At 36.5% G+C, this 288,358-nt stretch overlaps 1 protein-coding gene across 1 annotated transcript; it reads right to left on the minus strand.

The window, feature by feature from the left end:
* Positions 1-14,383: 14,383 nt before the first annotated feature.
* On the minus strand, positions 14,384-200,821 carry galnt9 (polypeptide N-acetylgalactosaminyltransferase 9). The gene is made up of 11 exons (XM_056457466.1): positions 200,016-200,821; positions 174,699-174,879; positions 144,525-144,691; positions 133,471-133,645; positions 90,282-90,479; positions 66,741-66,858; positions 40,511-40,696; positions 33,520-33,657; positions 30,274-30,369; positions 19,361-19,528; positions 14,384-15,241 (listed from the first exon to the last, which is right to left on the minus strand). The coding sequence occupies exons 1-11, from the start codon at positions 200,254-200,256 to the stop codon at positions 15,095-15,097; spliced, it is 1,815 nt and encodes a 604-aa protein (XP_056313441.1). The 5' UTR covers positions 200,257-200,821; the 3' UTR covers positions 14,384-15,094.
* Positions 200,822-288,358: the final 87,537 nt, after the last annotated feature.

Consider the following 288,358-nt stretch of genomic DNA (forward strand, 5'->3'; position numbering starts at 1 on the left):
GACATGCAGTCTCAGGGTGCTTTCATATCTGTGGTTCGGTTTATTGGGTCCTGACCAAGGGCAACAAATGATAGACTGTAGCATTTTCTGCCGTTTTTGGGTCCTTTTCACACCACACTGATTGCTTTGGTCCAAACCAGTTGAAAAAAAACCCCAAAATGCAGCCATGACAAAATCCACTTCACTCATTAGCCAGATGGTATTGAATGTATATCCTAAACTGCTTTTCGATTGGTCAGAATTAAATACCAATGGAACTCCTGCAAGTAAACAAACCGGCAGGCACAGAACGTCGCTTTTTACTATGGAGGAACGACTGCACTGGCTGATTGTATCCCTGGTCATAGTATACTATATCGTTTGTATCCATTACTTTAGACAAACTATACATTTTGAGAATGAAGTGCGGCTGTGGCTGGTAAAAAAAATGTTTTAATGCATTGCAAACGGCGAAGGCGCATCGCAAGTCACTTCAGGAAGCGGCATGAATTAATTTTGCTAAACTGCAACATGGTCATCTTCTGGAAACATTACCAATGATCCATCAGGTAATGTTTTATTCCTCTCTCTCTCTCTCTCTGCATTTTCCCTCCACATCCCATAATGCACAGCACACTGGGCTACAGGCAGCTGGATAAGTCCAAAAGGGAGCAGTACTTTTTGCAGTTGGGTCTGTTCTAGTTAGGATCATGTTCTCACCACAAACGAACCGCTCCAGGGTTCGTTTGAAAGCATATCAAGACAACCTCTTCAAGGAGGTCTCGGTACGTTTTTTTGGTCCCCGTTTGGTGCGCATTCGAGTGCGATTGCTACATTCACACCTGCCCGAACAAACCACATCAAGAGGGAAAACGAACTCTAGTGCAGACAGAAAAGCATTGTCTGCAGTGTATAGGCATGCAGCACCTCTTACAGAAAAAACAACAACAATGAAAACTGTAAAAAAATCTAGTTCGGCTCTATCTTTTATGTTGGCTCAGATGTGTTGAAGTCAGTACCTCAGTCAGTGAAAGTCTTCCTGGGAAGGTTTCCTGGTGACCTGCTTCTCATTCCTGTCCTGCTGTCCTCCTCAAAGCTCCCCATTACTGCATCCCGTCATCCATCCTGTGTGTCAGAGGAAGAGCGGGGGGATAATGTGAGCCATACATCAGTTTGCAGACTCTGTGTTGTGAGCAGAGATGCCCTTGTCAGAGACCTGGACCTGGAACTGTCCTCTTCCGCTAAATTGAAAGCTGTCTCTCTGCTTTAGTGTCCTCTGGGTGTTTAACAGCTCCGGGAGTGAAAACATTAACATTTTACAACTTCTGCTTTTATCCTGCAAGGCCAGACTACACAACACATCTCTTTTTACTTCTTCTCTAATACATATCTCGTCTGACAGAAGACCGACAAGATGCTTTTAAGGGGTTTAAGACACAGTAAAACCTGTATTTGTATTTTTGTAATGTTTTATTATATAAGGAATAATTGTCATTATATTTAAGAACTAGGATAGTCTGGGTTTAGAAGAAATTAAATAAAAATACTCCTGTCATGAACACTCTTGGGATTTAATATGGTAATGAATATGTATATGGCATTGTTGATGTAATTGGTCTTGGTGGTATAGATCTGCTACGCTGCTGCTGCTTTGATTGTTATGGCGGAGCAAGTACCGAGACCTGCTACTGCCAGTATATACAGTACACAGACATGCACAATATGCATGTTACCCCCCATAGCAGAACTACATACAGTTGGATCTGGGGTGGAGGAGGGTCTTCGAAAATGCACCGAAGCTACATTGTATATAACGATGATATTGTATATAACATGATATTGTGTAGTCCTATAAGGTGATGAAGCTGCTGACATTATGCAAGCCAAAACCATGCGCTCTATGTAGATTATAAATAAATCCAGGACGCACATTTGCTATTATCCTTTGCAAGTCATCTGTCCTTATGCCTTCGTTAATTCAGTTCTACAGCCTAGCACCTCAAATTTAATACCTGAAAGTGTCACAAGTTTAGATGCTATTACAAATGTCTAAAAATATATTTTATAATGAATTACAACTATTAAAAACCGGAACTAAGCTGAAGGAAAGGGAAAGTGCTAAACTCTTATTAGCGATGTATGATTTTTATTTTATTTTTTTTGTTAGACTACTCATTTCAACAGGAGTTAATATTTTTACAGTTCGAATTGTTGACTGACTAGTAGTTTATCACGTTGGAACAAAGAATTGACTGAACTACAGAGAAAGTCATATTCTGTGGACACAAAAGAACTAGTGACACCATCTGCTGTGTTGATCTGTCCTGACATTGAGGTACAAAGTATAAACCTATATAATATTAGGTGACTATTAAACTGCTAAAGATTTAAACTAATAAAAATTGTGTGGCCAATAACAAATATTTATATAAAGAATTTTATTTATTACTTTTTTTAGATTTCTATTTTTTAAAAACACACATACAAATGACCCATCAGCCTGCACGCGCATAGTTTCTTGCAAGACATTTTACCTATGTACAAATGCACCTGCTACATTTTTAAATAAATAAAATAAAAAAAAGTAAAAAACCTAAATTAATTATTTTTTCATAACCAAAGTAATGAAAATAAACAAGCAGACAACAAACAAATAAATAAATAAATACAATTATCTGCTGAATCAATCAAAAAAAGCTACAGATTGTTTGACATTTAAAAAAAAAATGAAATATTATATAATAAAATGTTTTGAATTATGACTCAATAGTATCTGCAAATAAATAAATAAAGTTTATTTGTTAAAAACATTTAATACAATAAATAATACTTAGCATCAAAACAATACAATAAATTAAATATAAAAATCAGTACTATAATATAATAAATATATATATTTATATAAAATATTTTATTTAAATAAGAGACTGATTACTTGGAGAAAAATATTAATTACATATATTAATATATAAAATATTTATTAAATCCACTTTATAAAATATTTTAATTCCTATTTATCTATATAATAATTTATAATTTGTTTCTAATAGAATTGTCATACAAAATGTATTTATTTTATTTAATGTACTTAATTACTATTTATTTAAAATAATGTGTTTTCACAATTAATTAATTTCATTCATACATTCATTCATTGTGAATGATAACGCACATTATTTTTAGTAAATAGCACAAGTTGGCAAAGATCCATTATTTTTACTTTATTATAATAAAATATGCGTTTCATTTTCATTTATTGTCCAAAAGCCAAACTCTGCATGGCCCTCTTTACCAACTGAATGCATGAATGGAAGATAGTAAGAGAGTCTTCAGTTTTGGCTGTTTTTTAATTGGCTACAATACAAAAAAATAATAACAATAATAAAAAATATATAGAAGAGCTGGCCACCCACCACTTTGTTCACAGTCTGAGACAGAAAGTGTGAATTCTCAGGACACCTATTTCAGTGATACCTGTCAACCAGCAGGAGCATTTTATGCGTGGTATTTAAAAGAAAAAAAAAAAAAAAACACCCATTAAACAGCTTCTCCTATCACCGTTTAATGTGCAGAGACAAGTCTAAGTAAGCCTTTTGTAGGCTGATTTCCCCAAAGACTGTAAACACTGGAACTCCATGGAGCTTTCAAAACATGCTGCACTTGTTTGTGCCTCCTACATGTTAATTCGCCACTCAGCCAATGGCCCAAAATACCTGCTTTTCACATTAGCACAGACATATATGGTGCATTTTGTGTTTTCAAAAAACAACTTTAGAAACCGTTTTATTAATAACACAAATTATAAATGTATAATGCATAAAACATCTATTTAGGGACATTATCTCTTAAAAATATTAACTTCAAGACTCCTACTGACATATTTTTGATTGTCTTCACCTCTTGGGTCATTCATTCAGCTTCAATTATCATGAAATAATTATGTTCTGTTATTTGTGTTTACTCTGCTAATGTACTGTATACAGCAGGGGATCTTAAACTCAAGTTGGAGCTAAAATCTGCAGGACACCGGATCTCCAGGACTGTCTCAACACACCTGCAAGGATGTTTCTAGAAAGCATAAAGCTGCGGTCACACTAGAGTTTGAGCATGCGAAATTCTATCGTATGGCGCTGCAAAAAGGGCCAGGATTAAAAAAAGATGATTAGACATTTTAAAAAGCAAGCGATTAGTTCATATTTTAAATTTCTGTCCAGAGAGGTCATGTTTTGATCCTCGGTTGGTGTCATGCAGTCAAGTGATACGATTTCGCAGGTCAGAGTTCACCGAGCTTGAACTTTACAATGCAGCAAACTGCGAAACTTGTCGCACAAGCTTGCGTTTTCGGTCTGACGCATCTGCGTGCGTATGAATGGAAGTCTATAGGGAGAAAAGTCCAGTGTGACCGCAGCTTAATAAGAGCTTGATTAGCGAGCCCAGGTGTATCTGATTGGGTTGGAGCTTTGAAAAAAAAAAAAAAAAAGGCAGGACACCGGACCTCCAGGACCAAGATTGAGAACCTCTGGTATTCAGTATTCCATTTTTCTTTATTAGTAGGAATTTCAGTAATAATGCATTTTGTGTCTGTCCCTAGATTCTGTTATACTGGTTATATATATATATATAAAAAAAACATAATAATTTCTAAAGCGCTGACAGAAAAAGCATGTGACTTAAGTCTTTGGTTCTCATCCACGTTACTGGAGGACCACCAGCAGTCCATGTTTTGGAAGTCTCTGTTTCCGTCACACCCATTTCAAGTCTTTCAGTCTCTGGTAATGAGGTGATGATCTGAATCAGGTGTGTTTGGTTAAGGAGACCTGGCCTGTTTCTCAGTATGCATTCTTCAGCGGTCTTGGGTCCTCGTGTCATCAACTGCCAAAGTTCAGTTCCAAAACTTAAGACAAGAACTACTACAACTACTACTACTACTACTACTACTACTACTACTACTACTACTTATAATAATAAAAAAAAAAAAAACAACAACAACAACAATTACTATTAGACTAATTACTGAAGGATCATGTGACTCTGGAGACTGGAGTAATGAAGCTAAAATTTATCTTTATAGTCACTGGAATAAATTATTAAATTAAATAATAAACTACTTTTGTATGCACCACTTTTTATACTGGAATAACATTTCACATTTTTACCATTTGTTATGCATTTGATTAAATACATGCAATTTAAATCATTTAAAAAATGTATTAATTTTTACATGCAAATACAATTTAATTTTAATAAAAAAAAAAAAAAAAATTAAAAAAAATCTGACCCCAACTTTTGAATGGTAATGTGTGTGTAGAATTTTTTAGTTATGTTTAATTTTTATTATATTATATTATATTATATTACAGCATCTGGTTCTTGAATCTGATTGGCTGATAGCTGTGCAATATTCTGCAATAATAAGCTAATCTAACTCACTACATTTTGACAAATATTGTAGCTATCGGACAACAATGTATTTTTGAGGCTTTTAAGCAACAATGTAATTGTTTAGATTGCAACTCTGCAGTTTATAAGGATAGTGCCTATTTTAAAATATGTTTGCATAATTTTGGAGATTCAAAGCAGACAAATACTGCAACAGAGAAATACTGGGATATCTCTGTAGCCTGATGAAATTTCATGCCGTTCAGCCTTATATCTTAAAATGTGAGCAAAATCCTCAGTTTTGTCATTACTTTAGACATTATGCTAGAGAATCATTCAAATACTCGCTGTAAAGTGACATTGGTGAATTAGCAACAGTTTCTGCTATTCTGACTGTCAGCTGCAGATGTGAAGGAATGGCGAAAGTAGTTTCTCATACAAAAGTGTTTGAGACTTTCCGCATTAGATTTTCTTTTTATTTACACGATTATGCAGCTGAAATTGTATTAACGTAATATCACACGGCTGAGATATATTTGACACTATTGGTGGGCACTAACGCACTTACAGCCAAAAATCGCACTGCTACGAGTGTGATATTGCTCATAAAACAGATGTATTCTATGCAAATAAAAAATTTAAAAAAACACATTCTTCAGAAGAATTAAATATAATAGGAAATACTGTGAACATTTTCTTGCGCTGTAAAACATTCCTTGGGAAATATTTAAAAAATAATTACAATTTTACAGGAGGACTATATTTATATAAGAGAAAAAAATGTATATACACATCTATGAATAAACATTGAAATAATAAATACTTTTAGCATCAGTACGACACTACGGCTGAATAATACCATGCTTTTAACTGTACCGTTACCTCGCCTCCTCTCACTACTGGCTCTGAGCACAGGACTCAGCAGGTTTACTGCATTAGTTGGTGATCTTGGAGGAAGCAGATTGTGCAATGATTCATTGGTTTGCGCTCACTGTGCGTTTCCTCCTATGACTTCATCATTGAACTGCATCATGTGTAAAAAACATAAGCAAAAACACAACCCATCCCAACCAACTTGCTAATATAAATTTCCTATTTGTTTCATTGCACCACATGCAAGCTATGGGCGAATTTGCAGCGACAGCGTTTATAGAGTCTCCAGCGAGGTTTTAAATAAGATCTTCTCCTTCTAGATGAGTGCAAGCAGAAGATGCTTGTTTATGAATGCATTGGAGCTAAACAGCTGAAGCCTGGCTGAGCCGGATCTCTCTTCGCAAACACGCTGGAAAAAACAAATTAAAAAACGCCTTGAGAACACACAGGTGGCCTTATAAGAAGTGCTTACTGTTGGATAGCTTCTTGCTATAGTCTTGTCCGTCGCGACTCTCTCTCTCTCTCTCTCTCAGGACTACACGAGCAATAAATACTTGAAAAGGAAAGAAATGGAGTGGCTTTCACTGCAGATGAGAGAGGGGGAAAGAGCGAATGCGTCACTGAACAGCAGTAATGTTTATTTTCTAGAGTTGTGAGCTTTTGAATTAGCTTCAGACAAGCTTGATCGCTTTGAGAAGCATTCAGAGATCAGCTGAAGTGTTGTGTATTTTATAACGTAATGATTGGACCGCATAGCATACATCCTATTGTGAAAGAGTGTTAAAGTGTAGAGCTTTAAGAAAAAAAAAACATCATAGGACGTTAATATTACGTTTTAGGTTGCCAGCAACTAAGAGCAATTATATTTTGACGTCCAATAATGACATAAAATGACGTTGATATTTGGTTGATTTTAGATTGTGTTGGAAAGTGACCAAAATCTAACGTCAAGCCAACATCTTAAATCATATTGACATCAAATACTGATATTTATTTGTCAGGTATGGCAACCAAAATCCAACCTCTGATAGACGTCATAGTGGTAACGTCAACACAACGCCAAGCTGTAATATCATTAGACACTGATATTTCAAAAAGTTACGAATTGCCGTGAGATTGTTTTGATTTAGTGGCTAATTTGTACGATCTAATTCGTACAATTTAGTATGATTTGCTCATTCCCCAATGACGGTTGGGTTTAGGGGTGGGGTTAGGTGCCACGCCTCCTTTTTAAAAATCTTACAATTTCGTACGAATACGAAATACGAGTACGAATAAGCAACTAAACTGACAAAACGTAAAATACTTACGTTTTCTCGTGAGATCAGGCTGGATATTTGGTTGTTTTTAGATTGCGTTGGAATGTAACCAAAATGAAACATCTGTCTGATGTTGGACATTGATGTCGACCTGACGTTGGGTTCTGACATCAACCCAATTTTCATTTACAATCAAAATGTAACATCCTATGACACTGGGATACAACGTCAATGTGACGTCATGTTGACGTCCTGTGCCTGCTGGGAAATTCTCTGGTTAAAATTAGAAAAACTGTTCCAGTTCTCTTTAGCTTGAAGGCGTAGGGCTAAGGAGAAGGGGTAGATGCCCCTTCGAACTGAGATTTTTCAGGAGCACACTCGAAACCAAGGGGTAAGAAAATTTCCTAGAAAACACTGTCATGTTCGTGTCTTATAATAATGACGCCAAGTTGGAACAAGTGACTTCTTTATTTATAAGTGCAGTCTGCCTCATGCTGTATTGTTCTAGCGCTCGCTCATATATCATATAACCCCTTACAAAACCTCTTGTGCCATCTAGTGGCCACACACACATACCATACAATTACAACAAACACCAGCTACAACGACAGCAGAGCTGTACTCAGAAGATTTACAAATTAGTATTTTTGCCATTATTACGAATTTTTACAACAAACAAAGCATGTGATTTAATATATTCATAATGTCGTTCATGCTTTAAAATAAATAAAAACGCTTAAAAAAATAAATAAATAAAAAATAAATTGGCTTTTTAAAAAAAAAAAAAAAACAAACAAAAAAAAACTTTAAAATCTATAATCCATCGTAATAACTCCTGTGTATAGTAGTCCCACAACATTCTGACACTCGAATACCCTGTTGGAAAAGTCTAGTGGCTGGGAATGAGCTTTTTACAGTGTCTGGTATAACAATGTACTTTTTTGTGTGTTTACATGATGACTATGGCCACTGTGTAAATGCACAGTTACGATCCTATTGCCACATAAAAAAAATAACACAACTGGAATAACTACAGCAGTCGCGATCTGATCTCATATGAAGCAAGAGATCACGATGACATATGATGATGTGTGCAGGTGCTGCAGTCCTGTCCCATTTCTTAGGGGTACATTTTCCCATTTCTTCCTCTTTACTTGGGCAGACTAGACGGAAAAAAATAAAATAAAAAACAATTATGTTTAACAGAGCAAGGAAATTTTCACAGTATCTCTGATATTTTTTTCTTCTGGAAAAAGTCTTATTTGTTTTATTTCGGCTGGAATAAAAGCATTTAAAAAAAAAAAAATCAATTTTAAGGTCAAAACGATTAGACTCTTTAAGCTATATATATTTTTTTCTACAGTCTACAGAACAAACCGATTCTCCGTTAAACAGAAATTAGGGAAAAAAATATATAAACAAGGGGGCAATTAATTCTGACTTCAACTGTACTTGCTCGCACATGGAAGTTAAACAATATAATAAAAATACCTGCAGTCTTTCATGGTCATCCATTAATAGGTGCAGAAATGCAAACCTGTCATCATTTAGTTAATATGATAAATGTTATTGAGAATCATTCAACATCCCTCAAAAAAAGTTTCAATAATAAATTTTATGTACAATAATAGAATTAAATATATAATATTGGTTCAGCGTATTATCGAACATAACCAACCCCCCCCCCCCCCCGATCATCAATGTATAATTCACACCCTGCTGTAGACCATTGTCAATCAATCTCCTCTGTGCCGTGTCTCCTGTACAGTACAGAATGCGTTCAGCTTGCCAAATTTAGATAAATCCTTGATCACTCGCAGTGTGACTCTGAAGTGCTGTACTGTATGTTTACAAGTTTTCTTCCAAACAAACCCCAAAATGTCAACGAAACAATCACCGTCAAAGGTACCCACAGTAACACCCCAAAAGGCAGAGGAAGATGCTAACCATCGCACAAAAAGTTGAACTTCTGGACATGCTAAAGGAAGGTAGAAATTACGCGAGTGTTTAAACGAGAGAAAGTTTGAAAATGTTATCTGAGAATGTATCAAGTGTATAAAGAGAGTTACAGCCTTAAAAGGGGACCTATGGTAAAAAAAAAAATCTACTTTTCAAGCTGTTTGGACAGACATGTGTGTAGGTATGGTGTATAGACCGTCATATTGGGGTGATATAAGCACACCCAGTGCTTTTTTTCAATTTAACAAAATAAAAAAACGGTGGACCAATTGGAGCAGTTTTCAGATCGACCGCAACTTTACGTAGGAGTGTGGTCCCCCCACCCACAAATATTGATTGACAGGCACGTCATCATATCCTCAGTTTGTTGATTCACGTCCGCCATTTTCAGAGTGAGTCGAAGCGATATCACTAAAGGAACACCCTTGCTCTATTTTTAGATGCAAGGCTCATTGGGCTCAACACAAGATCAATATTCTTCACACTATCGCTCTAATTGGAATTATTGGTTGTATCTTTAGGTAGGTTTGCAAACATGTGTACTTCTCATTGAGTCTACCTTATACATCAGCCGTTTGCATTTCTCGCGATCACAGAAGCTCCCTGTGAACTTAACTAGGTGCTGCTGTACCTGACGCTGTGCCATGCATTTTAGAATTCTAAACATAGGTTTCTATCAGGGTACACACAACGGCGCTTCAAGACGATTCAGGACACTTCATGTTTCTGCCGCGCCACAGAGTGTGTCTGGTGTGCCGTGTCGCAGCTTCGAACGGCACATCCGGTGCCTCAGTCAAAGTTAATTCAGTGTGCGTGGTTATTAGTCTCAGTGTACAAGCTCGGTACTTGAAACTAGCACACAGTTGGCTGTAAAACTATACAAAGACACAAATGATTTTGTACTCTCTGCTTGGTCTGTGTCAGAGTCGTATACGTACGACTGATTGCTGATTCTCTCATTCCTGCTCCTTCTCTCAGTCTGCCTGTCTGACTCTGTTGCAAACACAGAGCGGGTGAGCTCATGGCTCCGCCCCCTTGTTCTACATGTGAAGCAACACACCCCTAAATCAGCAAACTGTGGACACACCCCCAACATGACACTTTTTAACACATTATAATAAAAATATATGAATTGTGTTTTGAACTGAACCTAAACTGGCACACTCAGAAGAACCATAATATTAATATTAAATCATAAAAAAAAAGAGGTAAACTATGTTCCCTTTAAAACATTTGTAAGAAATAAAGCGGATTACTTCGCGGATTTCATCTATTGCAGGCTATTTTTAGAACTTTTCCTCTGCTTTTCCATGTCAGAGGTAACTGTGGTGCTCAAAGAGTCTGAAATGCAATGATTCATTGGTTTGCGCTCATTGTGCGTTTCCTCCCATGACTTCATAACTGAACCGCATTATATTTAAAACACAAGCAAAAACACAAGACGCCCCCAACCAGCCTGCTTTTATAAATCTCCTATTTGTTTCATTCCACCACATGCAAGCTATGGGCGAACTTGCAGTTTGATTGAACTTATTTGATATAAGTTGAGATGATTATTAAAGTTAAATTGATTCAACTGAAATAAAAAAAAAAAACTTTAGGCAGCAATCAATTTCACACAGTAAACAGAATGAGGGTGAGTAAAAACTGTAAACATCATCGCTGGGTGAACTATCCCCTTAATATTGCCATTGCTTTTCCATGTCAGAGTTAAATATAGAGCTCAAAGCATCTGAAAAATGACACCATGATTGTACTTCATCTTTTGGACAGGTAATTATGCGCTTTAATTTGTTTGGTGGAGTTTGTTAAAGCAATTAAGTATTTAGATTGTGTAGCTTAACAGCTCAGCGTTAACAGCAGCTTCGTTCTAACAACAAACATGCACTGTTTACATTTGGTCTTATGATAAAGTTGTCTCTATGGAATAAATCCTCACTTAATTATTAAAAATGTCGATGTGTTGTTGTGAGCAGATCACACTCACCAGTCTGTAGTTTTGTATGCCTGCTGAAGGCTTGATTTGGTTCAGGTGTGTTTGATTAGGTTGAAGTGACGCTGCGTTCAGGTCTTCCTGGCAGGTTCTTCTTATATACGAGGTGCCAAGTTGTCATTATGATGTCAGGTGTGTTCAAGGCACTTTGGTAGGAACAAGATGGGCATGAGCAGTAAACAAGGTGCATTTATGTGTTGTAGCTTTTATCTGTTCTTATTCAGTTTATTAATGCGCTGATAAATGAATTGTGAACTGTGAAGCAAATTATTAATTTACTGTCTGTACAGATGGTTTACACCACTGTGTCAGACATGTTATTTCACAGACATACTGCCAACTCAGAAACTCAGGTGTTGAACGAAATTTATTGTATCCTACTCACAATCATGGCTTCATGTTGATGTTCCATAGATATTTACAGTAGATGTCGCTTACCCTGACGTTGTCAATTGGAAGGAATGTGTCAATACAGCCGCCATTTTAGTACACGGTAGCGCTCCTTTGAAATGAATGCAGGGCCAAGCTGCAGTGGAGGACTGTGGCCATCCAGAGCCAGAGGTATACGCATACATATATCTATGATTGGGAGTTTTCTTCCCGCAGGTGGTCATTATGCAAATATTTTTTTTATATTATGAAAATAATCATTTTACATCACTTTTGATGAATCAGTGACCGCACGGGCATTCTTTACAAAGAGCATGTGTTTGTGTGCATAGAAATGCACTATCCACCCTCCCTGTTAAATCTGTTAAATCCGTGTCCTGAAACACACCCCCTCTCCTGCTTTCACTTCTCATTCTAACAGAGGGAGCGATTCATTTGCGAATGAATCTCCATTATGAACGACTTGTTCACTTATTAGTCGAAAATAATACAAGTTTCTGGCACCGCAGAGTATTTTTGCTATATTTCTTTTGCATTGTTTGCTGATTTTATTCAACAAAACAAGCATAAGCCTAGTATTTAGTGGAAGTTGGTGCTATTTTGCTATATAGTCTGTGCAGTCAGTTATTATCATCAAAAACATGACTTGTTTAGCACAAAAGTTCATAACATACAAAAACGTAAAAAACGAAATCTTACCTATGAAATGTTCTGCCCTTGTGCTTTGTTTTCTTTGTTTGCTCGTTACTAAGTCCAGCATCTTCACGTTTGCACACTGTCTTGACTAGTGCGGTTGAATGACATTTGTGCTGGGAGCACTGTACAAATGTGGCGGCGCTATTGATGCTCAGGGTTTGTATGCAATATCTAGTGTATATATCTATGTTGATGTTCATGTGCTTTTATCTTTCAGCAATCTTTTAGACAGCATTGCTTGAAAGCACAATTGTTCTCTACTGAAAAGAAGATCTTGACGATCAGAGTTGGGAAACCCTTGTTTAGATAAAGACTTTCAATAATAACCTATAGCCTGTATAAAGCGGTGGCACAATGGCTCAGTGGTTAGCACTGTCGCCTCACAGCAGGAAGGTCTCTGGTTTGAGTCCCGACTGGGCCAGTTGACATTATTTGCATGTTCTCCATGTGCTGGTGTGGGTTTTCCACCGGGTGCTCCAGTTTCCCCCACAGTCCAAAGACATGCGCTATAGGTGAATAAAAAAAAAAAACTAAATTGGCCATAGTGTTTGAGTGTTGTGTGAATCTGAGAGTGTATAGGTCCATCCGCTGCATAAAACATATGCTGGAATAGTTGGCGGTTCAGTTCACTGGGGCAACCTCTGAAATAGAGACTAAGCTGAAAGAAAATGAATGAATGAATGAATGAATGAGACTATATAAAACAATAAAAAAAATCTAAATGAATAATTATTTAGTACACTATTCATGGTTTTAGAAAAGGAACATTCTCAGAACAACGTTCTGATAACATTCTCTAAAAAAGTTCTGAACAAACTCTTATCCAGTAAAATTAAAGTAATGGCCTGGTCAATAATGTTTAATTAATGAAAGCCACACACGTACACACACAAAAAAAATGCACCTTCAAATATATATATATATATATATATATATATATATATGTAATGTAATGTGTATTTATACAGTATAGCGCATTTATTGTGTATGGCCATACACCCAAAGCGTTTCACAATCATGAGGGGGGTCTCTCCACACCACCACCAGTGTGCAGCATCCACTTGGATGATGCGACGGCAGCCACAGGATAACAGTGCCAGTGCGCTCACCACACACCTGCTATTGGTGGAGTGGAGAAACAGTGATACAGCCAATTCAGTGGATGGGGATGATTGGGAGGCCATGATCGTACAGCCGATTGAGGGACTTTGGCCAGGACACCGGGGTTACACCCCTGCTCATTTACGAGAAGTGCCATGGGATTTCGGTTTAACGTCTCATCCGAAAGACCGTGCCCACTGACAGTGTAGTGTCCCATTCACTTTTACTGGGGCATTAGGACTCACACAGGTTGAGCGCCTCCTGTTGGCCTCTCTATTATTTATATACACACAGTTGAGGGGGAAATTAAAACTATACTGAAATGAAATTATGAACTAAAGTTGCAGGAGTTAATTTTCTTTTTATTGTTCAGTATGTTCAGTATGTTACATAACTGCCCCCTGCTGGTCATGTCTTTCTTGTGACCATTTTGTGTGGTACCAGGTAACACTGCAGCACTGCGTGTTCATCTATCCATCCATCCATAGTATTATTACTAGTTTTTGAATGTCATTCAAAAACATTCCCATTCCAATTAATACTTTCAGAATGATAAAATGGAATGTTCCCTTAATATTTAATAAGCTTTTACATCCAGAACACAACTCTTCTAGGACACTAGCTACCCAGCTCCACATGTGATGTCATCAATGTTATATAGAAAACAATATTGCTTGTTTTTTAATCTCTTTCACATAAAACACATCACACAACATTGTAGAAAAGAGAAGAAAACTTGTATTTTATTGTTTTGATCTTCCTGGATTATCATGTTTGAAGTATTTTACAACGTGTTTTTTTTTCTACAATAAGACCTCTTAACATTATATTCATATTTTCATTAATTTAAAATCAAATATTTTGTACATGCTTAGGGAGGAACATTCCCTGGTCTGATGGCATAAAGATGGAGAAAGGCACATGAGTTCTTGAGTGAACACATTGTGTTGTGCATCAGCAATTAAGTCTGTAAATTAAAGAAAGAAAATACTCAATAGCTAAAAGAGCTGAAACTGGTGTCCGATTGAAGTCTATCCTACTTTCTGTTTTTGTAGCACTTAGGATACCCATTAAAGTTTCAATGTGGATATTCAATTATCCAAAGCAATTCACAGCCTGAAGAAATAAGTGTTGATATGGCAATTGATAAGTAATAAATCTCAAGACTTTGCTCAGTGGGCTTTGCAACTTTTGCTGCTTGTTTCTTTGTTTATCCTCAGCTCTTTCATCATTTCTCTCAGAATTTTCTCCCAAATCCGCTGGAAGTCTTTAAAGTGGAGCAAGTCTTTCTTTTGCTTTAGCTGCTCGCTCGACAGTAAATACGTCCAAAGACAATATTTCACCTTTGGACGTCTATATTGAGAGTGTTTTCCCCTGAAAGAGTTTCTTGCGTGAGTGAGTCTGAACCCCAGACTCTATGGCTGCTCTCCAGCTCAGGTTATTTAGTTTTCAGCTTGGATGTTTCTCAGTGTCTGGGGTGTTTTATCCAGTTCCGAATCATCCATTTCTGCCCTGAGCAGCGCTGGACCACCAATCGCAGGCCAAAGTTTGCATCTTTTGACATTTCAACCTCCAAACAGCGTCCCGTGTCTCGACTTATGATAGGGCCATTCTGAAAAAACAAAACAAAGATAATTGTAAATATACAGTATTTCACATCAAACACTAGATCAGTTAGTGTTCATTTCTTTTTTATATTCAATAAGAATGCTTAAAATGATTGTTTCAAGTGACATTAATTTTACATTAATTACAATTTACATATGTTGCAAAATATTTATATTTGAATTAAATGCTGGTTCATTTATTTATAGCACTTTTATTATTGTTTTCTTTTATTACTGCATTTCAGTTAAGTTTTATTTCACTAATTCATTTATTTTCCTTTGGCTTAGTCTCTTTATTCATCAGGGGTTGCCACAGCGGAATGAACCACCAACTAATCCTGCATATGTTTTACACAGTGGATGCCCTTCCAGCTGCAATCCAGTACTGGGAAACATCCAGAGTAGGGGTGTCAAAATTAATTGTTTCATCAGTGCACCCCGATGCAGATGTGAACAATTCGGTATCGTTCATTAATATATCATTCATTCATTCATTCATTCATTCATTTATTCATTTTCAACTGCTTTTCCGGGGCCGGGTCGCGGGGGCAGCAGTGTTAGGAGAGAACCCCAGACTTCCCTCTCCCCAGACACTTCCTCCAGCTCCTCTTGGTGGATCCCAAGGTGTTTCCAGGCCAGCCGAGAGACATAGTCCCTCCAGCATGTCCTGGGTCTTCCCCGAGGCCACCTCCCGGTGGGACATGCCTGGAACACCTCCCTAGGTAGGCGTCCAGGAGGCACATGCAACAGATACCCGAGCCACCTCAGCTGACTTCTCTCGATGTGGAGGAGCAGCAGCTTTACTCTGAGCTCCTCCCGGGTGACAGAGCTCCTCACCCTATCCATAAGGGTGCGCCCTGCCACCCTGTGAAGGAAACTCATCTCGGCCGCTTGCATCCGAGATTTTGTCCTTTCGGTCGTGACCCAAAGAGTAGAAATGCAGATTGACCGGTAAATCGAGAGCTTTGCCTTTCAACTCAGCTCCTTCTTTACCACATTGGACCACATTACTGCTGCCGCTGCACAAATCTGCCTGTCAATCTCATGTTTCATCCTTCCCTCACTCGTGAACAAAACCCCAAGATACTTAAACTCCTTCATCTGGGGTAAGGACTTTCCTCCATCCTGGAGATGGCAAACCACCTTGTTTTGGTGAAGCACCATGGCCTCGGATTTGGAGGTGCTGATTCTCATCCCACCCCGTCACACTCGGCAGCAAACTGCCCCAGTGCATGCTGAAGGTCTATGTTCGATGAAGCCAACAGAACAACATTGTCTGCGAATAACAGAGATGAGATCCTGTGGTCCCTGAACCAGACCCCCTCCAGCCCAAGGCTGCGCTTTGAAATTCTGTCCATAAAAATTATGAACAGAATTAGTGACAATGGGCAGCCCTGCCGGAGCCCAACATGCACTGGAACCAATTCTGACTTATTTCCGGCAATGTGAACCAAACTCCTGCTCTGTTCATACAGGATGAGGCATCCCTTAACAAAGTGCCTCTGACCCCATTCTCCCAGAGCACCCTCCACAGAATGCCTTCTCCAAGCTCACGAAACACATGTGGACTGGTTAGGCATACTTCCTTGAACCCTCGAGCACCCTGGTGAGGGTATAGAGCAGGTCTAGTGTACCACAGCCCGGACGAAAACCACAATGTTCCTCCTGGATCCTAGGTTCATTAATATATCATCACCGGTTTTTACATACTGACGTCATTTATTTTATAAGCGCTATGTCGCGGTAGAATACTGTTTAAACGACATGATGACGAGTAAATTAAATGCTCTAACTACTTAAAAAGCTTAAAAAGTCTTTCACTGACACTGAAGTACAGCAGAACCAAGAGACACTATTTCACTGCAAGGGAGAAAATGAAAGCTCTTTCTCTCTACCTCTGTTTCTCTCTCTCTCACTTTAGACATTTGAACTGCTGGCAAGTTTGTAAGATAATTTTTCGCTCCTCTATCGCTATTAAAATGATACTTGTACTTGTACAGCGAATTATTTTTTTTTATTTATTTTTTATTTATTTATTTTTTTTTTCTCCACAGCGTCTATCACAGATCAGCTATGATAGCTGCGCAATGTGCGTTTTATTAAGTGCATATATACTGTTACTGCGCATTCTTTAGTGTTCGCATCATTCATCGGTCAATAGTGCTGACAGTTTTAGAGCCAATCGCAGGCCTTTCTGTTGAGCATGTGAACACAATGACCAATAATAGGGATCTTAGAACATGCTCGACAATGCTCAAAAAGCGGAATATTATTTACATTAATTGATAAAGAACTACATGAAGTAAAGTAAAGTAAAGTAAAGTAAAGTAAAGTAAATGTGACACTAGACTGGAAGGCTGGTGTAATGCTGAATATCCAATTAATAATAGGACAAATTTACATTTTAAAATATAAACAAAACAGAAAAGAATAAATTAAATTCATAATAGTATTTCAAAATATGATTAATATTATGTTAATAATTTGTTAAGCACAAGTTATTTATTTAACCTCAAAATCATCTTACAGAACTTAATTTTTACTACCAAAATATGATATAGTGAATAGAGGTGATAGAAAAATAATAAAATGAAAAAGATATGATAAAGATTGAAAGACTGCAGTACTATGTCATTTTTGGGTCTAGGTTATAAAATGTAAATGTACAAATGGAATCAAACATATATAATGTCAAAGATGCCAAAAGGATAGAATATGTCTCATGTGAAGCTCATGTGTCTCATGTAAAAAGAAGAGATAAGTAAAGAAGAAATAAGTTTAAGTAATAAACGAATGATGTGTGTAATAATGGGGTGGGGGAAATAATAAGCCTGTGCTTCATCCAACTCCATTTCGTCCATGTTAAAGTTTATTTTTTGTTAAAGAAACATGAAACAAAAGCATGAAACAAAAATTTTTATGTATGATTTTTCTGTTTGAAATTAAATCAAATCAAATCAAATCAAATCAAATCAACCCGGACTGGGTCCACTACGAGGCATGAGAGGCCTAACACCACAAATAAATCAAAAACAAACAATCCAAAAAAAAAAAAAACAATGGCTGGAAGTGTAAAAAATTGTGTTATTTATTTAGGATGTGAAAATAATGTCCAGTGCAAATTGGATTTTTCAACACATTTCTAAACATATTAGTTTTAATAACTTATTTCTGATAACTGATTTATTTTCCCTAATATAAATGTAGTAAAATTATATTTAACTAGATATTTTTCAAGACAGTTCTTTACAGCCTAAAGTGACATTTAAAGACTTAACTAGGTTCGTTAGGTTAATTAGACAGGTTAGGGTATTGTATAACGGTGGTTTGTTCTGTAGACTATCAGAAAAAATATAGCTTAAAGGGGCTAATAATTCTGACCTTAAAATGGATTAAAAAAAATTAAAAACTGCTTTTATTTTAGCATTATTCTAGAAGCCAGAATTATTAGCTTCCCTGAATTATTAGCCCTGCTGTTTATTTTTCCCCAAATTTCTGTTTAACGGAGAGAAGATTTTTTTCAACACATTTCTAAACATAATAGTTTTAATAACTCATCTCTAATAACTGATTTATTATGTCTTTGCCATGATGACAGCACTTAATATTTTACTAGATATTTTTTAAGACACTTCTATACAGCTTAAAGTGACATTTAAAGGCTTAACTAGGTTAATTAGCTTAACTAGGCAGGTTAGGGCAATTAAGCAATTATTAATTATTGTATAATGATGTTAGATTGTTTATAAAAACAATACAAGGAATCAAATCCACAAACAAAATATAAACACGAATATATGCAACACAAAAAACTATCCACTCACAAAGGAATTGCTCATGACTCTGCCACAGCTCGCTTGCTATCCAGGTAAACTGATACTTTAGATATAAAACATATCTTAGCTGTGCTTTTTGAATACAATGCATTTTTAAACATCTATTATCTCTTTATTTCGCATCTATTTAGCATTTTTATTTATGAATTTATTTCAATTTACTTCATATTAATAATGAATTTATTTGATTTATACATTTTCACACACAAAGAATGACTTCAACGAGTGGATGATGAAATATTAATATGAAGCAACATTTAGCAAGCTAATAAACAAACAGTTTTGTACCTGAGTAAAATCCCAGAGCCTCTGGGATGACCGGGTGACAGAATCACATTTTTTCAAGCTTGGAGTCCTTCCTCTTCCGTCATCCACCAGGCATTTTGTGTCAGGCAGAAACGTAGTCGACCCCAGGGGTCCTAACTGCAATAAGCCCTCAGTGGTGTATCTTGCCAGCTGAAATGAAACATCACAGGACATTTCTGATGTTATAAAATGAAACAGAAGATCTATAGAAGAAATAGCTTAAAGGGGTAGTTCACACACAAATTAAAATTCTGTTGTCACTTCTCTACTTGTTCCAAACCTGTTTGAATTCCTCTTCTTCAACACAAAAGGATATTTTTTTGAAGAATGTAAGAAACCAATCAACGTAGTTAAGTCAATTACTTATTCTATACAATGAAAGTCAATGACAACAGCAACATTCTTCAAAATATCATATTTTTGTGGTAAATAGTACAATATAACATAAAAGAAACTCATTTTTTGTGAACTACAGTATCTTTAAAGGAATAGTTCACCCACAAATCCTATTTTGTTTCCCTCCTACCATCTTTTGTCTTTTTTTCTTCTATGCAAAACAAAATAAAGTATGTTTTATATCAAATTTATAAACAAAAACTGTTACAACATGTTAAAAAAGTATATTTTTATGTTCTAAACTAACCACAACTTCTTTTACAGTGTACACCATTCATAATTTATCCACATTTCTAGGTTATGCTTTAGTTTTGAACACTCATGGAAAATTGATATCTTTGGCCTTTATTCAGATATACTGTTGTTAGGTGATATAAATATTTAAGCATATGGTGTTTTTGCACTTTGAGTGTGTAAAACCTTTGTACGTATCTACAGTATGTTCCAAATGATTCATTTGCGGTAACAGAAGTAAAAATTGAAGAACAAACTGGAGAATGGCTGTGAATCAAATACAAAGAGAATCCATGAAATATTAATAACCGATGATACTGCAGTCTGCACTTTATTTCTAGTGATATTTTTGTTTTTCTAAATTTCTAGTTTTCTCCTCTTCTCAGTACAACATAGTGTATTTTATCATATTTTGATGTCTCCATTAAACTTGTAGGTTAATTAAAAGCAAATATTGTGTCCTGTAGGTTTCTCCACCAGGCATCCCTATTGACTAGTACTACTACTCCCAGCGGGCACATTAATATCTAAACATCATCAGAACACATCAAAAATGTAAATCAATTTTATGTCAATTGACTACAGTGCTGTAATAGATGTTTTTACATGTTTTTTACACCAATGATGGATGTCAATGTAAAGTAATGTTGACAGCAAGGCAGTTTACATCCATTGTAGGGAGGATGCAACGTTAACTTAATTTGTAAATGACTAAAACATTTCTTATATTGGTATTTTGGTAGTCAAAAGAGCATCGATGAGTGGATGTCAAATAAACATCAACATTTTGACATCAAGTTGATGTGCATTTGTTATGCTTTTTTTGATGTGCCAGCTGGGCTGTATGCATCTACAACACACACAAAACTGTCATAACAGTTTCATTATAAATACATCATCTGTCAATTTAACAATGAATTGCTTGCTGAAGCTTAACAATATTGCTCTATACAAGCTCAGTGGGAATATGTGCACAGGGCTACCTTTAAGAACTGAGAAACATGTGCTCGTGGATACATATGGCTGCATTTTTTTGTGTAAAACGAATGCTACAGGGTGATGCCGCTGACTGCTTACCTCCGTATGGAGGGCTTTTCTGGCATAGCTACTGCTCGGTAGCTCACCATAAACTGGGACTACATTTACATGGACATCAGTAATCAAGTTATTTGCCTTAATCTAAATAAGACAATAATATGATGAAGGTGTTTGTCATGAGTTGCTTTTTGAATGTTCCTTTCATGATCCCGTTTTAGATGCTATATCACATAGATCGATTAAAGTCACTGCGTTACCACGCTATTCACATTTCCTCCAGAGTTTCATGTAATTTTGGGTGTTTCATTTGTAATTTGTCGACTTTAACTGCAGTTTGGCACTTTCATTTTCATTCAGGAACATTTCATGCTAAGATATTGGATGCCAGTATGAACTGCTGGAAGAGTGTTGTTGAAATGGAATTTGATAGCACACGCCTATGGGTAAAAACCTCCCCATTTCACGATGCAGGTGTCTGTGGTCCTTCACTGACTCGGTGGGTGCAGAGAATAGTGTCAAACAGCTTTGTGTGTATAAACTCTCCTGTCACAAAATGCAGCGAAATCCTATACGACGCTAATAGTTTGATTGCAGTGTTTACATGTCTGTAATGAACTTCAATAATGTCACTAAAATCATCATACTCATGTCTTAATTCCATTTCTGATTAGCTCAATTATAACCTTAAGCAGATTAAATTAATCAAAAATCACTGTTTACATGGTAGACTCTTAATCAGAGTATTGTCTTAATCATATTAAAATCGGATTATCGGTGTCCATATAAACGTACTCAGTGTTGGATTTGGGACATGGATTGGAGTGAACCAAGGATCAAGTCTGGTGAAGCACCATTCCAGAAACCAGGTAAAACGAAACCCAAAAAAGCAATGTGCAATCATAGCAAAAGCACACAGCCACTATAGCTTTCTTTTCTAGTTTGCTTTTGAAAACAGTTGTTATCAAGCTGATATATTATGCACAACAAGCAAACAGGCTTCTCTTATAGATGTGCATGAGAAAGATGTTGAAATTGGCAGAAATGTACATAGCAGCCTCTTGTGGCTTTTTAAGAAATGGCACATATGAGAAAATGTGCCCCAGTAAGGTGTTTAAGATTGATGGGTGGCCTCTAGTGGATTTTTGAAAACAAAAACTGCAAGAAGACATAGGCCAGAGTGCGCATTTCTAGGTTCTCAAAAATGTAGCCCTGGGCACATATTCCCAATGATGCATTCTTAACTGCTGTTTTCTCACTGCTGTTATTTTTGTGTATATTATTTTATTAAGAGGAAAGTGCACAGCACATATTTATGTATTCATGTTTCACTCTCAACAGTGTGGACAAGTCTGTTTAGTATCAGTATATAACCGCAAAGCTATTTCCAACTTTTATTCAAAGAACGAAAAGCAACTTTGCTATGAATATATCAGATCAGATTCCAATTCATTATCGCATGAGTGTTTCTGGCTGCAGTTCACTTAATGGCCACCGGTGTCACCAATAACATGCATTTTTTATTCTACATTTAACTTCAATTGGAACTCTCAAATATTAGACATTACTTAGCAGTATGATTAAGCCCACCATAACAGCGAAACGTACTATCCAGAGAGATGGAAGTCTAGATAGCAGCTATCTATTACAGTAAGTACATGGCACTAAATATCACAGGTCAATAATTTAGCTGAAAGTCAATCTCTCAGATATCAGATCCCAAGGTCGGTGCATCACAATGAAGTACAAGCTGACATTCAATGAAAATCAAGCTTGCTCTATTGAGTAAAGCTAATCTATAGAACTGAGGGTAATTGTCCAGTGACCAAGGTGAAAACAGTAGTAGGACAATAGAGTGAGCTCATCTTCATGCATACTGTAACCTGATTCTGTTCTCGCAGTGGTCATGCATTCACTTCGGTGATGTACCGCACACAGACACTCACAGAGGACACCATAACAAAGGGCTTTCATTAAAAAGATGAGAAGAAAGAGACGGCACGCTGTTTGAACAGGCTTGACAAGCAAAACGACGAGAGAAAAATAATTATCAACACTTTTATCCCAAGATCATCAAATAAAGCAATCATTTTTACAAGAAAAAATCGGGCTTTGAAAAGCTTTCACTGAAAATGTTTGGAAATCTTATTCTGAAAAAAAAGTTTTCTTTTTCTTTTTATTCCTAGAAATTCAGTATATTTTATACTTATGAAGTATATTCACCTTCATCTTCAGATTTTTTGGTCACTAGGGTGACATTGAATAGTTATGTTTTCCCCCTTCAGACCCTGTGTCTATTACAATGGACATTACATGTCAGCCCATGTTTTTTGTGGTTCCTGAGCATGTCTTTACAGCCTGCAGTCCATCAGAGTTGACAATAGTCTACTAGCTGAAAAGCTGCATGGCATCTCTTCACTTACAGACGTAAGCCACATTTACAATGTTTTTATTCAGATTTGTTTATGTTTGCCAATATTTCATAGATTGTATGCAAAAAGTGAGATTACACTTACTAATTAAAGTTCAAAATCTTTTGTAACATGGCAAGCTTTTGATCGAGACTTTTTCAAATATGTCTGTCCATTAGGATGTACTATGGGCTCAAAATTTGTTACTGAAAATAAGGCCCGATTCCCATTCTACCACTTACCCTTATCCCAATTTTCTTTAGCTTTAAGGCAGAGTGCTAAGGGGAAGAGATAGATGAATCCCCTTGAAACAGAGATTTTTCAGGACAACACTCGAAACCAAGGGATAAGAAAATTTGCCAGAATACACCATCTACAACAGCAGCATGACTACACATAGAAGTCAGGAGATACACAAATTAGTATTTTTTGTCGTTATTACGAATTTTTACAACAAACAGTGAATTTTAAAGTACAAATGTTACAATCTTAATGTTTGTGATTTTAAAAATGATTTTCAAGATTATACCAGCAATTATCTATGGTTTTTTATTGTGTTTTATGTTGGTATAATGTTCGGGAAGTACAACTGTTCTGACCTGATGTCCACAGAAATGGACAAAATATATATATACTTAAAGGTTGTTGAATTTTTATTATTATAATTTGGTCTCATTAACAGGAGCCTCAAGAACTGTGGAAATATAATTTTACATTTCTCAGAAACTTGAAACATAATTCGGGTCTGAAGGGGCTCGTCAAACAACAACAGGACACAGCAAATTTTATTCTTCTTGACTTTGTGGCTGTACATGACAACGACAAGATTTGTTTGAGCTTGGGTCAACCATGGCTCATTATTATATGCATATAGTATTACGATGTAATGTCTCGGCTTTGTATTTAAAACAAGCTGGTTCATTGTTTTCATTCTGCGAGTGACATTTCTCTGTAAACCAATAGCCTTCAGCTGCGCGTCTAGCTGCACCTCATGGTACCCTTTATGCCTGCTTGGTACCCTTTGTAAAGGGTTATCAAAAAGTGGTATGGTTTGCTTTTAGGTACCTTTTGAAAGTGTAAACAGCCATAAAAGAATACCGAACCGTACCATACTATACCACTCTGTGGAAATAGGGCCATTAAAGCAGCATGTGCTACCCTCTGTATGTCTTCGCCATGTGTCGCAAAATACTTTTTTCCCCTTTCTTATTTTTCTCATAAGTTATTTACATGGTCGAGCTTAGTAAGTGTGTGTTTAATTTGGTATTATTATTATTTCACTTGGAATAGTTGACGTCAAGTGTTGCAGAACTAAATTGTGGATCCGCTGGTGCCATTTCAGCTGCGTTGATGGCTGCAAAAGTTGGAAATTCTATTTAACCGCCAACGGAAGTGTCAGCCAATCAGATCACTTTATGCAAATACCCCAGCTTGGACAGTTGTCTATTGCGGACTAATTACATTGGCTACTATGACGATAACAGCTCCAATTTCAGACATGCCCTCCGTCAAGCGTTGACGCTGAAGCCCTGTGTGAATTGGCCGTTATTTTACTTCCCTCTTGAGGTTTGTTTCCAATTTTTTTTATTTCCCTTTCCTTGTATCTCTTGTGTAGTTTTGCAAATATGTATATATTTTGATGGTTGGTTATTTCTTTATTATTTCTTTTGTGCTATTGTTCATAGCAGCTAAACTCAGAAAGTCGTAAGGAAAATCATTCCAAATTCATATTGTTATATTATTTTAGCTCTTTTCCAAACTCTGAGCCGTAGTGGGGCAGCAATAAATATGCTTCAGATTGCAAACAATATTTGTTGTAATAATTAAAATAAATATTAATAATAAAGAATAACAATAACAACAATGTAAACCAATTTTTAAAGTTGCATGAAAACAAAAGGTCACACTTTTTATTTTATTGTACAGTTTGTGCCATTAACAAACCATTTAGCTCAACAAACTACTAATTACCTGCTCATAGTTATTAAGGTAGTAGTTTGGTTTAGGTATATTGGCTAGGATTAGAGATCTAAACTTTATAAGTGCTAATAAACAGTGCTAATAATAAGTGCTAATAAACAGTTAATATCTTAATAAAAGGCAGGTAATAATTCAGTAGTGCTGTAAATGGTGTGAATTGTTACTTAAACTAAACAAAAAAATAATAATTGTGCAAAATTGTTGCAAACAATTTAGATGGGTCGAATTTAAATAAACAAATGAAATATAGTAATCTTCAACTTAATTTGTTTTTTTAAATTCAGCACAAATAAATTGTTTACAACCACGTAACAAAAAACATTGAGTACATCCCTATGAATATTTTTTAAGTGTAAATTGTTACCAAACAAGAATATTTAGAGTATGTTTTATATGAAAATACTATGTTTTACTTGTGTTTTCTTTGTACTTATTTATTTCAATACACTTTCTAGGCCTTTAATGACATAGAGACCATGATTCATTTCTGTTTTCAATTTGTCAGACAAAGAGAATGAAGGTGAAAAAAAATTAAGCTTAGCTGTATCATGTAAAACCAGCTTTTATTATGTTTCAACCATACAATAGGAATATACTTCGATTGCTTTATTTCCTTCAGGCCTGGATTATGCACTAAGACTCTAAAAGATTTATGAAGGAGAAAAAGACAGGGCAGGGAAAGACAGATTGTACTTTAAACTGTTGAAAGGATCATGTCTCTATTGTGCGTGGATGACAATGGAAAGGTCACATCATGCTGTCAAAGGTCAAAGCGCGGTAGGTGAACAGTTTGATTATTCCACATCCGTTTAATCCCAACCAATACAAATGTCAGATGTCAAAGCCACATAAACTGATGACTTAAAAGCACTATTTTAAAAAGGACGCAGTTATGAAAGGAAACCGAGATACAATCGACAGGTAATTTCAACCTAAGCTGCTCTCTGTCTGCGGGGCACTGTGAAATAAATGTACATTGGGGTTGGCAAAATTTGCCTCAATTACAAATCTCATTTAATTCTTGCAATTCACATCAATATGCACTGCTGAATATTATGCTTTTTTGTCCCCCTTCAGACAGCTGAGTATGCCAGTCTTGATTTAGTAATTTATCCTTGCAAACGTGACATGTTCTTGGCTCCCTGTCCTTGCATTTGCCAGTAACAAGATTTTTGCTGTCTGCTTGGGTTACAAAAGTAATGTGAATGCATGAAGATTGAGAGCTAGACTGATGGGAACAGAATATAACTAAACATGTCCCACTCAATATCTATTGTGGTTAAGACCTTGTGTAAATGTACTATTAAGAAATTAACCTATGAAGACACAAGGAAATATGAGTCATGCATGCAGTGACTCAAAAATTAGATTACACACTTACCAGCCACTTTATTAGGTACACCTTACAAGTACCGAGTTGGACCCCCTTTTGCCTTCAGAACTGCCTTACGTCATTGCAAAGATTCAACAAGGTACTGGAAATATTACTCAGAGATTTTGGTCCATATTGACGTGACAGCATCATGCAGTTGCTGCACATCCATGATGCGAATCTCCCGTTCCACCACATCCAAAAGGTGCTCTATTGGATTGAGCTCTGTTGACTGTGGAGGCCATTTGAGTACAGTGAACTCATAGACATGTTCAAGAAACCAGTCTGAGATGATTCACGCTTTATGACATGGCGTGTTATCCTGCTGGAAGTAGCCATCAGAAGATGGGTACACTGTGGTCATAAAGGGATGGACATGGTCAGCAACAATACTCAGGTAGGCTGTGGCATTGACACAGTGCTCAGTTGGTTCTAATGTGCCCAAAGTGTGCCAGGACAATATCCCCCACACCATTACACCCCCACAACCAGCCTGAACTGTTAAGAACAGTTTCCTGTTCTTAGCTGACATGTGTGGTCTTCTGCTGCTGTATCCCATCTGCCTCAAGGTTGTGCATTCAGAGATGCTCTTCTGCATACCTCGGTTGAAATGAGTGGTTATTTGAGTTACTGTTCCCTTTCTATCAGCTTGAACCAGTCTGGCCATTCTCCTCTGACATCTGGCTTCAACAATTTGCGCCCACAGAACTGCCACTCACTGGATATTTTCTCTTTTTCAGACCATTCTCTGAAAACCCTAGAGATGGTTGTGTGTGAAAATCCCAGTAGATCAGTACTTTTCGAAATACTCAGACCAGCCTATCTAGCACCAACAACCATACCCCGTTCAAAGTCACTTAAATCACCTTTCTTCCCCATGTGATTGGCTGATTAGAAATTTGCATTACCAAGCAGTTAAACAGGTGTACCTAATAAAGTGGCCGGTAAGTGTATATACTCAGCACTGTTGCATGCAGTTAGTAAAGTTCATTCAATCATTTTCTCTTCTAGTCCCTTTATAATCCAGGATCGCCACAGCTGTATGAACCACCAACTTATCCAGCACGTTTTTACGGAGCGCATGCCCTTCCAGCCGCAACCCATCTCTGGGAAACATCCACACACACTCATTCACTACGGACAATTTAGCCTACCAATTCACCTGTACCGCATGTCTTTGGACTGTGGGGGAAACCTGAGCACCTGGACGAAACCCACATGAACGCAGGGTGAACATGCAAACTCCACACAGAAACGGCAACTGACTCAGGCGAGGCTCGAACCAGCGACCTTCTTGCTGTGAGGCGACAGCACTACCTACTGCGCCACTGCGTCGCCTCACTTGGTAAAGTGAAATATTTATTATTTGAATTATTTCAAAAATACAGTAAGAACAGTAAAATTGTGAAACATCATTGAAAAGAGCTGCTTTTGAATATATTTTAAAAATGTAATTTATACTTATGAAAGTCACTACTCCAGTCTCCATTGTCACATAATCTTTTGGAAATGATGCTATATAATACAAGTGCCTGTTAGACACTGTTATTGGATGCAGAATGAAACGGTTAAAAAAACATTCAAACTTTTGATTTTAGACTATTATAATTGGAGCATTTATAAAGAAGGCACGGCTAAATATACATAAAAGCCTAATAACCCAAAACCAAAACTCTGATCTCTAAATTTGATGTGTTTTTGAAGAAGCAAAGCAGACCCAGTTTTACTGAGATTGGCCAATAGGTGGCACTTCAAGTTATGTAAAGGTCAAATTCTATACTGTATTTTCAAATAATATAAAATCACTAAAATGGCTACCAATGGTCTTTTCATAACGGATTTATGGTAATAGATTTAATAATAAATAATACATACTTAATTAATATATGGCTATAGATAAGTAAATACATAAATAAATATGGCTAATGGCCTTAAAATCTTTACATGAACCTTAATAATTGCTGCTTGCACATATATTTATGATGTATGTAAGAAATTAAGCACTATTAATATTATATAAATACTATTATTTTAACATTTGTCCAGTGACTGGCGATGTAAAATAGTCTTGAGCTTAAAGCTTAAATAATTATTGTTTTGTACTATCTGTTGAATAAACTGTAGCCCTTAAGTTTTATATACTCTCGCTGAACCCCCTGCATGAGTTTTTTTTAACGTGACCATTTTTTAGAATACATCACTCCAAAATTTTTTTCCGCAGATGATTCAAGCATATATTGTTTTTGTTTCTCTTTTTCTCAAATATTGACAAATGTTCTAATTATATAGTAAAAATCTGATATTCTGATTCTCAAGTGTGTATAAGAACATATAATCATTTTCCTTCGGCTTAGTCCCATATTTATCAAGGGTTGCCACAGGGGAATGAACCGCCATCTATTCCAGCATATGTTTCACACAGCGGATGCCCTTCCAGCCACAACTCTGGAAAACACCCAGTTAACCCAATTTAACTATAGCCCACGTCTTTGAACTATGGGGAAAACATGGCAATACATGGAGAACATGCAAACTCCACACAGAATGCCAACTGGCCCAGCCGGGACTCGAACCAGCGACCTTCTTGCTGTGAGGTGACAGTGTTAACCACTGAGCCACTGTATAAGAACATGCATTTCACAATTGAAAAATCTTAATAATGACCACATTATTTGATCCATGACAGGTAATGGAGGCCACTATGTTTGTAGATGTCAAAGTATTACAGTAAATTAATAAATAAATTATCAGCTTACGTCACACCACATTCAGTGTAAACATGAGCACCAATTTTAATGGATTCTTGTGTATTTAGTCATGCCACGTTGCTAGTGCCAGGTGTAAACATTGTGAAACCCCAGCCATATTGTTACCTGTTTATTAGTTCAGTTCTCCCACCTGTGCTCCCTTGTTTCTTTTCACGTTTGCTCTCCCATTTTTCTCATTGTCTTTTAAGTTCTGTGCCAGTTTTCACTGTTTCTGCTCATGTTTGGTGTTCTGTATCCAGCCCTTGCCTTCTTCCGCCATGCTGGCTTGGCTTTTCCATTTCATGGTGGTAATACATTGCTTTGTTTATTATTACTATTTGATCAGTCTCCCCATACAGTTTGATATTGCACGTGGATCTGGAAGCCATTTTGCATGACGTCACACTTAACAAGCAGATAAGAGCTATCATTATTAAGTAAACACCAACACTAATTAATAATAACTGAGCAGCAAATACATTTGAATGATTTTTGAATGATCATGTGACACCAAAGACTACACTAATGCTGCCGAAAATCTTGCATCTTCATCAATGAAACAGCTAATATTGGAAATTATAATTTCTAATATCATGATAATATTCCACAATATTACTAGGTAGCTTTATTTTTGATGAAATGCACGCAGACTTGGTTACCAGAAGAGACTTATCTTGTAAAACTATACAATATATAAGACTGTGAAAGGAAAACACTGACCTGCGATGACATGCCGTGACAAGGGTAGAGTATGGCCCTGTCATCCTCCTCTGAGCCCTGATCAAGACAGTAGCCGCTGGCTTTACTGTTTCGCACCTGAAAAATATGAACAATAATAAACACAGACAGCTAAATCATGCAGTGATGCAAAGTATCGGAGTAAATGTCATCAGTAACTGTACTTAATTATATATTTGTATCAATAATATTGTCCACTCCTACTTTTACTTCACCATATTTCTGATGAAGTGATAGTATTTTGTACTCTGTGCGCTATTAAGCCTTATTCGCACTACAAGTGACTCGCAGCGGGAAAATGAGAAGGGAGCTTTAATTTCATTGGAGAGTCACCACCTAGAGCGACAGGCACCTACAAAGTCGCTGCCAGTGTGAATGAGGCATTATGCATCCCAACATTCTCAGAAAAAAAGCTGTCATTGAGGCTGTATGCTTTAAAAAGACACTAATATGTACCGATTACATCATAAAGGCTGATTTATACTTTTGCATCGAGTGATTGATGTGACCCACGGCGCCTGCCTTGACCGTAGTCGTGCATTTATACTGCGTGCTGTTTGTGTTGCTCTGCAATAACACTCCTGAAAGGCTAGCTGGCAGTAGGTTTTAAAGTTCTTCTGTGTTGAGTTTCTTCACTGGTCTTCTGTTTTTTCTGAACACAACCCTAACGTACAAGTAGCTAAAACTCGTTCTTTCAGAGGTGGGAACTGCCGGACGTTCAACAACATTAATAATAAAGTAAACTCAAAACAACAGTCTCCATCTGGAGCTCCTTAACGGGACTCGACACTTGTAAACACTCGCTCCATCGGGTTCGAGCAGCTCTCGGTCCTGCCAACACTGGTCACAGCTACCAATGCTGACCAATCACAGAGCTTGCGCTAAGTGGCATTGCGACGTGTAGTTACACTTTTTGAGAGGTGCGACGTCGGCCACAGAATTAGACAGCTGAGTTTTACTATTATGGAATCCATTATACTGATTTATGAGATTGGTGGGAGTACCTTTAGCTTAGCTTCACATAGATTATTAAATCAGAAAAGACCATTAACATATCCCTTAAAAAATGTATACAAAAAAAATAATAATATTAAAAAAGAGTAAATTTTTCTATTTAATGCTTGACTATTCTTTAGTTACATTGAGTACTAAGACGGATGAAAAAGAAGAGTGTCAAGTTTAAGATTGGAAAAATATCTAAACTATTTTTTCGATACAAGATGCTAATGCAGGACAATGATTTATGCTAAGCTCAGCTAAATGTGCTTGTCTGAAAAGTGCTCAGAGATTGTGCTCAGAGAGGACAGGCTGAATGGATTAAAAAAATGGTTAATCTCAAGTGTTTAATAGTAAAGTACGCACTGTTCTTCTAGATTGTTTTATTTTGTTGATCTTAACAGAGCAAGGAAATTTTCACAGTATATCTGATAATATTTTTTTCTTCTGGAGAAAGTCTTATTTGTTTTATTTCGGCTAGAATAAAAGCAGTTTTTAATTTTTTAAAAAACATTTTAAGGTTAAAATTATTAGCCCCTTTAAGCTATATTTTTTCCAATAGTCTACAGAACAAATCATCGCTACACAATTTCCCTAATTACCCTAACCTGCCTAGTTACCTCAGTTAACCTTGTTAAGCCTTTGAATGTCACTTTAAGCTGTATAGAAGTGTCTTGAAAAATATCTAGTAAAATATTATTTACTGTCATCATGGCAAAGATAAAATAAATCAGTTATTAGAAATGAGTTATTAAAACTATTATGTTTAGAAATGTGCTGAAAAAATCTTCTCTCCGTTAAACAGAAATTGGTGAAACAGAGGGGCTAATAATTCAGGGGGGCTAATAATTTTGACTTCAACAGTATATGGCAATGCTGATGTGTTTGGCACAAATCTGCTACACTGCTGCTGCTTTGATCTATTATGGCAGAGCATGTACCGAGACCTGTGAATATATCTTCTGAGAGTATAACACGCTGCTGCTGCAAAAAATAAAACATATATAAACATAACCCCCAAAACAGATCTAAACACAGGTGGAGCTGGGGTGGAGGAGGGTCTCTGAAAATGTGCTGCAGCTTAACAGCGTAGAACAACTGAGCCTTTAAAATAATGAGGAGCAAGCTCATTGGCTGCCGAGGCAACAGCAACCAATCTCCTGAACCATGTGGTTAAATGATGTAGGAGCAGATTATGTGACCTATTAGCCTGAGAAGGCATAGAGTTTCATGGCAGAAATTGTACTTATTTCACATTCTTTGTGAAATAAAATCACAAATGTTTCAGCTCAAAGCCTTCCTCAGTATGTGAATAAAACTAAAATATTTAAATCTAGGTGACTTTCGAAAAAAAGTTCCTTTATGATGGATTTGCACTCTTTAGAGGTAAATAAGAAATAAAACCTTTTGAACAGATTTTCTATCTCTTATTCTGAGAGTCGCATTTGTGCTCTTTTGAAGGTTGAACATACTGTAAATGCACACACAGCCATGATTTATCAAATCCATTTGGGAGATGACAACATTGACCGTCCATAAACCTAATACTGTACAGAGGATGAGATATGTGGAATCTGTGGTCTAGCAGGGATATTTTCAGAGACAAACTATTCCAATACAGCTATAGATTTTCCGCCCCTGCAGTTCTAGAGATCAATGTAGAAATGCAGGGCTCATTTTTTTTCTCTAGCAAATTGAAAATGCTGTAACATTTCTCTTCTATTGAGATTTAGTTGTAACACACACACACACACATTCCCTGCTTCTGCCCACACACACACACACACACACACACTCTAAAGTTAATAAGGGCCTCATTAAATCTCATTATGAGGAAATTGGAGCTAATTCCAATGCTTGCTACACTGTTGCTACGGAAACCAATTATCTTTACATAATTTTTTTTGTGTAGTTTTTACCATTTGGTACAAAAATACAAACTAAACAAAAGTGTTTCATGCAATCTTATAGATATGGCTGTATAGTCAAAGATGAAGTTCTAACACAAAAGCATAGCTCAACTATACTGGCTCTTTGAATAAGTACATACTTCATATCTTTTGCAAGGTGCTCAAGTGACATTTTACTATAAAATCTGCCAAAACAAAGCAAAACAGAATGATATATTTTATAATGGCAGGATATAGACATTTAAACTAACAGCGTGGGAAGGCTTATAAAAGGTTTTGTTGGTTTAAAACAGAGCATACTGGTTTTCTTTGTCTTTATTACCTCTCCATAAGTGATGGTGTTATTGTAGATTCTCATCTCAGGATAGACATGCTCGAGGTACCAGCGAAAGCTCCTGCAGTTCATTTTCTTCCTCAGAGCCACACGCTCTGATACGTCTCCAAAATCCACTCCTGGGTTCTGGAACAATAGAAAGAGACTTCTAGTTGTCGTTTGGCAGGAGCAGTATTATGCAAAACAGTTTAAATACACTAACTACAGGAGCAGATTCTCTGGGATTTGGGATAGTGGAAACAAAATACATTTTTTTAGTACACACACTTATATATATATTTATATATATATACAACAGGTCTGTCTGGATCTCAAATCTGATTGGATGATAGCCGTGATATATTATATTAATATCAGCACTTGTACAGCCTCTTTACCATTGTGTATTCCTCCCCGAATGGCAAGCAGAGACTATAGATTGACAAATATTGCAGCTGTTGGACAACATAATGTATTTTTGAGGCTTTATTTAGTTAAGAATGTAGCTGATTAGATTGCAACTATGCAGTTTATTTATAAGGATAGTGCCTGTTTTAAATATTCATAATTTTGGAGATACAGTGCCTTGGTAGAGCCATCAGCCTGCCATACTGAGCGGAGCAAAGATGATTGATGTTCCGCCACAAGATAGCAACAGGAACCACATAATAAGTCCTTAGGGTAGAAAAACAATATTTTTTATTGTATGTTTCAATCTACAGCTGAACAAATCATTACAGAACAGGTAAGTGACATTCTAAGTCGGTCTCTCTCTTTTATATTTTGTTGTTGTGTTTATACTATGAGTGGGCATAGATTAATTTTTTTTTAAAATGGGAGCAAAATCACCTGTTTTGTCAAAACTTTAGACATTATGCTAGAGAATCATTCAAATACTAGCTCTAAAGTGCCATTTGTGAAGTAGCAACGGTTTCTGTGGTTCTGACATTACCTGCAGATGTGTATGAATGGTGGAAGAAAGTAGTTCCTCTTTCAAAAGGGTTTTTGAGACTCTCCGTGTTTAATTTTCTTTTATAAATACATGATTGTGCCATCACACTGTTGTATAAATGCAATATCAGGCGCTTAGCAATGCAATATGGCTGTATATCATCACTGGTGGGACACTAAGGCACTGCTACTTATGTGATATTGCTCATATATGTATGTATATCCACACATACTGATTCACACACACTGATGATATTAGATATACTATATGTTTAAAAAGTATATAAACACACATATTATTTATTATTACAAGAAGGTCACTAGTTTGAGCCCCAGCTGGGTCAGTTGACGTTTCTGTGTGGAGTTTGCATGTTTTCCCTGTGTTCGTGTGGGTTTCTTCCGGGCGCTACAGTTTCCCCACAAGTCTAAAGACATGTGGTATAGGTGAATTGGGTAAGCTAAATTGTCCGTAGTGTATGTGTGTGTATGTGTGTGAATGAGTATGTATGGGTGTTCCCCAGTGATGGGTTGCAGCTAGAAGAGCAGCTGCTGCATAAAACATATGCTGGATAAGTTGGCGGTTCATTCCACTGTGGCGACCCCAGATTAATAAAGGGACTGAAAGCCGAAAAGAAAATGAATGAATGAATATCAATTATAAACACTTTAAATTTCTGAATGTTAAAACTTACATATGTATTTAAAAATATATACAGTAATGCAAATACTACTGTATATTACACAACATTTGAATGTAAATAAATATGAAACATGCTAGAAAGTCATACCAAGTAAAGTGTTGTTGGCTTTTTTTTGCCATAGTAATTATAAATGGTGCTACAAATTTAGCCAGCTAATTATAGAACTGTTAATTTATTAATTTAGTGGGATTACATTCCCACAACCTTCTGTTAACCTCACAGACAGATCAAGTATTTATAGACTACTTGTGTACCCCAGAACGATCTGTTCTTCTAGTTCACATTCATCATTTTGAATTTCATACTAACCATGTTCCATCATCAGACCATCGCACATAAACACAAGGGCTCTAATCCTTCAGAAAATTGTCAGGGCGAACAGGAGGAGTAGGTGTTTTCGTTTATGTCAGTCATGGGAGACTGCAATTGTTCTTTCATTAGGAGCCGCTAACATGCTAATCATCTGTTTAATTACCAGCGCTAGCGAGTGGGCTCAAATAAGCATGGCGAAGTGCTCAGTGGACTGAAGCAAAGAACTTCTAATATATTCAAAAACTCTCTGCTAACACGCGCTGAATCTAAATCTCCATCTCTGATCCTCGGTGGAAATACTAATAAGAGGATAAGATTGCAAACCATACTGTATAATGGAAAAAAATCGTGCTGTTTTCCTAGAAATGTTCAATGCATACTGAACGCAGTTTATCCCAGTGCTTGAGTGATTCAGACCCAAAGAGTTGCAAATGCTTTAGGTACTTTTGACAGTTATCACTGGCTTTTGATGTTCTGTTAATTACAATGTCTGAAATACAAAGAACGTACACTCACTGGCCACTTTATTAGGTACACCTGTCCAATTGCTTGTTAATGCAATTTTCTAATCAGCCAATCACATGGCAGCAACTCAATGCACTTAGGCATGTAGGCATGGTCAAGACGATCTGCTGCAGTTCAAAACGAGAAATGGGGAAGAAAGGGGATTTAAGTGACTTTGAGCGTGGCATGGTTGTTGGTGCCAGATGGGCTGGTCTGAGTATTTCAGAAACTGCTGATCTACTGGGATTTTCACGCTCAACCATCTCTAGGGTTTACAGAGAATGGTCCAAAAAATAGAAAAAATCCACTGAGTGGCAGTTCTGTGGGCGCAAATGCCTTGTTGATGCCAGAGGTCAGAAGAGAATGGCCAGACTGGTTTCAGCTGATAGAAAGGCAACAGTAACTCAAATAACCACTCGTTACAACCGAGGTATGCAGAAGAGCATCTCTGAATGCACAACATGCACAACCTTGAGGCAGATGGGCTACAGCAGCAGAAGACCACACCGGGTGCCACTCCTGTCAGCTAAGAACAGGAAAATGAGGCTGCAATTCACACAGGCTCACCAAAATTGGACAATAAAAGACTGGAAAAATGTTGCCTGGTCTGATGAGTCTCGATTTTTGCTGCGACATTTAGATGGTAGGGTCAGAATTTGGCATCAACAACATGAAAGCATGGATTTATCCTGTCTTGTATCAACAGTTCAGGCTGGTGGTGTCAACGCCACAGCCTACCTGAGTATTGTTGCTGACCATGTCCATCCCTTTATGACCACAGTGTAACCCATGGCTACTTCCAGCAGGATAATACACCATCTCATAAAGCGCAAATCATCTCAGACTGGTTTCTTAAACATGATAATGAGTTCACTGTATTCAAATGGCCTCCACAGTCCCCAGAACTCAATCCAATAGAGCACCTTTGGGATGTGGTGGAACGGGAGATAGATTTGCATCATGGATGTGCAGCTGACAAATCTGCAGCAACTGCATGATGCTATCAGGTCAATATGGACCAAAATCTCTGAGGAATATTTCCAGTACCATCTATGCTACGAAGGGATAAGGCAGTTCTGAAGGCAAAATTGGTTTAATCCACATGTACAGCCACAATTCCCTCTTATATTGTCAAAGTGGAGTTTAAATTGATACGTGTGCAAGGATGTATAACAATTTATTATGACATTGAAATTAATTAATTATGCTTACAACTGAAGCAATGAAGTCTTATGTCAGCGAACACAAAACAAGTGATTGTATTACATGTGCATTTTAGCACATAACTCAAAGAGGAAATTATATTTTTATTCACTGGGTATAAACCAATTTGGCAAATGCAACTGCTGCAACATCTTAGTTGTTAAAATAAAATGTATTAAAACTCAATAATTTAGTAAAGCTATTATATTTTATGGACATCCTGTAATTAATTACAAATTAAAACTAAACTAAACTAAAAATAATATAACTATAATAAACACATTTTAATTAACACATTCCTTTTTTCTTGTTTTAATGAAGGCTTTTATAAAAAAAAAATATTACATAGTAAAGCAATCGGCTCACCCACAAAAAAAAGGTCTACTAAAAAGCTATTTTATCTGCAGTTAGAATTTTCAAGAGGAATACTGTCAGCATGAAGGCCTATACGGTTTCTGTGCTGCGTGAAACAGACCTTAATGCTGTATTGACTACAGTAAGTGTTTTATAAATAACCGTCGCTGTCATTAATGAGTTCTGAAAACCAGTTATAAGCACGTCGAGGGCACTTCTGCAATAGACAGGAATGCGCCATGTGGAATTGAACACTACTCCATTATGAAAATCTATTAATAATGTGTACTTGGTTATTGTGAAATTGTTTTCCATTTAAGAATTGCGTGATATAATTGTCAAAAGGTGAAGTATCTCATTTCATGCACTGACCAAGGCCAACACTTCAACCCAATTAAACCTTTTAACAACTTAAGTGCTGCCTCTGGTTGAATGATCCTTTTTGTACACAGACTTTCTCTTCAGGAATAAAAAAATAAAAATCCCTATGTTTGCATCATGGTTCATGAAGGTAAATGTATAATTTATTCATTTAATTATGGATTTTTCTGCAAAATAAGTAAGCCCTATTATGAAAGTATCGCTTTTATAAGGGGTTTAAACAGCTGTGTGGCAACACTCTGTGAATATAATCAGCTTCTTATGGTGAAAATGTATTCATTTTTTTATGTAATCACACTTCACACTTCTGCAGAAACAATTTGATTGACATTCTCCTTTTGTTCGTCATCTGAGCATACCTGTCAACCCTCTCGTTTTACCTGGGATTGTCCCGTATTTTACAATTCTATCCCACTATCATGCTGTAAAGGTATTTTCCTGTATTTTAATCTTTCTATGAAGGGTGGCAATAAACATCCAAGAGCCGATCTTTCCTATGCGAAACCCATACCGCCGAACCACCAGGGGATGCCTGTTGCTCAAAAATGTGAATTTGTTCTGTGCATGAAAACACTTTGAAATAAATATAAAAACCATCACAGGTGCCATTGCCCCTTCAATACAATCGTCAAAACAGTCAGTTCATGTAGCTGTGCGTGACTGTCAGATGAGCTTCATATTGATATAAAGACACTGTTTCCCAAACAGATTCTGTACATGCGATTTTGAGGCAGAGAGAAAGTGGACACTTGGGGGGTTTATCCCTTATTTTCACATCCCAATGTTGACAGGTATGCATCAGAGGGGGAAAGCCCTGCCCATTAGTGACAATCTCTCCCTCAGTAGCATAGGATGCTAGTCTTGTTTTTGAATCTGCCACTATCTGTCACATTTGTAGCTCCACCCTCTTTTGAAAAGAGCACAATCTCTTTTTCATTTAAAGTGACAGTCACCAAATCACACAAATAGGAGCAAACTCTAAAAGGGGCAGTTTCATGGAGTTATAAAACAGTATTTGTGGGGTATTTTGAGCTGAAACTTCACTTACACATATACAGTGGGTGACACATCAAAAGGACCTAGGAAGTTTTTAAGACCTATGACTAAGATATCAAGCCAATTTAAACCAAGATATTCTAAAGTATATATTTAACAAAGACTAATCATATTTAATTATTTATACAGTGAAAACAACAGTGTTTTAAAACATTTAAATAATAATGAATTTTTGTTCTTCAATGCTATTAGACTGCACAGAAAACCATAAAACACAAAACGATTCATTTTTATCTTTGCTCTATTGTACTCATCTACGCTTGCAAATTATTTATTATGGTTTAAGCAAATGTATGAATTCTTTCCAAATAAAGTTATTCAGGTTATCTTTTGTGAAACTATATTCATATCGAAAAATGTAAATATGGCAGTTTTTTTCCAATCTCGTACAACTCTAGCTGTACAGTGGGTGACACTTCAAAAGGACCATTACTGCTGCGTGTTTAATTCACTTATAGCGCATGTCTTTGGACTGTAGGGGAACTAGAGCACCTGAAGGAAGCCCACGCCAACATAGGGAGAACACGCAAACCCCACACAGAAATGTCAACTGGCCCAGCCAGGACTTGAACCAGTGACCTTCTTGCTGTGAGGCAACAGTGCTACCCACTGAGCCACCAGGCCTCTGCATATAAACAAATAAAAACAACTTTTTGAAATAATCAGATTTTTGACACTAGTTTACTTTTTGCATGTAAAGACACATACAAAATTGTATGTATACTATATGCAACTTTCATAGTCACCAGATCTTAATCTAAACCCTGCTCATAAAGTGCTATTTCAGCCAGGGTCAGCATAGGTCGTCTGAGACAAATTTGGGAAATCTTAAAAAATTCATGAAATCCTCGACTAAAATCAGTGATCTTTGATTGTTGATTTGACATGCTTATAGACAGCCAATTTAATGATACCTCTGATGAAGTTCTGTCAGTATAAGCAGTTTTCAGACTCTTTCTTTTGAAAGACCCAGGTCTTCGTTGTCATTCAGTCTGACATTATGACAACTGAGATCTTACCACGTGACATGGAGATCATTTTCATGCAGTCTGACAATCTACAATCGTATAGGATTATTAAAACTTGCACAGCGTATGCCTGGCTTAATGGAGCATCTTTGGGATTTGGTGGAATGGGAGACTCAGATCATGGATGTGCAGCCGACAAATCTCCAGCTATCATGTCAATAATGTTTCAAGCACCTTTTTGAATCTACACCTGGTATAAAGGCAAAGGAGAGCTCAACCTGCTATTTTAATTAAAGTGGCCAGTGGATGTATTCACAGTATGTATTATTGATGTATTATCTGTGTGACACTAAATATAATGACTGTAGTAATTCTGTACTGAGCAAAACAATAAAACTGACAGGTTGCCAAACTCAATCTACAATTTTGTTCTGTGTATTGAGCCTTGGCATACTAGTAAATTAATCAGGGCACAATTAAACACAGCAACCATTTTCCATTAACCACCAACTGTCAAATCCCAAAAACACATGAGGATTGGTGAGTGCAGTTGCTAAATATTTCACTCACGTTCATAGGAATATTCCAGGCCATGTAGACGTGGGACTTGAACTCATCCATCCAGACCTCTGCCGCCCGCAGCGCATTCCTCTTAGCATAGTAGTCGATGTCATTGTTGTATGGTTTCTTTGTGCGTTCAATATGCGCGACTCTGGCACATGGAAGGACCTCCATACTGCCACCACACTGCCAAACCTAAAGACAAAAAGAGAAAAATAAAAGAAAGGTTTTTAATTTAGAATAAAGAACCTTTTAACATCGGTGAATTTTTTGCATTCCACAAACGTTTCTTCACTGTGGAAAAAATGCACTTTAGATCACTAAATCTGATTCACTATACATTGTAACAAAAAAGGCTGGGTTACACACAAATCTATTAAGTTAACTTAAATATTTTTACAAATTTTAATAACCTCAAACCTCAAAAAAAACCTCAAGAATTGTGTTGTTTCAGTTCATTTTACACAAGTAGTTTGAACAAGCAACAAAAATAAGTGTAATGAGTGTAAGTAAATTTGAGTTTAATATAAAATGATTATTTTAAGAACTTGAATAAAATTAACTAAAATTGTTCTTCTACAACATAAAAAATACCCTATTGGTGTAATGGTAGGTTGCTGGACAACAGAGTTGAGGATCCACGTGCAGTTTTATTAAGAATCGTCAGGCAGGCAATGGTCAACAGGTACAAACAGTAGCATAAGGGTAATCCAGAAGCATAGTCGAGGTCACAGTAGGGATGGCTGACGTGAAACTGATGTTTCGACACAGTGTCGAGATCCTGAAGCGCAAGTGTTTCGAAACACTGCACCAAAGCATGATCCGAAACACCCAGGTCATGTGACTAAGGTGATTCAAAACAGTCGAATCCCGACTTTAACAAATTCTCTGAAATTATGACTTGATGTACTTTAATGTTAAAAAAAATTTACTAAACACAAAATTTTCACAAAATGTTAATTAAAATGTCAGACCAATGTTAAAACAAAACACATTACAAGAACAGAGCATTTAAATCTAACATCTATAGCTGCATCACCCTCGATTCAAAACCATGCTAGTTTGGCTCTTACCACTTCACTAAATCACTTGAAGCCTCAACTCTACAACATAGGGTTTAATATCTCAATATGCTTAACTGTTTCTTTGCTGAAGCTATTCAAGAGCAATACATAAAAATGGCCACTAGGTGTCACTTTAGAAACAGGTTTCGAAATGTTCTGAAGCTTCGACATATTTGCAGGACCATAAGGGTAATCCAGAATTGTAGTCAAGGTCACAGGCAGAGGGATGGCTGACATGAAACTGACGTTTCAAAACAGTGTCGAGATTCCGAAGCGCAAGTGTTTCGAAACACTACACCGAAGCATCATCCGAACCTCCCAGGTCACGTGACTAAAGTGATTCAAAGCATCTGCCATTTCAGAAGAGTTTCGAGACCTGGCAAATCTGCATTTCACTGACAGGATTAAAAAAATAATATCTAAAATAAAATAATAATTTGGTCTAGTGGACCGTGTGTGTGCACAGAGTAACTATGCAGCAAATGGCCAGAGTTTGAATCCCGACTTATACAAATTCTCTGAAATTATGATTTGATGAATAATATTTTTTTATGACCAAAATAAGTCATATTTATTCACAGTGTTCATTTGGATGTCAACAAAACATGCTACAAAAACAGAGCATGTGAAAATAACATCTATACCTGCATCATCCTGGATTTGAACCCATTATCTCAGCATGTTAGTCAGGAACTCTCACCGCTTCACTAAATCACTTGAAGCCTTAACTCTACAACATGGAGTTTTAATACCTCAATTTGCTTAACTGTTTCTTTGCTGAAGCTGTTCCAGAGCAATACATATAAAATGACCACTAGGTGTCACTGTAGAAAAGGGTTTTGAAACGTTTTGAAGCTTCGACACATTTGCCTCTACTGTTTCAGTGTTTCATGAAGCCTCGCTTTGCCCACCACTAACAATAATCCAGAAGAGTAATTGAGGTCACAGGCAAAGAGGTCAACAACGGCAAACAACGTAAACAAGAAAAAATGGCAAGGGTCAAACACGGAAAGACTTAACAAGGAGAATGCTTTGTAACATTACATGAAACAACAACAAGACTCAGCAATGTGTGTGAGAATGAGAGCTGTATATATAGTCCTGGTCATCAGTTCTTACACGGTTCAGCTGTGTGTGTGCAATCATGGGTGTGTGTGTATGTGTGTGTGTGTGAGTTGCCTAATGGAAAATGTAGTGCAGTTCAGTGACAGAATTGTAGTTCGGGGGATAGTACATGTCCTCCAATGATCTATTAGGGCTAGAGTTTTTGTACCATTATAACATTTTTGCAAGGTCCATAAGTTTTATATCTTAAAATGTCCTCCTTGTTATAACCAGGTTTATATAACTCGCTATATATCGTCAAAGTTAGTTTGGACAGAGTTAACTAAGGCTGCAATTATGGTCTTAACATATTATTTTGATTTAAAGTAATTGTTTTTCATATTTAAAATGTTATTTATTCTTGTGTTTAAAGCTTTTGTCATTATGCTACTTCAGTGTCTCAGAGTCATTCAGAAATTATTTTAATTGCTGGATTAATGCTCAAGAATGTTTTTATCACAACAGTTTTGTAAACATGTTACAGTATATACCTTTACAAATATATTTTTTGTGTATGCTGTATAAGTGCACACACATTTTTTACCGAGAGTGTTTACGTGGTAATGACCCAAAACCGACTTTACAAAATGTAAATCATTCTAATGTTTTCTTTGAATGAGAGAACAGAATAATCTTCACATAATTCACATAAATATTCTAGCCTACAAGACTGGTTACTCAAAAGTTTATTCAGGCCAATTCAGTTATTTCAGCTACATTTCATTCTCAACAACCTGCTTCCATGCATAGTATTTGTTTTCTTAAAAATGCAAGCATTTACCTCCATATTTCTAACATATTATTGTAGCACAGTTTGTGCTGAATATAAAAACATACATGTTGGCCAATACTGTGTAATAAGTAGCTGAAATAAGCAATGTCAGGGCATGTCAAAACATTTTGGGGGTCCCCAAATCACTTCAGATTGCTGTCAGAAACACAATTAAACTCCCCAATTTAATACTTCAAGTGGAAGTTAAAAGGTTACATTTATTTTGAACTCAATTATATGCCTATACAAATGTTATTATTAAGTGTAATACAACAGCAAAAAAAAGTCCAAATTACTACATAAGAAAAAATAAAACAAAGTCAAATGTATTGGCATCTAAACACTTCCATCCACAAGTCAGACTGCACTCAAAATGAACTGCTTTTTATTTAGGGCGCCTATTTGCCCATAGAGGTTTGCCCCCTTCATAATAGAAAGTGTGTGAGCTTGCTTGATACAGCAATTAAGTGTTAAGGGCCATTAGTTTGTGCTGAGATGAGAGAAACAGGGGATGATAAATGAACGTGTGGAAGAATGAGTGCAAATATGTTCGTCCCCTGAGACCCAACAGTCACACTATTATGCTGACTCTGACTGTGCGTCTGCCTCCACATCACAGAAATATATGAAGAAAAAAAAAGTAAATGCATGCCATTATGAAGCAGAGCCAGCCTGCTGCTGCCGCAGTGATGACAGGGGCACAAGAAGGTTCAGGGTAACGTTGCTGAAAGTGCTTTGCTGCTGGAGAAGAGATACGGAAGGTCGGTTGACCCGAGAGACTGGATCCTTACAAATGCGTACATGTAGATTAATAATCGGCTATTAGCATTGCATATGCATGACTTGGGAAAAGAGCATGTACATCACTTGGTATCGTACTCTTGTATAATAAATTTATACATTATGAAGTACTGAGAAAGAAAAATTGTACCGTGTTCAATATTTGTTTTTCCCAAATATTTGTTTGATACAAACACATTAAATCAATCATGTAATAACCCAGAAAAAATATGCCTTGAAGTTTATATATCAAATTTGATGAAGATTTCTGTAAAACGTTTTCTGAGGCTATATCGATGTTCTTCTCTTTCTCACTATCAGAGGCTTTCTCAAAAATGACCTTTCCAAACTAAAACAGTAACAGTTACTGAACAATTTGGTCTACATTAACAGTTTATAATGTTCAAAACAAACAAACAAACAAACAAACAAAAATATATAGATGATTAAGTAATGTAAAAAACCCTGCATATTTCATAAACAAATACATAAAGTTAGTCCTGGAGCGGAAAAGTACAGAAAAATAATAGGTTTGTCGTCAGTTAATTAAAAGTTACAGTAAATATATAATGCATAAGCTTTAAAAGTTACAGTAAATATATAAGCATGATCAAACACCCAAGAAAGCTGCGGTCACACTGGGCTTTTCCTCCCATAGACCGCAAACGCAAAGTCATGCGTCAAGTTTCGCATGTTGCTGCGGTGGAAAGTTCAAGCTTGGTGAACTCTGACCTGCGAAATCGCATCACTTGACTGCGTGAGACCAATCGAGGATCAAAACACGACCTCTCTGGACAGAAACGTAAAATATGGAGCAATAGCTCGGTTTTTTAAATGTCTAATTATCTTGTTTAATCCCGCCCCTTTTCGCAGCGCCGTACGACAGAATTTTGCACACACAAAGCCCAGTGTAACCGTAGCTTAAGGGGGAGAACACGTTCAGAGCCCGGCGGCTAATCGGCAGGTCAATCAGAAATAATAAATAACACCTGTTATTCTAGTGATTTGGGCCGGAGAGACACCCTTCTTAAGGAGAACACAAGGAGCAGCCGGGAGAAGAGAGAGCACACACACACACAGTTACAGTGTTGTGGTGGCTACATTTAAAAATAAAAGACATTTACTTACCTGAATCGCCGACCCTGTCTACTTCTTCCCACAACAACAACGAACGTTATTACAACTTGCAATAAATTTGACACTTTATCAAACAATCTTAAACAAAGTCAGGGTTTTCATATGAAAAAACAGCACAAATAGTTCAACACTAATAATAATAATAATAATAATAATAATAATAATAATGATAATAATAATAATAATAATAATAATAATAACACTAATAATAATAATAATAATAATAATAATAATAATAATAACACTAATAATAATAATAATAATAATAATAATAATAATAATAATAATAATAATAATAATAATAATAATAACACTAATAATAATAATAATAATAATAATAATAATAATAATAACACTAATAATAATAATAATAATAATAATAATAATAATAATAATAATAATAATAATAATAATAATAATAATAATAATAATAATAATAAATTACTTTCAGCACCAAGTTAGCATACTTACATGATTTCTGAAGAATCATGTGATGCTGAAAACTGGAATAACATTCAGAAAATCAGATAAATTGCTTTTTAAAATATATTACATTAGAAAACAGTTCTTACAGCAAAAAAAGTACATTAAGTAACTAATTAGGTTAAGTAACCAATTATACTACAATTAAAAAAAATTAAAAACTTTTTCATAATATCATTATGTTTACTGACTTTTTAATCAAATAAATTGAGTTGTGGTGAACAGAAAAGTCCTTTAAATGAACAAACATTTATAATAATATGAATTATGATTACATATTGTGATAATGCAGAAAACACAGCTAATTTCAAACATCCAGCAATGGAGAAAGTTGTTTTGTTGCATCGAGCATTCATTCAATTTCCTTCAATTTAGTCCCTTTATTCATCAGGGGTCACCACATCAGAATGATTCGCCAACTTATCCAGCATATGTTTTACACAGCGGATGCCCTTCCAGCTGCAGCCTAGCACTAGGAAACATCCATAGAGCACACACAAAGGAAACTCACGCGAACACAGGGAGAACATGCAAACTCTGCACAGAAATGCCAACTGACCCAGCCGACCTTCTTGCTGTGAGGCAACAGTGCTCACAGTGTCACCCTGCATCCAGCATGTCTAATTAAAATCAGGGACATTCTATTCTAGACATACAAAAGGAGAACACAAATGCGAATGAAAAAAGGAGAAACAGTTAAAAATGAGGCAAAAAGAACGAGCAAAACTATTCAAAAATATGCCAAATAATATGATGCAACATCTCCAAATGAACTGCATGTGTGGCTTTATGCTTGAAAGGTCTACTAGAAAAGGCACTAGGTCCTTTTAGTACTCCTTTGCTTTGACCACTAGCGGTCTATCTTCAACTAATCGTGACGTTAATGGAACCAGCTATGCATTCACTGACTTTTATTAGCTGTGGAAATACTTTCAACTCCAGCACCACTGATCCATAATGCGACCTTGGTGTACAAAATCAATCTTGGAGCAGTAGAGCTCGGTTATGGTCTTACTGCCAGACGACACATGCTGTTGGTCTACCTTTTTTTTCCTGCTCGCTTTCTCTCTACAGTGAAAACTCCATTGTGTGCTTTGTTCAAGCTCAATAAAAGCCTACTTTCAGTGAAGGAACAGACAAAAGACAACAAATTAAGTTGTTAGCCTTCACTGTTTGGATTAGAGTTGAGTAAAGAGACTGCCCACTCTTTGAGAAGGAAAAACCTGCATTAAACACAGTGTTACAAGGGGTTGCCAGAGACAAAACCTACTATAAGCATTGATTTTTACACTCAACAGTTCTAAGATAAAAATCAAATGGCATCGAAATATGAGTTAGCATTAGGGTAATCTATATGCTAATGTATTTCTAATGAATAAATAACTAAATGAAATGTTATCTTGCTTAGAGAGACGTTGCCAAACAAAATGCTCTTTAGGATGCAAATAATTTGCATTTCATTTAAATAAAGACCGTCTGTCCTCGAACAGCAAATCAAATCATGGTTTACTGGTGTATTCGCTGTTTTCAGCTGTAGTAAAGCTGTCAAGTGAGGTTTTATTGGTCAGTGACATAATCTAAAGCAGGGGTTCTCAACCTTTCTTACTTTAGGGGCTTACTTCTTTCTCCGATCAATTTTTGAAAGCCCACCTGTCTGAAATTTTCTCTAAAATTGTATGAAATGCTCATTTAAACCTTTATTTAGTAACAAATATATATAATACATTTATTGTTACAGTCAGAATTATTAGCCCCACTATAAATTTTTTTTTCCTTTTTTGAAGAGTCATTTGGAATGTTTTATTTAAGGCTAAGAGCACAGTCTTGTAAATTTGTGTATGTTTTATTTCCAACATACATTTTGGTGCGATTCATCTTATAGATTATTGGTTTGGTTCGAGAGTTATAATGCTTTGCCAAAGGACTTTTTTAAAATACCTAAGTGAAAAAATGAATGGATCCATTTTACATGCATAGTTTACTAAACATTTCAATTCTGTCATAATTCACTCACTCCTAGGTTGCTCCAAGCTTGTTTGAGTTTCTTTTTTCTGTAGAGCACAAAAGAAGATATTTTGAAGAATGCTGGTAACCACTGATTTCCCACTGTAAAATACATCTGTAAATTAGCAGTTTTCCCTATTTTATGTTTGTGGATTCATGTTTTTTATTTTTCATTTATCCTCATTTATTTACACTTTTGAATTGCATTACGGGACCTTGATCCTTCATCCAACAACTTTTAACCTAAAAATTCGAAAAAGTGACATCTATTAATATTTTTAATAGTTTAAAGTGATATATTGTTTGGATTGGTGTTGTATATTATGATACAAAAACCTCGCAATAAACTGCTGGTAGATTTTTTGTTATTTTACAGACTCTATATACATATACTCTCCATATATTTCTCTATATACAACACAATCTCACGGCAATTCTTAACTGTTTGATTTAGTGGCTAATTTGTATGAATTTGTATAATCTCAATCATATAATTTAGTACGGTTTGCTTATAATCCGATGACGGTTGGGTGCCACGCCTCCTTTTTAAAATCGTAAATTTTTGTACGACTGAACTCGTACGAATTAGCCAGTAAACTGACAAAACGTAAAATACTTAAGTTTACGTTCATGAGAACAGGCTGCTATATATTATTTTTTATACATTATGTTATTTCAAACTACTAAAATGTCAATCAGTCACTTTGTTAAACAGTAGAGTTAAATTTTCAACCTCAAAATTGAACCAACAATGCAATTCACAGCCATAAATAACCAGAAAACATATCTGAATCACAAAATACAGACATTAAAAAAACACACAAAAAAATACTGTGTACTCCAAATATTTCACTATGGATGTCACTGGATACCCCTTCATAGCATTGTTCATTATATCTTCTTTTGTGTTCAACACACTGTAAAACCCAAAAAGTTAAGGTAACTCAAACCATTTGAGGAAACCGTTTGCAACAAACCATTTAAGCTTAAAAACTAATCCTAATGAGTACTGTGAACTTAATCCATTTGAGTAAAAGCACAGTAAAACCCAATAAATGAGGAGAACTCAAATTAAAAGAGTACTGTAAAACCCAATAAGTTCAGGCAACTCAAACCGTCTGAGGAAACCGATTGCTACAAACCATTTGAGTTAAAAAACTAATCTATATGAGTACTGTGAACTTACTCCATTTAAGTTTAAGTAATGAGGTATTTAATTAACTCATTACCTTCAACACTGAGTTTAAAACTCTTTACAAATGAGTAGAATTAGCTTTCAGTCAATTTTAAGTTAACTACACTCATTTCATTTGATAAAGTTGACGGTTTTACAGTGCAGAAAAAGAAAAAAAAAACACAAGATTTTAATCAAATTTGAATGAGGTTTGCAAATATCCATATTTGGGTGAATTATCCCTTTAATATTCAGCTTTGCATTTGTATGTTTAAAGAAAGTCACTTCAGTATTTGCTTTTATATCCTGCAATCAATTTGTATGCTTGTTTCTGAATGATTGGAGAACAGCGAATAAATTATCATGCAATTGGATCAAATATCTTTTGAAATACCTTACATGTTATAATATATACCAAACATGGGATATCCTCTATGAATCCTTACTGTTTATCTTTGACCTTCTCTGCGTATAAGCGTGAGCGATATGGTATGACTGTAGAGTCAACGAATCAGCCGCATGCAAGTCACGTTGCTGCACGTCTTCCTGCAGGTCTCCTTTCACAACATTAGTAAAACAAATCAGACTCACTCTGGACTCAGGAGCCATGTTGATGAAATGATGATTGCTGAAGAGCACCGACAGAAACACATTTACCTCATGCCGAGAGGGAGCGATTGTCATTACTGAGTTTCACTCTTTTTTGTCGCCGCAATTAAGCGGTCTGGAGAAGAGAGATGAAGGTCAAAAATACATGCAGAACAAGATGGTGGCGGTCAAACTGTGAGCAGCTAAAGCCAGGGACATATTGTCTGAGACTAACTATCATTATTCATTATTGAGCAGAATCAATCATTGCTGTCAAATGTCTCCCTCAGTATTGTACAGTTTGTCATAGGAGATGTCGTACAGTCTGCTGTTATTTGTACTCAAGATGTACAGAAACTGGGGTCAAATAATCCAAACTGAGAAGGAATAAGCTTAATAGATAAGTTGTGAGCTTATATTATATGCTTGTGTAAGGCAGATTTTCTTTTTATTTAAATGTGTTATTTTCTTTTTAATTGAGGGACAACATTTTTTATTCATTTATTTTTTACACATTATATACACACTGTAATACCCAAAAGGTTAAGGTAACTCAAACCATTTGAGGAAACGGATTGCAACGAACCATTTAGGTTCAAAAACTAATCCTAATGTTTAAGTACTGTGAATCCTAGGATTAAGTACTGTGAACTTAATCCATTTGAGTAAATGAAGCAATTTGAGCACAGTAAAACCCAATAAATGAAGAGAACTCAACCAACTGAGTACTGTAAAACCCAATAAGTTTATGCAACTAAAACTGTTTGGGGAAACCACACTGAAAAAAATTATTCAAAGATGATTCCTTGGATTTACTCCATTTTTTTACGTTAAGTGGTTGTAAACAATTTATTTGGGCTGAATTTAAACAAACAAATTAAGTTGAACATTGCTCAATTTAATTTGTTTGTTTAAATTCAACACAAATAAATTGTTTGCAACAGTTTTGCATGCAACACTTTTTTCAGTGCACTTGCTACAAACCATTTGAGTTAAAAAAACAATCTATACGAGTACTGTACACTTACTCCATTAAAGTTGAACTCATGAAATATTTAAATAACTCATTACCTTCAACACTGAATTCAAAACTCTTTTCAATTGAGTAGAATTAACTTTCAATAAATTTAGAGTTAACTACACTCATTTCATTTGATAAAGTTGACTGTTGGGTTTAACAGTGCAACTATATTAAATAAAGTCTGAATCAATTTGTCAAAAATGTAAAGGAAATATATTAACTGTGGAAAAAAAACATCCCGAACACAAAAAAACTAATTAAATGCACACATAAATTCAAAAGAAAGTTTATATTTTAAAAAATAATAAAATTACTATATATACAAAAGAAGATTATGCGAATAAGCTTGTGTCTTGACTCATGAGCTTTAGTTAGGTGTTAATTAGGAATAACAAACTTAACTCAATTGACCAATCAAAATCAATTGTATTCCAGAGAGCTGTGTAATAAATAACATGCACTCTCTCTCCCTTATCTACTGTCCACTCACCGGCCACTTTATTAGGTACACCTTACTAGTATTGGGTTGGACCCCATTTTGCCTTCAGAACTGCCATAATTCTTGTGGCATAGATTTAACAAGGTAGTGGAAATATTCCTCAGATTTTTGTCGTTATTGACATGATAGAGTCACAGTTGCTGCAAATTTGTCAGCTGCACATCTATAATGCAAATCTCTCATTCCACCACACCCCAAAGGTACTTTATTGGATTGAGCTCTGGTGACTGTGGAGGCCATTTGAGTACAGTAAACTCATTGTTATGTTCAAGAAACCAATCTGAGATGATTCACGCTTTATGACATGGCACGTTATCCTGCTGGAAGTAGCTATCAGATGATGGGTACACTGTGCTCATAAAGGGATGGACATGGTCAGCAACAATACTCAGGTAGACTGTGGCATTGACACAATGCTCAGTTGGTACTAATGAGGCCAAAGGCAGGATTAATCCATGCTTTCATGGTGTTGACGCCAAATTCTGACCCTATCATTCGAATGTTGCAGCAAAGGTCGAGACTCATCAGACCAGGCAACGTTTTTGAGCTGGTCAACGTTGGTGAGCCCGTGCGAATTGTAGCCTCAGTTTCCTGTACTTACTATTAATGAGCTCATGATCAGAATCAGGTGTGTTTGGTTAAGGAGACACAGAAAATGTGCAGAGCTGGTGGTCCTCCAGGAACGTTGTTGAGAAACACTGTTTTAAGTCATTGTAATAGTAAATAAATCTATTCATAAATATATGATATATAATATGAATATGACTGCATGTTCTCCACATGTTAACGTGGGATTTCTCCGGGTGCTCCGGTTTCCCCCACAGTCCAAAGACATGTGGTATAGGTGAATTGGGTGAGCTAAATTGTCTATAGTGCATGTGTGTGAATGAGTGTGTATGGATGTTTCCCAGTGAGGGGTTGTGGCTGGAATGGCATCCGCTGCGTAAAACATGTGCTGGATAAGTTGGCGGTTCATTCCACTGTGGCGACCCTGGATTAAAAAAGGGACTAAGCCGAAAAGAAAATGAATGAATGAATGAATTTTCTAAAAAGATATGCATTTAAAAATATCTTCATTATTTCATTGAAAATGGTTATTTGGAGTGGAAAATGTAATCGATACTTTTTTCTAGTTGATGAACAGAAAGTTGTTCAATTACTGTAATGCAGTACAACTGAATTTATAAAAAAAAAAAAAAAATGGAAAAACTCTAAATAGTTGCATCACTTTTGTGTGCAGTATTTCTTCTTTACAAACCCTCTGCAATCCAGTTTAATCAGGCATTTTCACAACCAACAGCATTTTTCAGAATCAACCTGCAAGACGGGCAATTGTGGTGTGCGAAATTCACTCAGCACAGATTTTGTGGCTGCGTTTGCTGCTACATGATTTGCATAATTCCTTTAGTGAACGAGGTGCTAAAACAATGCAAACAGTGCAGGCAAATTAATAGAGCTATCAGCAGGCGCAATTCATCCACTCCTCCCTCTCACTTTCAGCCAGCGCTCGACTGACGCGTTTTCATTTGTTTTTAAAAAGTTACATCATCTCATCCTCAGAGACACATCCCAGCCCTCTGAGTAAATCTCGCTCTTGAGCATTATATTCTCAGTCTCACTCGCTTCCTCATTCTTCCCGTGAAAGGGAACAGACAAAGCTTTGCCATCTATTATTTTAATCACGCTAATTATATCAGACGGTTTTATGTGATGTACGGTTCAGATCAAGCAATGGGTAATTTAATTGGACCCTCTTGCCATCCTGTGCTCTAAGAGTCAAATTTCAATGATCAGCCGCTATTGATGATCATTACCATGATAAAAATAGCAATAAAAGACCATGAGTTAATGCTGTCACATAGGCAGAGAGATAAAAGTGCTACGGTAATTCAAATGGAGATTTAGAAAGAGCTGCAAAAAATGATTTTGACATCACGTCTCATCATGCATCTCAAAGAAAAGGCTTGGTAGTGAACTGCATGGTTCCTCTAACAAAAAAAATCACATTTTGCAATCGCTGCGGTAACACAATCATCGCAGTAAAACAGAAGAACTTAGCGTTATGAATCAGTGCCAGTTTGCACATGTTCACTACCTGACAAAAGTCTTCTTGTCAATCCCAGTTTTAAGAGCAACAAATAATAACTTGACTTCTAGTTTCTGATGAATCATCTGTTTAACTGCATCCAAATGATCACAAATACTGCAGAAGACTTACTGGAAGCCACAAAGACCCAAGATTCCCACAGAAATCAGTTAAGTTTGGTGAAAGAAAAAACATGGTTTGGGGTTACAATCATTATGGGGGCGTGCGAGAGATTTGCAGAGTGAATGGCAACATCAACAGCCTGAGGTATTTGCAGTACATTTGTGCTTCCCATTACGTTACAAACCACAGGAAAGGACTAATTCTTCAGCAGGATAGCACTCCTTCTCATACTTTAGCCTCCACAGCAAAGTTCCTGCAAGCAAAGGTCAAGGTGCTTCAGGATTGGCCAGCCTAGTAACCAGATATGAACATTATTGAACATGTCTGGGGTAAGATGAAGGAGAAGGCATTGAAGATGAATCCAAAGAATCTTGATGAACTCTGGGAGTCCTGCAAGAACGCTTTGCCATTCCGGATGACTTTATTAATACATTTTTTGAATCATTGCAGAGATGTGACAATTTTCAATTTTGTTCATTGGATGTAAATACACTGCAAAAAATACTTTTATTACTTAGATTTTTTTGTCTTGTTTAGTCCAAGTATCTAAAAATTCTCAAACCAAGAAGCATTTTCTTGACAAGCAATAAATTTACTTGTTTTAAGAAATAATATGCCAAAAATAAGTGTGTTTTTCCTTAAAACAAGCAAAATAATCTGCCAATGGAATAAGCAAATTAATATTATGTCAAAAAGAATATCAAGATTATTTTACATAACCCATTGGCAAATTATTTAGCTTGTTTTAAAGAAAAACTCATTTAATCTTGACATATTATAAAACAAGACAGATGTTTTTGCTTGTCTAGAAAATGCTTCTTGATTTAGTGAAGTTTAATATCTTAAACTAATTTCGAGAGGAGTACGTGCTCATGATTAACCCAGCTGGCTCACATTAGCTAATCACAACCCTCCAATCAAAGCATCATAAGTTCCTATATATATATCCTCTTTTCTCTTTGCAACTATCTTCATCTTGAAGAAACCCCCTCCCCCCCCAGGGCTCTCTCTCCCGGGACAGCATGCCAAACAAGCTTCGTAAGTGATGAGCTAAGTGTGAACTCTTGAAATAATGTTTAGATATTTTTTTGAGGATTGGCCATGTGAATTAGGGCTTTTTAATATTTTTTCGATTGCCATGGACTGAAGAGCACCGACACATTATTTAAGCTACCCCTGAGCACTTTCTGTTTGATTTTGAACTTGTAAATGTTATTAATATTGGTTTCAATTTAAATGTTTATTATTTATTTGTATATCAAATAGCACTTTTGATTATATGGTTTTGTTTGCTTAGGCTTTAAACTGGGGGAAGTGTTTCAGGTGAAGTGTTTGCTTGATTGTTTTGTTAGCTGTATGTTTGTTATAACGTGATGTACTCAGTTTGATTTATGTACCTCTTAGGGACCCCCTCGAAAATGAGATGGTTCGTCTCAATGGGCTATCCCATTTAATAATTTTTTTTTCTAAAATTTGATATCTGTACTAAAAACAAGACTGCAAGGTATTTGCAAATGCCTAATGCAATATTCCAGTTTTTGCACACAAGTCAACTCATATATTTGAATATATTGAAAGGTGAGTATGAAGTGTCATGGTTTGGGGATATTTTCTGTAGCAGGAGTTCTCTTACCTCTTATACAGCTATAGGGCAGAGTGAATGCATTTCTTACACTCTATAATCCTAACATTTCTTAAAAAAATGAGATGTTTTTGCTTGAGCTTATACTAGAACCGGAAGGATAAATCTTACTAGATGTCTCTGGTTTTGGCCACTGGAGTATGAAACAGAAGCCTTGAGCCTGAAAGCATCTGTCCACTGTGAGCAACTCCAACAGGATAATCGACATTTCCCTTGTGCCCTTTGGGGACATTCTTAAAAAAAAAATCAGTTTAAGATTTCCAATTACATATTCATTTCCCCTCTCAGGACTCACAGTCAGGACGGGATGCCGAGGCCGCATTTCTGCCAGTGAGCTTTACTAAATGAATTATCATTTCCCCTTTAGCTGTCTCTAACTGTGTTTGCCGAGGATCTTTAAACTGTTTGGATTGAGTTGCACAGTAATGGTTTTAGCAAAGACATGGAGAAGATAAAAATGACATAAGGAAATGGGATCGAATGGAGTCGTATACTTATTATAATATCATATATTACATGGTTGCATTAAAATATGAGTCATTTAAAGGTTTACATTGTATTTCTTGTATTTAGCAAAAGTGTTTATCAAAATATGCCTTAAGTGCTCATTTTCACAGTAAATGTCCACATGTAATACTAAGGCACTCAGAGAAAGATAGCATGCTGGGGAGTTTTTGGAGCGTGGCATGAAAAATTATCTCATGCGGAGCATTTGATGATATATAATGCAGTGATGTTTGAAGGTTAATGTAAAGTTTAAGCTCAGGGATGTTAGAACTCATAAATCAAGGCTTGGCTTTAAACTGTCAGACAAATGCTGAACACTGAAGCCCAGTACACTGTATAAGAGGTTGCTAACATTCGGATACCAAGGACTTGTGAGAGGCTTTCTACATAAAATAAAACAAAAATAAAATGCAGTTCATGTACAAAAATCTGATCACACCAAGAGAGAAAAATGGCATCATAGATTAATATCGTATTAACCATAGATTTTGCAAAGGCAAAAAAAAAAAAAAAAAAAACTTGCAAAATAAAACTACATGCAAAAAGATCTGAAAAAAAAAATCAACAACACTGAAGCCAAAAACAGATTGTTAAACTATTATGTGAAACTTACACTAACCGGCCACTTTAATAGGTACACCTTACTAGTACCGGGTTGGACCCCCTTTTGCCGTTTAAACTGGCTAAATCCTTTGTGGCATAGATTCAACAAGGTACTGGACATATTCCTCAGAAATTTTGGACCATATTAACATGATAGCATCACGCAGTTGCTACAGATTTGTCGGCTGCACATCCAATCTCCCGTTCCACCACATCCCAAAGGTGCTCTAAAAGATTGAGTTGTGGTGACTGTGGAGGCTATTCGAGTACAGTGAACTCATAGTCATGTTCAAGAAACCTGTTTGAGATGATTCGTGCTTTTGACATGTTGTGTTATCCTGCTGGAAGTAGCCATCAGAAAATGGGTTACACTGTGGTCATAAATTGATGGACATGGTCAGCAACAATACTCAGGTAGGCTGCAGCATTGACACGATATATCCCCAACACCATTACACCATTACCACCAGCCTGAACTGTTGATCTAAGGCAGGATGGATTCTGACCCTAGCATCGAAATGTCACAGCAGAGATCGAAACTCATCGGACCAGGCAACGTTTTTTCAATCTTCTACTGTCCAATTTTGGTGAGCCTGTATAAATTGTAGCCTCAGTTTCCTGTTCTTGGCTGACAGGAGTGGCACCCGCTGTGGTCTTCTGCTGCTGTAGCCCATCCGCCTCAAGGTTGGACATGTTGTGCATTCAGAGATGCTCTTCTGCATACATCGGTTGTAACGAGTGGTTATTTGAGTTACTATTGCCGTTCTATTAGCTCGAACCAGTCTGGCCATTCTCCTCTGACCTCTGGCATCACCAAGGCATTTGTGCCCACAAAACTGCCGCTCACTGGACATTTTCTCTTTTTCGGACCATTCTCTGTAAACCCAAGAAATGGTTGTGCGAGAAAATCCCAGTAGGTCAGCAGTTTCTGAAATACTCTCGTCTGGCACCAACAACCATGCCACTTTCAAAGTTACTTAAATCACCTTTCTTCCCCCTTCTGATGCTCAGTTTGAAGTGCAGCAGATCGTCTTCCCTGAATGATTTGAGTTGCTGCCATGTGATTGGCTGATTAGAAATATGTGTTAACGACCAGTTGGACAGGTGTACCTAATAAAGTGGCCAGTGAGTGTATTTACTCGTTTATCGAAGTCTTTTGTTCTACAATACCAACTGGAGTTGTTTTTTTACTGACTTCATTGCATTTATATTTATTTGCACACTGTTTTTCCACAATAAATATTGTGGCACAGCAGTTTTACATTCCAATCCCCAGTGAGCAAGATAAAAGCACAAATTATGGGGAAATCTAAGCAGAATGCTAAAACACTCTAAATATTCTTAAAGGGGTTATATGATGCTATTAAAAAAAAGCTGAATAGTTTAGCAGGCTTTGATGTTTAAAAAAACAGATTATTATTTTCCATATTTTCCCAATATTCAACTTAGTCTGTCTGAAATGCTAATTTCTAAGCCCCTCCTTCTGAAAGACCCAGAGTTTCCTGACTGGCAAGCTCTGATTGGCCTCAAGCATAACACCCCATAACTATAACCGCATACTAAATCCCAAGCTTTCAAGGCTCCTAAAGCAACTGTAAACAGTTAATAATGTTGTAGGTTTTTCTGTTTCAGTTTAAGCCTAAGCAGATCAATAAGAACACGCTTTACAAGCATTACATGAGCGGAATGTTAAGTGTTTAAGTTGTGTTTTTAATTTGCAACTCTCCTATGGGAATGTGCAATTAGTTTAGATCATGTAGCTAATGTTTCAAGCTAGCATGTAGGTGCGAGAGGGGGTCTAACAGCTGAGCCCTGGGCCAAAAAACAAAACTCAACATTTGAACAGTCAATAGTAGATACTTTAATAAATGATCAAACACACTTTGCTATTCAGGTAACCCAATTCTATTTCCCCTCCCACGTGGCACCGATCAGAAATAACTAGTTTAAGCAGGAATAAAGCACACATATTCCAATATTCCAGCCCGATCTCACAAAGAGCAGGTCAGAAAAGTGGTTAATTCATACAAATCCATATGATCACATTTACATGAAAGTGTACAAATTTTAAAAGGAGGTCTGTCCCCAAACCCCACCCCTAACTCTACCCCTCATTACTAAAATGGACGAATGAGATCATAAAATGTATACAAATTGGCCAGTAAATAAAAAAAACCTACAAGCTGCTTTGAGATTGCATTGAATATTCTCAGATCAGTTTAAGCCCTCATTCATATGTGCAAACGACATGGCAGAATAGAACTGATATGTTAAGCTGCTTTGACACAATCCATATTTATAGAAATAAAGATGAATTGACTTTAATTGGTTATTTAGGTTTTTAGTGTGAGTTGACCTTTACTGAAAAAAATTATGCTGGCATATTTCACAGACACCAACAAGCATCACATGTCTCTTTCCAATGGAACGGTTCTTGAGATGTTCTCTGTTATATAGAATTTAATTTTATAGAATTTAAAAATATAGAAGTTAATTTTCACAACAACACTACAGTATAGCCAACCTAGTGCTGTGTTTGTTCCTGTCATTTTTCTGTTTTGTTACAATAACCTACGCTAAAACGTGGGATTCACCAGCTGTTTGCTAATAAAGGAAGGAGCAACAGAGACAATTATGTATGGGACTTCGTCAGACTTTGACAGGGACTTTATCAGTAACTGTTGCAGTACACATGGACCAGTTTCTTCTTCCTCCGGATCATCATATGCAAGTGTAATTAAAATTGTTGCCTCATTTTCTGTACTTTGCAAAATATGTGTTTAATTGTGTGTTATAAGCTGTAATCACCCTGCCCGGCTTGTGATAACTTATCTATTATAGATCAGTGCTTGTACTGTATTTCTCAGGTTAAATCTGTATGGGGCTGTTCACATATCGCGTCCAAAACCACATTGAAAACACGACGCACTCTTCTTACTTTTAACAATTTAAATGTGTTTTTGAACTCGCGATCCTCTGCCGTTTGTCTTTGCTATGGCCACCATCAGCTGTTCCTCACACACTGTTCCAAAATAGTTCAACTTTTGCCACTGTGTAGATTAATATTCAATGTGTGTCAATGTTATTACTTGGGGTTAGGGTTAAGAGTAGAGTAATGCGCTGGTGTTTAACTGCATTACTTTATTGCATTCCTACATTGGGCTCTCACACTCTCTGCTACTTCATATCAGTGGTGGGTGTTTCTCTCTGTCTCGTACTGAACACAGTCAACCAATCGCAACAGACTGGGTCATCGGTCAAATCAGCGCAGATTAGCTTCACGGTGAGGTTTGGGAACAAATGAATCGCTGAACGAATCATATGGGAGTTGTTGGGATAATTAGTTAAAAATAAATGCATATTTTAAGACAATGCAAGTGATTTTTGACCTTGCATGCATATCAGCCTGTTGTTGGATACCCCCAATACCAAAATATGACCTTTTAAAATGCAAAATAGGAGCTCTTTAAAGAATTACAATGTGCACTAGCAAAATAAACATTGTAAATTTGGATTTCACACAGTCTTTAAGTAAAGATGTTTAAATGATTGTTAACAAAAATCTGACGTAATGGAAAAAAAAAATGTATTCAATGTTTTCTGTCTTATATTTCATCTGCAACAACAATGTGAACTTTTATGAAAATGCGTTTGGTAATTACCTTCTGCATGCATAATTATGTAAATACCTAAGGAGATTTCTCTAGACAAAAGACCCGCGAATAGCAGGTTAACGTCTCCAATAATGTAGGATATTAGATATGAAAGAAATGTGGATGATGTGACAAGATGATTGACAGGGCACATAAGCAAACAACACAACAGTCCATTAATGAGGAGGTAGCAGGTCTCAAAGCTTCCGTTACACACTCCACAAAAAGAGTCTATAGCTTCAGGACTAATGTCTAAGATTACAAACCGTTGTACAATCATGTACATTTGAAGTTTCCTCTAGTTCTCCATTGAGGATGTTTATGAATATTCATAAAGTACATGAGCGTTTGCCTTGTACTTGATTCATATATGACAATATTTCACAGCCAAGTCTCTACAGCACATGAACAGTTGCGCCGGTTCTACAAGAACATGTTTAAAATTCAGCTCATGCCATCTTTTCTTTGCTTTACAAGCACTAACTTCAAATTCTGCCGTTCTTGACATTTGCTCTTTTCGTTTAATATGTGTTTGATAAGCTGTAGTCTCGTCCCCCCCGGCGGCAGCTGCTAGGGTACTCAGAACGTCCCAGATGAGAGAAAGCCACCATGAAGAGAAGAACCACCATCCATTTCTTCCATTTAAACAAATTGTCAAAACTTGGTGCCTCAACTGAAGCACAAAATTACAAGCTCTCTCCGTACATGTGTACACTGATGGGTAGGTAGAGCACAGAGAGAGAGGATATGCTCACACACACACACACACACACTGAAACAGCATGATTTGTGGGATGTATCAAGAACCTCATGTGAGGCATAACAGAGGGAAAAAGCTCGGCCCCCCGAAGCGCCTGCGTTTCTCATCCCCTTTCTCTTCACTAAACACAGAACGAGGAAAGTAAAACGAGCTTGTTCCAGATCTGGAGGAAGAACTAAGCCTAATGGAAATTATAAAGCTCAATTTTGGCTCAGAGGAGAAAATAAATTCGGTCTGTATGAGAGAAACATTAGAATAAATATCTCCTTGGCTCAGGTCCTTACAAGCGGTCTGTGCCATATTATTAGTTTTGTCAGCTGTCAAGCGATATCTTCATTATACGAATTTAGCATAACCAAAAAAAGGACACATTTTGTTTTTGATATTTTCGTTTTTTTTTCTAAGATTTGTGTAAAATGGATAGATTGATTGATTGACTAAATGATTGATTGTCTATCTAATTGATTAACAAAATGTACACATAAACTACATATAACAAATAAACATATATGTGGCAGGTAGAAAATATATACAGTAAATCCATGATTTATATATGGGTTTGTTTTGTTTTTTCAGCCTAATGATGGCTCTTTGGATCTCATCTTGAGAGTTGACAGTAACAGATTCCAAATGCAAACAGCACAATGGAAATGAACTCTGAAACTTTTATCTGCTCATTGTCATTGAGATAATGAGGGAATAACACACACCTGGCCATGGAACAGCTTAGAAGCTAATTAATTTTGGTCCTTTAACAAGTGGGAGGCATATTTACAAACTGTTGTAATTCTTACACCGGTCACCTGATTTGGATGCATACCCTCAAATTAAAGTTGACAGTCTGCATTTAAAGCACATCTTGGTCATTTCATTTCAAATCCATTGTGTTGGTGTATAGAGCCGAAATGTTAGAATTGTGTCGATGTCTAAATATTTATGGATATTTATATAAATAAATATAAATATATATACATTTAAATTACGGATATTTAAATATATATATATATATATATATATATATATATATATATATATATATATATATATATATATATATATATATATATATATATATATATATATATGAATGATAGCATTGAAGGAAACAAGTGAAAACCTCTTTTAAAACAAGCCGACTAAATCACATTACACTTAAAATGAGTTCTTTGTGCTCCAGCTGGTTAAATCAGATCAGTTATGAAACTATCTTGAAATGTGTTTGATTCTTACACACTTCTGAGTTTGTAAAAGCTCAGGGTCTGCTGAAAATCTGCTTGAATATGATCCACACAGACAAGGGAATGAGCTCCCAAAGAAAGCTTTGTCTTCGTGTCTCAGAGAATTTTCTAAATCAACAAATAAACACATTCCCCCAATAACCCAAGCTGCACTAATCCATGCGTCTAGTCACTAGTTAGTTATGCAAATGAATTACATCTATCTACATGAAGCGAAGAGAGACAGACACTCAGAAATTGAGCAGCACCAAATATATGCCTTTGAGTCCATTAAAACTGCATTCAATTGACCAAAGGCCAAACCAATTGTGAATGCACAATGCAACCTCCAGTAAAAGATGCTGCTCAGAAAGATTTAAAAGCTTTACAATTCACCAACATGATCCAAAGGTCATCTTCCTTCACTGGTTTGTTTTGTGTTCTGCATTCAGTGTTCGTGTGGGTGTGAAGAGAAGCGACCGCGGATGGAAAAGACCTGCTCACCTCTGCTCATAATGAAAAAATTGCTCCCTTTTGGAAGGTTTGAAGCAAGGACAACAGTCACTGGAGATCTGACATGCTGATTTAGCCTCTGTTCAGCTTTTGCTTTACATCTGATTCTACATGAAATCCATCTCATTAAGTGCTTTGAATCATTAGGAAAGGTTCTGGAGATTCAGGTCGGTATCTCAGCAACGGTCTAGCTGAATTTGTTCATCGCCGTTAGATTTATCAGAATGGAATAAAGCAGAGATCAGTGGAACATAAAAAATTCTTTTAAAAAGCACCTATTACGTCCATCTTTACAATATGTTAATTAAGTATTTGGTGTGTCCAAAATGTGTCTGTGGAGGTTCAGCTCAGAATACCCATCAGATAATGTGTTATACCCAGCAGAAAATGTAACTTTGGGCTCAGAGCTTTTTTGAAGCTGTGGCTAAATGCAATTGAGCTGATTCTCCCTGAAGTAGAGATCAGTGTTTGGGCATTTATGCTTTACTGATACACAGCATGTCAGAGCAAATGGGAATCTTGAGGTCAAAGGAACTGCCTGAAGAGCTAGGAGTCAGAATAGTGGCATGGTACAGATCTGGCCAAGGTTACACAAAATTTCTACTGCACTTAAGACTTTTAAGAGCACAGTAGCCTTCATAATCCTTAAATAGGTGTTTGGGATGACCAGAACCCTTCCTAGAGCTGGCCGTCCAGCCAAACTGAGCTATCAGGGGAGAAGAGCCTTGGTGAGAGAGGTAAAGAAGAACCCAAAGATCACTGTGGCCAAGCTCCAGAGATGCAGATGGGAGGTGGGAGAAAGTTGTATAAAGTCAACCATCACTGCAGCCTTCCACCAGTCAGGGCTTTATGGCAGAGTGGCCCGACATGTGAAAACCCGCATAGTTTGCCTTACAAACACATTCTCTGGTCTGATGAGACCAAGATATAACTTTTGGCCTTAATTCTAAGCAGTATGTGTGGAGAAAACCATGCACTGCTTATTACCTGTCCAATACAGTCCCAACAGTGAAGCATGGTGGTAGCAGAATCATGTTATGGGGGTTTTTTTCAGCTGCAGTGACAGGATGGCTGGTTGCAATTGAGAGAAAGATTAATGCAGCCAAGTACAGGGATATCCTGGATAAAAACCTTCTCCAGAGTATTCAGGACCTCAGACTGGGCCGAAGGTTTACCTTCCAACAAGACAAAGACTCTAAGCACACAGCTAAAATAATGAAGGAGTGGCTTCACAACAACTCTGTGACTGTTCTTGAGCAGTCCAGCCAGAGCCCTGACTTAAACCTCATTGAGCATCTCTGGAGAGATCGAAAAATGGCTGTCCACCAATGCTTACCATCCAACCAGACAAAACTGGAGAGGATCTGCAAAGAGAAATGGCAGAGGATGCCCAAATCCATGTGTGGAAAACATGTTGCATCTTTCCCAAAAATGGCCCAGCCTGAGTCCTGACTTTAACCCAATCGAGCATCTCTGGAGAGACCTAAAAATGTCTGTCCACTAATGTTTACCATCCAAACTGACAGAACTGGAAATGATCTGCAAAGAGGGATGGCAGAGGATCCCCAACTTCAGGTGTGGAAAACATGTTGCACATTTCCCAAAAAGACTCATGGCTATATTAGATCAAAAGGGTGCTTCTGCCAAATACCAAGCAAAGGGTCTGAATACTTAAGACCATGTAATATTTCAGTTTTTCTTTTATAATTAAATCTGCAAAAATGTCAATTATTCTGTTTTTTTCTGTCAATATGGGGTGCTGTGTAGGAAAGAATTAACTTAAATGATTTTGGCAAATGGATGCAATATAACAATGAGTGAAAAATATTTTTTAATAAAAATTAATTAAAAAAAAGAACTGAAAGATGTAGCACTCACACACATATCTATGAAGATGATCTACATAGAGAACACACAAGCAGTTCAACAGTTTAAATGTGTTAATTAAAAGGTATTTAATGAAAATATTAAATGTTAACAAGTTGTTGCATAGCTGAAATAATTCAATCACTTATTTTGAATTTTATATGTGAAGACACACTTGTTAATTATCCTTATAATATAAAAGTCCGCTCACAAAAAAGGGACCCCTGTAAGTCTCCTATTTAAAAGAGCAAAAATAAAATCAGGATAATTGAACTGACATATACTAAAATGCAATTACTCTGGGCTGTAAGTGTCAATTCAGCTCTTTCTGAGCGACTTTACAACACTTTTAATTTCCCTTGTGAGCATTTGGAACAACTTCACACAAATTAAACTTCCATCATACAGCTTCAAATTTCTCTTAACGTTTTGTATTCTTTATATAATCTATTTAATCAGACTTGATTCCTCTACATTGTCTTCTCTTTGACTCCGTGCCTCTGGATCTCTTTATACAGTGAACAGTTGCTTATTTGCTGGGGCATAAGGTTAATTATTAAATATGTAGCTGTCAGTCAAAGTTATCACTCTCGAATGAGGTGCTGCAGCTTTGGAGGATTAACCAGAGGCTGAGATGGATCATATGTGCCATCACTGTGTTCAGCATCAATAAGTAATTGGTTTAAAGCTGGGAATTTGATACATTTTCTAAACTGGCAATTTTGTCATTTTTCCACTTACAAGAACTCTTCTACATCATGTAATGGAGAAACATGTGCTTAGACACACTGTGGCGATACATACAGATTGCATGTTTATAGCAATATCGAATAGAGTAAAGTTTTCCTCATTTTATTTAAAGGTAAAACATACAAAAATGAAATGAATACTTCTGTACATGTGGTTTTTATTTGTAATAAATTTGCAACAATTTCAAAAACTATTTTTTCACATTGTCATTATGGGGTTTTGTGTGTAGAATTTTGAGGCAATAAATGAATTTATTGAATTAAATGAATCCATTTTCCAATAAGGCTGTAACATAAAAAATGTGGGAAAAGTGAAGCGCTATGAATACTTTATGGATGCACTGTAGATGTTAATCCAGGAACATGTCCTACTTGGTGAAATCAAGTTGGTTGTCAAAACACCTCTCAAAACGCTTTTTCAGATGAGAAAAACAGAAAGAATTGAACCAGATTCAAGACATTTTTTTATGATGCACGAAAGTTTCGGAGGCAGTGTGTCAATACAATAGACACAGTATGGGGTCAAATTATATTTTTAACGTGTGAAATCTACATTTCAAAAATTTCTGATTTGTAGAAGTTTGAACCAATGTCGTAGTCAAAACAAGACGCATAAATGCATTTGAACAAATGTAAAAAATGTAGTTCATCATGTTTTTGTTTCACAATTTACAAGACCAACCTTAAAAATATAGAATTCTAAACTATTTGTTATAAAGTAAAAGACTTAAAAAAAAAAAAGATTATTAAAAAAAAAACGTTTGAATGTTAAATCTGTTGCAACTTTGTGCACGATATCCTAAAACGTGCATAAAAATAGGATAGCAATAAAAGTATTAACGAAAACCAAAATCAAATATCAGGACATCTACACAGCAATGACCCAAAGTATCCAGACTATATCTAGACTATCAGGGTACAAATAGTACTCTGCAATTTCAATCAATACCAATCTAGTGAAAATAAACGAAAAGCAACACCTCTGATGATTCAGCAAAGCTGTTTTATGCTGATATGTAAGAGAAAGCACACTATTTCAGGAAACTACTCGCTAAGACAACCACACATGTTTCAATCCGCTATTGTATCAGCTGTCACTGAGACTTAACACTCCAACAATTGAAACACTCTCCAATTAGACATTTCAAACAATACTATTCAGCTCCAGAGTTCAATCTATCATCAGGCTGAAAAGACTCTTCTATCATCCAACACTGCTGCTGAATCTTCAAAATGAATTAAAGGGTTTTTTAATCCAAATTATGCTAATCTTCCAAGGATATTCGACACCCCACAGAAAGAACAGTTTCTGAATTTAAACAAGTTGAATTCCCCACTGGCTCACAGATCATGTGGGCCATGAAATTTTTTCTCAGGGCTGCAGCTGCAGGAATCTACTTTCATTCTACCCTAGTGCCTTTAAAGCGTTCGAGTCTGTGTAATTTGGCACTGAGTACTTTCTTTTCCTGTGGGCAACGCATTTTCTTCTTGATGGAGTGGGGAATCTACATGCTTGCCTCCTGAAGAGTCTCTAGCATGACGCCTTGGGCATGAAAGCATGAAGAAATGTAATTAAACATATGTCAAATGCTAAAGCTTTGTGGATAGAGTTAATTACACAGTCACCTGTGAATTAACGGAAAGGGTGGCAGCGGTGGTGCATTGTAATTTCTGAGAGGGTCTCATGTTACAACAACTCTATGCTCAATGAATTATAATACACTGGACTGTGAATGTCTCAACGGAGGAAAATTAACAAGGCAGACAATTCTTTGTCTCCGCTACAATTCAAATGATTCTGTGAGCAAATTCACCTTTTGAAAAAGTCCTTACTTATTTAAGGCAAATAATGAGACAAGTGCACAACTGTAACTTAAGTCTGGTTTGTACTTACCCTCATACCAAGTTCAATGTTCTCTCCTCCATAGACCTCCATGCCCGGATCAAGCAGACCGATCTCTCCAAAATATTCACGATCCACTACAAAAGAGCAGCCGATCATTGCAGGAGTCCTGTGTGCAAGACAGAGAACATGTAAACATCAACATTGCATCCACACTTACGTAAGAATGATACATTGATGGAGAGAATAAAAGACATGAAGGAATATATACAGAACTGAGATGGATGGATGGGTGAATAGATGAATTGAGAGACAGAAAGAATGACATAGAATAAAACGATAATGGATAGATGGAACTATGGATGGATGGGTGGATGAATGGATGGATGGATGGATGGATGGATAAAAAAGTATTATAAATGGAATAATAGACAATTGTACAATAATGGATGGATGGATGGATTAAAAGACAGAAAGAATGATATATACAGAATAAAACAATAATGGACAGATGGATGGTTGGATAGATGAATAGATGGATGGATGGATGGATGGACTGAAAGACAGAAAGAATGACAAATACAGAATAAAACAATAATGGATAGATGGAACTTTGGATTGATAGACAGAAAAACTGAATTATAAATTAAATAATAGACAGAACTGTACAATAATGAATGGATGGATGGATGGATGGATGGATGGATGGATGGATGGATGGATGGATGGATGGATGGATGGATGGATGGATGGATGGATGGGTGGATGGATGGATGGATGGATTGAAAGACAAAAAGAATGACAGACACAAAATAAAACAACAATGGATAGATGGAACGATAGATGGATGGACGGACGGATGGATGGATGGATGGATGGATAGATGTATTGAAAGACAGATAGTATCACAGATACAGAATAAAACAATGGATAGATGGAACGATAGATGGATGGATGAATGGATGGATGGATTGAAAGACAGAATGTATCACAGATACAGAATAAAACAATGGATAGATGGAACTTTGGATGGATAGACAGAAAAACTAAATTATATAGGAATAATAGACAGAACTGTACAGTAATGAATGGATGGGTGGATGGATTGATGGATGGATGGATAAAACAGACTGAAAGAATGATCGATATAGAACTGAACATTATGAGATGAATTGATGAATGGCAGATGTAAAAATGGATGGATGGATGGATGGATGGGTGGATGGATGGATGGATGGGTGGATGGATGGATGGATGGATTGAAAGACAAAAAGAATGACAGACACAAAATAAAACAACAATGGATAGATGGAACGATAGATGGATGGACGGATGGATGGATGGATGGATGGATGGATAGATGTATTGAAAGACAGATAGTATCACAGATACAGAATAAAACAATGGATAGATGGAACGATAGATGGATGGATGAATGGATGGATGGATTGAAAGACAGAATGTATCACAGATACAGAATAAAACAATGGATAGATGGAACTTTGGATGGATAGACAGAAAAAACTAAATTATATAGGAATAATAGACAGAACTGTACAGTAATGAATGGATGGGTGGATGGATTGATGGATGGATGGATAAAACAGACTGAAAGAATGATCGATATAGAACTGAACATTATGAGATGAATTGATGAATGGCAGATGTAAAAATGGATGGATGGATGGATGGATGGGTGGATGGATGGATGGATGGATCAACTGAAAGACAAAGTATCACAGATACAGAATAAAACAATGGATAGATGGAACTATGGATGGACAGACAGAAAAACTAAATTAAATGGAATAATAGATAGAACTGTACAGTAATGAATGGACGGATGGATAATACAGACTGAAAGAATGATTGATATAGAACTGAACATTAAGAGATGTATTGATGAATAGCAGATGTAATAATGGATGGATGGAGGGATGGATGGATGGATGGATGGATGGATGGATGGATGGATGGATGGATGGATGGATGGATGGATGGATGGATGGATGGATAAAACCGACTGAAAGAATGATCGATATAGAACTGAACATTAAGAGATGAATTGATGAATGGCAGATGTAATAATGGATGGATGGATGGATGGATGGATAAAACAGACTGAAAGAATGATCGATATAGAACTGAACATTAAGAGATGAATTGATGAATGGCAGATGTAATGATGGATGGATGGATGGATGGATGCATGGATGGATGGATGAACAAGAAATTTGGATAAAAGATAAATAAAAAATAATAGACAGACCTGTACAATGATGGATGGATGAATGGATTGATGGATGGATTAAGCGATGGATGGATGGATGGATGGAAAGACTTCATAATATAGGTAGAAGACATACTGATTTAATTGATGGATTGATGGGTAGACTGCAAGATTAACAGCTACAGACATCAACTAAAAGTTTATGGATGGATGGACCAACAGAAAACTAAAAGATAGATGGAATAATAGACAGAACTGTACAAAAAAAGAAGGATGGATGGGCAGTAAGACTAAAAAGATATATAAGTAGATGACAGACTGGCTGATAGAATTGAAGGAAGTATGAATGGATAAAAAGACTGAAAGACAGACAGAATGACAGCTTCAGAACTGAACAATAACAGATAGATGGATGAATGAATGTCAAACGTAATAACAGAAAGATAGAATGTCATTCTATATTTCACACTCTATATAACTCTCTCTATTTTTTACAGTCAGTCTGAGTACAGCTGAGGAAAGAAGTGCTGATGAATTAATAGCTCTTTCAGAGAGAAGTCAACTGGAAATCATTTACGAATCAGAGGTTGCAGAATCTGCCCTTTCACAGAGCATGAAGAATTTCTGTTGAGTGGGAGTGAGATGAGCCAGAAGTCTTATGTAAAGTAGAAACTGTGTGTGTTTAAACAGAAATACACACCACTGAGAGACTGTGTGGTGAGAGTAATCGTGCATATAGTAGAGGAAAGTGTTTATTTGTTTTCCTAAGTGAGTCTCTTTCTTTCACTCTCTCTCTCTCTGCATTCCCACTTGGTTTCTCTCAACGTCAGCATGTAATATTAAAACAACTCCACATATGTCATTTTGCTGAGATCGCAGTTTCACAGGCCAGAGAAAAACTCATTTTTATTCAAAGTAAATGCCATTTTATGACAATAATCTGATGGAAGTAAGAGCAATAGTTTTAAAATGATGTCTAAAGAATAATTGAAGAGTGTATTTAACTGTGAAGAAACATACATAATGGTCAAAATGTGCACCTTGATAAATATTATTCCTGGGAAATAATTTTTTTTACTGCGATTAATCACATGATTCTGACAAATAATTGTATACAATCGCAATGTATCAATCTAAATAATATCATTTAAGAATAGTGTATTGTGCACTTTTATTTAAAGAAATTCCGGTTTTAGAAAAGGTGAAATTACACTTTAAACAACCGAGGTGTTTTTTTTTATAGCAGTATTCCCTTTATTTAGTAAGTTTTTAAAAATTCCTTCAGCTTAGACACTGATTTATGTTGCCACAGTGGAATGAACTGCCAATTGCTGTGCTATTTGTTTAATGCAGCTGATGCCCTTCCAGACACAACCCAGCTATAAGAACACATAAACTCGTAAACCCCAAGTGCTGGGAAACACCCAAACACTCTCTCATTCTCACACACACACACACACACACACACACATGCTTGCAAGCACACACGCACGCACGTACACACACACACACACACTTATTCACTATGGCCAATTTAGTTTATCCAATTCACCCATGCCAGGAGCACCCAGAGGAAACCCACGCGAACACAGGGAGAACATGCAAACTCCACACAGAAATGTCTCCTGGCACAGCCCGGACTCAAACCAGCGACCTTCTTGCTGTGGGGTGACAGTCCTAACCACTGAGCCACTGTGCCACCCCAATTTAAAGGTGCCTTTTAATGAAAATCTGGGCATAACAGGCATAGTGGACTAATTAAAAATCAGGATATGGAAATGGGAATACTGTCACCATTGTTTTGTTGTTTTCATGTAAATTCCATGGGTGTAAAACCCCAGAGGGCAATCGGCCAAACAGAGGACAAAACAAATTGTCACAAGACTCATGGGCCATGTCCTCTGCATTTGCATGTATGCCTACTTTAGGTCATTCATCCGGATCTGTCGAGCTCGTAATCAAGAGAACACGACTCATATGCAGCGCTGAGATCATAAAAAAGCTCTGAGATCATTAATATGCACGTCTCAGCCTTCGTTTGACAACCCAAATATTTTCTAATGATGAAACAGTGATAATTTTCCTTCTTTAGTTATTTTACGTGTATATTTCAATTACCATGTATGTGGGATTTTTATTTTGAAAACGCGAGCGCCAAATTGTTTACTGTGCATTACTGGGCAACGACTGCACGAGACATGTTTCAAACTCCCCTCAGGATGCAAAATGCAAGATTTACAGATTACACATTTAATCATCTCCACTAAAGAGGCAAAAGGTACCTTTAGTTACATCTTTTGTTAATTTATGGTGTTCATTGTGAAATTTGATGCGTGTGTTTCAACAAATACATGTAGATGCTAAATCATGTCAAATCACTCAGCTCAACCATCATCTGTTCATGCAGAGGTTGATATTAATTTCTGGCTGTGTTTTCATTGACTGTAGCTTCAAAATACAACACCATACATCTCTATCACTCTCTTTTGTTAAGTTTAATTATAGTTGAGCCTTTATACACAACAGATCTGATGAGCAAAATAGGTTAACCTTACTTTGATTGGGTTTATATTTGTCCGTGTTTAGCGTACATCATGCTCTGTGTGTGTGTCTGTAAAGAGCGGTACATCAGAGTGGAGCTCATTAGTATTCACGCCATGAACCATATATGGTCAATCATGGACCTTCTGATTCTAGGAGTATTTTATGGATTAATGAATGAGCTTCTAAAACGGTTTCTGGAGATTTTTTTTTAACTTACCGAAGCCATAAACCTATTATATTTCAAAGAACAATTTAACTTATTAAACCAATGCAGTATGGCATCTTTAAGCATCAATTCCATCAAATGAAATGCCACTGCCAGGGCATTTAGTGATAATTAAGTGATCATTTCATCTGTGTTTGCTGATATATGCCTCAATTGCATCTTCCGTAATTCACTTCAATTTTAGTGTGAATCAAGCCTTAGGCCCATTCCAAATTTTCTCATTGTTTGAGCTGTGACTATATCTACCCCAAGCCAGTAGTTTAACATACCATCCTCCTGTGACCCATATACAGTTAAAGTCAGAATTATTAGCCCCCCTTACATTTTTCCCCAATTTCTGTTTAATGGAAAGTTTAACAATTTTCAACACATTTCTAAATGTTTTAAAGCATTTTAAATAGTTTTAAATTAATCATCATCATATGTGAACAAGAATGCGTTTTACAAGTTTAAAACATTTTTAAAACAGTGCATGTTTGTAATAAATTACAGCAGTGTTACCGTCTTTATCACCACAGCCGCATGTCAGTACAATTATAAAAGAAGACGCTTCAATCCCATTAAATCAGGTGTATTTTGTACATCAGCATAATGGACATCCATACAGCAGTGGATATTAACGTGTATGCTGTCACATTTGCCCTGCAAAAACAGTGCAAAGTTAAATGTGTCCGCTGTGTGTGTGTCTTTGTGTGTGATCCTGCGTGAACATTGAAACGACATGGTGTGTGACTCATCGTTGCAACTCCATAACAAATATATCAATTAATCAGTGGGAAAGTTCTTACGGTAGTATTTCTCACAAACATTACGCGACATCTGCTTCGTGGGAACGGTGGGCAGGGATAACTAGCATTAAAGGGACAGGCCTCAAAAACTGCTACATTGTGTTTAGAGCAGAAAATCCCAATATACTAAAAGGTATAATAAATAATCTGATGGGTATTTTGAACTGAAACTTTACAGACATTTATTAGTATATGTGCGTGCATGTTTATGTTCATTTATTTGTACTATACTAGTTTATTTGTTTATTTGTTATCTACATTTTTTTGTGCGGTTTCGTTCTATATACGTTTACGTTGTATTATTTGAGAATTATTTTGAATAACATGCATATTTTTTTTTCTTTCCTCTCTTAGTGCTAAATAATAATGATTGCTGAGTTGACCTTGTGTTCAATATATTATTTAGTATTGTTTAGTATTATTTAGAAATTCTAATGAGTCAACTCTGTTACCATGATGAAGGCAAGTCTTTGTCAAGTTTTAGGGAATAGCCATGTCAGTCATTCATTTTCTTTTTCGTCTTAGTCCCTTTATTAATCTGGGGTCACTACAGCAGAATGAACCGCCAACTTATCCAGCATATGTTTTACGCAGCGCATGCCCATCACTGGGAAACATACTCATACTCACACTCATTCACACTCATACACTACGGACAATTAAGCTTACCCAATTCACCTATACTACATGTTTTTGTACTTGTAGGGGAAACCAGAGCATCCGGAGGAAACCCACGCAAACACGGGGAGAACATGCAAACTCCACACAGAAACACCAACTGACCCAGCCGACGTTCGAACCAGCGACCTTCTTGCTGTGAGGCGATTGTGCTAACCACTGCACCATCGTGCTGCCCCTAGCCATGTCAGTAAAGGCTTTGTTTCCCCACATTTTTCAAATGCCTTGCGCAGACTTTTGCTGTTTATTCTGATGAATCCCTCACCCAAAGAGCACCGACACATTATTTAAGCTACCTCTGAGCACTTTTTGTTTGGTTTAACATTTAAAATTGCTTTTATTCAAGCCAAATAAGACTTTCTCTATAAAAAAAAGAAAGTATATATATTAAGAAAAAATATATATGACAGGAAATACTGTGAAAAATGTATTGTTCTGGTAAACATCATATGGGAAAATATATAAAGAAACAAACAAAGAAAAAAAAATGCTGTTGGACAACAACCAAAAAATATATTCTGTTTGATGTTTTTGTATAAGCTGAAGAGAAACCAGCATAAGGAGGTGAGCAGCTAAATAAAACATTTCTATTTATTTTCCTGGATGTGTTGAGGTCACACTGAAAAGAAACACAGAGTAAAAGTTTTCTCTGCAACTTTGCTTTACACTCTGGTTTGCTTTTGTTATCAAACTTTTGGGCCAGATCTGAGGCTTGTTACAAACACAGCAAGGGGCAAGATTATTTTGAGTCTCTATAAGATGTGTTGTGTTTCAGAAACTCAAGACGTGTTTGTCACTGGATGTCGTTTTTGTTTCGTTGGTTGAAAGTGAATTGTTTGTTGGCAAACCACAGGTGGGCCTCTTTCAAAGACTAATAAATTCTAGATGTACCAACATTTTTTACTGTGATCCATTATTTAGATCACAAAGAATAAAAAAGTCATTTCTTAGAGTCCATGCATTTGTGCCAACAGCACTGTCTTGAGGAAAATGTTTCAGTTATACCAATATTGATTTAATTGTGTGTCTTTTCCTCAGAATACACAATTACTCTACAGATACTTTTGAAAAGAGCAGACAGTTTGAAATGTTTTCATTACAGGATCAGATTGTGTCAGTATGTTGTATGATTTTGACAGTACTGGTACACTTGCGCTTATTTATTCTTTCTTCTTCTTCTTTGCAGCCAAGCACAGTAAAAGTATTAAACCGGAATGTAAGTGCCTTTTGGTTAAAGAGCCAGCACACACACGCACGCACACGCACACACACACACACACAAACACACACAAACACACACACACACACACACACACGCACACACACACACACACGCACACACACACACACACACACACACACACACACACACACACACACACACACACACACACACTTATTCACTATGGCCAATTTAGTCTATCCAAGTTTTAGGAACAAATAATAATTTGACTTCTAGTTGATCATGTGGTATCAGAAGTGGCTTTGATTAAAGGCAAAGACCTCTAGATTATGCTTATTTGACCAAAATAAAATATGATCATGCCTTGATTTTTAAGTATTTCATTAGGACAGTAAGGTCTGACTTAGACAAAAGTCCTGTCACTTAACAGAAATAATGTACAGTATAGAATTTAAAGTCATGGTGCAGTGGAAAAAGAATTAATATTGTGTATGACTCCAATGAGCTCGGAGAACTTCGTCCATACATCTCTGCAATGACTCAAATAACTTATTAATAAAGTCATCTAGAATGCAAAGAAAGCATTCTTGCAGGATTCCCAGAGTTCATCAAGATTATTTGGATTCATCATCAATGCCTTCTCCTTCATCTTACCCCAGACATGCTCAATAATGTTCATGTCTGGTGACTGGGCTGCCCAATTCTGAAAGTTTAGAAGTCAAGTTATTATTTGTTGCTCTTGCAACTGGGATCCATAACAAGACTTTTGTCAGGTAGCATACAAAATCTGGTAATTAGTGAATCAGTTCATATTAAAAGAGAAATACAAATCATTTGCCACAATTTTAAAGCATTTGGTAGGTAAATTATGAATTATACAATTACAAATACAATAATTTGTAATACAGGTTTAACTGTGCAAAACAAAATGACTATCATTTTTTTTTTACCTTCAGTTACAGAAGACACATTAAAATGTTTATTTATCGAATTTAAAATCTTGGCTGGTATTTCTAGAACAACAATCCTTTGATGGTGTGTTAAAAGATTGCATTGCAGCCCCAAATTACTAATCATTTTAAATATGATTTGCCATATTTCATGATTTGTCACTCCCTTTTGGCTTTACTAGGCTTTACCTATTTCTCAGCATGTTCTTTTTTCATTTAAAACTTTTATAATTTACAATAAATATCTTATTACATTGTGTTTGTATAATTTGTGAGCATGCAGACCTCACACTGAACAAACCAATCCAGGCTCATTGCGGATATGTACCCAGGTCTACATTTCTGGGGACAGCGAAATACATAACCGGAGGTACGTCTGCTCGCAGTTTTTATTTTGCAAATCCACCAGAGGTTGCTGTGTACAATTTAAAATTTCTCACTTATTGCATAAATCCCCCAGGAGTGCAACATACACTTCAGCTGACCAGGCTAGCTTGTTTATTCGGTTGTGTTAAGAAAGAAAACCTTGTCTAACTGTGTAATCTGTTGTTGCCCTTTTCTGTGTGTTCACGTATGCGTCTGCTATTTGTATCAAACTGTTTATATGTTTCAATCATTTGTCCCGTCGTTTACGGATCTTGGACAAAGTGGACAGGTAAGCAGGTCACGTGACATATGATGACGATTTTTATGTGTTTACTAGAGTGAATCTGATTAATGTTAGCTCCACATCTAACTATCAGGCACCTGTAGAGTTAATGCGTTCGAGTAAAACATATACAAAGAAAATTGACCAGGTGCTTTTTAAAAAGAATGACGGTGAATGAAAGTATGACCAATGATCTGTCTGACAAAAAAAGTGCCCTTCTGAATCAAATCAGCAGGATGCCCTTCTGAATCTTTCACTTAATTCGACGACACTACCGACTTTACATCTGTAATCTAGTTATTTCCCTTAATAGACAATAATAAAATGAAGGTGTTTACGTGAAGTGCATTCATGAAAGAGTTTCATGTAATTTTGGGTGACTTTAACTGCAGTTCGGCAGTTTCACTTTCACTCATGAACATTTCCTTCATGCTCCTGTGACAAACTGGACGAGTGAAATTGTCCAAACTTAGGGGGTGGGGGTGTCCTAAAAAGTTAAAAACCCTGCGTTAGGTTAGGGGTGACCACCATCCCTAGTACTTTCTGGATAAATAGAGTAGGATAGTCAGGACTCAGAAATCTTTAGTGTGTTTAATATTTTGTTTCATTTATTTAGTTAGTTAGATGCTTCTGGGGAGTTAGATATTGTTTGGGTTTTGTTCTTTTCTTTTCTTTAGCACCGCCCACATCCTTTCTGCCAGCTCTTTTGCTTTCCCCGTCTTTGTATTTCTCCAAATTAAATTGTATATATTGTAAATAGTATATTTTTGCTTACCTTCTTTTTCTTTAATTCATTAATTTTAACAATTAATTCATTTTCACTTTAGGTGTCTTAGTTGTGCTTTAGTTGTCTTATGCATTTTACTCACTGTATATATACATTTATTTTAATTGTACTTTTAAACGTCAAACCCAATTCCCTAGAATAACATCAGGGGTTTGTAACAATTTTGCTTTTATTTTACCTGGTTTCTGGAGTCATTCTTTGCCGGACTCAAACCCCATCATCATGTGGTCATACTGGTAACAACGGAATTGCTGCCCGTATGGAGGTAATCAGTCGGCTGGGAGAGTGAAAGGAACAGGAGCTGTCGGCGGCGTCCTACCGCCCCATAGTGTTCATTTTAAAGACGGAATGCAGCCAGATGTACCTCTGGCTTAATAATTTGCACTCTGCACTAATGTAGACAGGGGTAAATATCCACAATGAGCCTGTGTTGGAACAAACTCTTGTGTACTGAGTGAAATCTCACTACCTTAAAGAGATCACCCTAAAATAATAATTATCTCATCATTTACCCCTCCCTCATGTGGTTTTTCCCTCAAGTTTCTTTCTTCTGTTGAACAAAAAAGAAAATATTTTGAATAATTCTGGTTACTGGCACCCATTGACTTTCATGGTAGGTTACAAAAATATGGAGGTCAATGGGTGCCAGCAACCAGCATTCTTCAAAATATATCATTTTGTGTTCAACAAAAGAATAAAGAAATACTCAAATAGATTTTAAACAAGTGAATGGTGGGTAAATGATGATAGAATTTTCCTTTTTGGCTAAACTATCCATTTATGTGCCTCTGATTGGTTCCCATGTTCAACAAACAAATCTGTGATTGGTTACAAAGCTGTAGCAATGTAAAAGTATGCAGTAAACAGAAATTTTTCACAAATATGCACAAGTTAGATTAAAAGCAGCCACACATCAGTTGACTTTGCACAACAGCATAAAGGCTGGTGTAGATTTAAAAAACTTCATTGAGAAAATGTAAGAATTTGTACTTTCGATGACTTCAAAAATATTAAAACAATAAAAATGTTTCATATTTACAACCTACAGCCAAAGGGGTCTTTCTGGAAAAATGTATCACATGCAATTTAAGTGTTTATCCTCTTAGAGTGACTAATTGCTTATTTACAGACATTTGAACTGGACTGTCCTTCATTTAACTGTAAACATGAATGATTTAAATAAAGCCTGCTGCCGTGTGCTATGAGTATTGGGATGCTCTTTGCTAAAGAGCCACAGGCGAGCTGAGCAGCAGTGGATACAGCGAGAGTTTGAGAGAAGTGGAGCTGGAATGATTTCCAATAGCACAGCTCATTGACACACCGGAGGCCTGCAGGCGGCCATTTTAAACTGTCAATACGATCACGTCAGGAAAGCGCTGCATGGACAATGACTGCTGCCTTTTTCTGTAATGAGATTTTGCTCAAACATTTAACTTCTATTGGTACCTCAGGTCATATAATACATACGCCTAATACACAAATACACTGCATTGAACATGTACACAGACATCACCTATACTATATAACTGCAGGTTAACTATGTTTATATAACTTTAACTCTTAAAAAAATATTAGTTACTAGTTAATTACATACATTTATTATTATTATTATTATTATTATTATTATTATTATTATTATTGTTGTTGTTGTTGTTGTTGTTATTACTATTATTATTGTTGTTGTTGTTATTATTAAAATTATTATTATTGCTGTTGTTATTGTTGTTGTTGTTATTATTATTATTATTATTATTTCCTTTACTTAGCCAGAAGATCACATTGAGGCAGTACTGTATTCCAGTGAGACCTGGTAAAGACAAGCAGCACATAAAGTTTCACACACAAAAAAAAAAATCACACAAAACAATCCCACAAAATTACAAAAGCACCATTCATAAAAAAAGGTCATAAAAAGATCAGGGGCCTGTTTTAGTAAAGAAGTTTAACCAACTCTGAGTTTAAACTTGAACTTTCAGTTGATTTACTGAGAGACTAAAAACTCAAGAGTTTTCGATTTCAGAATAGCTGATCTGAGTTAGGTCAATCAACTTCAAGTAGACCAACTCAGAGTTAAGCAGGCACACCGCGACTATAAAAAGGCATTATCAATAGAGCGCAGATATTAAGAGTCACCATGAAAAGGAGATCAGCATTTCTTTCTCTAGCTTGATTGAGCTTGATGTGGTCATGCAAAGTTATAGCAAATATCAGCATATATTTAAAAAAGCCAACACCACTGCATTAGTGAAACAGAGACAGTTAGCGTGGGAAAACATAGCTGCTCAAGCAGTGTTGCCAGATTAGGCGGTTTCGAATTTATTTTTGCGGTAAAAAATGACATAGGCAGGTAGTGAAAATTTGGGCGGTTTTACAACGGCATGCCCTGGTCTGCCCTTATAGACCTATTTTGATCTCCCAAAGAGATGCCATAGCCCCCCTTCCTCGCATACATACGCTTAGAACAGTGTATCTCCTTCCCCGACACAACATCTCAATCACTTTTACATTTTCAATCAATTTTACATTTAAAGTATTTAAATATTTAAGTATAATAAAAGTAGTAATGTAATGTGTGACATTTATTAAATTTTCACTTGAAAAGCTATTTCAGATGTGATTGCATTAAATTACATAAAATAGGCTACTGCATAGTTTCTACAACAAATTTGACAAAACAAGAATGCTTATAACCTTAGCTTAATGTTCAGTGGAAATGTTTAATTTCAAGTTCCCACTTTTGCACACGTTGATCAGTTTTAATAGATTTAAAAGTGCACTTGTGTGTCTGCCTCTATTATTGATCAAGTGGTAGAGGTTGATATGACATTTAGAATGTAAGCAGAACTAAACAATAGTTTTTAGAATGAGTAATAATCCCATTAATCTAGTTACAGTACATGAAGGTCAGTGAATTTAAGCTAATTATTCATGAAAAAAGGACTAGCCATTCTTATATGTGACTTTGTTCTTTGTGTGACTGAAATGTAGGCAATAGCTATGTTTCCATTCAAAAATATTAATTAAATTTATGTGCAAAACTGGAATAATACATAAAATATGTGCTAATAAAGCAGCGTTTCCATCCAATGAATCAAAGAGAACAAAATCACTTCCTGATTAACTGGCGCCAAATTACAACAGTAAAAACAGAATTTACCGCGTTAGAAGAAGCTGTGTCAATCATATCTTTTTTTCAATAAATGTACTTATGCCTCAGAAGACAATGCTGACACAATGAACACGTGGGGGCATTTAAAGCCATGAGATGCGGAAAACAGACGCTCTTGACACTCTCCAGACGCTCTGGAGGTAATTAATAACATACATTAATACTGAAACAGTTATGGCATTTTTACATTTGTGCTCAGCCTGCTGGTTTGTCCATTCACACACATTTTCATCATCATATGATCTCTAATAACAAACTATTTTTAATGTGCATACTGGAATTTCTTCAGTAAAAGTGTTTCCATCATAGTTTATGCGCATCTTTTCTTATCCATTAAAAGTTTATTTCCCAGAGATGGATTGCGGCAGGAAGGGCATCCGCTGCATAAAACATGTGCTGGATAGTTGGCGGTTCATTCCGCTGTGGCGACCCTGGATTAATAAAGAGACTAAGCCAAAAAGAAAATGAATGAATGAATAAATTTCTAATAATTACTGATATTACTAATAATAATTAATTAGTAACAAATAAAGTTATGGTAACTAATAACCTTAACTTTTCCAAATTTGATTGTAATGCTGTAATGTGCACTTTTTGGAAAGCTGCTTTGAAACAATAATTATTGTGAAAAACGCTATACAAAAAAACTTGAATTGAATTGGATATACTGTATACATTTAGGTATGATGTACAGAATAAGTCTATCTGGAAAAATTAATCATATTAGTTTAATATAGATTAAAATGTTGCACTCTTCAAGATCCAAATGCTGTAGCTAATCTGGTGCAACACGGCACTAGAAACACCAAAGTACTGGTTTTAATTCCCATGGTGCACACATAAAAAATGCATACCTCAAATGCACTCTAAAAGCATCTGTCATGTGTACAAAATGCAGAACAGTGGCTTTAAAACATGTTTTAATCTATCATTTATACACTCGTTGGCCTTTTTATAAGGTACACCTTGCTAGCACTGGGTTGCACACTCTTTCTCCTTCAGAACTGCAGTAAGATATAGATTCAACAAACATGCTTGAATAGATTCAACAAGGTACTGGAAACATCCCTCAAATATGTTGGTTCATATTTAGATAACAGCATCACAAACTTGCAGCCGATTTGCCAGCTGTAAATCTGTAAAGCAAATCTACTGGAGTCTGAGATGATTTGAGTTTTGCGACATGCTGGGTTATTCAGCTATCAGACTTTTTTTTTGCCAGTATTCTATTTTCAGATTTTGGAGAGCTTGGGCCAATTTTAGCCTCAGTTTAACTGTCCATGGCATCAGTGTTTCCTTCTGCTGCTGTAGCTCATCTGCTTCAAGGTTTGGCATGTTGTATGTTCAGATATGTTCTTCTCCATACCTCAGTTGTAACAAGTGGCTATTTGAGTTACTTCTGCATTTTTTTTTACCTTGAACAAATCTACCCCTGCTGAAGAAAACAACATCACAGTAGCTTCAATGGTTTTGTAATGGTTTTAATGGTTTCAGTCGGAATAAGATTGGTTTTTAATGGAAACTTTTAACGACGGTTCTGTCGATCTGTACTTGCAAAACACAAATGTTCTTGAAATGTCCAAAAATACAATAGAAACCATTAAAATATGCTGGCCTCAATTTATTAGAGACTTGAGTAATATTCATTCAATCATTTTCTTTTCTGCTTAGTCCCTTTATTAATCAGGAGTCACCAAAGTAGAATGAACCGCCAACTTATACAGCACATGTTTTATCCAGCGGATGCCCTTCCAGTTGCAACCTAACACTGGGAAACACCCATACACTCCAATTCACACATACACTACAGACAATTTAGCTTACCCAATTCACCTGTACCACATTCCTTTGAACTTGTGGGGAGCACCTGGAGGAAAAATCACATGAACAAGCAAATCTATATATATAGATTTGTGTTTTGTTTATGCATCTGGATGGATTATCTGATGTTGTGTTGCGAAACACCCATACACTCCCATTCACACACATACATACACTACGGACAATTTAGCTTACCCAATTCAACTATAGCGCATGTTTTTGGACTTGGAGCACCCGGAGCAAGCCCACGCAAACACAGGAAGAACATGCAAACTCCACACAGAATTGCCAACTGACCCAGCCAAGGCTCGAACCAGCAATCTTCTTGCTGTGAGGTGCCAGCGTTACCCACCGCGCCACCGCGTTGCACATTTTCAAAAGATACTGATTAAAATGTTATGTGTTTTTTGTTGTTGTTTTAATGGCATTTGTAGTGGAAGACTTTAGAATCTTCTGTGATGGTTCCTACTTTTTTTCTCTCAGCAGGGACTGTTCTCCTGTTACCTTAGGCATCAACAGGGCATTTTCACTTCTGAGAATTACACCACATTGGATTTTCTCTTTTTCAGATCATTATGTTGGTTGTGTGCAAAAATATCAGGATATGGGTTTCTGAAATACTGAGTGTCTGAACACCTGACACAAACAGCCAAAGTAACTTAAGTCACCTTCCATCCCCATTCTGATAATCAGTTTGATCTTAAGCATATTCTCTTGACCACATCTACATGCATAAATTACTGCTTAATGGTAAATACTATTGACATATAAATAGGAATAATTTTTCACAATAGTACTGTTTGAAATCATTTTCTACATTCATTAAAAGGGCTTAGTCCCTTTATTAATCTGAGGTCACCACAGCGGATTAAACCACCAACTTATACAGCATATGTTTTACAAAGCGGATGGTCTTTCAGCTGCAACCCATCACTGGGAAACACCCATACACTCCAATTCACACATAGACTACAGACAATTTAGCTTACTCAATTCACCTGTACCACATGTCTTTGTACTTGTGGGGAGCACCCGGAGGACAAATCACAAGATATATATATAGATTTGTGTTTTGTTTATGCATCTGGATGGGATAGCTGATGTTGTGTTGCGCACTGTGGAGCATGCGCAGGTCTCTCTCTCTCTCCCTCTCTATAGCTGTGCTTGATTGGGTCCAACTGTGTTGCGAGCTTGAGCGTATAAGCGGAGGAGACGAACAAAGGATGGATCTTATGCTCGGTGCAGGCCGTAAAGCTCCGTTGCTGTTGTCGCCGCTGCTGCTGTTGTCCAGGGTGTCTCCTATTTCCTGCCCCAGATTATTTGTTGCATTAGTGTGATGTGAATGACTCATTTCGTTGACAAATCTTTATTTCTTTTCTCGTCATATTTCATTTGTGTGGTTTGTTTTCACTCATATTAGAACTATTACATTATTTTCGGATAATTAAAGCTGTATGTTGGGAATCGCTATTTACCCGTTTTCTCCTGGTTTGAGGCAGCGGGGGAGGAAGGGAAGTTTTGTTGTAATTTTATTTGGGGTTCTGTATTTGAGCAGGTAAGTTAGGGTTATTTCCCCGCAAGTTAGTTGCGTGTTGTTTATTATTTTGGCCTGGATTCCCTTCCGAAGAGATGCTTCCGAGATCTTTATTTTTAAAAAACAAACATTTCTTGTTTGTGTCACTAGTCTCCCCTTAATCCTGAGTTGGCCTAGTATTTTTTATTTGATTCTTGCTTTTTGAACTTGCTACTTTTTTAAATCATATTTTTCATTATTGTAATTTTTTCTTTTTGTACAGTTGAAGTCAGAATTATTACCCCCCTGTTTATTTTTTCCCCAATTACCGTTTAACAGAGATAACATTTTTTCAACACATTTCTAATCATAATAGTTTTAATAACTCATTTCTAATCACTGATTTATTTTTATCTTTGCCATGATGACAATAAATAATATTTTGCTAGGTATTTTTCAAGAGACTTCAATACAGCTTAAAGTGATATTTAAAGGCTTAACTAGGTTAATCTGGTTAACTAGGCAGGATAGGGTAATTAGGCAAGTTATTGTATAATGATTGTTTGTTCTGTAGACTATCGAAGAAAAAAAATTCACTTAAAGGGCACCTAGGTTAGCCCTTTTTTCAGATTTAATATAAGGGTTTTGCGTCTCCAGAATGTGTCTGTAAAGTTTCAGCTCAAAACACCCATCAGATTTTTTATTATACCTTTTGCAAGATTCTATTTTATACATTTTTGCACCGGGAGGCTGTTTTGTCATACTGCACCTTTAAGGCTAGTCCTCCTGCCCAACGTTTCTTCGTGCCCTAATCTCATCCCTCGGCTGCGTCAGACAATAGACAGACTTAGAGGAAGAAGAACTCATGTAGCGTTTGTGAAAAATACTACAGTAAGAACTTTACCAATGAGTATTTGTTGTGCAGTTGCATCAATGAGTCACACACAATGTCGTTACAAAGTTCACGCACGCGCACACAGACACAGATACACAGCGCAGACACACACACACACACACACACACACACACACTTGCACGCACGCACGCACGCACGCACGCACGCACGCACACACACACACACACACACACAAAAACACAGAGCTTTGCACTCTTTTTGCATACAAATGTGACAGGGTACAGGTTAATCTCCACTGCTGTATGAACATCTGTTATGTTAATGTACAAAATAAACCTGATTTAACGTCCACAAACCGAGACTGAACCATCTTCTTTTATCATTGTTCTGACATGCGGCTGTGCTGATGAAGTAAAGCTGAAGTAAATCGCTGTAATTCATTACACACGTGCATTGTTTTACAAACGTGCACTGTTTTAAAACATTATAAACTTGTAAAACTCACTCTTGATCACATTTGATGATGATTGATGATCCTAGCGAACTGAACAGACCTTTTATTCCTGATTGCTTTGCGCACGTCTGGTCTTGTTGATATGATTATACACGTGACTACCGAGACATGTTAACACACGCAGCTGTCAATCAATTCGGTGGGCGGGGGGACCACACTCCTACATCAAGTTGTCTGAAAACCGCTCCAATTAGTCCACCATTTTTATGTTGTTAAATTGGGAAAAAGCACTGGGTGTGTTTATATTACCCCAATACGACCGTCTATACACTATATCTACACATATGTCTGTCCAAACAGCTTGAAAAGTAGATTTTTCACCATAGGTGCCCTTTAAAGAGTCTAATAATTTTGATCTTAAAATGGATTTAAAAAAATAAAAACTGCTTTTATTCTAGCCGAAATAAAACAAATAAGACTTTCTCCAGAAGAAAAAAATTTATCAGACATACTGAAAAAATGTCCTGCTCTGTTAAACATCGTTTGGGAAATATTTAAAAAAGAAAAAAAATTCAAAGGGGGACTTATAATTCAACTGTATATATTTTTGGCCATTTTGTACAGTTTTCACTTTTTTAAATTAAATCACTTTTGTTGGCATATCCGTTGTTTGTCTTTTTGCTTCCACTATCACATTGTAAATTGCCACACCTTAAACGTTTTTCCTTTTACCCTAGATTAACATCAAAGAAGTTGTAACAACACACCGTTTAAATATACTTTAAATAAACTTACACAGCAAAATCCTCTGAGTAAAATTTCTCAGTTCAGAGAGTATTTAATCCCTCTTTAAATAAGGGCAAACAGGTTAGTAAAAAGTAAAGCTGCTGTTTATGGAGTTGCTTAATGATCCTCTGCTGAGATTTTGAGAAATTCAATGTATTATATTTCAGCTGATTTCATCTAAAGCTGTGACGGAAGGCAGATGTAGTTTTGTGTTTCTCTTTTGTGTTTCTGCTTATAAACAGCAGGTCTTCACCAGCAGTGCTCAATCATCACTTAATCCTTTTAATGTCTCATTAACTCAAGTAACTTTAACTCAATTTAGAGAGGGACCAAATACTAAACTGAGTAAAATTTTACTCAGAGGATTTTGCTGTGTAGCTAACAACTTAACATCAGCAAAAGAGCAATCATATGTAAAAGTAGAGTTTCTAAGTATTACAAGGTCAAATCAATTCTTCTTTCTTGCTACTGTGGGTCATTCCACCAGGGAACAACAAGTCTGTGAAAGTGTTTTCATGCCTTTTTGGGATGCCAACAATATTTGCTGTTCACTTGCAGAACACATGCTTGTTTAGAATAGATATTATCATTATTATATTAAAATATAAATGATTGCAAACTTCTGACCATCTGTAATCATTTTAATTGCTGTTGTCTAAATTATTATATAAGAAAAGCTTACATTGTTGATTATATGTGCTAGATACAAGAAGCTTTTCTAACCTAAAGAATCTAAATAACTATGCACACCTATATCTATGACTTTGCACACTAAAAGCTCTTAGGCTACTGGATATTACTGCAAAAAATAACTTTTCAGTAACCAATATGAGGCATCACGGGGATCAGCTCCAGTAATATTGGGCTACAGGCCTACTTTCTCTTTCCAAATAGCTATCAGTCAGAGACATGAATAATGAATAGGATTTCGTCTGTCCTGCTGCTCTCTCACAATAGTGACCTTGACCAGATTTCATACGAAATGAAAAAGTCCACTCTCTTTGGCAGGGTATATCCATTGCTCTCGGGGGTTTAGGACTGAGCTGTAACAAAGCTCATTTCAGCAACTTGGTTTTAAGCATAAAATGAGTATTTCAATGAAGAGGCTCGTGATATGAGGACTGGACTACAATTTTGGCTTTGGCATGATAACCGCCTCTGGTATCTTGGTATGAATATTAAATGAATCCCATCTTCCAAAAATTCAAGATAAACCCCTCACTATTTGTTGTTGATGTATTATTTACACTAGTTTGGAATCATTTTACTTGCATACAGCCCACTGATCGAATTTATTGTACTGAATAAAAATATCTCAATATTTCAAATAAAACAATGGATATTTATAGAAATGCTCTGATTGATCAAATGCATGGGCGATATTGGCTCAAATAATTCACAATTTGATGATGTTAAATATGCGAGGAAGAGGGTTGTGATTCAATTGGGATTGAGACAAAGATGCCATCAAAATGAAGAGAAAAGCCCCACAAATTCAAGGTAATTGAGCAAAAACGACAGCTGTCATGTTTGAAGTGTGAAAAATAATGAATAGTGTCAGTTTGTGGCATTTCAGGAACTGTAGGTTTGTGAACGTTGCTTCACATTCAGATTTTTTGCCATTCGCACGTTTATGTTCAAAGATATTACTCTGAAAATGAGATTTTTGAGTCTGTGTTCATTGAAGCTGCGGTCACACTTGACTTTTCCTTCCATAGACTTTCATTCATACGCATGCGAATGCGTCAGACCGGAAACCCAGGGTAATGCGTCAAGTTTCGCAGGTTGCTGCAGTGCAAAGTTCAAGCTTAGTGAACTCTGACTTGCGAAACCGCATCACTTGACTGCGTGAAACCAACCGAGGATCAAAACAAGACCTCTCTGGACAGAAATTTAAAGCATGGAGCAATCGCTCGCTTTTTTTAATGTCTAATCATCTTGTTTAATCCCGCCCCTTTTTGCAGCGCCGCACGACAGAATTTCGCACACACAAAGCCCAGTGTGACCGTAGCTTTAGGCTGCATTTATACCATTTTAGAATGAAGATGCCCCTTGTCCACCAGTGATGGGAATAACGGCGCTATAAATAAACAGTAATACTTTTTTCAGTAAAGAGTAATCAAATGAATTACTGTTTCTCCTATTACAAAGCCGTTTCCATGCAAGCAGTGTCTCTCTCAGCTATAGAACATCGAGGGGTCTTTCTCTGTGGTAGCTTTGTTTGGGGCTTGAGTGGGACACAACCAACCAGTGATTATGATTGGTGTGTCTGTGAATGTGGTGTAACAGAACGAGATGTTTGACTTAGATAGAACACATTTCCATCGTTTGTCAATCAGAGGCAGAGTAGTGCAGGTGTTTACACACAAGCACATGCACAGTCAGTCGCACACACCAATGACCAGGAGTCAGATTGATGGCAAATCCAACAAGTTCAAAGGTAGCTTTTGCAAACTGGAAACTTTTCTCTTAAAATTCGCAACCATCTATTGTGTTTAATTGTGCAACTATAGCAATGATGATATTTATAATAATATGTTGAATTTGATAGTTGACTCTCACATTGTCCCACAACAACATTAAAATAGCGTAGATTAATGTACAATGTTTTATAATTATTTTTGTCATTTGACATTTTTTTAAAGTAACACAATAGTTACTTTACATGGTAGTTAGTTACTTTTATAATTATGTAACTAAGCTACTATTTTTGTAACTATAACTAATTACTCTTTTAAAGGAACATGCCTCCATTCACACTATACAGTGTATTTTTTCCTTATAAAAAACAAAATACAGATCAATGTAAGGAGAATGACTGACTATGGATTTATTTGTCTTTGTAGAACTTGTCCTAGACTTTACAAACCCAAAATGATGCAGTGTTGCCAACTTAGCGACTTTTCAGACCCCCCCCCCCTAGTGGCACATTTTCAAAAAAGCGACTAGCAACAAATCTGGCAACTTTTTTGGTGTTACTGGAGATTTTTATAGACTCTCATGTGTCCGTACTGTCCCGTTCCTACTCTTCTGATGCCATCGGACCCTCCCCCGCCTCAGAGCACTCACAGTTGGCCCAGTCCTTGTACAGCAGCCTCTCCCACCTGCAGCCTGAGAGCAGATCAGCCCTCTGCGCATCGACAGCAAATGATTTAGCACTGCGAGTACAAGGTAATTCCCTTGTACAGTCAAACCGATCTGATCCTCCTTTTTTTCAAATGTAACATTTTAATTTGACCATTTGTTCTTTTTTTGTTCACAAAAACAGATATTTTAGTGACAGTTTCAGAACTTATCTGAGTTTATTACATCTGAGAGATCACTGCAAGTTCACATCTATTCTGACATACTGTATTCAACCAGCAATTAATTTAGTTAAATTGACATGTATACATAAAGTGTAGTGCAAATACAAATAGCCCTTTATTAACCATAAGCTGTTAAACAAACAGAAACAGTTGGACGTGATCACTGTAATGTGCAAATTGACATATAATGTAATTTAGCAACATTTAGCGAGTTTTCAGGCAGAGCTTAGCGCCTTTTCATTAAAAATAGTTGGCAACTCTGAAATGATAACATGATGACAATATATCGGAAATATCATTTTACAAGAAACTACACTGTAAAAAATTGCCATGATTTCAATGGGAAAAAACTGTAAAAATGTTTCAGTAAAAATCCGTAACCTGGTTAACAGTATGTTTCCTTAATAAATACGGCAAATAACTGTAAATTGATTTTCCCAGAATTCCCTGCATGGCACATCACTTTTTTTGCTTTTTGTTGACATGGATCTTTTTAGTTGTTTACATTATTTATACACGATTTATATCTAATGTTGATAAACAATGTTTATTTCATGACTTTAATTTTATGCGTGTTACCATACTGTTGTTTAGTAGCTGTGCGAATGACACTGAGCACCTTCTATATTGATACACTTTTCTGCTTGTGGGAAAAGTTGTTTGTGATGAGCATTGGTTCATTATGCTTTCTCATCACCACCTGCATAGGGCTGTGCCAACATGTCTAACTGTGTAACAAAAGATGAGTAGATGTTGGCAATTTACAATACAAACATTTTACATCTATAAATTGATAAAATATGGTAGTTTACTGTAAAAATTTGAAATTACATTTACGGTTTGTACCGTATTTTTAACGGTAAAATACTGGCAACCACAGCTGCCGTTTTTTTACCGTAAATTTTACAGATTTATTTTTTACAGTGTACTTTCTACTTCTAAGTGTTGCTTTTATTTAATTTTGCTGCTTGGAGTTTCTTTGCAACACTGACTTTCATTTCATGAGTGAAATATTGTTTCTACACTATCTTTCTTCATCATAATGTCACACTTATGATCTACTATTGTAGTTCTTTTTTTATTCATTAACGTATTAAACACTGTTTGACAATCAGAAAGTCTTCATTCTATATTATGTATTTACTGTTACATATTACAAAAACCTATTTGTTTTATGTAACACCTAATTACAGTTAAAGTGAAATTTGATACAGTAAAGTAAAAAAAGGAGAGAAATATTTAACATCACATCTGACATTTATAATTGTGAATCTGTGAAATGATGAAAGTCTTTTGTCCTTGAACAAACCTCTGATTTTAGTTTTACAATTGTACCAGCAGTCACCAAAATAGACCAACATATCTGAAATTATATCAAACTCTAGTTAACCATATAATTGTTATTTTTACTAATGGTATGCCATGCAACCCTACAGTATGCACTGAAATTTGTATTTCTTGCTCCATGCTCTCTATGGAATAACACCAACAAATCCTCCATGATAATGAAAACATGAATACATTTATTGCAAGTCCAGGAAACTAACTCCACCTTATCACTTGTAAAATATTCATCTCTTATATCCCTGGTCATTTATATTTCAGAGAATGTTCTCATGCATTATGGAGTGGTGCGCTGGATGCCCTTACCTGATTGGAGCAGTTTCATCTCCTCTGTCCAGCCAATCCTGAGGCGGGATGATGTACATGCACCACAGGCCCCAGTTGTAGCCATGAGCCGCATTAGCGTATTGCTGCACCTCAAAGGTATTGTACTTGATATTATCTATCGCAGGGAGGATTATCCTAGTGTGATCTTCTTTCACTCTGGTGAGGATCGGCTCAGCCCTGAATAAGTGATAGAGATCAGACAAAAAAGAAAGAAAGAAGAGATTGGGAGTTGAGACACATTGAGCCTTTCTTGCTTCCTGTACAAATAGTGCTTGTTATATTCCATTGACACAGAGCAACAGAGGTAAAAGCATGTGTTAGGGTGTCAATGTGAAATGTTCTTACAATATTTTCTTAAAATGGTTCTCCAAAACACCTATACCACAGGCTGAAAGCAGCGCTGATGGGAGAACTACATAATTCTGCAACTGGGAAACATTTTTTAGTACAGAAAAGGCTGTTCACTTGGTAGAGAGTAAGCGGTTTGGTTGTTTTAGCAGTACAGCAGAATCCAACTGCAATAATAATGGCACATAGGAGCAATATCAATATGTTCCTTTCAGAACTACACTTTTTTTTAGCCTATGGACAATGACAGCCAATCAGAATCCATCCTGCTTTACTCTTAAATGCACTCTTGAAATGCCTTAACACTTAAAGGTGCTGTGTATGCAAGTTTGGTCTCTTCTAATAGCATAATATGTTTGCAGATTTTTAAGAAACATGCTAAGTGAACATTCTTGTTTCTCTAAGAAACAATGCTAAAGTCAGGTATTCTGCTTTGAAAATGTGCGCGTACACTCCGGGAATTCTGCGTGAGTGTGTCTCTCTCTTTCGCTCTCTCTCCCTCTCTCTTGCGCACACGCGCGCACCTGTTCTCTCTGTCTCGCTTCTCTCTCTTTCGGTTTTACATGTTCAACCCCCTTCAGATTGTTATTGGCTGAAGGATCGGTCAATAATCATTATAGTGACGTGGTGGCTTCTGCGGCCAATCTGAGTAGTCGCCGGGTGGGACGCCAGGACTTTTGCGTTCCTGTTTTGTTCTTTGTTTTAATCTGCCTCTTGTTGTTTCTTTTCTTTTGGTACTTTATATTGCTTTGCCAAAGTTGTTATTACCATCTTGTTTATTTTCATTGATTTTCTTTTTATTCTTCATTTGAGATCATTTGCTGATATTCTTTGTTTTCCCCAGGGGATTTGGAGCGTACATCACGTGACGTACATCCTTACATCACCTAGCAAACCTGTGTATAGACACACCAGGTTTAGGAGTGAAGGCTCCTTGCTTTTGATTACTTTGTTTTCAGTTAGGTAAAAGGGTTATACTGAGATTTTTTTATTATTTTATTTTTTTGGTTTTGTTATTTTTTTTTCTTTCAGCACCACTTTTGTCCTCTTCCCCTGCGGGGTTTATTGTTTTTGGGTTATTTTGTTATTATAAATTGTATATAATTTACCTTTTGTGGTTATTTGTCATTATCTATATTATTCTTCTTTTCTTATTACTATTTTCTGTTTATCTTTGATTTTTGTATAAAAAATTATTCGCTTTTTGGCAGTATTTTGATTGATGCATGGTTTTCTTCTTCTCCCATATTACACAAAATTGTCACAATATAAATGTTACTTCAGTCCCTAATCTAACATCAATAAGTCGAAACAGTGCCATACATGCCAGAACGTCTGTCTTTGTTTTGGTTCTTTTAATCCGCCCATTGCCATTTTAGCCAATTATATTTCAGCAATCAGCATATTTCATTCATTCAGCCAAGAGGTCTCTCAAAGTATGTACCAAAATGTGACCTCCGGTGCACTCTCAGAAATAAAGGTACGTTAGCTCTCACTGAGGTGATACCTTTTCAAAAGGTACAAATTTGTACCTAAAAGGTCAATATTAATACCTCAAGGGTACATATTGGTACCTAAAAACTACAAAAGTGTTCCTTTTAAATTTTGTAGGTACTAATATATACTTTTGAGGTACCAATATGGACCCCTCAAGTACAAATGTGTACCTTTTGAAAAGGTACCACCCCAGTGACAGCTCACGTACTTTTATTTCTGAGAGTGTGGACAGTAGCAAATTCTGAAATGAGACATAGATTCAGAGTTCCACATGAGGTGGTTATTCATCAGGAAATAATTTAAATATTATCAAAGTGAACATTTGGTTAGCGGGTTACATTGTAACCCTGTGTACTAACAACATGCTACGTGAGGAGATTTGCAGTGATAAGCAATTTGGCTGATTGCACCAGATGAAATAAGACAGAAACATCCAAATACAGCCATTCAGAAGCACTGAATAGTGCACTTACTGTACGATGGAATATGTTATAATCTAATTAATACACATTAAACCCCTTTAACATTATTAAATGCACATGCTAAATAACTGATACTGTATGTGTTGGCATGTTCAATACCAAATAGTTTATTTTATTTAAAAGATCTGGGGTAAACTATCTGCTGCTGCTTTCAGTAGTTTGGCAATAAATGCCATGTAAAATAGATTCAAACTTACATTATTAGCATTTAACCCTGAACAATGCACATGAGGTGTCCATGAGGTGATCATTGTTGGTTTATCCTGTTGTGTAGCTCCCAGAAATAGAAGCCGTTTCTAAAACAGGGTTCATACACATTTTTACTACTAAAATTCCATGACTTTTCAATGACTTTTCCAAAACTTTCAGGTAAATATTCATGGTCTTGTTTCGTGTTTCATGAAATGTCTATGTACACATGGTAAATAAGAAAAAATGCTGCTCAAATTCATTACAGCATATAAAAAAATATGTGACAATCCATGTAGATTATATTTATTTTTAATTCTGTAAAAATAGTTTTTAGACAGTATCTTGCTGTCTGTGTGAAAATTTTAGAAATGTTGGCTTGTGTTTTCACAAGACTTATAAAATAAGTACAAACTAACCTGTCACCCACAGTTTCTTACATCTGCATTTAGAGATTTTACCCCACATATAGAATGTCACGTAAAGGAACGGACAGCTCAATTTCAATTTATTTAAAATGTACCCTATCTTATCATCTCAAATATATTCAAGTAGATAATTGTTAAACAAATTTTCATGACTTTTCCAAAACATTTTGGGTTTATTTGTTTTTCAAAACTTTTCCAGGCCTGGAAAATGTTATTTCAAAATGTCATGACTTTTCCAGGTTTTCCAGGACCGTATGAACCCTGTAAAATATATATGTCAGGTGTTGGTTAGAACAAAAACTCTTTTTAATGTGGAAAATATTCCTTTTATCGTGTGCCAATACTTTTATTTAGAACATGACTTAAATCAGCCTTTAGGCTTGATAGTCAGACACGCTCCAGTTGATGTGTTCAATCTGGCAACCTGTGCTTGCACGTTTTGAACAAGGAGTGCAATACCTAGTTCAACCACTAGGTGTCAAATTTAAATACTGCATCTTTTTAACAGTTTTAACAGCCAGTATTAAATTCTGCATGTCATATGAAACTCAATTTCTTTAATGAGATATCACTTCCCGTGTTTCGTTTATCTTTGATGCATAATTAATGATGTTGACATGGTGTAAGATTCACATTTCACAACGTGCCTTTTTGAATTTATGAAAAGTAATGCAATTTGTATGACACACATACCTATTTGTAATTCACAAACGTCTCTTGCAAGCTGACACTGTAAATAACCCAAACAAATTAAATGCTACTTTCTCATTCATTTTATTCATCTAGTATACAGCGCCTGTGTTTACTTTTTAAAAAGCGGTGCAGGGAATAATCTTGGGTAGAAAATTGATTCTGTCATTTTTTTTGGAAATAAGCTTGTATCATCAAAACCAGTGTTGGTTTAAAAGGAGAACAATCAAGCCTGACAGAGTAATCATCACATATTGACATTTTCAGCAAAGGCAAACACAAGACTAGCATGAAAACCTGCAAAAACTTTACACCAGTCTGTCCTTTCAATGCCCTTTTTTTTGTGCCTTTTCATCACCTTGCAAACCATTTTTTGCAAACCTTGCAAACCATACTTTGTTATTTGAATGTACTATTTCTTCTTTCACTTTGTCCTTTTTTTAAGGTCACCCTTAAAAAGCTCAATCACATTAAGGTAATGATCAACACTGAGACATCAGTTTTAATAGGGCTATGAGTGTGGCTTTCAGAAAGAATGGCCTTCTGAGAGCCTTACCTAATGTAAGAGTTCAATTAAGACATAAAATAAAGTGTCTGTATATTGGTAGCATTTGGGACAGAGGTTATTTTATGGAAAAAAATACATTCCAAAATACAAAATACAAAAGAATACAACAATATATAACCCTGCAAACAAAAGGAAGTATGTGATATTTAACATTTTACTACCAAAGTGATCTTTTGTGAAAGCCTGGTCCTGAAATGAGCAAGATGGTGGGAATGTGAGGATGCACTGATACCGCTAACCTTGCACGAGGAACCATCCCTCTTGTGAATCCATCCATTCATCTTTCCTGTCCTTGGGCCACTGCCGTCATAACCTGGACTAGCTACATGCAAGATCCCAAAGGAGTCCTTTCTGGGCTATAATAAACCAGCAGTGTGCAGATACAATTCAACACGTGCAGTCGACTTTATTGGCTATCCTGTCTTATGCATGATGAAAAACAATGCAATTCTGATCATTTATTAAATAGGATATCCACATAGTGTCATTATAATAATAAATATGTAGTTGAGTGAAAACCTGCCAGTGCGAGATACACTTAAGTATGCTTATTGTCAAAATACTGAGGTGTTTGTGTCTTTATGTGTTTAAACTTTATGTGTTTGCACTTTATGGCAATCTGTCTCTTCTTAGCTAGTCGGCTAATTAAATTTCTTAGTGAGTTTTTGTTTATTTATGTTGTTAAATTGATGTTGTATGTAGCACCTTGGTCCTAGATAGACATTGTTTCAATTCACTGTTTACTAACTGTACATGGTTGAAATGACATTAAGAGTCTTCTTGACTTGACTTACTAACACTGTCGATACTTACTAAAAGCATGAGAAACTAGTGATGAAAAGGTGTAGATAGTTATTTTAACCCATTTGTTGAAACGTCCCCTTCAGAAACTTCCCTTTCAGACCTTGCCGGCTAATGTGATTAACAAAGGCTTGTGGTAGCTACATGCAGTTTACTGGCATTTTTTCCACTATTTAATAGCCAAAATACATAACACTAACATGTCAATAACATGTCTCTGCATTCTATGCTAAAACAGTTGCTGCTACAAGAAAGGAACTAGAGAAGAGAAAATGGAATTGAAAGGACGATTCAACAATTTGCCCTGTTTAGTAAATCTTGCCCTGTGTACTAGCCAGTCACTTGATTGTGATACAGTTCATCTGCATGTTAATACAAATATATAATCAACCAATCACATTAAAGCAACTAAGTACATCTAGGCATTTGGGCAAAGGTCAACCCAATCATCTGAAGTTCAAAGTGAGCATAAGATTGAGAACTGGTCAAAGTATTTCAGAAACTGTTGATTTAAACTGTTACTGGGATTTTCATGCACAACTATTGCTAGGATTTACAGAGAACGATCTGAAAATGTCAAAATATCCAGTGAACAGCAATGCTGTGTGTACAAATGCTTTGTTAAAGCCAAAAGTCAGAAAAGAATGGTTTGAGATGACGGAAAAGCAGCCTCAAATCAAATAACCTGAAATGGGCATTTTCTTTGGGCCCCTCAGTAACAATAATGATGCTCAAATAAAGACCCGTTTTCACTCAGTGGTACATAACAGTATGGGTCACCTTTCTCAGGCTTGCGTTTCCACTGCCAAAAGGGTACCAATGGTACACACAACATACATTTAGTCCCTATTTGGGGTTCAAAAACGAAATACGAATAAATAGTCCAGTCAGCGCAAACCTCTCATCTGCATCTTTATTCTTCACCAGCACATGTAACCTCTTGTTAAAAAGTAATTCCTTCATACAGAGTTCATAATAGTCCAAAAGATGATGATAGTTAAACATGGCAGTTTGTTCATGTTTTAGGTTACTGAAACAATCATTTGCTCCTTTGTTTTTCCGGTGCCCACATTATTATCATCAGCTCAAGAAGTTTGTTATTTCAAAAATAGACGCAATAGCAAACTCTCTGGAGAAAGTGAAACCGCTCGCACTTTTAGACAGGCTCGTAAAACAACAACAGGACATGGCAGGTGTTGTTTTTCTTTGCTTTATGGCTGTTCATCAAGACGATGATAAGGTTTGTTTGAGCGTGGGCTTGTTATTATATGTATATATTAGAACGGTGTAATGCCTCGGCTGTGTTTTTAAAAATGGTGCTTCCATTGATTTCATTCTACAGCTTGTCCACAAGCGATACGGTACAGTTTGCTTTTGGTACCCTTTGACTGTTTTTTAAACATGAAAATGAGTTCACTTTAGTGAATTGGCCGCCACAAACAGTGGATCTCAAATAAGGCACCAGCTAGAATGGTAGATTTAGAGCATAAAAATGTGCAACCGACATTTCTGCAGCAACTTTTTCAGCACCTTGTTAAATCTATGGTGTGAAGGCAATTAATTGAAATTAAATCTTGACTGAGCAAAGCTGAGATTGTGTGCACAGTTATGTGTTTAGTAGTAAATCTCCTCTGAAGGCCAGAGGATGCTCTCATGTAAAAACTCCAAATAGTTATGAAGATTTAACATAGGAAATCCCTACAGTATATCCATGCATTATAAACAAGATTTGACTGCTTTCACTGATTCAACATGACTAATAAACACACAACTGTGAATCACCTGTCAATCAAACAAGAAGTGGCCGAATAAAGATTGATACCAAGTTAGCAAGCACACACAAAGAGAAATACTGAATTCATTATATTTTCCTCGACTTTTCCATCTGAGTTTATAGTCTGGCTGCTAATATGCATACTGACTGACTGCAAGCAGGAACATAAATCTGTCAACCTAGTGCTATGAAAGGAAATGTTACAACCCACGCTCTGTTCACTGCAGGAAGTCACAAAAGGGACAAACAAAAGAAAGAGGGAGGGGAAAAATCATCAAAAAGTAGCTTTACAGTATCACAGTGCCATGACACACACACTAGAGGACTACATAAGCCCAACTCAAAACAAACATATAAGCTGCCACAGAAGACAGTGTGAAGGAGTAAACAGAAAAAAATAAGAGAGATAGATTCAGAACGTAAACAGAATGCTGCATTGCCTTCCCTAAGCTGAACATCCAGTGTTTAAAACTCTGCTGTAAAAGCTGCTAGTAATTGGTAGGATTAATTACAAAAGGGACTCTCTTTGGTAGGGTGTGCAGAAGGGCAGCAGTGATCAGATCCTTTATTACCCTGAGAATATGGCTAGATAATTACAATATAGATGAAAATATAAATGGAAATAATATTGAAGAAATCATTTGCACATTAGCAGACCAAACGTGACAACTGCTGCAACATTGAAAATAATGTTTAATGCATTTTATGTGTGTTCATGTTTGTTTGTTTTTTTCTAACATAATTTATTCATGTTTTCTTTATGGATATTATTACAAACTGGTGGAGTCTATAAATCTGGGATGTGAATTATGCAAATTAAAAGCATTAAATATGTTAAAATACTTTACAAAATACGTTTTTTTAAGAAACATTACCACCACCACAATAACAATAACAACAACAACAACAAAAACAACAACAATTTGTGTTGTTGTTGTTATTATTATTATTATTATTATTATTGTTGTTATTATTATTATTATTATTATTATTATTATTATTATTATTATTATTATTATTATCGTTGTTGTTATTATCGGTGTTATTATTATTGTTATTATTATCATTAAAATTATTACAAAATATTAGAAATTGTTTTAATAAAAAATTTTATTTAAATTTTAGATGTAGGATTTAATAAAAAATGAAATGAAATTAACAAATACTTTGCTTGGAAAATAACTAAATCAAAAATGTATACATATTTAAAAAATAAATAATAAATACTGTAACTGAAAAATCTTAATATAAATCCAAATTAGATGGAAAATTATAAAGACCTTGTTTAATAAAAAATGTTTTGCGCTTAGAAAATACCTAAAATAAACAAATAAGTACTTAAACAAGTGTAAGTACTCATTTTAAAAAAGTGTATAACTAAACCAAAAAAAGAAACCAAATAAATAGATAGACAGACAGACAGACAGATAGCCAGATAGATAGATAGACAGACAGACAGACAGACAGACAGACAGACAGACAGGCAGGCAGGCAGGCAGGCAGGCAGGCAGGCAGACAGACAGACAGACAGACAGACAGACAGACAGACAGACAGACAGACAGACAGACAGACAGACAGACAGACAGACAGATAGATAGATAGATAGATAGATAGATAGATAGATAGATAGATAGATAGATAGATAGATAGATAGATAGATAGATAGATAGATAGATAGATAGAAAAAATAACCCACTGATCCTACTGCACCCAACCAGTTCTGAGCTGGGATCGAACTGGCAGTTCTTTGTATGGGAGTCGTTGCTCTAACAAGAAGGCTAAAGACCATGGCCTCTAGTGTCTGTCGCTAGAGCAACTTTAGAGGTCAGAGAAGTGCAGTTTACCTGCATAGCACTTGCTAGCTGGCGTCTGTTACACTAACACAACACACTACTGCATTAGTGTACTATACTAAACATGATGAACAACTAAAAATGTCAGTTGCAAATTGAGATGCAACCTCGCACCTTAAAAAGGTATCCCACAATCCACACGTCTGTTCCTTAGAGCCAAGTTTTCATTCCTGTCAAATTAAATATGGCGTCTACCTTGACTAAAGTCCACAGGGAACACCATAAATCACTTATACTCTTATTCGAAACAATAAAGCACTGCACCCCGTGCACAGTCTCGGACAATTTGCTGAGTAAACGAATCTCTATCACCACTTGTGCTTGACTTGGCATGTCATCTTATGAAGGCAAGTCCTGCTATCTTCCCCGTCCTCCACCCTTTAACAGATCTTCCGAAAACACAGTCCTTGGAGATTAGCCCTCCATTCTCCACAACTGATGAAGCTCCTGTTTGACACATCTACAATTAGAAAACTTTCTCTCATGTACTTCTATCAGAAAATGAAATCTTGCCTTATTTGCGATGAAGATCCCATGAACTGCTTGTGTCTGGAAATAGTGGCTGGTTAAAAAAAATATAAAAAAAGGTTAGGCTAGGGCAAAATGTTCCCCAAAGCTTTTTTATTTCTCCTGTAGTAGGATGGAGGATTTAATTTTTTACATGCTCTTTTTAAGCACATTATGCATCTGTTGAGCAGCTTAGAAGCTGGGATAGATTTATCGCCTTTGGACATGTTGCAGCCTGTCACGGTGAAGCTATGTTAGCCTCATCCTGTTAAATGTTTTACTTTTTTCCCTCATAAATGTTTACGAAATGTTCCCAACAGCAAGTCCATCTTTCTCACAGCATCTGTATGGTTGCTTTGCAAAAGCACGTAAATATATAGAAAGAATGTGATTATGTTAGGATTGGGGATTGGCCATTATTAATGATTATTCATTAATCACTTAACAAAAATTTATTAATTACATTTTTTCAAGAAGCTAATTCAACTAATAAAATCTGAATTCCTTCCAATTTTAAGGTATATTCAGATCACATCTCGCTAAGTGGAAGTTTCTTAGACAGACTAAATCCACTCGTTGAATTTACACATTGACTGATGGTATTTAAAAATCACTATTTAAAACCTTGACTATAGCTTAAACATAATTTAAGTCAGGATTACAGGTCTCACACAGCCAGGCCTTTGGCTATTGTACAAACACCAGCTTATAGGGATAGTTTTTGGTGATCTATCCCTTTAAAGAGGCTGTAACAACTGTCATTATGCCCTGTTTCCAATGAGTGGTAAGATACGGTATGGTTCGGTCCGCTTTTTATGGCCGTTTCCACTGTCAAAGGGTAGCTAGCACGACAAAAGGGAACCAAAAGGTGGAGCTAGACGGGCAGCTGAATGCTATTGGTTTATAGAGATACGTCACTCACTCGTAGACAAGCAGGAGAATGAAACCAAAGGAACCGTCATTTTTAAAACACAGCCGAGACATTACACCGTTATAATATATACATATAATAACAAGCCATGGTCGGCCCGAGCTCAAACAAACCTTGCTGTCGTCTTGATGAACAGACATAAAGCCAAGAAGAACAAAGTCTGCTGTGTTCTGTAGTTGTTTTAGGAGCTCGTCCAAAAACGCGAGCTGTTTCACTTTCTCCAGAGAGCTCACCGCGTGTCTATATTTGAAAAAACGATCCATTGGTACCCTTTTGGCAGTGGAAAAGCAAGCCTGATAAAGGTGACCCGTACTGAATCGTACTGTACCATTCAGTGGAAAGGGGCCATTAATGACACTGGTGGCCATTAAGTGATTGCAGCAACTACTTGTTTGTGCTCAAACTCATGCAAGAGTTACATGCTTTCCTCTCAAAAACATTATACACATAACTGGTATGCATATGCACGATTCACATGTAAGTTCTAAATTCTTCAGCTAATTTTCTTCTGAAATACATGAAAGTGAGTGTTTAACTTGGAGAAGAATAGAGTAAATGTTCTCATAACATAAATGGTGTGCATCTTACGAGAATTAAGCACATCGTAGACATCAGTGTGTAATTTGCTAACCTTAAATGTTATTTTATGCTAGTAGTTATGTGCATTTAAATGTCTGAAACCTAAAATAAATGTTATTTGTTTGAAACATAAAAATGGATCAATCGTCATTTATGACAAGCACCACACATCACTTTCTATGCCTCAGCATGGGCCGTCAGATTTGAGTTTTAACAGTTGATGATGTGTGTTGTGAACGTTCTAATCACACCAGTGTGATCTTATATTTCAGGGAACAACCAAAGCTGATCACACCGGTGTGATTGTTCATGTGAAAGAGTTAAACTGTGGACCATATACATCACTAGAGAAGCACTTTTGTATAAAAATGCTGTTGGTATTGCAAAACCTTGTCAATTGAACCCGGTGTGAGGCAGACAATCGAGCTAAAGGTGAAGCACCAGCTGATTGCACGATCGCGCATATAGAAATCTGATATAATAATGTCATATATGCAACACATTTTTCGAAATATTGAGAAAATGTCTTTTGCACACTCAAGTTTTTTCACTCATTATGTAAACTGATAAAGGAGCTTCAGGTGTTTCTATTTAGTGTTGTTATACAGTTTTATATACAGTGTTGTTGCTTAATATTGTTTTATTGCATATGCATGTTATATATTAGTATATATTGTTTCATTGCATACAGTGGTGTTGATTCACTAACTAATAGTGTTCAGCAGTGAGTATAGCTCCACCATGTTGGTACTGTACTGTTGTAGGTCTACTTGGTGTCCTTAGTGGTGTCCTTGGTGGCTGCTAGAAATGCGGTATGGTAGGGTTTGCTATTTTGGTAACTTTCACAGTTAAAACAGAAATAAATGTGTATTGTACTGTACACTCTCAGAAATAAAAGTAAAAAATCTGTCAATTAACATAAAAATCTGTCATTTTTTGTTCCTAGCAGGTGCTTAAAGGTACATATAAATACCTAAGTACTGAGAAGGGATCTCTGCAGATCTCACATGGTCGCCTGCTGAAGCTAGGCAGGGCTGCGCCTGGTCAGTACCTGGATGGGAGGCCACATGGGAAAGCTGGGTTGCTGCCAGAAGTATTGTTAGTGAGACCAGCAGGGGACGATCAACCTGCGGTCTGTGTGGGTCCTTACGTCCCTGTATATTGATAAGGGGGTCTATACTACTCAGTGAGCTCCGTCTTTCGGATGAGACGTTAAGTCCTGACTCTCAGGTCATCCTGACCCATTTGCCCACTAGCCTCTGTCCATCATGGCCTCCTAACCATCCCCATTTTATAATTGGCTTCATCACTCTGTCTCCTCTCCACCAACCAGCTGGTATGTGGTGGTCCAGCGTTCACATTAAAAAAATAAATAAATCTTTGTAAGCCTTGGTAGACAACTTGGGGGGTAAATGGGGACACTCCTACATGTATATTGGGAATTTTACAACAACAAAAAAAATCTTACATACAGCCTCTGTTTATTATGCCCAATACCTGTGATCAAAAAAGAAAGACTAATACATATACACAGATTGACGGACAGATGACCACACTGATAGAGGACGCTTTCAGCAAGGTTGAGTAATTTGATTACTGAGTGGGTCATCACTTAAAGGCACTTTATTTACTCTGACCTCAGTGTATCAATGAAAACATTAATCAATAGAGCTTTCACTGGGCTGATCTTTCCAGCGGACCATAAGAAAAGAAAACCTCTAAGGACTCAACCCATTGTTCCTCCAAATGAAAGCCGTGCACTACTGGATTCAACGTTCGAGTGTTTCATCAAAGGTGTCTACATTTGTAGCTTAGAAAAACGAAATAAATCAAATTTGTTATCCGACTGGTACTTGTATAGTAAGCAACTAGTAGTACAGTTAATACATGAAAAAATATCAAGTTAAGGGTCTTGCTCAAGGGCACAGGATGGTAGTTTATAGATCCCTTCCATTATGCAGTGTTTGAACCTACAACCTATTGATTATCAGATCGAAATTTTACCCACTAGGCTAAATCACTGTTTGAAAATGGTTTTAAAAGTGTGGTTTACTAAACGGTTTAATTATTATCTGAAGCAGTAGATCAATACCATTTGTACTGTATACTTTAAGAGATTTAAATCCTGTCATCTTTTAACTCATCATCGCTCCACTTGTTCTAAACCTGTTTGAGTTTCATTCTTCTTTTGATTGCAACAAAAAAAAAGTATATTGAAGAATGAAAGAATATTTCCTACAGTCTCAGAAAAAAATGGTACAATGTTGTACCAAAGAAGGTACAAACCCTTGTCACTGGGGCAGTACCTTTTCATGAAACGGAATTTTGTACCATGGGAAACCAAAATGTACCTTTGGTTTTTAAAACCTGCAGATACAATATTGTACCTTCATCAACTGTACAAATGTGATCCATGAAGGAACCACTACAGTGACAAGACACTTTGTACCTTAACAGTGTTAAATGTGCTCCTTCAAGAACTATTTGAGGCATTTTGCTATATCCAAAATGTGTTAATTTATTTTCAGTAAATATAAAACATCAAATACATTTATTAAATGATGTTTAAGTTTACAAAAAAAGTTTATTTTTGTGTAAATGCACCTTTTCAGTTTACAGTAAAGAATAAAAAGCAATTTAATCAAAATATCTTTTTTTTCTAAACATTTCTAAACACTAATTCTAAACACTTTTCACAAAAATGTTACAGCAATACATTTTCCCATGTACAATGTAAAACTTTTTTTCTCTCCAATTTTCACACAAAACCTTTGTAATCACAAAAGTTCATTTAATTTACTTAATTTTACTGTAGAAATAGAATTATGCAAAAGTATTGTAACGAGATACGCAAAATGTTTGATTAGTTTTACAATGCTCAAATGTCTGCATGAACACTGCATCTGCAGGATTCTTGGCAGCTCACGTGCGTAGTGGAAAGTAAACCCCAAAAGGTGCGGATATCAATAATAAAAATGTATCTATCAGAAAATGCTTAACAAACTTTATTTAAAATGCCTTAAATGTTTAGTAATACCTATAGTTTTTTTACCAGTTGTTTTGTATTATAGAACTTAATAATTCATGTTTATACGTTTCTTTAAACATATGCTTTTAAATGATGATGCATGTTTTAATATGGAAATTATTCATTAAATCAATTTGCCTTTCCAGTAATATCTATTTTCATAGATATTGTAATAAAGAAGAAGTTGTCCAACACTTATGTACCTTTTTATGAGAACAATTGTGTACTTTCATTTCAGTTGTACCATAAAAGGTACAGAACAGTATCACAAGAGGTCTTTTCTGTACCAAATAAGTTAAAAATGTTAAAAATAAGTTTATAATTGTACAACTTTCACAAAGGTACAAAACTGTTCCTTAAGGAACATCATTTGTACCACCGTGTATCTTTTTTCTTAGAGTGTATAATAGATGTCAATGGTTACTTAAAATATCTTGAATTTGGTTCAAAAGGAAAAAGAGACCACTTGAGGGTGAGTAAATCCTGAGTAAATTATTATTTTTGGTGGAGTATTTCATGAAATGTTTTTTATATGCATTCATGGATTTTTTAGGCTATCTAAAGATGTTCCTTACAGTAAAACAAACTATTTTAGAACTGTATCTATGATCTTTTATGAAAAAAAAAAAAAGAAAAGAAAAGTGTGGGTTTATTTCTTAAAAAGAACCAAAGTAAGAAATTGACTAACACACTAATATGGAAAAGAGTGTGAATTAGAATAGTTCTGTATCTAAGCAGATGTTCAATACAGTGTGTCATCTGTATGTGATAACTGAAGAAATGTAGGTATGTGATCCTGGTAAAATATGTCATTACTGCCTTTTTGTGATTTTTTTTAATCTTAGATGTGTTATTGTGAACTAAAGACCTGTGCAGTTTTCAGTTAGTCTTCATCCACAACTGAAGACTTTTTTTGATGCTGCTTTACATAATTGTTGATTCACCTTTCACCACACTAATCCACTCGAGCGTGATGAAGAACTTCCGATGAAAAATCTGAAGTGATTAGACATAATAAAGTATGTGGGATGAGCATTTCTGAAGTCAAATAGAAGTACAAACACTAAAGCTACTTGCAAAATGGTGCTAAAAGCTCACAGTGACACATTTACTGCCAGGTCTCCACTTCACAACTTGAACAGCACATTCCTCAATGGTATGTTTTTACTTTGCAGTACATTGTGATTTGATATAGTTGTATAATGTATGTCCATCAGTGTCTTGTTGCTGAAATGAAAAGAAATACCATTACATTTCAAGAAAATTGAGAGAAAATACGAAAACACAGTTAAAATAATATTTTGTGACTGTCAGGATGAAAGTGAAATGTGAAAAAAGTATCCCTTTACAGCATTACATTTATTGTAGATCTGTGCTTGTTGTATCAGATTGTTGCTGACCTTGTTTGTTTTAAACCTGAGAATAATAACCAATCATACATGATTCTGTTGAGCTTACAGTATAAACACAATGGTCAGAGGCATTTACTCACTGCTTAAAAAACAAGATTTTTTGTGACAAGCACTTAGTCACTAAAATCTTCACTCTTTAGAATTATATCTTCATAAACAAACAAAGTGCAGATAATGGGTGCTATCATAGACCTGCCATAATAAGGCGCAAGACGTGTATGGCGCGATTTGTTGCTATTTTCAGACCAGCGCAACAATAATTTTCACGTTTTGCACAACGTTGTTCGAATAGCAAATCCATTTGCGTCACTTTGTGGACTCATGAGTGTTCTGGTCTAAAAAGAAGGTGTGTTAAGGCGCATTGTTGGCACGTTGCTATTTTGAGGAACTAAAATAGACTGTAATGTGCCATTGACCAACTAAAATCTGTTCTCAAGTCGAGCGCAGAACGCGTTATGCGCCGATGCGGGTCCAAATGCTTACACATTGCTTAATACACAGAGGATGTACAGCAATAAACAAATATCTTTACATATGAAAAAAATTGAGGATTAAAATGTTACAAAAAATATTATTTTCTACATAAATATAAAAATCACTACCTCCGTGCCTTCTTAATCTCAGAGGGTTTATTTCAGTTTATTCATGACAATTTGCATTTGTATAATGTTATTATTATTAATAGTATTATTTATTATATGCATATTTATATTTGTTTTAATAAAAACAAGTTTAGATTTAGATCCACCTGTCAGGTTTTGGAGATGCATGCATAAACATATGAGGATAAAAATAGGTTGTGTGTTTGGATATAATTTTTTTACCACACTTCGTAAATTATTGTTCAAATCTTTGCACTTAACAAACAAAATTAAATATGTAGGCTAATAGATGTCTTCACTAGGGTGAGTTTCTGCCATTTCATTTCCTAAAGTAAAGGAGTAAAGTCAAGAGTGAAAGTAAAGAGAATGTAAAGAGGCTGAATGGAGGAGGCTCCTTCTTTATCTGCACGCTGCAGATGGTCTGTTGTACTGTTTTCTCGCCAGTAAAGTGTTCAGTTTTTTTTAACAAAGTCTGCCATGTAAACAGTAAATACGACATGGTGCAATGCAACTGACTCACTGACTCTTATAGGGAATGGGAGATGAGACTCTGATTGGGTTAATGCACATTACACTCAAAACACACCCATAACTCATTAAGAGAATAAGTATAACCTTGTTAGACCATGCGCAGAGCTGCAGACCGTATTTTTCCATTAAAATAGCAAAAGTGGATTTGGACATGCGCCCTTCGCATTAGACTTTGTGCTTAGATTGTTAAAATAGAGCCCACTATGTAATTATTAGGCTTATCTAACAGCTTTAGAAATTATAATTATTTGTAGCTTTTCTGAGCTACTTTTTAAGCCACTCTTTTCATTTTTTTACCAATTGATCTTCACAAATTCATAAAGTAAGTTTCTATTTTATTTTTTTGCATAAAAGTGTCTCAAATAAATGTGCTAAAAGAGAAAGAGTTAATGTTCTTTAGATTAAGCGATTATGAATTCTGCTGGATCTCTGCACTAATTACAAGATTTACTGGAAATAAATGTGAATCCACTGAATCATTATTTCGTAATTAAGCTCACTGTCCACATCAGTGTGTGACCTGATTACTAATTATCGAATCTTTGCTGCATTGATTTTGAAAGTGTCTCTCTAATCAATAAGCATTTGTGTGGTACATGTACAGTAGGACATCACCGTATCTTATGGAAGCTGCTTCTTCACAGCATCACCATGGAAACCACCATTTCATCTCTTTGAAATAATTAAATGAAGATTTAAACTGATCTTTATATAATCTTACAATTACAGGCTGAATCCGAACATCCAAATACATATTTTTAGTTTGCCACTGCAGTGAGTTCTAGCACAGTTATGTCTATATATCATGTAAAAATCTTACAACTTACACAGTAAAAAACGATTAGTTTACTTAATTTAAAAAAGTCAGCATAATTAGCAGAATTATTAAAATGAAGTCAACTTACTGTAACAGTTAAAACGGATTTACTTAATTGATTTTTAAGTAAAATCAACTTGTTACTGTGCACTGTAAAAAATGCTGGGTTCCACACAATTGCTTCATGTTGCCCCAACACAAATCAATTAAGTTAAACTAATTGTTTTTACTAATTTAAGTGTTGAACATGAAACAATTAAGTTGTTCCAAAAAATCCTTGAGAATTGTGTTGTTTCAACTCATATTTATTAAGTAGTTTAAACAAGTGGCAAAAATGATTTTTTTGTGTGTACAGATGTTTAAAGAATAAAGTATATTTGGCATGCTATCCAGGGTGAGGGCTCTGAGCTTGGGGAAAAAAAAACAAACTTGTGTTATTCCTCTTATCAAGAAAGGGAGAGATATTGGTGTTTGAATGAAGTGTTTAGTCCGGCCCCAGAATGCTCCCCCCAGGTAGATAGTGTTTAAGAGGTGAGGTGTTGGGGTGCTGGAGGGATGCTAAAGTCATGTGATAATGCAGGTAGGATTACTTTGGTATTTATAGGGGATTGGCCTAATGCTTATAGGATAATAGAATGATTGTCAATCATGTGTTAGAAATGCTGAAATTTGTTTATAAAACATCACTAAGGGCGTACTCACACTATGTACAGTGGCCTTGAACCGGGCCAAAGCACGCTTGTCCCCCATCGCAACTCCCCTGACAACCCGCACTCATATTACATAAAAGCCTGTGCACGCGTACATCATCGATGATGCGCTATTCAGTAAGCGCTTTTGCTCAGCACAGTGGCGATTTCTTTAGCTATATTGTTTTAGTCGTTTGATATGCAGTGACACGCAGTCAAATATTTTGCCAAACAAATCTGTGACTTTTGACGCTCATAAACAATCATAAAGTCCTCATGCTGCAGGAATTAGGAGGTTTGCTGAAGGTGCAGCTGCCGTGCAGTGAGGGGTTTGTGTCTTTAATAATCTACGACAGCTAGTGTTCATTGAACAGTAAGAATGATTAATATATCCATATGAAACAATCCCTTAAAAGTCACGTCTTGTCTTCAGTTTCGGGCTCTGGCACGCTTTGCACTCACACTATAAGCACACCGCGCCAAAGCCCAAGTGAACCACGCTCTGAGTCCGATTAAGAGCATTTACACTTCTCAAACGATGTGGAAAATAGGCCTGGGCACGGTTCGGATAGCATAGTGTGAGTAGGTCCTAAGTTAAATCATTAGTTTTTACAAATTTAAGTGGATTGAACATAACATAATTAAATTGTCCCAAAAAACTCAATAATTGTGTTGTTTCAGCTCATTTTAAATAAGCAGTTTGAACAAACAACAGACATCAAAACAGAAACTCCAACATAACAAGACATTGAACATAAATATGAACTCAAAAATGTATGAAGTGACACTTGATGTCAACATTTACTCTCACATTTTTTCTATCCAATGCTAAACATGCTGAGAAATAAGATGTTGATGCAGTTTAATTCAATGCAAAAAAAAAAATGATTCATGTAGTCTAAACACAAATGAATCGATTTTACACTTTTAAGTTTAGCTCTACAACCCACATTTGCACATCTGAAGGTCAGCTAATGCACACACACACACACACACACACACACACACACACACACACACACACGCACACACACACACACACACACACACACACACACGCACATACCTTTTTACCCAGCATGTGCAAGTGAAGCCAAGTCCTGCAACTTTAACAAGGTCACATTCTGGCCCACATAATCCATCTCAGTTATCAGGCTCTGCCATCCAATATTGCCATAATATAAAGAAAAGGATGTTTTGGAACCTTTGTTTATGAATATATTCATAGCTACAGTTATCTTATCCATTGAAGTAAAGGTAAAGGCATACAAATGGCCTGTTGTACACAATTTACATATGTTTCATAAATAATCTCTTGGTTTCATAGAACTTTTGGCACTGTCAAGGATAGCAGAATTGTGTATTGGAATGATTTCATTGAAATCTTATATTTATGTAAGGATGCTTTATAGCTTTCAATTCTTTTTAAATACAGTTAATTACAAGACCATAACATAACTCACATCCTGAACAGTTTCTAACTCTTTATTTTTTTTAAATATATATTAATATTATTTTACTTCTTACTGAACATACAGTTGAAGTCAGAATTAATAGCCCCTGAATTATTAGCCCTCCTGTTTATTTTTTTCCCCAATTTTCTGTTTGGAGAGATGATTTTTTTAACAGATTTCTAAACATAATAGTTTTAATAACTCATTTCCAATAACTGATTTATTTTATCTTTGCCATGATGACAGTAAATTGTATTTTACTAGATATTTTTAAGACATTTCTATACAGCTTGTGTATTTTTTTTTTATTAATAACCGCTTTATTCTAGCCAAAATAAAACAAATAAGAGTTTCTCCAGAAGAAATAAATATTATCAGACATAATGTGAAAATGTCCTTGCTCTGTTAAACATCATTTGGAAAATATTTTAAAAATAAAAAATAAAAATTAAAAAGGGGGCTAATAATTCTGACTTCAACGGTACATATATACTACATATGGTTCTGTCAGACTTATTTTACTTCTGGCTTCAAAATTGTCATTTAAAGATGCTGAACGAAGTGATTTCAGGCCTCACCTTTCTCACGGAGACATTTGTTCCTCAAAATGTATGCAAAACCTAACCTAACCTAACCTGCTGAAGATAAAATCGATAAAGCTGAAGTGTGTAATATGTGTGCCACTTATGGGACCAAAAAGGAACAGCAGAAATAAATGATTTTCAGCTTTATAGGCAGGTCTCCACAGCACTCCTATCATCCCATTCTGTTTTCAGTTACTTGGTTCTGTTCCAAGCTCTAAATCATGAAAAAAAGCTGTGTAAAGACATTGGGTGAAGGTTTGGAATGACATATGAATGGCAGTTTTCTCATTTGTGTCTGAACTATTCATTTAAAGATTACAAAACAATTTCTGTGGCACTAGTTTTAATTTTGGTAACACAAATTTTGATGAAATTGTAAGTCAGTAACTTAATGTGTTTCAGTAATGCCATTAAATACGGTTTTAACATTGCTTTCGATAGATTATAATAAATTAATAATTAAATACATAAATAACTTATTTCATTTATTTATTTTCCTTCGGCTTAGTCCCTTATTTATCAAGGGTGGCCACAATGGTATGAACCGACAACTATTCCAGCATAAGTTTTAAACAGCAGGTGTCCTTACAGCTGCAACCCATTAATGGGAAACACCCATACACTCTCGTACTCATACACTATGGCCAATTTAGATTATTATACACTAAATAAAACTTTTGGCACAGTCAAGGATAGCAGAATCGTGTATCGGAAACGTTTCATTGAAATCTTATGTTTACATATGAAGAGTTCAGATGCAAAAGCCGCTAAACGCCACTTCTGCCAAAAATGAGCTAATGAGTGAATGATTTAGGCATGTAGTACATCTTCAACAAATATTTTTGCTTTAAATCATCTAAATTGCAGCGTCAGCGCATTCAGAAATAACAGTTTGTTGGCAAAAGCCACTAAACACCACTTGCCTTTGACAGCAAAAGCCGCTTTATCCTGAGAACTAATCAGAAGGCGTAAAATCGAATCATATGTTTTCAATGTAACGGCGCGTTGATACACCAGCTTTTATGAGGATGTTTTATTCCGCTTCCGATTTCAGTTTTAAAAGATGGAGATTGATGAACTGGATGAGCCTGTCCGACTGTCAGTGAATGGCAAATGATAACGTCCCTTACCTCAAAACTCTGTGCATTATGAGAAAAGAAAACATAATGTACAGTCAGAAGTGTAGCATGCATTCATAACGTTTTTAATGCAATGACGCTACTTTGAATGAGTCCGATTTACTATATATTAAACGGCAACTGCGTTTCACGAAAGACAGTTAAGATGCCATTCTTTTATCCTAAATGGATGCTATGAGGATAAACAAGAGACGAAAAAGAGACCAAGACCTTGAGTATGGTGAGGATGAATGAATGACAGCTTCTAAAAGTGTCTGAGGGACATCCTCTTTTAGCCCAGTAGGACTACCTTCTGTTTTATCTGCTAATGCAAGTTATTTTTTATAAGATAAATATAATGTATAAAAATATACTTATATTACTTCATTATCTATATGTCTGATACATTTTTTATATTAATGGACAATGCACAGATATTGATGTTTCACAATATTTTTACACTACATTAGGCTATTTGAATCTAACAAGCTTAGTTTACGATGTTTACAATGTTTACATTGCTCTACTTACAATAAATCTAAATCACAAATATCAGAAATGACAACAGATTGATAAGATTTAATTAATGTCAATTTTATTAATTCATTTTCCTCCTGCTTATTTCCTGGATTATCAGGGGTTACCACAGCAGAATGAACCGTCACTCACTTGACAGATTTATGTATTTTTAATTTTAGGTGGTTTGTGTAATGTGTTTTATGTTTGGTAAAATAATTTATAATTGCATCTTCTGTGATTTTTCAACTAATTACACTGTCTTGTCCCGATAGGTGGATTTAGAGGTTTTTGCATAAAAAGCACCGGTGGATTTAGCTGGTTTTGATGCAAAAAGAAAATCTACCTTGTTAAAAAGAATTGTTTAAAGTGACATTTTGAAAAAATATTATTTTATTTATAAGCTAATAACCTTTTCATTACATATAAAATGAAACTTCTGGACCTAATTATAGGAGTCTGATAGAAAATGCTCATTTACCAAAAAAGAGGTCTGATGGATTTAGAGGGTTTTGCATCTGAACTCTTCATATATACTTGCTACAAACGTATTATAGCAAATGTTTTTGGACTGTGAGAGAAACTTGAACACCCAGAGGAAACCAACACGAACACGGAGAGAACATGCAAACTCCACACAGAAGTGCCAACTGGTCCAGCTGGGACTTGAACCAGTGACCTTCTTGCTGTGAGGCGACAGTGCTAACCACCTAACTTCAATTCAAATATCTCAAGATGTTTTATAGTCAAATAAGCATAAAAATAGTTTTTTGTTTTTTAACAAGCCTCTACAAACGTTCATTTTCAGAGATGCCAGATGTAAAGAGCTTAAAATGACTCAATTAGATTTTTTTAGCTTAAATTTTTTTTTCTACTCTATATTTTACCTGATTTGACAAAAAACTGCCAAACATGCACATTAAAACTAGCTGAAAATTTTGCAGTATGAAATCAAATAAAAGTATATAATAATTAAAGATGCACAGATGGAATAGCAAACAATTGGTATTGGACAACAGAGACATCAGTTTATCAAAAGTAGGTAGAAAAATGCCAAATTCATGTTGTGTATCAATTTGATACTTAATAGCTACGTTTCCATCAACCTTTTTATGAGCATTTTGAATATGCACATAAAAAAACGGTTGATGGAAACATCAAGACATGAAAAAATAAAAATGCGCATAAAAAATGTATGCGCATAACTGAGTAGGATAAACTTTATATTCGATAAGAAAAGGTGCGCATCAACTACAATGTAAACACTTTTACAGAACAAGTTCCAGTATGCGCATTAAAAAAAAGTCATGTGATTTTGTTGTAAGAGAATTAGAATCAGAATCAGAAAGAGCTTTATTGCCAGGTATGTTCACACATACAAGGAATTTGTTTTCGTGACAGAGCTTCTACAGTGCAACAGGATAACAGGACAAAAAACAGATAATAAATATATATTTTTAAAAAATAGAAGTAAGTAGTGAGTGCAAATATACAGATTGACAAGTGTATGTACATGTTTATTACTATATACAACGTTATATGTGCAGCTGTTATGTGCAAATTGGCATGTAAGTGTGTGGTTAAATAAGTGTATAAGTGTATAAAAGTGTATAGCAAGTAGTGATGTTGGTTCCACAATTATTATCATCAAGTGTTCATGAGATGGATTGCTTGAGGGAAGAAACTGTTTCTGTGTGGGGCTGTTCTGGTGCGCAGTGCTCTGTAGCGTCGACCAGAAGGTAAAAGTTCAAAGAGGCAGTGTGCTGGGTGTGAGGGGTCCAGAGTGATTTTGGCAGCCCTCCTGCTCGCTCTGGATAAGTACAGTTCTTGGGGAGTAGGAAGGGTTGTACCAGTGTTTCGCTCAGCAGTCCGAACTATTCGACGAAGTCTTCGGAGGTCGTATTTAGTAGCTGAGCTAAACCAGACAGTTATTGATGTGCAGATGACTGATTCAATGATGGAGGTGTAAAACTGTTTCAGCAGCTCCTTTGGGATGTTAAACTTCCTCGGCTGACAAAGAAAGTACAGCCTCTGTTGAGCTTTTTTGACAATGGAGTCAATGTGAGTGTCCCACTTCAGGTCCTGAGAGATGGTGGTGCCCAGGAACCTGAATGACTCCACTGCTGCCACAATGCTGTCCATGATGCTCAGTGGGGGAAGAGCAGGGGGGTTTCTCCTGAAGTCCACTATCATCTCCACTGTTTTGAGCGTGTTGAGCTCCAGGTTGTTGTGACTGCACCAGACAGCCAACACCTTAACCTCCTGTCTGTAAGCAGACTCGTCACCGATTTTGTGAGACGAGATCATGTGTTGATAAAAATGTGTGTGAATGGACAAACCAGCAGGCTGAGCAAACTGTAAAACATTTAAAATGTTGTTTTGGTCATTCTAAAATGCCTCGACCATTTCAGTATAAGTGTTATTATATTAATAATGACCTTCAGAACTGTCAAGAGCGTCTGCACTCTGCATCTCATGGCTTCAAATGCCACCGCACGTTCATTGCATGTCAGCATAGTCTTCCGAGGCGCAATTAATTTATTAAATAAAGAAAAGCTTTGTGCAGCTTCTTCTCCCTCAGCTAATTCCATTTTTACTGTAGATATTTGGCGCCAGTTTATCAGGAAGTGATGATTTTGTTCTCTTTGACTCTTTAGATGGAAAGCTGATTAATTTGCGCATCTTTTATGCCATAATCCAGTTTTGTGCATAAATTAAATCACATTTTTGGATGAAAACATAGCTACTGAGTAAGCAAAGATGTTTCAATATTAATTTGATATTATTAAAAATCTTAAGAATCTCTGTGAAACTTCTTCTGCCACTGTTTAATGAATACTATGAATTTGCTAGTACAATTTGCTCATATACTGTTTTTGTCTTCTGTTTGCATGCAGTAGTACAAAAACAAAATCTATCAGACACAAAGAATGTGATTGCAGTCTTTAAGAAGTCAGCATGGCTTACTTACAGTTCAATACACTAAACCGGGACAAGAGAAAGTATTTCTAAACTGAAAAGAAAAGAAAAAAACAGGCTTCACCTTTAAAAACATATCAAAAGATCAGAGAAATACACCCACAGAAAGAGCTGGTAAACAAGTACTGTACGCTTGTTTATACTGTTGTAGAACATGCACCTACAGCACTTTGATTTTCTTTTTTTGTTATTGAATTTTCAGAGCCTACCTAGAACCACATTTCTAATGAATTTCAGATTCTCCAATGCACCGCTGTGTGTTTCCTCCTCTAAATCAAACAGAGCTCCTCAGAAACCCGAGGCACAGATCCAAGAAGAAATTGAACGAGAGGGAAAAGGTGTGAAAGATAGAGATCAAGAGCAGAAGGCGTAGAGATGAGAGATCAGAGAATCGACATGTCAAACACAATGCTGAACAATGGTGACTGGATGAACACGACAAAGGCCAAAAGGTTAGAAAGGTGGGGAGGCTGAACACACTTCCCAGAGAGAGAGAGAGAGAGAGAGAGAGAGAGAGAGAGAGAGAGAGAGAGAGAGAGAGAGAGAGAGAGAGAGAGAGAGAGAGAGAGAGAGAGGAGAGAGAGAGAGAGAGAGAGAGAGAGAGGGAGAGAGAGAGAGAGAGAGAGAGAGAGAGAGAGAGAGAGAGAGAGAGAGAGAGAGAGAGAGAGAGAGAGAGAAAAAAAAAGAAGACCCATAGAAATGAAGGATCAACAATATCAGTTACCAGTCAAGCGGCTAATGAAGCACGCGTAGCATTTCAGAATTCAAAAGCCGATGATAAAAGAGCCAAGTCATGAATAATCAATAATGTTCAACAGAAGCCTTCTCTTGTATTCATACAATCACAGCTAATTCTGCCAGTCAAACGAATGCAGCATTGGGCCACTCTATAAAGGTTAAGCGTGTTTTATAAATAATGAAATCCTGTCAGGAGCCTGATACTTTAATGCAGGCATGTATGTACAATGCATATTGAAATACACACCGATTGTGATGAGGCGTGCAAAGGTCAGTCTTGTTTACTACAGCCAGATGATAACATTCTGAGTGCAAGAGAAACAAGTACAATAAAAAAACAAGATGCAAATAGACTTACCAAAATGTGCATAAAAAGTGGCACAACATGCACAATTGATTTAAATATATGAATGTGAATTGATTTCCCAGTGATGGGTTGTGGCTGGAAGGGCATCCGCTGCGTAAAAAAAATATGCTGGATAAGTTGGCGGTTCATTCCGCTGTGGCGACCCCAGATTAATAAAGGGACTAAGCCGAAAAGAAAATGAATGGATGATGAATGTGAAATGAGGTATTGCAGATGGTGCAGAATTAAAATGCAAACTAAGAGAGTTAAATAAAAATGAATTAAAATTCAAATGAACTAGTTTAGCTAGAATGTTCAGTGTTTTACACACTTCGCTTCTCACTAGGCTCATGTTGGAAAAAGTTTGTCCGAATGTGGATTTGGCATTGTCTGTCATGAAAGAGCGTTCCGATTGGCTGTTTAGCTTCGAATCAGAGTTCAAGAACAAAACGGAAGTGACGAAACTAAGCAAATGATCAACAAAAGAAAGGCAAAGTCAACAAAGATCACTAAGACTTTCCTGAAGGGCACATATTTTACCATATTTTCAAGATTTAAGATTATTTTGTGTCTCCAGAATGTGTCTGTAACGTTTTAGATCAAAACACCCATCAGATTATTTATTATACTTTTTTAGAATATTGGAATTTTCTGCTCTGAACACAATGTAGCTGTTTTTGTTGCCTGATCCCCGCCCACCGTTCCCAGGTACCTGTCAAAGTGTGCCTCAATCTCTGCCTCAGCTGCGTCAGATAAACAGCACAGTGACAGACATGAAGGAAGCAGATCTCACGTAGCATTTGTGAGAAATACTACAGTAAGAACTTTCCCAATGATTATTTGATGTATTTGTTGTGAAGTTGCAACGATGAGTCACACACAATGTCGTTACAAAGTTCACGCATCCACACACACACAGCGTACATGTTTAACTTTGCACTGTTTTTGTACGCAAATGTGACAGGATACATGTTAATATCCACTGCTGTATGGATATCTGTTAAGTTAATGTACAAAATAAACCCGATTTAACATCCACAAACCGGGATTGAAGCATCTTCTTTTATAATTGTACTGACATGCGGCTGTGCTGATGAAGTAAAGACAGTAAAATCACTATAATTCATTGCAAACATGCATTGTTTTAAAACGTTTTAAACTTGTAAAACTCATTCTTGATCACACTTGATGATGATTGATGAAGAGAGCTGAACAGATCTTTTAATCCCAGTAGCTTTGTGGTACTGTACATACTGTCTTGCTGATATGATTAAACGCATTACTACGATAACATGTTAATATGCTGCTTTCAATCAATTCGGTGGGCGGGGAAACTACACTCCTACATCACATTGTGGTGGGCCTCAAAACAGAAGGGATTTGGATCCTATTTTAATGTCAGAAATTAAAAAAAAAAGAGTTATTGTCTTTATATCACCCCTAATATGACTGTGGACACACTATATCTGCACACAGTCCTGTCTAAACAGCTTACAGAAGATGATTTTCATCATAGGTGCCCTTTAAATCTTTTCAAACAATATGGATTTTCATATTATACATTATTAATTGACCGTATAATGATATTGATCTCTTTCTTTTTCCTTTTATTCTTTTAAAGCCTGTTTTAACACATTTTAATCTGTTTTTAATAATTTTTATTCTGTGTTGTTTTTATTTTTTATACTTGTGTTTAATGTTTCTTTTATTATTGTTTTTAGCATGTAAAGCACTTTGAATTACCATTGTGTATGAAATGTGCTACATTAATGGTCTCAAACTCAATTCCTGGAGGGCCGCAGCTCTGCATAGTTTAGCTCCAACCACCTCCAACTCACACTTACTTAATAGTCTCTAGTAGTTTTTAACAGCTTGATTAGTAGGATCAGCTGTGTTTGATTAGGTTTAGAGCAAAACATTGCTGATCTGTGACCCTCCAGGACAGGAGTTTGATACCTATGTGCTATATACAGTAAATAAGCTTCCCTTGCATTGCTTTAGACATATTGTAGTGAGCAATCACCAGCAACATTCACCAGTGATCTAATCCTGGCAGATCGCTGGTAAACACACAGCTTGCTTAAGGACTACAAATCTGCCAGTATATGGACTACATGTTCCATTCATGCATCGCTCACATGCACCTGTTCTTCATTCGGTGGATTACACACACTCACTGCTGGGAGCTGCTCTTGAACTAATTACAAGGACTATTTAAAGAGTGACACACACACACACACACACCACAGCAGTCCTGAGTCTTGTTATACTGTTAAAGAGCCCATATTATGGGTTTTTGAAAATGCCCTTCCATGTAGTGTGTAACACAGCTCTAAGTGAAGTGAAATATCCAGCTAAGGCTTAAATCTGTAAGTGTACAGTGTTTAAAACTATTGATTCATCTATAAAAGAGTCGACTCATAGTGCTTCAAACGAGTCGTCTTGATAACGAGTCATTAGGTGTTTCGCGATGACGCAGCTACGAAACACAAGTAGTTGGGCGCGCAAACCCGGGAGATTTGAAACCTGCGGCCCCGCCCACTAACAGAAAAAAAGTCTCACACACACACACACATACAGACAGACACTGGTCGAATGAAGTCACGCTGTGCAGATGGATATTATGGACAGTCTAATCAAAGATGAAACATCAGCAATATAGCCCAGCCTTGAGCAGTTCTGAGTGCTTCTGAAAACTATATGCTTTCAAAGAAGACTTCTTCAGTTTGTTAAAGGAAGGATCCGTGAAGACTGTCTGAACATGGATCATTGGATCATGAATCAGTTTCTACCCCCATTTCACAAGTGTAAGTACGTGCGATTAAAACTGTTGCCTCGTTTACTCTATCTTGCAAATTCTGTATCTAGTTGTGTTTTGTTACTTGTAACCGCGTGTGCTGTATCAGGTTAACTCTTTATATTCTCATATCGCGTGTAAAGCCACGTTGAAAACGCGACGCGTGCCGCTTTGATTACGGATCGTCAGCTGTTTACACACATGCAACGGTCAAGTTTCAAAATAGTTCAGCTCAGGTTCGAGGTGAGGTGTCTAAATTGCACCCAGCAAGCTGAACTAGCGCTCTAGGCGTGTGTGTCGTGTCCTCGGGTAGGAGTAATGTGTCTGTGTCTCCTCGTGTGTGTAACGCACGGGTATTCGCGGATACAACTGAGCGCCGCACAGCGCCCTCTCAATTCAGCCGCTCCTCTATGGAGGCGCCGGCCCTGTGTGTGTGTCTGTGTCTCCTCGTGTGTGTAACGCACGGGTATTCGCGGATATAACCGCGCCGCGCCCTCTCAATTCAGCCGCTCCTCTATGGAGGCGCCGGCCCTGTGTGTGTGTGTGTGTGTGTGTGTGTCTGTGTCTCCTCGTGTGTGTAACGCACGGGTATTCGCGGATATAACCGCGCCGCGCCCTCTCAATTCAGCCGCTCCTCTATGGACGCGCCGGCCCTGTGTGTGTGTGTCTCCTCGTGTGTGTAACGCACGGGTATTCGCGGATATAACTGAGCGCCGCGCCCTCTCTATTCAGCCGCTTCTCTATGGACGCGCAGGCCCTGTGTGTGTGTGAAAAGAGCAAGAAGACTGTGACTAGGAGGCTAGGAGATCTCCTCGCCAGTTCTTGGACTTTTTGCTCAATAAAATAGTTAGTCGTCAGTATTTTCTAGTCCATCGTCTGTGTTTACATTCACCCACTGGCAGCCAAAATCCACTATGAAGCCTGTGTGCACTGTGACTACTTTTATATTGTAGATTAGCAGCTGGGCATTTCACTCTCACGCTGAAGCCTTGTCCGTGTCAACCAATCGCAGCAGGCTGTCATCGGTCCAATCAGCGCAGATTAGTTTCGCGCTGAGGAGGGGTTTGGGAACAAATGAATCGCTGAACGATTCATATGGGAGTCGCTGGGATAATTAGGTAAAAATATATGCAGATTATAAGACCATCAAAGTGTTGTTTGACCTTGCATGCATATTAGACTGTTGTTGGAGACCCTTACAACCTAAATATGACCCTATTTCATGTATAATATGGGCTCTTTAATGTGAACATTACAATGCATTTTCCTTGCCCTGTCTTGCCGTGTACCGATCTTTGCTTTGTTTTTTATTGTAATTGTTTAGCTTCTCCAAAAACGAATTCTGCTTCAGAAGTCGTGTTTGGACATAACTTCATGTTATTTTCTGAACGTTTTTAATATTTTTTGCAGCAGATAAACACAAGTGGCTCTCTGTATGTTACCAAAACCAAAAGAGTGCATACGTCTTTCCATTTTGATACCTTGGTTTTCGTGACCATCACCTAGCAACAGCTGTACACACAACAGCAGTTTGAAGATGCAAGCGTACCGAAGCTCAGACAGAAAAAAGATGGTGTAAACACAAAACAGCCGAGAAGGTGGCAGGGGGTGGAGGGGGGGGGGGGGGAGGGGGGGGGGGGGGGGCACTAACTTGGGTTCGGACCAGACAATTGAACCAAGTGTGAAAGCACCCTTAATGTAAAGACAAAGACGAAGCGAGGCCATAACACAGTTAGATTTCATTGCCACTTGTTCTTTGACTTAAGCTTGGTGTGTCACAGGCTTTATTGCAATACAATGTTAATTTTGTCTACAAAAATGGCTTTGAAAACATGAAGTGGATCAGAGCATGGGTATTCATAATTCATAATACTATCACAACAGATGCCGCAAGCCACAGGCAACAAAAATGTTTCACCCTTATTTTTCTAGAAACAATTAACACTGTTCCCATATTCTTATTTTGTTACAATCTTAATACACTGGGGAAGAGCCTGCCACTACTCATCTGAACTGCCTCCACGCTAGGTGAATTCAAATCAACGTTAAAAACACATCTTTCTTTTCTCTTGTGCTTTTAAATGTTAATAATGTCTATGAAGTTTTGTTTTATTTATTCATTCATTTTCCTTCAGCTTGGTCTCTTTATTCATCAGGAGTCGCAACAGCGGAATGAACCGCCAACTTATCCAGCATATGTTTTACGCAGTGGATCCCCTTGTGCTCTAGAAATGAAGTCAAAGTGTGCAATATACACATTGGCAAATGTGGGTGGGGGGAATATGCATATTACACAGACCTCTGAAAAAGGAAGTGAATGTCACTTCCTTTTTCAGAGATCTGTGTGATTTGCATGCTTCAGTGAAGCAAATTCAAATATTTAAATCAATGACATCTCAAATACTAATCAAATTTAGAAGGTTTGAAAAAACGCTTTCAATGTTTTGGGGCAAAATGAACAGATTCTGACCTACAGTACCCTTTTATGGGAGGGACATGCCATTCTCAAAGCTGATAATGTAAAATCATGATTATAAATCAAAGTTTTAATATAAAATGGTGAATTTCATCAAAGGGTTTGCATCCCTGCACTGATAAATGCATGATTATAAAACATTGCACTTACTGTTTTACTGTTTAACTTCCATCTGTAAGCAAGACGTCTATTAAAATACACACTTTGAATCTAACTCAACTTGACTTTTAAGCTGCATTTTAATAAAAACACCTATTTTCCAAGACAAAGTGTCCTTTGAAATGTACAGTCTGCAGCCTAGATCTGCCAGTTTCAGACCACCAACGTAACCTGCAGTACGCCATTACATATTAACAATAGAATGATCCATTGTAGGGGCAATCAAATTCATCTTTATATGAACATATTATTTTTATTTGTATAATTTACAATACAGATCAGTGCAAACTAATTTTCTCTATTAAAAGGAAGACCCTTCACATTTCGGTTATAAGTATTTTCGTTTCTTTTTTTTTTTCAATTTTTTTGTACAGTTGTACAGATAAAATATTATATCTGCATTTGACCTGTTCGAAAATTTCATGAGAGAATTTGAGAGAATTTTGTTATAGGATGCATTTAAAATACATTCAGTATCCATTTTTATGTATGGAAGAGATTTGTTTCCCATATAATTTTGGCTATATGAAAGTCAAAAAGTTTAAAGTTACTCATCTAAAAACCACACAGAATGCACAAAGAACCTTATATTTCCAAGGAGGAGATTTGGCATGGCAAGTTTGGAACAACGACCTGGAAATGTCTTCTTTAAAAGGTCTTAAAACCTCAATTCCTGTTATTTCAATTCAGCATTGCCTCGATAAGGCACTTGCATGAATAATGCATGGATTTAGAACAGTATGTTCTGTGCTGGAGTAAATGTTTTGTGTAAGACATAGTAGCTGACCCACTGGACTGGCTTTATATCTTCACTCTCTCTCACACAGTACTGTTCTGCATCTGACAGACCGACAAGCTCAAATTAGGGTGGAATTACAGGCTGTGGTATAATTTGTTATGTGCTGTCCAGAAGCGTCACTCACACTGAAGACGGAAACACCTTTAGAAAATCACATAATTCACAAGCAAGAGCTCTACTAAAGGCATATTAAATTACACATACACACAGTATGCAATTGTACTTGGAGAGTTTCTTTACTTATTTTCCATGTGCATGAATATTAGGAATTATAAGTGGACACATGCACTAAATTTTTATTTCATTAATAATGTTTACATAAATCTATGTGTACAAAATCTTGTGTTTATAATTATTATGTTTAATTAAATTGTAGATTTGTACATGGTGATTGATGGTTTTATGTTCACAACTTTCTTGCCAACCTCTTGTTTTACTTTAGAACGCTTGTTTGTCTAAACAAGTTAATGTATATTTGCCTAAAAAACATAAAATAAATATACAGTTGCAAGAAAAAGTATGTGAACACTTTGGGATTGCTTGGATTTTTGCATACATTTCCCAGAAAATGTGTTCTGATCTTCATCTAAGTCTGACACGATCATCAGTTTGTAAAGTAATATTTTCTATCTTTTAGTAGATATACAGTATTATATAAGAGACTTGCTTTGTTTTCCAAATAAGTGGATTTGATTGGACTTGCACTGTAATCATTAAATAAAAGTTAAACGTGTCACGTGTGGAATACTGTTTCCGGGTCCAAGCCACTACTCATTTGAATTGAGAAAATATTCGTTTATGACCACTTTTTAATCAGATCACACATTAAAGCGAATTTCATATAAAATCATGGCGTACACATGGGCTTGCAATTTATAAAAAATTAATCACTTTCTGGCCATCGAATATTAGGCAGGGATATATATATACATATATATATACATATATATATACATAACAGGGGGGTTAATAATTCTGACTTCTACTGTATATATATATATATATATATATATATATATATATATATATATATATATATATATATATATATATATAAAATATATATATAATTTATTTGCAAAATCCTGCTCATGTCAGGCATTTTGACGGTTACTGGCTCATCTTGGTCATTAGATGTCTTCTCGCTGCACATCTTCACCCCGTTTACCAAGGATGTTTACACACGCTGTGAAATTTGTCACACCTCCGCAGCTGCGCACTTTACAGTTTCTGCGTGCTTCAAGGTTCATTCACAAAATATGTCCGCGTCTACACTTTGCAGAGGGCAACAGAAAATCACATTACTTTTCCAGGGTTCCGTAAGCGTGATTGGCTAGCATCTGCTCTAGGGTATTAGCATGAAGCGATCTAACTTGGATCTGTTTGACGATTTAAAGTTCACTCAAAGTTCACGTGAATCTTTGACGCTGACATATAAATAACAAAATATTTTAAAAAAATAACAATTAAAAAAATTACTGTAAATTTTCTGAGGCCAGTTTCATTCAGTGAGCTGTGTGTAAAGCTGCCATGTATTTCAGGTCAAACCATGTGATCTGCGCAGCGCGACTAGTCCACGTCCTTCAAAAAGCATCACTGCAGTGCATTAAAGTAGACTAGTCGATTAGTCAGTGAAACCGCTAATATATATCTATATGTATATTGATTTTCGAAAATATTATATCGCTTTGTAAACATTTATTATTACCAGCTGTTGAGTCTCTCCATACAGTTTGATGTAGTGATTGGACCCGGAGGCCACTTCGTGTGACATCACACTTAACAAGCGAATAGCAAAAAATGAATATACTCAATTTTGGTTTCATCTGTCCACTAAATATTTTGCCAGCTGTGTTGCAGAACATCCAGATGCTCCAGAAACATGCAGAAATCCAAGTAATCCCAAAGGGTTCACATAATTTTTCTTGTAACTGTAATTGTATTGTCCATGTTGGCACATTATAACAGTTTCACTCTAGAAGTCAACGTATTATTATAAACTTTTTTGCAACGTGGTTAAAATATAGATAATTACAAAAGCTGTTTTGATGGCATATAATTTACAAACATATCAGGTCAACCTTTAATTATGAAAGTTAACAAGCAATCAAAAGTATGGGGGTAGTAATTAAATGTAATCAAACAAAATTTCATTAAATATTTTTATATTTCTAAATGGTCTGAACTCAATAGTTTGCATTTTAAAACAAATTATAGTAGAAAACTGTAATTATATTCACTTTATTTGCAGATTTTATTGTATTTTAGAAAATACATTTTTGAGCCAAAAAGTGCCAATGCACAACATGACTTCCATAAAATGACTGTGCATAATATTACTGATCCCCCTCTGTGCATGAAAGCCAGCAACAGTGAATTGGGTTCTGGATGTAAGGTTGAAAAAAAAAAAAAAACTTGTCAGAACGTAATACTTCTTCTATTGCCCAGGGGTCCAGGTTTTACGCTCCACACACCAGGTTATGTCTTTGTATGCTGGGCTTGGAAACAAAGGGATTCTGAACAGCAGCCCTGCCATAAATCTGAGCTTTGTAAAAGATTGTGATGTAGTTTTTTCTCCCCCAAAGTTGGGACTCAGAGGATTCAGGTCTGTGGTCATTTTTGAGAAGCCACTTTTAAGGCACTTAGCAACTGTGCTGAGAAACGTCCATCTATTCCTCTTGGGAAAGGATAAAAGCGAGGAATGAACTGTGCTCACTGATAACACTGTTTATTTGCAGGCACTTTCAGAGACTGGTTCACTAAAGGAATTACTATGCACATCGAGTAAACACAGCCACAAAGTCTGAGCTCAAGACTATTTGCGCAGGGATCAAGTATTTAAGAAACAAAGGTTCTTCGTTGACACTGATAGTTCCATTAAGAGTCTCAAAGGGAGAAAGTTCACACAAATTTTAAACTTCTGTCATCATTTACTCATCCTTATTCTTATTCCACAGCAGATTTGAAAATCTTTCGTCTGTTAAAAATTATATGAATTTTTTAAAATAATTTATATTTTTTATAGGCACTAACTTGGCTGTACATGAATGGCTTCCAGTGGTCATGTCACTGGCTCATGAACATTTCCTGCTTGTTATCAAACTATTTCACAGCTGTAATAAGAAGCAATTTTATCATAATTTCATACTAAAACAGGTATCATAACATTATTTATCAATATGTGACTCTTTTTGGATTCTCATAAGCCATAGAAATTAAAAATGTAAAACAGGAAATATGTTGGGACTATTGTTTTTGTTTACATCTCTCAAAATGGTCTATATAAAGCATCAAATACATTTCAGTAGTTCAGTACTTTCTGTTTGTGTCATTTCATTATTACACACACATGTAACTATTTTTTAACAATAGCAACAGCACTGAAGACATGAAAAAATAGACACACTGAGGTGTCAAGGTCAGGTATGGAGAGAAAAGTTAATATCAAATACTGTACTTTAAATAAATAAAGACATTTGTATCCATTATAACTTGCAAAAAAGCATAGACACGGCTTGACTGTGACTTAAAGTACAACGATTTGATTAAAAATATCTTAAACTTTTTTCACATCTCATCTCATCTCATTTTTAGTCATGGGAGAGAACTTCCCTTTCCCCAGACACTTCCTCCAGCTCCTCCGGAGGGGGTTCCCGACGCTTTCCCAGGCCAGCCAAGAGACATACTGTAGTCCCTCCAGCGTGTCCTGAGTCTTCCCCTTTGGGACATGCCTGAAACACCTCCCTAGGTAGGCGTCCAGTAGGCATCTGAAACAGATGCCCGAGCCACCTCAGCTGACTTCTCTTGATGTGGAGGAGCAGCAACGTTCTGTGCCAGACGATCGGGTTGTCGTGGTCCTAACCTTCGACCACCACCCATTCCACAATGCACCGGCCCCTTGCGACTTTTTTCACATGCAAGTTTTAAATATCCCTGCTGAGTTTTTTTTTACTTCATAAGGAAAGCAGATTTGAATTTTGCAGCTGATGCAGTGAAACATCAGTGTGATTGTACGCACTAAATGGTTAATAGCACTCCAAATTTGAATGAAAGTCTGACTGGTTTGGCATGCGGATTTTTCAACTGCTTTTGTCAAACAATGAAATTCAAAGTAGCCCAACACAATGCTACGCTCACTGACTTTCATTGTGTCGGCCAAAAACAAACAAAAAAACTAAAAAATATATAAAATAAAATAACCTGAAACTTATTCTTCCACAAATCTATTATTTTCCACAAAACAATGTCATACTGCTTTGAGCATCAGGATGAGTAAATGCTGACTTTAACAGTTACTCTGACTGAAGCTCTTGAAGTTCATATATTGACTAATTGGCCTCTTTGGAATTCTGCTAGTTGCCTCCAGTTGCTTTGAAACTGACATATCAAAGTGCTAATTGTCAAACCTCCAGCATAGCACGACACATACTGCCAATATGCAGTCAAATTTCCTTTGAAGCTGTGCTTGTAAGTGTGATTATATCAAGTTACTTTAAAGTTTAAAGTGTGATGTTTCTATAAATAATAATAATTTAACAATATGAAAAATCTATCACAAAAGTGGAACATATTTTAAATAAAAAAACAAACAAAAAAACAAGTGGAATACTTATTAATTCCGAACAATATTTAACAACTACTGCTACATCTAAATTTATAAGTATTAAATTTTGCAACATCAATTATTTTTTACTGAACTGAATATTAACACTATTGTCTTTAGTACACTGAAATAATGGTTTTGAAAGCATTTTAACTCTGAGATTCCTTGTAAATGTCATAACTAATTATAATGTCAATGTCAATGTTAATTTTATTTATAGCACTATTAAACACAACCAGAGGTTGGGTTAACCAATGTGCTGCACAATACACATCAAAACAAAGAAAATTATTAAATTATAGCTTAAAACAGACAATTTTTATTGATAAAATGCCAAATCAAAGAGGTAAGTTTTTAACCTATATTAAAAACAGACAGAGATGAAACAGATCTAATACAGAAGAGCAGAGCATTCCACAATCTAGGACTAGCTACTGCAAAAGCACAGTCACCTTTGCATTTCAGCCTCGACTTAGGGATACATAACAATTTCTGGTTTGATGACTGAAGAGACCTACCAGGTAAAAATCAACATGTCTAACAGATAAGAAGGTGCCAAGCCATTTAGAGATTTAAAAACCAATAGAAGGATTTTTAAAGTGACTCGATAGTGAACAGGCAACCAGTGCAAAGAGCATAAAACTGGTGTAATGTGGTCGTATTTTTTGGTACCGGTTAAAAGCCTCGCAGCAGCATTCGGAACTAATTGTAAACGGGATAAGGTTGTCTGACTAATTCCAAAGTATAGTGAGTTACTGTCCAGCCAAGTAGTAATAAAAGCATGGAATTTTTTTTCAATTTTATTTTCTAGATAGAATAGATTTAACTGTTTTTAAGAGTCGAAGCTGAAAGAAGCAGGATTTGACCACTGCATTTATCTGTTTATCATCTGCTATCATCCAGATTAACATTCTTAACATAAAAGTCTCTAATCCACTTGAACTTGGTTTTAAAGGCAGGTAGATGTGGGTGTCATCTGCCTAACAGTGAAAAGACAGACCATGTTTTCTAAAAACATAGAAGGAAGCATATGTAAGGGAAAAATAATAGTGACTTAAATAGATCCCTGAGGAACACCACATGACAAAGGTGCTGCCTAAGATGAATGATCTCCAATAGTGACTTTAAAACTGCTATTGGACAATAGGATTATAAATAAAATAAATGTCACAGACATCTTGTGCATATAAACTCACACTGTAAAAAAAAAATCTTACTGCTTTAAATTGTTTAGTTGAATCAAATGAAATGTTCTGCTAATCTCAACTTACATTAATCAAATAGACTAAAATATTAAGTTAAATTTATTAACCTATTAAAAAAAGTTAAATTAACATAAACAACATTTGTTGTCTTGATTTTTTTGTCATGTACTTTACTCTCTTTGCTGTTGGAAATTTATCTTTGGCTTCCCCACACAACCACATCAGCGTTCACATTACACATATCACAGAAATCACGCAACACAAATACATTCAATATCATCACTGAAATCACATTAAAAACTCAATAAAACTCTATTTTAAAACCCAGTATTTGACATTTTAATGGCAGTCGGCACAAAAGATATTTGATACACAGTTTTCTTTACTTGAGGTTGCCTAAAATGTCTTTTTGATGGCAAAAACTGAAGTTTTATATTCAAGGGATAGGAACAATCCTCAATAATGACATGTGCTTTCTGTTTAATTCTCATCTAATAAATTTTATTTAGTTGTCTTTGTGCTTTACCTACAATTGAACTGGCAATTTTTACTACTCAACACAGTTTTTTCTCTTCCTTAATTGGCAACAGTCCATACCATGCAACCATGTTAAAACTCACAACACTTTCAACCAAATTCATGTATACCATCTCCCGAATATCTCAACTCACACCAAAATGTTGTAACCTCCAAATAACATATAATCTCTACATTGCTTTAAAAAAAACATTTCCAGCATATATCAATCCACTGTCAATAAATACTCCTAAATATTTAACACATCCAACTTTCTCTATTCCATGTCCCTCAAGGACCAGAGGTTTTAACCCTTGAGTAAGAACTAGTTTATTTCTGCTAATTACCATTTCTTCGGTTTTATTAAAATTTATCTTCAGTGAACTCATTTTACACCAGTTTTTAAGCAAATTTATATAACTATTGTACAAGGTATCTCCCTCTGTTCCTGTTTTAGTCAACCGATGAACAAGTGCCATATCATCTGCATATTTAAATAACTTAAAACCTAAATACTAGATCTTAAGTTCATTTGTGTAAAGAGAAAAATGGTGATAAAATGCTTCCTTGCATGTATCAACTTTCATGTAGCACATATAATTTTTTAAAGTGCAGAAATGAAAGAAATAAAGTTGAAATATTGCTTGGATAGTAATTGTGAAAATGTTATAAACTCAAAATATAAACTGTCTTGATGTTTGGTCCTACAGGACCTAGATATACCATAAAAACATCCCAACTGACAAACTTCTTCCCATTTCAAATGAAAAGAGTTGTTTCTAAAATGTGAAGAAGCAAATAAGACACAGCTTTTTCCCAAGAGTCATCCAGAAAGTGGAAAACCAGCATGAAAAGAATACATTTTTAATTAAACAAACTTTAAATGCTAGCAGAGTGCTTAAGGAGGGAAATAATAAACCATGAAAGAGCCCCCATAAATAAATAACTAAATCGTATTTCATTCTGACTGTTTCATTTCACACCTTGAAATTTGGAACTCACACAGAACCAAAACCCATTTATATGAAGTAGCAAGTTTTTGCACACGAGAAGCGATAATGAAACTCTAATTTAATTTCGGCTCCAAAACGAGGTGTGCATCTCCCGACTTTCCGACTGCATTGGTGGCCTCATTCAGTGATCATCTCTCCATTACATGTTTATGTTGTGGAACAAAGAGGGAAGGCTCATTAATGGTTAATCCATAATTCCCAAATGGAGGTCATACCACACTAATGGGAGGCCTTAATGAGAACTCATTGCCAAAGGAGATGACAGATGAAGGATGCTTGAGATCATTTAATGGATTGTGGAGTGGTGAGTACCACAAAAATCAGCATATCAGAGCAGTTTTGTGGTTTATGTAAGCTCAAACATTGGATTTATTCACCATTATAACCAAACCATATTTGTTTTATATTTTGCAGCATCTGCCACACACAAACCACATCTGCCTTTGTCAATTAAACCTTTAAAGCGCTAGTTCACGCCAAAAATAAATACATTCTGTTAAGTTGTTCCAATCCCCTGAAATCTTGGTTCATCTTTAGAATACACAATAAGATATTTTAGATGAAATCTGAGAGCTTTCTCATCCTCCCTGTGTTGAAGACTGTATGAATGCACTGATTACTGTGCAGTTCTATACTACCTTATGGCTCGTTTCCACTGACTGGTACAGTACGGTACGGTTTGGGTTGGTACGGGTCACCTTAATCAGGCTTGCGTTTCCACTACCAAGGGTACCCTTTTGGTGGGCATGGTGAATGACAGGAAGTTTCAGTCAACGTCATTTCCGATCGAGAAAATATCTATAGTAAAGCTGTACGGGTCACTTACATATCATATGAGAAGCTCTTTTCACAAAACAGATGCTTTATACACATAAATACTTGTGTATGAATATTTATTACTAACTTTTCTATGAACATGAGTTGATTATAACTGCAGATCAATGACAGTGCAAAATAGCCTACTGTAACGTCTGTAATAATATAAATTAAATAAATAAATGAAACATATATGAACCCTTACAGTCTCCGATATGTTACCAATTACAGATAAACTACACACTGCAGACATTTAGTCCTTATTTAGGATCAAAACAACACGAAATATAGCCCACAGTCAGAGCAAAACTCTCATCTGTGTCTATAATCTTCACCAGCACATGTAACCTCTTGTTAGAGAATAATTTCATCATTCTGGGTTCATATTAGTCTAAAAGGTGAAGATAATAGTTATACATGGCAGTTTGTTCATGTTTGCTGAAAAAATAACTTGCTCCTTTTTTTCACGCTTCTTTCTCATGTTTGTCAATGTCTAACAGGATCGGGTTTCAAAAGCACGCCAATAATCACACACACATTATTATCATCAACTCAAGAAGTTTGTTATTTCAGATATAGACGCGCGGCGAGCGCTAGCAAGAAAGCGAAACCGTTCGCGCATTAGACTGGCTCGTAAAAAAACTAAGGGGCTCAGGGTAAATCTGCTCTTCTTTTTGGCTTTGTGGCTGTTCATCAAGACGACGACAAGGTTTGTTTGAGCCCAGGTCAACCATGGCTCGTTATTATATGTATATTTTATTACGCTGTAATCTTCGGTTGTGTAGTTAAACATGGCAGATCCTTTGTTTTCATTCTGGCTTGTTGCGTAAGCAAATGACGTATCTCTGTAAACCAATAGCGTTTAGCTGCGCCTCTAGCTCCGCCTTTTGGCACCCTTTCTCCTGTTTGGTACCCTTTCGAAAGGGTGCCGAAAAAGTAGTATGGTACGGTTCGGTTCATACCGAACCAAACGGGCCATTAGAGGACATATTATCTAATTGATGTCCAAAGAATAGGAGAAGAGTAAAGAAGTCAGACACAAAATATTATGTTCGCTAAAGTTATTAATTTCTTTGTGATTAATGTGTAAACATAAATAGTCACAATACAAATAAAATAAAATAAATTAAATAGCGTAGGCCCACGTAAATAACAAACAATTAACATATAAGAATGACAATTATTACAGTACTGAGAGGCGGTAAAATATGTCCACATAAACAGGAGGTGCAGTAATCACTTTAGCAGTCGATCCTTAGAAGTGATGTCATCCACCAGCATGCAACATTTGCCCAGGTCTTATCTTCATATGCCATAAATGTATTTAATGTAAGATGTGTGTGTGTATTAAAGTACAGTGCATCCGGAAAGTATTCATAGCGCTTCACTTTTTCCACATTTTTTAAGCTACAGCCTTATTCCAAAATTTATTTAATTCATTTATTTCCGCAAATTTCTACACACAATACCCCATAATGTGAAAAACAATTTTTTGAAATTGTTGCAAGTTTATTAAAAATAAAAAAAACTGAAAAATCACATTGCTGTGAGGCGAAGTGTCTTAAGGGTTGTGAACTAAATGACACCAAAAATGATACCAAAATAGCAAAAAAAAACTTAAAACTCAAAGCAAGAGTGGATACAATGCACCTCTGCAATTATACTTTTCACAATTAAAAGTGAAATGTGAAAAATATTTTCTTCTCAGGGCAGCACGGTGGCTCAGTGGTTAGCACTGTTGATTCACAGCAAGAATGTCGCTGGTTCGAGTCCTGGCTGGGCCAGTTGGCGTTTGTGGAGTTTGTATGTTCTACACATGTTCGTGTGGTTTCCTCCGGGTGCTCCGGTTTCCCCTACAGTCCAAAGACATACGCTATAAGTGAATTGGATAAACTAAATTGGCCGTACTCTATGAGTGCATGTGTGAATATGAAAGTGTATGGGTGTTTCCCAGTACTAGGCTGCGGCTGGAATGGTATTTAGAATTATTAGCCCTACTGAATTATTAGCCAACTTGGATTTATATATATATATATATATATATATATATATATATATATATATATATATATATATATATATATATATATATATATATAGCTGAAGTCAGAATTATTATCCCCCCTGAATTATGTGCCCACTTGTTTATTTTTTCCCCCAATTTCGGTTTAACGGAGAAAAGATTTTTTTCAACACATTTCTAAACATAATAGTTTTAATAACTCATTTCCAATAACTGACTTCTTTTATCTTTGTCATGATGACAGTAAATAATATTTGACTAGATATTTTTCAAGACACTTCTATTCAGCTTAAAGTAACATTTAAAGGCTCAACTAGGTTTATTAGGTTAACTAGGCAGGTTAGGGTAATTAGGCAAGTTAAAATTAAGAAATTATTTTTATTCAATCATTTTTTAACGGAAAGAAACATTTTTTTACACACTTCTTAACATAATAGTTTTAATACCTAATAATTATTTTATTTCTTTAGTTTTTTTAATCTTTGGTGGCAGTAGATACTATTTTACTAGATATATTTTTTCAAGAGACTAGTAGTTTAAAGTCTTAACTAGGTTTATTAGGTTAATTACACAAGTAAGGGTAATTAGGCAAGTTATTGTATAAAAGTAGTTTGTTCTGTAGATAATCAAAAAAATTATTGAGAGGGCAAAAAATAATGACCTTAAAAGGCTTTTTTTTAAAAGTAATAATGCTTTTATTCTAGCCAAAATAAGACAAATAAGACTTTCTCTGAAAGAAAAAAATATTACAGGAAATACTGTGAAAATAATCTGTGCTCTGTTAAACATCATTTGGGAAATATTTGAAAAAATTCACAGGAGGGCTAATAATTTTGACTTCAACTGCATATGCATGTCTTTGAACTATGGAGAAAACTGCAGAATTCTGAGAACATGCAAACTCCACACAGAAAGGTTTCCTGGCCCAGCTGGGACTCAAACCACAGACCTTCTTGTTAGTTGCAATCGTGTTAACCCCCAAGCCACCAGCTTTAAAATCCCTGTACATATTTTCAGCAAGGAAGCCCATCAGAGAGAGAGAGGAAAAAAAGCATATTTAATTTGCAGCACGTCTCACTCATCCATTTCTGAGATCATAAATCTATGAGTTCATTTTTGACAGATGCTTTAGATAAAAGCCCATCAGGCCGCTTTCTTCACCGAAGTCTAAGCTACCATTGATGTCGCATTGAATATTCTTTGATAAATCAAGCCTTTGTGGTGTGAAGCATACCAGTGTTATATTCTGAGTGGCGAGACAATGCCTCATGAAATAATAATAGACTGAATGGCACTTACCAGGCTGTGTTGAACTCCACATGAGCGTCAAAGAAGCCCACAACAGGAGCAGTGGCTGCGTTCCAGCCATGAATCCTGGCCCGAATGAGGCCTTCTCGCTTGCTGTTCCTCACGATCTTCACCAGGCCGGGATATCGTTTATTCACATAATGATCCAGATTGAACTTCAGCTCCACTGAGAAAAAAATAAATAAAAATAATGTGAAATCCAAACCTTCTACATCAACAACTGGGATTTTGACATTGTCTTATTGTTAAATAAAGACTGTAAGCATAATTGTTTTTGTTAATAACTGCAGATCTGTCTGGTTCTTGAATCTGATTGGCTGATAGCTGTGCGATATTCTGCAAATGCTGGCTAGCATTTTTCCTTATCGCAAACACAACAGTAATCTGGAAGTGATTGTGCTGCTTTGGCTTTTTCGCGGTTAATTATTGTGTTATCCCGATTGCAGCAGATCAATACAGGGAAATCTCTGTAGACTGATGGCATTTCATGCCGTTCAGCCTTATAATCTTAAAATGTGAGCAAATCACTTGTTTTGTCATCACTCATATTATGCTAGAGAATCATTCAAACACTAGCTCTAAAGTGATGTTGGTGAATTAGTAAAGGCTTCTGCTGTCGCAGATGTAAAGGAATGGCGGAAGAAAGTAGTTCCTCATACAAAAGGATTTTTAGAATCTCTGTGTTTGGTTTTCTTTTTTATATACACGATTACATCGTTGAACTGTTGTACAAACGCAGTATCACACGAGTAGCAGTGCAATGTGGCTGTATATCATCACTGGTTGGACACTAAGCCACTCGGCCACAACGCACGCCTCCCACCAGTGCCGATATACAGTCACATCACACTGCTACTTATGTGAAATTATGTATGTACAACAGTTCAACAATATAATCGTGTATATAAAAAAGAAAATCAAACACAGAGATTCTAAAAATCCTTTTGTATGAGGAACTACTTTCTTCTGCCATTCCTTTACATATACATATAAATATATATATATATATATATATATATATATATATATATATATATATATATATATATATACACACACACACATCATTCTGAAATAGATTAAAATGTTCTAATCAGTGATATTATAAAATACTCGCTCCTTCAAAACAGGGACAATGGCATCAATGTTTACCTGAATTTAATGATAGTTACCAAGGACACAAAACAAGTGTCCTCTTGAAGTATGGAGTACACTTGAGATGAAATTTGAAATGTGTGAAGAAAATATACTATTTTAAAAATATATAGATCCAAGGTACTATATTAATAAATAAAAATAATAATAATAAAAAGAAAGAGAGAGTTAGAGAGATAAGATATGAAACATTATGTGAAAAAAGCAAGGCAGATAGAATAAAATAAGTAATAAAGTGATTGAGTATTGTATTTTAACAAAACAAAATAATTCTTTTTAATTTTTTACAAAATGTTAATTATTTAATCGTCATCATGTTTATTTAGACAAAAAACTAAACAGTTATATATTTATAAGCAGGCAACTTGCAATAAGAAAAAAAATAAGTGTTTTTAGGAGTTCACTTTCTAAGTCCACAAGGCTTAGAAACACCACAGACAGTTCAGCTAGTGAACCTGAACCAAAATAAACATCGAAAAAAAAAAGTTCAGGATTTCAGGAAGAGCCTTGTGTTGAATTCTGTATGATAAACCCTGCAGCATAAAAGAAAAAAGGCAGGTTTTAGTGGCACTATAGATGACATGGTAAATAAATCAGCCTGCATCTCCCCACTCCTCGAGTCTCTCAGAGTTAGCGATCTGTCCTCATTCAATAAGAACTCTGGGAGGTAAACAAATGGAGTGCAAGGAGAGCACGCACACACACTCAGACACACACACACGTACACACACTCAAGGAAGACAGATGAGTGTTTGGGCTCTTTCCTGCAGGTTGCTGAGTGCTCTAGTTTCTATGGGAAGAGAAATAAGAAGGAACAGAGCACTCTTTAAGGCACTGATACACACAACTGCCACCCCTCTCATTCGTCAGCTCAGAAGAACCATTAACATTTCAGTGTTTCAATGGGGGCAATGGGGAAACCTGCCACTGGACCTAGTCAGATAAAAATATGACTTGAAAATTCTCAATGCAAAATGTTGGAATTTGTACATAAACATTCATGTAGAAAATCTCTGTGACATGCTCCCTGAAGCCCTCCACACTATGGCTGTGTCCGAAACCGCATACTTCCATACTATACAGTACACTAAAATCAGTATGCGAGCCGAGTAGTTTGTCCGAATTCATAGAATTTGAAAATCAGTATGCGAGAAGTACCCGGATGACTTACTACTAACGGCGAGATTCTGAAGTGTGCGTCCCATGCATGCTGCACTTTCCCATGATGCCCCTCGAGAGAATTCATGAATGGGAGTGAAGTGACGCAACTGGTGCAGGTAGGTCACATGACCATGAAAAAATGGCGGATGTAGTACATCCGAATTCTGTTCATACTTCTTACATTCATACTGTATAGAACATACTTTTCTAACAGCCGAGAAGTACGTTTAAATTAAATTGCAGTATCTACTGAGTAGTAGGCGGTTTCGGACGGAGCCTATTTGTTGAGGCCAACCACATGGTTAACAGCTGCACCTTATCACCCTAATCATCGGCTCCTTTAAGTAATGTGGCTTTAGAGTAGCAGTATGCTTGGTGTTGTGGTGTTGTGGCTGTGTGCAACAGTGACTTATGTTGTCTTGTAGTGTTTTTTTTTATGGAGTATTGTTTATGCAGTTTAATAATTTATTTTTGGTCTGTCTTTATGTATTTATGATTAGAAACCAGTCTGATACCATGTGGAGAGTTATGTACTGGCATTGGTGAATAAAATCCAAAGAAATGGATCTTGTTTCAAGTTTTTTGACTGACATTCCATTGTGATACTCCCCCTGCGAGTCAGCATTTCCTTCCTAATTTCTTACACATTCATAAACATTTAATTTTAAACGGCTATTTGAATGAATATTTAGCACAAATTAATATTATATGACATTATGTATCAATATGTGGACCTTTCTGGATTCTTGGAAGCTACAGAATTAAAGCGCAAACTTCATTAGGACCATTGTTGTTGTTTACATCCCTCAAAATGGTCTATACATATTGTGATACTGAGTACACTACCTGACAAAAGTATTGTCGCCTATTCAAGTTTTAGGAACAACAAATAATAACCTGACTTCTAGTTGATCATTTGGTATCAGAAGTGGCTTATATTTAGGACAGTAAGGTCTGACTTGCTTAGACAAAAGTCTTGTCACTGAACAGAAATAATGTACAGTATAGAATATAAAGTCATGCAGTGGAAAAAACATTAATATTTTGCATGACTCCCATGAGCTTGGACGACTGCATCCATACATATCTGCAATGACTCAAATAACTTATTAATAAAGTCATCTAGAATGCAAAGAAGGCGTTCTTGCAGGACTCCCAGAGTTCATCAAGAGTCTTTGGATTCATCTTCAATGCCTCCTCCTCCTCCATCTTAGCCCAGACATGCTCAATAATGTTCATGTCTGGTGACTGGGCTGACCAATCCTGGAGCACCTTGACCTTCTTTGCTTTCAGGAACTTTGATGTGGAGGCTGAAGTTTGAGAAGGAGTCCTATCCTGCTGAAGAATTTGCTCTCTCCTGTGGTTTGTAATGTAATGGGCAGTGCAAATATCTTGATACATTAGGCTGTTGATGCTGCCATCCAGTCTGCAGATCTCTCGCACACCCCCATACTGAATGTAACCCCAAACCATGATTTTTCCTTCACCAAACTTGACTGATTTTGGCTCCATGCGTGTTCTAATAGGTCTTCTGCAGTATTTGTGATGATTGGGATGCAGTTCGACAGATGATTCATCTGGAAAATCTACCTTCTGCCACTTTTTGAAATGATCAACTAGAAGTTATTATGTGTTGCTCTTACTACTGGAATCAACGACAAGACTTTTGTCAGGTAGTGTATTCTTTCACTAGATTAAATGAATGGGTCATTAAAAACACTAAATTAGATTAATTGGGATGATGCAAACACATAAAATAAAATAAACCAATCACAAGCATCGATAAATACAGTAGAGCAAGGATGCAAATAAAAACAGTATTTCATGGCTTTCTGGTAGTCTAGCAGTATTCAGGGACAAATCACATGGTCCCTTATAATTTTCATTAAATGTATATTTTTGTTCCACATCTGTCAAGTTGATACATGTTCCAGGACCACAAAACCAGTCATAAGAGTCACTTTTTAAAAATGTATACATGATATAAAAGCTGACTAAATATGTGCTCCACTGATGTATGGTTTGTTAGGATATGGTAATATTTACTCATGATACAACCATTTTAAAATCTGAATATTTGGAAAATCTAAATATTGGGAAAGTTAACTTTAATGATGAAAAAGTAAGTTCTTTGCTGTGAATATTTGTAATCTAAAATTAATTCTGATTTATTTACAGTAGGGAATTTAAAATATTTTTGGAACACAACCTTTACTTAATATTCCAACCCAGGCTCATTCTGAGAACGTAGTTCTGGGGACGTTTCTGGAGGCCGCGAAATACGTCCCGGGAGGTATGTATTTTTGCAGTTTTTGTTTCCGCGAGTCCGCGAGAGGCCGCTGTGCGCGCTTTTTCCCACGCCGTTCTCGCGTAAACCCGCTAGAGGCTGCTGTCGAACGACCTTCCGCCTGTCTGCCTGGATGACAGAATGATTGACCATGCGACCGGCCAATCGGCTGACCCACCCTCCTCCGTCCCTAAACCCAACCAACGACGATTCACAAAAGCCGTCCAGAAAAAGAAAAGCTCTCATCTGATTTTTACCACGTTTTCGGATTTTGACCACATTCTCACCCTGTGACGAACTAGTTCGCTTCATTTTTTTGGATTTTGTTTTTGTTTTCTTACCTGATTTCTGGAAGCGCTCTTCCCCGGACTCGAACCCGGTCGTCGTCGTGGTCAGCCCCTCTCTGCGCCTCGAGTCCGCCAGAGTACACGAAGAGCTAACCGGACAAACTGGTTGCAGCGGGAAAGCCCTCCACACGGAGGCGAGCGACCGGCTGGCCGGCCGGCAAGCGCCGAAAGGAACGGCGTCACACCGCCCCGTAGCGTTGAAATGCAGCCGTACGTACCCCCGGCTACGTATTTCGCGGTCTCTAGAAACGTCCACGGGACTACGTTCTCAAAATGAGCCTGGGTTGCAATATTCTAATGATATTTGGCAAAAAATAAAAAATATTGATCTACACATTGTATTTTTTGGCTATTATACCTGTGCAATATATTTGGGATTTGTCATACAGGGTGACATACAATTGAAGTCAGAATTATTAGACCCCCAGAATTATTAGCCCCCCTGTTTATTTTTTTCAGAGAAGATTTTTTCAACACATTTCTATACATATTAGTTTTAATAACTCATTTCTGATAACTGCTTTATTTTATCTTTGCCATGATGACAATAAATGATATTTTACTAGATATTTTCCAAGACACTTCTATACAGCATAAAATGACATTTAAAGGCTTAACTAGGTTCATTAGGTTAACTAGGCAGGTTAGGGTAATTAGGCAAGTTATTGTATAACAATGGTTTATTCTGTAGACTATTGAAAAAATATATAGCTTAAAGAGGCTAATAATTTTGACCTTAAAATGGATTTAAAAAAAATTAAAAACTGCTTATATTCTAGCTGAAATAAAACAAATAAGACTTTCAGACATACTGTGAAAATTCCCTTCCTCTGTTAAACATAATTTGGGAAATATTTAAAAAAGAAAAAAAAAATCAAAGGGGGGCTAATAATTTTTAGCAAAATTTGTCAAATGTTTTCCACCATCTGAAGCTTAATTTTGTTTTCAATCATTTTGGGAATGTGGTTTGGGCATTTCTTTGTATTCAAATGTCAGATTAAAATGTCTTTTACGTAAAAAAAATGTAATGTGAGTGTACAGCACATAAACATGACAAACACACACACACACAAACACACACAAATGTGTTATGCGAAGTTATAGGATTCCCTCTGGTGCGTTTGGAACAAGACTGAAATTAATAATCACAAGGCTGATTTTTTTTCCTTTTTTTTATAAACACTCCCGAATCAATGAAGAACAACTATTTATCCATCATGCTCTAAACTGTAATGCAAAAATAGGTTCTGGAACGCAGCAGATCAAAATTGAGCATTACCAACATATTTGAAATCTCTGCTGATCCTGATAGATGAGCTGTGGCAAAGGGATTGCTTTGCTTTATTTAATCAACATAGGAGGCTTTATCATTTTTTGTCTGTGTATATCAAGAACCCTGGTTTGATATACAACCACACACGATAGCTAGTGAAGGCTGCATATGGCGCTGGAATAGCAATTAATGCAATTAAAGAAAGCCATTTTCCTCATGGATGCACATGTCTACGTGTGGCACCATGCTTTTGGAGAAATATAGCTTAAAGGGATATTACACCCAAAAATTTAAATTTGTTGCTAATTTAGACCTTTCAAGATGTACCACAAGAAGATTTTCAAATCACAATTGTAGTAATTCTTAAAATTTCTCTTACAACTCTTATTAGACCACTTCAGATTTTTTTTCCAATTGGCAACAGAACACACCCATGTTGATCAATGACTTGCCTGATCAACAAAACTTGATTTGTTAACCTAATTAACCTATTTGGGTTTTTTTCTCTTTAAAATGTAAGCCTATTATATCATAGCTGAAAAATAATTTTAGAGAATTATAAAAATATATATAGCTAGCATTTGACAAAGGAGAGTCACAACCTGTGGGCATTTTTATTTGTTAAAACTAATCTATGACATGCACAGTTTCTAGTGTTAATTGTATGTTTGTAGCGAGGATGCAAAAAAGGATGTAAACAATGAGAAATGCTCTTTGGCACCATTAACAATTTAGCTACACATTCATATTTATCCGTCAAACCGCTGTAAACACCCACAATCTTCACTAGCGCAGCAGTGTCTCTCTATGCGGCCTCTTTCTATTCGTGTCCTACATCTCAAATAACAAACTCACAAAAGATATGTGAACGTTTCATATTACTTACACATGTTTATAACCTGAATATATATGAAAGACACTTGTCAGAATTTATTTTAGAGAGCAGGCATGAGGTTCAGCTGTGTCCTCTGTGTCATTTTCTGGCACAAACTAATATGGTGGCTTACAGCTACTCTGACTGACAGTGTTTACACAGTGCAAAAGAGTGTGCTTGTAGGGGCATGATGCTTTTCCTGGTGACGTGGAGCCGATCCGTGAATCACAGCACATTATGTTAGCTGACTAATCAGAGCCTCTTGAGGGTGGGCCTTTCAGAGGAACTCAGTAATATGACACACATTTTCATGTTAGCTGAGTGACTATATATGATCCAAGTAAGATATATGAAATAATAACGTGGTTTTCTACAAGTGAAGCATGAGCAAGCATTGCATGCATTGAGAAGCATTGCTGTGCATCTTATAAACACAACCAAGCCTTAAAAATACACTCTGGACCACCCCTTAAAGTGGATAACATAATTGTTCCTGGTCTATCTGCCTTAAAATACATACATCTTATAAAGGCACTTTGGAGATGATGGATACAATACTACTTTATAGGCAATCAAGATTAACAGGAGATTTGCAGAAACTGTGAGCTTCAAGTTCCTAATGTATTAATATTTTAATCGCGCTGTTTGATATTAGGCATAAAATCAAAATGTCATTTACAAGCTAGATTCTCAAATAAAAGAGCGTCCTTGAAAAGTACTAAACGATCTCTCCATTCAAAGGGGCTGAATTTCTATTTATTTGGATTGAAACCCATTATTGTATGTTTACAAGCGACGTCTAAATGAATTGAATTTCAACGGGGTGCAATACTACTCCATGTCTGATGAGATGAGAAAAATAGACGCGATGTCCCTTAATATTATTCACAAGGTGAGAATGAATGTTGGCCTGCATAACAGGATTGGGCTGAGATTAATCCGAACAGACAGGGATGATGGAAGGACAGAAGAGGAGGACAAAACCCTTATTGGCTTCAGTGAATGGTGAAACAGCAGAACGCCACTCTATTAAACGTCTTCATAATGGACAAGAGACTTATAGAGATAGAAACACGCTCTCGCTAAGGTCAATTCATTATTCGAGTGGTGACGGTGGCTGTACCTCCAGCCGGTTTGGAGCGTTAGCGTTAAACCAGAGACGACAAGCTACAGCGCCGAGAAAAGGTCAAGCAAGCAACCTTTGCATGTTAACAGTTTAATGTCAGCTGGAAAGAAGCTGAAACATCAGCAGGAAATTAGCATATGAAATTAGAAGCGGCCAGGGCCACATCCAGAGACGCTGACTGTTTGAGATAACAGTGAATTGGGAAGATAGCAGTTCTACCAGTCAAAACTTCTCTGCAACGTTTCGCCATGTGTGGGTTTATCTTTTGGTTTCGCAATCAAGATTGAGAAGTGCAGCTGTTTTGAATGTGTATAGCTGCTAAAACTGCATATTTGTAACATTTTGGAGTATATTGAAAAGTGTAATATAAAGGTTAATGTATATTATTTACTGTATTATTCACAAGCAATGGTCAACATAGGGGTATGCACATGTATACAGGGAATCCAGTCGTAGTCAAATAACAGGCAGATGGTCAGTACAGGCAGGCAGCAGGCAACGTAAACAAACAAAACAAAGCAAGGTTCAAAAACACCGAAGGCAAGGCAAGGAAAACGCATTGTAATGTTCCCTATTCAGTTTAACAAGACTCAGCAACAATGTGTGTGTTTGAGCTGTTTTTATAGTCCATGTAATCAGTTTGTAACAATCCTCCGGGTGTGTGAATGTTATCAGTCAGGATCAGGAACCAGTTGTGTATGTGTGGTGCATGACTGAATATGTAGTCCATAAATGGCAGATTTGTAGTCCGTTAGTGATCCGCAGTCGCTAGATTGACCAATCTATAATTCATAAGGTTATTTATTCATTCATTCGGAGCACCCAAAGGAAACCCACACGAACTCGGGGAGAACATGCAAACTCCACACAGAAAGCCAACTGACCCAGCCGAGACTCGAACCAGCGACTTACTTGCTGTGAGGCAATCGTGCTACCCACTGCACCACTGTGCTGCTCATAAGGTTTTGTTTTATTGTATTTTTTATCAAATAAATGCATTAAACAACAACAATAATAATAATAATAATAATAATAATAATAATAATAATAATAATAATAATAATAATAATGTCACAGTTTCATTACTTTAACATTATTATCAGCTCAGACAGATTTATGAAGGATCGGGTCTGACAATTTTTCACAATATTACTGCTTTATTTGCATTTTGTTCTTTATATATTTGTTTATTTCTTAATTGTAATTATGATCTGTGATATAAGTAGCAAGGTTATAATAGTTTTGGACCTTTTATTAGTTTTTGTTTTTATTTCATTTTGACTTTTTGTTTTCAAATTCAGTAATTTTTTTAGAGGTAGATTTATTAGTTTTTATTAGTTTCTATATTTTGAAATTGCTTAGTTTTAGTTTAGTTTTTATTAGTTTTAGTATTAGTTTTAGTTTTTTTTTTAAATGAGCATATTTGTTAAGGTGCAAGATTCAAAATCATCACAATAAATGTTGTATAATAAAAACTCAAACATACACTTTTTGAAACATATATTCAGAGTACACATGACAACTATCATCTACCATTACCATCAACCCATCCTCAAACTCAAATACAACCACCCACAAGACAGCAGCCTTAAGTACAATAAGTGTGCAAGGCTGCTTCCGAGGTTAGATACACAGTAGTGATGGGAAGTTCAGATCTTTAGATATATGTTAAGACTGAATGTACCAAAATTATACAGTCAGCAATCACAATTTCAGTCAGTTAAAACATCATCATGATCTGAAAAGTTTCTTACAGTAAAGTTTTGCAGCCCAACTGAAGCATGATTCACTCATTTAAATAGCATTACGATTTTCTGTTATAAAATAAACTTATGTTTCACCAGATTTTCTTATTTAAGCCCTCTGTTTACCCATTCTGCAGTTGTTCAAGTTTAGTTCAGTCACAGCAGGCTGTCATGTACTGTTTGTGTTTGGTTTACTGAATCACGCATGCGCAGTATTATCGATTCACCGCTTCTCAAATCTGATCTCAGTGTGCTGTTCTAATAAGTGAATAGCAGTACATATTAGTTTATTTCTAGTCAGAGAGGGGTATTAGGCATGTAAAAAGTAAGTTGTTTGTGAATGAGTGCTTAACATTAATGGAGATGAATATTTCTTTTCAATGTTCAATCTACTTCAATTTGTAAAAACAATTAGGTTACCTTAATCGATTTGTGTTGGAAAAACATGAAGGAATTGTGTGGAACCAAGCATTTGCAGTGTAAATTTAGCTACTACTTTAGTAAGCATCAAACTAGGAGCATATTAATGTAAAAGTAAAGAGTTGATGTTTTGTTAATAGTGAGAATTAAACCTTAAAAATGTATTAAATGTGATCCAAAGCAAGTGAACTAAGAAAAAAAAAAAAAAGGAAATATTTGTTCACTTAGAATCTGGACTGTGTTTAGGCAGTCAAATATTTATGAACAGACAAAAAAGAAAAAGAATCAGTGGCAACAGTAACTATTACAATACATCTTTTTTTAAAGGAAACACCTGAAGCAGTGTTAAAGAATGCACACCTCAGGGTTTACTCTCGAGGTTGTTTGTCTCTTGCTGTTGATTTTTCCTCCAACCAAGCAACAAAAATGATTGTTTGCTTAGACGAAAACACAGACTGTAGCTGTATACCAAAACAGGTTACTCATATTTTATCCTGGGGTGTTTATTTACACAGCATTTTATGTACACTTTCTTTGTAAAAAAGCTTTTATGTCTGGAGCAACAGCAGAAACGTTTACAGCTGAGTTCGTTTCAGACAAAACAAAGCAATAAACAGGTGAAACCTATAAAGAAGACACAAAGGGATTTGTCCGTACCGCTGTCGCTGTTGTCGTCCACCAGGATGATTTCTTTGAGCAGATGTGCCGGAGTGTGGTTGACGACGCTGTGAACTGAGCGAAGGATGACAGAAAGAGCTTCGTTCACAAAGATGAAGACCACAGAGATCTGAGGAAGGTCATCAGAGTAGGTCAGCTGCTTACACCTGGACAAAAACAGACAGCAGTGTGTTCGGTTTGCAGCCTTAAAAACAGAACATTCAATCAGTTTATATGACAGGATGATAAATGATCATACGTATACAGTGGAAGTCAGAATTATTAGCCGTCCAGTGCAACTGTACTTCTTTGAACGATATTAGTGACACTTTAGTTTAGATTGTCTCGAGGCAAAAGGCTGGGGAAGGTTACAGAAAAATGAGCACAGTGGCCTCCACCATCTGTAAGTGGAAGATGTTTGGAACCACCAGGACTCTTCCTAGAGCTGGCCGGCCATCTAAGCTTAGTGATCGGGGGAGAAGGGCCTTAATCAGGGAAGTGATCAATAACTCGATGGTTACTCTGTCTGAGCTCCAGTGTTCTTCTGTGGAGTGAGGGGAACCTTACAGAAGGACAACCATCTGTGCAGCAATCCAACAATCAGGCCTGTATGGTTGAGTGGCCAGACGGAAGCCACTCCCTGCCTGAAATTTGCTAAAAGGCATCTGAAGGACTCTCAGACCATAAGAAACAAATTTCTCTGGTCTGATGAGACTAAAGTTGAACTCTTTGGAGTGAATGCCAGGCATTACGTTTGGAGAAAACCAGGCACCACTCATAACCAGGCTAATACCATAGCATGGTGGTGGCAGCATCATGCTGTGGGGATGTTTTTTTTAGCAGCGGGAACTGAAGACTAGTCAGTATAGAGGGAAAGATCCTGAATGAAACCTGCTTCAGAGTGCTCTTGACTGGGGCAACGGTTCATCTTCCAGCAGGACAATGACCCAAAGCACACCGCCAAAATATCAAATGGAGTGGCTTCACAACAACTCATGAATGTCCTTGAGTGGCCCAGCCAGAGCCCAGATCTAAATCCTATTGAACATTTCTGGAGAGATCTGAAAATGCCTGTACACCATCGCTTCCCATACAACCTGATAGAGCTTGAGAGGTACTACAAAGAGGAATGGGCAAAAATTTCCAAAGGCAAGTGTGCCAAGCATTTTCAAAAAGACTTGAGGCTGTAATAGCTGCCAAAGGTGCATCAACAAAGTATTGAGCAAAGGCAGTGAATATTTATGTACATATGATTTTTCAGGTTTCTTATTTTTAATAAAAAATGTTTTTTCACATTGTCTTTATGGGGTATTGTGTGTAGAATTTTGAGGAAATAAATTAATTTTATCCATTTTGGAATAAGGCTGTAACATAAAAAAATGTGGAAAAAGTGAAGCGCTATGAATACTTTCCGGATGCACTGTAAACTAAATGTTTGTAAAATAATATTCATACAATACATATGCTGTTTGCAATAAAAAAAAATGACAGCCTAGAGGAATTAATTGGATTACACAAAGAACACAGGGCATGCTTTTGGAGGTACAATCTACAAATCATTCTATGAAACAAACCTTATACAGCCCTAAAAAAAGCCACACTGGGGAAAAATTGAGGCTTGCAACACGGCCATTATTCCACACTGTAAATGTCGAGCGGTTACTATGGAAACCATAAGTTCCCGATCAACATCTCACTGTGAAATCCATCCTGAGCTCTGGGAAAACAGCATGAGGCTCCAGCCCGCATGGACTTTACTCTCAGCACTTTTAATATGGCTGAGGATTATGGAGCTCAGGAATAGGTTATATTTCATAAAATACGATTACAAAGACTAGCTTTGGCATTTAGCCGATTAAAATTCTCAGAGCAATCATATTATTGAGGAATGTATTGGTATATTCAGGTATTTTGAAAAAAGGTATACTGGACAAATGATTAATCGTATTACTCAAATCCGAGTTGCATTACAATCAGTGATGCACGATATTGGAAAACTTTGACATTGCAATGTTTAATTTTTCTGCGATAAATATTGCAATATGAATACAGTTTCAAAAGATGGTTTGTATAGCTCTATTTGGCATTTTTTCTAGAGAGTCTATCAGTACTCAAATACAGAACTTGACAGAAATTATTTTCTTACTTTGCTTTCTTCATTTCCAGTGGAAATATTCTTAGATCATGTAAAAATATTGTTTTGTTTTCACCTTAACTCAAAATTGTGCCCAAATGTATATCTTACGATGTGACTATTGCAGATGCCCACATTGCAAGATTGATGCTGACATGATATATTGTGCAGCCCTAATTACAATCAGTTTAAGCTGGATATAGAGTTAGTATCTGTTAATAATAATCTCATGTATTGGTATGGTATATATGAAGAGTTCAGATGCAAAACCCTCTAAATCCATCAGACCTCTTTTCTTGTAAATGAGCATTATCTATCAGGCTCCTATAATTAAGCTCAGATGTTTCATTTTATATGTAATGAAAAGGTTATTAGCTTGTAAATAAAATATTTTTTTTTTCAAAATGTCACTTTAGACAATTCTTTTTAACAAGGTAGGTTTTCTTTTTGCGTCAAAACCAGCTAAATCCACCAGTGCTTTTTATGCAAAAACCTCTAAATCCACCTATCGGGACAAGACAGTGTAATTAGTTGAAAAATCACAGAAGATGCAATTAGAAATTATTTTACCAAACATAAATCACATTACACAAACCACCTAAAATTAAAAATACATAAATCTGTCAAGTTAGTGACGGTTCATTCCACTGCGGTAAACCAGGGAAAAAGCAGAAGTAAAATGAATGAATGAAATATGTCAAGTAAACGCATTAATCAATAACATTAAAATGGACATTAATTAAATCTTAACAATCTGTTGTCATTTCTGATATTTGGGATTTAGATTTAATGCAAGTAGAGCAATGTAAACATTGTAAACATCGTAAACTAAGCTTGTTAGATTCAAATAATGTAAAAAACATTATGAAACATCAAAATCTGTGCATTGTCCATTAATATAAAAAGCTTATCAGACATATAGGTAATATGAAGTAGGCTAATATAAATGTATAGTTTTATACATTATATTTATCTTTTAAAAAATAACTTACATTAGCAGATAAAACAGAAGGTAGGCCTACTGGGCTAAAAGAGAATGTGACTTAGACACTTTTAGAAGCTGTCATTCACTCATTCTCACCATACTCAAGATCTTTTTGTCTCTTGTTTATCCTCATAGCATCCATGTGGGATAAAAGAATGGCATCTTAACTGTCTTTCGTGAAACGCAGTTGCAGTTTCATATATAGTAAATCGGACTCATTCAAAGTAACACCGCTGCACAAACAAACATTATGAATGCATGCTACACTTCTGACTGTACACTGGTTTTCATTTGCCATTTACTGACAGACGGATAGGCTCATCCAGTTCATCAAACTCCATATTTTAAAATCGAAGTACGCAAATCCAAACTTTGCGTAATTGGTATTAAGCCAACAGCCAATATAAAGTTTGCATAGTATAAAAATCATTATGTCAATGGGAACACCTCATAAATATAGCTGTTTGTGTGTGTACATGTCAAATAAAAAAAATAACAATAATAATTTTATATATTTTTCCAACTTTGTATTTGTTAATTATAATTGTAACAGCATTCAATAGCACAATGAAAATGTCAGACATTTATTTTCCTCCATTCATTCCGCAATACAACAATTACCGATCACAGATGACTAATGCTCCACTAAAACAATGAGTGTGCCATTTAACGCATTGGGTATTTTCTTTATTACAGCCTGTATAAATTATTTTCCTGAAAGATCTGAAGACAGCAGGTAATTGTGCCTAGTCTATCACACTATCGCTCTACCACAAACAGTGCTGTTTATGCGGAATATTGAATAGGGTGAGTTCTTTTGTGAAATGACAAGCTCAAAATCCCTATCAGACAGATGTCATTGAAATACTGTAGGTGTCCTGAGAAATCACACGAGTCTCTGTTTTAGCCCAAGGCTGTAAACAGCAGAAAGGATCTGACCGTGGTTTGTGTGTAACAGCTCATCAGAAACCCTGGAGTGGTGCCTTTGCCTGTCAGTTATGCTATGCATTGGGGTTTGCTGCATTGTCTTTGAAGGACAGAGATATGGAGTGGGGGTACGCAGTTGAATAGGTTATTCCATGGCATATTCTTACTAGAGGTTAGCAAGATGTCAAAATACCTCTTGCGCAAATACTGGAAACTACAAGCTGTCCTTTATAGATCAGTAAAAACTAAGAAGCTTAATCAGTAGAACGATTCATGTGGAAATGAATGTAAAACAAAATGTCTTACGTAAAATCCTCAGTGCATCTTTATGTACAGTAAGAAAAACATCATGCATTTACACAAGCTCATCTGCTCATTAAAAATTCATGCGTTTACAAGGCTGTTTGAAAGTGTAAACAGTCAAACCAGCAGGAAACTTACAGTGCATTTTTTAAAATTAAAATGTTTAAAGGGTTCGTAAACTGAAATATAGGAGGTTGTTCAGGGGGATTAGTCCCCAATTGACCTCAATTGACCTGATTCCAACATTAAAAAAGAGTGGATGACATTTATTTAAAAATGAAGACCCAGGCTACATCAGTAACTTGGCCCTTGTTCACTTCAAGTTATATTGGATTCATTAACAAACGCAATGATGATGTTGTTTTTTTTTTCAGGTAGAGTATTCAATTCATGTTTATTTCTATAGCGCTTTTACAATGTAGATTGTGTCACAGCAGCTTAACATAGAAGTTCTGATCAATTGAAACGATGTCCATCCAGTTTTCAGAGTTTAATCTCAGTTTGGTTTAAATTTCACTGCTGAAAGTCCAAACAGAGAAGAGCAAATCCATCGATGTGCAGCTCCACAAGAGTAAAAGAAAGACAATGCTGAGCCAACTACAGTATATTAAACCTGACAATAAAGTTGCTCCACACAAGTGTGACTGTTTAACTTGTGATCATTGTTGCTTTGTTACTGAATATTTATGTGTTTTTTTTAACTGAAAAAAGCAGCACCCGTCTATGAAGGATGCAGAGTTGAAGTCAAAATCATTAGCACTTCGGTGAAATTCTTTCTCAAATTTTTCCCAAGTGCTACACAACAGAGAGTTTTTCCCCCACACATTAAGCAAAAGAGTTTTAACATTTCATTTCTAATGACTAATTTATTTAGCCTTTGCCACAATAACGGTATATAATATTTTAATAATTATTTTGCAATATACTGCTAATTAGCTTAAAGTGCAATTTAAAGGCTTAACTAGGTTAATAAGGGAAGTTTGGTTTATTAGGCAAGTCATTGGACAACAGTGGATTGTTCTGTAGCCAATTAAAAAAATAATAATAACATTGACCCTAAAAAAGAAAAAAAAAAAAGAAAAAAAAAAAAAAAAAAAAAAAATATATATATATATATATATATATATATATATATATATATATATATATATATATATATATATATATAGATATATATATATATATATATATATATATATATATATATATATATATATATATATATATATTTTTTTTTTTTTTTTTTTTTAAGAAAAATGTATTGTTTTTCTAGCCAAACTAAAAGACAATAAATAAAAAGAAATACTGTGAAAATGTAACTGCTCTGTTAAACACCACTTGGGAAATATGAGAAAAAGAATACAAATTTCACAGAAGGGCTGATCCTTTTGACAAACACATGAGACGTTTACATCAGTGGGCACCTCTGTCCATTCCAACTTTCAAAATAAATAAATAAATACATGGAACAAGCCAATCATATAGCAGTGTGGGTGTAAACTTTCTTAAAACTTTTTGTTTTAACTTCAATTCATAACGTCTATGGAAAAAAAACCTCAGAAACATAAGGTACTAAAGCTGTCAGCCGTGGAGTACCTTTTTAAAACGCACACATATATATATATATATATATATATATATATATATTTTTTTTTTTTACCTAAAGGGTCTATAACATACCTGTCAACCCTCAAATTTTTTCCGGGATTGTCCCGTATTTTTAATCTTTCTATGAAAAGTGAAACAGTAGCATCAAAGAGCTGATATAATTGCAAGCGCTGTTCAAGAGAATTAAGCTTTCGATGTATTTTGGCTTGAAAGCACGTTAAAATTAATATTAAAACAGCCGCATTCTCTTCATCGCCCATCTTATATCTGGATCAGTCAATTCATGTAGCGGTGTGAACGATGACACTCTCTGCAGTGATTACCACACTGCTTCCAGATCAGTTTCTGTACATGTGATTTGAAGAGTAGCGGAAGTTTTACACTTTTGGATTTGGGTGTATGAATACACTTAATAATATGTAAACATGTCTGTCCTGGTGAGTTTTATATTTAACACAAATAATTGTGTCATAAATGAGCACAAACTGTTATGAAAGTAATCAAGTGCTTTCATTATAGATCTGTGCATTCTTAAAGTGACAGCTCTGTGATCAAACAAAACAGTGGATCAAAATGAGAGATTCACTACTCTTCGCTATAGCAATATTGATCGATATTTAAATATAGTGAATAAAAGTAAACAAGATTTTATGACTTCATTTAAATTCTATATAGACTATTGATTTTATTAGGCTAAAATAATTTTTTTTTAATACATATAATGTCTGCTATGTATTCGATCATTCGAAGCTATTTTCTTCCCCATATTTGTAACGGTTTCAACTGCTTATATACAATTAGGGTGCTTTCACACCTGTGAATCGATTCATTTGTTCCGAAACGGGGATTAAAATTGTTACATTGTTGCTCCTTGCTCTTGGTGCGGTTTGCTTTCCCACGGCAAACTTTCTAAATGGACCGAAAGAGCTAAAACAAGTCACGTGTGAGTAAATTCTCTTCACATTGGTCAGAGTTTCATGGTTTATTTTGCAGAGTCCTGCTCAGCTGTCAGGGGTTCTTTGGTGGTGTTTGACAAGGTGTGCATGACGTGTCAGAAGAGCGAGGAGAGAAGCGGTGGGGAGCGGTGAGAAGGGTGAGCGACGTATTTGAGGACCAAAAGGGAGACGCGTAATTTCCGGGAGATTATCACTCATTCGCTGGCATCCGGGAGTCTCTGCACTTTCGGAAGTCTTGGGATGTCTGGAATAACCTACCGCCCTACTCATAATTCTTTTTTCATATAGCAGTATGCCTATTACACATCCATAAAACACTGTGATATAACCGAGCTCGGATCATATTACTTTCTCACTACAATCGATCTGCTCCAGAGTTCGTTTCAATCGAGGCCAGATCACCTCATTCAAGCGATCTCAGAGCGATTGATTTGGCGTGGATGCAATTGCTGGTTTCACATATGCCAAACGAACCCCGCTAACTGGGCAAACGAGACAAAAGTCTAGGTGAGAAAGCTCTCTAAAACTGTTCTGAATGAACAGATTATGCAGTTTGGGGCCATTTTTGTAGTTCTTCTGGGTAGGTTTGTTTTTTTTTTTGGGGGGGGGGGGGGGGGGGTTATCTCGTATTATTACATACCAAAGTTTACAGGTATGATCTATAATTGTAACTTAAATGTATGTGCATATTAGCACCTAAAAAGTACAGTACTTTAACTAATGAAGACTACAATTATACTAGCTACTAAAAGGTTTTAGATATTAATATGTACCTACACTGTCAAAAAGGATTAGTTACTTAAAGTGAGTAGCCCAATTTCCTTAAAAGCAACAAGATGACCTCAATTAAAACTGTTAAACTGACTTGATTTCATTCATTAATTTTCCTTTGGCCTAGTCCCTTTATCCATCATGGGATCACCACAGTGGAATAAACCGCCAACTTATCCAGCATGTGCTTTACACAGCGGATGTCCCTCTAGCTGCAACCCAGTACTGGGAAACACCCATCCACTCTCCCATTCTCACTACGGCCAATTTAGTTTATTCAATTCACCTATAGCGCATGTCTTTGGACTGTGGGGGAAACACGCAAAATCTACACAGAAATGCCAACTGACCCAGCTGGGACTCAAACCGTTGACTTGACTTAATTTTAATAATTTAGCAAATTCTACAATTAGTTTTTTATACAAAGTCAACAAATCACATTATACAGTGTATATGGTACCAATATAGACCCTTGTAGGTGCAAACATGTACTTTTTAAATATCTTTTTTACCACCCCAGTGACATTTGTACCTTTATTTCAGAGAGTAAATTGTGTGTTTTGATGAGGATGTCAAAACAGTACAGAAAAACCTAGTATCTCCTAAAATATTATTAGATTTATTTATTTTTTTATTTATAATTTATGTGAAGTTCGGAGAACAGTACTAAAAAAGAATAAGAACAACAACAACAAAGCACATGACCCTTTTAAAATGTGCCATACTGTACTTAGAACTGATCAAATCCATTAGACAGAATAAAAACACACAAATATTTTCCACTAACAGATATGGTTAATGATGTCCTTGAGTCCCCCTGTTGCCAGTCAATAACATTTAATGGCTCCCCCCCCCCTCCCTCTCCCTCAGTGATAATCCCTTCACCCAATCTGGAGCAACAGCTTTCCCTGTGTGAACACAATCTTGCACCCACACACTCACACGTGTTAAAGAGCCACAGTGTCTGTGAGTCAGTAATGGAGATGTTCAGAGACTCAACTGCAGGTGGGAAACAGTCAGAAATGATGCAACACCCCCGTTTATACCTGGTATTCGGGCGAGTTTTTGCCAATTTAGTCACAATAGGATGAATCCAAATACAGGTGTAAATGAGTGTAAATGTTTTGAGCTTGCCCACTTTTAACCACTTTCAGATGTACTCAAACAATTCATATGGTTGAATACATTCAAACAGCAACAAAAGCCCACCTACTCTCCTTCTGCTGGTGTTTATGGGGTGTGTTGTGTGAAAAATGTATGCATACTTTGTTATGCCAAACCAAAACACAATGGATTGTGATCAAAATTATAGCTGCCATCCACATCATTTTCATTTGCTTTGTCTTCTGCTCACTCATAAGACGTACTGTAATGAGAGTTTCCTTCTGAAAAAACGACCAAACTTGTAATTTAGGGAGTTAGTTACGACATGTAATAATGTTTACGCTCCCTCTAGGTGGCATAAAAATAATGACAATGTTGTGTTGCATGTGGCAAATAGAAATTACAGTACAGTACAGTATTATTGGCATTACCAATCAAACTGCAAATCAATTTTAAATGCAATATGTGGACTCTTTTAGATCGTCTGTCTTAGTTTCAATTTACAAAATGTTATTATGCATTTGAAAGAGGCTCTGAAACTTGATTTACAATTCAAGCAACATATTATTTTTAGGGACAGACAGCATTTTTAAGTTACTTCAAAAAAAGTAATTAATTATTATTACTAATTACATCATTACATTGTATTTGAAGTACTTTTATTTACTTTATTTATCTGACTCAATACTACTTAAATTCCCATGAATCTCAACACAAACAATAGAAGTTAAACAATTTTAATATTTTTTATTTAATATTTTTTATTTAAAATTATATAATTTTAGGCAAACAGGGCCTTTTAGATTTATGTAAAAAAAGTTCATACTTAAAAGTCATACACTATATGTATCAAAATAAAAAAAACATTTTAAACAAATGACATCATAATTTGTACATATATTCCAATTCATTTATTATCTATCTATCTATCTATCTATCTATCTATCTATCTATCTATCTATCTATCTATCTATCTATCTATCTATCTATCTATCTATCTATCTATCTATCTATCTATCTATCTATCCATCCATCCATCCATCCATCCATCCATCCATCCATCCATCCATCCATCCATCTATCTATCTATCTATCTACAATTACTCTGCTTCTCTGAATCATATTGTCATTTCTCACTCACTTCATTGTTTCTTAAGCATGTTCCATCATCTTGCTAAAAGTACACTACATTACAAAAGTTTTGTCACCTATCCAAGTTTTAGGAACAACAAATAATAACAGGACTTCTAGTTGATCATTTGGTTTCAGAAGAAGCTTATATTAAAGGCAAAGGCCTCTAGATTACGCTTGTTACCAAAATAAAATATGATCATGCCTTAATTTTTTTAATTTTTAATAAGGACTTTAAGGACTGACTGTGCTTAGACAAAAGTCTAGTCACTTAACATAAATAATGTACAGTATAGAATATAAAGTCATGGTGCAGAGAAAAAATAATTAATATTGTTCATGACTCCCATGAGCTTGGAGGACTGCATCCATACATCTCTGCAATGACTCAAATAACTTATTAATAAAGTCATCTCCAATGGCAAAGAAAGTGTTCTTGCAGGACTCCCAGAGTTCATCAAGATTCTTTGGATTCATCTTCAACGCCTCCTCCTTCATCTTACCACAGAAATGCTAAATAATGTTCATGTCTGGTGACTGGGCTAGGTCAATCCTGGAGCACCTTGACCCTCTTTGCTTTCACTTTGATGTAGAGGCTGAAGTATGAGAAGGAACGCTATCCTGCTGAAGAATTTGCCCTCTCCTGTGGTTTTGTAATGTAATGGGCAGCACAAATGTCTTGATACCTCAGGCTGTCGATGTTGCCATCCACTCTGCAGATCTCTCACACGCCCCCATACTGAATGTAACCCCAATCCATGATTTTTCCTTCACCAAACTTGACTGATTTATTTAAGAATCTTGGGTCCATGCGGGTTCTAATAGGTCTTTGTAGTATTTGTGAGGATTGAGATGCAGTTCAACAGATGATTCATCAGAAAAAAAAAATCTACCTTCTTTCTAAAAGTCAAGTTATTATTTGTTGCTCTTGCAACTGGGAGACAAGATTTTTGTCCGGTAGTATAACTAATTTTGGAGGAAAAATTTAATTATTGAGCAAAACTGTGTAAATCTGTGTAGCCAAAAATACACTTACTCTGCTACTCTGGATTGATTTTTACAGAACTGTTGAGGTTTATGCACAGTATTTAAGGCAAGTACATTATAATAAACTGTAATTAAATTGACCTAAAAATGACCTAAGCAATCCCTTATCTTACTTTTTCAGTGGATAAGCAATGTAATTAAAGGTGTTAAAAATCCAAAGTATATATTTGTCTAAAAGGTAAACACCAAATCACAAATTAAATTAGGTGTTAAAAATCCCAACCTAATCATAAAGCTAAATGAAAGTATGCAAATTAACTTTTTTCCAAGGTTATTAAAGTTAACTAAATCTGCTTAAAAAAATAATACTATACAAGGATGTTGTTTTAAAAAAACAATCACAAATATTTAAAATAAGATGTCATTAATGATTAATGATACTAAATGAACACTGAAATAAACAAGGTTGATTACACATTTCACATTTAACTAACATTTAATAATTTAGCAGGAGCTATTATCCAAACCACAGAGGTTAAACAAAAGTTAAATCAAGCCCATGATCAATTACTAAATGTTAATAACAGGCAATAGTCCATAAAAAAATAAAGCAAGCATACATTTATGGAACATCGGATTCATAAAAACAAAATATTATCAGTTTCAGCAGTGACAGCTGTGCAAATATTGCTCAAAGCCATTTATAACAGTCCTCTAATACCGTGTTCTTCAGCCATTTCAGCATAAGGAAGGTTTGATTGATTAGGCCATTATCCTTTTTTTTTGCTCACAAGCAGGTTGTTGTTTCTCCAATCCCCTATTTTTTTTCTCCTCAAATGCTCATGCAAATCACTGTGAATACAAAACTGACATTACCAGAAGCACTGTTTCCACAAAATGTGCATAAATACATAATACAATTCCAAGTAAATCCTTCTGTGTTGCCACAGTGAAAAGCACAGACACATTTAAATGAAACAGCAATTGTGCCAAAACCACAATGCAATGTCATGTCAACAATGAAATACAGGTTTATTTTTAATCATTTTTTAAACTTGGTGGATCACACATATTAAAAAACATAATTTGATCTGTGAAGCAAACTTTACTATTAGGATGTATTTTTTTTTGGACAAAGAAAGCTCATTCACAATATTACATATTTTAAATAAACACTTGAATAGCTTACGTTTAATAATGTTTATACAACAGTTCTCAAATCTGATTGGCTGATAGCCATGCAATACTCTGCAATAACAGCACTCGTACAGCCTCTTCACCCTTGTGTATTACTCCGCCCACATGGAGTGACAGCAGATCAATAAACTCACTACAGTTTGACAAATATTGCAGCTGTTGGACAACATAATGTACTTTTAAGGCTTTTCAGGTGTGAATGTAGTTGTTTAGATTGCAACTATGCAGTTTATTTAAAAAGGATGATGCCTATTTTAAATATTTATAATTTCTGAGATTCATTGCATTAGCATCCATCAGCCTGTCACACTGAGCAGAGCAAAGACAGTTGACTGTCCACTACAAGATGGCGACAGAGACCACATAATAAGTCCTTAGAGGAGAAAAAACTCAACATAATTTCAAACAACAGCTAATCAAATCATTATATAACAGGTAAGTGACATTCTAAGTCGATTTCTCTCTCTTGTATGTTATAGTGCTGTATTATACTATAGTAATCCGGTAGCATTTGCTTCACTTTGGCTTTTTCAGGGTTATTTATAGTGATATCCCGATTGCAACAGATAAATACTGGGAAATCTCTGTAGACTGATGGCATTTCATGTCGTTCAGCCTTATAATCTAAAAATATGAGCAAAATCATGTTTTGTCATAATTTTAGACATTATGCGAGAGTATCATTCAAATACTAGCTCTAAAATAACGTTTGTAAATGAGCAACAGCTTCTGCTGTTCTGACGTCAGCTGCACATGTGAATGAATGGCGGAGGAAAGTAGTTCTTCTTACAAATGGGTTTTTAGACTCTCCGTGTTTGATTTTCTTTTTTTATATACACGGTTGTGCCGTCGAACTGTTGTATAAACACAATATCACACTTGTAGCAGTGTGATATGGCTGTATATCATCACTGGTGGGACACTAAGGCACTTGGCCTGCGGTCTTGAGCCAACGCACGCCTCACCAGCGCCAATATACAGCCATAACACACTGCTACTCGTGTGATATTGCTCATATAACTCATATACCTGTACGGCAAGCAAGATCAGCATATTAGAATGATAATGTGACACTTAGGACTGGATTAATAATATTATGAAATAATATACAACATGTTGTTTTACTGTATTGTTTGTTTGTGAGCAGAAGACTTCTATTAAAACTATATCACATTATTGTTTTTTTCATAAACCTTTAAATATATTTATACTATTTCATTATTTATATTATTATATTATTTCATAGCACATACACTATACTACTACTGCTAGAAGAAGAAGAAGAAGAAGAAGAAGAAGAAGAAGAAGAAAAAGAAGAAGAAGAAGAAAAAGAAGAATGCAAATAAAACAATAAATATGCTTTTATTCTATCCAAAATAAAATTTCTCCAGAAGAAAAAATATTATAGGAAATACTGTGTAAAAATTCCTTGCTCTGCAAAGTATTGTACCTTTTTATAAACTGTCGCATACATAAATTAAGCATTTTTCTTTTTTTTTAATCACTTAATTATTCTAAGTCTCCCTAAGAATTCTTCCAGTACATAAAGTCTTCTGAGACAAAACTCAGTATGTATATTTCAATTGACACAGATGCTTGTGCTCTACCAGTTGCTCATTTAGCTTCACAACCATAAGTAATTTTACACTTTCATTGCTCTAGTTACTAACTGCGATCTAGGCCATCGTTCATGTCTGAATGTGTACCGCTGGACAGGCACAGGCAGCTCCGGCTGTAACAGAATGAAAGATGGACTCATTCGTGTGAAATAGAGCCAACGCTGGCTGTCCAGTTATCATAATTTGACCTGGAACAAAGCATGACAGAAACAGACACCTAGATTAAGACATATTCCCATCTCCCGCTTGCTCTCTTCCCTGAATCATTTCTCTCCATACGACTTCATATTAACCTCTGCTCCCAGTCTAGAAGCAACTTCATGATTGAGATCAAATATCTCTGCTTTTAAAAAATATTAACTACTGAAGTCCTGATATTGGAGATATACATTATTTCATAAATCCTTGAGACTTGATCAAATTATCTATATCACAAGGACATATTGATAGAATTAATAATAATTACAATATTTATGTACTGTACAGTATATCTTCATCTCCAAGCGTTAAAGCCTCACCCATGGCTCAATGTAAGGGATTTTTACTACTGGTCTGGTCATGTCAGCTTTATCAGATTTTCACGTGTCACGTATATTTGTAGAATTTGTAATTGTATTATTAAAATATTTTTTTATTCCAAAAATCATTAGAATATTAAATAAAAAAACACGTTTTATATATATATATATATATATATATATATATATATATATATATATATATATATATATATATATATATATATATAAAATTAAAGGCCCCATGAAATTAAAATAAAGTTTTTATTTAGATTTTACTATCAGTATGTTTGATTTCAGGATCAAATATACTACAAATCAGTGACAAAATTTGCATTTAGTAGAAATAAACCTGATATAAACATACAAAGCTTACAGTGTTGTCACTTCTGTCTGAATAGATTAATGACATTTTTTCATGTCACCTGATACTTCTCATCAAATCGTGACCAATCAAATGCTCTCTAATATCTGACATGCCACGCCCACTTCAAGAAGGTTTTACTTTGATGAGCTTGAGCGCAACCAATCTCACTAGCAGCACTGTGATAACAACAAAACGGTATTGGATGTTTTTTTTTTTAAAGGGAAAGAGCTACTATTAGTTCCATCCTTTCTTCGTGTTTCATTAAGGTTACACCAAACATAGAATAAAAATGCACATTTAAAAGCACTTTTTAGAACCTTTAATGTGTGATTCGTAATATACATTGCTAACAACTTAATTTTGAAAACTTTAAAGGCAATTTTATCAATATTTAGATTTGTTTTTTGAACTCTTAGATTCCAGATTTTCAAATAGTTGTATTCTAATGTCGTCTTATCCAAACAAGTCAAACATCAATCGCTTATTTATTCAGCTTTTAGATGATCTATACATTTGAATTTCCAAAACATTTGAGTTCTGGTGACTATGGAGGCCATTTAAGTACAGTGAACTCATTGTCACGTTCAAGAAAGCAGTCTGAGATGATTTATGCTTTATGACATGGTGTGTTATTCTGCTGGAAGTAGCCATCAGAAGATGAGTGCACTGTGGTTATAAAGGGATGGACATGGTTAGCAACAATAGGTAGGCTGTGGCATTGACAATGCTCAATTGGTACAAATGGGCCCAAAGTGTGCCAAGAAAGTATCACCCACACCATTACACCACCACCAGCAGCCTAAACCATTGATATAAGGCAGGATGGATCCATGCTTTCATGTTGTTGACACCAAATTCTGACCCCACCATCCGAATGTTGCAGCAGAAATCGAGACCAGGCAACATCTTTCCAATCTCCTATCGTCCAATTTTGGTGAGCCTGTGCGAATTGTATCCTCAGTTTCCTGTTCTTAGCTGACAGGAGTGGCACCCGCCGTGGTCTTCTGCTGCTGTAGCCCATCCGCCTCAAGGCTAGATGTGTTGAGTGTTCAGGCATGCTCTTCTGCATTCCTCGGATGTGACGAGTGGTTATTTGTGTTACTGTTGCCTTTCTATCAACTCGAACCAGTCTGGAACTTCTCCTCTGACCTCTGGCATCAACAAGGCATTTGCGACCACAGAGCTGGCACTCACTGGATATTTTCTTTTTCAGACCACTATCTGTAAACCCTAGAGATGAGTTGTACATGAAAATCCCAGTAAATCAGCAGTTTCTGAAATACTCAGACCAGCCCATCTGGCACCAACAACCATGCCACGTTCAAAGTGACTTAAATCTTTCCCATTCTGATGCTCGGTTTGAACTGCAGCAGATCATCTTGACCATATCTACATGCCTATATACATTGAGTATCTGCCATGTGATTGGCTGATTAGAAATTTGCTTTAACAAGCAGTTGGACAGGTGTACCTAATAAAGTGGCCGGTGAGTGTACATTAGCCTGTAAGGCAAATCTGGAGCTTATCTAAGAAATTAACTTATAATATTGGTTCAAAATTAGTAGTTCTAAATTTATATCTTAAAGAAAAACATTAAATACAAAAATGTAAAAAGAGCAAAATTTAAGAGTTACAAAAATTTTATAAAATTTTGTTGAAATTTTGTAGTTTGTAATTTTTTTTCTATTATTTCATATTAAAATTATTATTTTAAATGCATTGTCTTTCTATTTCTAAAGATGTTCAGTGACTAAAATATTATTTTATAAATATATCTGTTTAATAAAGATGTTACATTCAAATGCACTAAAATATATTGCCTATATTCACTGAGAAATTAATTAAAAAATATTCAATTTCAAAATGGGATGTGCTCATTTATGTTGAGTACAGTATATATACTTTACATTCTTAAGCTTAGACTGAAGGTGATTTTGTCATTTATTGTTCATTAATAAAGCAAAGTATTGCATACTTCTCCATGTCTTGTGCTTGATATTCAAACTGTTAGCAAAGAACAATACTGTGAAATTGATATTGTACCATTTCCCGTATTTAACCATTAGTGCATATCAAAATACTGATACTTTCTACAACACTACACTGCACCGTGTGTTTACTGACAACATCTTATCTGCAGATGAAGTAGTTCAAACCCCTTTTGATTTCAATCCCACTTAACAAAGGCTCAGAAGAACAACAATCTATCTAGTCTTTTATACATGTCAGCTCAAAACACAGACACACTCTTCATGTCACACGCACAATATACCAATCCATTTCATTCATTTGTAAATGTTCAGTCTCCTTCCTGCTTCATCTTTTCCTGAGTCAATATTAAAATGGCTCTTTGATACAGTTCTATTGATTTGTTTTCTCCGGTTGGTGGTAAATTAATTTGCGTCAAGTACTTTAAGCTAAGGTCGGCTTGACCTTTTTAAGAGACTACTTTTCTCGTGGCTGCATAAAAATATGCGGCCTTTGTTTGAGAAAGCACATCAATTAGGCCTTCGACCGGAGGGACTGGAGAACAAGGTATCCTGGAGATCTGCAATTAAACATACATTAAAGAGAAGCGGCCATCAATGCGCTTCCCCTTCTGGACATCAAAGACCTTTGGAGAATGACTCCGCAATTAGCCGAGAAACACGTCAACAACTGTTTGTAGGGAATCAGAGACACAAACCAGTGCTTCTGGCTAGATGAAAATGATATAGAAATTAGATCAAAAGACACTGTATCCTGGGGAAGAAGAGTCACAAAGACAAGCCAAACCTAGTCAGCAATGATCTAAAATTGAAGTCAAAATGATTAGCCCTCCTGTGATTTTTAAAATCTTTTTCAACAGAGCAAGGACATTTTCACAGTATTTCCTACATATTTTTTTTTTTTTTTCTTCTGGAGAAAGTCTTATTTTGTCACCTTAGAATTATAAGGATTTAAAATTGGGATATTAACACATTCTTATCAAATGACAACTTATTTACATTATGGGATGTTTTTTATAAGTTACACAAGTACTGTTTGCTATGGAATGCAAAATCTTTGAAGCTCAATATCTCAAAATCATTCAGAACGCAGATTGAACCTTATAATTCCAAGGTGACAATTTGTTTTATTTTGGTTAGAATAAAAGCAGTTTAAAATTTTTTCGAAACCATTTTAAGGTCAATATTATTAGCCCCTTAAACCTCCTAGGGCTTGAGTGTCGACAAACGTGGACAGCACATCTTAGCTCTTAAGTTGCTATTTAAAATACTTTGAATGTTTTATATTTTATTACAGACATACAGTGTCATCCTGCAACTGTTTTGCAGCATTTGAAATGTCCCAAACCCTATTTTTAACTGTCCAAAAAAGGAAAAAAAAATGTTGCTTTTAGTCAAAGCAAATAAAAAAAATATATATGTTAAATATGCATTAAAAAACATTCAGAAAAAAGTGTTTTATGTAAATTCGGACCACGAGTCCACATATATGGACATCATTTTTCTCTAAAAGTACATCGTATCAAAAGAAGATACTTAGGTTTTATCCTAATGAGATTCCATTAAACCCAAATAGCAAAGAGAAATAAAAAAATGCAAGTAAAAAAACACCTTGGGCCTTAAGGCTATTAAGCTATATTTTTGGATTGTCTCCAGAACAAACCATTATTATACAATGACTTGCCTAATTACCCTAATTTGCCTAATTAATCTAGTTAAGCATTTCTGTGTGGAGTTTGCATGTTCTCCTTGTATTGGCGTGGGTTTCCTCAGGGTGGTCCGGTTTCCTCCACAGCCCAAAGACATGCACTATAGGTGAATTGAATAAACTAAATTGGCTGTAGTGTGTGAGTGAATGAGTGTGAATGGATATTTTCCAGTACTGGGTTGCAGCCGGAAGGGCATCCACTGTGTAAAACATATGCTGAATAAGTTGGCGGTTCATTCCGCTGTGGTAACCCCTGATGAATAAAGGGACTCAGCCGAAGGAAAATGAATGAATGAATCATTAGCCTCTTTCACACAGTAATGCCGTTAAATATCCTGAAAATGTCCAGACGACTTCACTGGTAAATAAAAAAAAACATACATACATTTACATAGGCAAGGACATTCCGAAATTCTGTTAAAGTGACTTCTAAACAGCTGCATTTGTATTTGTAAATATAGAAGGGGCTTTTGTACCAGAGACACCAAAAATGCAGAAGCGTGAACCGCCTCTAAATGTTTACACATTTGATTACATTACAAATTCTGTGTATGGATAAGTATTGTGAACAACTTCGATGAAAACATATGAAGGAACACTTTAGCATGTTGAGATGTACATAATATGTGGGTGTGGTTTCAAATCTCCCAGGTTTGTGCACGCAACTACTGGGCGGGGCTTGTGTTTCGTAGATGCGTTACCGCGAAACACCTAATAACTCGTTATCAAGATGACTCGTTTGAAGCACTATGAGTCGACTCTTTTATACATGAATCAATAGTTTTAAACACTGTACACTTACAGATTTAAGCCTTAGCTGGATATTTCACCTTAGGATATTTAACTTAGAGCTGTGTTACACACTACACGGAAGGTCATTTTCAAAAACTCCATAATATGGGCTCTTTAAAGCTTCCATAAAATCAGTGGTTCAAACTGACTGGTGAATTCAACATTACATCCGGGAACTGCAGGAAAAGCAATAGAGTGCATATGTACTATCTTAAGCTGCTTTTTCACCAGCAGGTCAAGATGAACCAATTTCAGATTTTTAAACCAGTAAATATGTTGAAAAAAAAAGCTAATAAAGGCACAAAAGTAGTATTTAATTTTAATATCTTATTTGCCCTAATGTACAGGTGTCAAATTCAGTTCCTGGATGGCCGCAGCTCTGCACCCAACCCTAATCAAACAAGAGTCCTTCAGTTGTGTTTGAAACCTACAGATAATGCTGAGTTCAGACTGAATGATTTTAGCCCTGATTTTGACTCGCCGACAAGTTTTGAGAAATCACCGATAAATGCCTGAAATCACAGGCAAATCTGTGCTCGTGCACGTGAGTGACAATCACACAGTATGAACTATCAAAGACGCGATCTGAGAGATGAGTCGCCGATGTCTGTGAGATATTTGGCATGGTAAATATCAGGAGCTGTCCGCGATTCAAATCATGCCGTGTGAAATGAGTTTTGACTGAAAATAACATCTGCGATCACCTACAGCCAACGAGAGAGCAGCATTCACTTGTGTGTGTACGTGCAGGCCAGCGGGAGGTTGAGGGAGAAGTTTAAAGCGCTCATTTTCGGTTTATTTGGACCCAAGAAATGGAGGAAAAACGAATGTAAATTTGGCAGGAGCACCCGTGTCTGGTTGACGTTTCATGCAGAAAGTTAAAAAAGAAAGTTGAGGAGAAATTGCTAACTCCCTTCAAACCCAGGTGAGCAAATATGTACATTTTCTACCCCATTAAAAGCTTCTTTCTCGTTATGTAGTTAATAACAAAAGATATACTTCGTGTTTTTGGCTGTGAGACGTAGTTTGGACGAAGTTGTCAGTGATTATTCCTATTGTAAAGTCATGCAATGTGAAAGCCCCTGTTACCGATCCATCTTGTAGTGTAAACAAAGCAGCGACAAAACGCAAGCCCAGATAGACATGCAGTGTGAAAACATCTGTGACACGATTACTTTGAAAACCATGCAGTCTGAACTCGGCATAAGTGCATTGAAGCAGCGTTAGAACTAAACTGTACAGAGCTATGGCCCTCCAGGAACTCGATTTGACACCTGTGCCCCAGTGTAATGTATTTGCCCTAACCAGTGGGGTTACATGCATTACATAATACATAACATTTTGATTAGTAATGGTGGTAATGAAACATCCAAATACATATATATTTTTTATTACTACTATTATTAAGCAGCATTGCTTTTACACCAGATAGAATTTCCATACATTTAAGTGAAGTTTCACAAACTAATTTCGAGAGGAGCACGTGATATGATTGACTACAGCTGATCCTCATTGCTAATCATTAGCTAGCCTGTCAGATCATTCTAAAACTACTATAAATATCCTGCCTAAACTTCATTCCTTATCTTCGTTTTTGGAAAACCCCCCCATCCTTCCCTTCTCCCTCCTCCTCTTTCTTGATCGGGCAACACGGTGGCTCAGTGGTTAGCACTGCTGCCTCGCAGTAAGAAGGCCACAGGTTCAAGTTCTAATTGAGCCAGTTGGCACTCCCTGCGTGGAGTTTGCATGTTCTCCCTGTGTTTGCGTGGGTTTTCTCCGGGTCCTCCGGTTTCCTCCCACAGTCTAAAAATATGTACATAAGTGAATCGTAATACAGTCACAAGCACTTAACGCATACATAGCAAAAGGGGGCACTCGAGAAACTCCTGATCTCGTATGTCTCGTAATGCTCATTGACCAGGCGGGAACCTTGGGCTCATCTATCTGCGAGCTCAGGGTTCTCTCCCGGGACAGCATGCCAAACCTGCTATCATAGTCGAGCATTATCTAAGTGTGAACTCTTGAAAACGTAACTATTTTAAGAAGAAAAAAAAACACAAACTGATTTTAGACTACCAGGATTTTTTTGAGCTCTAAAAATTACAGAAATATTTTATAGTATAATAACCTCTTAGATATCAAAAGATTAAGATAATTTTGATTTCTCTGTTCATGACCTTTTTAAATGTGCATATTCTCAATATGCATTTGGGATAATATTTTCAGCGATTAATAGCTAAATCCTGCTCTTTACTTATACAAAATTCCAAGATGCTTGCCAGAGTGGACGACTGTCACTGCAATTTACTGTCATTTGGACTACCTTGGGCATTTTTACATGTTTACAAATTATTATGATTGCGTTTCCCTGTCTCTTATGTTTTTATTTTTTATACTGTACATATTTTAAGAAATGGTTGTGGATGTTTTTAGAGATGCAAGTGGGATTAGTGACTTAAAATATTTTGGGTGAATGAAATTGTCTTTTTCCTGTGTAATTATGTGTTTTATATTTTATATATTCTTATTTTGATGTCAATAATTGAGGACTTCTAGGACAACACATATACTTAACACACAAATACACTTTATTGAACATGTACACACAGACATCACCTTTATGCTATAAAACTGCAGGTCTTTATACAATAACTTATATGTGAGTGTAATGCAATAAAATGCACCTTTCGTAAAGCTGCTTTGAAACAATAATTATTATAAAAAGCACTTTACAAATAAATTTAAATTGAATTGAATTCAATTGAGTTGAACTGAATTGAATTATTTTCTTTCAAATTATTATGATTAGGTTTAGGTAAGAAATATAAACATGCCATAAGAAATATAAACAACATAAGAAATACAAATAATTTATTAATGCGGCCATACAGATATTTTAATTATACAAAATATCTCACTGTAAACAGTGATTAGTTACTTTACTTAAAATATAAAATAAAATAAATAAACCCGTCGTAACTTGGAATATTTTTTTTTTAATTATGCAAAAAATTAGTTTATTGAATAATTTTTAAGTAATGGGTTTACTCCCATTTTTAAAGTAAAGTCAATTAATCCATTATTTAATTACAGAGTATATTACTTTTTGTTCCTTAACTGTGTCATTACAGGCATATTTATAATGCAAGATTTCGTTTTTAATTAAATAATGCCGTTCTTTTTAACTGTATTAATTAAATCAACTATCATGGATTTCAAAAACAACAAATATGGAAATAATTTACTGTAATATTTGACACTGAAGATTAGAGTAATCATATGGAAAATCCAGCTTTTTATTTAAAACATATTTAAAATTAAACATTTTATTATTTATTATTAACATGATTAAAATTGTAATAATACTGTTTGCACTGTATTTGTGACTCTAAACCATTAAATGAAGACGTGATAAGCATTCAGCAAACAGAAAAAAACTAATTTGCGCTTGGGTCATTGTTTGATGATGGCTTGTGTGTGCTGAATGCTAATGTAAGACAGCGTATTGCCCAACCCAGGCTCATTCTGAAAACGTACCCCTATATACATGTCTTCAAAGCACCAAATATGTCCCAGGAGCCACGAATCCACCAGAGGCCGCTGTGTACGCTTTTTCAGGTCTCAAAATTTTCTGTGCCATTTGCACCTGCTCTTCTTGTGTAAATCACCAGAGATCGCTGTCGACTGACTGTTTGACTGACTGATCCACCCTCCTCCTTCCCTAAACCCAACCAATAGTGTTTTCAAAAGCACCGATTGACCTGCACAACCACTTCCCTAAACACAACCGACAGTTTTTAAAAGCAATCCAGAAAAAGAAACGCTCTCGCCTGATTTTTACCACATTTTCAGATTTTGCACACTCTCACCCTGTTATTTGTTTGTTTATTTGATTTTTTTTGGCCCCTGTTTTTGTCCTACCCGCTTACTGGAACTGTTCTTCACAGGACTCGAACACTGTCGTCATGGTCAACTCCTCTCTGCATCTCAAGTCTGCCAAAGTACATGACGAGCTTACTGGACAAACTAGTAACAAGCAAGAAAGCCATTAGTACGGAGGCAAGTGGTCAGCTGGTAAGCGCGATAAGGAATTGCGTCATACCACCCCGTAGCATTTTTTTTTTTTAAATAAACGCAACCATACGTACTTCTGGCAACATAATTCCTGATCTCCAGAATTGTATATAGGGCTACATTTTCAGAATGAGCCTATGTTGGTATTGCTGATACGAGGTTCCACTTCCACATCACAGACGATATTGTAACAAATACTTCAATCTCAGTTCTGCTGTTGTTGTTTTTTCCGGTAAAAATATCACATGCTTAATTTCGCATTTTTAAAACACTTTAAAATACGGAATGATCAATAAAGGCTTTTGTTGTGCTCTTCCGACACTTTGCCTAAATTATACTTTTTCTATATAATACCTAGGAAAAGTATGCAAAATCTTTGCTAAAAACTGATATTTCATACTTTGCCTAAAACCATCAGGCATTCTATACATTTCCTAGGCATTCTACACTACCTGACAAAAATCTTGTCGTCGATCCCAGTTGTAAGAGCAACAAATATTTCTGCAGAGTGGATGGCAACATCAACAGCCTGAGGTATCAAGACATTTGTGCTGCCCAATACATTACAAACCACAGGAGAGGGCAAATTCTTCAGCAGGATAGCCTCCTTCTCATACTTCAGCCTACAAGCAAAAAGGTCAAGGCGCTTCAGGATTGACCTAGCCCAGTCACCAGACATGAACATTATTGAGCATGTCTGGGGTAAGATGAAGGAGGAGGCATTGTAAATTAATCCAAAGGATCTTGATGAACTCTGGGAATCCTGCAAGAACATTTTCTTTTGTCATTCCAGATGACTTTATTAATAAGATATTTGAGTCATTGCAGGGATGTATGGATGCAGTCCTCCAAGCTCATGGGAGTCATAAAGAACATTAATTATTTTTCCACTGCACCATTACTTTATATTCTATATATTTTTGGTAAAATAAGTGTAATCTAGAGGCCTTTGCCTTTCATATAAGCCACTTCTGATACCAAATGATCAACTAGAAGTCAAGTTATTATTTGTTGTTCCTAAAACTTGGAAAGGCGACAAAAATTTGTCAGGTAGTGCATACAATACCAGGATTTCACACATTGCCAGTAACTTATACATGACACAAAAGCCTCTAAGTGCCATCTGAATGTTTTCTCTAAAATGAGAATTTCCCCGGCCTCCTATGTTTATGTTCAGTTATTTCTCTTTAAATGAATTGTCAAGAACTTATTTGACTTAAAAGTGAAACTGTTCAACCAACACACAAGAGGCTGAGAAAAATGCTCAATTTAGAAGACGTCTTCAGATAGCACTTAGAGGCTTTTTGAATCTGAACCCTTCAAACGCATCTTAGCACTGCACATGAGACTGATACAAACACATTTCACAGTGTTGCATGCACAATTACGAAAGTGAGAACCGCAAGCAGACATGTTCTTTTTAATTTTTCATGGTTCATTCCAAAGAAGATGCCTCTGAATTATTTACCGCAATTTTACTCTGTTCTACCTTATATGCTAAAGAAATCATTTTCATTGTGCTTCCGCTCTCTAGGAGAAACTTATAATAGGAGATTCCCCTCGTGTGGTGCAAGGGTCAAATATGTGATGGCTGGGATTGTGCAAGTCAGTCTGAGATATTGTAGGTAACACATGTTTGTGTACAGGAGTGTGAATGATTGCCTTTGTCAGGAATGCAGGCAGAAAGCATTATTGCCAAGACACATACACACAAAGAATCGTGATTTACACACAGCTTGAATCACAACAACTATAGCAAGCAAATGCAAGACAGCCATCAAAAGGTACAAAAGTGTGGGAAAATTTTTGGCAAGAAATTTTTTCAAACCTTTACATCTTAAATTAGATTAGTAGTAGGGCATAATTAAGCAGTGTTATATTAAGATGATGCAAATTTAAAAATGTGATATATTTAAATGACGTAAACAGTGTGATTTTAGCTTGCTGTTTTTAATATGATGTATAATCACTCCCAAACATGCTAATTTTGTTATCATAAACTCACCATAAATGCTATGTGTGTGTGTGTATATATATATATATATATATATATATATATATATATATATATATATATATATATATATATATATATATATATATATATATATATTTAACTAAGACAGATTTAAGGTCAATTTTTAGAAAGATTAATAGGATAGACCAGACACCATAAAAGACACCAACATAATGTTTAAAAATGCATTAAGGGTCCTGTTAATGCCTGATTTAGAAATCTATTTATGTGGTCAGTACCACAGTGCAAGCATGTGCGTCTAATATAAATCTTCATGTTCAGCTTCAAGATCATAAATATTTTTATTCTGGTGTGCACTGGGAACCAAGACCAAGTTTATGTCTATTCAAGCATGCCACACAGAGTCTATGCCAAAATTGGCATTGAAATCATGCACTTTTGTTAACTATTTTGTTATAATTTGTCAATTGCATTTTATTTTACATTATGTGTACTTACCAAAAAAAAGATTATTTAGCTTCATGAGTTAACGTTTTGTTACATCTTAAATGTGTATAAGTCTTGTTTTATTTTAGTTTAGAATCTGATATCTTGCTGTCCTCAGTTTGAGTGTGGCCTTTTAAGTAAGGAGTCATACAATTTTACATCTTGCCATCTATTTGACATGCACACATTGATGTCCTTTTGACCACCAATGTAATGACACAAAAAGTATTGACATGGTGTAGTATACACTACCTGACAAAAGTCTTGTTCCCCATTCAAGCTTAAGGAACAACAAGTAATTACTTTATTACAAATCATTTGGCATCAGAAGTGGCTTATATGAAAGGCAAAGGCCTCTGGATTACACTTATTTTACCATAATAATTAAATTAGGACTGTAAGGTCTGACTTTGGTTAGACAAAATTTCGTCACCTTAGAATTATAAGGTTCTATCTGACATTTTTGTCAAAATTGAGTTATTCACATATTCTTATTAAATGACAACTTATTTACATTATGTGATGTTTTTTTTATAAGTTGTTACTTACATTTTAAGACTTTTTATTTAAAAAACAACAACGATTTATCTACGAAGTTGAACTCTAGCTTGGCTCTATAAGGTTCTTTCTGTGAGCCAATCAGCATTTTTAATGGACGCACGAGGGGCAATCAGGATCAGCTTTCTTTGTCATTTTGCCGGATTGCTCCATTGACAGCGGGAAAGACCAGAAAGAAACCTAAAAATCATACAATATCAGAGTCTACTTAATAATGCAGCACCACACAAATTGAGATGTGTGTAAATGTGATGATTTAGAAGCATTTTTTGACATTGAGATGTAATGTTAAATTTTACACTGTTGAAATAGAAAGAAAGTATTAAAAAAATGTATAGATTAAATGTTAAATATTTTTATTTGTGTATATAGAGTCAGTGAAACACTTTTCAGTGTTTATTAAACTCATTTGCTCATAGTCTGTTTTCTTTTAAAGTCTTTAAATTTAATATTAAGCCTTGAAGGGCAAATACTAAATTTAATTAATGGGGCATATAATTCAATAAATATACCATAAAATGCAATAAATATAGTTCAAAAATTCATATAAAGCATAAAGTTTAATAATTATGACCATATTAATTACATACAATTAACATCTGCACTGTATAAAATATTTAACACAGCCTTGTATGTTAAATTTGAACAAGTAAATATGTTCATCCTAATACATTAAATAAATGTTATAGAAAGCACAAATGTAGCTTTCTCAAGCATCAACATATTGTATATATTATATATATATATATTTTTGTATTTCTTGAAAAGTAATGCTTCAGTGAATGATCTGCCAGATAGAACCTTATAATTCCAAGTGGAAATTGACTTTTCAGAATGAGATGGTTCTGTCTGCATTTACTGTGTTTTTTTACTCTAATTTGCAAATGTAAGAGAACTTTGATAATTTACACTGAGAGTACCTTTAGGGTCCCTGCCATGTTAATGTATGAAAGAGAACTGTTACACACATATTGTTTGTTGTATGGAATGCAAAAACTTTGAAGCTCAATATTTTAAAAATCATTCAGAATGCAGATAGAACCTTATAATTCTAAGGTGACGAAAAGTCTTGTCACTTAACATAAATAATGTACAGTATAGTAACTTTAGTCACAGTGCAGTGGGAAAAAAATTATATTGTGTTTGCCTAATATGAGCTTGGAGGACTGCATTCATACAGCTCTGTAATGACTAAAGTAACTTATTAATAAAGTCATCTGGAATGGCACAGAAAATGTTCATCAAGATTCTTTGAATTCATCTTCAATGCCTGTTCCTTCATCTTACCCCAGGCATGCTCAATAATGTTCATGTCTGGAGACTGGGCTGGCCAATCCTGGAGCTCCTTGACCTTTTTTGCTTTCAGGAACTTTGATGTGGAGGCTAAAGTATGAGAAGGAGGGTTTTTCATGGGATTTTTATGTTGATTTGATATCAAAGTGCCTACTGGGTGCCCAAACCTAATGCTTCAAAAGCTAATCAATCAATCAATCAATTAATAAATCAACCAATCAATCAATCAATCAATCCAATCAATCGATCTGGATGTTTTAATCCCAATTTTTTGAAGAGAAATAATTGAATCCAGATTAATTAACAGACGTGCTTGTTTATGTTTACTGATGTTTAGATGTAAATAAAAACCTACAATAAATGTGTTCATACGATAGTTATATTAAACACCAATATGTCCAATACACCAATATTTAACACACCAATATGTCCCTTTGTGAACATTCTGAAGAATCTGAAGAATTTTGGGTAAACAGACATTTAATGAAGGGGCAGAAATCCAAAAATATCTTTTTTGTGCTTTATCTATAAACAATGCCCTTTGGAATAACACAAGGCCGAGTAAATGATGACAGGATTTTGATTTTAAAGCAAACTAGCCTGCATCAAACTACACTAGCTTTCAAAAGGAAAGCAGGATAAGGATAGCCTCTATTATCTCCACTCAGTCACTTGATCTGTGCTTTAGGTCATGTTCTAAATATATAACTTCTTATGAATGACCATTAATATTCCAGCGCTGTTTCTAAGGTCGTTTTGGCCTCATATAAAACACCCCTGGACTGTTGCTGCATTATTAACATTCCTACCATTAATACTATCCTAGTGGGCAGGGATAGTATTCCACACGGTGATATTTCCTTTGTCTAACACAATGCTTTTTTCACTGCTAGCTATTGACTCTATTAATGTGATTCTCCCCTGAAGGGCGTTGTAATGCTAAAATGTGGGAAGTGATTCAGCCACTGGGCTATTTATAAACCTGTTCCCTTTGTACAGTGCCGTCTGAAAATCAACCCTGAAGTGTTGTTAGTATTAAAGTGCCATGGCATTCGGGGCAGGACAAGTCAAAGCTGCAAATAAAGTCGGATTTTTCACATACAAAACAACAATTTTCCTTTTCCTTCAGAGCATATCGTAAAATGGAGTAAGCTTTCTTAAATATATATTGAACATATTTTATAAACAGCTGAAAAGAGAAAAAATTTCCTCAATACAGAAAACTTCCATATTTCCTCAAAATTCTACACACAATACTCCATAATGACAACATGAAATTGATGCCACAAGCTTGGCACACCTGTCTTTTGGGAATTTTTGGCCATTCTTCATTGCAGTACCTCTCAAGCTCTATCAGAGATAGGATTTAGGTCTGGGCTCTGGCTGGTCCACTCAAGGACATTCACAGACATAATGGGCTCTATTTAAATGATCTATGCATAAAGTCTAAAGTGCAAGGAGAGGGCATGTTCGAATCCACTTTTGCTATTTTGAGGAAGGAAACATTCATTCTGCGCCCCGGCGCATGGTCTTACAGGGTTTTGCTTTTTCTCTTAATGAGCTATGAGTGTGTATTGAGCATACTATATATATATATATATATATATATGCACATACAGTTGAAGTCAGAATTAGAAGCCCCCCTCTTGTTTAAATATTTCCCAACTGATGTTTAACAGAGCAAGGAAATTTTCACAGTATGTCTGATAATATTTTTTTCATCTGGAGAAAGTCTTATTTGTTTTATTTCAGCTAGAATAAAAGCAGTTTTTAATTTTTCTTAAATGCATTTTAAGGTCAAAATTATTAACCCCCTTTAAACTATTTTTTTTCGATAGTCTACAGAACAAACCATTGTTATACAATAACTTGCCTAATTGCCCTAACCTGCCTAGTTAACCTAATCAACCTAGTTAAGCCTTTACATGTCACTAAGCTGTATAGAAGTGTCTTGAAAAATATCTAGTCAAATATTATTTACTGTCATCATGGCAAAGATAAAATAAATCAGTTATTAGAAATGAGTTATTAAATCTATTATGTTTAGAAATGTGTTGAATAATTATTCTCTCCGTTAAACAGAAATTAGGGATAAAAATTAACAGGGGGGCTAATAATTCAGGGGGGCTAATAATTCTGACTTCATCTGTATATATATATATATATATATATAACAAGACTGGTCTCCATTGCCCTTTAGTGTATGAATGAATAAATGATTCAATTAATTCATTGATATGTTCATTCATTCACTCTTTTTTGTCATAAATCATTGTCCCTAAATTTTCCTTAATTTTTAAATAACTAAAAAAGGTTCTTAAATATCTAAAATATATATTCAAAAACAAATATATTCTGCAAAATACTTAAATGTTCAAAAACAAACAATAAAATTACAAACAGAAAATACATTTTTAAAATAAAACACTTTTTAAGAACATTCAAGTTTTAACAGTATTTCATTACTAAAATAACATAAAAAGACGAATTTCTATTCATCAGACAAATGTACCAAGTGCACATCTATCAAAATTAAAAATCAAATGTAAGGCAAATTAAATCACAGTATCATGAGTGTGTGCCAGTGTAGAAGAAATGCCTTTGCACAATGCGGCTGAACTCATGGTGTCTATTCTTATCTCAACCTCCAAGGGCATGTTCTGTGTTTAAAGTCATTGCAGCGCACTCACTTTTTGGGCCTGTAGTCCGGAATATTCCTGTCCAAGGAGATGCGGTCACTCAGCTGGGCGTTGTAGCCATACTCCTCGAATCTCCCTTCAGTCTCCCGGCTATCCTCTCCCAGCGTGGCAGCAGCACCGCCCTGTCCTAGACCTCCAGGACCCTCCACCAGACCCATGGGCTTGGCTAAACCTGCCGAAACATTAAAGGAAACTTTGACTTCGGTTAACATGACAAAGGTCAGCATATCCCATAAGTACGACCCAAAAACTTGAGTTCATTACTGCAGGAGTAGCCACCGGTGACACGCAAATCACAACTGCTGAACAAGAGTACAGGGCGATAATTGGATGTTGGACACCAAGACACCAACTTCGCCTTTTGTCACCTCTTTTCATACAAATTTCCCGAGGGCAAAAGGTGGAAAGCAGGTGAACTGTGTTTAAAAGGTTGTCAGAATGGAGTAAGACTTCCTTCCCATTGGAAATACACCTAGAAAGGTCTAATTTATCCTTTTTGCTGGATGCTAATTAGAATGGGACTGACAAAAGGGCTTATTCAGGTGCAAGGCACATTATGTGACACCCAAAGAATATGACAAAAAAAAAGAAGAAGCACTGAATAAATCCATTATATCAGATATTAAGTGCCATAAGGTTGTTCATAGTCAGAATCATTAGTCTTTCTGTTGAATATTCGTGAATTGCTGAAGTCTTTTTTTCTATGTCGCAATAATTGACATGTTTTTTAAAAGGCTTGATTTAAACCTTTGCCGTGCTCTTTAAAAGGGATGAAACAAGAGTAACAGACCTATTAAAGATGCTGTTTCATTTTGACATTTAAAAGAGCAAAATGATGTGTTTCACTGAATTATTAACGGCTGCAAAAAAAAAAAAAGAATTCTACCACATTTCAGAAATAAGTGCATGATCCAAAGATGTTCATCAAATCCTTGAACTACAAAATGGTTTATTAAGTGGTTTTGAACTGAATCTGCATTAAAAAGAGAGATACAATTCTTGTAGCTGATTATATCTTTTATCATTAGCTCTGCCATCGCGGTTCAGAATTTCAACTTGTGTTTAAAAATTATTTAATACATTTCAAATGTGCCATGTTAAGTGTTGCTATACAACACTAATCAAAGTATGTATTTGAGCATACAAGGGGGGGGGGGGGGGGGTAGTATTCAACACTTGATGTGTTTTTTTTTTTTTTTTTTCTGCAGACATACTCGTGCTTTCTGCTTCCGTGTTCTACTTTGCCAGCATTTAATCAATAGCGTCTCTGCAACAAAAGCCATGTCATGTCGCATGGGTTGCTGTTTCTGTGTGAAGTTAAAAAAGAGGTTTAACTCTGTACCACCGCATAACTATAGATGTGTTAAAAAATAATGAGAATATATATAATATATATAAATATACAGTTGAAGTCAGAATTATTAGCGCCCCTTTGATTTTTTTTTTTTCTTTTTTTAATATTTTCCAAATAATGTTTAACAGAGCAAGGAAATTTTCACAGTATGTCTGATAATATTTTTTCTTCTGGAAAGTCTTTTGTTTTATTTCGGCTAGAATAAAAGCAGTTTTTATTTTTTCAAAAGCCATTTCAAAATTATTAGCCCCTTTAAACTATATATTTTTTTTGAATAGTCTACAGAACAAACCATCGTTATACAATAACTTGCCTAATAACCCCATCCTGCCTAGTTGACCTAATTAACCTAGTTAAGCCTTTAATTGTCACTTTAAGCTGTATAGAAGTGTCTTGAAAAATATCTTGTCCAATATTATTTACTGTCATCATGGCAAAGATAAAATAAATCAGTTATTAGAAATGAATTATTAAAACTATTATGTTTAGAAATGTGTTGAAAAAATCTCTGTTAAACAGAAATTGGGGAAAAAATAAACAGGGGGGCTAATAATTCAATGGGCTAATAATTCTGACTTCAACAAACATATGGTAAAAAAATATTAGTCAAAAAAAAAATACTTATAATAAATATTAAGACGTTATTTATAACTTTATTACCTGTTATTCACAGCCTACGCAGGTTCTGTTCACTAAAGTAGTGCGTCCTCTTTTAAACAAACAGTGCGTCAGCTCACGTGTGATTTCGTGGCCATGAATACATCATTATATGAAGACAAATTACATTTTTGGGTGAATTATACCTTATTAATACAGTATGCTGACCATTTGGAGGTGTCCACGTAGATGAGCAACATACTGTATTTAAAACAATATGTAGACTTTATGCTTATCTCCAGAACTTAAAATAGAATTGGCTGAAAATAGAAATAGCTGAATCTTAGAGATGCTGGATTAAGATCGTGTGGGGCGGTCGAATCGAGATCACAATCTTTTTTGGATTCATCGTGCAGCCCTATTAAGCATATCTTTTTTTTTTTCTTTTTTTAAACATACTGTACTTTAAAGTGTTTGTAGGTTATCATACAGTAAAACCATATAACATATGTTAAAGTATAAGCTGATTTGCTGGTTTATAATGTTTCGGTCACTTGTTAAGTGCTAGCCAACACATTAAACCAACTGAAAACCAACTGGACATCTTAGAGCATATTTAAACTATCTGAAAGCAAATAATGCTACCAGTATGGTTACAATCATTTAGATATTGCTGAAAATGGTGTATTTCTTTCAAAATGCTCTCCATCCACAACGTTTCCCATTCTCATAATCGTAAAGTGTGGATTTAATGTTGTAAATAAGGTTCAGTTTCTTGCTCAGGCCAACAATTTTACTTAATAAGGTCTAAATGTGCCATCAGGAGCCACAGGTATCAATTCTGTTTTGCCTGTAGATGAATTTTTGACTCTAAAGGTGCCATTAACCAATGACTTGCATTTTAAGAAGGACGATGTTTCCATCTAAAACACAAGTAATCCTTTCACAATCATCATTTAAAATAAAAATGAATCCTTTACAGAATTAATCTGTTTGTTTTGTGCGGTCTGCTTGGATAGTTTGGCTCCGGGGAGTAGACGTGCTTGGCAACAGAACATAGAGATTGTGTCTTGGAATCCAAACCAGTCGCTTTCACAAACACCAGTTGGTGCAGAATTAAACCCTATTCCACCCTCAACCACACAAAAAAAGACATAGACAAAAATAAATAACAAAGGCTCAGTCCCAGCTGATCTAAATAAATATTCCAGAGCTGTACCTCTATTCCTAGCAGACGTGACCTCCCAGATTGTTGACTTGTCTTGGAGCCTGAGCTCTTGGATCATGAGGTTTTCTGCTGAAATGGTAATGTCTCTCTGCAACCGTCTGAGGTTTGTGTCTCTGTCACTCTCATTGTTTTTGCCATTGTCTCGAAGGCTGCCTCTGTTGGCTGTTTTGAGAGAATTCTATTACATCGTGGTCTGGCATTTTGACACTAATCCCTAAGAGCCAGCTGTCTATGGAGAAACTGCATATCACAGTGACTTAATGCAGCGGCCTGCTAATACAACACCAAATATGAGAAGAAAAATCATATCATTTTCATGAACTTATTCTTTTTTATTTTATATGTTATCATACAACACAAGGTTTCTGACAACACATCTCTGCTGAACAACATAAACATTTTAAAAACAGTGTAGGTTGCTTTTTTTGGACAGTTGTCAAGTGCTGGCGAGTAAACTAAACCAACTGAAAACTGACAGGCTGTGAGGTCAATAACACCAGTTATGTCTACATTAATCTGGATACCGTTCAACATGGTGTTTCAAAACTCTCTCCATCCACACTAAAGCTTTTCAAAAGTTTGCTGTCCATACTGAAGTGTCAAAAAGCGCTCTTACTGCATATGGCTAAAATAAGAGAAACATCAAACTAATTCATGAACATAATTTTCGCATAACATAATGCTTTCACTAATATGTCTATCTGCAGGCGAGAAAAAAACTGTTTAAAAGAAACCATGTGGACCATGTCATACCAAACAAAAGGCTACACCTACATTAAAGGGCACCTATTATGCACAAATCACATTTGTAGGGGGTTTAAACACAGCCGTCCTGACACAGGCATTCGAAGCTCAGGCCTCTTTCGAAAAGTGGGCTAGGAGCACAATATTGTTTTAATTTAAAGCGACAATTGCCAAAATGGCACAATTAGGGTCAAAGCCTAAAGCCCTCCAGTTTCAAACAGTTAGAAATCATTATTTGTTGAGAATTTTGAACTGATACGTTACATACACCCTCTAGGGTAGTTTTTTCCAGCCCTGTTCCTGGAGGAACACCAACTGTACATATTTTGGATGTCTCCTTTATCTGATCCATTAATTTCAGGTTTTGGAGTCTCTTCTAATGTTCTGATGATTTGATTCGAGTGTGTTTGAATAGGAAGAGGTTGACTGTGTGTACTGTTGGTGTTCCTTCAGAAGCAGAGTTGGTATACACTTCTCTAGGGACATTAGAGACTTGATGGGCACCTGTCAAATGCAAACAAACTAAACCAACTTGGCAAGGCTGTCATACCATCTAGACCAGGGGTCTCAAACTGCCAGCCCGCAGGCCATTTGCCCTGTCCCCACAAATCTAAAGTATAAAATATAATGAGATTCAGCCCCCCAAAACATATTTTGATCACACTTTATTTTGATGGTCCGTTTGTTAAATTTAAGTTACATTGCATCTACATGCCAACTAATTCTCATTAGATTATAAGTAGACTGTTATACTTGCAAAGTTTCTTATAGACAGTTAAATATCTGTTGAAGGAGCAGTATCAACAGATAGCAGATATTAAGCAGACAGTCTACTAATACTCAAATGGACCATCAAAATAGAGTATTACCCATATATATTTTGAACCATATTTTGTGCAGTCGCATATAGCCTATAAATTGCAAACAATTTAAATGTGTTGAATTTAAACAAAGAAATTCAATTTAGTAATGTTCAACTTAATTTGTTTGTTTATCCAAGGAATAATCTTTGAATCATTCTTTTCAGTGTGTATTGTGTTGTACAAACACATCTCCATGGCTTACACGTTATGCTGGTGGTGTAAATATGATCATTTTGCTAATATTCGATTCAAAGGGTCTCATTTAATGGATTTTTTCTCATATGTGTATTAAGATTTGTATGAAAAGATCTGAATAAGTAAAATTTGACTGCAGGCTGAATTGAACATGTTAAAGTAAAAGTGATACACTATATATATATATATATATATATATATATATATATATATATATATATATATATATATATATATATATATATATATATACATACACTTTCCACCTCTTTGTTATAGTTTTAAAAAGAAAGAAAGATATTGAGAAGAACAGTTGCTGTTCTTGCGCTATCTGTTAAAATATTGGTTAAGCAACAATTGATTGGGACAGAATATAATAATTATTATTATGTCTATTATTAAATTGTAGTATTTTCATAGCAATTTAAACTACCCCTTCAATATGTACAAAATTATTAGCCCCTTTAAGTTATATTTTTTTCAATAGTCTACAGAATAAACATTGTTATACAATAACTTGCCTAATTACCCTAACCTGCCTAGCTAACTAATTACCTAATTAACCTAGTTAAGCATTTAAATGTCACTTTAAGCTGTATAGAAAAATCTTGAAAAATATCTATTAAAATATTATTTACTGTCATCATGGAAAAGATAAAAATAAATCAGTTATTAGAAATTGGTTATTAAAACTATTATGTTAAGAAATGTGTTAAAAAAATCTTCTCTCCATTAAATAAAAATTGGGGGAAAAAATAAATAGGGGGGCTAATAATTCAGAGTTTAACTGATATATATATATATATATATATATATATATATATATATATATATATATATATATATATATATATATATATATATATATATATATATATATATATATATATATATATATATATATATATATATATATCAGTTAAACTCTGAATTATTAAAAAAAATATATATATATATTTTTTTTTTTTTTTTTTTTTTTTTAATGTATTTATTTATTAATTTTTTTGAGTAAACAAAGCAATTTGAGCACAATAAAACCCAATAAATTTAGAGAACTCAAACCAACTGAGTACTGTAAAACCCAATAAGTTAAGGCAACTCAAACTGTTTGCTACAAACCATTTAAGCTAAAAAAAACTAATCAATATGAGTACTGTGAACTTACTCCATTTAAGTTCAGTTAAGTTAAGTGATGAGGTATTTAATTAACTCATTACCTTCAACACTGAGTTCAAAACTCTTTGAGTAGAATTAACTTTCAGTAAATTTTGAGCTAACTACGCTCATTTAATTTGATAAAGTTGACTGTTGGGTTTTACAGTGTACAACCTTCAAGCAGGGAGTGTAGCTAGTTGTTTTTCAAGGGGAAGCAATAACAAGACATACCCGCATTAGTTGCTGTACACCACAGTTTATTTTGAAAGGTAAGAGTCCACAGAACTATATCCCATAGAGAACATGTCACTATTTCTTCCGTAGACCCATTGTTTACATTGTTTATATAATTTACAGGCGAAAACGGCGACTTTGTAGTAAAAAGCAAGTCGATGTCATAGCTTACAGTGCCACAAACAAAATGAGACTACAAACTGAATAAAAGTCGAAGTTAGAGTTACTAAAATCTAAACAAAGCAGTTGAGTGTTTTGACGTTCTGCATATACATATCTGTGAGCCACTTTTAGCCAATAACTTACTCTCTAGTTTGACTGATGGAGATTTAGACAATTTTATGCCATTTAGCCAATGGCATGATCTTTCAAAATATGCTAACATTTTGTTTAATCTACACTGATTTGCCGAAATACACTTATAATAATTGTATCACATATATGTTAAATATAACAGAGGAAACATCATATGATTCTGCATTTATAATATGGCGTGTGTCATCAAAAAGCTCAGTTTCAGTTTTGACAGAAGGACATTACCATCTTAAGAGTTTCTGCCATTCAGTCGAGAGTATATTCTTAAAGAAACAATTTAATCTCTGTCTATGCAAATATGTGTCCATGTGTGTGCACTCAGATAATAATATGCTTTAAAGGGACAGCAATGATTACTGTGAGCTAAATAAATTACATAGACAGAAGGAAACAGGCTCTGAGCAATTACTCCATTTTCTCCCCTTTTAAAAAAAATCTGCAGCTCTCTTCCCATTATTTGATCCTCCAAATGAATTAAGCGCGGTAGAGATGGGTGATTTGTAAGACTGTAGTTTACAAATCTTCAGTAGTAAGATAAATGTGCAGTCCACAAACTAATCGGCAGATGCTTCTAAGTCATTATAGTGCTGCTTTGTAGTATTTTCTGCTCTTCATGAAAAGTGACATGAAGAAGAAAAAAAAAAGGGAAACGATGGTGCATAAATCTATTTTACTAATATAAATATGACTAATTTGTTTAATGATGGTGCATAAATCTATCAGTGTGTTTGTGTGGGTTCACAAATTAGTAGAACATCTCTTAAAGTGCCCTATCATTTATTATTTATTTTTAATTATTAGCTTTCATGTAGCGTAAATGATGTTGATATTCATGAAAGGAAAAGTCTGTGAAGTTGCAAATATCAAAGTGCACAACAAGGTTATTGTCTTCTAAAAGAAAGATTGATTCTGAAGTGCTGAAACCAGCTGTCAGGAACTCCATATTTGACACATTTGCATAATGAAAGCATGTAGTCTTCATTGGCTGCCAGTGAATAACGCCTACTATGACCAGCCATCAAACACTTTAGTTGGTTTGTGTTGTTAGCATCATGTCAAAAGAAATGTATTGCTGAGACAAAACACTTATTCTAGTGTGACCAAAGCACTTTCACAAAAGCTCATTCAAGCTATAAAAATGAATCCCCTACATCGCATCTGCACTTTGTATTTTGAGATGAGAGAACTAGAGCACAGAACTGAGCCGAGTGTGCTCTCATTTAAAACTTAAGAGGTGAATCTAAAAGCTTCTGATTGGCCTTTGTGTTCATAAGCTAAATACAAATCAACTCATGAGATTTATCATATTAACTCACGAGACTTTTCAAGATAACAAAACCAACAGAGTAACTCTTCATTAAGTAATTCATTCATTCATCATTCATTCAATTCATCACTTCTTAAAAAATAAAGCATGTGTGCCTGAAATTATAGGCTGGATTATAGGAACAGTGAGCTCTTTGTTCGTTTGTTCAGTCGTTTGTTGTCTTTGTTTGTACGTTCGTTTGATCATTCACTCATTCCTAAGATGTGTGCATGAAAAAAAATTCATTAATTCATTCGTTCATTTGTTCATTCATATTTGAAATGTACAGGATGTGTGCATAAAAAAATCCCACTTCTTAGATTATAGGAACAGAGTAACTATTCATTCATTCATTCATTCGTTCATTCATTCATTTTGATTAGATAGACAAAGTAACTCTTCTTTCATTCATTAATTTATTTTTTAAATAAAAAAGTAATGGATTATCTGATTAGACAGATAAAATAACTCTTCTGTCATTAATTCATTCATTTGTTCATTCATTGCTAAAATAGTAAAGGATTTTCTGATTATATATGGACAAAGTACCTCTTTCATTCATTCATTTTATTCATTTATTAATTCATTTATTCTTAAAAGTAAAGGATTTTCTGATTAGGTGGACAAAGTAACTTCTTTCATTCATTCATTTATTCAGTCAATCTTGAAAAAGTACAGTACAAGATGTGTGCATGAAACAATCTAATTTCTTAAATAATAGGAACAAAGAAAGTCATTCATTCATTCATTCATTCATTCATTCATTCATTCATTCATTCATTCATTCGCTTATTCATTCATTCGCTTATTCATTCATTCATTCATTCATTCATTCATTCATTCATTCATTCATTCATTCGTTTGTTTGTTCGTTCATTCATTCATTCGTTCATTCATTCACTCATTTATTCATTCATTAATTTATGAAAAAGCAAAGGTGTGCCAGAAATTCAAGCTTCTTTGATTAGATGGGCAGAGTAACTCCTTCTCTGTCTGTGACATTCTCTCTCTACTGTAATGGACTGGCCTTTCCAGATTCATTATTTTAACACGCTGCTCTGCAGTCTGTCTTTGAGAACGGCCTACAAACACACCCTGTTAGCTACTTTTTGCAAAACGCTTTGAATTTCTTGACATATTGTTTCAATTCTACTTTCTTTTAGAAGCATTTTTGGTGTATGTGGACTTGGGCAGTTCAGAATTTGAACTCTCCGCTCATAGGATATTACAGTCCTGAAATCAGGATGCAGATCCTGGTCCAGAAGAACAGTTTTAGTTTAGATGACACTGTTTTGCAGAACACAAGAGTGTTTTTTTTTTTTTCATCAAGTATGAACTTTATCTTTTATGTCTCCACCAAAGCTACTTAAGACAAACAAGACAATCATGGTTAAACACTATCAGTGGAGAGATCAGCAGAAACTGTAGCTCAGAATCTTTGATCTGATGAGGAATACTCATAGTGAAATGTCTTACTCTTGAATGATAACTTTGGTCTCTTGACTAATTGGATTACAATTTGACACACAGTTGAGCTTCTTTCTCTCAATAATGCAATTATGACTGTGCGCAATGTATAGTGTGGATTTTTATCCAGAAAATTCAGCAATCCTACAGCTGTGTGATTGGTCCTAAGAGAAAAAAAAACCTAATATAAATAAACTTTATAATAGAAGTATAAAAATACAATATTGTAGAATATTGTAATAATAAAATTATATACACACAATTATATTTGTATATCATTAATACGGTTTATACTAAACATTTATTATATTATATTATATTATATTATATTATATTATATTATATTATATTATATTATATTATATTATATTATATTAATATTATTAGCATGGCTAATTTTCTGAAATATATAAAATATATTTAGACATTTCTGAACAAAATCCTATAAATAATATAATAATAAAACAAACATGTTTGTGAATACAACTATATCCTTTACACAGCATCAATTACTGATCATAACCTCTCAAAATCCCATTCAGCATCTGGCTCATACGGTTTAATCTAAATTAGTGGTGGTCTTTCAGCCATTCATGATCATTTTTGTGTCCTTACTATTCACATTTATCTCCTACTTTCTGGTAAAGCGCTCTGGCAGCATTCAGGCCTGCTGCACTTCACTCAAAATTGCTTTTAATTATTTAACAAGATTTAAGGGGGAGTGGTGGGTCTTACTTACCCTTTTGGATTCCAGGATAAGAGAAATCCTATTCTGAGGGGATTTAGGTGCAGGATAAATATAAATGCATGTCATAACTGACGCTAACAAAGCATAAATATTCATGAGGGAAATGTGGTTAAGGGGACATGAATGGCAGGATTGGACAGACCCTTAGAGTTCACTGTGAATGCATTTAGACACTAAAATGTGCTGAGCCATAAAGCATGGATGGTAGTGTAATATGCACTCAGAAGCTTGATTTATACCCAGAGACATCTAAATCAAAGTATTATATAAATATTTAAATCTATACTCTCCAATATGTTATCCGCTGGAAGCGTGATGGTAGTTTATTGATGTAATCATTCCTTACATTGAATTTGACTCTGGCTCTAATCTACCAAAGGCAGTGAAGTTATGTTCTATATCTACCATATAGCAGCAGCACTCTGCATCAGAACAATGTTGGGGTGGTTGTACTTTTTATAGATCTATAGCATATGGGACGCCTACAGTCTCAAGCCTATAGGGGCTCCCACATGGTGAGATAAGTCAAATATATGAAGCTTAAACTTGCCTTTTAACGGTACATAAAAACTGCATCCGAATGCCAAGCGTATTTACTGCAAAGCACACAGACTTGATGCGGGGGGAAAAAAATTAGAAGCATAGCTTTGTGGAATATTTTTTTCATTTATTTGTACAGTCAAACTAATTTATTTAAATGCAAAAGGCTATCTTTCATTTTACACTCACTCTGATGACATTATTTTTACTCAGAAGACAAAATAATATATTATAAAAATATTGCAGTACAACGAGTATGAAACTCCATTTGGTGTACTTCCACTACAAGGACAGAAAAAAAGGAAATTACATTGTGGAACACTTTAATGTTTGTTCCACAGATTAAATGCATAAACATTGTATAAGTTTCAAGACTAAATGAAATTAAAGACAGTTTGAGAACAAAGTTGAAAGACCCTATCATACACCGCAATAAGGCGCAAGACGTGTATGGTGCGATTTGTTGCTATTTTCAGACCAGCGCAACGTTCATTTTCTTATTTTGCACAACATTGTTTAAACAGCAAATCTATTTGTGCCACTTTATGAACTCATGGGTGTGCTGGTCTGAAAAGGAGGTGTGTTAAGGCACATTGTTGGCATGTTGCTATTTTGAGGAACTAAAATAGACTGCACCATTGACCAACTAAAAGCTGTTCTAAAGTCTAGTAGAGCGCGTTAGTTATGCACCTATGCAGGTTCAGATGCTTTCACATTGCTTAATACACAGAGGATGTACAGAAATACACAATTATCTATACATTTGAAAATAATTAAAAAATTAAAAAAATTTTAATAATTAAAAAATTAAAAAAGATTAAAATGTTACAAAAAATATTATTTTCTACATAAATATAAAACACTACCTCCATGCCTTCTTCATGTCAAGGTTTTTTTTTTTCAGTTTATTTATGACAATTTGACTTTGTATAATGTTATTATTATCAGTATTTTTTATTATATGCATATTTATATTTGGATTTAGCATAAGTTTAGATTTGTCCACCTGTTGGGTTTTGGAGACATATGCATCCTTACATGGGGCATAAGAATAGGACGCGTGTTTGGATATATATCAGTTTTTTTTTTTACCACACTTCCTTATTATTGTTCATTTATTAATTTCCTGGAAATTAGATCTGAATTTAGAAATAGTTTTGAAACAAATCTTTGCCCTTAACAAACGAAATGAAATATGTGGGCTAATGGATGTCTTCAGTGGAGTGCGTACAACACTGTTTCCTTATCCATATATTCCTTCTGTAAAGGAGCAAAGAGTAAAAGTAAAGTAAAGAGAAAGTAAAGAGGCCTTTATTCTCACTGCAGATGGTCTGTTTAATGATTTTCTCGCTAGTAAAGCATTCAGTTTTTCCACGTACAAAGTCCACCATGCAAATAGCAAATGTGCCATGGCTCGACACAACAGACTCTTAAAGAGAATGGGTTGCTTTAATGCATGTTGTTATGCTCAAAACACACACATAACTCATTAAGAGAATAAGCACAACCCTGTTAGACCATGCGCCAGGGTGCAAACCATATTATTCCGTCCTTAAAATAGAAAAAGTGGATTCAGACATGCCCTTAATGCTTTTGCGCCCTGCGCTTTAGACTTTGTGCCTAGATTGTTAAAATAGAACCCGAAGACTTTTATTTCAGTGATGTGCTTTCAATTGAAACATAATATTGAGTATGGGCTGGGTTTTATTTTTGTGTAAATTCTGATTTCATGCTTGCTTTATATATGGAAGTGTTCACTTCCAGATTTTTGAAATAGCTAGTTTTCAATCATAACAAATAAAAACATTGATTATTCTGGCAAAAAAAATAAAAATAAATAAAAATTGCAGGGGAAAATGCTTTGAATGATAATATTTTTATTTTAAATTTGCTAGAACTTTTATCAGACATTAATATAATAAAACCAAAATTCACTTTATCCAAACCTATATCTACTAACTACAAAAAACCCAAAGAAACTGAGATGTTTCAAGTGGCTTCATAATCATTTCCATAGCTGTATTGAGAATAAAATAATATTTAAAAATAAAGACAACAACTCCTTAAATATTGAAATAAAATCACTTTGAATAAGTTATTTTTTTCCTTAATGAATAAATTAAATATATACATTTAAAAAAAATATCTTTTACTGCAACTTTTCACTATAATACTGCATTTAATACATTTTGATCATATTTAAACAATTACCATGGGAACTAACGGAATTATACATGTAACTGCTAGAATGTTTACTACTAGAAGGGTATTACAGTTACATTGGTTTTATTTTAACAAAGTTATTAAATTAAAAAATAATTACAAAACTGCTTCAGTTCTAGTGTTAAAGGTGCAGTATGCAAGTTTGACACCCAGTGGTTAAACTAGGCATTGCACTCCTGGTTCAAAAAACATGCAAGAACTGATAGCCAGATTGATGATATCTACAGGAGAGTGCCTGACTATCGAGATTAAACACTGATTTAAGCAGTGTTCTAAATAAAAGCAACTGTGTTTTCTGTTCTAGCCAACACCTGAAATGTATATTTTAGAAAATTTCTTGCAGCTGAACAACATGATAAACTGGCAATGATCACCTCAGGTACACCTCATGTGCTTTATTCAGTGTTATATACCAATAATGCTACTTTGAATGTTATTTTACATGACATTTATTGCCATACTACTGAAAGCAGCAGCAGATAGTTCACCTCACTGAAATTGAACTTTAGAACTGTGATTCAGTGCAAGTCAACACATATCAGTGATTCAGCATGCACATTTATTAAATGTTAAAGAGGTTTAATATGTATTAATTAGATTATAAACCTTACCATTTCGTTAGAGTGCAGTGAATGTGCTATTCTGTGCTTCTGAATGGCTTTATTTGATGGTTTCTGTCGTGTTTCATCTTGTGCAAACTGCTTAACACTGCAAATGTCGCCACGTAGCATGTTGTTAGTACACAGAGTTACAAAGTAACCTCCACACCTAATGTTTACATTCATAATATTTATATTATTTGCTAATTAATAACCACCTCATGTGGAACTCAGAATCTGCGTCTCATTTTGGAGGCTGCTACTGTCCACCAGAGGTCACATTTCAGTCACAGACGCACACTTTGAGAGCCTTCATGACTGGATGAATGAAAGGCAATCCAGAGTGCTGAAATATATTTGGCAAAACTGTCATCGGGCGGGTTTAAGGGACCAAAACAAAGACAGACATTCGGGCATGTAACGCACAATTTCAAAGCAGAATATCTGACTTTAGCATTGTTTTTCAGATAAACAAGAATGTTCACTTAGCATGTTTCTTAAATATTTGAAAACATTATTATTAGAAGAGTCAAAAAAATTAAACATTACAAAGCATCACATCACGACTAAGCATTTTACTGGTAGTCTAGTCCTCTCTGTTTATATCACTTTCCAGGTAGAATTCTGATCAGTCTACTGCATCTGTGTTTGCAGAGATAAACCCAACTACAGCTGTAGAAATTAAGCACACTTTAGCAGTAATGCTCATGCTAGATCTGCTGCCTAATCAGCGGGCTAATTGCACATTCTCATAGCTCTGCATTTTTAATAGCAGTCAAATAAACGGTCTTTCACAATAATCCAGCCTTTCTAAACAACTGTGTCAGAGATGAACCACCATCACTCCCTGAATGGCTCTTTGCACTGTGGTTTTCGCTGTTAAGTGCACTTGTTAAGTTTGTAAAAATGGTAAATGGCAGAACATTTCCTGCTCTGATTAACTTCATTCATGCTGTTGTTGTTTGTTGTGGCTTGTGTACAATGTAAATTAATTTGGCTGTTGTGAGTCAAGGAGGTAGCTGATTTTTTTTATGCACTGCCAAACTATAATTTATTCAGTTTTTAAAGTGACATTTCTACTTCTCTTTCTGTCAAGGTCAGTTTTAGTTGGGTGAAGTAATCCTGGAGAACAATCAACCTGTGCTTTACGGCAAAAAATGAATAAGACTTAATTCTCTGCCTACTTCTTAACACAAACCCTTTAGATTTACTGTACAGACTGTCCATAAACATGTTTGCAAATGCATCGTGTAAATTATGTGCATATTTGGAAAAGACATTTGCAAAAACAACAACAACAACAGCAAAACACACACGCACACATAAACAGAAAAACCAAAGGTGAGAGTAAAAATCTGCATTGGCGAGAGAATAAAAAAACAGTCATTTTCCAGATGGCCGGTCTCATTTTATTAATTCCAACAATGTCTGAGAATGTGATAATATTTATTGTGACTATCTGCTGAGCTTTTGTGATTATATAGAATAAATGTGTGATCTGATGGACATGAAGCATCTTTTTATGTACATTGACATGGACTCAAAATGTAAATTGACTCATGTACATTTCAAAATGAAAGGTGCCAAACATGCAAGTTTGTAATAAATATGTTTTATAAATCTGTTGTCAACAAAAATAAATTTTCACAGAAAAAAAATGTCAGTTTAAAAGCTAAGAAAAATACCATAAATAAAATAAATATTATTTTTGAAACATTACAACTACACTTACTACTAGTATACTACTATATATATATACACATATTACTTCTGCACTAAAGTTTCTCTTATAAGTTAACTGCAGTTATTTAACAGCAAATTCAGCCCGGGTAATAATATTGCATTATTAACGATTTGAAAGTGTTGAAATGCATTTGTTTTGCACTGAATTTAGTCATTGGTAATGTTGCATTGTTATTGCAACGTGTGATGAGCTGTCAAACAGCATGTGTATATATGCAAAACTTTTGCATCTTGTGTTTATTGATGACGTCACCAGTGACTAGTCGACGGCGACTCGACTTTTATTAGATAAAAGTCGACTCCCAAAAATATAGTAATTCAACCCCTAATATATATAATACATATATACACAGTTAAAGTCAGAATTATTAGACTCCCTTTGAATTTTTTGTCTCTTTTAAATATTCCCCAAATGATGTTTAACAGAACAAGGGAATTTTCAAGGTATGTCTGATAATATTTTTTCTTTTGGGGAAAGTCTTATTTGTTTTATTTCGGCTATAATAAAAGCATTTAAAAAAAAAAAATTATGAACCATTATAAGGTCAAAATTATTAGCCCCTTTAAGCTAATTTGTTTTCGACAGTCTACAGAACAAACCATCATTATACAATACCTTGCCTAATTAATTTAATTGACCTAGTTAAGCTTTTAAATGTCTTTTTAAGCTGTATAGAAGTGTCTTGAAAAAATATTTAGTAAAATAATATGTATCATGTATTCATGGCAAAGATAAAATAAATCAGTTATTAGTTATTAAAAGTATTATGTTTATAAATGTGTTGGAAAAAAATCAAAAAAATTTACAGGCCCCCCTTTGATTTTTTTTTTTTCTTTTGTAAATATTTTTCAAATTATGTTTAACAGATCAAGTAAATTTTCACAGTATGTCTGATAATATTTTTTCTTCTGGAGAAAGTCCTATTTGTTTTATTTTGGCTAGAATAAAAGCAGTTTATTTTTTTAAAGCCATTTTAATTTTTTTAAAGCCATTTTAAGGTCAAAATTATTAGCCCCTTTATATTTTTTCAATAGTCTACAGAACAAACCACCGTCATACAATAACTTGCCTAATTACCCTAACCTGCCTAGTTAAGCTAATTAACCTATTTAAGCCTTTAAATGTCACTTTAAGCTGTATAGAAGTGTCTTGAAAAATATCTAGTAAACTATTATGTACTGTCATCATGGAAAAGATCAAATAAATCAGATATTAGAAATGAGTTTTATTATGTTTAGAATTGTGTTGAAAAAAATCTCCGTAAAACAGAAAAAAAATAAACAGGGGGGCTAATAATTTTGTATTCAACTGTATATATATATATATATATATATATATATATATATATATATATATATATGAATATTTCAGATGCAAAAACCTCTAAATCCATCAGACTTCTTTTCTTGTAAATGAGCATTTTCTATCAGGCTATCATGCACAGAGTTTTGAGGTAAGGCACATTTTCATTTGCCATCCACTGACAGTCGGACAGGCTCATCCAGTTCATCAAACTCCGTCTTTTAAAATCGGAATCGAAAGCGGAATAAAACGCTCTTCTCATAAAAGCCAGCATATCAGCACGCATATTGATTCACGTACACGATTCGATTCGCGCCTTCTGATTGGTTCTTGGGATACAGCGGCTTTTGCTGTCAAAGGCAAGTGGCGTTTAGTGGCTTTTGCATACAAACTATTATTTTTGGAATAGGCTAACACTGCGATTCTGATGATTTGAAGCAAATCCATTTGTTGATGGTGTACTACATGCCTAAAGCTGAGCTGTGATTTTGTCATGTCCACCTACGGTGTCCCTCAAAAAAAATATATGTATTTGCATGTGCACTATGATTCTCTTTCAATGAATTTAGGGGGTTATATCAATAACACATCTGTCTCTTTTAAAAACAGAATCATTATCTGTGAATGTGTTTTATATGTTCTCTGGGAAATAACTCATCATATAGTCCCACAAACATTTACAGCAAATTTGCTGAGGTGATTCAAGGGACGAGGGCATCATTAACAACCAAACAATTACTGCTTTCTTGTAAAACTCACAGTGTCCTAGAAAACGGGGAATTACCTCAGATCACTATTGGAAGCAAAGATGGCCAAACAGAAATGTTAAAAGCTAAGGGAAAATCCAGAATCAGTATCACATAATGATTAAAATTGTATTATTTATTTGATTATATATATATCTATATATACATATATACACACACACACACATACACACACATACACACATTTATTTGGAATTGTATTATTTATTTAAATAAATAAATAAAATAGCAAAAAAAACTAACAATAAAAATTACAGCAAAAGCCAAACAATAAAGCCCACAGTCAAATGACAGCAAAAATCATCTGACACAAAGAAACTCGAACAATTAGCTCATCAACCAAACAATTACCGCATTCTTGGAAATCTCGAAATGTTCGGAAACACATTCGGACCTTGGCATAATCCTCCAAATCTGATTGTCAAGACAATAAACACCTGAAAAATGGACAAATTACCTCAAATCACTATTGGAAGCAAAAAAAGGCAACAGGAATGTGAAAGCTCAAGGGAAAGCCAACTTCAGAAATTGGATAATATATTTAATATATTTAACCAAATAATTAATTTAGAATCCAATCAAACTGCTTGTATACCACAAACATAACACCAAAGTAAAAAATAAGCACTCAACAACAGCCAAATGACAGCAAAAATCAGTAGGCACAAACAGAAGATTTTTAAAGGAACAACTCATCATCAACAACCAAACAATTGCTGCTTTCTTGTAAAATTAATACCTAAAAAATAGATAACTCAAATCACCATTGGAAATGAAAAAATGGCAACAGAAATATAAAAAGCTCATGAGTAAACCATTTTCAGACTCAATATCACATTTTTACTTGGAATCTGATTATTAATTTGTAAAATAAATGTAATTAATTAATTACTGAGCAAACCAAATTCTTGGACACCACAAATATTGGTCTACACCACACCAATCCAATGGTCTAAAACTCACAATCAACAACAGATAAATTACAGTAAAAAACATGGTTATACGAACAAGATATTCAAGGACCAAGCACATAATCAACAACCAAACAAGCACTGTTTTCTTGTAAAATCCGCAGTGTCCTATTTAGACCTTGGCATAATCTTCAGAGTCAAAGAGAAGATGGTATCAGAAATGTGAAAAATTGATAGAAAAAAAAAATTACAGAATCAATGTCACATATTTACTTTAATTAATAATTTATAATAATTTAATTTAATTAATTTAGTTAATTACTAAGCAAACCAAACAGCTAGCACACAACAAATATTACACCAGTAGTCTAGAATTCACACTCAACAACAGATAAATTACACCAAAAATATGGTGGTCCTGTAGAAAAAAACAAAAGATTTTCAAAGAACAAGCATGCCATAAACAACCAAACAATTACTGCTTTCTTGTAAAAATCCCAGTGTCCTATTTAGCCATTGGCGTAATCCTCAGAGTCTCATTGTCAAGACAAAACACAAATGGACAAATGAAAAATTGACAAATTACCTCAAAACACCACTGGAAGGAAAGATGGTCTCAACAATTTGGAAAGCTGCATGCAAAAACCAATTTCAGACTCAATATCACATATTTACTTGGAATTTAATTATTAAAAAATAAAAAAAATGAATTAATTTTTAAGCAAACCGAACTGCTTGGAGACCAAAAAGAATACACCTAATTCACACCTAAATTCTCTTAAATTCCTAAATTCACACTCAACAACAGACAAATTACTGTAAACAAAAAAAAACATGGTTGTACAAACAGAAAATTTTCAAGGAACAAGCACATCATCAACAACCACACACTTTCTTGTCAAATTTGCAGTGTCCTATTTTGACCTCAAATCACCATTGGAAGTGAAAATGGTAACAGAAATGTGAAGGCTCATGAGAAAACCAATTTCAGAGTCAATATCACATATTTACTTGGAATTTGATTATTAATTTGAAAAATAAATGTAATTTATTAATTATTAAGCAAACCAAACCACGAATTTGGTCTACACCACACCAATGGTCTAAAATTCACACTCAATAACAAATAAATTACAGCAAAAAGAATGGTGTTTTACAAACAGAAGATTTTCAAGCAACAAACACATCATCAACAACCAAACAAGCACTCATTTCTTGTAAAAATCACATAGTACTATTTAGACCTTGGTGTCATCCTCTGAGTCTCATTGTCAAGACAGTAAACACCTGAAAAATTACCTCAAATCACCATTGGAAAAGTAGATGGTATCAGAAATTTGAAAAGCGGCAAGCTAAAACCAATTTCAGACTCAATATCACACATTTACTTGGAATTTGATTATTCTTTGGAAAATAAATGTAATTAATTTCTAAGCAAACCATGCTCCTTGGACACCACAAATACTCATGGTCTAAAATTCATACTCAACAACAGATAAATTACACTAAAAACAAGGTTGTACGAATGGATTTTCAAGGAACATGCATTTTATAAACAACCAAACAATTACTGCCAATTACTGCAAAATTCACAGTGTCCTATTTAGACCATGGCGTAATCCTCATTATCAAGACAATTAACAAATGAAAAATGGACAAATTACCTCAAATCACCATTGGAGGCAAAGACGGCAACAGAAATGCGGAAAAGCTCAAGGGAAAACCAATTCCAAGCTCAATATCACATGTTTACTTGGAATTTGATGATATATTTGGAAAATAAATTTACATAATTCATTACTAAGCAAACCAAACTGCAAATAATCGCAAATAATACACCAAACATCCAAAATTCACACTCAACAACAGATAAATTACAGTAAAAAACATGGTGGTAAAGAAACAAGACAAATGACCTCAAATCACCATCATAATTAATTAATTACTAATCAAACCAAACTCCTTGGACACCACAAATACTGGTCTACACCAAATCAATTGTCTAATATTCACACTCAACAACAGAGAAATTACACTAAAAACAAGGTTGTACGAATAGACGATTTTCAAAGAACATGCATTTTATAAACAATCAAATAATTACTGCCTTCTTGCAAAAAAAAATCACAGTGTCCTATTTAGACCTTGACATAATCCTCAGAGTCTCATTGTCAAGACAATTAACACCTGAAAAATGAACAAATTAGCTCAAATCACCATTGGAGGCAAAGACGGCAACAGAAATGCTGAAAGGCTTAAGGTAAAACCAATTCCAGGGTCAATTTCACATATTTACTTGGAATTTGATGATATATTTGGAAAATAAATGTACATAATTCATTACTAAGCAAACCAAACTGCTTTAAGATCGTAAATAATACACCAAACATCCAAAATTCACACTCAACAACAGATAAATTACAGTAAAAAAACATTGTGGTATAGAAACAAGACAAATGACCTCAAATCACCACCGTAATTAATTAATTACTAATCAAACCAAACTCCTTGGACACCACAAATACTGGTCTACACCAAATCAATGGTCTAATATTCACACTCAACAACAGATAAATTACACTAAAAACAAAGTGGTGCGAATAGAAGATTTTCAAGGAACATGCATTTTATAAACAACCAAACAATTACTGCCTTCTTGCAAAACTCAGTGTCCTATTTTGACCATGGCGTAATCCTCATTATCAGACAATTAACAAATGAAAAATGGATATCTTACCTCAAATCACCATTGGAGGCAAAGACAGCAACAGAAATAAGGAAAAGCTCAAGGGAAAACCAATTCTAGGCTCAATATCACATATTTACTTGGAATGTGATAATATATTTGGACAATAAATATACATAATTAATTACTAAGCAAACCAAATTGCTTTAAGACTGCAAATAATACACCAAACGTCTAAAATTCACACTCAACAACAGATAAATTACCGTAAAAAAAAACATGGTGGTATAGAAACAAGACAAATGACCTCAAATCACCACCGTAATTAATTAATTACTAATCAAACCAAACTCCTTGGACACCACAAATACTAGTCTACACCAAATCAATGGTCTAATATTCACACTCAACAACAGATAAATTACACTAAAAACAAGGTTGTACGAATAGACGATTTTCAAAGAACATGCATTTTATAAACAATCAAATAATTACTGCCTTCTTGCAAAAAAAAAATCACATTGTCCTATTTTGACCTTGACATAATCCTCAGAGTCTCATTGTCAAGACAATTAACACCTGAAAAATGAACAAATTAGCTCAAATCACCATTGGAGGCAAAGACGGCAACAGAAATGCTGAAAGGCTCAAGGGAAAACCAATTCCAGGCTCAATATCACATATTTACTTGGAATTTGATGATATATTTGGAAAATAAATGTACATAATTAATTACTAAGCAAACCAAACTGCTTTAAGACCGCAAATAATACACCAAACGTCTAAAATTCACACTCAACAACAGATAAATTACAGCAAAAAAAAAAAACATGATGGTATAGAAACAAGACAAATGACCTCAAATCACCATCGTAATTAATTAATTAATTACTAATCAAACCAAACTCCTTGGACACCACAAATACCAGTCTACACAAAATCAATGGTCTAAAATTCATACTCAACAACAGATAAATTACACTAAAAACAAGGTTGTACGAATAGAAGATTTTCAAGGAACATGCATTTTATAAACAACCAAACAATTACTGCTCTTAAAATTCACAGTGTCCTATTTAGACCATGGTATAATCCTCATTATCAAGACAATTAACAAATGAAAAATGGACAAATTATTTCAAATCACCATTGGAAGTGAAAATGGCAGCAGAAATGTGAAAAGCTCATGAGAAAACCAATTCCAGGATCAAATATCACATATTTACTTGGAATTTCATGATTTATTGGGAAAATAAATGCAATTAATTAATTACTAAGCAAGCCAAACTGCTTGGACACCACGAATAATACACCAAACGTCTAAAATTTACACTCAACAACAGATAATTTACAGTAAAAAACGTGGTGTTTTACAAACAGAAGATTTTCAAGGAACTTGCACATCATCAACAACCAAACAAGCACTGATTTTTTGTAAAATTCATAGTGTCCTATTTAGACCTTGGCATAATCCTCTGAGTCTCATTGTCAAGACAATAAACACCTGAAAAATGGAAAAAATACTTCAAATCACCATTGGAGGGAAAAACGGCAACAGAAATGCAGAAAAGCTCAGGGGAAAACCAATTCCAGACTCAATATCATGTACAATCAGCAGGGGCCTCGCACCATCGCACAAGTTTTATGCGCATCAGATAAATATGTGTCGAAATAAAATGTATAACGGCCCGAACATCAAGGAGATTTGTGACAGACTGGTGAATTGTACAGAATGGAAAAGCCTCGGGGGGAAATATGTGGTGGCACTTGTGCAGAATGAAAGCCCTCTCAATCAGTAGGGCACATTAGAGGGCTTTTTTTGTGAAGCAGCGCCTCTTGGCTTTCCTCCAAATGCAAGAAGGATAATTCAAACTGACAGAGTGACCCCCTTCATACACAAATGCTGCTGGTCTTATGGAATAACAATCAGATCAAACAGATGCACGAAGGAAAGCAAACAGGGAGAGAAATGTCTTTTATCAGATGTTTGAAGGAAAGGACAGCGCAGCACCTGAACTATGACCTTCATACGTTCGGAGAAAATGATATATAGGAAATGGGTGCAGGTTTCCTAAGGAATAGCTAAAGAGAATGCACCAGCATGGTTGTGGCAAGAACAGATATGAGTTAAATCAAAGCAAGCTTTTTATTTATCGTTGTCTATGTATTTGTCGTTTTTAATCACGTTTATCATTGTATTTTTGCAATGATATTGGAGGGAGAAATGTGGAATTATATGGAAAGTGTAAATTGTTCTAAAAGTATACTCAAATTAGTCAAAATACATGCACTTGGAGGGAAATAAAATATGCTGAATTTTACAAGTGACAGAGCATACAATTATGTGGAAATCAGTAGATTTTATGTGAGCATGCAGCATTTTTCCTTATCATGATAAAGTTGTTTTTTTATTTAGATTCACTGTTTAAAAAATGAACATTTAAATAAACAGTATAAATAAAACAAATTAAAAGTGATTAAAACTGTTATTTGCATAGAATTATTTTAAATATTTACCCTGTATTTGGTAAATTGATGTATTATATTATATTATATTATATTATATTATATTATATTATATTATATTATATTATATTATATTATATTATATTATATATATCATATATATATATATATATATATATATATATATATATATATATATATATATATATATATAATTTTCTTTTTGGCTTAGTCCCTATATTAATCTGGGGTCGCCACAGCGGAATGAACCGCCAACTTATCCAGCACATGTTTTACATAGCAGATGCCCTTCCAGCCGCAACCCATGTCTGTGAAACACCCATGCACACTCACTCACACATAGGGACAATTTAGCCTTTCCAATTCACCTGTACTGCATGTATTATAACTGTGGGGGAAACCGGAGCACCCGGAGGAAACCCAACCGAGCGCAGGGAGAACATGCAAACTCCACACAGAAACGGCAACTGGCGCAGCTAAGACTGGAACCAGCGACCTTCTTGCTGTGAGGCGACAGCACTACCTACTGCACCACCTTATATTTATATTATATTATATTATATTATATTATATTATATTATAACAATGTATACAATAAAACAATAAATGCAAATGATTTTACAAGCCATCTCTCTTATCTACAGTGCTCAGCATAATTGAGTACACCTTATTTTGATGGGTGTCCAAAATGACAACCTACAAAATTTCAACAATTTTTCCATTTTTTGCTTCTTTTGATTTTTCCTCTTTTTTAAATTTTGTATTTAATATTTTTCGTTAACATCTAAATTTGGGTGTACTAGTTTTTGGACCATTATTGTAAGTTATTTTGTTAGATAAGCTCTAGATTTTGCTTCAGTACTGACTAATCTAATGTATATGCACAAATATGCTATTGTATAGCTTCCGATTAAAAATATGAATTTAAAAGAGAGATTTGTGAGGGGTGTTATTTTATATGCTGAGCACTGCATATAAATTATATTATATAACACTACATGTATATAAAACAATAAATGCAATTTGTTTTACAAACCATTCCTCTTCCCTATGAAGATGAAAAAAGAAAACAAACAAACGAAAGTATCACAAGAGCCTATGAAAAAAATAAGACTTTAAGAACTGCTTGCTAAAAGGGTCTTTGAACTAAAAGTGGCTTTTGATCCTCGCTATGAAAGCTCACTTTTGCCTTTAGTAACCCTTTATTTTTCTAAGTGTATATCAGAAGACACTATTCTACCTCATACGAAAAGGTCAGTTTGTTATTGCAGATTTAGACAAGCATGGAAAATTTCAACATTTTAATTTGAATAAATTAAAGTGTCACTAAAGTATATGATTAATTATTTGGGGTCTTTACTGTTGGCATTGCTGTCACAGCATAGCAATTAAGTAACTAAACTAATTTTATAGATTGTATTACTGTTACACCAAGGGATTGCATCCTTACTATCACACGCTTCTTCCCCTAATAGCACTTTACTGTTTATCATCAGTAACACTTAGAAACACTGTAAAATCATATAACACAAAGTATCATTGCATTAATTTAATCATTATTACTATTCTGAAACTTAGACTCGCATATTTTGAAAAGTCAAATGAGGATAAAGTGCAAATAATCTCGTCTTGCTCTTCTTGAATAATGTATTGCATCATTTAAATATGTCTACACTAATTACCACATCATAATCTCTCGTTTGGAGTATCGGGATGACAATCGACAGCGAACTCCACGGCAAAATCTGAAGTGCAAATCAATTAAATCGCACCAACGGATCTATCCAGCCTCATATAACGCGCTTGCGAATCTGAAAGTCAAATAAGATTAAAAGCCACTTACCATTTAACTGATTATAGACCACATCTTCCAGTCGCTCGAGTCTCTTGAGAATGGACTGCCTGTCCATGGAGTTCGTAACTTTGGCATTCCTGCCTCGCAGCCTCTGGTCCGACAGTCTCCCGATCTGCACGAGCTCCTCCGAGCGGTCCTGGATCCTGCAGTAGACCGAGAACAGGATGATCCCGACGAACACCAGAATGTTGACCGTCAGCAGAGTTTTGATCTTGCGTGCCACAGCCATTAAAGCCCGAGAGCGACACTGTCAGTCCCCCCTAATATTGATCCATACGATCCGCTGTGGTGGGAGCTGTTCTTTCAGCACCACACACGAGCCGCGCGCGCCGCAGTTTCTCAAGCCGAACAGCTGATCAACGCGCGCCTATGATGATGATAATGATGATGATGCAAGTGTATAAATGCAAGTAAAACACGCAGTAGAGGCAGCGATCAAATCCCACCGCCTCCGGCTCCTGCGTTGACCCCCATTACAAACATCCAGAATGTGTCAGAGCAGCCTACGGATTAAAAGCACGCGTTTAATCACGCTGTGCACTCATGATGCATGGCTCATTTTAAATGTCAGTGCATGTCAAACAGCAACGATCCTCCGTGTGCAGCATCCTTTCACGCGACTCCGTCTATCTGGTAAAGCGAAGACGCATCGCGCATCGAAATAAAAGGCGATTTCAATAGCCGGCGCAGATGCACAATCCTTATGCAACGAAGCCAAGTATAAAAGATGCTGTCAAGCGACGCTTTGCATGGCAGTGTTCTTCTCTCGCGCTCCCGCATGATCCCTCCCTCACATCCCGCTTTTCACGCGCTGCTCAGCGCTCTGGTGACGTCGGCAAACTCATGCATATTCATCAGACTGTTTGAGGGGATGAAACGCTGGAATATGATAGACGAGGAGGATAGCTGTTGGATTAAATACTAATGTTTCTGTGGAAATTGGCCAATTGAATTACAAGCCAAAGAGTTGGTTGAGGAATGGGCCATAGTGTATAATGTTTTTGCACTACTTAGTTTGTCCACAATGTGTCAACACTAATCTAGCAGTTATTTCGGAAAAGAAATGAAGGATAAGGAACTATTAAAGACAGCAAAAACAGTAGATGAAAATGTTGGCAAGTGTTTGTGTGAGAGATTAAATGCATCACAAACTCTAATCAGTATAGAAAAGACATTTTAGTGACTCCTAATTCATTCATTCATTTTCTTTTCAGCTTAGTCCCTTTATTAATCTGGGGTCGCCACAGCGGAATGAACCACCAACTTATCCAGCATGTTTTATGCGGCGGCTGCCCTACCAACTGCAACACAACACTGGGAAACACCCATACAATTTAGCTTATTCAATTCACCTATACCGCATGTCTTTGGACTGTGGGGAAACCCATGCCAACACAGACAAACTCCACAGAGAAATGCCAACTGACCCAGCCGGGGCTCGAACCAGCAATCTTCTTGCTGTGAGGTGATCATGCTACCCACTGCGCCACGGTGAAGCCTTCAAAACTATATTATTATGTATATATTTATATTTTAAAATGCTTTCAATAAGTTACAGCATTCTGTATTAATAACTATCGTGAATGATAAAGTGTAACAAATATTGTAATACTGTATATTATTTTGCCCTACAATTAATCACAATCACATAATAATAACACCAGAAGACAAAAACAAAACATAAATTACACAACATCCAAAAAAACACACACAAAAAAAATAATAAAAATTAACAAAAGGGGTAGTATACATAGATAAATATAGTGCAAATAAAATATACAGATCAGTGAATCAAATCACCACATAAATAATAACATCCTCAGGAAAAACAAGTATCTTTCTAAATATTAAAACAATTATACTCTATAAGTTTTATAATTTAAAATTCTTTTAAGTTACCCCATAGGGCGGTGCGGTGGCGCAGAGGTTAGCGCTGTTGCCTCACAGCAAGAAGGTTGCTGGTTCAAGCCTTGGCTGTGTCAGCTGGCATTTCTGTGTGGATGTTCTCCCCGTGTTCGTGTGGTTTCCTCCGGGTGCTCCGGTTTCCCCCACAGTCCAAAGACATGCGGTACAGGTGAATTGGGTAAGCTAAATTGGCCTTATGCATGTGTGTGAATAAGTGTATATGGGGGTTTCCCAGGAATGGGTTGCAGCTGGAAGTGCATCCGCTGCATGCTAAATATGCTGGAGAAGTTGGTGGTTCATTCTGCTGTGGTGACCCCTGATTAATAAATGGACTAAGCTGAAAAGAAAATTAATGAATGTAGTTACAGCATATTTTGGTAATAACTATCGTAAATGATAAAGTGTAACAAATACTGTAATAATGTATATATTTTGCTACAGTAAATTATTGTGTGATATAATATACCAATACTAAGATAGCTGTTGAAGACTACAGTATTGTGTAATTCGTTTATATTAATGTATTAGCAGAGCAACTACATAATTAACACAACAAATTAATTCAAGTACATTTACTCATTTAGCAGATGCTTTTATCCAAAGTGACTTACAAGCAAGTATAAAAAGCACATCAAATCATTAGATAATAGAAGTATATAAATGCTCAGACAAGACCAAGTTATTTCCTAATTAGGGTTGTGGCTGGAAGGGCATCCGCTGCTTAAAACATATGCCAGAATAGTTGGTGGTTCATTTGGCTGTAGCGACCCCTGATAAATAAGAGACTAAGCCAAAGGAAAATGAATGAATGAAGACCGAGTTATTTTATTTATAGTGTGTGTGTGTGTCCTACAGGTGATTTTCACCTGTGTGAAGCACACTCAGAAGTGCACATTTGTTTCAAGAAAGTGTCTGGTGCATAGGGAGATATTATGTCAAGTACATGTGGATGCATGAATAGATAGATGGATGGATGGATGGATGGAATGGAGGGAAGGAGGGATGGATGGCATATTACTTCCAAAACATTCATACTATATTTTTTAAGAATGCCTTGAGCCAAGAATCAAATTCAGGTCACCATGACTGTTGTGTCAATGCACTTATCCACTACTACTCTATTGGCATGCATACTGTTCTAACGAAGATATTTGCACCACCCGCACTGCACAATGAAATTCAAGTTCACATAAAAAGTATATACTCTGAGCTTAACGACCACAGACACTGAGAGCCACATTTTAATGATCTAAGCACATGGCCAGCCTATAAGTGCACAAAAGAGGATACATACATTTGCTATTTAAACAGCATGGTGCCGGACGAAAAAATGACAACTGCATTGGGCGGAAACAAGCAAAAAACACACTTGCCGCATTGCACCGGGTGTATGATAGGGCCCTGAGGGGGACATGTGAACTCAAATAACTCAAATAACTAGATGTGGCTAAAACTGTGACCAAACATTATTTATGTATTCCTACTGAAGACAAAGTGAAAATTTGCATAACATACTGTGAATGTGACCACACCTTTAAGGCAGTTTGCCATCCTTTTGAGGCTAGGGATATTCAGGCCTCACATGCATAAAAGCAATTCATGTTTCACGGTAAGTGAATGATGACAGAGTATTGACTTTGGGCTCATGTCATATATATATATATATATATATATATATATATATATATATATGAAATGAGTACACTCATTGACACGCTCACATCAAACACGTGGAGAGGAAGCAATGGGCAATTGTAGCACCATGCTGAGTTGAATGCCTGCCATGGGAACTGCCTGACCAGTGATTCAATCTAAATAATGAATCCGGTAAGTTGCAGCTGAACAGATGGAGAGAGAGAGAGAGAGAGAGAGAGAGAGAGTGAGAGAGAGAGTGAGAGAGAGAGAGAGAGAAAGAGAGAGAGAGAGAGAGAGAGAGAGAGAGAGAGAGAGAGAGAGAGAGAGAGAAAGAAAGAGAGAGAGAACAGAGAAGGGAAGAGGATGGCAATGTCAGCTATAGCATGCAAACAGTATGCATACTATTTTTGCATTACACGATACTGCACAATATGCATTTTTTATATATTCATAGACTACCTGTTTAACAGTGTGCAGTATTCCACGAAAGCAAGCCACGCAATACTGTACACCCAACACAATATATATATATATATATATATATATATATATATATATATATATATATATATATATATATATACACACATATATACACATATATACACATTTATACATACACCTTGACTTTCCAAGTGTAAGTGTTCCATGTGTAAAAAGGGAACCGTGATATTTATTCAGTTGTTATGTAATTAGACTGAAAAATCTGATGTATATTTTGATATAAAAGAAAACATTCAGAATCATATTTTACCACAACTTTCAAAAGATACTGATTAAAATGTGATTCAGTGTCATTCGAGAGAGAGAGATATACTATTAATTTGTATACTTTTTTACAATTTTACCATTTTCGAATCCGTTATATAATACAATTTAGCAATATGACATATTAGTTTATATACAGTGGGTACGGAAAGTATTCAGACCCCTTTAATTTGTTCTCTTTGTTATATTGCAGCCATTTGCTAAAATCATATAAGTTAAAAATGTTTTTCACACAGCATTTTGCATTTTGACAGAAAAACACAGAATTGTTGACATTCAATCAAAGAAAAAATGAATACGGCCAAGTACAGGGACATCCTGGATAAAAACTTTCACCAGAATGCTCAGGCTCAGACCTCAGACTGGGCCGAAGGTTTACCTTCCAACAAGACAATGACCCTAAGCACACAGCTAAAATAATGAAGGAGTGGCTTTACAGCAACTGACTGTTCTTGAATGGCCCAGCCAGAGCCCTGACCTAAACCCTTTTGAGCATCTCTAGAGAGACCTAAAAATGACTGTCCACCAAAGGTTACCATCCAACCTGACAGAACTGGAGAAGATCTGCAAGAAGGAATGGCAGAGGATCCCCAAATCCAGGTGTGGAAAACATGTTGCACCTTTCCCGAAAATGGCCCAGCCAGAGCCCTGATTTAAACCCAATTGAGCATCACTGGAGAGATCTAAAAGTGTCTGTCCACCAACGTTTACCATCCACCCTGACTGAAAATCTGCAAGGAAGAATGGCAGAGAACCCACAAAATCCAGGTTTGAAAAACTTTCCCAAAAAGACTCATGGCTGTATTAGATCAAATGGTGCTTCTATTAAACACTGAGCAAAGGGTCTGAATATTTAGGAGCGTGTGATACGTGCAAAAATGTCAACAATTCTGTGTTTTTCTGTCAATATGGAGCGCTGTGTGTATATTAATGAGGAAAAAATTAACTTAAAGGATTTTAGCAAATGGCTGCAATATAACAAAGAGTGAAAAATTTAAGGAGGTCTAAATACTTTGTACTTTTTTGTACATGCTTTCTTTGAAATTTATAAAAACATAAGTTTAAATTAAATTAAATGCCAAAATGGGCAAATACTTAGCAAACTGCACAGAATATGACTTTTTAAAGTAACACTATGCAGTTTTCTGCGCATAACTTGCAGCACGCAGAATGCTAATATTTCATTCTGAGCATTGCCAATGTGTGTGTGACAGAGAATGCTTTCACCTGATTAGACACGGTAAAGTGGGTCACCAAATTCATTTTCATTTCCACAGATGTATTATAGCATTTGCATTTATCCTGGTTAATTGTATTCAACGCATGCAGTGAGATTTACCATATTTTATTTACAAAGCTGCAAGGGCAGGAACTGTGGACTGTGAACAGACCAATTTGACCATTCTGTATGTATATATATATATATATATATATATATATATATATATATATATATATATATATATATATATATATATATATATATATATATATATATATATATATATATATATATAATCCAAACAAGGTTAGACAAAGAGGTCTCCACCATTTTGATCCAAATAATTTAATAATAATAAATAATAAATAATATTTGTATGTTTAAATTGTATTTGTATGTTTATTTGGTTGCTTATTATTTTTATTTTTTAATTATTATTATTATTATTATTATTATTATTAATAATTTATTTACTTAAAGAGACTGTTGTCAAAGTCAGATTTTTTTCAGCCAATTTGGTTTGGATTAAAAGCTGCAAAAGCTCACCCAAATTGTATGATGAGCAAACCTTGCCTGAAGGTCTTAGAGTTTAATCGTTTCAAAGCAACCTGCGCAGCCCCGCTTACACGGTGTATTTAATAAATAAATAAATAATTTAAAGAATAAAGAAAAAAAAACAAAAATAAAGAAAAATAAATAAAGAAAACGGATGCCTGTACTGCCTGACTTCAAAAGTCAAACAAAAACAATGGTTGCCATGATGAAAAAAAAGCACGTGTGTAGATTCACCTATTTTCCCCTCTCAATATTTCCATTATGACTACAATAGGGTTTTACTAATAAATAAAAATGGGATATGTTCATCTAATCCTGGTGATGAAATTGAAATGCAAGGTTACACAAAGTCTAACCCACATGTATTTTAAATTAAAGCTCTTGAAATAGAAGTGGACAGAGATAAAAAAAAATAATAATAATAATAATAAGCTCGATTTTGAGGTTAGAGACTTACAACAAAGGCTAGTTCCACACTCTCTATCCCGGACAAGCTCTTAATTGTTAATTACCTTAAATTTAGGGATTGTAGAAAATTGTATTAAGATTATTGGAGTTTTCACTCTTGTGTCTTTAAAAAAATAAAGAAATCATTTAAGAATAAATAAAGAAAAACTCAGCAGAATTTACCCTATATTTAAGGATGCACACGCTGCCTGACTTCAAAAGTCAAACTAAAACAATGGTTGCCATGATGAAAAAAAAAGCACTTGTGTAGATTCACCAATTTCCCCCTTTCTTTTTTCCCCATTATGGCTACAATAGGCTTTTCCTAACAAATAAAGTTGGAATATATTCATCTAATCCTGATGATAAAATTGAAATGCGAAATTACACAAAGTCTAACCCAAATCTATTTCAAAAGTCATATAATTCACAAAAAGTCTATGGAAAAATTTAACATTTGAGTAGAATCTGATGCCTCCGTCATAATCAGAAAGCTAATTATTTTTCACTTTACTTCAATTAAATGTACAAGAATTTAATAATTTCCATGCATTGGTTGCCTTTTTATTAGCAATGTGTGAAAGATCTTGTTAAAAACTTTTAAAAGGGGGATTAATTGAAACTATATTGAGATATACAACAACATATATTGAATCTATAGCCCTAAACATGCTTTTAAATCAAACTATCATAACAGTGTAATTTGAATGATCTGTAAACATGACATTGGTGAACTCAAAGCTTGCGCAAACATATCCAACAGGTGCTTTCTTAATCCATGTTTTCTCAACGTTTATATTGTTATTGTAGTAGTGACAGCGTGCTGTGCAAATAATATTTGATTAAAAGCTGCATGCTGTAAGTATTTTGTGACACTGAAGCACTCTCAGTCTACTGTGTATTAGATACAAGTTATAGTTCATGTATTGCCCATCGATTTTGCTAAAACATGAATTTCTGGTCTTTACATTTAATTTATGTTTTTAAATAATTTTATTAGCATTTCCATGTGCAAACCTGGTTTTTCTACATCTTAACTTATAAATCTGAGCTACAGAAAAAAAAAAGATACAGACCCATTTTCTTCAAATGTTGCTTAATAATGCCAATGGCCACTTCTCATGTCTGTCAACTGGTTTTAGAAATATTTTACAGATATTTTTTGGGCTTGTCGCTACATTTTGCAACACCATTAGATTCTCAAATTTTTGGGGAAAAAAAACTCAGCTCTACCTTTCCTTACCTTAACAAATACAGAATTTTCTTTACTTGAAAAACACTGTACAGCATATATGTAAATAGTAATGGTTTATGAATTTGTCTGATCTCTTCTCATTATGTCTATTGTATATTATGTCTATTGAATATCTATTATATTATATAACGGTCACATGATTGGTCGATAAACGGACAGTCTTTTTGAATGCATTGGTTCACATGAGGTAGCACGGTGGCTTAGTGGTTCTTAGTGGTGGGTTTGCTGGTTCCCTGTTGTGTCAGTTGGCATTTCTGTGTGGAGTTTGCATGTTCACATGGGTTTCCTCCGAGTGCTCCAGTTTCCTCATCAGTCCAAAGATATGCAGTATAGGTGAATTGACTAAACTAAATTGGCAGTAGTGTATGAATGTGTGAGTGAATACCAAAGTGTATGGGTGTTTCAAAGGACTGGGTTGCAAATTGAAGGGCATCAGCTACATAAAACGTATGCTGGAATAGTTGGTGGTTCATTCCGCTGTGGCGACCTCTGAAAATCTCTAAATCAGAGACTAAGCTGAAGAAAAATGAATGAATGAATGGTTTACAACGCTAGCCTTACACCACAAAAAAATAATCTGATCAAATGTATTTCAACAACTGCTGGAAGTGGTAAACAAAATAAAAATGGTTAATTAGGTTACATATATTGCAAACTTATGAATTAAGTTGCATGGCTTCTCCGTACTGTAGTTTAAGACATGCATGTCATTTATTCTCATATAAGAAACAACAAGAACTGAGTGGCTTTGCAGAATTTAATTAGTTTTCCTGCCGAATGTGAATTGCATTACACAAAATGCTGATTGGGTTTATTAAGACGTCTGCTCAAACAGATGGGACTTGGAAATGCCTGCATTTTCTCCAAAACAGCAGAAAGAAGGTGTTTGCCACTGACTGATACAGCTACTGTAGTTAATTATTACAGCAGATTTTATTTGATTTTTTTGATCACCACAAAAGTTTGAAGAATTTGTCTTTTTTATTGACTCTGATAAAAAGAAAAGAAAAGAAAAGAAAGATAATTTGTGTTGTGTAACTCTGTGTAGGGGAGACTAGTAAAAGTGAAATTTGAATTGGTTATTTTATATATTCATATATGACTGGTGTAGTAATTTCTGTTTCATTTTGGTAAGGTAATTTACCCCTTAGTTACACGTCTGCAATCAAAATTGTAGCTTGAGAAAAGCCTAAAAACATTACTGAAACCTAAAAACAGTTCAGTATTTTGCCCAACATTACATTTACCTTAAATCTATAGTAGTTAAAGAAAATTGTAGCATGTTTTTTGAGATTTTCACTCCTGTCCCAGCCAGCAATCGCCATACAGGTTTGATTTATTTAATTAATGTATCAACTCTTTTTTTTTAATTAAAAATAAACAAACAAACCAACAAAAATAAAGAAAGATAACTTGCGTGGTGATTGCTGGCTGGGACAGGAGTGAAAACTTCCAATAATCTTACTACAAATTTCTCCAACCCCTAAATTTAAGGTAATCATAACAATCAGGGGGCTCGTCTGGGATAGAAGGCACAGAACTGGCTTGTGTTGTAAGGCTCTAACCTCAAATCTAGCTTGTGTATTTTTAATTTTTTTATTTTTGTCCACTTCCATTTCAAGAGCGTTCAAATAAAAGAAGTTGAGAAATGTACTCATGATGCTATAAAGCAAGATCTAATTCTTTAAACCTTATTAAGGCTCATTAAAACTTACTTAATACTGCAGGATTTACATGAGAGACTACCTGTCAAATTAGCTTCAGATGGGGCATCATCTTTAATTTGAGTATTACTCTCACCCTCCACAGAGCGCTGAGGTAATTTACTTGCTTTTGTGAGTTTTGAGGGATTTTTTTTGTAGAATTAATCTTTTATCACAATTGTCTTTGGCCACTGACATTAAGAATTCTGTAATTAAAGAGTTAATAAATAATTAAATAAATCAAACTGGTTTGGTGATTGCTGGCGGGAACAGGAGTGAAAACCTCAATGTTTATTACCCTAACCCTAACCCTAACCCTAACAAACCAACAAAAGAAAGATAACTTGTGTGGTGATTGCTGGCTGGGATAGGAGTGAAAACCTCCAATAATCTTGTTACAATTTTTTCCAACCCTTAGATTTAAAGTAATCATAACAATCAGGGGGCTCGTCCGGGATAGAAGGCACAGAACTGGCTTGTGTTGTAAGGCTCTAACCCCAAATCTAGCTTGTGTATTTATTTATTTTTATTTTATTTTTTTATCTCTGTCCACTTCTATTACAACAGCGTTTAAACAAAGAAGTTGAGAAATGTACACATGATGCTACAAAGCAAGATCTAATTCTTTAAACCTCATCAAGGTTCATTAAGACTTACTAAATACTGCAGGATCTACATGAGAGACTACCTGTCAAATTAGCTTCAGAATCAGATGGGGCATCATCTTTAATTTGAGTATCACCCTCCACAGAGCGCTGAGGTAATTTACTTGCTTTAGTAAGATTGGAGTTTTTTTTTTTTTTTTTTTTTTACAATTAATCTTTTATCACAAATGTCTTTGGTCATTGAAATTAAGAATTGTGTAATTAAAGAGTTTTATGGTGATTGTTGGTTGGTATAGAAGTAAAAACCTCCATGCTTTTAGAGATTTTCACTCCTGTCCCAGCCAGCAATCATCCTACAAGTTTGATTTATTTAATCATTTATCAACTTTTTTTACAAACAAACCAACAAAAAGAAAGAAAGATAACTTGTGTGGTGATTGCTGACTGAGACAATAGTAAAAACCTCTAATAATCTTTTTACAATCTTTTCAAACCCCTAAATTTAGAGTAATCATAACAATCAGGGGGCTCGTCCAGCATAGACAGTGCGGAACTGGCTTGTGTTATAAGGCTCTAACCCCAAATCTAGCTTGTGTATGTATATATATATATATATATATATATATATATATATATATATATATATATATATATATATATATATATTTCTTTTTTTTTTTTTTACTGTCCACTTCTATTTCAAGAGCATTCAAACAAAGAAGTTGAGAAATGTACTCATGATGCTTTAAAGCAAAATCTAATTCTTGAAACCTTATTAAGGTTCATTAAAACTTTCTAAATACTGCAGGATCTACATGAGAGACTACCTGTCAAATTAGCTTCAGACGGGGCATCATCTTCAATTTGAGTTTTACTCTCACCCTCCACAGAGCGCTGAGGTAATTTACTTGCTTTAGTGAGGTTTGAGTTTCTTTTTTTGTACAATTCATCTTTTATCACAATTGTCTTTGGTCACTGAAATTAAGAATTCTGTAATTAAAGAGTTAATAAATAATTAAATATAACAAACTTGTATGGTGATTGCTAGCTGGGACAGGAGTGAAAACCTCCAACTGCTTTAGATTTAAGGTAAATGTAACATTGGGTAAAAAATTGAACAGTTTTTAAGTCTAAGTAACTTTGATCGCAGATGTGTAACTAAGGGGTAAATTACCTTAATATACCAAAATGATACAGAAATTACTTTTTTTTCTTTATCGTGACATAAAATATTTTTTAAATAAATAATTAGCAAATTAAAACCGTGCCCATCATGAATTGATTAGATTGCTAACACAAAGATAGGTGAAAAGGTTTCATTTTGAATATTGAAAAGTAAACAATGAAGAAAAGTTATTAACCCATTTCTTTCCCCAGTTCAATATCAGTATTGTTGTTGCTCAAAGTCTATACCAACTTAATGTTTTTTACACCTATAAGACAAGTCTAAGAAAATAAAAACATACCTGCTCCAAACTGATCCTCAGCGACATGCATTATTTGTGTTTTAACTCCACACAGAAACTAAGAGCTGACGATAGTTGCCTTTTAGGGCTTTTAGCAGCATTAGCTCAAGGGGAAGCCAGTCTTTTCTTGTACACCGAGTTGTCAGACATCAATCTCACCAAACATGAAGAGAAAGAAGGAAAGAGAGAAAGAAAGAGTATTTAAGGCAGAGTTGAAGTAATATGCAATTCAGACCGATATCCAACTCACGGCCATTCCTAATTAACGAGCCTATAATTAATCAACAAATTGAGTAACTGCTACTTATCAGTTACTTAAGGTGCATAATCAGCAAGTTAAGCTTTTCATTTATTTATTGGTTTGCTTCTACTTTGGAGGCAGATGAAGCATTTCAGATGAACAGAAGTGGAATGAAATGACTAAACTAAACATATTGCAACTAATAAGGAAAGGGTTTGCTCAGAAGTAACACATACTCCTACACAGGATTTGTGGAGTTTTTTGGACATGCAGGCAAAGTGGTGAAACATGCTATTTTAATGGACTTTTACCATACATGCTCTTTGAATTATATGAAATCAGTGATTCAGACTGTGATTACATGGACATATTTTGTGATTTGTTCCTGTTTTTGCCACTACCTGTGTGTTTAACCGCTAAGCATTGCCAGTATTAAAGTGGAACAAAACAGCTGTACTTATTTGAACTGTAGTCGGAGACTATATATCAGCTTGGCACAGAGTGGCACATAGTTCTCTTAAACAAACTACAAATGTCTTGGTGATTTAAAACCGTTAAGAACAAGATGCACCAAACATTGCTGACATTCAATTGTAGCCTCAGTTTCCTGTTCTTAGCTGAAAGGAGTGGCACCCAGTGTGGGACTCCTGTCTTCTGGTGCTGTAGCCCATCCGCCTCAAGATTCTACATGTTGTGCAGTCAGAGAGGCTCTTCTGCAATACCTCGGTTGTAACGAGTGGTTATTTGTGCTAATGTTGTCTTTCTATCAGCTGGAACCAGTCTAGTCATTCTCCTCTGACCTCTGGCATCAACAAAGCATTTGTGTCCACAGAACTGCCGCTCACTGGATATTTTCTCTTTTTCAGACCATTCTCTGCAAACCCTAAAGATGGTTGTGCATGAAAATCCCAGTAGATCAGCAGTTTCTGAAATACTCAGAGCAGCCATGCCATGTTCACTTGAATCCCCTTTCTTCACCATTCTGATGCTCTGTTTGAACTGCAGAGGATCATCTTGACCATGTCTAAAGGCCTGAATGCATGGAGTTACTGCCATGTGGTTGACTGATTAGAAATTTGCGTTAACAAGCAATTGAACAGGTGTACCTAATAAAGTGGCCGGTGTGTGTGCGCGTATACATATATTATATACACACACATACATATACATATATATATATATATATATATATATATATATATATATATATATATATATATATATATATATATGCGTGTGTGTGTGCGTGTGTGAGTGCGTGCCTGTGTGTATATATATATATATATATATATATATATATATATATATATATATATATATATACACACACATGATTTTGGATTTTCTATTAATAATTTGATATTTTGTGTTTTTTGTTAAAAAAAATCTGAAACTATAATCATTTTGTAAATTTTAGTTTTAGATATTTTAGTTTTAAGTTAAATAAATTTAAAAATGTTTTCTTTAAAGGTATTTTTTACATTGTTATTAAAAGCGTATTGATTTCAAATAACAATAATATATATTATATTAATTGAAATATATTGAAATATAATTAATATATGATTTTATTTTTAATTAACGTAATAACATTAATTCAAATGTTAGTTCAAAACCATTAAAACTATTTGATCAAACCCATCTAAAATCTACCATTAAAATACATTCTGACCAGTGGACATACAATAAAGATCAGAAAAAGATCAACAGAATGACAGACAGATAAATGCACAAAAGTGCGAGTCATATTGGTGGCCTAGAAAACCATGCAACATAAACTTTTAGAGTAATAAATGATGACACTAATCCACAGGAGTGTCTACAAGTCTGTTTGAGTTGAACATTATCACATCTAGCGAGCCTTCAGCTACAGACTCAACCCCAGTCCTGCCTGCTTACATTAATGTGCTTATTAAACATGCAAGAAGCATTATATGCTGCACTAAAATCAAGATTCTGCCATCTGCTTATCTGAAGGTGCTGCTCCTTCACACTCTCAAGAAAGCTTCATTAATGACCAGTTTTTCAAATATAAAGGCCTGACTTGACTACGGAGCACAGGGCAAAGCTTAACTGTATGCAAATTACACTCAAGCAACTGTGCGTTCCGCTGCAGTCTGGAATAATTAACATTGGTGCCTTCAGATTTGCATGCAAGCTGTGGTACTGGATTTAAGATCAGAATCCTTAACTGGAAAAACAAATTATGATTTGACATAATTATACTGCTGTCTACTTTATCTCCTGTTGCATTATGGTAAGATTCTGTGTTTAAAGTTAGGTGTTGTATCAAATGGAGTCCACTGAAGGCAAGTTTATGGATGTAAGCAAACACATAACATAAAACATATTAGCACATGGCAAGACAAAACAAAGGACAAACTCACTTACACTGGGGTTACACAAACAAAGCAAGACAGGGAACGTTCTTCTTATTATTAGCTTTATGATGGACTGCAATCATGACTTATCAAGTGCGTACCGCCACCTACTGTATTGGAGTATTTAGGATGGAATATGGACGTGCTCACACTAGGTGAAGTAGCCTTGAACGGCGCCGAAGCGCAATTGTCCCTCTCCCCTGATGGCCTGCATTCACACTGTATTTTCCCTTCCAAACCTGAGCACGCTTACGTCATTGATGATGCGACTGTTCAGTTTAACAGAAAGAAATGCGCTCTCGCTCAGCACAGTGGAGATTTCTTTAGTTATATAATTTCAGTCATTTGGGATGCAATGACAAGCAGTCAAATATTTTGCCAAACAGGTCCACAACTTTTGAGACTCATTAATTATCATCATGCTGCACGTATTAGAAGGTTTGATGAAGGTGGCAGTTGACGTGCAGTCAGGGGTTTGTGTCTTTAATAAACTATGCGTTCATTGAAAAGTAAGAATGATTAATGAATCCTTATGAAACAGTCCCTTAAAAGTGACATTGGGTCTTCAATTTCGGGCTCAGGCGCGCTTTACACTACAAGTGCACCACCCCAAAGCACAACCGAACTGCGCTCTGGCACACTTCCAACTGGGCCAGGGCTGGCCAACTGAAACACGCCCTGATGCGATTCAGATCACTCACACTTGTCTAACGAACTGGGAAACACACCTGGGCACGGTTCGGATAGCCTACTGTGAGTGCACCCTGTATCTCACTAAATCTTAAAAATAATAAATGAATAAAACTGTATAAACTGTATCCTTCAAATATCCCAAAACAGCATCCTGTGCATCTTTTTAGTGACGGCTACTTTCACAGCAGTGTTTTGTTAAGCTTCAAAACCTTCACAAATCTTTTGTTTCGATTCAGTGGTTTCTGCTCCATCAAATTGGCAAGGTCACGTCATTTCAGTAAATGGAGTTTCATTACGTCATAAGTGCTTCAAAGCATTTAGAAAATGTAACATACTCTGATGGCAATCTGTATAGTAACATAAAATCCAAATGAATCATGGGGATTCACTCAAATAACCCTCCAGTGGCAAATCCCTGAACAGGTTTAACAGATTTGACCTGATCTTGTTTGTAAACGTTTTAACGATTTTTTTTAAATGAAGAGGTAACAGTCTCTTGTTGACCTGCTATACTGTTTATATCCAGAGCAATAGAGACAGAGAGATATTTGCGACAAAGGAAGTCCAAAATGTTGATCGTCATGTCATTCATGTGGACTCAATAAGTCTCAGGAAGTGCTTTGCGGTTCATTCAAAAAATGTTAAATAACGTCAAAACATACACAATCTTTTCTTAAACTGCATAGCTTTCAAAAGTGCAAAACCAGCCACCTTCAGCAGGAACTCGGCTGTAAGTGCTAACTTACAGGAACTATTGAGAGGCTCCATGAGCCGCCATTGCTGTTAAAAAAAATGTTCCATTGTGATCAATGGAGTTGTCTCAACGTCTCTCTTTCTCTATAGCTCTGTATATCCCAAAACCATAGGAAGCACATGACATGAGACAACCAATAGGTAGTGGTGGGGAAAGTGAGGCTTCCTAAAACAATGAAAAATTTGAAGCAAATGTGTCAAAACGTTTCAACACCCCCCTCTACAGTGACACCTAGCGGTTATTTTTTTATGTACTCTGCAACAGCTTCAACAAAGAAACAGTTAAGCAAATTGAGGTAGCGAACCCCACGTTGTAGAATTGAGGTTTCAAGTGATTTAGTGAAGCGGTCAGAGTTCCAGACTAGTATGCAGAGATAACACGTTTGAATCCAAGGTGATGCAGCGTGGTGTGATGTTATTTTTAAATGCTCTGTTCTTGTAACATTTTTTTATTTTAACATTGGTCTGACATCCGAATGAACACTTCGTGAATAAATATGTCTTGTTTTGGTCATAAAAAGTAACATCATTAATACATCAATCATACTTTCAGAGTATTTATAAGTCGGGATTCGAACTCAGGCCATTTGCAGTACAGTTTCTCTGTGCACACGCACGGTCCACCAGACAACATAAGACAGAAGTTTTTCCTGATCCGGTCAGTAAAACGCAGATTCGCCAGGTCTCGAAATGCTTCTGAAATGACAGATATCACAGAATCAAATGACAGAATCATGTTAGTCACGTGACTTGGTGTTTCAAAACACTTTAGTCATGTGACCTGGGTGTTTCAGATCATGCTTTAGTGCAGCATTTCGAAACACTTGTGCTTAGGGATCTCAACACTGTGTCGAAATTTCAGTTTCACATTAGCCATCCCAATAGGAACTAGACACATGACCAAATCAACCAATAAGGAAATAGACACGTTTTAGCAAACCAATCATCTAATGACTCATAAACATGGTGGGAAACAAGGCAGGAAACAGAAATAAACTACAAAATAAAAGACAATACAACATAACACAATAAACACACCCTACAGGTATGCTTACCAGATGATGTGGATGTCAAATAAAAATAGAACAGGGCGCAAAATTAAACCATGTCAAGTGTCATTTTTTTGGCAATCGACTAGAGCTACTCGCTAATTGGCCAATTTAGAAACTGCATGATGAATACAACTTAACATGTAACATTACTGTATTTAATTATTTCCCCAACTCCTCACCAATCAATCAATCAATCAATCAATCAATCAATCAATCAATCAATCAATCAATCAATCAATCAATCAATCAATCAATCAATCAATCAATCAATCAATCAATCACCATTTAAATAAATACAGTTTCTCCAATGGACATCATTCAGCCAGAGAGACTATTGAAATAAATATAAGGTCTGACAATTTAGCAGAAAACATGGGTGGAATTGCAAAATCCTGCCATTGAAATAGAATTAGCCGTATAATGTAGAATGTCATGGAATTCGATTACTGTTAGATGAATAAATCAGTGCTGGATTTAAATCAGAAGAAGTACTGTATGCTTATTCTAATCACGATGTGGACTAGTGTCTGTGAATATTAAAAAGCAAGCATTCTGTTTAAAAATGAAGTATGCATGTTCTGGTTGTCTGCGTAAATCAATACCATAATTATGTTTTCAAAAAGTATGCATGACTCAAAACCTCATGTCTTCACAACAACCCTTCAAAATAAGATAAATTTAGCATGAAGAAATTGTGACAGAATAAATATTATTAATTTGTTATTTGTGTGTGTGTGTGTGTGTGTGCGTGTGTGTGTGTGGGTGTGTGTGTGTGTGTGTGTGTGTGTGCGCGTGTGTGTGCGCGTGTGTGTGTGTGTGTGTGCGTGCGTGCGTGTGTGTGTGTGTGTGGGACAGGCACTGACAAGAGCACCGAAGCATCAGAACAGAGGTCATTAATATACATGACCATTCTAAATATGGCCAAAATCAATCTTTTTATTCATTCATTTATTCATTCATTCATTTTCTTTTCGGCTTAGTCCCTTGATTAATCTGGGGTTGCCATACCAGAATGAACCGCCCACTTAACCAGCATATGTTTTACGCATTGGAAGCCCTACCAGTCGCAACCCATCACTGGAAAACATCCATACACTCCCATACACACACATACACTATGGACAATTTAGCCTACCCAATTCACCTGTACCACGGCTTTGGACTTGTGGGGGAAACCAGAGCACCTGGAAAAACCCACGCCAACACGGGGAGAACATGCAAACTCCATACAGACAGGCCCGGATTAAGAACTCAGGTGCCCCTGGGCAGATTGTCTTGTCTTGTAAGGTCCCCTACCCGGCCGCACCCCTATAGTTGAATTAAAAAATAAGTATAATATAATAATTTTTTAATAAAAATGAATTTATAATGTGTTGCCCACATATTTAAATAAATGATATATATATATACTACATATATACTTATAGTCTACAATGATTTAACTTATTTTTCAAACCATTGAAAAAAAAATACTAATAAATCTAGTGGAAATAGTTTTTTAGTATTCTTGTTCAAGTTCACTGAAACAGTACTATATATATAATATACTGCTAATATATATATATATATATATATATATATATATATATATATATATATATATATATATATATATATTCTACTCTTTCTCTGGCGTTTCTCTCCACTTGTCCGCCCATTTTTGATGTACAACAACTACTACACTATAGCCTGCACAGTTAAGTGCGGGTTATTTCAAAACTGACGTTTCCACGCTTGACCAATTACAGCATTCGGTTTAAAGAAAGAAAGAAAGAAAGAAAGAAAGAAAGAAAGAAAGAAAGAAAGAAAGAAAGAAAGAAAGAAAGAAAGAAAGAAAGAAAGAAAGAAAGAAAGAAAGAAAGAAAGAAAGAAAGAAAGAAAGAAAGAAAGAAAGAAAGAAATAGAAAAAGATAGAAAAAGAAAATTGAAATATAATGATAATAATAGTTATATGTGATAGCGATTTTTGGCTGAGAGGAAATATAGTTGTCTGAGCAATATAGTTTTTACAGAGAGGGAGGCACTTTTATTAAGACGTGCCATTTATTAAATGTTCTTCACACGGAGCCATGAGGTTGGAGAATACGGATGAAGTAGGGCTAGTTGCAGCAAATGATGATGACGAACAAAATTCAGAAGATTTTATAACATTGTAGATATAAATCAATTCTATTAAGATGTTGCTAACATGCCTGTGCCCATAAGGCCCATTGGTTAATCTGGCCCTGCATACAGAAATGCCAACTTATCCAGCTGAGGCTCGAACCAGCGACCTTCTTGCTGTGAGGCAATCGTGCTACCCACTGCGCCACCGTGACGCACCCCAATCTTTTTATCCAAGGGTAATTCCTGTGATAATAAACAAGAATATAAATGCTTCTCTGGATAATTTTTGAATTTACCCAAACCACATACCTGATAGAACTCAGTTTAATCCAATTTAATATATTGGATCTAGGAACGCTTAAAGCAACACCATGCAACCTTCTCACGTCACCCCCTTGTGGTTGATAAGCATGATTGCTACCAATAAAACAGATCACACTGTTTAACTCATAGGCTTTTCAATGTACTTCATGTTCATGGTTCCGCAGGCAAGGATGGGAAAGACGGTGTGTACCGGGTCACCCAAAGTCGCAAACGTGATATCAAGTGATAGGAGGTGATCAAGTCTTATAGTCGCAAAAGCAAAAATCATCTAGTTAAAAGTTATTCTATTATGGTTGTGAAAAGTATTGATTTCTGTACTAATTGGTACTGATATCTAAAAAAAACCCATAACATTTGAGTGCTGTTGAGTGCGTAATCCTTTTACCACTCTTCCCTGCTGTTCACCAAGTATATCAAAGCCACATCGATAGGTTGTTTTGTATATAAGCTGACATATGACTGATGCGTCGATGAATCAACTGATCGAGGTGGCTTTAAAATGATCCAGTGTCCATGTATCTGTGTTTGCACTTGGTGAACAGCGGTGAAGAGTAGTAAATTGCAACATAGGTTCAATCTGAAAACGGGGTTCGAGTCAGATGAAGAACGGTTCCATAAAGCGGGCAAGACATAAACAAAAGCCATAAAATAAAATAAACAAGTAAATAACAGGGTGAGAATGTGGTAAAACCTGAAAACATGGTAAAAAATCAGGGCTTTTCTTTTTCTGGATTGCTTTGGAAAACACTGTCTGTTGGGTTTAAGGTAGTGGGTGGGCGCTGGTCAATCTGTGCTTTTAAAAATACTATCAGTTGGTTTTAGAGAAGGAGTAGGGTGGTTCAGTAGATCGATCAGTAAGTCGGTCAGTTAGTCAGTCGACATCGGCCTCTGGTAGATAGAGCAGGCACGAATGGCACTCGTGAGAGAAATTTGAGATCTCAAAAAGCATACATGCTTTGTGTTTTTTAAGTTTCAGTACCGATTGGTACCAAAGTGGATACTTTTAACAACCCTAATTTTACCAAAGACAACAAAAAATTACCTTCCATTGCAGTGTGTAACTGCAAGTAAATGAAAACATCCAGCTGAGGGTAAAAATCTAAAAGTGCACCTTGTATAAAAATATAGATTTTTTTAATAAAAGATTCGACTTAGAATTGTTAAAAATGATTCATTGTTCATCCAGATCTTTTGCCTGTTTGTATCGATGTCAAAACGAAACTATACCAAATATGATGTGCCGGATCCAGTAAAACATGAACACGCCTTTCCCTTCAAACACTAGCAGAGTGCGGGTCTGTGTGGGACTGATCATGACTGAAGATGAGTGAACATTAATGAGTGAACGTTCTGGTGATTAATGCAATAATCTAGCCTACAACAGGGGATCCATCGGCCATTTGTTAGGTTCAGAAAAGACTTGATGTATGGGACTTGTCAGAGCTTGACAGGAACTCAAGTCATCTGTACACAGTTCATGGATCATTTCCTTCCTCCAATCCACTTCACAAGCGTAAGTGCGATTAAAATGGTTGCCTCCTTTCGCTTGCTTGCAAAATATGTATTTAGTTGTGTTTTGTTACTTGTAATCACTTCTCACGGCTTGTACTGTATCTGGTTAACTCTTTATATTCTCATATCACGTCTAAAACCAGGTTGAAAACACGACGCGTGCAGATTTGTTTACGGATTTAAATGCGTTTGTGAGCTCGCCATCCTCTGCCGTTTGTTATTGCTATGGCCACCATCAGCTGTTCCTACACACGTGTGGTGGTCAAGTTTCAAAATAGTTTAGCTTTTCCCACTGTGTGGATTAATATTAAATGTATGTCATGATTAAGAGTAGAGTAATATGCTGGTGTTTAACTGCATTGCTTCAATGCACTCCTGCATTGGGCTCATACATACACTCTGCACTCTGACTACTTCAACAAAGTTGATACGCCGTGGTGAGTGGGTTTTTCTCTCTGTCTCATGCTGAACACAGTCGACCAATCGCAACAAACTGGGTCAACGGACCAATCAGCGCAGATTAGCATCGTGCTAAGGATGGGTTTGGGAACAAATTAACCTCTGAATGAATCATGTGGCAGTCGTTGGGATCATTAGGTAAAATAAATGCATATTATAAGACAATAAAAAGGTTTTTTGACCTTGCATGCATATCAGCCTGTTGTTGGAGACCCCAAAACCAAAATATGACCTTTTTTAGTATAAAATAGGGGCTCTTAAGACAGTATCACACTGAAAAGGTAATACTTTTCTCTTTTTATTTAAAGTCTGTTCATGTCAAGCTAAATAACACGCTCTACTCAGACGAGCAGCTCATTTTGCACTCACAACTTTGTGTCCTACATGCAGGTCATCCGCTGGTCACTGGACACAAGTCCTGTAATGAGACACGGGGAGATAATGGTGATTATAATGATGATGGTCATGGTTATTTTTAATTAGAGGCTTAAGATGGCACTCTAACTGAGAAGGACCAGTAGCGTCTGGCTGTGAATTTGGCACAAAACCATGAGGAATTGTGCTGCGATTTCACTGCAAAAGTTTAAAACTGGCAGGAGCTGCACCTGCCTGCTAGTCACCAGGGAAACAGCCAAATGTGTGCGTGTGTGTGTGTTTGGGGGATGTGTATGCTCTCTGTCCATCTGTGGTCATCTGCAGACCAGCTGTTATTGTCTTGACGGTTATGATGTGTTACGTACACATCATGTTAGTACAGGCAGCAGAACAGACACATAACACCCATACATACAAATATGCACATATGGTCAAATTCTCTTCATCGTTCCTTTAGCAGGCAGTTATGCGTGCACACACACATGAATCCCTCCACAAACCCTCAGATGAGGGAACAGTTGGGAGCGAGATATCAAACAGTGAGGCTGAAACGCCGGATATTAGAGAACAACAGTGCAGAAAGCCAAGAGCCACACCCATCTGATCAACTCTCATCACCACACATTCACACAACCGCAGCCGTACATGGAATCACGCGCATAATAAAATCACAAAGCATTTTAGTATCATATAGTCACAATATGTATTGCTGTGTTTTTACAAAGTCATTTTAATCGTTCTAAAAATAAAAAAAATTTAAAATAAATCATAGAGTAATTACAAATACAGACAATTATAATGACAACACAATACTATACAACGATATGATATATTACAATCAAAATATGTTGGTATGAGTTTATGTTGTACATAATATAATATATATTGTACAATATATAATTTCAGCATCGATATCGCAAAGTGTGCATCCGTAATAGTCACATCGCAAAGATATGCATTGTCCAGTCTAAAATATAAATGACCAGGAGCTATAGAATTGTATTTAATCACTATATTTATATGGACTTTATATAATTTATGCAAAAAAAAAAAAACATTTCTTACTTAGAATTTTTGTCTAATATCTACATTTCATAGCGAAAACAAGATTGATTCATGTACTTTCCTTAAAACAAGCAACATCTCTTCATTTTGACTTATTTCTTCTGACGGTGAAAACGAAATAATTTTTTACTTTAGATATTTAGACTAGAAACAAGACAAAACTAGTAAGAAAAACATTTTTTTTATGCATTGTGATTATTCAATTTGTATACCAAAATACTGTTAGACTCCCCAGAAAACCATCAAATACAGCTATTCAAACCATCTTCTGAAAAAGTATTCATTTATTGCAGAGAAATAAAATATCACAATGTTGGATTTTTCCAATATCATGCACTAGTCGATGCATTCAGAATGCACATATATGGACACATTTTTTTTATATTATCTTATTCTATTCAACACAATGCTAAATGTTACATTAATAAACATTATGTGTGACCATGGACCACAAAGTCAGCCATGAAAACAACAGATTTATACATAACCTGGGGTCCGTTTTTCATAGCTCGCTTACATGATTTAAGATGATTTGACAGGTTCTGGATCATTTAATCTTGATCACTGATCTCTTTACGTTGGCCGAGAGAGCTTAATACGCTGCAATTTAAAAAAGCACATGCAATTACAAAAAACACCAGCAAATAAAGAAACGATCTTCATCAATTTGATAGCACACGTGTTGCAAATTGGTCACAACACAAACTGAAGAAACGTGCAACAAATTGGTCACAACACAAACAACTAAAGAAACGCACAGCAAATTGGTCACAACACAAACAACTAAAGAAACGCACAGCAAATTGGTCACAGCACAAACAACTGAAAAAACGCACAGCAAATTGGTCACAGCACAAACAACTGAAGAAACGTGCAGCAAATTGGTCACAACAAAAACAACTAAAGAAACGCACAGCAAATTGGTCACAGCACAAACAAATGAAGAAACGTGCAACAAATTGGTCACAACACAAACAACTAAAGAAACGCACAGCAAATTGGTCACAGCACAAACAACTGAAGAAACGTGCAGCAAATTGGTCACAACACAAACAAATGAAGACACGTGCAACAAATTGATCACAGCACTTGCAAATATCCACGTAACACAATGGAAATATTTTAAGGGGACCCAAAAACATGACGGACCCTGCTGAGATATGTATGTGTTATTATGTCATGAAATCAGGATATTAAAATAAATGAAAAACAACTCACCTTTCAAAGATCACCAATCACTTCACTGAACAACAGTCATGGCATAATAAAAGATCCACATCTCAGCAGGATCCATCATGGTTTTAGGTCCTCTTGAAACATTTCTGTTTGGTTGCAACGATTGGTTGACGGCACATCAACGTAATGACATCATCTGATTAAAATTCAATTATCCAAGTGAGAAAAAGTAACATAAAATGCGTAGTAAATGGTTTTTTAAATATTATAATTTTCTTTATTATTATAATTTTTTTTTTTTTTACTATTTTTCCAAGTATATATAATTAATACTATAAGAAAATACAGCATTGGGTATATACTTTCAGTATTACCTTTGCTTGAAATGACCTGATCTAATCCTGTTTCTATGAAATGAACCTGCTCCCGAGCAAGTTTGAGCTACCAGTCCTGTTACTATGACAACAACTCTCGGATGAGTTTTGAAGAACGAAATGATCCAACCCAAGATCCTGCAGCAGTTGTATATTTAATCTCTTTTTGTTTTTTTAAACTATATACATATATATATATATATATATATATATATATATATATATATATATATATATATATATATATATATATATATATATATTTATATATATATATATATATATATATATATATATATATATATATATATATATATATATATATATATATATATATATATATATATATATATATATATATGTATACATGTGTGTGTGCACTTAGCTTCCCTGTTTTTGAGGGAGCTCCTGGTGTATTATAGCCTCTCACGTCCACTATACTCTATTAATTCTGGACAATTGATTATTTCCAGAATATCAAGATCAACTGTAGGCGGTAGATCTTTCGCGTATCTGGCACCTAAACTCTAAGCAGACACATTCTGTCAGTTTAAAACTAGATTAAAGACACATCTCTTTGCATCAGCATACACATAAAAGACAAATGCTTTTCAAATCCAAATCCTGTAAAGGATTCTTAGTCTTATGTAGGGCAACCGGAGCCGGGAACACTTACCAAAAGACATTATAATTTGAACAGCATCTGCACTTATGTTAGTCTATTTTTATTAATCCCGAGGTTTCCATAATCCTGGACCAGGTTGTATCCTGAGCAGCAGCTGTTGTGGTCATGGAGGAGTGGAGAGCATGAGACTGATTCCTGTAAGACCCCAGTGACAGTCGAGTCCTTGCATTGATCCTGAAGGGCCAGCCTGTTAACCAGCTGGTGGCCCCTCCCACCTGCAGCTTATCCACGATGGACGTCCAGCGTTCTCCAGTCTCTGGCGCCTAAACTGCAGCTCTGCACAAGACGTTTGGCCCTAGGAGAAATGGTCGTGCCCAACTGAGCATGGTTTCTCTTGAGGTTTTTATCCTTCACTTTTGCCAATCTGTGAAGTTTTTTCCTCGCCGTTGTCGCCACTGGCTTGCATGGTTCGGGACTTGTTGAGCTGCACATCGATGGATTTGCTCTTCAGTGTTTAAACTTTCAGCAGTAGAAATTGAACCACACTGAACTGAACTAAATTAAACTGAACTTCAACACTGAAAACTGGACTGACACTTTTTCAATTTACTAGAATCTTCTATGTGGAGCTGCTTTGACACAATCTACACTGTAAAAGCGCTATAGAAATAAAGATGAATTGAAGGTGCTCACTGGAGAAATTATTCCTGTGCACATGCGTCAAGCAACTGAAGCAGAGCTTGAAGGTAAACAAGCAGCGATTTATCATAAGCATTTTATCAATAATTTTTTTCCACAGCTGGCATTAAGAAGGAACATAGAAATGTTATCTGACTAACATCTAGCAGCTAAATATTCAAGGCTTTTATTTTAATAAACAGCACAAATGTAACTGCATCTGAATGTTCTGATTGGCTGAAGTAGATGTCTCACATCAGCGCGTTCCAAACGTGAACGCGCTCTTTCCGGCAATTTTCCTTCTGCATTCACACAGAGCAGCATTTCGGCAAATTACCAGTAATGTTACAACTTCTCTTTCCACAAAATTGCCGGAACAGATTTACTGAATATAATTTATTTTCAAAAGGGGCCTGTTCACATATGATCCCTTTCCGGAAAACTGCCGGTAATTTTCCAGAAAGTTCTGTATGTGGGAAAGGGGTTGGTGTCACTAGTACTACCTTATTCAATTATTCAAGTCCTCAAGAAAGAGAAGAGAGTAACAAGGAAATATGGGAAATAAAAATGGTAAATGGAAAATGTGTTCAACAATGCAGTTGGAATTGCTCATGAATAAAATTCTGAACAGGATAAAGAATTGTATCAGCTTACAGTGTCTGGACATTTAGGAGAATTTAGTCTGAAGGTCCAAACTATCCAATAAAAAATAAAAATAAATAAATAAAAAGCAAAAAGGCAAGATTAATATTTGTTGAGAAGCATGTTGCATGGACAAGAAACTGATAACAGGTTCACTTTATGGATAAAAGCAAGTTTAATTTATTTAGATCTGAAGGGAAACATTATGTTTATCATTAAACTGGAGACTGAACTCAAAGTGTGTAAATAAGTGAAAAGGTATCTTTTAAAGCGAATGCATAAGGTTACCAGAAGCTCCTTCCGCGGTTCTTTTCCTGTGCTCATCACCAAATCAGCCAGCGATTTTCAAGCAGGACAATGAGCCCCCTTTTACATAGCACAATGGTTAAAGCATTTCTTTTTCCTGATTCAAACTTGACAGAAAATCTCTGGAGACATTTGAAGCAAAGAGACTGGAAGAAAAGTGGAGCAAGAGTGAGAGACTAGTGATTTCCCGGGGCCGCAGATCATTCCTCAGCAATACCAATATATTGCAACACCTCAAACTGCAGCAATCACACAAGTTTACAAAAAAACAGCCTAACTTCATCACACAATCAGACCATTTTAACATCACAGGAACCACATCACACAATCACAATGTCCCAGCAACTTCCCAGCATTAGAGAATCATCATAGTTTATCATCCATCCCTGCACAATGCAAGCACACTGGCTGGGTTTCATCAACCTGTGTTAAAGCACATCTTGATGCATCACATGAGAAACGAGTGATGGAAATGCCAAATTTCAAATTAAAATTCTTTAATTGTCAAAAAAAGTCTTTACAATTTGTGCTTCACGATTTTGGACTTGTGCGAAAAAGGGTTGAAGTCTGCATGAATTGCAATTTTAGATAGTCTTTTTTCCCCTCTCATGACATACATACGATTGAAACTATCTCTGAAATGAAAAAAAATAACATGTTTCACGCTTTATTTCATCCTTTGGGAGTCAATTGAATCATTGGAAGACGGGCTTTGCTAACAAAATGGAAAAAGATTTAAATGCTAGTTTGTACTCAGTTGTGCTCAACCACCATTGGCAACCTCTGGTGCAGATTGTTTTGAGATGCCTGCCTGATGATGACAAGAACAAGGAGCTAAACTGTCTCCTACAATCCAAGAAAGGGCCCGAGAAGAGGCAGCTGAAGGTCAAGTTCACCCCAGAGAATCTGTCCCTTTGATAACATTTCCTCTCCTAAATGTAGTTATTGGCCATTGCTGTGATGATTATGACCAAGATTCATCTACTTGACAGCCATCACAAATTTGACAATTATTAAATATTTATAATATTGTTTAATGACAATAACCAATTATACTGTCAGGCCATAATAGCCCCACCCTAAAGGCATTTCATGTGACCAGAAGTGAAGAAAGGGGGAAGGGAAGGTTATAGTATTTAAATAGATTATGATGGCAAATTTATTTTTCTTTTCAAAAATAAATAAAGTGCACACATACACTCACCAGCCACTTTATTAGGTACACTTTACTAGTACCGAGTTGGTCCCCCTTTAGCTGTCAGAACTGCCTTAATCCTTTGTGGCATAGATTCAACAAGGCACTGGAAATATTCCTCAGAGATTTTGGTCCATATTGACATGATAGCATCATGCATCACTGCAGATTTGTCAGCTGTACATCCATTATGTGAATCTCCTGTTCCACCACATCCCAAAGGTGCTCTATTGGATTGAGTATGGTGACTGGAGCCCATTTGAGTACAGTTAAGTCATTGACATGGTCAGGACATGGTCAGCAACAATACTCAGGTAGGCTTTGGCATTGACACGATGCTCAATTGGTACTAATGGGCCCAAAGTGTGGCAAGAAAATATCCCCCACACCATTACACTACCACCACCAGCCTGAACCGTTGATACTAGGCAGGATAGATCCATGTTTTCATGCTGTTGATGCCAAATTCTGACCCTACCATCAGAATGTCACAGAAGAAATCGAGACTCATCAGACCAGGCAACATTTTTCTAATCTTCTATTGTTAAATTTTGGTAAGCGTGTGCGAATTGTAGCCTCAGTTTTCTGTTCTTAACTGACAGGAGTGGCACCCGGTGGGGTTTTCAGGTACTGCTGCACATCCACCTCAAGGTTTGATGTGTTGTGCATTCAGAGATGCTCTTCTGCATACATCGGTTGTAACAAGTCCTTTCTTGAGTTACTGCTGCCTTTTTATCAGCTCGAACCAGTCTGGCCATTCTCCTCTGACATCAACAAGACATTTGCGCCCACAGAACTGCCGCTCACTGGATTCTCTGTAAACTTTAGAGATTGTTGTGCTTGAAAATCCCAGTAGATCAACAGTTTCTGAAATACTCAGACCATGCCACATACAAAGTCACTTAAAATCACCTTTCTTCCCCATTCTGATGCTTGGTTTGAACTGCAGCAGATCATCTTGACTATGTGTACATGATTAAATGCATTGAGTTGCTGCCTTGTGATTGGCTAATTTGAAATTTGCATTAACAAGCAAATAGACAGGTGTACCTAATACAGTGTACAATGTTTATAACAAAGACTATAAATAAAAAAGGTTGATTTTATGCTGCATTTAATGCAAATAATAGAAGATGGAAAGGCATCTGCTGAATAAACTCTGAAATGCCAAATCTTACACCCATCTGTCTGCATTATGCTTAACTTGTTTACACTTGGTTACTAGGCTACCAATACTACAGTCAGCAGCTCTAATAACTTGATGGAAACACACTTAATTCCTGTTGTTGTTTTTTTTTACTTGGAAAATATTCACTTCATGTTAAGATGAAATCCTGGCTAGCAACACTCAGTCATCACACACTCAAAGTATAATAAAAATGTAAATCCGAATAACAAAAAACAAAAATCAGATAACATACAGATTCACAATGTCTAGTATCCCCAACATCAACACTGATAGCATACAACCATATAGCATTACTTTGCTGCAGCATCTAAGAGAACAGTTGTCACATACATCATCCCACACAATTATAAAACATAAAGGAGGTCTCTCATGGACCCAATTTCAGTAACGTGGCGATTCTATAGTGTATACTGTACACAGAAGCACAGCTTTGAGCTGCCATTAATCTATTCTTTTTTATTTCCCACAGAAGAGGCGATGCAGAAGAAAGGCGAGATCAAAGTAGTGTAAAGCTCCTCTCTCACTTCCTCTGCCTTATCCTCCCCCTCCCTGCCTTTGTATGTGATTGTAATTAAAGATAAAGGCATCGCATGGCAGTCCTAGAGAAAATAATTAAGAAAAGCGACAGAGGGTGGTTGCAGCTCACAAAGACAAAAGTTAAAGAAAAAGTTACGGTTACTGAGGTCATAATGGAGGACGAAAATATAAAAACGGAGCTGAGCTGCTAAAAATACTGTTGTTTAGGTCTTGTTTCTAGTCCTAGAATCTTTCTAATATTTCTAATACCTAGAAATTGTTAAATAAAGAAGCATTTTCTAGACAAGTATGAAATAACACTTTGTTTTCACAAATAATAAGTCAGAAATAAAGAGTTTTTTTTGTTAAAACAAGCAAAATTATCTGTCAATGGGGTAAGTAAAGTCTTATTTCAAGCCAAAAATAAAAGAGCAAGTAAGTATAGTTTATTAATGAAACACATTTGACTTCAGTTTGGCACTAACCAAAGTGCTGAACAATAGCAAAACAAAGATTGTAAAACAATAACAATAACTATAAATGAAATAATAAAAATAATAGTATGAACAACAACATTAATTCATTCTGTTTTCGGCTTAGTCACTTTATTCATCAGGAGTTGCCACAGCGAAATGAAGGCTTATACTGTATACAGCATATGTTTTACACAGGTTATATACAACTTGTATACAGCATATGTTTTACACAGAGGAAACTCCATACTGGACTTGACCAGTGACCTTCTTGCTGTGAGGCGACAGTGCTAGTCACTGACCCTCCATATCTCCAACATTATTATTATTATTATTATTATTATTATTATTATTATTATTATTATTATTATTATTATTATTATTATTATTATTATTATTATTATTAATGATAATTTTTATTTTACATTATTATTAAAGTTTCAAGACCCCCTTGAGTACTTTTTTGAGATTTTAACAGATTTGTGTGTGTTGAGCGTCAGTTAAGACAACATTAGCACCTGTCAGTATTTAATTGTGGAGAAAACTGAATAATTCTGAACTTTAGTCAGCTAATTTCATCTTCCGGGTTTAAAATATGTTTTGGGGGCGGGATCAAAATCTAAGACATAGCGCAAATCTACTAGTGGAGTCCAGTGTTGGGGAAAGTTACTTTTGTGCATTACAATATTGAGTTGTGTTACTTACTTTTGAGTTACGTTTGCGTTACTATTCCTTACCTGGCTGAGGTTTGATCTCTTTCAGGACTTGCAGATGTTTTTTCACCTTTTTTATCGAGAAGCTTAGCATTTAACACCCACCTATATAACCTACACCTTCCATCACCTTTAAAAATTTTTAGATAAAATAATATTTTGAGAGGTTTCTGAGCCCAGAGCTATACATGCTGTATATACAGATTAATGACAGTGAGTAATGTGTTTGCTATTTTTGTATGTTTTGTGTTTTGTATTAGCTAAGTAAATTCACTGTCCATTGAGATAAAGATTGCAATAAAGCCTATAAGAGTACTAACATGAAATAATTTATTAAAGCAAAAACAGATTTTAAACCTTTAAAATGTTTAATAACCAAAACTGTAAAACGATAAAAAACATCCCCACATCAAAATAAATCTTAGAGCTTTATACATTGAATAAATTGCCTCGCGTAACCTTTACAAATGTGTAAATCGTTTCCCAAAAGAGAAGAAAAATCTTACTATATAACAAAACGTAGTTGCTTTTACAGTGGACAGTGGCTGCATCTCCTCAACAATAAAAGCAATAACCCCTTTTTTTGCTTTAACCGGATCTTCTAAGTAAACCAGTCGAACAGTTCATTAAATTGAACAGAGTTGTCGTGAAACGGTTTGCTTCTTCAGTAAGTACCAACATACCGGATACCCCCTCTGACTCGAAATAAACCCATATCCTTAGATATTCGGTAACTAGAACAGTACACTGACTCATCTGCTGTGAAAAAGGAGACCTGATGATGATGATGATGAGGAGTACGAGTCGATTGTCTTTTTCCTTGCAGCACACTCTCTCATAGAGTGTGTGATTCAACCTGACTATGGTAATTTTTATTCCGCAATAAGTTTCTTAAAGCCAATTAAGCAAGGTAAAGAGTTTAAAAGTAACTCCGATAATATTAGCATACATGCAGTTTTAAGTAACACTTCTGTTTCCATAATGATGAAAATTTGTTATTAAAGATTCTACACCATCACAATTATTCCTATAATTTTGTTTTGAAAAACAATAATACATTACAAAAGGGGTGTATCATTTCTATAAAATGTGTATCATTTCTCTAAAAGGTTAAATGTACTTGTCATACAATAAAAGCAAGCAGCAAGCTGGTTAATTGACAAAGATGTGCAACGTTAGACTACACGCTCTCACAATTTATCAACATGGGTTCCTCCTTCCAGAAAGAAAAGTCAATTGAAAGTTAATTTCAATACACTTGATTAATGTTCTTTGCAACACGGTCTCTCCTAATTATTCCATTGTCTCATCAGAAGGCCACAGACCATTGCTCTGCATACGAAAATATTGTTCCCACAAGCCATGAGATGAAAAATCTATTGACGTGAAGCTGTTTTTCAGAGTGTTCCTAGCTCTGTGTTAGATCTGCAATCAGGCACACATCATCTATTTAAGGATGTTTCATAAACATCAGGCTTGCATTAATACTACATTGCTTTTATGGCATTTTAAAAGCTTAGGGCATTTAACTGCCACAACTTTATGTAAGCAGTTTATGATTTAAGTTTCAAAAAGAAGCTGCAACTGGTGATTGCTTTTTCCCAAATGTGATAGAAATATAGTGAAATCTCTCAATCTTATAAAAGCACAGCCAAAGCAAAGAGTAGTTTAGAATATAAATAGTGCCATTAGAGGCAAATAGCGAACAAAGCATTTGGGATAATACTGTTCAAAAAAAGACCTCTTTCTGTGTTGAATGTGCACTTTAAAAGCAGAAGTATAGCATGCTCTTTGATGTTTTTGCATGCTATTTGCATGATATATGTATTTCTAAGCAATGGTCTATTAAGGTAATGTTTTTCTATTCTTCTATCTGGTGTTTTGCCACAGAGATTTTTTGAAAATTCAAATATGTAGATATTACAAGCAATAAATAGTTTTAATAGATGTAATGGGCTTAAAAGGATATTTAATCTTAAAATTGAGGATCCTAATTTAGGACCTTTCTTGGATGAACTCATTATTTCTGTTTTCTGTAATGAGTTTTTGCTGACGTAGGGGGTTTTGTTTTCAAAATCTCCCTCATGGTCCAAGTATCCAATTAAATGAATTTCATGTCATTTCATTATTTTATTTTATGTGATATAAGAACTTGCACATTATTCAGTCACAAGATGACCCTGCCATGGATAAGCCTGTGCTTTAGCGGTTGTTATCTGGGAATAAAAACATACCTTGGAATGTCATGACTGTCCAATCAGAATAGAGAATTCCAGACAGTTTTGTAATAAATTATGTGAAGCCAAGAGTTGGATCCGCCATCTTATGGTGCCCTACTGACAGAGAGCTACAATGTCTTCGATACAGGGATTAGTTGTTCCACTTAAAAAATGACGAAAAAAGTTCAGTAAAGGATGAGGCAAATCTGTTCAGGTTTTCTTCAAGCTAATTTTGTCATTTATGTGCAAATTTAAGTTTTATTTTCCTGTGAAGTGAGTACAGGACAGCTGAAAAAAATGATCATAAAATAACAATACTGTAATGTATAATGTACTCCAATGGCAAAACTGCCTGACAGTTAAAGATGGAAGAAACGTCTCTTTTTAAAACAGGTCATAGAGCCAAATACAATTGCATTCATTAATTTACTGTTATGTCGTTTAAATTGTATTGGCATCATATGAATTTACTTAACCGTGTAACTTACTTGGCCAAACAAACAATGCACTATAAACCTAACAGATAAAAGCTATTGTCACGGCCACGCAAAAAGAAGACAAAGCAGGAATTACTTCAAGGGCTTTATTTGTGCGATGCAACCACAGCAGAGAGGTGAAGCAGGTGAGTGGTGCGGTGCAGGGATAGCTATCTCACACACGGAGGAGCACAGGAGAAATCAGAACAGCAAGGAAAAGAATCACGAACTGACTATGATTGCAGCCGGTGAGTGAGTATATATAGTGAGTGGGTGATTGCAGGTGCAGGTGATTAGTAGTCTGGTGAGGAGGGTTCACGGGTGTGGTGTGTGGTGGATGGTGAGTGAATGTGGTGACTGGGACTGACAGAGTGAGCAGAGGGCATGACAGCTGTATTGTAAGTACTCATACAAGACATTTTCTATTCAGTGAGATGGAATCGAGTCAAATCAATTCAAATCCAAGTGTCTGGTTGGGCGATGTTTTCTCATTAAAATAACAAGATTTCCTATAAAGTACATAGAACACCTGAGCATAGTGGGGCTTACTAATATGGTGGTGGGGTGGCTTCGCTTTTTATGACGTCATGATTAATCCTGTTTTTTATTACAGATCAGTGAATATATATGCCTTTTTTTATCATGTTGAAATTGAGTAAAATTACCTTTTACATATTTAATTTATTTCAACTTTATTAAGCTATCCTAAATCACAAACAAAATGAGAATAAATCGACCTTTTTAATATTGATGTGCACAATGTGGATTCTTGCTGTCAAGCAGTTTCAGAACCACTACTATAAATAATTCAACAACTAGTCTTGACAACTAGTTGGAGAAACTGCCATTCATTGGAACCCATATTAGAATAGGAATCCACATTCAGGATTACCTGACATATCTACCAAATCGTCATTCTCTTCCTCAGTTTACATCCAACGTACCCCTATAAGAGACAAAAACCTACAACATGACCTTGGACTTGCAAGTGCCATGTTTAATGATCAAGCAACAAAAACCTCCAGCCCTTATTTAATAACCAATTGGACCTCAGTGTCCACCACCAGCTGTGCATAGCTCACTACCTGCCATTTCTGTTTAATTAACAGTTAATGAGTTTTAGGTTAATGACTTGATGTCTCCTTGGCCAAGAGAAGAAAGATCCCTAGTCAATCCCAGGCTGAATTTTGCTTGAAGTTTCTGCCTGCAAAAATACCTAAGTTTCACCTGTTATTTGCTTAACGGCTGACTCTGAATTGTCAAAACATCCCTCAAAACAATTGCTTTACGGATGTGAAAAACAAAACCATAAACAATTAAAATAGGGTATTTTTTTTATGGATGAAAGCTTTAGAGACGGTGCGTAAATTTGACTGACACAAGACAATGTTATATTTATATTGTTTAATATTTATATTACACATGTAAACATTTGACAACTCTTTCAGACTTAATGTACAATGACTTTCAATTAATACATTCATTTTAGAGGGGTTGTACAGTGAAGCTAAAACATTGGCTGACTTAAACCACAGTCATACTGCACTTTTCACCCCATAGACTTTTATTCATACGCACACGAATGCGAAAGACCAGAAACGCAAGCTTGTGTGACATATTTAGCTGTTTGCTGTGTAGCAAAGTTCAACCTTGATGAAGTCTGACCTGCAAAATCGCATCACGTGGCTGCATGAGACTAATTGAGGATCAAAATATGACCTCTCTGGACAGAAATGTAAAATATAAACTAATTGCTTGCTTCTTTAAATGTCTAATCATCTTGTTTAGTCCTGTCCCTTTTCACAGCACTCTATGACAGAATTTTGCATACTCAAACTCTAGTGTTTAATTAGCAGAGTAATACCACAGTGTTGCTTAAAGCATTGCAATGCACACAACATTATGGGTGACAGAGTTCAAAAGAGGATAAAATGTTGCTGCGTGTCGCACTGGTGCATATGTGACAAAGACAGCAAGTCTTTGTGTTGCATCAAGAACCACGCTATCCAGGGTAATGTCAGCATGAAAGGGATGTCCAGGTGCTAACACGGAATTGTATCCAAAAATACATAAAACCACAGCTGCCCAACTCACTGCAAAATTAAATGTGCACCTCAACTCTCCTGTTTCCACCAAAACTGTTAGTCGGGAGCTCTACATGGTTAATATACATGGTCAGGCTGCTATAGCCAAACCTTTGGTCAATTGTGCCAATGTCAGTTTCAATGGTGCCAGCTAGGAATGCTCATTGCGGTTAATTTTGCCAACCAACAACCGCCGCTTGCTAACCGAATATTAACCGTTAACAGGTCAAATTAACATTAAAATATTATTTAATAAAAAAATGTATGTGTCTCTTTAGTGTGACACATTAAATATTGCATTTTAAAATTTTGATTTAATTCATGCGAACAGCAGCATACAGAACATCTTCACAGACCTGCAGTGTTTCTAACAGCACAGAAATAAAGAATAAACTAAATAAAAAGAATAAAATAAATAGGCCTGCACTAGATATTTTCACTTAAATTAAAAATTTAGATTACAAAGCGAAAACGCTGACTGAATCATTTTTAAAATCTGGCATAGACTGTTTGTCCAATCATGTTTGCTTCTTTCGCCAAATAAATATTGCAGGCTACCTCAAATCTATCGCTCCATGGAAAATATGCATTTATTTAATGCTCCACTGTTATTATTATTTCAAAAAAACCTCTATCAAAATTTTTAATGGAAGTCATTAGATTAAAGATTATGTCTTATGATCATGACTATTTCCTCCATCTCACTCTCGGTTCATGTGTGCGTGCTGCATGTGATAAAAGACAATTACAATGAACCTTAAGGCTCATATGTTGACCTTTTGTATAACAATTTTGTTGTTTACATATGATATTGCATTAATTGCATATGTTTTATTGGCCTAAGATATAAAATGAAAGCCTCAGTTTGGTGCAGAGTTATCATTAGGCAAAAATTAAGGGAAATCTTTGGATTTGTTTGATTCATAGATTATGTAGGTTATTTAAAAAAATAATTTTCCAAATGAAAAAAGCAGCTTGGTTTGTTAGTTGTACACTAAATCATCAATAGCCTATTTGTTAAGTTTATTGACGCAGCTCCATGCAGCACAGCGGCAATCAGCATCAGCGCTGGTTTGTGTCTCGTCTGTTTCAAACTGTGACCAGCAATATCCTTCTTTCATTTTGCTTCTTTGGCAAAATACGTCTGTTACTGTCCTGAAAGTTAACAAATATTTGTTGCACATTTAGGGGCCGATTACAACAAACGCGCATTCCAAAACCGTGAGGAGCACCGCACTGCCTTTTATGTTGACAAGAAAAAAAAAAAAGCACACTGCTCTTTTTTTATGTCACTAGAAAATTACTGAATCAGCCGACCTGTATTGTGCACGAGTGTTGCTGTCAATGTTGTTATAATTGTAATATTTAATAATATTGTGATATTCAAGATGTGTAAAGTCATACAGCTCTGGATAAAACAGCGACTGCAAGTCTCTCCTCCATCAATAAAAGTTTGCCTTAGTTGTCTTGACAACACAAACACTGCTGTCACCTTAACGGAAACCCTGCCTCTGCTTTCATTTGATTAAAGAATGAAAAAGATGTGACCGATGTAACATGCTTTTTTCGCTCGAGCACACAACGGCAAAACATGAGGCACACAGGGTGCATAAGCAGCGTGTAAAACACTCGCTGCCATTATTAAATCATTTAAAAGTTGCCCCTCTCAATTCAAAAAGCGATTAGTTTGGTGATTAGTTCAATTATGCAGCCAAACTTTAAAAAATATATAAAATAATATTTTTTAATTGTTTAACTCATACCATTAATCCGTTACGAACGCACCCTTTCGGTTAACAGTTAATCGGTTGTTTTGAGCATCCCTAGTGCCAGCAGTTAAAATCTTGAGCTGTGGACAATGTAAAACATGTATTGTTCTCAGATGGGTCCACCGTCACGGTCTTCCCACATAACGGAGAGTTATGGTGTGGAGAAGTCCCAAAGAAGTGTACCACCCAGACTGTTGCATGCCCAAAGTGAATCATGGGGGTGGACCAGTAATGGTTTGGGTTACAATATTAGTGCATTCCCTAGGCCCAATATTTGTGCTAGATGGGCATGTCACTGCCAAGGACTGTACCAAACAATTCTGAAGGATCGGTTCAAATGTATGGTCCAACGATTCACCCAATGGTTCACATATTTTATCCAGAAGGCAGTGCCGTTTATCAGGATGATAATGCACCAATACAGACAGCAAGACTGATGAGAGTGGTTTGATGTACATGAAAGTAAAATTGAACTTCTACAATGGCCTGCACAATCACCTGTTTCAAATGTTATTGAGTCACTTTGCTGTGTTTTGGAGGAGCGAGACAGGAAACGTTTTCCTCCACCAGCATCACTTAGTGACCTGACCACTATTCTGTAAGAACAAGGGCTCAAAATCCCTCTGGCCACTGGGCAGGACTTGTATCTGTCATTCCCAAGAAGAAATGATGCTGTGTTGGTCGCAAAAGAAGGCCCTTCACCATACTAATGAATAATTGTGGTCTAAAACCAGGCGTTTCAGTTTCAACAATAATAACATAGTAGTTTGAACTTTCAAAAAGTCCACCTAGACTCCTTCAAAACTAAGAAATATATTCAGTGTAATCAAAAAATGAACAGCACATTCTGTTTTATTTTCCAGTAATAATCAGTACTGATTACTGCTGAACAGACAGAAACTCTGATCACAAAACCACACACACTGTACAAGTTCAAAGAAAGCTGTTGTCTGTTCGTTCTCTTTCTCCCTCACACATTTTTGTCTATTTTTCCCTCCAACTGATTGGATAAAGCTTGTTATCTGCAGCTGTCATAGTGAATCTCCCTCAGTGACTTGGCAGTGTGAGTATTAACCGTCTGAATCTGTCTCATCTCGTAGATTCTTCACACAGAGAGGGCTGCAGAACACAGCGTCTCTTAGCCAGATTAACTCCCTGTCATCAATCCTGTCCTGTCACAGTAGACCAGGTGAGGTCTGACGCTGATCTGATCATTCAGAGCATATGATGTGTCGTGACGAATGGCGGCACAGTTTCAGAGTGAGGCCTAAACTCACAATGTGCAATTTTACAGTTATGTCACTCTTTGCTGATGTATCGTTATATTGAAATAAAATAAGACTGGCTATATTTCACACTTTATACTGCAGTAAATATTTATCAGGGTAGGTTTACTCATGAAAGTGTGAGTATGTCAGGGATGGCGGCAAAAAAAGTGAAGATCAAAGTTGTCACCCATCATATTTTCAATTCTTGCACTGCTCTTATGCACTCTGTTATGAAGTGCTATTGTTACGATGACAAAAAGGTTTAAATGCTTAACATTTTAGGCTTTGAATTCATACTATGGTACTATTCATCTCATCTAAATGTTCTCTTTTGTGTCTCATTATTGTATATTTAAAAGTTACATGTTTAGGCATTTTCCAAATTGTAGCCACTTTGAATTAAACGATGGTATCATTTAGATCAGTGTTTCTCAACCCCATTCCTGGAGGACCACCAGTTCTGCACACTTTCCATCTATCCTTAACACACCTGATTCAGATCATCAGCTCATTAGCAGAGACTTAAAGACTTGTAATGGGTGTAACAGACAAAGGAGGCATCCAAAATATGCAGTGCTGGTGGTCCTCCACGAACGTAATGGAGAACCACTGATTTAGATGATTAATAGGAGTTCTAACTAAACATTTGGTGTAAAATGTGTTCTCTTTTGTGTTGTACTGCACATAAACAGTCAAAAACACATACATAAACACAAATATTTCACATTTGGTTATGTATGTAAAAGCAAATGGCTTTGAAACAACTAGAAACTACAGTTTGTGACACAAAAGCAGTAGTATTTTGCAATATATTGTTGGTTTTCACCTTCCTCTGCCATCAATGTTCACAACCATTGATGTTTACTGGTCAGTTTGATATTTATTCTGGAACACTTGGCCATTGCAAGTCAACATCTCATAGATATGAGTGGCAGAGCGAGAACACATCTGGGGTTTTGAACTGTACTTGGCTAGATGTGAATGGGAGAAATTTGAATTACAGTACTTGAGCGACGGCTGTTTGGTACTTTACAAGAAGAGAGAAAAACACATACTGAAAACTGCCAAGTGTATAAAAATTACCCAGAAGAATGCTGCAATGTGACTTCATGTTGACCATTACATTTTTCCCCCAGTATTAAGTAATAGTGTCTCTTGCTTCTCATAATGATAAAAAAACAAATCTCTAAATTTAACAGCATAATTGAAGAGAAATATCTTTATTAAAGGTACAAATGTTAATCAAAAGCAGTGAGTGATTTTCTGTTTTTCTTTTGTAGTTTGATTCATATTAACTGCACAGACAGCTATAGTTAATGTCATGCCACTTTTCTGACCAATAAACATTAAAATAAAATATTTCTTTCAAAGCTGTTTACATTGAAAGACTGTTTATAAAGTTGGTGCATTTCTGACCATATTGTTTCTACTCGACAGTTTAAGTTCAATAAAACACAAAAGTTCCATCTGAGAGGTGGCTTTCTGTGCTCCTAGCTGAAAAAAAAAAATAAAATAAAAATATATATATATAGACTTAAAAACTGGCTTTAAATCAGAAGCAAATAATATATTTACTTGATGAAGGACTACAATGCCACTTGACCATCAAAATAAAAATAAAAAAGTCTTTTTGGTGGAGTATTCCATGCAAGCCTTGAGCTGTAAAGGCTTTACCTTCATCTGGAAAGGGGGAGGGAACTTCAGCTAATTTGCATTTAAAGAGACTAACATAAAACAGCAAGTTTTTGCTTCTTGAAGTATTTATAGCCAAACTTCACAGACACATTCTGAGGACAACTGAGACTTAAATCACATCCAGTAATATAATTTACATTTGTAAAAAGAGGTCATAAGCATTACTCTTTAAAAATAGTATGAAAAACATCCTAAACCAATTTTGTGCTTTTGACTTACTGTATAACCTGGCCACCATATCAGTTAGTACACCTGTCCAACTGCATGTTAACGTAAACTTCTAATCAGCAAATTACATGGCAGCAACTAAATGCATTTAGGGATGTACTGTAGACATAGTCAAGACAATCTGCTGCAGTTCAAAATGAGCATCAGAATTGGGAAGAAAGACGATTTAAGTGACTTTGAACGTCGTGGCATGGATGTGGGTGGAGATTTTCATGCACAACCATGTCTAGGGTTTAAAGAGAATGGTCAGAAAAAAGAAAATATCCAGTGAGTGGCAGTTCTGTGGGCGTAATTGCCTTGTTGATGCCAGAGGTCCAAGGAGAATGGCAAGACTAGTTCGAGCTGAAGGCAACAGTAACTCAAATAACCACTTGTTACAACAGAGGTATGCAAAAGAGCATCTCTGAACGCACAACACAACGAACCCTGAGGTGGAAGGGCTACAGCAGCAGAAGACCGGGTGCCACGCCTCTACGCCAAATATCGGAAACTGAGGCTACAATTCACACAGGCTCAGCAAAAAAAATCAATAGATGATTGGAAAAACGTTGCCTGGTCTGATGAGTCTCTATTTCTGCTGCAACAATCGGATGGTAGGGTCAGAATTTGGCAACAACAAAATAAAAGCATGGATTCCTCTTGCCTTGTATCCATGGTTCAGGCTGGTGGTGGTGGTGGTGTAATAATGTGGGGGATATTTTCTCGGCACACTTTGGGCCCACTAGTACCCGCTGAGCATTGCATCAATGCCAGAGCCTACCAGAGTATTGTTGCTGACCATGTCCATCCCTTTATGACCACAGTGTACCCATCTTCTGATGGCTACTTTCAGCAGGCACCATGTAACAAAGCGTAAATCATCACAGACTGGTTTCTTGAACATGGCAATGAGCTCACTGTACTCAAATGGCCTCCACAGTCACCAGGACTCAATCCAATAGAGCACCTTTGGGATGTGGAGGAAAGGGAGATTTGCTGCATATTCGCTTTATGGATGTGCAGCTGATAAATCTGCATTAGCTATGTGAAGCTAGCATCGCTATTTAAATCAAAATCTCTGAGGAATATTTCCAGTACCTTGTTGAATCTATGCCACAAAAGATTAAGGCAGTTCTGGAGGCAAAAGAGGGTCCAACCCAGTTCTAGTAAGGTGTACCTAATAAAGTGGCCAGTGACAATATTTATTGAAATACAGACCTTTTTACCATTTCACTGTTTGACAAATATAGGCCCCCCTTACATCCCAAAACTGACCAAATAATACATTCTCCACATTGTTTTTCATATACATCAGCAATGGGTCCAAAGCAATTCACAGTCAAGCGGCATTTCACAGTTCTTTCTATTGCACCACCTCACAGAACATCTCTGATCTAATAAATCACCATGTCACGCCAACTGATAGGGCAGTCGAGTGGGACGAAATAGGAATTCTTTGAGAGGGTATATATCTGCAAGGATTCACATTTTTTATTTCAGTGCAGGGGGTGAACTACTAAGGCTTCTGACATAGCATTGTGTGAGGTGCATGTTTGTATACCCATAATTAAAATATCAGTGCTATAGCACTATGTCATGACAATCACCTGTAACAAATATCAGGATTCTCAGTCAGGTTCAACATGAATGCATAAGCTATTTTGGTTTGAGAGATCATTTAATGATGCAAAAGTGCAATGAGAAACAGAATATGTGTGAAAACATTGACTGAACAATCTACATAAATACTGTTTTGCTCATGAAAACTGTTATTCTTTATTTGCACATATCTATTTATAATTCCAGTTTATAGCAAATAACAACCTGTATATTGTTAATTTCTATTTGAATATCCCTGATAATTAATAACAATCAGTATGTTCATCTATTTGTAAATATCTGATTCTAGTTAATATGACTTGTACATTACATATGTTCATAGTACATCTATCTGTAAATACTTCCCAAAGTCTTCTATAATTGCACTTCTGACTTATATGCATGTCCTGGACTTGCTGTTATTGCACACCTGGTAAGACCTACATTGCATTCCATTGCCTTGTACCTGTAAATGTGTAATGACAACAAATGTTGACTCTAATTTAATATAATTATTCAAAAATTATGCATTAAATTTATCAAATGAGACAACAAATAGTTATATATCTACATTATAAGAGGAAACAATAAAATAAACTGTAACCACTACAACCATCATAGCATTTTATAATAATAATAATAATTAAAGCTGCAAGCAGCGATGATAGGGACCTCGCACACGGGCTCACCGCCGCCCGGTGGCCGTAGGACGACAGAGAACCGCGAACAATAATAGTTTAGGCCGATATATAAAAAAATCTGAGAAAATCACAGATTTATGCCAAACTTGCTCCCGTCAGCAGGTGGCGCTATGACTGTGACTCAAGATTGGCATGTAGATGTCTTCAGTAGTGGAAACTCATCAAACATGTGAAGTTTCAGCCTGAGCGGACATAGTGTGGATGAGTTATAAGCCAAACTACCTACTGTCAGCAGGTGGCGCTATGACTGTGACTCAATATTGGCATGTAGATGTCTTCAGGAGATGAGTCTTAACAACCATGTGAAGTTTCAGGCAGATCGGACATTGTTTGGCTGAGTTATAGGGAATTTTATTGTTGACAGCAGGTGGCGCTATAACTGTGACTTAATATTGGCATGTAGTTGTCTTCAGGAGTGGATTTTAATCAACCATGTGAATTTTCAGGCAGATCGGACATTGTGTGGTTGAATTATAGGAAATTTTGCCGTTGCCAGCAGGTGGCGCTATGACTGTGACTCAATATTGATATGTAGATGTCTTCAGGAGAGGATTTTAATCAACCATGTGAATTTTCAGGCAGATCGGACATTGTGTGGCTGAGTTATAGGCAATTTTACTGTTCCCAGCAGGTGGCGCTATAACTTTAACTGGATATTGATATGTAAACATGTTCAGGTCAGGACGGTTATCAATTGTGTGAGTTTTGAGGCAGATCGGATCATGTATGCCTGAGGTATAATGACTTCCTGTTTTGTGGCGAATCGTCAAAGTTTGCGAGGCCGCCACGGACACGCCCATCGAGTAAAACTCTAAAGCTTCGCAATTTAACATCGCCAAGGCCTTTAGATGACAAAACCCAATTTTGTTGTCGATCGGATGAAATCCCTAGGAGGAGTTCGTTAAAGTACAACGCCTGGAAATGGCAAAAACGCCACTTTTTCGCCGCAGGAAGCTAAAAATATACGACTTCCTGTTGGGTTTGAGATTTCGCTCCAAGAGACTTTTTCGTAGGTTTTGGCATGTTTGACGTGTGTGCCAAGTTTCGTGCGTGTGCGAGATTCGTAGCTCGGGGGCCTGTCCGTTTAATTTTTATAGGTGGCGCCAGCAGGTGGCGCTATAACTGTATCGGGATATTGGCATGTAAGCGTGTTTAGGTCAGGTTGGTGATCAAATGTGTGAGTTTTGAGGCTGATCGGATCATGCATGCCTGAGTTATAACAACTTCCTGTTTCGTGGCGAACCATCAAAGTTTGCTAGGCCGCCACGGACACACCCATCGACGAAAACTCTGGACCTTCACAATATATCATCGCTAGAGTGTTCAGAGGACACCTCTCAAATTTGGTGCTTATATGACCAAATTTGTGGGAGGAGTTTGTTACAATGTAAAATCATGTCATTTCCTGTAGCCAGCAGGTGGCGCTATAACTGTATCGGGATATTGGCATGTAAACGTGTTCAGGTCAGGACGGTTATCAAACGTGTGAATTTTGAGGCTGATCGGATAATGCATGCCTGAGTTATAAGAACTTCCTGTTTCGTGGCGAGTCGTCAAAGTTTGCGAGGCCGCCACGGACACGCCCTTCGACGAAAACTCTAAAGCTTCGCAATTTAACATCGCCAAGGCCTTTAGATGACATAACCCAATTTTGGTGTCGATCGGATGAAATCCCTAGGAGGAGTTCGTTAAAGTACAACGCCTGGAAATGGCAAAAAGGGCACTTTTTCGCCGCAGGAAGCTGTAAATATCCGACTTCCTGTTGGGTTTGAGATATCGCTCCTTGAGACTTTTTTGTAGGTCTTGGCATGTTTGAGGTGTGTGCCAATTTTCATGCATGTGCGTGATTTGTGGCTCGGGGGCTTGTCCGTATCAATTTTCTAGGTGGCGCTGTCGAGTCATTTTGCCACGCCCACTTCCGAGACCCATATCAGCCAACCATTTACGCCGCGTTTGATGTGTGTGCAAAGTTTCGTGAGTTTTCGAGCATGTTTAGACCCTCAAAAGTGCCCCGATTAGGGGCGGAATAATAATAATAATAAAAAACATTACAGATACAATAGGGCCTTGCACCGTTCGGTGCTCGGTCCCTAATAATAAAACGTTCACATGACTGAAATATTGGCTATAAAAAAATAAAAAAAACTTCTGTGTCAAAGGAATAACATAACATTTAAAATATATACTAAAATAGACGTGGGCTGCAGAGTGAAAACGTTCTATAAAATATTTCATGAAAATAATACATCACATTCTGCTATAATGCTGCCTAGAACTTACTTCAAGGCATATTCAAGCAAAACATAAAATGTACTCAACATTTACTCTCTAAGTGGTTCCAAACCTTTTTGGTTCCAGTGCTTCCTTTTTCTGTTGAACACGAAAGAAGGTAAATGTACTAGAAATCTCAATCCTTTGACTTCCTGAGTACGAAAAACTGCTTTGTGACAACTGAAGGTTGAGTAAATAATGGCACAGAATTTTCAGTTCTGAGTGAATCCAAAGTGAATTAGAACTAAAAACATACACTTTATTTGGAATTGCACTGTAAAAACTACTACATGTCTCTAGCACACAAAATAATTTAATGGGATGCAAATTAAAATTTATTGAAATAGATTTGGGCTGCAGAGTGAGAACAAAAAAACCACAGAATCCACTTTATTCTAAGTCGCCTTAACTACTGTTAACTACAGCCTTAACTATATACATCAAAATATGAATACAATGTACTTAATGTGTTCATAATCCATTGCAGTACACTATTGGTGGTCTTGAGGTGGGATATGGGTAGGGTTAGGGACAGGTTTGGTGGTATGAGTAGATTTAAGGGTTTAGTTAAAAGTTAATGGTGAAATTATAAATGTACTTGCAGAAATTAATTTCAGATGTAATTACATGCAGGTATTTAATAAAATATAAATACAATGTGAAAACGTGTATTTACACAATAAGAATGTAGTAATGAATTACTAATTTCATTGGAAGTACATATAAGTTAAGGCCACTTAATATAAAGTGGGACCAAAAGCATATCGTCAACTTACAATTATAAGGTTTTATCTGACATTTTTGTCAAAATTGAGTTGTAGGCATATTCTTATTAAATGACAATTATTTACACTATAGGATGTTTTTTCTAAGTTGTTTACATCTTAAAACTTTTTATTTAAAAACAAATGTTACACACATAGTGTTTGCTATATAGAATGCAAAATCTTTGAAGCTCACTACCTCAAAATCATTTAGAATGCAGTTAGGACCTAAGAATTCCAAGCTGATGATATGTACAGTACATATACAGCACTGATTATGCAGACATAGTTCGAATGAACTCCTTTCCACTGACTGTATTAATGAAAACAGTACTTAATGTGAGGCATTGTATCCTGTTGGCTGTACAATTGACTGTACAGGGTCTTATTCTGGTCTTACACTTTCAAACGACTAATTTTTTCTGCAAATAGAAGATCACAGTGGAGTCGCAATGATGTGTCCACAACTATTCCAATTTAGCGTTATCACATGAATTCATTCAAAGCATAAGTGCTTAGGCACCAGACTGTTTGTTTAACCCCTGCAGTGCAATTTTCCTTTGGTGTGGTATTATCACACTGGTGCATGAAATTGCTTTGTACCTTAAAAGCACACCCTGTGTGTCACAACACAGCCCACCTCTAATTAGCGTGCAATTTAAGCCACTTAAGAAAAAAGTAATAATCTGCCAGTTAGAATCGAAGAGGTTTGGATTGTGATTCCTGAGCAATCATACTGTAGCTGCCCGAAGATGGGTCAATTGAGCATAAAGGCCATTTCTGAAGCATGGGGTGTGCATATAAGAAAGAGTGGAGGTGGGGAAAGTGAAGTGAAGGTGGGGGGTGGTGGTCTTTTCATTGGTAGCTATAGGGTCTTCTGGAAATTGGAAGCAGTTGGGCTTGCGTTTCTGAAAATCCCAGATTATCCACACAGCACAAATTCGTGCAACTCACCATGAGAAGAACAGCAACAGCTGCTTATTCAGAGAGCACTACAATGAGTTTAACTGCAGTGATTTTAAATGCTGAAGGCACGAAACATGCTCAGGGTTTCTCTCATCCATTTGCAGGGCTTCCGGATGAATGGAGAAAACTACCTAAAATCCTTTTCCTACAGACGTTGCTTCCATATGAGGGATTTGGGAAATTATTTATTTTATATATATATATATATATATATATATATATATATATATATATATATATATATATATATATATATTATAGGTCAGCATAGATTTTTTTTTTTTTAATCTAGATTAAAATGGCTCAGTTGAATTCTGCTGAAGACATTCAGAATATGTGTGCTACCCAAATAATAAATCTTTGAGAACGGGTCTATATTGCAAATCATGAAATGAATGTTTATTTTAGATTAACTATCCCTTTAGGAATTTACCAACGATACATCATGCCTGCAATAAATCAAACCTTTCATAAACTATGAGACATTCCTCACCTTACTGCTACGAAGTCCAAAAAATGTACACTTTAGCATGTTATAGAGGTCTTATAGTTCTTTCAAGGTAGTTGGCGTTAATGTTTTAGCATCCTTAACCCAGGGCTTTCTCTGAGCTTTCACAATTTCCCCTCAGTTTATAGCTCCATTACCACCGGCAATAACTGTGGCATTGCAGTGTTAATTCACTGGCTGTAAATTCAGTGATGCTAGTAAATGGTTCAGCGCCTCTGGACAGCACCAGGTATATTCAAGCAGATTAGAATCCAGCTGAAATACTACTAGCACATTCATACCACTCAGAGACATAACAATGGATGTAATATAAGAGGTTGCTCAGGGTGTAATTCCAAGCTTGTTTCCCATAATTCCACACTGGTTATCATTTTACAGCTTGTCTGAACTTTGGAGGCTACAACTAAACCCTAAGCGTATTATTTGGCATGACGTTTATAGAAGTATAACATGGAATTACTGTGCCACATCGACAAGAAACTGAGATTTTATATGATGAATTCTGGATATTTTCTATAAAATATTTCATGAAATATGCATCAAAAATGCTTGGTCAACACACTACTTTAATGCTTATCCTATAGAACAGAGATAGTTCACCCAATTAACATTTACTCATTATTTACAGTGCGATTAATCGAAATCAAATCACAAATCGCAAGAGGCTACAATATGACATATTATTTAACTTCACCTGCTCAGAGCAAACGCACGACTGCTGTCTGTGTGTGACAGTCATCTGTGTGTGACAGCCTTACTAGTCAATTGAGTGAGCACACTTTTGTTCTGCTCAATCAGAATTGTGCAACCGAACTATGCGGAATGCCCACAATAACAAACAGGAAAGTGTGAACGAGTGGGATGATGGCATTTGACGCTTCAAAAACATTAACAGATGAATTAATTTTAAAGAAAAACAGCACATCAGTAATATGGAAATATTACTGAAAAAATATGGAGACACCAAACAAACACAGGTCATTTGTAAGTGCTGTTGCAGAATTGTTGCCACAGCAAGAGGAAATAAAACAACCAGCACCTGAAAACTAACTGCAGATTAAACAGCTAAATGCAAAAGTATATGAGCCCTGCCAGTTCTCCTGATCTCTCAGAGTAGCATGAGCAATTTTGGTCGAAACAGTTTGTCAGAAAAACTACAGCCTGCGCTCTATCTTTTATTAATACTGATATACGAGACATGTTTCATTTGCACTATGGCTAAAATAAACAAAAGTTTTTATTAAACTTTCTCTTCATTAGTTAATAAACATTATTTTAACGTTACACTGTCAGGCCTGTAGCCAGCTTTCTGAATGAGTTATTTTTGCAGTTATTCGCCTGATTTTCTATTTAATTATGAGGTAAAAATATTACATTTTAGTGACATTTTAAGAACAAATTTTTACTGGATTAGATTATATATTTTAAAGCATTTTGTCAAACTGTTTATCACACTATTTTACTGTTTATTTAAGTGTGTATTTACAAATGTGCATTTAAACTGTAAGCTTTATATTACAGTTTTATAAACATAATGAAAATTTATAATAAACCAACTTATTTATTTTATATATATGTATATACATATGTATACCCATCATCTAAAATCTTAATATAATAAAATAGCCTGTTATTCGTGGCTAGAGCTTGATTATTTTGAGTGACATCCTAGGCAATGAGACCTATACTTTGCTTTGACGGAGCGTGAGTTTATTGCAAGCAGCTGTATTTGGTAGCACAAAAACTCGCTTTGATCCAGGTGAGATCTTTACATGCACAGCTGAATAACTTTTTTTCCTGCTGCACATCGAATAAAGACATGCTTAAGATCATCGATGTCCACAATTCACAACATCCTATGTTGGCGTGTGGCTATGTACGGCGTGTTGTGATGTCGGCCGTCACCGTAGAAAGTCATATCTTTCTTTAATTTTTGGACTTTTGTTTGAAAGCTTTACAGAGTGGCACTGTAGCTCTCTAAGGGACTGTTGTATAATTTAAATTATAGTTTATTTATGCACAAATAAACAAATCAAATGAACAAATAAATAAAATAAATATGGATTCTTAAATCTCGGTATTGCTTTTACTCAATATCAATACGTTTAGACAAATGTTTTATAAAAATAAAATGAGCAATTTTCAACATTTAGCTATAGGCCATTATCCAATTCAGTTAAATAAGTTGGACATTTATGGGGCCTATGTAACATGTTTCTGTGTTTTTTTTCCTTTTTGTTCTCGGTAATCTTTATACTGAGTAGCTACGCAAAATATTTTCTAAAACGTCAAGCAGGAATTCGTCTATAGCTCATTTGTTAATTATGAAGACAAAAAATTATTAAAATAACAGAAACAAAATAATAAAAATACAAAGATAAAGAGCAGCATTTTTCTAAATATAATAGTCCTTTATATGCTTTATATCCTGATATGCTGTGTTGTTTCAGATTCGTTTTTTTATTTCCCTTGATGCATTCGTTATTTAATGTTTGAATACTGAAACAAATAACAGCCATCGCTTGAAAGGTTATATTTTACCATCAAAATATAGTCTATTTTATATCATTATCAACTTTTGATATAAAACCGCTGTGTAATTTGATTGTTAAAAATGAAATAATTTTAGTGCTATTTATTATTATTAGTGAAACTTGACAAGGCCTGTCCAAAGATATATTTCTGCCACTAATACAAATGCATTATTACATATTATTATTATTACATTAATATGTAAATATATTATTTATTTTCCCTCCAGTCATTTTCAATAATCAGTTACAATTTGGTAATTTTCCCTCCAAATAAAATTTGCCCAGAGCCGCGCAACATGACCTCGTTCAGCATAAAGAACGGTTCAGCAACATGACCTCGTTCAGCATAAAGAACGGTTCAGCAACATGACCTCGTTCAGCATAAAGAACGGTTCAGCACCATAGTGGAAAAGCAGCTTTTGTGTTCCTTCTTGACTTGAATTGTTTACTTGCTACGTCACAATCGTGCTCTCATTTGTTGCTGATTATCAAGTCAGAGCTTCTTCTCTCTTCAGTCGATGGCCCAATGTTGATTGTACATGATAAATCAAGCTAACATGCTCCAACGTTAACCCAACAATACGTTGAACACACCAAACCAACTAGCTGAACCGACTCTGACAAACCAAGCCCAATGGCAAACCATCAGCTTGTTGTGTCGCGGGCCTTAAAACAGAGCTTACACAGTATCTTGTGGGGAGGAAAAGCGCTTTAGAGTACAGAGGGAGCAAGAAGCCACCATTAAAATACATACACCTAAAGGCATAATTCACGCAAAAATGAAAACTCCGTAATCATTTACTCACCCTTGACTTGTTCCCAACAAGTCTCAGTTTGTTTTATTCTGTTGAACACAAAAAATGTTTACGAAATGTTGAAAATCACATATCACTGACTCCCAGCATTAGTTTATTCTACTATTGATAATGCTTACCCGTTTCCAACATTCTTCAAATTATTTTCTTCCAAAAAAAAAAAAAAAAAGTCATGGTTGAGTAAATGATTGCAGAATTTGTATTTTTGGGTGAACTATCCCTTTAAATCATATGGGAAATGGACAAGTTTAATCAGCTGACCTCAATGATTCTTGTTGATGTCTAGTTCTACTGATTAATGAGCAAAAACTGTGTGCATTTAGGGATCTCACATTATAAAAAATAAAAGAAAAAAGGTTTTCTGTTTCCATCACGACCATAGAACATGCTGTGCTCCAAAGAGTGCGCTTGTTTGGTTCTGAGAAACCTACTTCTAGTAGCTGCGTGAGACACAAACCTTGCTGACGTGCTATCCATTACTTCATGAAAAAACATGAAAACACATCATATTGAAAATCTGTATCATTATTATTAAAGAAAACAAACAATCAAATAAATTCACAGCCTGATATCAAGTAAATACATCAGAACCCTCCAAAACATTTTGAGCCAAACGACTAAGAAATAAAATGTTCATGAAGCTACATTAGAGTGCATCTTGTTCAGTTCTGAGAAACCTAGGGATACACTTCTAGCAACTGCATGTAACATGCATCTTGGGGTAGGGATAGTTCACCCAAAAATGAAAAGTCATCATTTATTCACCCTTACGTGTTCCAAACCTTTATTAATGTCTTTTTTCTGTTAAACACAAAATAAGATATTTTAAGTAAAGTTTATTTATAAACTAATCTTGAGAGGATCACGTGCCTATGATTGTCCACGGCTGATCCCGCATTAGCTAACACATGAGTCATAAATCAGACGACTCCTAACTTACTATAAATAACCAGAGTTTCTTTTCTCAGTTTCTTAATCTTGAAGAATCCCCCCTCCCACCTCTACTCCCCCTCCTTTTTAGATTGGGCAAAACGGCGGCCCACTGTTGCCTCATAGCAAGAATGTCACTGGTCAAAGTCTCTACTGAACCAGTCGACATTTCTGTGTGGAGTATTCTTGTTCTCCCCGTGCTCGTGTGGTTGTCCAGTTTCCGTTCACAGTCCAAAAAACATGCAACCTAAGCAAAATGAACATAGCAAATTTGCATCATAGCCAAGCACTTAGTAAGCCATTTATCTCTCTTTTGTCATTCCTATATCTGTCATTAGCCAGAAATAAATCAGGGGAATTCATTGAGATCTACCTAAGCTCAAACTCCACTCTTGCCCTGCAAACAGGAGGGAGCCCAGGGCTTGAGGATGTTATAAGCTCAGGGCTCTCTCCTGGGACAGCATGCCAAACATGCTTATTACCAATCATCAGCTGAGTGTAAACTCTTTCAAGAAAGCAAAACCTGTATCCATTGACTTCCTTAGTATTTTTTTTTTGTACTATGGATGTCAATGGCTACAGGTTTTCAATTTTCTTCAAAATATCTTCTTCAGTGTTGAACAGAAGATAAACTTCATAAACGTTTGGAACCACTTGCGGATGAGCAAATAATGAACTTTAACTTATTTTGCATGAACTATCCCTTTAAGGTTTGAAGTAATACTTTATGAAACAAGGAACACAGTACAAAATATTTAGAGTCTCAAATATAAATATTACTTTAAAAAAAGTAAAAAGTAAAAAGAGTAAATACATTTAAAAAAAAAATCTGACCAATAGATTTGCACAAAATATTATTCCAACCAAATAGTTTGAAATAAACCGTGTTTTTTTTTTTGTGCTTTGTCAATTTCTTGCATGTATTGCAGTGATTGAATTATATAATTACTGATTTTTGCTTTGCTGTTTGCTGACTTAATTTAAACATTTGTTGTATGTTTGTTATTATTGTTAGTTACTCTGCACCTGAAAATCGGCTACATTTTGTCAATATAATGTGCTCGGTCTTGTTGGAAGTTACCTTGGTGCTATTTTTAGGCGGTGTGTAATATCATTGCAGCCATGATACAGCAACAAAAAGTTCCTTGATCATTCAACCGCAAAGAGAGTATAGTTCCTAGACATACTGTCTCGGCCGAGAAAGTATCAACTTTTCATTTTTCATACACAGTGTAACTACAGAAGAAGCTTTAAATTATATAAAACTTACCTAAACTCTTAGGTCATTTTGAGCAAGATGCTAATGGTCTAATCTGATTGATGATCTATGCTAAGCTAAGCTACAAGTGATCCCACTCAACCCGGTGATTGTCTGAATGGATTCAAAAATAGTAAAACTTCACTCTTTAACTCTAGGGGCATTTTAAAATTAGGCTATTAAAAAATAAAAATTAAAAACATGAGGGCAAATGAACACCTTTGATAAATAAAATAAATGAGCTGAGATAAACAAAGGGAACACTATATTTAACCACTCAAAATTTCATTATTTAGGTATACTCTATCTGATAAAAGTCTTGTCATCGATCCCAGTTGTAAGAGCAACAAATAATCACTTGACTTCTTCTTTTCAAAAATAATCATTTGAAAAGGCCTATTGGAACTTGCATGGACCCAAGATTCTCAGAGAACTCAGTAAAGTTTGGTAAAGGAAAAAATCATGGTTTGGGGTTACATTCAGTAAGGGGGCCATGCAAGAGATCTAAAGAGTGGATGGCAACATCAACAGCCTCAGGTATCGAGACATTTATGCTGTCCATTGCATTATAGACCACAGGAGAGGGCAAATTCTTTAGCAGGATAGCTCTCATTCTCATACTTCAGCCTCCACATCAAAGTTACTGAAAGCAAAGAAGGTGTTCCAGGATTGGCCAGCCCAGTCACCAGACATACACATTATTAAGAAGATGGAGGAGGAGGCATTAATGATGAATCCATATAATCTTGATGAACTCTGGGAGTCCTCCAAGATTGCTTTCTTTGCCATTCCAGATGACTTTATTAAGTTATTTGAGTCATTGCAGAGATGTATGGATGCAGTCCTCCAAGCTCATGGGAGTCAGACACAATAATAATTTTTCACTGCACTATGACTTTATATTCTATACTGTACATTATTTCTGTTAAGTGACAAGACTTTTGTCTAAGCAAAGTCAGACCATACTGTCCTAACTAATAATTAAAAATCAAGACATGATCATTTTTTTTTGGTAAAATAAGCATAATCAAGAGGTCTTTGCTTTCATATGAGCCACTTGTGATACCAAATGAACAACTAGAAGACTAGTTATTATTTGTTTTTCCTAAAACTTGGAACGGGCAACAATACTTTTGTCAGGTTCTATAGTTGCGATCTATAAATATGCTATAAAAAAAAAGCATTCTATCCCGACTGTTCCAAGAAAATTCCATTCTATTCCAAGCAAAAAATAATTAAATTAGACATACATTTATGGTAATTATGCTTCAATATCACTCCCTTGTATGCGTCAATAAGTAGAATTCCGAGCTTACTTCTTTTGAAATTGGAATTGTGCTTTGACATTTTCGAATCGTGAATACGGCACAGACAAAGACAGAATTCCTGAGGGCCATCTCTGTTCAATGTGTCTACTCTATCATTATTCCTTTCTGGTTTCATCATTTTCACCTCTAACTACTTTGTTGTGTTCTCATTCCCATTTTCGTTATTGGCTTTCCGTTTCTCCCGGGAGGATGGGAGGAGAGTATTTGTCAGTGTCAGACAAGCTCCGCTGAGTTCTAGAGTGGACAGACCTTAAACCTTTAAGTCAAACTTAGAAAGCAGAACATAGTCGCACAAACCAAACCATCCTTCGCATACACAAACCAAAGAAGAGAGAATATGGAGGAGAAACAAACAAGAAAACAACATGAATTTCCAAATGTTTAGTCACCCAATGATCTGATTCTCTGGTACATGTGATTACTCAATTCCTAAGGATTAATTCATACTACTACTTATTACTTTACCATCATCCCACCTCAGCCCAAATTCCCTCAGCATTACCACCTGAAAATGAAAATAGATTTCATTTAACGTTCTTGTATGAAGTAATTAAACTGTCACTGGGAGAAAACATTGACAAAGACAGGCTCATCTCACATTTAACATGATTCCCTCTGGAGGCCTCCCACAAAACTGTAAAACTGGAGCTACTGTGATGAAATCAATGTAGTTTGTACGTTCTAATTTCAATTTGACGTGAGTTTTTGTCAATTGCCTGACCTTTCCCGGTGTTTTGATGGTATTTGATATGATAAAGATATATACCTGAAATAATTTCTCAATTTATGAAGAATATTCTTGTTTCAATTCATATTAAGCTCTACCTTTTAGCTATTATTTAGCAAGAATGTATTAAATTAATAAATGGTTACAATAAAAGACATTTGCACTGTTACTATATATATTTCAAAGATTTTTAAAATGTCTTATTCATTAAAGAATCTTTAAAAATGTATCACGGCTTCCACATAAAGTGGCACAAGTTATTTAGATTTTTTTAATTGATAATAATAAGAAGAAATGAGCATTGAATCAAAATTTAGCTTGTATGTATGAAGAAAAACATTTTAATAAACGGTAAAGCATTTAAAAGGGGCATATTATGTTACACAATCAACAACAGCATGGCTTCAACTGAAGATAATACACCTTCTGGAGTACACCCAGCCAGAGTTCTCACCTCAACTCAATTGAGATCCTGTGGCATGAGCTCAAAAGACATCCCAAGAGTATTGTAGAACTGAAACAGTTTTGTCAATAAGAATGGTCCAAAACCCCACATGACTGTTGAGCAGGTCTGATCTCCAACTAGGAAACGCTTGGTTGAGGTTATCGGTGTCACAAAAGAAACCGGGAGAATCCAACTGTGAGTGAAGGGTAGTTTAATGAAGTGCAACGGTGAATATAAGTCTTCAAGTGCTTAAAAGGATAACGAGACTAGCAGAATGTCCAGGACAGAGAGCAATCCCAGATCCAAAGAACACGTCATCCAACGGTCTAGGCTAGAGAGAAAACCTGGACATTACACAGACAGGAACATGAAAACAACAACAGACTTATAACCAGCAGTGAAACACAGACTATATATATATATATATATATATATATATATATATATATATATATATATATATATATATATATAGCCCACCAAACAGGCATCAGCTGGGACTCTCTGATTAGGTCAGCTGATCAGAATGCACGCTACCTTGAAAAGGTAAAGAGACACACCCATCCTAGCATGCACACCACAACACATACGTCATAACACATAACATACAGGAAGAACACACAGACCCATAAACCGTGACAATCAGTGACAATGGAGGATCAACAAGTTAAACACAAACTTTTCCCAAACTGTGAATGCTTACATGTTGTATTCAATAAAAACATACCATATTTGGATGATATTGGTTTAAGCAGACTGTTTTTTTTTTTGTTTTTTTTGTGACGTAGATGAAGATCAGAACGTCCTGGTTACGTACGTAACCCACGTTCCCCGAATAGGGAACGGAGACGTGTGTCTGTTATTAAACAGACTTTTGGGAGTGCTTTAGACGACCAATCACATCTGAAGATAAGAAAACGGGCCAATGAAATGCCAATTGAATTGGCGGAGCTTAGCTCCACAGCTGAAACTGATGAGCCAATTAGGGCTATATCAGTCGGCTGCTGGAGCCAGCTCATCAGAATTGCCTGCTGAAGAGCCGATCGCTCAGCTCCCAGCTGGAGACTCAGGTGCTGTGGCAGTGGAGACACACGTCTCCGTTCCCTATTCGGGGAACGTGGGTTACGTACGTAACCAGGACGTTCCCCTTCATATGGGAACTTCAACGTGTGTCTGTTATTAAACAGACTTTTGGGAGACTGTATGGAAAGCGCCACAGCAGCTAAGCCTGTCGCGTCCCTGATGTGTAGTTTGCCAAGCAAAAGCGTGAGCGCACTGACATCACCAAGAGCGCAACCTTCCAACGTCCCCTAGGCCCAACATATTACCATTACATGGGAATAAAAGTTTTAAATCGGGGGTCGTAAGAGTGCTTTTACCTAGCTAATATAGACTAGGGATTTTGGAAATACGACAGTACGTTGGGAAAGCGTGCCAGTCCCCGAAGGGGGAGGACGCAGCGGAGACCACCTGCTACCCTAAAAGGGGAGACCTGATGGTAAGGAGACATATGGACTAGCCCTAATGAGGGGGAGTGCTACATATGATAAGCTGGTTAGCGGTTTAGGGAAGACACGGGACCGCCTAATAAGGGAGAACACACCGTGGTAATAATGCATATGACATCACCAAATGGGGATGCACATAGCTGGCACCGATCCTCAATATGCGTGTAGACCTAATGGGCATACCAACCGCACACTGAGCCATGCACTCGACTCCTCCGCTGAGTCGATGCTGGGGGCCTCGGAGGAATTCTCTAGGGTTCGCCTGAGAAGGGAAACTTACTAGTAGAATAGGAAAAAGCGCACGCATCTCCGGTTTAGGGAGCCTGGCGCAGCAAGCGTTTGTGACACCGAGCTTAATTCTCCCCCGATTGATTGGGATTCCCCAATAACCGGGAAAAAACGGCTCCACTCGGAGGTTATAAAACCTCGCAAATGTGTTAGGTGTCGCCCAACCCGCAGCTCTGCAGATATCTGTGAGAGAGGCGCCGCGTGCTAACGCCAATGAGGAAGCGACACCTCTAGTGGAGTGCGCTCTCACGTTAGGAGGGCGCGGCTCGCCCTGGCATTGATAAGCGAGGGCGATGGCATCAACTAACCAGTGGGCCAACCTCTGTTTTGACACGGCACTTCCCTTCTGCCGGCCACCATAACAGATAAAGAGCTGTTCACATGATCTTACATTTTGCGTTCGTTCCACGTAAAGGCGCAAAGCGCGAACGGGACAAAGCAGTGAGTGGGCTGAGCCTGCCTCCTCCGCAGGCAGCGCTTGCAGGTTCACCACCTGATCTATAAATGGGGTGGTAGGAACCTTGGGCACATAGCCAGGTCGGGGTCTCAGGACAACGTGAGAGTAACCCGGCCCGAATTCAAGGCACGATTCGCTGACCGAAAATGCCTCCAGATCCCCAACTCTCTTGAATGGCGCCAATGCGATCAGCAGAGCTGTCATAATGACAGAATACAGAATCGAGTGGCTAAAACAGATCTCTCTGCAGCCACCAGGACTAAAGAGAGATCCAAGAGGGCATGAGAGGGGGGCGGGATGGATTTAATCGCCGCGCGCCTCTGAGGAATCGGATGATTAGATCATGCTTCCCGAGCGTGTTGCCATCCACCGCGTCATGATGAGCGGAGATGCCGCCACGTAACCTTCAGTGTGGAGGGTGACAGCCTACGCTCCAGCTTATCCTGAAGGAAGGATAACACAATGCTAATCTGGCAAGTTCGGGGGTCTTCTCGGGGAGAAGCGCACCACTCAGAGAATAGACTCCACTTCAGGGCGTAGGCATGCCTCGTAGAGGGTGCTCTAGCCTGAGTGATGGTGTTAAGTACCGCGGGCGGTAAGTCACCAAAGTCCTCCGCGCTCCGTCTATGGACCACACGTGGAGGTTCCAGAGATCTGGGCGTGGGTGCCAGATGGTGCCCCGTCCCTGAGAGAGGAGGTCCTCCCTTAGGGGAATGCGCCAAGGAGGGGCCGCCGCGAGGAGTGTGAGCTCCGAAACCCAGGTCCGGTTGGGCCAGAGAGGCGCAACAAACAAGACCTGCTCCTCGTCCTCCCTGACTTTGCACAAAGTTTGTGCGATTAGGCTCACTGGGGGAAACGCATATTTGCGCGTGCCCGATGGCCAGCTGTGAGCCAGTGCATCCGTGCCGAGGGGGGCCTCGGTCAGGGAATAAAAACAGCTGGCAATGTGCGTTCTCGGTGGAAGCAACAGATCGATCTGGGCTTCCCCAAAGCGCGCCCATATCAGCTGGACCGAATCGGGGTGGAGTCTCCATTCTCCTCGGACACTAGCTGCCGTGAGAGCGCATCGGCTGCACGGTTGAGCTCGCCCGGGATGTGAATGGCACACAGTGATTTCAGCCGCGTGTGACTCCAAAGGAGCAGACGGCGAGCGAGCTGAGGCATGCGGCGAGAGCGCATACCCTCCATATGGTTGATATAAGCCACCGCCGCCATGCTGTCCGTCCTGACCAGCATGTGTTTCTGCTCCAACACCGGAAAAAAAGCGGCGGAGAGCCAGATACACTGCCAACAGCTCCAGGCAGTTGATATGCCAATGCAGGCGGGGTCCGGACCACGAACCCGCGGCTGCATGCTCGTTGCACACGGCCCCCCAGCCCGTGCTGGAGGCATGTGTCATTACGACAACATGCCTGGATACTAGCCCTAGGGGCACTCCGGCCCGTAGAAAAGCCAGATCCGTCCAGGGGCTGAGGGTGCGGAGACACAGCAGAGTGATGTTCACCCGGTGCGTACCCGCGCGCCATGCCCGTCTGGGGACTCGATCGCGAAGCCAACGCTGAAGTGGTCTCATATGAAGCAAACCGAGCGGCGAGACCGCGGCTGCGGATGCCATATGCCCCAGGAGCCTCTGAAAACATTTCAGTGGGACCACTATTTTCCTGTGGAGCTCGTTACACAGGAAAGCATTAGCCTGGCGCGCTCCTCGGAGAGGCGCGCAACCATAGCAACCGAATCCAGCTCCAGCCCGAGGTAAGAGATCCTCTGCACAGGGCAAAGTTTGCTCTTCTCTCGGTTGACCTGAAACCCCAACTGGTCGAGGTGCCGAAGCACTTTGACTCTGTGCATAATCAACTGATCGCGAGAGGAGGCTAGAATGAGCCAGTCATCGAGATAGTTGAGTGTGCGGATGCCCGCAAGCCGCAGTGGCGCAGAGCACCCTCCGCGAGCTTGGTGAAAACCCGCGGAGACAGAGAGAGCCCGAAGGGGAGGACTTTGTACTGCCACGCTCGTCCTTCGAACGCAAACCGGAGAAAAGGGCGGTGGCGTGGAAGAATAGAGACATGAAAATACGCGTCCTTCAGGTCTATGGCTGCAGACCAATCTTGTGGACGGACGCTCTGAAGCAAGCGTTTTCTGCGTAAGCATTCTGAAAGCATTTAGTATAAATGACAGTTCAGTCTGCGCAGATCTAGGATTGGTCTTAACCCCCCGCTCTTTTTTGGGCACGATGAAATACGGGCTGTAGAACCCGGACTCCATCTCGGCTGGAGGGACCTGCTCGATTGCGTCCTTCGCCAGGAGGACCGCAATCTCCTCTCGCAAGACAGGGGCGCTCACGGGGATCACCCTCGTGAAAAGGACACCCGTGAACTTGGGAGGGCGAATAGCGAACTGAATCGCATAGCCGAGTCTGACCGTCCGTATGAGCCACCGCGATGCGCTGGGCAGCGCTAACCAGGCTGGCAGAGCGCGCGCTAATGGCACCATCGGAGCGATCACTGACGTGCCAGCGGAGGGGCAGCTCGGGATGGGAGTGCTCATCCCGGGAAGCGGTGCGTCCCGGGGAAGAGCTGAAAATAAGAGAATTTCTCTTACCTTCCTCCCTGGATCCCGCGGTGAGGCCAGAGTGAGAGAAAGGAGTCCGTCCTGCTGCACTCTGAGGGCCTGAGGCGAAGGGTCCCGGTGCTGCGAGCTGAAAGGCGGAGCGTCCCAGACTGGCAGTACTCGGGCTCGCGCATCCGGAGAGAGAGGAAACTGCTCTTTTGGAAATTTGGTTGCCGCCAGCCCAGGGGCCGGCAGCGAGGAGTTTAAAGTCGTTGTGGACTGATTTAATAATCCTCGGCCCCCCACCGAGGAAAGAGCAGGTCCCCTCTTTTCCGAATGGCCCGTCCCAGGAACGCTTCGCGGTCCGTTTACTGGACTTAGCGGCGCCCTGGGGCGGTGGCGTTGCAGTCCCGCGGGAGGCTCGGCATTGCCGCCTGGCCGGAGCGGGCAGCGAAAGCGGAGCAGATGAAGCCGCGGGTGGACGCCCTCGGCGAAGAGCAACCGCAGCGGAAGGGGCAGCGGGAGGAGCAGTTTTTCGAGCCCGCTGATAGATGACCTCACCCCTCGCCTTGGACTGCTTTTCACCGCGGAGAATTCCTGGGTGAACTCCCCGACGGTGTCGCCGAAAAGGCCGGCCTGGGATACGGGAGCGTTAAGAAAGCAAGCTTTGTCAACGTCTCTCATATAGCCAAGCTCAGCCAGGGGTGGCATTCCTGGACCACTAATGTGGCCATCGTCTTCCCCAGGGCACGAGCAGCCGATTTAATAGTCATGAGAGCATAATCGGTTGCCGTGCGGAGCTCATGCAGCAAGCCTGGGGGAGAACCGCCCTCCTGCATCTTGGCCAGCTTCTCGGCTTGGTAGCGTTGATAGGTGGCCATAGCGTGCAGAGCGGAGGTGGCCTGGCCCGCAGCAGTGCAGGCTCTGGCCGTGAGAGACTCAGATAACCTGCACGCTTTGGAAGGGAGTGAGGGCGGACCTCTCCGAGTGGAGCAGCTCTGCGGACAGAGCACGCTCCGCCTGGGGAATCGCCTCATAACCCCTGGCCGCTCCGTCATCGAGGGAGGTGAGAGCGGGAGCGCACGAGGACCGGGCAGAAAAATGTGCCCTCCATGCCTGCGTGAGCTCTCTGTGTACCTCCGGGAAGAAGGGGACGAGGGGTCTAAAAGGCTTCGCCTTCTTCACCCCCACGTAACACCCATCTAAGCGGTCCGGCCGCGGTTCTGGGGGACAAGCCATCTCCAGTCCCACGGCCGAAGCAGCCCGGAATAACACGGCTAACATGTCCGACTCCAGATCCGAAACCTCACTGATAACCCCGGAGGGTGGCAGGGGGTCCGGATCTTCATCAGAGCATGTCAGCCCGCCCTCCGATGCAGCGATGGACATCACGTCCCCGGTGTCATCTAATGAGAGCGCGGCCAACCCAGAGGATGGACCAGCGCTAACACTCGAAGCAGAAACAGAGCGCACTGACGAGGAGCGAGGGGTCCGCGGGCCCGAAGGCGACGGATTAGCCCCCACTGTAACCCTCAGGCCTGCCCGAGTGCTAACCGCTTGGCGGGGAGCAGCAGGGGTGACTTGCCCTAATAAAAGAGCTCGCCGCGACCTCAGTTGCGCAACAGTCAAGCCATCGCAATGCGGGCAAGAACTGTCCGCGAGCACCGCATCAACATGTTGGACCCCCAAGCATGTGACGCAGTACTCGTGCCTGTCATCCGGGGAGAGGAAACCACCGCATCCAGAAACGCACGGTCGAAACGACATCTTTAAAAAGACGCGCTGCACGACCGTGTGCTCTCTTAGGGAATTCTGCTCTTTTAAAAAACTGCTCTTTCAGGTCACCAGCGAAACGCCAAGGGGACGGGAAACCCAGCTCGACCGCCGCTAGAACGTCTTCCCTCGCACTGGTGAGAATAATGCTTTCTTCAATGTTGGAAGTCAGCTCAGCAGAAGGGTTCTTCAGTCTCAGATCGGGTCTGAAGCAACAATTCTGATGAGCTGGCTCCAGCAGCCGACTGATATAGCCCTAATTGGCTCATCAGTTTCAGCTGTGGAGCTAAGCTCCGCCAATTCAATTGGCATTTCATTGGCCCGTTTTCTTATCTTCAGATGTGATTGGTCGTCTAAAGCACTCCCAAAAGTCTGTTTAATAACAGACACACGTTGAAGTTCCCATATGAAGGGGAACATGTTTTATGTCAAATTTATGCCAATACCCAGGTAATCCCAAAAAAGGCCAACACACTTTTTCTGGCAACTGATTTTATTTGCTTAAAATCACTTCAAACCGCACCAAAAAGTAAACACTCTCTGTCCTTCAGCTAAACCATCAACACAAGTATGCAGGAATAGTTAACCAGATATTAATGTATTGCAAGAAGGCATAATTCTCAGGATATAGTTTACTAATGTTTCAGTATTTCTTAGGACTACACTTTAAGACAGTATGTGACTTTTCATTTATCTTGGGACAATGTTTTTCTCCATAGACTTCTATTTATTCTAAACAACACTTTTTACTTAAGGGATCACATTTCACCCTGCTGTAATCAGCAGCTCATAACTGATATGATCAATAAAGATGGACTTGCATCGAGTCTGTTGCATCCTAAATGCAAAAGAGATTAACTTCTCAATGGGGCTTCATACTGACATTTTAAATCTACTGTCCAATGCCTGATTTCACATTTGCCGTTCAGTTTGACAATAGCAAATGGAGATATGTGATGTGAGTGGGCAAGACGCATGTGTGTGCCAACCCTGGTCCCATCTGAACGCCAGCCACACCGAGAGAGAGCTATCGGGAATCATTTCTCCACGGGATACGCGTGTCATCTTGACATGACCAAATCTAAGGTGGCAGATTTGTGACTGCTAATGTCAGAGACATGTGTGTCCTGGCAGCTCTTTGCTCACAATGTGTTACTTTAGCCGGATCTTTCCCAGAATAAATGTAGAATTGGCACTCTCCCCGAATGGAGTTCGAAACAGGGCAAGAAACAAGAAATGAAGCAATTATCTTTCTTGTTAATCAAAAGTTCAGTGACTTTCTTCATTAGAAAATAATGACTGGTACTTTTGGGAGGTCAAACTGATTTTTTAACACTGTTTGGGAAATGTCTGAAACTTACATTTGATTAAACAGAAATACTACATTTACATATACATAAAAAAGAAAAAAAAAGGTTACATTTATTGGCTAAAACTCCTTGCTAACAGCAATTATTAACTGTTGCTATTCTATATAATACATATTTAACAAAAAAAACATAGTAGTAAGAAAACTTCTGGAGTGGCCCAGTCAGGAACCTGATCTCAGCCCAATTGAAATGCTGTGGCGATTCACACCAGACATCTCAAATTTTGCTGAACTAAATCAGTTTTGTAAAGAGGGATGGTACCAGTCCCTCTTGACCATTTTGCAGGTCTGATCTGTAACTACAGGAAAAGCTTTGCTGAGATTATTGCAGTCAAAGGAGGGCCAACCAGTTATTAACCCCAAACATACACAAATAGATATACATTAATAAGAGGAGAAAAATCAAATGTTATATTTCTTATGCTTGTTCGTTTAAAAAGGTTACATTTCTTGCCTAAAACTCCTTGCTGACAACAGCAATTATTAACTGTTGCTATTCTATATACTATAAATTTTACAAACAATGCCATGCAGTTGTTAGTAATTTAAAATTGTTGGACCTGAACTTGAAAATCCGTGAAAAGGAGCTCAAAGAGAACTCGCAACGCAGACATCAGGTACCCAGACAGGCTGAAAAAATATACAAAACTCATGTCTACTCTTGTATAAAAATCAATTTCAGAAAGTTCACGGTGACCGACATGGCACAGAGCGCACCCTGATTGTTTTCTTTATTTCTCCAAAGCACAAGGTTCTGTTGTTATTGCCAGTGTACACAGAAAGTAGAATTTAGTTTCAAATGATGTATTACTTTCATGGGTACTGTACAACCAATGACAGTGTTTTTTTTTTATTCTCTCCACTGCCATCAGAACTAAAAAAAAATACAAGTCTGATGTTTACTTAATTTTGTATCACTTATCATCCTGAGTATATCAACCAGTGCATAATACAGACCTTCCTGACATCTACTGTCTAAAAACAAGTCCGTTTTACAAAAGAAATTACACACTATTCCCCAAAGAGTCCACAAGTTGACAGTGGCTTGACGGAAACTTGTCAGATATAGCAGCTTCTTTCAAAGGGTCAACTGTGCCTTTAATCCTTTTTTTTTTTTTAATTCACAGGAGTAAAAGTGTAACTTTTTCAAGGAGTGTGCTAATTATTTTTGCAGTTCTACATCCTTACTTATTCCACTTGTCAGTTTTTTTTCTTCGTTTAAGGTTTAAAATAAGCTACGCCGTCACTTTTAATTGAGATGGTAATTTATTATGTGGCATTTTGCCCATGTTTGTGTGCAATGTGAGACTGAGCTTTAATTTGTCTGTAATCCGTAGATGAAACTGGGCCAGGTGTACAGGGAAAAGCAAAAGGAAAGCCTCAGCACTTTGAAAGTAATGTTCTCTGCTGCCATACTGACAAGAATCAAGACTCAACCTCTGTAGAATTCTAGAAAAAGAAGCCCAGTTTTTTGAAGCTCTTCACACTTTCCTCAAGTTTGGTCTGTATAAACTGCGCAGGGTTCATTCAAATGTACCTCAAAGTCTTTATCATATCCATGTCCTGAACTTCATAAGTGATCACAAACTGAGAACTCAACTTCCCCTTCATATGGGAACTTCTACGTGTGTCTGTATTAAACAGACTTTTGGGAGTGCTTTAGACGACCAATCACATCTGAAGATAAGAAAACGGGCCAATGAAATGCCAATTGAATTGGCGGAGCTTAGCTCCACAGCTGAAACTGATGAGCCAATTAGGGCTATATCAGTCGGCTGCTGGAGCCAGCTCATCAGAATTGTTGCTTCAGACCCGATCTGAGACTGAAGAACCCTTCTGCTGAGCTGACTTCCAACATTGAAGAAAGCATTATTCTCACCAGTGCGAGGGAAGACGTTCTAGCGGCGGTCGAGCTGGGTTTCCCGTCCCCTTGGCGTTTCGCTGGTGACCTGAAAGAGCAGTTTTTTAAAAGAGCAGAATTCCCTAAGAGAGCACACGGTCGTGCAGCGCGTCTTTTTAAAGATGTCGTTTCGACCGTGCGTTTCTGGATGCGGTGGTTTCCTCTCCCCGGATGACAGGCACGAGTACTGCGTCACATGCTTGGGGGTCCAACATGTTGATGCGGTGCTCGCGGACAGTTCTTGCCCGCATTGCGATGGCTTGACTGTTGCGCAACTGAGGTCGCGGCGAGCTCTTTTATTAGGGCAAGTCACCCCTGCTGCTCCCCGCCAAGCGGTTAGCACTCGGGCAGGCCTGAGGGTTACAGTGGGGGCTAATCCGTCGCCTTCGGGCCCGCGGACCCCTCGCTCCTCCTCAGTGCGCTCTGTTTCTGCTTCGAGTGTTAGCGCTGGTCCATCCTCTGGGTTGGCCGCGCTCTCATTAGATGACACCGGGGACGTGATGTCCATCGCTGCATCGGAGGGCGGGCTGACATGCTCTGATGAAGATCCGGACCCCCTGCCACCCTCCGGGGTTGTCAGTGAGGTTTCGGATCTGGAGTCGGACATGTTAGCCGTGTTATTCCGGGCTGCTTCGGCCGTGGGACTGGAGATGGCTTGTCCCCCAGAACCGCGGCCGGACCGCTTAGATGGTGTTACGTGGGGGTGAAGAAGGCGAAGCCTTCTAGACCCCCCCGGCCCCTTCTTCCCGGAGGTACACAGAGAGCTCACGCAGGCATGGAGGGCACTTTTTTCTGCCCGGTCCTCGTGCGCTCCCGCTCTCACCTCCCTCGATGACGGAGCGGCCAGGGGTTATGAGGCGATTCCCCAGGTGGAGCGTGCTCTGTCCGCAGAGCTGCTCCACTCGGAGAGGTCCGCCCTCACTCCCTTCCAAAGCGTGCAGGTTATCTGAGTCTCTCACGGCCAGAGCCTGCACTGCTGCGGGCCAGGCCACCTCCGCTCTGCACGCTATGGCCACCTATCAACGCTACCAAGCCGAGAAGCTGGCCAAGATGCAGGAGGGTGGTTCTCCCCCAGGCTTGCTGCATGAGCTCCGCACGGCAACCGATTATGCTCTCATGACTATTAAATCGGCTGCTCGTGCCCTGGGGAAGACGATGGCCACATTAGTGGTCCAGGAATGCCACCCCTGGCTGAGCTTGGCGATATGAGAGACGTTGACAAAGCTTGCTTTCTTAACGCTCCCGTATCCCAGGCTGGCCTTTTCGGCGACACCGTCGGGGAGTTCACCCAGGAATTCTCCGCGGTGAAAAGCAGTCCAAGGCGAGGGGTGAGGTCATCTATCAGCGGGCTCGAAAAACTGCTCCTCCCGCTGCCCCTTCCGCTGCGGTTGCTCTTCGCCGAGGGCGTCCACCCGCGGCTTCATCTGCTCCGCTTTCGCTGCCCGCTCCGGCCAGGCGGCAATGCCGAGCCTCCCGCGGGACTGCAACGCCCCCGCCCCAGGGCGCCGCTAAGTCCAGTAAACGGACCGCGAAGCGTTCCTGGGACGGGCCATTCGGAAAAGAGGGGACCTGCTCTTTCCTCGGTGGGGGGCCGAGGATTATTAAATCAGTCCACAACGACTTTAAACTCCTCGCTGCCGGCCCCTGGGCTGGCGGCAATCAAATTTCCAAAAGAGCAGTTTCCTCTCTCTCCGGATGCGCGAGCCCGAGTACTGCCAGTCTGGGACGCTCCGCCTTTCAGCTCGCAGCACCGGGACCCTTCGCCTCAGGCCCTCAGAGTGCAGCAGGACGGACTCCTTTCTCTCACTCTGGCCTCACCGCGGGATCCAGGGAGGAAGGTAAGAGAAATTCTCTTATTTTCAGCTCTTCCCCGGGACGCACCGCTTCCCGGGATGAGCACTCCCATCCCGAGCTGCCCCTCCGCTGGCACGTCAGTGATCGCTCCGATGGTGCCATTAGCGCGCGCTCTGCCAGCCTGGTTAGCGCTGCCCAGCGCATCGCGGTGGCTCATACGGACGGTCAGACTCGGCTATGCGATTCAGTTCGCTATTCGCCCTCCCAAGTTCACGGGTGTCCTTTTCACGAGGGTGATCCCCGTGAGCGCCCTTGTCTTGCGAGAGGAGATTGCGGTCCTCCTGGCGAAGGACGCAATCGAGCAGGTCCCTCCAGCCGAGATGGAGTCCGGGTTCTACAGCCCGTATTTCATCGTGCCCAAAAAAGAGCGGGGGGTTAAGACCAATCCTAAATCTGCGCAGACTGAACTGTCATTTACACTAAATGCTTTCGGAATGCTTACGCAGAAACGCTTACTTCAGAGCGTCCGTCCACAAGATTGGTCTGCAGCCATAGACCTGAAGGACGCGTATTTTCATGTCTCTATTCTTCCACGCCACCGCCCTTTTCTCCGGTTTGCGTTCGAAGGACGAGCGTGGCAGTACAAAGTCCTCCCCTTCGGGCTCTCTCTGTCTCCGCGGGTTTTCACCAAGCTCGCGGAGGGTGCTCTGCGCCACTGCGGCTTGCGGGTATCCGCACACTCAACTATCTCGATGACTGGCTCATTCTAGCCTCCTCTCGCGATCAGTTGATTATGCACAGAGTCAAAGTGCTTCGGCACCTCGACCAGTTGGGGTTTCAGGTCAACCGAGAGAAGAGCAAACTTTGCCCTGTGCAGAGGATCTCTTACCTCGGGCTGGAGCTGGATTCGGTTGCTATGGTTGCGTGCCTCTCCGAGGAGCGCGCCAGGCTAATGCTTTCCTGTGTAACGAGCTCCACAGGAAAATAGTGGTCCCACTGAAATGTTTTCAGAGGCTCCTGGGGCATATGGCATCCGCAGCCACGGTCTCGCCGCTCCGTTTGCTTCATATGAGACCACTTCAGCGTTGGCTTCGCGATCGAGTCCCCAGACGGGCATGGCGCGCGGGTACGCACCGGGTGAACATCACTCTGCTGTGTCTCCGCACCCTCAGCCCCTGGACGGATCTGGCTTTTCTACGGGCCGGAGTGCCCCTAGGGCTAGTATCCAGGCATGTTGTCATAATGATACATGCCTCCAGCACGGGCTGGGGGGCCGTGTGCAACGAGCATGCAGCCGCGGGTTCGTGGTCCGGACCCCGCCTGCATTGGCATATCAACTGCCTGGAGCTGTTGGCAGTGTATCTGGCTCTCCGCCGCTTTTTTCCGGTGTTGGAGCGGGAACACATGCTGGTCAGGACGGACAGCATGGCGGCGGTGGCTTATATCAACCATATGGAGGGTATGCGCTCTCGCCGCATGCCTCAGCTCGCTCGCCGTCTGCTCCTTTGGAGTCATACGCGGCTGAAATCACTGCGTGCCATTCACATCCCGGGCGAGCTCAACCGTGCAGCCGATGCGCTCTCACGGCAGCTAGTGTCCCGAGGAGAGTGGAGACTCCACCCCGATTCGGTCCAGCTGATATGGGCGCGCTTTGGGGAAGCCCAGATCGATCTGTTGCTTCCACCGAGAACGCACATTGCCAGCTGTTTTATTCCCTGACCGAGGCCCCCCTCGGCACGGATGCACTGGCTCACAGCTGGCCATCGGGCACGCGCAAATATGCGTTTCCCCCAGTGAGCCTAATCGCACAAACTTTGTGCAAAGTCAGGGAGGACGAGGAGCAGGTCTTGTTTGTTGCGCCCCTCTGGCCCAACCGGACCTGGGTTTCGGAGCTCACACTCCTCGCGGCGGCCCCTCCTTGGCGAATTCCCCTAAGGGAGGACCTCCTCTCTCAGGGACGGGGCACCATCTGGCACCCACGCCCAGATCTCTGGAACCTCCACGTGTGGTCCATAGACGGAGCGCGGAGGACTTTGGTGACTTACCGCCCGCGGTACTTAACACCATCACTCAGGCTAGAGCACCCTCTACGAGGCATGCCTACGCCCTGAAGTGGAGTCTATTCTCTGAGTGGTGCGCTTCTCCCCGAGAAGACCCCCGAACTTGCCAGATTAGCATTGTGTTATCCTTCCTTCAGGATAAGCTGGAGCGTAGGCTGTCACCCTCCACACTGAAGGTTTACGTGGCGGCATCTCCGCTCATCATGACGCGGTGGATGGCAACACACTCGGGTAGCATGATCTAATCATCCGATTCCTCAGAGGCGCGCGGCGATTAAATCCATCCCGCCCCCCTCTCATGCCCTCTTGGATCTCTCCTTAGTCCTGGTGGCTGCAGAGAGATCTGTTTTAGCCACTCGATTCTGTATTCTGTCATTATGACAGCTCTGCTGATCACATTGGCGCCATTCAAGAGAGTTGGGGATCTGGAGGCATTTTCGGTCAGCGAATCGTGCCTTGAATTCGGGCCGGGTTACTCTCACGTTGTCCTGAGACCCCGACCTGGCTATGTGCCCAAGGTTCCTACCACCCCATTTATAGATCAGGTGGTGAACCTGCAAGCGCTGCCTGCGGAGGAGGCAGGCTCAGCCCACTCACTGCTTTGTCCCGTTCGCGCTTTGCGCCTTTACGTGGAACGAACGCAAAATGTAAGATCATGTGAACAGCTCTTTATCTGTTATGGTGGCCGGCAGAAGGGAAGTGCCGTGTCAAAACAGAGGTTGGCCCACTGGTTAGTTGATGCCATCGCCCTCGCTTATCAATGCCAGGGCGAGCCGCGCCCTCCTAACATGAGAGCGCACTCCACTAGAGGTGTCGCTTCCTCATTGGCGTTAGCACGCGGTGCCTCTCTCACAGATATCTGCAGAGCTGCGGGTTGGGCGACACCTAACACATTTGCGAGGTTTTATAACCTCCGAGTGGAGCAGTTTTCTCCCGGTTATTGGGAAATCCCAATCAATCGGGGGAGAATTAAGCTCGGTGTCACAAACGCTTGCTGCGCCAGGCTCCCTAAACCGGAGATGCGTGCGCTTTTTCCTATTCTACTAGTAAGTTTCCCTTCCCAGGCGAACCCTAGAGAATTCCTCCGAGGCCCCCAGCATCAACTCAGCGGAGGAGTCGAGTGCATGGCTCAGTGTGCGGTTGGTATGCCCATTAGGTCTACACGCATATTGAGGATCGGTGCCAGCTATGTGCATCCCCATTTGGTGATGTCATATGCATTATTACCACGGTGTGTTCCCCCTTATTAGGCGGTCCCGTGTCTTCCCTAAACCGCTAACCAGCTTATCATATGTAGCACTCCCCCTCATTAGGGCTAGTCCATATGTCTCCTTACCATCAGGTCTCCCCTTTTAGGGTAGCAGGTGGTCTCCGCTGCGTCCTCCCCCTTCGGGGACTGGCACGCTTTCCCAACGTACTGTCGTATTTCCAAAATCCCTAGTCTATATTAGCTAGGTAAAAGCACACTTACGACCCCCGATTTAAAAACTTTTATTCCCATGTAATGGTAATATGTTGGGCCTAGGGGACGTTGGAAGGTTGCGCTCTTGGTGATGTCAGTGCGCTCACGCTTTGGCTTGGCAAACTACACATCAGGGGCGCGACAGGCTTAGCTGCTGTGGCGCTTTCCATACAGTCTCCCAAAAGTCTGTTTAATACAGACACACGTAGAAGTTCCCATATGAAGGGGAACGTCCTGGTTACGTACGTAACCCACGTTCCCCGAATAGGGAACGGAGACGTGTGTCTCCACTGCCACAGCACCTGAGTCTCCAGCTGGGAGCTGAGCGATCGGCTCTTCAGCAGGCAAATTCTGATGAGCTGGCTCCAGCAGCCGACTGATATAGCCCTAATTGGCTCATCAGTTTCAGCTGTGGAGCTAAGCTCCGCCAATTCAATTGGCATTTCATTGGCCCGTTTTCTTATCTTCAGATGTGATTGGTCGTCTAAAGCACTCCCAAAAGTCTGTTTAATACAGACACACGTCTCCGTTCCCTATTCGGGGAACGTGGGTTACGTACGTAACCAGGACGTTTTCTGTGGTGTTTTAACCATTATAGCATCCTACAAGTTTCATATATACTGTAGCTTAAAATAATTTTACCAAGCTCAAAACTAATTTGCCAGCATTGATATTGTGTGATTTGTGATATCATACAGGTAAATACATTTCCACTTCTTTCCCAATTGCACCATTAGCCCCGACTACTAACATTAGGTTCCATAACAGTTGCATCAATCTACACCAGATGTTAGTGTTACATTAAAAACAAACAGTACACATTATAAACACTGAAGTTATCTCCATTAGATTCAGTTAGACATATGTAGATATTTAATAACTCGGTCACACTTTACATTATGGCTTCCTTAGTTAATGTATTTACTAACATGAAGTAATTATGAACAATACTTGAACAGCATTTATTAATCACAGTTAACATTGTTAACATTACTTAATGCATTGTGGACAAAGGTATTTTCTTTACCTAATGTTAACTAACAAGAATAAGTACTGTAATAAATGTACACTCACCGGCCACTTTATTAGGTACACCTTACTAGTATTGGGTTGGACCCCGTTTTGCCTTCAGAACTGCCTTAATCCTTCATGACATAGATTCAACAAGGTACTGGAAATATCCCTCAGAGATTTTGGTCCATCTTGACATGATAGCATCACACAGTTGCAGTAAATTTGTCAGCTGCACATCCATGATCTGAATCTCCCATTCCAGCATTTCCCAAAGATGCTCTATTGAATTTCTGGTGACAGTGGATGCCATTTGAGTAAAGTGAACTCATTGTCATGTTCAAGAAACCAGTCTGAGATGCTTTGCACTTTATGACATGGTGCATTATCCTGCTAGAAGTAGCCATCAAAAGATGGGTACACAGAGGTCATATATGCTATCATGTCAATATGGACAAAAATCTCTGAAGAATATTAGTGTAGTTCAATATTGTGATAATACCACATATTGTGATAAAAGCTTCAGCAATTAATCACAACAATAAAATCTAATACCGGCAGAAGCTACAATATACTAATGCCTAGTCTTTTTTCTGATGCACTTGAGCTGCTGACAACAGGAAAAATAGAAGAGTGCAAGAATGTTCATTTTGACACGTTCTGTTTGAACAGCTCATTTTTGTGTTTCTTTACAGACCTTGGAACACCTGTGTCAGAAACAAGCAGATGGGCTTTTTTTTTAATGAAGTCCCAAATTGGGTTGGAGCATTATTTGTTTGCTCGGAGCATTTGACGGCAGATTGCTTTTTATAAAAGAAGCAAAGTGTATAAGAAAGTTTTCAGAGAAACTTTTAGCTGAAAGATAATGCAGCCAACTGTTCTGGATATGACAGCAGCAACATCATAAAAGTAAACAAATCCATATTTTAAAAACACTTTTTTCCTATACAGTGATGAAAGCCTAACAGTGGCTGTTCAACTGGCCAGCCTTAAGATGTATTTATACTTTTGCCTGGCGCTGCATCGCACACCTCTACTGACTGCGCACACCTCGCGAAATGGATGAGGCTTTTATACTTGCCGCATTCGCTGTTGTGATATTCTTTAAAACGACAGGGGGCGGTCAAAAGAAACCCACCGTAAAGTCAGATAAACAGAGAAGATAAACAGAGAAGTAGGACGTTTCCGGAACTATGTCATATCATTATTATCATTCAAAAATTTTTTAAACTAATTATTTTTATAAATTATTTTAATGATTATAAGGATTTTTATAACCATTCAAGATTTTTTTTTTTTTTAAATCAAACTTAGATAACAAGTTTTTAATTTAGCAAATGCTTAAAAATACCATAATATGTTTGGAGAAATTTAAGAAATGCACTAATTTAACACTTGTTTATATGAAAAACTATGCTAGTCAGTTATTCTCTTTCGAAAATGTACATTCTGTGTTAGAATGTCTGTCTTTGTTTCGTTCTGAGTAAAGGCTGATTTATACTTCTGCGTCAAGTGATTGCTGTGACACACGGCCCTGCCTTGCGCGTAATCATGCATTTATATTTCTGCACAGTGTTTTATGTTGTTCTGCAATAACACTTCTGAAACACTACATTGTCCTGCCCACAAAACTACCAAACCAAACAATCACAGAGCTTGCGTTACATGTTATTGTGACGTGTGGTTACATTTTTCGAGAGGTGCACAGCAATGTCGGCATCAGCCACAACACAGGCTATGTGACAGTGCAAAGGTTCCTATACCGGTTCCGAACAATATTTTTTTCGATACTTTTATTTTAAGAAATATATTTTAACAAGATTACATAACACAATCTCAGAGAAACAGAGAAACTTTGGTTTTATTTTTTCAGGATGTTTGTGACACTTTTCACGGCAGGCTTATCTCTAAGACCAATAAACAAAGGAACAAAAGCACAAAATGAACAAAGTGTAGTTAACACAATATATTAGTGCAAACAATTTTAATAAAGTTCAAGCAGTTTTAAGTCAATCCATTTTAAGTATTTGTGAGGCTTACTGCTGCTTAAAGGTTTAGTTCACCCGAAAATTGAAATTCTGTCATTAATTATCTACAAATGAAGATATTTTGGATTTAATCTAAGAGCTTTCTGATCCTCCCATGGATAAATCGTTGAATAAAGTTATTTTTTGCTTACTTAGAGCACAGAAGTATTCTCGCAGCTTCATATAATTATGATTGAACCACTTAAATCGCATGGACTTATTTTGACTATGTTTTTGGTTCTTTTCTGGGCGCTGAAAAATGCATATCCAGTAAATCTAATCTTTCTCCACAGTAGAAAAAGGCAGCAAACCTTTAACAATAAAATTTGTAATGGCCCTGTGGCATTCATCTTTCCTTTCTTTGTTCATTTTTACTTTTTCTGCCAGTGTAAATGGATTATCAATTGATGGTCTTCTAATTCCAGAGTCAGCAGGAGCAGAGACTATAACATTAATGTGAAGAAAACATGAAAGTTAACTGTTAATGCAGCCAAGGGTAAGGACATCTAAATAAGATAAGTTTAATGTGAGTTAAACTTCAACATTTACTGTTAACCTTAAAGCATTTTAGTATCAACTTAGCTAGGTATTTAAAGCCATCGAAACAGTAAATAATGTTACACAGCGTACATTAGGTCCAAAAAAGGATTAATAAATTTACCCCGCACAAATTTAAGCCCCGTTTACGCTGTCAGGTCTTGATGCCCAATTCTGATTTGTTGCCTATATCAGATTATTTTGTCTGTCCGTTTACACATTCTTTTAATTGTGACCCATGTCCAATTCATGTCTTTACACTTGCCGTACAATTTACGATGCATGCATAAACGTGGGTTCTAGCATTTGTGCCACACTAGCTACGATGGAGGAAACTGTCTTATTTATAGCTCAGCAAAATATGCGAATCATAGTATAAGCAGTAAATGGTTCAGTCCAGATTTACCCCCACGCAGTTTACGTAATGTCATGGCCCTGATGTGTGTGTGTAGTTGAAGATGTAGCCTTTGCTTGTGCGCACTGGTGTTGTTGGAGAGAAAAAAGCAAAAGTTACAACATGAAGTTTGCCCAACTTTAAAATGATATTGAGGCGGAGGAGGTGGGAAAGGGCCGTCATCGCAGCTTGCGCTTATGGTTTATATGCTGTATGATGTCCTCCACCATTGAGAGGAATGTGTGGGTACGAGAGAGATCTCAGGTCCGGTGGGAGCAAATTGTGGCGACTGACCACTTTCCTCCATGTTTCCTCTGTTGTTGTTGTTTACCGTGTCGGAATCTCCACACACGCTCCTCCTTATACATCATTAAACCGCAGAGAAGCACCACATTGTCACAAGTTTAATGATGATCAGAACAGAACGCCTCAATAAATCCGGTCTGCCTGTTTACATGACAGTCGCATTGTCACATATCCGATTTATATCTGATTTATTTCCACATATGAAGGAGACCTAAACCGATCTCTGAATATCCGAATGCATGCGTTTTTTTCCTGTTTACACGGTCATAGAACAGATCCAATCTGTGTCACGTATGAGCAAAAAAAAAAAAAAAACGGAATTGGGTTACATTTAACTGGCAGTGTAAACTGGACCTTAAACTTAACTTTAATGGTAGACAAGCAAGAAGTGCTAAAAGCTCTGGGCGAACTGCGAACTGTATGCGTAACTGCCGTAAACTTGATTTTCAAGACAGCCTCGCCTCAGCCAATCACCATCATTTGATCCGGGCACGTTAAGGATGCAGGTTTTCTAGCTCACTGACGTTGACCAGATTATACCCTTGTGTATCGAAATTTGGTACCGAACGAAAATGATTTTTTTCAATACTCAATAGTATCGAGACGATTCGGTCAGTGCTTAAAAAGTATCGAACTCGATACCCAGCCCTAGCGCTTGAAAAGAAGTTTAAATCATCCTTAACTCTGCCCACTGCCAGTTCATCCAATTATATTCAGACACCTCACACTGTAAAAAATCCTCATACTGTAATCGATTTGAGTGAGAACATGAATAAATTAAGTTAACGAATTACTTTTACAAATTTTAGTGGATTGAACATAAATTATGATTTCCTTAAAAAAAACAAGAATTGTGTTGTTTCAGTAGTAGTTTAAACAGTAGTGTAAAATAGTAGTTTAAACAAATAGCAAATGCCTTTGCAGAAAACACAGTGTATTTAATTTTGGTAATAAAGGATGTCTCTGCCATAGTCACCAAGTTGAGTGGCCACCAGACACACCTGAGGGCACTCTACACATCACCTCTGCCACTGAATCAGACTACATATTCCATCATGCACTTCACACACAGCAGTACCAGTTCACCACTGATTACAATCACACATCTGAATCTCATGAGGATTAATTACACAGACTATATAAACAGTTCACATTGACTCTCACATTGCTGAGTCTTTGGGGGGGGGGATTGATCACCAGAGTATTTGCAAAAATTGTCTTATATTATTTGTTTTTATTTTATTTATACTTGTCTCTTTCATTCCTGTTTATGTAAAGCACTTTGACTTGCCACTGTGTATTAAATGTGCTATATAAATAAACTTGCCTTGTTTCAGAGCATCACTTAAAGCATTTTCCTTGCCTTGTCTAGCCATGTTTTGACCCTTGCCTTGTATTACCATTTTTATTGATTCTTTGCCACCTGTTCTGATTATTGCCTGTTTTAACTACGATCTCAGATTACCATTATGCTCCTGTTTGCTACCTGTTTGACTGTTGCCTGCCTGACTACTGTTCTTAATAAACTGCATGTGGATCTTCACCTCTGTTGTCCCAATTCACCATTCTGTCATTCAGCCGCAGTTGAGAAATGGACGGGCTCAAACAAAATTATAATTCGTATATTTGTCTGGGAAAAAAAATAAACTTTTTAAAACGAATTTCGTTTGTCTCTTAGCTTTCATATTTGTGTTGGTCAGTTATCTACTAGATAAAATAGAAGAATGAATAACATTTGAGGTAAAATGCTTCAAAACAAGTCCGCTATATGCTTCAGCGCCAAAAAACCAACTAGATTGTCAAATAAAACAATAATCTAGCCTGAATAAAGTTAATATTAAAATTGTTTAAAACATCTTGAATGGTAGCGATTCCATGCGAGGAGGCTGCGCAGCTGGCAGATCTGAATTGTCCAATGAAAGAGACATGGGCTTTTAAAAACTAGTAAATCCCACATACTGCACCTATAAAATAATTTTTTGTTTTTTTGTTTTTTTGTGCAAAACACTGTATTAACATAAAAAATGGATTGTAAGGAACATACTAATATCTATGACACAAAAGCTTTAGTGTCAAAACAGTGTAGAGGCAAACACCACAACCTCTCAAGGTTGTTTATGGCATTGGGTTTTTGGCATATCCTCTATTATTTATATCTAGATCCAACCATGCTTCAATCATATCCTTGCTGCTCTGTTGCTTCTCTCCACCACTAAAGTCGTAAAGCACTAGACTAGCAGATGACAATGTTTATTCAACAACAGTATGGGAAACATAAGCAGCACAAGACACGTTTTCAGCCAACGATTCACTTAAATTCCATACATGTATAATTCTGACCATTTAAACATCCCAGGTTTGTGACATTTTTTTTATTTATTTATCTACAAGATGTAGTCATGTTAGAAGTATTTCATAAACAATACAATTATTAAGAAAACATTTCATGACTTCACACTTACATTTTACTGATTAAAGAAAATAAGCACTAAAGAAAATTGCTATTTGCCATGCTGTCCGGGGAGAGGGCTCCAAGCTTGGAAAGACACCCTAACTTGTATCATTCCCCTTGTCAGGAGAGACAGAGATAGGGGTCTGAGAGCAGGTGTCAAGCCCGGCTTCAGAATGCTCCCCCACTCTGATTTATATAGAAAAGCGGAGTTTAAAGTAGTGGAATCATGGTGATGAAGTGATGCTGACATTGAGAAATTTAATTAGCGGGGTTTGGTCTTATGCTGATTGGATAATAGAATGATTGTGTAATGATAAATTAGGTTTGTGGAAACAACAGCACATTCTCCTCCCAAAGTTTGTTTATGAAATATCACTTGTAAATGAGGAGAAATTATAAAAATTATATATTTTTAAATTCTGGTTTAGTTATTACGTAAGCTGCGTTGATAGTTTTAATACATTTGACTACTTATTTTACGCAAAATATTAAAATGTTCCACACTTTGAGAAGAAAATAGTGGTTGGACAATATAATCGATATGATGATATATTGTGATATTTCCGGAGGCGATACATTATCAGCACTCGGATACTCTGGCGCCAAGTATCGATATTTATCTAAATGTACAAAGGATCTGAATTAATTAATAAGACTTAGGTTGATTGACTGACTGCAGTAGTTTACCTCATTGCAGTACACCCAGTGCATCCAGTAATAGAGGATAAACAACACAGAGACACACTGACATCAAAAACACTGACTGATGAGCCATTGCAATGGTGAAAATCTCAAGACATATGGATTCCTTCTTCTGTTTAAGCTGAATCAAGGTATTTTTTGTTTTGGGTACAAATAATCCATTGTACTGGCTAACAATTTGTTTTTTGGTCAGGGGAGAAATGATCGTGCCTAACTGAGCCTGGTTTCTCGCAAGATTTTTTCCTTCACTTTGGTCAATTGGTGAAGTTTGTTCCTCGCCTTGGCATTGGCTTAATTGGTTTGGGACTTGTGGAGCTGCACATCTTCAGTGTTTGAACTTTCAGCAGTGAAATTAAACCACACCGAACTAAACTGAACTTCAACTCTGAAAACTGGACTGACAAAGTTTCGATTTACTAGAACGTCTATGTTAAGCTGCTTTGACACAATCTACATTGGAAAAGAGCTATAGAAATCAAGATGAATTGAATTGAGTTTTCATAATGGGTCAACAACATTAAAAATTACTAATAAAATAACCAACATTAACAATAACCAAATATGTTTTAATGACTGAAATAATAGACAAATATAAAAGCACGCTCACACTCATGCATTTATATATTTTACAAACCCTTTGTGTTCTGCTGTCATGCAAGACTGTAATTGTAACTTTGGCAAAACATCAATGCCTTTTAGCAGATGGTTTCCTCCATCCAAAGACTGTGATACTGATCTTTTATTATTCAATACGACATATCTCAAAAGTGAGCCAGGTTAAGGATTCAATTTGTTTAAGGGTTCAGGACGAAATCTGATTTTCAATCTCAAGGGTGCACCACCTTATTCTCTAACAGGGCTTTCGTCCTATTACCCAGAATGCATCAGCATATCATTACTGTCCCTGTCAGGAGAGAGGAGATTCAGAGTCGCTCCGTAACCACAGTGACAATGGTTGTAAATTCAACTTTCTCTGAATTCAATCATTATACACATAAAATAGGAAGATATTACAAAAAGACACATTTTGGAGATATCAGAGAGAATACACAAGATACCTGCGTGTAGCTATGTTATTTGAACATGCATCAACTCAAGGGGAATTTTCATTATAAAAATGGGCTGTTTTAAAACAAGCCTACTGGCAACCTAGTGCTGAACAAATATTGGACATAATATGTATATATTCTGAAAATATTGATGGAATAAATATTTGACAAGATGACACGGTGGCGCAGTGGGTAGCATGTTCGCCTCACAGCAAGAAGGTCACTGGTTCGAGCCTCGGCTGGGTCAGTTGGCATTTCTAAGTGGAGTTTGCATGTTCTGGCTGCATTCGCATGGGTTACCTCTGGGTGCTCCGGTTTCCCCCACAGTCCAAAGACATGCGGTACAGGTGAATTGGGTAAGCTATATTGTCTGTAAAGTGCGAGTGTGAATGAGTGCGTATGGATGTTTCCCAGAGATGGGTTGCAGCTGGAAGGGCATCCGCTGCGTAAAAACGTGTGCTGGATAAGTTGCTGGTTCATTCCACTGTGGCGAATCCGGATTAATAAAGGGACTAAGCCGAAAAGAAAATGAATGAATGAATAACCTTTGCCACATACCTACTATGTAGATATCAGAGAATAATTTACCCTATCAATGCATACTATGTCAACACCAATCACAAACACTACACAACCATCGGGAAAATAACCCAACAAAATCACCTGACAGACTCAACCTGACAATATGGGGAGAAAAAATAATAATCCAGCATTTTTTAGAGTGCTGTTACCTGAGGGTCGATGTTTCAGGATGACTTGTGTCAGCATCTGCTCTCCGTGACCTATGAAGATTCACACACCATTAGACAACGTGCTTCAGTGACTGCCAGGTCCAAAGTCCTGCATGTGATCGAACAAGGTTACAAAAGGTTATGATGAAACCCGATTCTCTCCATATTCTCAAAACATACTGTGATCTCTACTTCTGACTAACAAGGTGTTTTAACATTCTCTTCAAATTAAACCCAAGTCAACAAAAGCATCAGCTTGTAACGTATCACTCAGATCTCATTTAATCTCTTAAGACCCATGACTCAAAAAATTAAATCTTTAAAATAAAATGAGCTTGGATGTTAGAACCATATGGTAATATTGACAGGAACAACAAAGAAGAACTAATCGTCATGGCTGATTTTATTTGATTAAATTAAATATTCAACTCTGAAGCATGCAGTTGCACTTTTTGATGCATGTTCTGTAACAAATTACGACCTGTTCTTACATAGAATAATACATAACAATAAATAACTTTATAAATAACTATCATCTGCACCAACATATGACAGTGTTCTGTTTCTTATAAGTATGGTATATAGGTATGCAGAAGAGCAACTCTGAATGCACAACATGTCGAACCTTGAGGCAGATAGGCTACAGCAGCAGAAGACCACACCGGGTGCCACTCCTGTCCGCACAGGCTCACCAAAATTGGACAACAGAAGATTGGAAAAACATGGCCTGGTGCGATGAGTCTTGATTTCTGCATTTGAATGGTAGGGTCAGAATTTTGTGTCAACAACATGAAAGCCTGGATTCATCCTGCCTTATATTAACAGTTCAAGCTGGTGGTGGTGTGGGGGATATTGCTTGGCACACTTTGGGCCCATTACTACCCATTGAGCATTGTGTCAAATCCACAGTATTGCTGCTGACCATGTCCATCTCTTTATAGCCATAGTGTACCCATCTTCTGATGGCTACTTCTAGCAGGATAATGCACCATGTCATAAAGCGCGAATCACTTCTGACTGATTTCTTGAACATGACAATGAGTTCACTGTACTCAAATGGCCTCCACAGTCACCAGATTTCAATGCAATTGAACACCTTTGAGATGTGGTGGAACGGGAGATTCACATCATGGATGTGCAGCCAAAAATCTGCAGCAACTACATGATGCTATCATGTCAATATGGATCAAAATCTCTGAGAAATATTTCCAGTACCTTAAGGCAGTTCTGAAGGCAACCCGGTACTAGAAAGCTGTACCTAATAAAGCGGCTGGTGAGTTTATACTGTACATAGATGCTTGTACTCAATTTATTCTCTGAAAAATCAATATTATTAAAAAAGTCTAAAATATTATATTATTTGAAAAATATTTGTTTAAGCTACGTTTTTTTTTTTACTTCTAATGATTGCTGTCATTTTTATGTGATTAATGTAAAAAAAAATCAAATCACATTGTAAATGTAATACAAAATATAATAATTAAAAATATTTATTAACTATTAAAATTCATTAATAAACTGTTATATTATTTTATTAATTCAATTATCTTTATTATTTTACTTATAAGCTTCATCTCCAAACATTTCTATGAATCATTTTTACAAAGAAATAACAGTAATTTGTAGAAATAATTTAATAATACTAATACATTTTATCATAAACAAAATTAATGATAGAAATATTTGCTCAAACAAACAATTTCAGAAGATTATGAGGCTGCTAGACGCTAAAGGTTTTTGACTATATAGACATTTTAGAGAATCTCCTACACGTTTAATCATCCACTTCAAGTCCATTTCCTAGACCGCATCCATCAAATAGCCTGTCGTCATCAACATGTCTGAAGTATTGCTGGGCGGCTTCGAGACCTTTTAATGCACATCTTGTGGGAATTCTTAATTAACGTTGTTACACCATTAATATCCTGAGGATCAATAAATGACAAGCGTGACATTAATGTAGCATTATCCCATTTATAAAGACGTACAACACCTTAGTACATTGCTCATTAACATTCACCTTCATCTGCTCTACATGCACTTGAGACATACAAGATAAACAGAAAACCACGTGCATAAGATTCCAGCATGGTGTCAATATCCATTAAAACTAAACTAAAATGTACCATATTAGTACAGGAACAAGCACAAAAAGTAAAAGTGCACAGACTAGTGTTGTCAAAAGTATTAATAGTTCTCACTCCGCCACACAGTCATTCAGGCTGGTTGAAGCATTTATAATGGTGTTAAGGCCCATCACTGTAGTTTGTCCCAACACAGTCCATTTATCCAGAGTTTTCAGCAGCTCATTTCATAGTTGATGCTGAAAACTTTATGCATGTTTCAGGTATTATTAAGTGAAAAAGTCACATTTCCAGAGTTTTGGTGTTTTCATGCAGATACCGTGTTTATGTCATGTGATCTTCCCCATGTTTCCATGCTCCATGTGTGTTTGTTTTATCATGTGACCCCTATGTTTCCCACCGTTTCTTGATAATTATTGAGTTCCACCTGTGTTTTCAGTGTGATTATAATCTGCTGAATAACACGGTTTATGGTGAGCTCTTGTTTACATTTTATTTTGCCTAAACAGATACCTCTCTTTAAAGAAACACTCCACTTTTTAAGTTAAACAGTTGAGTTACACCATTTTGGCCTGGTGGGAGCATTTTACTGTAGCTTAGCATAGATCATCAGATTAGACCATTAGCATCTCGCTCAAAAACAACCAGAGTTTTGTTAACTTTCCTATTTAAAGCTTGACACTTCTGTTGTTACATTGTGTACTAAGACTGACTGAAAATTAAAAGTTGCTATTTTCTAGGCCAATATGGCCTGCTACAGCCATGGCAGGGCAGCTTGATTATTACACAAGAATGAGATTATAGTTCCTAGCCAAAAGTCTTATTGCACAATTTAAGCTTTAAATAGGAAAATCATCGACACTCTTTGGTCATCTTTGAACAAGATGCTAATGGTCTAATCCAATTAAATGATCTATGTAGTGTAATGTAATGTAATGTAATGTGTGTATTTATACAGCGCATTTGTTGTGTATGACCCAAACACCCAAAGCACCTCATAATCACAAAGGGGGGAGGGGGGTGGTCTCCCCACTCCACCACCAGTGTGCAGCATCCAGTTGGATGATGTGACGGCAGTAACTGGTCTTGGGCTGCAGGCTCCCGCAAGACCTGGAGATTGGCTGAATGGATTAAAAAAAAAAGTAAAATCTTAACATTATGATAGTTCTAAAATAAGCTTATTTAAAAAAAAGTGTTCCTTTATAACACGGTGCTGCATCAAAAGTGAAAGTAGGAAAAATGTCATAGAATATCAAATACTGTTTTTATCTGTATGCATGTTCTGTTGTATTTGTTTGTGTTATTGGTTGTAATTTGCTTAAATGTTTATAGCTGGCTGTTCATCTGTCTTTCATAATGCAACTTTATAATAAGTAATGGTAGAAATGTATTTTCTATAATATCAAAAATTATTAGAATGCTAAATGGTGTCATTTATTAGAATGTTATATTGTTCAAAACAATGAAAATCCCAAATTTTTTATTTTACTATTTTGTATATTCTTTTTTTTAAGCTGAGCCAGTAAAATATTGGCAATGCAAGTGGAAATCTGGACAATTGATCTGACTAGGCCAAGTTTTAATGAAATGTAATGTATTTTTTATTTATTGCCATGTCAGCAACCAAGGCTATTTTCATGGTAAGAACATTTCAATAATAAATAAACAATTAAGAACCACAAACACAGTAATACACAAGTAAATAAGACTTTTTTGTATTAATACATGATAAGAATTCAATTTTTTTTCCTGGTGTCACTTAAAAATGTCCTTAAGGGAGTTCATTTCATAAAAAAAAGTCTTCTGGAGTCATTAAAAGCAGGACAGTCCAGTAAAATGTGTTTTACAGTAAGGGGAGTTGTGTAGTACAAACATTGAGAGGGATCTTATCTTTAAGTAAAAAGGCGTGGGTTAATCTTGTATGTCCAATACGACATCTGGTAAAAATCACTTGATCAAATCTAGTCTTATAATATCTTAAAATTCTGTCTGAGATTTCAGGTTGGATTTCATGTAATTTATTTTTTAAGAGAGGCAAATTAAGTAATTTAGACAATCATAAACATTGTTATTTAAATTAATACTGTGATAAAAAAAATATATATATATATATATATATATATATATATTTGTATTAGAATTTTATTATTAATATTAAATAGCTGTATTGTTTATATTGTCAGAAAAGGTATCATTAAAAATTTAGCATTCCAGTATCGTGACAACACTAGCACAGGCACATAAAAATAACATACGACAAGCACAGCCTTGACACACTGAGAAGTGCCAGATGGAAAGTCACACACACATGCACACAGTAAACAGAATGGGAAGGTCTGACATCCTGAAACACACACACACACCTGAAAGGGAATGCAGTAAGTGTGCTTTTCCCTCTGACTCATTCAGTCATTCAGCCACTGGGGGTCTTGTCAAGCCTGTGTGTGACGGGGCTCAAGTGAATGCCACTCTTTACTTTTGTTGAAGTAAATAAGGCCATGCAGAGGTGAAAAAAACACCTGTCTCCTACAGATCCATCCTTTTGTGGAGGAAAAGAAACAAGACAATTTCAAACCTTATGAAATAACCTCCTGAATTGTGGACTGTCTGTGTGTGAATATAGCTCATATTTGTATCTTTGTGCATGTCTACATATATGAACATTTCTTTTGCTAATTCAAATTAGTTATTAATTTGTGTTTGCATAATGTAGTGTTATTTTAGGATTGAGATGCTTTTGTAGTCTCAAATTAGCTGTTTTGCCATCATTTTTTTTGCAATTGTACCTTTTTGTAATTTTGTTGTTTGAGCATGTTAATTTAAAAATAAATATTCTATTAAAATACATAGAACATATTTACTTAGCAAGTTGCTGCAGATTTGTCGGCTGCACATCCATAATGCGAATCTCCCGTTCCACCACATCCTAAAGGTGCTCTATTGGATTGAGATATGGTGACTGTGGAGGCCATTTGAGTACAGTGAACTCATTGTCATTTTCAAGAAACCAGTCTGAGATGATTCACGCTTTAAGACATTCGTAATGGGTACAGTAATCAGAAGATTGTTACACTATAGTCATAAAGGGATGGACATGGTCAGCAACAATACTCAGGTAGGCTGTGGAGTTGACAGATCAATTGGTACTAATGGGCCCAAAGTGTGGCAAGAAAATATCCCCCACACCATTACACTACCAGCACCAGCCTTAACCGTGGATACAAGGCAGGATGGATCCATGCTTTCATGTTGTTGGTGCCAAATTCTGACTCTACCATCTGAATGTCACAGCAGAAATCGAGACTCATCAGATCAGGCCACGTTTTTCTAATCTTCTATTGATTTTTTTCAATTGTTTCCTGTTCTTAGCTGACAGGAGTGGCACCCGGTGTGGCCTGCAGCTGCTGTAGCCTATCTGCTTCAAGGTTGGACATGTTGTGCATTCAGAGATGCTCTTCTGCATACCTCAGTAGTAATGAGTGGTTATTTGAGTTACTGTTGCTTTTCTATTAGCTCGAACCAGTCTGGTCATTGTCCTCTGACATCAGCCAGTCATTTGCCCCAACAGAATTACCGCTGACTGGATATTTTTGCTTTTTTGGACCATTCTCTGTAAACCCTAGAGATGGTTGTGCATGAAAATCCCAGAAGATCAGTAGTTTCTGAAATATTCAGACTAGCCTGTCTGGCACCAACAACCATGCCACATTTAAAGTCACTTAAATCACATTTCTTCCCCATTGTGATGCTCGGTTTGAACTGCAGCAGATCGTCTTGACCATGTCTACATGCCTAAATGTATTGCGTTGCTGTCATGCGATTGGCTGATTAGACGAGCTGTTGTACCTAATATAGTGGCTGGTGAGTGTATATACTTCATCTTACAGAGATGCTACTGTAGATTTTAAATAGTTTTTTTTTCCTTGAAACCTTTATTTTAATTATTTGTAACGGTGTTGCTTTTTCTAAGTGTTTACATAGTTTCAATACATTATATTGGTGTAGTTATTAATTTATTTTTGTAACTTAATTTAACCTGGATTAAAGTTTACAGTAAAGTATACAGTAAATACAGATACACATTTATACATATTTCCAAGCTCCAAGCCTCAAAAGTTGTTTTGATGATGATGTGTAAAAAGAAAATTCACGAATATAACATATGTACACAATACAACACTTACACAAAACTACAATTCTTGAAACCTACAATTCTTGTTTGTTTGTTTCTCCTTAAGGGGTGACTGTAAACTAGTAGATGCATTATAATTGTGGCTTGAATACAAAAATATCGCCAGATTTCTCATTTAATTTCCTATAAAACACCCTTGCAACTCAAAGCCTTCCGGAGGACCATAAATGACAGAATCTTCTCCTGACTAGAGAACCCGTATGGCTTCATGTACTGTAATGTGATCCAGGGTGAATTCAGTGCACAGTGCAATTCACAGCAGAGAGGCAGGAGGGATGAGTCAAGACGCTAAAGAAGGAACTAATCTCACCAACACACGCATACAGTCTGCACACTCACCCGTCTTCCAGCATATTTCACAGCTTGCTATGAGGGTGAGGGTCTTAGCTTTGATGAGATTTTCTTGAAGGGAACTCATCTCCTCAGGTGAAGTTCAGAAATGAGGCTGTCAACACCAGAATAAAGTACAAGAAGAGAAAAATCAGTTTAGATTAACCTCATTGGACGAATCAGTGATTTCTTTTCAAATTTACTTAAATTGAAAAATGGCTTGTAGGTGGCTAAAAGGAGTCATATACTGAGATACAATTTAAAAACACGAGCGTTTGAGATGGGAGTGTAGGTATTTGCTGCCCTCTGCTGTTTGGCAATATCATGCAAGAGAGACATAATCAGACCTACAGCTAAAAATAAAACTAAATTATGAATACTATCATTTTACTCATTCAGAATAAATAGTTAAGAATGAATCATACAGGAAATAATTAACAAATTGTGAATAAATCTTTCCCAATGACAAATAAACAAGCATGAACCAATAACCTTTTCTATTATGTATTATAATTTTTTTAAAAATGTTTTTATTTATTTATTTATGTTTTGCTGTTTGCCAATTTGTAGATGGTTTGTCGCAAAACTGAAAACTTTCCTGAATTAGTCTGTCTATGAAATCATTTGTTTATGTGAGAGACATCAAAATGACTTGATTCCTGTGAGCCTCCTTACATATACTTAAATAATATTCAGGTTAATGAATGGATGATTCTTTTTTTTTTATTGTAAAACTGGCTATGATACACTCGACATTTTTCTTGGGAAGTTACTCATACACAAGGCAAAAGTAATGTATATTACTCCCTACTTTAATTTTTTCCGTAAAGATTTAAAAATATTTTAGAATTCTTTGACCTCAATAACAAGTCGGCAAAAAAACATAATAAATAAAAAAAAAATAATAATCTGTACAATCAAATAATTTAAATATGATGGATCCTCCCATATATGTATAATATACATATATATATATATATATATATATATATATATATATATATATATATATATATATATATATATATATATATATATATACACATATATATTCACAGAAAAAGTATACGTTAACATTATATAGAAACATCTGTTTATATTTTTCAAAACTGACCACAAAGTTATGGGATCAAAAAATATCAATCTGTAAACTTTTTTTATACTTTAACTGAGGAAAATAAACATGCATTATGGATGTGACAAAAAAAAAAAAAAAAAGCCTAGTTTTGCTATTTTGGTGAAAATTATGCTCATTTATGTCTCTCTATCTATCTTTCTATCTATCTATCTATCTATCTATCTATCTATCTATCTATCTATCTATCTATCTATCTATCTATCTATCTATATATATATATATATATATATATATATATATATATAGTTGAAGTATATATTTGTCAAACGATGTTTAACGGCGCAAGGAATTTTTTAGTTTGTCTGATAATATTTTTTTCTTCTGGAGAAAGTCTTTGTTTTATTTTGGCCAGTTTTTAATTAAAAAAAAAAACATTTTAAGGTCAATATTATCCGCTTAAGCTATATATTTTTTTCGATAGTCTACAGGACAAACCATCATTACAATAACTTGTCTAATTACCCTAACTCGCCTAGTTAACACAATTAACCCAGTAAAGCCTTTAAATGTCACTTTAAGCTGTATAGAAGTGTCTTGAAAAATATCTAGTCAAATATTATTTACTGTCATCATGGCAAAGATAAAACAAATCAGTTATTGGACATGAGTTATTAAAACTATAATGTTTAGAAATGTGTTGAAAAAATATCTCCATTAAACAGAAATTGGAGGAAAAAATAAACAAGGGGGCTAATAATTCTGACTTCAACTGTGTGTGTGTGTGTTTGTGTGTGTATGCATGTATGTATATATATATATATATATATATATATATATATATATATATATATATATATATATATATATATATATATATACACACACACACACACATACACTTATGTATTTTTTATGCATGTTCTGCATCATTGGCAGTTATAAGCTTCAATAAAAAATGGTAAATGGAAAAAAAGAGCTACTTAGTTGGATTAATCTGTATGGTCTCAAAAATACTCCAAACAATTAAACACTAGTTTAAACAGTTTGTAATTACTTTGAAATTATTGCTGCTTCTGACAGAGCAGGAGAGCTGCAGAGCTTACAAACAAATCGACAAATGATGATACTGACATCAAGCTCAAAATCATTATACCAATTAAATATATATTACAAACATGTTTTTTACTTATAATCAGAACTAAAGAGCTAGGAATTCGCTCCCAAATAAGAATTGTATGAGGACATTGAATGATCGTGCATTGAGGTGCAGACTGCAACAAATGTTTCTTTTTCACAGTATTAACAAT

Source organism: Danio aesculapii, chromosome 5 (genome assembly GCF_903798145.1).
Source record: "Danio aesculapii chromosome 5, fDanAes4.1, whole genome shotgun sequence".
Taxonomy (NCBI): Eukaryota; Metazoa; Chordata; class Actinopteri; order Cypriniformes; family Danionidae; genus Danio; species Danio aesculapii.

What these genes read in the sequence shown, in the direction of transcription:
- galnt9 (XM_056457466.1), bottom strand. Translation starts at nt 200,256, where the DNA reads ATGGCTGTGGCACGCAAGATCAAAACTCTGCTGACGGTCAACATTCTG. An exon ending in GGACGACAACAGCGACAGCG is followed by an intron (nt 133,646 to 144,524) that starts GTACGGACAAAT and finishes TTTTTTTCTCAG; the next exon opens with TGGAGCTGAAGTTCAATCTG. An exon ending in GTCACGGCATGTCATCGCAG is followed by an intron (nt 19,529 to 30,273) that starts GTCAGTGTTTTC and finishes GTTTCATTTCAG; the next exon opens with CTGGCAAGATACACCACTGA.